The sequence below is a fragment of the Elephas maximus genome, chromosome 17, assembly GCF_024166365.1.
Source record: "Elephas maximus indicus isolate mEleMax1 chromosome 17, mEleMax1 primary haplotype, whole genome shotgun sequence".
In the NCBI taxonomy this organism is placed as follows: Eukaryota; Metazoa; Chordata; class Mammalia; order Proboscidea; family Elephantidae; genus Elephas; species Elephas maximus.
The window spans coordinates 5,122,691-5,382,023 of record NC_064835.1 but is presented as its reverse complement, the minus strand read 5'-3'; the positions used below and the strand labels follow the sequence as shown (position 1 = coordinate 5,382,023).

Genomic DNA, 259,333 nt, shown 5'->3' with positions numbered 1-259,333 from the left:
CATCAGTCTTCCCTTGGTCTAGGAGCTTCTCTGTGCAGGCACCCTGGGTCCAAAGGACTTGCTTTTCTCCCAGCACTGCTTTCTTGGTGGCATGAGGTCCCCCGTCTCGCTATTTTGTGTCTCTCTCTTATATCTCAAAAGAGATTGGCTTAAGACACAACCTGATCTTATAGATTGAGTCCTGCCTTATTAACATCATAGAGATAGGATTTACAACACAGAAAAATCACATCAGATGGCAAAATGGTGGACAATCACACAGTACTGGGAATCATGGCCTAACCAAGTTGACACACATTTTGGGGGGAAACAATTCAATCCATAACAGACTTTTTTAAGTATACATTTTTGGACCTTTTTGCTATTTCAACTAAAACCAATTTTTTTTGGTTGGGTGTTTTCCCTTCCCAAGCTCCACTGTTGCTGCACCTTCTCAAACGGCAAAGTTTTTTAAATTGCCGGTGTAACTCTAGTATGTAGGTGCCCATGAGTTGCTAACTCTGGGCTCTATAGCCTGACCCTTTATTTAGTGGACATAGGTCATCCTTCACCTCAACTTTTTGGGTTTTGAACTCTTTGCAGCCTTTGGAGTTATAATGTTAAGATTATCCTAGATGGCTCTAGGATTCTGGATCATCTCTCTCCATAATAAAATATGGTTTTCTGTCATGAATACAGGGTAAAGGGTGTAATCTTTATGTGCTTTTCAGGCAGGTAATATCCAGTGGAAGTTTTCAGTGAAGTGGGCAACTGTGGTGGCATAGTGCTTAAGAGCTATGGCCGCTAACCAAAAGGTTGGCAGTTCAAAGCTGCCAGGTGCTCCTTGGAAACCAAATGGGGGCAGTTCTCTGCCCTGTAGGGTCGCTATGAGTCAGAATCGACTCGACAGCAGTGGGTTTTTGGATTGGGGCATGCTTCCTTAGTCCTCAACCTCCTAACCCCTTGCACACACAGAACAAATTGTTTTTCTCCCTGCATTCAAGGTGTTCTTTTGCCTTCACCCTCTCCTTAGTTCTGGCTCAGTCCCTTTAATCAAGTCGTTCTGGTTGCTTGGTTTTTCTTTTCCTATTTAAGTGTCATAAGAGAACCAATAAAAAAAAGACCAGTTTTTCCTTATAAATCAGCTGAGGTTAATGACTAGCTATTTGTCTATATTCAGCATGTCTTGTGAGAACTCAGAAAAAAGAATTGTTTGAACCAATTTTGCTTTTTTTGAGAACAAAGAGGTTGTCTTTCTTAGAGGAAGAAGGGACCATTTTCACTGATGAAAATACCTGTTTTTGAGAATTGGCACGGTTTCAGGTAGCATTCTTTTCTCAGCAACTGAGAAAAATGGGGAAGTAAGGGCAGAACTAAAATAAATGCATCACATAGAAGAGCCGTTTTCTTTTGTTCATAGAAGCGATTCCTGTTGCTTGACAGATACAGCAATTTGGGGGAGGGATCTCTTGTAACTGAAAAGCACACTCCCCACTCCTCGCCCCTCATTAACACAGAAAACTGCGTAACAGTTCTTAGGCTGTGTAGGCTCAGTCCTTCAGGACTATGTCCCCCCTAGTAACAAATTTATATGCCATGGCTCACTGAGCGGGCAGATTCCATCTTCTTTCCTGGCCAAGGCAGCTGACAGCTATGATTCAGTGGGAGTTCATTTGGTTAGGGGTGAATCATCTGACGGAGCACTTGAGAGTCACTGGCAGCTCTTACAGGCATCTTGTGGATACCTATTCTGATCGGGAACCTGAGTCGGAATGGGATTGGAGCCTTTTTCCTTTCAGAAAGAGCAGGTAGGTTATGGGAGGAAGGGAACTCTAAGAGGCTTGACTCATTCACTGGCTCTATGGGCCAAGTAGAAATCCCTTCCCAAATAGCAACCAGAAGTATAAAATGACTTTTAGAAATAAAATTCAAGCAAGGTTTCCCAAGATTGTTGTAAAAAGGAAGTTAAATTTTTTTTTGTTTTTTTTTTTTAAGGCATCTGCGAACCGATCCAGGAGGTGACTAGATAGATAATGGCTCCTATTTCTGTGTGGATGTTGAATTGTTGGTGACCTGTTCCAGGGTCACAGTTTTACAAGAGGATTTCTCTTGGAAACGGAAATCCTCCAGATGGCACTCTTTCCTCGAGCCTAGGAGCGTTAGAAGCCATGTAGGCCTGGTCTGTGGAAACTGAAGCCAGGGAACCTGTCCATTTTATTCTGGGTTTATATTCTGGGCTTAGCTCAGGAAAGGTCACCCAGTCTCGAATAGCATCTATGCTATAAACTGCAACGTGTCACTGAACAATCGCTTGTGAGCACATCAAACAGTATTTTTAAAATAATTTTTATTGTGCTTTAAGTGAAAGTTTACAAATCAAGTCAGTCTCTCACACAAAAACCCATATACACCTTGCTACACACTCCCAATTACTCTCCCCCTAATGAGGCAGGCTGCTCTCTCCACTCTCTCTTTTCGTGTTCAGACAGTATTTTCTTTGGTTAATAATAGTGTTAAAAGGAGATGTGGATAATCCCCTTTCCATGCTTGCAAGTACTCATGTTATCACTTAAGGAAATGATTCCCAATCTTTTGTGGGATTTCATTCTATTGTTTATCTGATTTCCCAAGATTCTGTTTCTCATTTGAAAGTACTGAGTGGTTCACACACAACCACCTAAGATATTTTTATAATCATAAGAAACCTGGCCCAAATAAATAGTTTAAGATTCATAGCTAGTTTGTGTCACGGATAAATGAAGATGTGTATAGGAGTAACTTCTTAGCAAGGGGAGATAGCTGTAAATGCAGGAAGGGATAAGCCTATTAGAAATTGCCTCACCTACAAAAAGTCTTGGCACAAAGTAGTGTTTCTAAATTAGGTTTTGATGCCCACATTCTTCCAGGGCTTCAAACTGTTTCTTCGAGGTTCAGTCATGGCTCAGGAAGCAATATTGAGAAAGACCTGAATTTTTAAAATTTGAGTGAGCCAAAACCATAACTGGAATAAGAAAAATTATGGGCTGAAGCCCTGCTAGAAATTTAATCTCCTTTTTAGAAAAAAAGGGCAACATACATGTTGCATAGCAACCAATCTCTTGCCTGTTGGATTTTGCACAGAGTTGGAACCAGCAGTGCCCCCTTAAAGATGGCAGCTGACCATGCCACTTTGAATGTGTGTCACTTTCCTCAGTCATGACAATAATCCAATCTCATGCATCAGGCTCCTGAAAGGGCTCACTGCACCTCTTCTGAGTCTCCCATTCCAGGGCTTCAGCCTGTCATTTTTCTTGTTCTGGTCATGGCTCCAGATAACCCAAATTTAACAAGTTTGGGTCTTTCTCGCTTTTGTTTTCTTGGCCGTGATTGAATCAGTTCGAACTGGTTCAAAGCCCTGCACTCTTCCTAATCATAGAACTGATTCTGGACATTTGTTTTGCAATAATTTCTTCCAAAACATATGCGTTTTTTGCTAAAGCCTAAAATTTCCTAAAACTACTGGATGACAAAGTCCCAATTTTGAGAAGTTTTTCAGTTAAACAGAAATTCATTTTGTCATGAGGAGTTTGTTGAGGATTTTGTGATATTACATGATATAACTGGAGATACCTTACATGTCCCAAATCCAAGTTATGAAATCTCTGCCTGGAGGCTGGGGAGGAGGGCAATAATTCTGATGAGCTGTGTATAAATTCTTCACTCCTCCTCAGAAATCTGGTGCCCTAGATTTCTTGTTTAGTGCAAGAGAGTGGAGTGGGAGTACATGGGTCTTAGCTACTCTAGCAACTGAAGAAAAGACTAGTACTAAGGCCAAGAACGTCTATCCCCTCCTTTACCTCAGGTGTATAAGTAGTTCTAAAACGTCCTACATTCATTCTACTTACGTTTTTTTTGTGTTTATTGTGTGCCAGGCATTATTCTAGTCATTCAACAAAAAATCCCCCCAAAACCAAAAACTCCCTGTCCCTCTGGTAATTTAAATTTTAGTGACAAGATAAAGACAAATAATAAACATAAAATAAGTAAATCATATATTATGTTTGAAGATAGTAAAAAAAAAAAAAGCGCCTGGATAAAAATAAACATAGGATGCTAAGGATTGGGAGTTCCAAAGAAGGGGGGAAGAAGGGTGAGCTGCAATTCTTAAATAGCATGGTCAAAGTACACCTCATGGAGAAGGTAAGTGAGCTATGTGGATATCTGGTTGGAGACAACTCTAATCAGAAAGACCAGCCATTGCAAAGCTCTAAGGCAGGAACGTGCCTAGTAAACTCAAGGGACAGCAAAGAATGAGGGAGAGAGGCTTAGTAGGAAAGAAAGTTAGAGAAGTAATAGGAGAGGAGGGGGCAAAGTTGTATAGGACCTTGGTGGCCATTATAAGGATTTTTTTTTTTTTTTTTTACTCTGGGTCAAATAAGAAACATTTAGTAGTATAAAAACAAAGTTAAAAAAAATGGAAAGACATAAAAGTAGAGAGAATAGTGTAGTGAACCCCATTGTACTCATCACCCAGCTTCAATAGTTCTGATCACATGGCCAGTCTTGTTTTATGTGTACCCCTCCATACCTCACTACCCCCCCAAACCACACTAGACTGTTGAAACAAATGCTAGACAACACATCATTTCATCAATAAATACTTCAGTTTGTATCTCTAAAGGGTAAGGGTACCCCTTCCCTTTTTTAAAGTCACTATAATCATCGGTAGGTTTTGAGCATAAAAATGGACAGACCTGATTTGCTTTACTCTTTGCAGAGATTAAAAAAACCCAGTTGCCCTTGAGTTGATTCTGACTCAGCAACCCCATGTGTGTCAGAGTAGAACTGTGCTCTGTAGAGTTTTCAATGACTGATATTTCAGAAGTAGATACCAGGTCTTTCTTCAAGACACCTCTGGGTGGATGGACTTGAACATTCAACCCTTTGGTTACCAGCTGAGCAGTTTAACTCTTTGCACCACCCTGGGATTCCCTTTGTGGAGAATAGAGGGACATATGTGGAAGTAGGAAGAACAGTTAGGAGATTTTTAGCAATAGTAAAGATGGCAGATGATGTTGGCTTGGACCAGGGTGGTAGCAGTGGAGGTTGTAAGAAGTGGTTGGATTCTTGATATATTTTAAAGCTACAGCCAACAGTATTTTTATTACTTAGGGTAACACTAACTAGTGGACTAGATAAGCCCTGAATTCACAATGGTCTAAGCCAGTAAAAGTTCATTTCTCATTTCTGTCACAATCTAATCTGTGACTGTATTCCTGGTCTGGTAGCCTGCCACATGGTCATTGGAGACCCAAGATCCTTCCATCTTCTTATGGCTCTCACCCACTTTTCAGGGCTTGGAATTCCCTTCATTCAGCTGGCAGATGGGGAAAGAGAATGGAGGATCATGAAGGGGCGGTTTTAATAGGCCAGGCCACCACATTGCATGGGCTAGACTCAGTCACATGACCATGCCTGGCTATCAGAGGGGCTGGGAATCCTGTATGCTCAGGAAGAAGAAAAAACTTTGGTGAACATCTAGCTAGTCTCTACCTCAGGATGCTCTGAGGAATTGGCTCTGTGATATGAAAGAAAAAGAGGTGTCAAGGATGATGCCAAGGATTTTGGCCTGAAACAGTGGGAAGACTGGAATTGTTATAGAATGGAATGGGAAAAGCTATATAGGTAGAGCAGATTAGGAGGGAGAGATCAGTAGTTCAAGAATTTTGGATATGCTAAGGTTGGGATAGCCGTTGGGTATCCAAGTGGAGATTTTGAATCAGCAATTAGGTATAAAAGTGGCTTCAGGAGAGAAGTCTGGGCTACAGATGTAAATTTGGGAGTTGCATGTAAATAGATGGTATTTAAAGCCATGAGATTAGTTGAGATCAAGAAAGGAGTATAAGAGGACCCAGGAGTCCCGGACACCCTGAACTCCAGTGTTAAGAGGTTGAGGAGAAGAGAAGTAGCAAAGGACACCGAGGAGTGGCCAGTGAGGTAGAATTTGTGATGAATATCTGGCAGCAGAGTCCTCCCATTAGAGTAGCCTAGCAGGGCCCACTGTGTCCTCTTGGGAGTAGAAGGGCAGCATCTAGTATAGTAGCTTTCACATGTTTTTTCTGGAACTCTGAAAGAAAGAAATTTTCTATCACAAATCAGTTCATGCACACACACACACACACAAACAAAAGAAAACAAAAGCCCCGTAAATATGTGTATATACACACATATCTGAATTAAAAGTCCATATGTGATATGTTTTGTATTTCGTTTATTTTTCTGTCTTTCTTTTTAAATGCTGGCTTCAAACCACTAAACTGGTTTCACAACCGATAGTGACTGATGACCTGCTGTTTGAAAACAAATTTTCTACAAGACTTAGGGTTTTCTTTGAAGATGTTCATAGCCTCTCAGAGTTGGAAAGCATCTTCTCACCAAGGTAAGCTTTCTCTCCACATTTCTGATAGAGTCGTCCAACAATAAAATCGTTTTGGGAGGCAGTGAAGCCTTCCTTTTCTAAGAGGCAAGCTCCGTAACTTTCAAATTGTTAAGGAAGACAAGACAAAAATGTATTGCTCTGTAACTTCTCACGTGTCCCAGTTCTGACCTCTGGAGCGGCTCCAAATGTCCTTCCGTACCTTCTCCGTAACAGCCCTTCGGAGCTTTGGAGACAGCTGCTGGATTACTCCTTCAAGTTTCCTCTTTTCCTGCCTAAACATTTGCAGTTTCTTTAGTTTTTTTTTTTTTTAAAAGCTCTTTCAGTTGTTAATGTCTGTTTTTAAAGATCTCATCCAGAGTCCAACTTTGGTCGCTGCTCTGGTATTGCCTCTCTGATTTGGAGATATTTTTGCCTCATGTCTGTATGCAGTTAGTTAGTTTTATGTTTACATAAATTGTTGTGATGTCAGAGATCTTAATTAATAATAATTAAAAAAAAAACCCAACCAAACCCATTGCTGTACATATATCTATGTTGCCTTTCATCTTGCTAATTTCAGCACATACTTTTTTAAAAATAATTTTTATTGTGCTTTAAGTGAAAGTTTACAAATCAAGTCAGTCTCTCATATAAACTTATATACACCTTACTACATACTCCCAGTTACTCTCCCCGTAATGCGTCAGCCCGCTCCCTCCTTCCAGTCTCTCCTTTCACGACCGTTTTGCCAGTTTCTAACCCTCTCTACCCTCCCAACTCCCCTCCAGACAGGAGATACCAACATAGTCTCAAGTGTCCACCTGATGCAAGTAGCTCACCCCTCATCAGCATTTCTCTCCAACCCATTGTCCAGTCCAATCCATGTCTGATGAGCTGGCTTCGGGGACGGTTCCTGTCCTGGGCCAACAGAAGGTTTGGGGACCTCGACTGCTGGGATTCTTCTAGTCTTAGACCATTAACTCTGGTCTTTTTATGAGAATTTGGGGGTCTGCATCCCACTGTTCTCCTGTTCCCTCAGGGGTTCTCTGTTGTTGTCCCTGTCAGGGCAGTCTTCGGTTGTGGCCGGGCACCATCTAGTTCTTCTGGTCTCAGGATGATGTAGCCTCTAGTTCAGGTAGCCTTTTCTGTCTCTTGGGCTCATAATTACCTTGTGACCTTGGTGTTGTTCATTCTTCTTTGATCCAGGCGGGTTGAGATTCATTGATGCATCTTAGATGGCCGCTTGTTAGCGTTTAAGAGCCCAGATGCCACACTTCAAAGTGGGATACAGAATGTTTTCTTAGTAGAATTTATTTTGCCAATTGACTTAGATGTCCCCTGAAGCCATAGTCCCCAAACCCCCGCCCCTGCTCCGCTGACCTTCGAGGCATTCAGTTTATTCAGGAAACTTCTTTGCTTTTGGTCCAGTCTGGTTGTGCTGACCACCCCTGTATTGAGTGTTGTCCTTCCCTTCACCTAAAGTAGTTCTTACCTACTATCTAATCAGTAAATAACCCTCTCCCACCACCCCCATAACCACAAAAGAATGTGTTCTCAGTTTAACTCTTTCTCAAGATCTTATAACAGTGGTCTTATACAATATTTGTCCTTTTGCCTCTGACTAATTTCACTCAGCATAATGCCTTCCAGGTTCCTCCATGCTATGAAATGTTTCACAGATTCATCACTGTTCTTTATCGATACGTAGTATTCCATTATGTGAATATACCATAATTTATTTATCCATTCATCCGTTGATGGGCACCTTGGTTGCTCCCATCTTTTTGCTATTGTAAACAGTGCTTCAATAAACATGGGTGTGCATATATCTGTTCATGTAAAGGCTCTTATTTCTCTAGGATATATTCCAAGGAGTGGGATTTCTGGGTAGGTAGTATGGTAGTTCTATTTCTAGCTTTTTAAGGAAATGCCAGATTGATTTCCAAAGTGGTTGTACCATTTTACATTCCCACCAGCAGTGTATAAGTGTTCCAATCTCTCCACAGCCTCTTCAACATTTATTATTATGTCTTTTTTGGATTAATGCCAGCCTTGTTGGAGTGAGATGGAATCTCATCGTAGTTTTAATTTGCATTTCTCTAATGGCTAATGATCGAGAGCATTTCCTCATGTATCTGTTAGCTGCCTAAATATCTTTAGTGAAGTGCGTGTTCATATCCTTTGCCCAATTTTTAATTGGGTTGTTTGTCTTTTTGTGGCTGAGTTTTAACAGAATCATGTAGATTTTAGAGATCAGGCGCTGGTCTGAGATGTCATAGCTGAAATTTTTTTCCCAGTCTGTAGGTGGCCTTTTTACTCTTTTGGTGAAGTCTTTAGATGAGCATAGGTGTTTGATTTTTAGGAGCTCCCAGTTACCTGGTTTCTCTTCATCATTTTTAGTAATGTTTTGTATTCTGTTTATGCCTTGTATTAGGGCTCCTAACACTGTCCCTATTTTTTCTTCCATGATCTTTATCGTTTTAGACTTATATTTAGGTCTTTGATCCATTTGCAGTTAGTTTTTGTGCATGGTGTCAGCACATACTTTTAGTGTTTGAGTTCCTCTTTAGATTTTTAACTCCGAAGCACTAGTTATTCTTTCAAGTTTTGTTTTCTTTGCAAATTAGATGAGCCACTCTTCATTCAAATTTATTAGCAAGATGTTGAAGAAGACAGAGCCTGAAAACATTGGGGCTAGTTACTAGAAGCCTCCCTATGACCATCTAGCTGTTATTCCAGTAGCTATAATCTATCTGGAGCTCTGGTGATGCAGTGGTTAAGAGCTCAGGCTGCTAACCAAAAGGTGAGCAGTTCAAAGCCACCAGCTGCTCCTTGGAAACCCTATGGGGCAATTCTACTCTGTCCCATAGGGTAGCTATGAGTCAGAATCGACTTGAAGACAATGAGTTTTTTTTTGTTGTTATAATCTAACTAAAAAAAATCATCCATCTACATTTCTCCATTTAATTCTCGGAAATATTTTCAGAGATTTGTCACATGCTCTGCCATAATCCAGCTTTGTTATGCCTTGGCAATCCTGTAATCTATTGGTCTATTGACACTAGAAAACAAGTGAGGTTGGCTTGAGTAACTTTTTCTTAGTTATTCAATACTGACTACTATTGGTCACCTCTTTATTCCCTAAATGCAACAAACATTGTTTCCACTTAGCTGTGTGTTTGTGTCACCTTAAATTGTACGTGACATCCCTTAGGCAGCTTCTTTTCTAGGACAAGGCAATTGCTGCAAAGTCACTACGGTTCCTGCACATAAGTCCAGAGCATCCCCCAAATACCACGCTTTGAAAAAACACCTTCTTAGTTTGTTACTGTGAAAAGAAAAGAGCAATATTTAATAAGACTTGCAGATATAATTTACTGAGTGCATACTGTATGCCAGGTACTTTATATACCCATCTCATTTAATTCTTTACAAGCCTGTGAGCTATTGTTTTATCACTTCCCTTTTACAGGTGAGCAAACAGAAGCTCATGAGGCTTAGTGTGGCAGGAAGCCTCTAAATTGGCTCTCAGTGATCCCTACCTCCTTGTAACCATGCCCCTGTGTAATCCCCTCCCCTTGAGTGTGGGCTGGGACTAAAGACTTGCTGAAGGAATGTCACTTCTGAGATCAGAGTACAAAAAACTGTGACTTCCATTTTGCTCACATTTTCTTTCTTGCTCTGAGGGAAGCCAGCTTCCATATTGTAAACTGCCCTATGGAGAGAGGTCCTGGTGACAATGAGGTGATGGAGGTCTCTGGTCAACAGCCAGCTAGGAAATGAGGCCCTCATTCAAATAGCCTGTGAGGAACTTGATCCTGGTAAGTCATCATGGGAACGAGTTCAGAAGCAGACCCTTCCCCAGGTGAGCGTGGAGTTGACTTCAGTGCTGGCCGACACCTTGATGGTGGCCTGTGAGTAGACTCCAGAGCAAAGGACCATTTAGGCCGCATCCAAATTCCTGACCTATAGATGCTGTGAGATCATAAGGGTTGTTTTAAGCCTCTAAGTTTGGGGTAAGTTGTTTCATAGCAATAGATAACTAACAAGCTGCCCGAGGTCATACGGCTAGAAAGGCCTGGAGCCTGGATTTGATTCCAAATTCCATGTGTTCTTAATACAACTACCACTTTTGCCAAGAATCAGATATAAATTTTTCTGCCTTGGCCTCTAGGAGGGGAAATAAAGGCCTGGTCCCAAACGGCATTTTGAAAAAACACTAACAGACACTATTTAATGAGAATCTTCTGTGTGCAAGATAGGCTTATTGTTTCCATATATGATCTAACTTAATCTTCCCAACAGCATCATAAGGTGGGTATTATAAATTACTTAATATTTGGGGAAACTGAGACTCAGAGAAGTTATGTAATTTAGCCGTAGCCACAGAGCTAACGAGAGACAGAGTTAGGATTCAAACCCATGGCTCTTTCCATAGTCTGTGAATTTTTTTTTTTTTTTTAAGCTTTCTCTTTATGCATCCTTCTTTCAGATCTTGTTGCTCCCTCTCTCCTCTGCCCTCCAGGAATTGTCCTCTAACTGCCCTCCTCCTGCCCTCTTCCCTCCTACCTCAATTCTCCCCTTAACAAAAAAAAAAAAAACAAAAAAAAAACCCAAATCCATTGCTGTTGAGTTGATTCTGACTCATAGCAACCCTAGAGGACAGAGTAGAACTACCCCATAGAGTTTCCAAGGAGCGCCTGGTGGAATCAAACTTAACTGCTATGCCACTAGGGTTTCCCCTTGGCTCCCCTTCTAGGGTTTCCCCTTGGCTCCCCTTATATCCACTCCGCTCCCATTCCCCCGAACACTGGGTATGAAATAACAAACACATAACATGCAGCTGACATTTTCCTGGTACCTCCACTTCTCCTCTGACTCCTCCTTCCCTCCGCCCCACCTGCTCCCTCCAGCTAATCCAATCCCACAGTTTCTGGATGTTCAAAAGCTGCCCAGGAAAAGACTCTCCGCTTGCCAGAGAGGATAGCCCTTTCCCCTTAGAATCAGACACTCCTGGGTCACTGTCACAGGGAATTCCAGAAGAGACGGTACACAACTCCAGCTACTGGGTACTAAGACTGCATAGCAGCTAGAGTCCTTGGATGGGCTCGGTTTAAAGCAGGGCAACCCCTTTTCCCTAAGATCTGACTGGGTGGAGTGGTGTGAGGAGTGGAGCAGCCATTGGCTGGCTTTTCTCTCTCGCTGCCATCCCCAACTTCAGAAATGCGACTTTAAAAGAATGTTAATGGCTTTCGTTTGCGTGAAGGGCTCCATTTATGCTTGATCACCTTGCAGTATGAAAAAAATTATGCATAACATTAAATACATCACATTAACTTTGTTATAAATTGCATTTCACTACTAAGCCCTGTTCCTAAATCCATAGTTTAAATAGTTGGCCATTTCTGTAGCTCTGTTATTATTTCTTCCCACTAAAAAATTAGAACTTGTTGCTCACCGACATGTATTTAGTAGTCTGTTCTAGAATTTTTGTGAAATTGGTATCGATCACATTGGTCTGCAGTGGCAGTAGATTTTTTGCCTCTTTTTTGAACACTGATCATCTCAAGGACCATGTTTTTGTAATTACATCTGTGGCTTCTTTTATTTGCAAGACCCAGGTGATAGAATTCATCTGGGTCTTGAGTGGTGAACTCATTTGAAACCCAGGTTTTCTTTTCACCTGTTTTAGACTTCATTTCCCTCTCAACCGTGTGTGTTCTGTCATTTCCAGGTTGAAGATAATTCCCCTCGATAGGGAGAATGGAAGCAAACAGTGTTCGAGCTGTTGAGCTTTCTGTCTGCCATTTTAAAAATATAATGGCATCAACTCCAAGCATAGCCTGAGTCTTTCTTCTTCCTTTTTTTTTCACTGAATGTCACCCATCCTGCCCCACCTCCCCCTCCTCAAGCCCTTTCAATAATATTTTTCGCGAACTTCAGTATAGTATTCCTGGCTTTGATCTTCCTGATGCTATTTTTCCAGGTCTAGGCCATTTTTCTATTTTTGGTTATAAAACGCTATTTACTCCCTTCTGTCTTTTGTTGTTGTTTTATAGAACTTATTGCTAGTTCCCATTTACAGTTATGCTCCTGTTTTTTATTGTATCTTCATATTTTATTGTATGGCCAGATTTTTAGTTTTGAAACCTCTGTCCTCTATTCCCACACTTTCATGCCTGGTTTGGTGTCTTTCTTTAAACGGTCTATGGCTGTGAGCTCATTTCTGACATGTTTCTGTGCCCTTTGAAATATGGTTTCTTAAAGCCAGGGTCTGTGCCTAACTAAGCCCAACCATTTCTTCTTTGCCTATTGTGAATTTTGGAATTGTTCTCTAATAGATGCTTTGGATAAAAATTTACTCTCTTTGCTTCCTTGACTTTCTGAAGAGTGATTATTAGCAAGGCAATTAAAAAACACACTGAACTCAACAAGAACAAAATGAAGTAGATTTAGAGGGGAAAAAAAAAAGAAAAAAGCCATGGGGAATACCACCTTACCCCTATTAGAATAGCAGTGATCAACAAAACAAAACAAAAAAATGGAAAACAACAGGCGTTGGCGTGCGTTGGCGTGGGTGTGGAGAAACCGGTAACTCATCCGCTGCAAGCGAGAGCAGTCTTGCCGCTGCGGACGACAGTTTGGCGGCTCCTCAAAATGCTGAACAGAACTACCATATGGGCCAACAACTCCAACCCTAGGCATGTACCCAAAGTGATCGAACGCAGGAACGCAAACAGAAACCTGTACACCAACGTTCATTGCAGCAGCATTCACAATGGGCAAAGGATAGAAACAATCAAAATGTTCGTCAACAGATGAATGGATAAACAAAATGTGGGATACGATCAAATAAAGCTGTAAAGAGAAATGAAGTTCTGATGCATGCTGCAACACGGATGAACCTTGAAAACATCATGCTGAGCAAAATAAGTCAGTTGCAAAAGAACAAATGTTGTACGATCTCACTTATATGAAATAAGCAAATATATAGACACCAAGATTATTGTGGTTACCAGGGGGTGGGAGGGAGGAAGAAAGAGGGGCTTTCTGCTTAGGGGGCACTGAGTTTATGTTTATGGTGGTACAGTGATTTGGAAAAGGATAGCAAGAACGGTTGCACAACTTGAAGAATAAAATCCATGTCACTGAATTGTACATGTAGAAATTGTTGAGATGACATGCTTTGTTATGTACATTTTGGCCAAATTAAAAAAAGAAAGTGAAAACAAAAAGCCCAAAAGCCAAATTCCCCCCTCAAAGCAAAACAAAACAAAACACAGCAGACATGCGGTGATAAAAGACTTTTGGGAGTAGAGAGTGGAGATAGTTGTGCAGTATAGTGATTGTAATTAATGTCACTAAATTGTACATGTTAAAATGGCAAATTTTTGGTTATATATATTTTACCACAAAGAATTAGTAAAAAAAAAACAAATAAACAATAACCCACATTGAACATAGCAGAGTGAGACCCTCAGCACACTTATGGAGAGCTGGAATTTCCTGCAGCCCTGGGTCAACCTGTTTACTTTAGAAAAATATCAGCCACTTCTTCGGCCTGCTCGGGCAGTTCTGCATACACATGGCTGTAGTATTCTTAATTGTTTTTCTGCTTCACCTTACCTCAGGTGCCCATTTGTTTAACACTCGCTTTTGTATCAACCTACGAGGATTTAACTCAGTGGAATCTTAACTTTCTGGTTTTTGTTAGTCTTTTACCAGCTTCTGTCAGAAAAGCTGTAAGGAAGAAAGAGTAGTTCTGTCAGAGGAGAAGCAGTCCTGTATGACAGCTCTCTCTTTTTTTCTTTTTTAAAATAAAGACAAAGTCACCATCTCATTGAGAGGGTAATATTATTTTTCCATGAAGCAAAGCAGTAAACAGCTAATTTTTAAATTTTCACAGAAGTATAATTTGCTTCAGAATAGAAGAAGAGGGCTCCTGAGAAGCCCCTAATCTCAGTTCTCTGTTTTGTTACTTCGTCTTGGGAAAGACTGGTAGGAGGTGGGGTGGAATATGTGAGAATGAAAAGGGAAAGGAAAAAAAGGAAGGAAGAAGCTGGTTCTGATCCTTTTCAGAATCCTTGCTGTGACCAGCTGCTCTCCAGGGACTTGGGTAAGAGGAAGGGTGTAGAAGGCAGGGTTGGAAGAGCAAAATGGCAGCATGGGCTCTGGAATCAAGGCTTTCTAACCAAGTCTGTTTACTTAGCTCTGTGACCTTGGGCAAGTTATTCTCTCTGTGGCTTAGGATCTTCGTTTGTAAAATGGGGATAATAATATGAACAACCTCATGCTGAGAAGACGAAGTGAGGTAACCTACATAAAATATACAGCACAGGGCCTGTCACACAGAAGTGATCATAGACATGTTAACCCTTAGTGTTCAGCACTTCGAGCTCAATGTACACAATTTAGAGTTTAATTACATAGGCAGCTCTCCAACTAAATTGGTACACCTTTGAATGCAGGAATGGTGTCTAATGCTTCTCTTGTTGTGGAGCTGGGCACAGTAAGCTTAATAAATACTGTGGGCTGTGTAAAAACGTGGCTCAAATAAAGACAGAAGAGGGAGCACCACTGGGGCGGGAGCTGGAATATTCTTTTAAGTAACCCATGAGACCTCCAACATAGCAAGGTTTTCATTTTGGGTCCCAGGAGAGCTTCTCCTTTTGGATGTGTGTGGCTATTTGTGTGTGGGTGTGTGTGTATATATGTATATATGCCCGCTTAATTAGAATTCTTACCACCTGGAGACACAGTGCACCTCCAGCTTTTGTCATCAGGACTCTTCAGCAATAATGGAAGCCTAGACGGCGTCCCTGAAACGCTGCCAAATTCTGCAGGGCTTCTGAACCAGTCACCATCAAATCACCCCAGTGCACTTGGGGCTTGGCACGTTTGACTTGCGTTCTAATTCTCTGGTATTGGTCTTTGGTATCCGGAGGGTAAATTTTATATAATAGGCAGTTAAGCTAACAGTCAACTTTACAGCAGTCTTGCACAGATGGGGCTTTATTATATAACTTTATTATTATTATTATCACTGGAAGTGGTTTTCCATTTGGTTTTAATATGGTGGCGATTATTTTGGGGCAGAAGTGGGAGAGTTTAAGTAACATACATTTTTTTTTACCAGGCAACAAAAGACAAATAAAGGTGCAATTTTTTCCTCAAAGATCATGTTCCTGGCTACAGGAGTGAGCATGAGAGTGAGGTGGCAAGTGAGATGCAGGCCCTGGGGTCTGCTGGATGGACCCTTCCCTCCCATCCTAAGTCTGCAGGGGGAAATGAAGGAGAGAAACTTCCAAGCATAAAGCTGAGGTCTGCAGTGAGAGAGAAAGAGCAAGTGCGTGACAAATTCAATACGGCAGAAAGAACTTAAGACGGAAGCATTCATTATAACATTCGAGGAATCCTGTACCCAGTGTGGCAGTCTCGTGGCAATTGTGCATTTTGTCGTTATTTTGCAAAAGTGACTCATGCTCACCCTCAGCAGCGTTTGGTGGGTGGTCTGAGATTATGTTGGAGGCCAAGTGCCTGATCGCTGTGTCTGGCACCTGAATCTGTGTAAGGCAAAGAGGACGTGTTTTCACATTTAATCCCAAGAACAACAGCTCAATGAGGGAGACTTCATCGTCTCTATTTTGCAGATGAGGAATTAAGGTGCAGAGAGGTTATGTGTCTTTCCCAAGGACACACAGCAAGGAATAGCAAAGTCAGGGTCCCAACTGAGGTTTGTTTGATTCCAGAGCTGGTGCTCTTTTTGTTGTTCTCAGGAAAAGTCCTACTCACCCGAGAGTTTTTCTGCCTCTTATGCCTCTCCAATGGGATGCCTCTCCAGACAAGTCTGCAGTTCACACACCATAGCAGCTGTGCTGTAGACACTTGATTTGCATCGATGAGACTTCCTGTTGCGCCTTATTACCTCCTTTTTTATTTAGTATGCTAACTAACAGCTGTGAGCACAGTCACCTTCAAAGTGGGCCTGCTCACTGGAATGAGCTTCAGGTCAATAAGGCATTCAGTGGGCTCTAATTTAATTAGCCAAGTTACTGCGACAGCTGCTTAGTGACTCAGTTTCATACACTGCGTCAGGGAAAAGAAGAGACTGGAAGAGCCTGTTGTAATTCTGGGCAACCCTTATGCAACCCCAGGTCCTAGGAACCTTGCTCCTATTCTGTCAAGGAAAGAGAAGGAGGCGGAAGGAGCATTTGGGATTTTCTACCCTGGGTGTGTCTTTTGAAATTAAATGGTAACTAGAGTAAAAAGCCAAGCCCTGCCAGTTCATTCCCCTCTTTCCTCATCTGGCCACAGATCATATCAGCATTCTCCCATAATTTGAATGGTTCTTGAAAAGTTCCTTCGCTATAAAACCATCACGATCTGATCACGGGCTTTGTTGAGTGGTTCCACCCCACCCATCTAAGCTGGCCAATTCCTCAAACCTCTCTGTCTCCCCCACCTTTTGTTGTTGTTAGATGACATGGAGTCATCTCCAATTCATGGCAACCTTATGTATGACAGAACGAAACGTTACCGTGTCCTGTGCCATCTTCTTGATCGCTGCTATCTTTGAGTCCATCATTTCAGCTAGTGTGTCAATCCATTTCATTGAAGGTTTCCATTGTTTTCGCTGACCTTCTGCTTTATCAACCATGATGTTCTTTTCTAGTAACTGGTCTTTCCTAATGATGTGCTCAAAGTAAGAAAGCCGAAGTCTTGCCATCCTTGCTTCTAAGGAGCATTCTGGTTGTATTTCTTCTAAGGCTAATTTGTTTATTCTTCTAGAAGCCCATGGTATATTCAATATTCTTCACCAGTATCACTGTTCGAAGGCATCAATTCTTCTGTCTTCCTTTTTCTTTGTCCAGATTTTGCATGCATGTGAGGTGATTGGAAAGACAACGGCTTGAGTCAGGTGCACCTTAGTCATAAACGCGACATCTTTGCTTTTTAAAACTTTGAAGAGGTCTTTTACCCAGTTATAAACCTGCCTCTTACTACAAGGAGCACTGATCTGATACACTTCTCACTGTTCTTCCCAGGTCTGTGGGAGTCAGCCATGGAGAGGAAGAGAGAGCTTTAGACTTGAAGTCAGAAGACCTGGATTTTAATTTTCCCCGTCATTCATTGACCAGCATGAACTTGATCAAGTCATCTAGCCCCTCCAGTCTCAGTGCAGTCATATGAAATGGAGATAGAAATCCCTGCCTTGCTTCACTCTCAGGATGATTGTGAAGACAGTAAGTTTCAAAGGAACTGTACCCACAAAAGCTGGCTATAAAAATGAAAATTATGATTTTATTTGTGCTGTATTTAACCATGTAACGTATTACTGGGATTGCTTTGTTGTCTCTGTGTTCTCCATGTGTGTGTCTGAATTAGACTGTGAATTCCAAGTGAGCAAAGAGTGGTTTACATACTTTGCGCTATACAACACCCAGCCCTGCACCGTATGCAACGAGGCATTTAATAAGGCTTTGGATGATTATGAAAGCCAGTCTTGGAGAATAAACAGAAGACTGGTGGCTGAAAAAGTCGGTATCAGAGAAGGTTGCACATGGGCACAGTGACTTATTTTCTCTGAATCACAAAGGTTTTACACTGGTATCAGTCATTAAAAATGGATTTAAAGTATTATTCAGCTGTTACCTAGAATAGATGTTTAGGGAATTATTATTATTAATTTTTAGGAAGTCATTTTTAATTTACCACATGATTGGTGTTTTTTTGTTACTCCTTTGTGTCTTAATTAAAGATGAACTATGCTCTTTATATCCAGTATTGACACCGCTGACTCACCATGTGGGGTATTGTTCTCACAGTCCATATTCAGCTGAGTATTTAAGTCTTTAGATACAAATTAGAAGGACTCCAAAAGCAAATGGTTTTAAAGCAAAGTAAAAACACTGCTTAAGAAAATGAGGAATTTCACTGGGCACTTTTATTTACAATATGTAAAGTGTAAATTTATGTTTTATTTCTGAGCTTGAGTAAAAGTCCAGAAACAATGGATGGTTCTTTGTAGGTTTAGAAATAATTTCCTAGAATACAGCTTGGGTCATTTTTAGTCTGACTGAACAAGGAAGGCCTTGTCTTCCTTTTCCTCCTGGGACTGCATGCCCCCTGCCCGTGGAGGAGGGAGATGCTTTTCCCACCCCCCCGGTCTTCGTTGCTGTTGTGGTGGCCGGTGGGTGCAGGGAGAGTACAGCGCAAGGATAGAATGCGGCTGAGTCTTTGATTCAGGACTGTTACATGCCAGTTACTGGGCAAGGTGCTGGGAATAAATATATCTACATGAAAAGAAGCTACTAATTCTGGATTTAGGAGATCAGGGGAGAGGTTTTGAGATGGCTTGTAAGTTGAGCTATATCTTGAAGCACCAGTGGTTATCTAATTAAGAAAACACGAGGGGAGGACATTCTAGTCTGCAAGCACAGTCTAAGCAAAGGCATGGAGGTGGGGGTGGATGGTCTGTTTGAGGACTATTCTAGGGCTTCCAGTGTAGTTGGAATATAGGCTACAGGGAAGACAGGCTGCAACAGGGATGGATTAGCCAATAAACAATGTATGTGTAGACTTAATTGTGCTTACTCATTAACCTGTGGAGCCCTGGTGGCGGAGTGGTTAAGGTCTTAGCTGCTGACCGAAAGGTTGGCAGTTCATATCCACCAGTTGCTCCTTGAAAACACTGAGGCAGTTCTACTCTGTCCTGTAGCGTTGCTATGAGTCAGAGTCCGCTCAATGGCAATGGGTTTACTTTGTTTTGGTTACTAACCTGCAGTACACTATTTCACCACATCAAAGATGTGGAGCGAAATTTTCCTGACTGGAAAGGTGGTTGTTGTGTGCAATCAAGTTGATTCCAACTCATAGGGACGCCATGTGACAGAGTAGAACTGTCCTATAAGGTTTTCTTGGCTGTAGCCTTTATGGAAGCAGATCACCAGGTTTTTCTTCTGTGGAGCCACTGGGTGGGTTTGAACTGCCAACCTTTCAGTTAGCAGCTGAGCCTTTAACCATTTTGTCACCGGGATGGTGGAGGGAATGGTGGAGGGGATCAGTGGAAGGGCAGGAAATAAAATAGATTGGCATCAGCACATGTTAATTGATTGCTCGACTAATTCATCGGTTCAGCAACCCTTTACAGAGCACTTACGTCATGCCAGATCCTACGTGCAACCCTGAGGGTACAAAGATGAAGAGCACACTGGCTGAGGGGCCAGACATAGACTAAACCTCTCCATGTACCATGACGTGGTGCATGCTGTATGAGGAAGGGGCTCTACAGTGCTGGGGCTACCCGGGGCATTAAGGAAGGTAGCGGGACATTTATCCTGGTCTTAAAAGATGGTGGCAAGGGCATCCTGTCCCTGTGCCATTTAAAAATGCTTGCTATTGCTTTGGGGATAAGCATCAATCTTTAATGTAAAGCCTCTGCTCTATCTGGCCCACCCACTGCTCCAGCCTCTGCTCATGCCACCTCTTTTGGCTCTCCTGCTCTAGCTCCCTGGCTTCTTCTGGTCCCTAGGAGGCACTAGGCTCTCTTCTTCTGCAGGGCATTTCCTGTAGCCTCTGCCTGGACTACTCCTGCCTGTCTCAGATCCCAGCCAAATTGTCCCTTCCTTGGGGAAGTCTTTCCTGTGTCTTTAGACCCAGTCATCTTTCTCTGTTACATGCCTTCATTAGCACCTTGTATCTCTCTCTCATAGCACTTAATCAGAGTTACACATTTGCATTTTTTATATGATCATTTGATTCATATATGATTCCTCCTACTAGACGGTAAGTTCTTTAGGGCAGAGTGTGGTCTGATTTTGCTCACCATTGTGTCTTCAGTTTTTGCACAGTGTCTAGCATATAGTACATCCTTAATAAATACATGTTGACTGACAGATGGACTAAAATAACTATTTAAAGGTAAAGAACATTTCAGGAACAGGGAAAACATGAGCAAGGGTGTAGTGGTTTGTTCTGGGGGATATTTTAGGAACAAGTGGCTGGCCTATGGAGAGGTAAAAAAATGAAGCTAAAGAGGTATGTTAGGTAAACTTGGAAAGAACCTTCTGTGCCATGCTAAGGACTCCCTGAGTCCAAGGTAGCTGCTCCCATCATACTATGTTCTTTCCCCGTCGGAAACTGCACTCCAGTTGTTGGCTTGACTGAAGTAGACGGTAAGCTCTTTGAAGACGGGCTCAGGCCTGTCTGGCTCATTACTATAACTCCTGATCTAGAATAGTGCCTAGCACTTGATAGGAACGAACAAACACTTGCTGAATGAATGAATGAACAAGTGAGTGAATGTGTTTATTGTGGAGGCTATAGAAAACCATGAATGGTTTTTAATATGTTTGGATTTGCTCTTGGAGATGTTTCTTTGGCAGCTGGGTGGAAAAGATAAGAGTTCATTTTCATTTACTTTATCCTTCTGTATCGACAGCTAAACTGGATCCACCTAAAAAGGGAGTGTAGTTATAGCCTGATCGGAATGGAATAGAATGGAGGCAGGAGATCAGTCAGGCAGTTGTTGCAGTAATTCTGGAGAAGATGCTGATGGATGGCTAGCGTGGTGGCCCTATGGCTGGAAGAGAGGGAGTAGGTTTGAAAAATATCCAGTTTGAGTGAGATGGGGGATTGGGAGCAGATAAAAGTTGATCCTAAGATACTAATGATTTCTATTTGCCAAAGAAAGGTTAAAGTTCTTGCCAGTAGGGCCTTGTTGGGGAGAGGGAGAAGGAGAGGGAGTGAAAGGAGAAGACTAAGTGAGAGCCCCTCCCAGGCCCATCAAGACCCCTTCTGGGGTGGCTGCCCTCCATGCTTGCTTGGGTGTCCCCTGTTCTGGGCTTTAGTCAGAATAACAAGGCAGAGGTGAATGCACGGATGCAACGTGCTGATGGCTAAGCAGCTGATCACCATATGGGACCACACGACTTTCCTCTTCCTTCTAAACACACTTTTATTCTTTTCTTTGCATTCAGAGAAGCAAGATGGCAACAGTCACTTGGGATTTTTTCACTGTCTGTTGATATGCAGTAATGGTCTGGAATAAGTTAACTGGATCTAACGTTTTCCCGATTTTTACCCATTAAAGCTTCTGTCTTGTTCTTCTTAAGAACCATTCATTTCTTCATCGAGAAAACCACTCTCCAGAGGACCGGATGGAGAGGTGTGTGGCTGGGACTTATTAGGCTGTGGGACGACCTGGAGCACTAGCGGGTCTGGCAGCTTGAACTAACCCCAGTGAGACACCCAAACCAAATTTGGAGGGGATGGAGGCTTGTTTGAGGAGAAAAGGGGATATTGTAGATGCAGGTGGACTGTGTTACAGAGACTAGATGATAGAGAGGGACACATTGTTGATAGAGACAAGCCAAACAGGGGAATGCGCTGGGTCTGAGGGGGATACACAGAGCTGTCAGATTCTCAACCCTGCATTTAAGTTGGTGCCAGCCCTCAGATTCAGATATACTTCTGTTCAGTTGACTCCAACTCATGGCGATTCCATGTCCAACAGAACAAAATGCCACCCTGTCTTGTGTCATCCTCACAATCACCATCATGTTTGAGTCTGTCATTGTGGCCACTGTCCAATATATCTCACTGAAGGTCTCCCTCACCCTTCTTGGCCTCTACTTCACAAAACATGATGTCTTCCTCCAGCTATTGATCCCTGCTGATGAAGTGTCCAAAGCAAAGCAAGTGAGTCAGACAATGTTCTGTTGTGATCCATAAGGTTTTCATTGGCTATTTTTTGGAAGTAGATTGCCAGGCATTTCTTCCTAGTCTTAGTCTAGAAGCTCTGTTGAAACCTGTCTACCACGAGTGATCCTACTGGTATTTGAAATACTGGTGGCAAAACTCCCAGCATCATAGCAACACGCAAGCCACCACAGTATGAAAAAATGACAAGTGAGTGGTGGTGATTCGGATATAAAGAATTCTATTATGAAATGCTTCCAGGGGCAGGATTTCAGTGGGATCACTGCACACCATGACCCCAGCATGACATTGTTTAACTATTTTGTCTGGTATTAGTATAGTCAAAACACTGTTTTGGTTTATGTTTGCCTAGTTTTTTTTTTTACTGGGTGTCTTAGTATATCTTTTTCTATTATATTTTTAACCTATTTGTGTATTTGAATCTAAATTATGCCTCCTGTAGACAGCATATAGTTGGATCATGTTTATCTATTTATTTAACCTATCCTTCCAATCTTTGCGTTTTAATTAAAGCGTCTGACAATTTACCTTTAGTGTAATTACTGACCAGGTGGAATTTACTCCTGCTGGTTTGCTATTTATTTTCTATACAAAATATCTCTGGGACTTATTCATACCCTTTGCCCAGACTTCTGTCAGTTTGTGGTACCGTGGTGGCTTGCATGTTGCTGTGATGCTGGAAGCTATGCCACCGATATTTCAAATGCCAGCAGGGTCACCAATGGTGGACAGGTTTCAGCGGAACTTCCAGACTAAGACAGACTAGGAAGAAGGACCTGGTGGTCTACTTCTGAACAAATAGGGCAATGAAAGTCTCGTGAATAGCAGCAGAACATTGTCTGATATAGTGATGGAAGATGAGCCCCTTAGATTTGAAGGCACTCAAAATATGACTGAGGAAGAGCTGCCTCCTAAAAGTAGAGTCAACATTAATGATATGGATGGAGGCAAGCTTTTGGGACCTTCATTTGCTGATGTGGCAAGACTCAAGATAAAAAGAAACAGTGGTAAACATCCATTAATAATCGGAACATGGAATGTATGAAGTGTGAATCTAGGAAAATTGAAAGTCATAAAAAATGAAATTGAAAGCATAAACATCAATATACTAGGCAATGGACTGGTATTGGCCATTTTGAATCAGACAATCATATGGTCTACCACGCTGGGAATGGCAAATCGAAGAGGAATGGCATTACATTCGTTGTCAAAAAGAACATTTCAAGCTCTATCCTGAAGTCAATGCTATCAGTTATAAGATAATATCCATACACTTACAAGGAAGACCGGTTAATTACCATAATACTATTCAAATTGACACACCAACCACTAATGCCAAAAATGAGGAAATTAAATTTTTTTGCCAACTTCTGTAGTCTGAAATTGATGAAATATGCAATCTAGATGCATTGATAATTACTGGTGATTGAAATGCAAAAGTTGAAAGCAAAGAAGAAAGATCTGTAGTTGGAAAATATGGCCTTGGCAATAGAAACATGATTGTGTGATGGAATTTTGCAAAACCAATGACCTACTCATTGCAAATACCATTTTTCATCAGCATAAACAGTGACTATACATGTGACTTCACTGAATGGAAAACACAGAATCAAATTGGCTACATCTGTGGAAAGAGACGATGGAAAAGCTTAATATCATCAGTCAGAATAAGACCAAGGGCTGACTGCAGAACAGTTCATCAATTTCTCACATACAAGTTCAAGCCGAAGCTGAAGAAGACTGAAACAAGCCCATGAGAACCAAACTATGACCTTGAGTATAGCCCAGTCGAATTTGGAGACCATCTCAAGAACAGATTTGACTCATTGAACCCTAATGATCGAAGACCAGATGAGTTGTGGAATGACATCGAGGACATCATGCATGAAGAAAGCAAGAGGTCATTAAAAAGGAATGAAGGAAAAAGACCAAAATGAATGTCAGAAAGGACTCCGAAACTTGCTTTTGAATGTAGAACAGCTAAAGTGAATGAAATAAATGACAAAGTAAAAGAGCTGAACAGAAGATTTCAAAGTGTGACTTGAGAAGACAAAGTAAAGTATGAAATGTGCAAAGACCTGGGGTTAGAAAGCAAAAGGGAAGAACATACTTGGCTTTTCTCAAGCTGAAAGAACTGAAGAAAAAACTCAAGTCTTGAGTTGCGATTTTGAAGGATTCTATGGACAAAATATTGAACAATGCAAGAAGCATCAAAAGAAGATGGAAGGAATACACAATCACTGTACCAAAAAGAGTTGGTCAGCATTCAACCATTTCAGGAGGAAGCATATGATCAAGAACTGACGGTACTGAAAGAAGCCCAAGCTGTGCTGAAGGCTTTGGTGAAAAACAAGGCTCCAGGAATTGACAGAATACCAAATGAGATGTTTCAACAAACTGATGCAGTGCTGGAGGTGCTCAGTTGTCTACGCTGAGAAATTTGGAAGACAGCTACCTGGCCAACCGACTGGAAGAGATTCATATTTGTGCCTATTCCAAAGAAAGGCGCTCCAATAGAATGTAGAAATTATCAAGTGATATCATTAATATCACACGTAAGTAAAATTTTGCTGAAGATAATTCAGAAATGTTTGCAGCAGTACATCACAGGGAACTGCTAGAAATTCAAACTAGATTCAGAAGAGGATGTGGAATGAGGAATATCATTGCTAACGTCAGATGGATCTTGGCTTAAAGCAGAGAATACCAGAAAGATGTTTACCTGCGTTTTATTGGCTATGCAAAGGCATTCCACTACGTGGATAATAACAAATTGTAAATAATATTTCGAAGAATGGGAATTCTAGAATAATTAATTATGCTCATGCAGAACCTATACATAGACCAAGAGGCAATTGTTTGAAGAGAACAAGGGGACAGTGTGTGGTTTAAAATCAGAAAAGGTGTGTCAGGGTTGTATCCTTCCACCAAACTTATTCATTCTGTCTGTTGATCAAATAATCTGAGAAGTTGGACTATATGAAGAAGAGTGAGGCCTCAGGATTGGAGGAAGACTCATTAACAACCTGCGGATATGCAGATGGCACTACCTTGCTTGCTGAAAGTGAAGAGGGCTTGAAACACTTACTGATGAAGAACAAAGACTATAGCATTCAGTTTGGATTACACCTTAACATAAAGAAATAAAAAATCCTCACAACTGGACCAATAAGCAACAAAAAGATAAATGGAGAAAATATTAAAGTTATCAATGGTGTCATTTTACTTGTATCCACAACCAATGCCCATGGAAGCAGCAGTCGAGAAGTCAAACAACGTGTTGTATTGGGCAAACCTACCGCAGAAGACCTCCTTAAAGTGTTGAGAAATAAAGACGTCACTTTGACCCAAACCATGTTATTTTCACATGCATTCGAAAGCTGGACAATGAATAGGGAACCCTGAAGGAGAACTGATGCCTTTGAATCATGGTGTTGGCAAAGAATATTGAATATACCACGGACTGCCAAAAGAATGAACGAATCTGTCTTGGAAGATGTACAGCCAATGGAAGTGAGGATGGTGAGATTTCATCTCACGTGTTTTGGACATGTTATCAGGAGGGACCAATCCCTGGAGAAGGACATCATGCTTGGTAAAATGGAGGCCCTGAAGGAGATGAGTTGATACAGTGGCTGCAACAATGGGCTCGAACACAGCAACTGTTGTGAGGATGGTGCAGGACTGGGCAGTGTTTCTGTTGTACATAGTGTTGCCATTAGTTGAAACTGACTTGATGACACACAACACCACTCCAGGCTAGTTTTTGACACACAGTAGATCTCTTAGGTATCTAGTGCTGTTAAAAGAGAAATCCCACGAATGGGTGCTTTTACAAACAGAAATGTGTTTTCTCACAGTTTAGGAGGCTGGAAGTCCAAATTCAGGGTGCTGGCTCTAGGTGGGAAGGCTTTCTATCTGTCAGTTCTGGAGGAAGGTGGTTGTCTCTTTTGAGCTTCTGCTCCTGGCCTATCTTCATGTGGCTTGTCATCCTATCCCTCAGCTCTGCTTGCTAGCTTTCATTTAACCTCTTTTTATCTCAAAAGAGATTGACTCAGGGTACACTCTACACTAATCTTGCCTTGTTAACACAACAAAGACAACCCATTCCTAAACTGGATTATAACCACAGGCATAGGGGTTAGGATTTACAACACATATATTTTGGGGACACAATTCAATCCATAACAGTAGGTATTCATGTTTATAGCCTGCAGAGTATTGTTCCAGGAGACATCACAGCCTAGACAGGAATTCGTAGCTCCAGCTGGCATTTCTCTCCTCCTGCCTCTCTAAGTTATAGCTGATCCATGTCTCTTCATTGTATTGTTTGTGGAGAGCTCTGTGTGATGACCATAAGCTCTGAGACAACACACTGAGTGTATAGGGAAAATAGGGAGCAAAAAGTAAAAACAAAACTTGTGTGGGTGAGATTCAATGGTAACAATGACGATGATAATAATAATAGCAGCTGCTACTTACTGAACATAGTCTGTGCTAAACACCAGGCTAAGCACTTTATATTCAATATCTCAATTTATTCTAACAGATAGTATTATAGATTGAATTATGTCCCCCCAAAAGATATGCTGAAGTCCCAATCTCTGTATCTGTGAATGTGACCTTGTTTGGAAATAGTGTTTTTCTTTGGTTATCAGTTAAGTCAAACAATATCATACTGGAGTAGGGTGGGTCCTAGTCCTAATCCCTTCTGAGCATTGTCTTATAAAAGGGGAGAACAGGCACAGAAACAGAGTCATACACCACACGGGGATGACAGATGCCATGTGATGATGGAGGCAGCTGCATCTACAAGCAGCAAAAGAATATCAAGTATTGCCAGCAGCCACTAAAAACTAGGAGAGAGACACTGATCAGTCCCTCTCTCAAATCCTTCAGAAGGAATCGACATGGCCGATACCCTGACTTGGACTTCTAGCCTCCAGAACCGTGAGAAAATAAATTTCTGTTCTTTAAAGCCACCACTTTGCAGTGTTTTTGTTATGGCAACCAGAGGAAAGTGAGACAGGTAGGTACTATTAACCTCATTTTACAGGTGAGGCTAATCAGGTAAGTGGTAGAACTCGAGTTGAATGCAGGCCTTTCTGACTCCAAAGCCATACTCATAACTCTCCCATCTGAGGGACCTATGATTGGAGGAGGAGAAGCCACACAAACTTTTTCTTTGTCTGGGGCCTGTTCTGTTCCATTGACTGAAGAGATGTGGCCCCTGGGTGTGCTCAGCCCAGCCTGGGCTCAGGTGGGTCACCTGACGCTTTGAAGTAAGATAGAACTGAGGATTCCTGTGGTAACTGGCCCCAGGGCAGACAGGGCCCTATGTCCTCGGCATTGGGGTGACAGGTGCAGTCCTGAGGAGAGAGGTGACAATGACCGCTCACCATCACCTTAACAACTCCGATATGATTGCAGACAGACCTAAGACTTCTGGGAAAGGCAACCCACACAAAAGAGAGACATAATCCAGAGGGCTCAAAAACGTTTCCACAAATGCTCTTATCAGTCTTTCCAACACCGCCTTGTCAGCTGGAAGTGTGCATGGGGCACACTTTTTGGCACAAGGGAGTTGATTGCTAGGCAATAGCAGCTGGCCTACCCTCCTCCCAGTAACTTTTTCTCTGTTTCTAAGCTTCCAGTTAGCACATGGGAGGGGCTGGTGCTGCCCCCGCACAGCCCAGCCCTAAGCCCCCTTCCCTGCAACAAGAGGCCTATTCATGGGTCCTGAGCAGATTTCATTGTCTCTCTGGTGCGTGTGTGTGTGCGCGCGCAAGCGCGTGTGTGGAGAGGGGATAAAGGGAGGCGTCATGTGTGAACCAGGGAGACCTCATCCTCCAACCAGGCTGGCTGGGCTATTTAATCAATGCTGACCCTGAGAACACGAACAGAACTCTGCTTAACAGACCTTGAGGCTTTACATCCGTTGTCACTGACCCACATGGTAAGGCTACATCCCTGCTCTGGTCTCTCTCTCCTCTCCCTCTTCTGCTCTTGGAATTCTAGGCTGGTAAAAAGAGTCTCTCTCCTCAGGCATCTGTAATCCAGGGGCTGGATCCTAGAGGGGGCACTGTGTGGCAACTCCCTGTTTTCTCCCCAGGAACTGCCTTTTATTCTCCTGTCTTTATGGCTAGCCAAGTTCTTTGCACATACAGGAAATCATTATTTCATTCAATTCCCACTCAAAAGGAAGACCAAGAGGTCCTGTACCATAAAGACCACTGTTTTAGGCTACTACATGAGCTTAGGCAGGTGGGTTTTGATGGCGGGGCAGTGTCTGAAGTGAGGCCAGTTTGTCCAGAGACTGAGCTTAAAGCCAAGCTCTCAGCTCTTTCTGAGACAGGAGGAAGGGCTGGGCATGCTCAGGATTCTCTCTAGACCAGCCCTGCCACTCTGCACAGAATGATATCAGCTCAAGGGAAACCGTGTCCCCAGAGGAGAAACCTAAATCTTAGCCTCTGTTCCCACTTCTCTGCTTTGTTCCTGGTGCTTGACTGGCTCTCCCAAACCTACGTTCTTTAGCCCTCGCTGGTCTTGCTCTGTGAGCCTCACCTCTAGGCACTAGAAGGAGTGTGTTTGGTAATATGAAAGCTATTATCCCTGTTTCTCCTGAAGAAGCAAGTACTGTGGTGGGAAATCCAGTTCTACAAATCCTGGACTGTGATTGGTACAGGGATCGGCGAAGAAGGGGTGTTATCTTGCTCCATAGCTGACCCATTGGTGAGCTGAACTGGCATGGGACCCTGGGTCCAAAGCACACGCTATTCTCCTGGCTCAGGTTTCTTGGTGGTATGAGGTCCCCAGCTCTCTGCTTGCTTCCCTTTCATCTCACCTCTTGTAAGGTAAAAAGGTGGTGCAGGCCACACCCTAGGGAAACTCCCTTTACATTGCATTAGGGATATAACCCGAGTAAAGGTGTTACATTCCACCCTAATCTCTTAAACATAATCTAACCTTGCCTCGTTAACCATAGGCAGAGATTACGGTTTACAGCCCGTAGGAAAATCACATCAATCACAAAATGGAGGACAACCACACAATACGGGGAATCATGGTCTAACCAAGCTGACACATTTTTGGGGGACACAATTCAGTCCATAACAAAAGGGAAGTTTTATTTTACTACCTAGCTGAAGAAACTCTATTACTTAGAGTAAATTGATAGTAACCACAGACATATATAGAGTAGAAAACAAAACAATGTTTAAGTTCTAGCTGGACACAGTCCTCTGCATAAGGAGCTGGGCCTAGACCTACTTTCCCTGGTTAAAGAGAGGCTGAGGGTATTAGGGACATGCAGAGTGGCACCAAACAGAATCTTTCTCCTTGATGCGGTAAGAGGGAGTGAAAATGAGTTGAAAAGGAAATAATTTTCTCCCTATGTGCATCAATGTTTATTTCATGGCATGTCCACGTACTACCTAAAATTATGTTTGGGCTCCACTGGTGGGACAAGTCATACACTTGGAAAACTGCCCAGAAAAATCCAACACCCTGGGGAAATCTCAAACTGGTCTTCATTAGACGTTGGGTTCCTGTGCCCATCAATTCTTCTTCTTTGGTCTTCCTTATTCATATCAGGAGGGACCAGTCCCTGGAGAAGGACATCATGCTTGGTAATGATGAGGGTAGGCGAAAAAGAGGAATCCAAGGAGATGGATTGACACAGTGGCTGCAACACTGGGCTCAAACATAGCAACTATTGTGAGAATAGCGTAGGATCGGGGAGAGTGTTAGTCCTGTTGCACATACAGTCGCTCTCAGGTGGAACTGACTGAATGGTACCTGACAACAACACCTGTGCCCAGAAGGAATTTCCATCCCTCCCCTCCCTCCCTGCGGGGCCATGTTAGGCAGGCGGAGGGGGAGGTGCACTGCCCACCCCTAGGGGGCACCTTTCACATTGTAGTCTACAAACTGTCTTCTAGGTGAATTGCGTAGGGTCGCTATGAGTCAGAATCGACTTGACCGCAACGGGTTCGGTTTGGGTTTAAGATGGTACAGTGCGCAACTTGCACAGTAGTATGAGGTCCCTGGCTCATGGTGGCAGGAAGCCAGGACTGTCTGAAAAGCGAGGGGGGTGGGGAGGGCGGTCTGCAAGCCCTGTGTCCTCCTACTTAGGCTCTGGGGAAGAGAAGCTGAGCCTGAGTGGGATGAGGACCTCGTACCTCTCTACAGACATTGTGAGTGCGGTGTGCCTGCCAGCCAAGGAGCAACATTTCCCAAGAGGCTCGCACTGCTGGGTGTCTGGCTGGGGCCACACTGACCCTAGCCATAGTGAGTCAGCTTTCAGGGCCTTAGGTGCAAAAGGGGTTCAGTGTGGGGGGTGAGGAGAGGCATCCTTCCCCTGGGTGAGGCACCTCCACCTCCCCTAGCCCCATGGTAGTGCCAGCCCGCTTTCCCTGGCATCACCTTTGGCCAGGACTAGAGCCTGCAGTCTCCTCTGCCTGGGTCTTTCTGGAGAGAACAACCCCTAGTTTCTCTAACTCCAGGCCCTTTGACTCTCCCTTGCCTCTTCCCAGGCTTGCCCTGCCCTCAGCATTTGGGGCGTGTGTGAGGCTGGCTCCTCCTCTTTCCAGTCCTGGCCCCCAGACCCTGCCTCCTTGCGCAGGGTCCATGGCTCCCACTCTGGGCTCCCCTTTGGGTCTCTGTGTCTTTGGTGCCTCTAACTACCTCCCGTCTTGTTGCTCTCCCTCTCTGGGCCTTGCTCTCTGCATCCCTCCCTGCTGGTGTCATGGCAGCACACAGTTCCGACACGCTCCAGGACCCAGGACCCTGCTCAGCACCCAGCTCTGCAGCAGCTCTTGCATGTACAGCGGGGCCCTCACTTCCCACATGCTGTGTGCCGGCTACCTGGATGGGAGGGCAGATGCGTGCCAGGTGTGGCTCCCCTGCCAGGGACTCTGTGGTGGATGGAGGGCAGAAGGGCCTGCTGTGGCCAGGTACCTTGGTCTGATCATGTCAGCATGAGAAAGCCTCTCAAGGAGGAGGGGTCCCTGGGCAGCCTAGCAGTGCCCGCTGAGGGTTTACATAGGGGCGAGGCAAGCAGGTATCCATGCAGGAGCCAGGCAAGGCTGGGAAGGACAGTCCAGTTCCCTTCCCATGGGGGCCTGATGCTCCTTCATGAGGCAGGGCTAACTGGCTGTCTGTCATGTCTCTGTACCTGGATCCCTCAGGGGGATAGCGGGGGCCCCCTGCTGTGCCCAGATGGGGGCACGTGGCACCTGGTGGGGGTGGTCAGCTGGGGCCATGGCTGTGCGGAGCTCAACTACCCAGGAATCTACACCAAAGTAGCCGCCTTCCTGGACTGGATCCATGACATAGCACAGGTGAGTTTAGAGACAGGGGTTGGAGGGGGGTGGTTCAAAGGAGCTGCTCCTTGGAAACTGAGAACTGCACCCATGGCCTGGTGCCTATTGGGAACTGGGGAGGGGACTAGGGAATGCTCCGCAGAATGGGTGGAGTAGCTTACAAAGTAGAACTATTGGATTTCTATCAATTTAAGCATTAACTGATGGCGTAGAGGTTAAGCACTACAGTTGCTGATCAAGACATCATCAGTCAAGTCCAACAGGTGGTCCTTGGAAACTCTATGGGGCAGTTCTACTTTGTCCTGTAGGGTTGCTATGAGTCCAAATTGACTGGACGGCAACAGGTTTGCTTTTTTTTTTTGGAAGCATTAACTGGGAAAGAGTACACCTCAGTTTATAGCCCAGGTTCACCACTTCCTGTGTGACCTTTGGCAAGTTCCTGACCTTCTTAACCCTCATTTCCCCCAGGAATAACGTCATGCCTACCTTATGTGCTGTTGCAACCATTAAATGAGTTAAGACCTGTAAACTGCTTAGCACAGTTTGAGGCTTACAGTGAGTGATCACTAAGTGTTGTTTACGTATTTATTTATTGCCATCATTCATTCCTGGGTGCTAAGGCAGTTACCTGAGCCCACATGCCCTGCACGATGGAAAGAGCTCAGCATATAGCAGTTTGGGCTCTGCAATGAATTAAATCTAGCGTGACATTGAGCAAGCCATTCACCGTCATCTGTTCAATGGGAGGGCCAAATGAGATAACGTGTATCAACACACTTTACTGGTATTAAGTAAGTTACAAATGCAGGGTCCAGAATGAAAAGCACCTTTCTCCAAGGGTGGGCATGGGGGCAGCAAGAGGGTTGTTGCTGTTAGGTGCTGTCAAATTGGTTTTGACACATAGCGACCCTATACACAACAGAACGAAACACTGCCCAGTCCTGAGCCATCCTTACAATCGTTTTTATGCTTGAGCTCATTGTTGCAGCCACTGTGCCAATCCACCTTGTTGAGGATCTTCCTCTTTTCCACTGACCCTGTACTTTGCCAAGCATGATGTCCTTCTCCAGGAACTGATCTCTCCTGACAACATGTCCAAAGTAAGTAAGATGCAGTCTTGCCATTCTTGCTTCCAAGGAGCATCCTGGTTGTACTTCTTCTAAGACAGATTTGTTTGTTCTTTTGGCAGTCCATGGTATATTCAATATTCTTCGCCAACACCACAATTCAAAGGCATCAATTCTTCTTCGGTCTTCCTAATTTATTGTCCAGCTTTTACATGCATATGATGCGATTGAAAATACCATGGCTTGGGTCAGGTGCACCTTAGTCTTCAGGGTGCCATCTTTGCTCTTCAACACTTTGAAGAGGTCCTTTGCAGCAGATTTACCCAAAGCAATGTGTCTTTTGATTTCTTGACTGCTGCTTCCATGGCTGTTGATTGTGGATCCAAGTAACATGAAATCCTTGACAACTTCAATCTTTTCTCTATTTATCATGATGTTGCTCATTGGTCCAGTTGTGAGGATTTTTGTTTTCTTTATGTTGAGGTGCAATCCGTACTGAAGGCTGTGGTCTTTGATCTTCATTAGTAAGCTCTTCAAGTCCTTTTCACTTTCAGCAATCCAGGTTGTGTCATCTGTGTAATGCAGGTTGCTAATGAGTCTTCCTCCAATCCTGTTGCCCCATTCTTCTTCATATAGTCCACCTTCTCGGATTATTTGCTCAGCATACAGATTGAATAGGTATGGTGAAAGAATACAACCCTGACGTACACCTTTCCTGACTTTAAACCAATCAGTATCCCCTTGTTCTGTCCGAACAACTGCCTCTTGATCTATGTAAAGGTTCCTCATGAGCACAATTAAGTATTCTGGAATTCCCATTCTTCGCAATGTTATCCATAATTTGTTATGATCCACACAGTCGAATGCCTTTGCATAGTCAATAAAACACAGGTAAACGTTCTTCTGGTATTCTCTGCTTTCAGCCAGGATCCATCTGACATGTGTCCTCTTCTGAAACCGGCCTGAATTTCTGGCAGTTCCCTGTCAATATACTGCTGCAGCCATTTTTGAATGATCTTTTCAGCAAAATTTTGCTTGCGTGTGATATTAATGATATTGTTCTATAATTTCCACATTCGGTTGGATCACCTTTCTTGGCATAAATATGAATCTCTTCCAGTCAGTTGGCCAGGAAGCTCTCTTCCATACTTCTTGGCATAGACAAGTGAGCACCTTCGGCGCTGCATCGGTTTGTTGAAACATCTCAATTGATATTCCATCAATTCCTGGAGCTTTGTTTTTTGCCAGTGCCTTCAGAGCAGCTTGGACTTCTTCCTTCAGTACCTTCGGTTACTGATCATATGCTACCTCTTGAAATGGTTGAATATCGACTAATTCTTTTTGGTACAATGACACTGTGTATTCCTTCCATGTTCTTTTGATGCTTCCTGCGTCGTTTAATATTTTCCCCATGGAATCCTTCACTATTGCAACTTGAGGCTTGAATTTTTTCTTCAGTTCTTTGAGCTTGAGAAATGCCGAGCGTGTTCTTCGCTTTTGGTTTTCCATATCCAGCTCTTTGCACATGTCATTATAATACTTTACTTTGTCTTCTTGAGAGGCCCTTTGAAATCTTCTGTTCAGTTCTTTTACTTCATCAATTCTTCCTTTTGCTTTAGCTGCTCAACATTCATGAGCAAATTTCAGAGCCTCCTCTGACATCCATCTTGGTCTTTTTTTTCTTTCCTGTCTTTTCAATGACCTCTTGCTTTCTTCGTGTGTCATGTCATTCCACAACTCGTCTGGTCTTCGGTCACTAGTGTTCAATGCATCAAATCTATTCTTCAGATGGTCTCTAAATTCAGGTGGGATATACTCTAGGTCATATTTTGGCTCTCGTGGACTTGCTCTGATTTTCTTCAGTTTCAGCTTGAATTTCCATATGACCCATTGATGGTCTGTTCCACGGTTGGCCCCTGGCCTTGTTCTGACTGATGATATCGAGCTTTTCCATTGTCTCTTTCCACAGATGTAGTCAATTTTATTTCTGTGTGTTCCATCTGGCAAGGTCCATGTGTATAGTCGCCATTTATGTTGTTGAAAGAAGGTATTTGCAGTGAAGAAGTCGTTGGTCTTGCAAAATTCTATCATTCGATCTCCGGCATTGTTTCTATCACCAAGGCCATAGTTTCCAACTACTAATCCTTCTTTGTTTCCAACTTTCATGTTCCAATCACCAGTAATTATCAATACATCTTGATTGCATGTTCGATCAACATCAGACTGCAGCAGCTGATAAAAATCTTCTATTTCTTCATCTTTGGCCCTAGTGGTTTGTGCGTAAATTTGAATAATAGTATTAACTGGTCTTCCTTGTAGGCGTATGGATATTATCCTATCACTGACAGCGTTGTACTTCAGGATGGATCTTGAAACGTTCTTTTTGATGATGAATGCAACACCATTCCTCTTCAAGTTGTCATTCCTAGCGTAGTAGACTATCTGATTGTCCGATTCAAAATGGCTAATACCAGTCCATTTCAGCTGACTAGTGCCTAGGATATCGAAGTTTATGCGTTCCATTTAATTTTTGACGATTTCCAGTTTTCCTGGATTCATACTTCATACATTCCAGGTTCCAATTATTAATGGATGTTTGCAGCTGTTTCTTCTCATTTTGAGTTGGGCCATATCAGCAAGTGAAGGTTCCCTAAGCTTTACTCCATCCACGTCATTAAGGTCGACTCTACTTTGAGGAGGCAGCTCTTCCCCAGTCATCTTTTGAGTGCCTTCCAACCTGGGGGGCTCATTTTCCAGCACTGTATCAGACAATGTTCTGCTGCCATTCATAAGTTTTCCACTGGCTAATTCTTTTCAGAAGTAGACTGCCGGGTCCTTCTTCCTGGTCTGTCTTAGTCTGGAAGCTCAGCTGAAACCTATCCTCCATGGGTGATCCTGCTGGTATCTGAATACTGTTGGCATGGTTTCCAGCATCACAGCAACACGCAAGCTCCCACAGTACGACAAAGTGACAGACACGTAGGGGCGAGGGGGTACTAGATAGTAAATCTTAGAGTTTATAGGGGAGGCACGCATAAATCTTCTCCTTCAAAACTTACAGAGAAGCAGATATTTTAGCCCCACATGATAGATGTGGAAATCAAATTTCTGAATGGTTAAGTGATTTCCTTGAAGTAAAAGTTGCTCGGCTAGTACATGGTAGACCCAGGCAGTGAATCCAGCTCCTTTATATTTACATCCCCTTGTTTCATCCAATCTCACCGCGTACTAGCCTCATGTTTCCTGGGGTTTCCAGCAAGTCCACTAGATGGAGAAGAAGCAGCAGCACCTGGATGCAGAAGGTGTGGATTAGCTACCACTCTACTGCAGACAGTCACCACTCACAGGCTGGACACCTTCGCCCTCAGGCCCTGTTTTCAGTACCTCTGTCTCACCAGAGAAGCTCTCTGACAGAAGAGATACTGAGGCTGGGTTGGGAGGGTGGAGATGCCGAAGGATGTGGGCAGAAGGAGAGAGGCAGGAGGTGGAGAGAAACAGATGGCAGGAAGTGGCTGTGCACATCTTTTGGAAGAATGCTCAGAGATGACCCCCAGTCCTGCCTTTTCCCTGTGTCCTCAGGAGGGCTCAGTGCCTCGCTAGTGGAGCCCCTGGCAGAGAGTCTCCTGGGCTGATGGGTCAAGGCTGGGCCTATCCAGACCAAGCTTATGGGAGCCATGTTCCTTCTCGCTCTCCTGTTGGTCTCACCCACTTCCTGTACTCACCTGAAGACACACTTCCTGCTCATACTTCAAGATCCACTTCCTGTTTCTACCTCAGTTCTGGTTGGCCCTGCCTGGGGTGGGAGAATTTTAAAACAGGAAATTGGAATAGAAATAGGGCATTTGTTTTAAAATTACACTCCTGTGAACTGATCCAAAGAGTTCTGTTATTAAAATTGAAACGATGTATATAGTCTTGGTTCAGTTTTCACACACATGTTAAAGGATAAAGTTACAATTTTTCTCCTATTTATATTTCTTAAAGCTTTGGAAACCCGGGTGGCATAGTGGTTAAGTGGTACAGCTGCAAACTAAAAGGTTGGCAGTTTGAATTCACCAGGCACTCCTTGGAAACTCTAACTGGGTAGATTTTTACTCTGTCACATAGTGTCGCTATGAGTCGGAATCGACTTGACGGCAGTGGGTTTTTGTTTTTGTTTGGTGTTTAAAAACTTTTGAGCTCTAGAATTTTGGCATATGCGTTTGTTTATTTATTTAAATTATCTGAATTTCTTAAATCTACATGTCGTGATATGGAACAAAAAGCCTTAGCCATCCAGGTACTTGGATGCTTCGAGTGTGAGAACCACAGAAGATAATGATCTCTTAGGAAAGGTCTGGCTTCCCCATAAGACCCATTTCATCTTAGCTCTTGTTTCAGAATTGGGCCTTTTGGCTTGGGGAGCTTTTTTTCTTGTTTATGCCCAGTTAGCGTTTTCCCGGTTAAGCTGCTACCCGACTCTCTCCTCTCTAGCAATTAGAATGCAATTGGCATCTTGTTTCTAAAAATGGCAATGAATTTTTTATGGTGCTTACAATTAGCGTTTGGCAATAACACAACTTTGTGATTTTATCAGCATTTTGTTTTTTTTTTTGAGGGGTAATGCAAACGACCACTCATTCCTGGAGGGTCTGCTCCCTTCGCAGGAAGTGCACTAAAAACAAAGTGCCCCAATTTACTGTCAGTTTATTGGGGAAAAGGTTGCTGGGAATGTGCAGTCAAATTGCAGAAGCAACGTGGGAGGCCTTGAAGGGTGGCAAATAGTCTCCTCCTGTGTCCTTAGAGCTCAGACCCTGTGCCTTGACCCCAAGATCAGCACCTATCTCAGGAGGCAGCGTTGGAAGAGCTCGTCCACCTGGGGAGGGAAGAGCTAACAGTACCTCCAACAACTATGACCGTTGTTATGTTTCTGATGTCAAAAAAGACAAGCTCACCGTCGAATAAGTTCTCACTCATAGCAACCCTAGAGAAGAGAGTAGAATCACCCCATAAAGTTTCCAAGGAGTGGCTGGTGGATTTGAAATCACTGACCTTTCAGTTAGCAGCCGAGCTCTTAACCACTGCACCATCAGGGGTCCTCTGGGGTCAACCTTGTGCATTTTCTTATTTAAAAAAAAAAAAGGAAGGTTTAAAAAAAAAATTTTTTTTATTCATTACAGTCCTTATGACTTGTTAAGAATAATTAGTAATATTTGAATAACACTCTACAGTTTAGAAAACCTGCTCACATGTACTATCTCATTTAAATCTCATGACATTTATGTGGTGAAAGTAGTATCTCCACTTTAAAGCCAATTACTGGTGAGTCAGTTCCAACTTACGGAGACAGCGTACGTGTCGGAGTTTAACTGTGGTCTGTAGTTTTCAATGGCTGATTTTTCAGAAGTAGATTGCCAGACCTTTGTTCCAAGCCACATCTGGGTGAAATAACCTCCAACCTTTTGGTTAGCAGCTGAGTGTGTCAACTGTTTGCACCACCCAGACCTTCCTATCTCTGCTTTACAGACATGAGAATTAGTTGAGAGAGATTAACTGACTTCCCCAAGACCAACCAGCTAGTCAGTGCCAGAGCCAGGGTGTGACCTCTGGGTCTTTTTACTCCAAATCCATGTCATTGCCTTGTGCATGGATGAACTAGGTGGTCCAGTATTCACGGAAGTGTAGAACTGGAAGGTACCTTTATAAGGTCATTTGATCTAGTCACCTGTCTACAGTAATGCATTGTCATTCCTGCTTTCTGTAGGTGAAATAACTGAAACCCAGGGGAGTTTCGTAAATCCTGTCCGAAACCCTTCTCAGGCAATAGTCTTACAGATTTCCACTTCTCACTGAGATTCACGGCCTGACTCAAACGTTACAAATGAATGCCCTCCACGGAAGAACTTTGAAGAGTATCCTAATAGAGAACTTGCTGATAGCTAGTCCCTGTTCACCTACAGAAGCTCCTGGCGTTTTCTGCCAGGCGAGCAGTCACATCTACAGACTCAGGAGCTAGCATCTGCGAGAGCAGGCCTCAGCCAAGCAAAGAGAAGCAAGTGGACTAGGCCAGCTCCGTTCCCCTGGGCCAGCTGCTGGAACGCAGGGGTGGAGTTAGGGGCAAGGAAGGGAGAGAAGACTCAGGTCCCAGAAGGATTTTAATGAGGACTAGCTGGGTGCCCAGCTGTGTTAAGCTTTGTAGGGAATTCAGAGGTAGAGAAGCCAACTGTTTTATTGGGGGCAATGAGACTTATTTGCAATAAATCATTAGTAGCCATCCGGGCAGGAAGCTGGGTGGTGAGGCAGTAATTACTACGGGAGCTCCAAGAGGCTAGTGTTGAATCAGTCCGGGCACTTCCACCTGCAGGAAACCTGTGCCCTGCCCCCGGAGGATTCAGCTTCCCACCTGCCTGGGCAGAGCTGTCAAGCCTTCCGAGGCTTCCCAAGAAGGTTGCTCCTGGCTGCCATGCACACAGCCATGCCCAGGGTGAAGCTCGTTCCCATCTGCTCCTTCTGTGAGCTTGTGGAGCCCCAGGGCCCCGTGGTAGGCAGGCTCTTTCTCCTTGTGGCAGCTTCCCTGGAGTCCTGCATTTCCTGCAGGAAACAAGGAGGCAGCCCTGCCATTCCTTGGGAAACATTCCTCAGGCTTTTTCCTGCATTTTGTTTTTGGAGGTGCTGGGCTCAAACCACAGTACTGAAATGGTACAAATACTAAAAGCTGGCACAGTCGCTGTCAGAGATGGTTGTTTCCAGGTCCCTCTGTTGTTATTCTCTCTCCTCTGCCTTCTCCTGGCCATACATATACATAAGACCTTTAGTTATCTAGTCCTCTGTAACAGAAATACCACAACTAGGTGGCTTTAACAAACTAATTTATTTTCTCACAGTTTAGGAGGCTTGAAGTCCAAATTCAGGATGCCAGCTCTAGGGGAAGGCTCTCTCTCTCTGTATCTGCTCTGGGGGAAGATCTTTGTCTCTTTTTCAGCTTCTATACCAAGGCTTCTCGGCAATCATGTGGCATGGGCCTTCTGCTCTGTACTTGCTTGCTTGCTTAATCTGCTCTTTTATAACCCAAAAGAGATTGATTTAAGACACACCCTACACTAACTAATGCTTCCTCATTAACATAACAAAGAGAACCTATTCCTAAATGGGATTATAACCACAGTTATAAATCAAACCAAACCAAACCTGTTACCTTCCAGTCAATTCCAACTCATAGCAATCCTTTAGGACAGAGTAGAACTGCTCCATAGTGTTTCCAAGGAGTGACTGGTGGATTTGAACTGCTGAGCTTTTGGTTAGCAGCCGAGCTCTTTACCACTGCACCACCAGGGCTCCAATCACAGGTATAGAGATTAGAATTTACAACCCATATCCTTGGGGGACACAATTCAACCCATAAGGACCCTCATGAAAGAATAACTCTTGCCTGGTTAGGGTCTGGAAACCCTGGTGGCGTAGTGGTTAAGTGCTACGGCTGCTAACCAACAGGTCAGCAGTTTGACTCTGCCAGGTGCTCCTTGGAAACTCTATGACGCAGTTCTACTCTGTCCTATAGGTTCGCTATGAGCTGGAATCAACTTGACGGCAGTGGGTTTGGGTTTGGTTTGGGTGGTTAAGGTCCATGCCCTGGACCAGTCGAGCCAGTGAAATATACTTCAAGTTAGAAAGAGTGAGAAAGTTTATTTAGGAGGTGTCCACCACCGGGGATCTGACAGTAAGGGAGGCTGTCTCTATGGAGTCCCAAAAGGCATTTTTATATTACAGCTTATATTTAATTTTTACAGAGGTTGGAAGTGTCTTTGTAGCCCGTAGATGGCATGGCCCGAGGAGTTATTCATTACAAGATAGTGACAATGTTACTGCAATTTTGCGAGATAGAGCCGCCTGCTGCAAATAGCCAATTCTTGAGACAGGGGTGAGGTGGGTAGCAAGAGCTTTATTAGATCTACCGGTATATGGAGACAGAGGGGAATGATCTCCTAAAGTCTCCTGTCTCACTAGACTACCGATCAGCTCGGGTTTTTAAGGGAAAAGGGGCCATAAGTTTTAGGGACTTGTGGAATGTGCACTCTCTTTCTTCTGTTTGGTTTTGGTGGTCGTATCTCAAACATGTTGATCTTGTCCTGCCATTATCCCATCAGCTCAGGGGGTAGCTGGTGCCATCCTTCGTCTTATTTGACAGGCTTAGATCAATATCACTTGTTTTCCACAGTCTTGGAGGAAACATTGGTCAACACTTAACCATTCGGGGAGCTAACATCAGGATCTTACTTGGAGGCAGGGATGGGCTAGGGGAGGGAAAGGACAGAAAGAAGAAGGAAAAAAAATTGGCTCAGGTACTGTTCAAGATATGGCTGAGCAGCCTGTTTCAACAAGAGACTACTAGACTAAAGAGACACATGCTGGACATCTCCTTAGCAGGCTAAAGATATTTATATCAGACACCTGGGCTCTAATTTCCAGGAGGTAGGGGGGCTGTAAGTCATAGGTGGTGGGACAGAACAAAACAAAGTTATTTGCATCAGATCAAAACAAAGTTATCAGCAGAGGTATGTGGGAAGGAGAAGGCAGGCAGAGGAAGGGGAGAAACTTATAGGTTCATCATGGCATTAGTTAAAGTCAAGCTCTCAGTTGCCCGGGTTGAAAAGGAGAAAACATGCTGGAGAGTATTAGGGTCACAATAAGCCAGTTTCCCCTGCCCTACTCTCCCACCTCCCTCAGCACCCTGGCTCTGGGTTCTTCCCCACCCCCTACTCTGACAGACCAAAATGTACTCTTTGGGTTTGCTTCACCTCAGTCACTGGACTCTGCTTCCTGTTACAATGACCGGAGCCCAGTGTCGCTAATGCAGAACCGTCTTTAAAGCGTGTTTGGAATACCTCCGCCCCTAGGAGGGTTTGTGGGACGTTGGTGGGGAGTGGAGGCAGTGGTGGTTCAGTGTAGAATTCTCACCTTCCGTGTGGGAGGCCTGAGTCCCATTTCAGCCTATGTATCGCGTGTGTGGCCACCGCCTGTCTGTCAGTGGAGGCTTTTGTGTTGCTGTGATGCTGAACAGGTTTTAGCAGAGCTTCCAGACTAAAACAGAATAGGAAGAAAGGCCTGGTGATCTCCTTCTGAAAATCAGCCAATGAAAACCCTGTGGATCATGACGGTTCAATCCCATCGTGCATGGTTTTGCCATGAGTCAGGCCAACTTGAAGGCAGCTAACAACAACATGTAGGGAGTATCATCCTACTCCTGAGAGGTGAGGCTGGTCTTTCTTCTACATTCCAAGGCTGGAAAGGGAGGGGTGGAGCAGGCAGGCATCCTCTGCAGATTTCTGGTGTCCCCGAGGCCCCAGGGCAGAGCACTCCAGGTCCAGGGGAATCTGTTGGAGAAGTTTCTCCAGCAACAACTGGTGCTGGAGTGGACCAAGCTGGGGGGATCAAAGAGAACAGAGAAAGCAGTTCTGGCCCAGGAAGGCACAGTTCCCCCATTCGTGCGTGTCCCCTGCAACAGCAAGTGGGCTCCAAGAAGGCAGAGGCTTCCACAGGGCAGGCTTTACCTTCTGAACTGCAGACTTGTGCCCCCTACCTCCCTTCCAAGGAACCTCTAACTGGGGCATCTGATAGTAGAAAGCAATGTTCCAGCTGCTGCGTTCTAACCATGGTGGACCATTTACCTGGGACTGTACCATCCTGACCTAGTGACTCAGCCTATCTGGATTTTGGGTTCTTGCTTGCCAGATAAGGGGCCTGGACAAGGTGGCCTCTATGGAATCTGCCAAGTCAGACCAGCGTTAATTCAACAGTCCTTTTCTTCTTGGCACATCTCCCTACAACTTCCAATTTGGACCCCTGGAAAGGAGCCATTTCCCTGGGACAGGTCTAAAAAAACAAATTTGCATCTGGCGTCTGAGGCTTAGCACCTGGACAGCCCTGGAAGTCTGTTTTCCCTGAGGCCTGCCCTCTGGGTCCCTGGGAGGAGTAGACACCGGGGAATTAAAATTCATTCCCCATGTTTGCCAACATTTATACCATGGGAGCAGCTGCCGCCCGATGCCCCAGGCTTCAAGGACATGTCAGCACCCTTTGTCCTCCCCAGCACTCTTCCCTGACATCCAGGCTCTGTGTGCAGCCTCATGGCCTTCCGCAGACAGCTGAGGGAATCTCCACCCCACCAAATGAAGATCATAAACACCTGCCTTCTTCCTGTCTTTCGGTGACAGCAACTAAGCTGCCCACAGCCCCTTCCACTCTCCAGCCTCTCCTCTTGCCTGAGGTGGAATAGTGAGGGAAGTTTTGGGCTAGCAGAGCCAGACAGAACCACTAGCAGGCAGCTTGTGTCCAAGCCCCTCTCTGAGCTAGCTATGTTCAGGCTTAGGGAGGGAAGATCCTTTTCCAGAGAGCCTCAGTTAAGGTGACCTGCCGTCCCAGTTTACCCAGGGTTGTTTTGGTTTTAGCACTGAAATTCCCATGTCCCAGGGAACTCCTCAATCTCAGGTAAACAGGCAATGGGTCACCCTAAGTCCTGGTGCCTCTCTTCTGTATAAAAGGAGTTGTGCCCAGTCTACTGCCTCTCAGCCTCCTTCAGTCTGAGCTTAATAGAAGCCTTCCTTGGTGACCCAGAGTTGGAGGAGTAGGTTTCCAGGAGTTCTCAAAGTCTGTACTCTTGCAAAGGCTGCCACACAGCAGGTGCTGCGTTGGTCCTGAGGCCCTCACGGGGAGGTCCCTCCTTCAGCAAGCCCAGCCCCTTCTTTCCCACAGTGGCTCCTCAGACAGAAGCCAGGCCGGCCCTATATCACCGTGCCTTATGTTTTGAGGAAACAAACAGCCTACCTCTCCCAGACCCAGAAACTCCCTAGCAATTTGGAGGAGACTAGGAAGGTGTATGGAAACCTTGGTGGTGTAGTGGTTAAGAGCAACCTTTGGCTGTTAACCCAAAGGTTGGCAGTTCAAATCCACCAGGTGCTCCTTGGAAACCCTATGGGGCAGCTCTACTCTGTCCTATAGGGTCTTGACTTGATGGCAATGGGTTTAGGAAGGTGTATAGGAACGCTATGAGTTGGAATTGACTTGGCGGCAATGGGTTTGCCTTTTTTTTGGTTTGAGAAAGGTGAGGCTCCTGGGTCGTACAAGGAGTTAATGTCCATGACTGCTAACCGAAAGGTTCTAAGTTGAAGTTCACCCAGAGGCACCTCAGAGGAAAGGCCTGTTGATCTACTTCTGAAAAATCAGCCACTGAAAATCCTGTGGAGCACAGTTCTGCTCGGACACACATGGGGTCACCGTGAGTTGGAGTAGACTCAATAGCAACTAATGGGAAGGGGAGGCAGATATATTCAAAGCTTCCTCCTGGAAGGAAGCTATGAACAATGATTTCCCAGGTTCCCCAGGTCTCACTGGTTTCTGATCCCCAGAGCCTGGTCCAGGGCTCAGGATGTGACAGGTGCTTGCTGAGAGTGGTGGAACCCAGCTCAGGAGGAGAAAGAGGGGGCTGTCACTCTAGGGGAGCGGCGTGGGCCTCTTCTTCTGGCCTCTGCATTCTGGAAGTGATCAGAGAAGAGCAAAGAAGAGACTGCTGGACTGCTAGAGCCCACAGGGATTCCATTTTTCCTTAGCAGCATCTGCAGCGGTGAGGGCATGAGTAAAAGAATGAGGGAAGATTTACTGTTCCCCCAACTTCACAGTGACCCCATATTTGTACAGCAAATCAGGGAGAGGAGGGGCTAGATCAGATGGGATGATCAGGCCTTGGCACTGTCTTTTCATCAGGGGCCCTGGATAAAGCAGAAGGTGAAGCTGGGAGGGTTTTTTTCAGGCCAACTTTTTTTTTCTTTTTTTGCTTCAACCTAGCAGGCAGCTCATGTCCAAGCTGCTTTCTGAGCTAGCCATGTCCAGGCTCAGCGGGGGAAGATCCTTTCCTGAGAGGGCCCCTCTACTCTCCAGCCGCATCCCATGTGTGGTGTGGAATTGTGAGGGGAAGTTTGGGCTAGCAGAGCCATTAGCAGGGAGCTTGGGTCTGAGAATCTCTAAACCCAGGTGCATGTGGTAGACCTGAAAGGGTGTGCTGCCAGTGGGCACCCCAAAAGAAGGGGCACCAGTCTGGGTATGTCTGTCTTTCATGGTCCTGACCATGGACACAATCCAGAAATGACTTTTGTCATGGCCTATTCTGTTCTGGGGCTGGGACTCCATAGGGACTTGGAACCTTTCATCTGAAAGTGACCTAGGAGAGGGTCTAGTGTTATTTCCTCCTGTGTGTCCAAGGCTATACATATAGCCTATGCCTGGGTAACATTGTACTTCTCCAGGGGCCACCAAGAGGTGGGCTGCTTTTTGTACAAAGTCAAACCTATTAGGTCAAAATGGGTGGTGGGAAGTGGCAGAAGAGTAAAAAGCTGAAGGAGCAAGGAAGGGAAAACCCTTGGGAGGTGATATGGCCCATCTTGTATACGTGTGTGTGTGTGTCTTTCTGTCTGTGTGTGTTTGTGTCTCTGGGTGCACTTGTGTGTCTGTGTCTGTGTTTCTACCTGTACTTGTGTGTCTGTATGTCTCTGTATGTCTGTGTATCTCTCTGTGTGTGTGTATTCTGTAGGAAACTTGAAGGCCCTGAGGGAAGAGGAAAGAGGTGGAGAAATTTAAGGAGTCTTTGGGGTAGGGCTCTATAGTATTTCCCCCCAAACCCTGAAGAGGCAGATTTGATTCCAGCCAGTTTCTGTGTTGTAGGGCCCCCACCTCCTTTAGCTGCTCCCTTCATGGACAACGTCAAGAACATTCTCATGCAGAGTGCCATACTTCTTCCATACCCAAAATGTCCTTGTCTTCAGGACTGACTGTGCTAACTAATCCTCCACACACACACACACACACACACACACACACACACACACACACACTACACATTCAATCACATACCACCTCAACACTCTACCCCAACAGGCACAGTCACAAATTACTAGAAAGTCTTCATTTCACGGGTCATACACAAGAAGCACATACCTGTAGCAAAGGGTGGGTGCGTCACTTCCCCACGGGGCTTCTGAATTTTAAGTCATCATCTCCTGAGACTGTTTCCCCCAGCACACATTTAACATTTGTGGGGCCTGGGTCAAGAGTGCGAATGGAGGCCCACACACTGTGTGTTTAAATTGTTAAAAGTTATAATCAAACTAACGCATTGTCAAATAAGAGATGTTCTGTCCTTTTATCCCGACAAATACACCTCCTTAAGGATGTGGAGCTGCTGGGTGGCACAAACAGTTAAGCACTCAAGTGCTGGCAGAAATATTGTTGGTATGAACCCACCCAGAGGTGCCTTGGAGGACAGACCTGGTCATCTACTTCCGAAAAGTCGCAGCCTTGAAAACCCTATGGAGCACAGTTTTACTCTGCACACCTTGGGTATCTGAGTGGAATTGACTCAACGCCAACTAGCAACAAACAACAAGAATGTAGATGGCCAGATTCAAATTTAGAATCCTCAAACCGTTGGATTTCTGTCCCGGAGCATGGCAAGATAAACAGAGTTAGATCGTGGTCACATTTTCTTCCCAACCCTAGATTTGTCTTTTACTTCAAAGGGCCTTGTGTATGAGCATGTGGACACTCCTCCTGCTCAGGGGTGTATCCCAAGTGGGGTGTGCCCTCAGGGGAAGAAGACTGTGCAGCCTCTAGAAAAGGCTGCAGGCCATTGGAATTCCAGGGCCTAGAAGGGGGGCCTTAGGCTCTAAGTGGGTATATTACCTTGGCCCTGAGAACTTCCCTCCCCTTAGAGAGGACAGCTGAACAAAGGAGGGCCAGGACTAGGATGAGGCAAGTGAGGTATCCGGGGTGCACAATTTAAGGAGGCATCACCCTCAGGGTCACAGAAGGGCAGGGTCACCTTACCCTAGTCTTGGGCCTGCAGGACAGGGTCCTCTGAATGAGTGCCCAGAGCAGGCTTGTCTTGTCTGATCTCCACGAGGGGTTGAAATTTCTCCTGCCCATGAAAGGGAGACAGGAAGGAAAGACAACAGAAATATACCCTCTCTCCTGTGAACTTCCACACCCCTAGAGTACTGTAATACCTCCCTGGTCACATTTCAGGGAATTCCCTCTCCACATCAGGCCAGCCTTCCTGGGAAGCCCCTGGGCTTGTTCTTAGTAGAAAAATAACCAGAGTGGTTCATTTTCATCCCCACTAACATCGTCTCCCAGAAATTAATTGAGATAAACTCTAGCATGCAATGAGATTGTTGCCCAGAACTCTCCCCACAGTAGGCTTCAATAAAAATGAAGATGAGTCAAAGCTAATTAGAAAAAACGGGTGCATAGGCTTAAGGAAAGGTTGTAGGAGAGGAGCTGGGATACAAACTCATGTGCCATTTGGAGAAATCTGGATTGGACTCAGTCACAACTGAGGACACTTACTAAACAGTGGAATAAATACAAGGACAAGCCCAGGTGTTCAGGTCAAAAGTGGAATCTGTTTACTCAGGTACTACGTGCACCACATGTAGGAAGCTTTAGGAGAGGTTGGGTCGGGGGAGAGAGGAACATTGGTCCAGGAGTCAGACGACTGTGTTCTAATCTGGTCTCCACTGCTTGTGAACCAGCTCAGCTAGGTCACTGGACTCGGCTGAGTTTCTATTTTCTCCTCCATTGTTGTAGCATGCTGTTGAGTCGATTCCGACTCATAGTGATGCTGTATGACAGAGTAGAACTTTACCATAGGGTTTCCTAGGCTGTAATCTTTATGGGAACAGATTGCCAAGTCGTTTCTCCCTTGGAGCTGCTGGTGGGTTCAGGGACGGATTATCCAATAAGCAAGATAAGCACGTGCTTAAGGCATCAACAGAACAGGGGCACCAGTTACCCAAAGCAAAGACCCATACATGTCAAGCAGACATGACACAAGAAAAACGAGTACCTCAGTGGAAGGGAACTGGCAGTGCACTCAATGAAATACCATTTCACGCAGGGTCACAAGGGTGCCAACTTGAAAGATTGTTAAATCTATGGGGCCTCTACCCCTTCAACACCTTTGTTGACATCAGTCTTCTATGGTCCCTTCCCATATAAATGAAACTCCTTATCTGGGTGGGTCCCTTGGGAGTATACTATTTGTTTCTAATATACAAGAGGTGCGAGTGGGCTCTCAAGTCTGACTCTTGCTACATTCACCCAATTTGCAGTTGGATCCAACATGAGTGGTTATTGGGCAAGGACAGATTATATTAATAGATAACAGTTCTCCGATCTATTTTGAGAGAACTGTCTTGTCCATCCATGCCCGCTGATCCAGCAACTTCAACCAGGAGGGCCAACAATGCTCTTTGCCATGAAACAAACACAAGGGCATGCTTTTGCGCACATCCTGGTAAACAACCAATGGGAATTCCAGTCCCAGAAGGCACGCAAAATCAAGGGAGCCAGAATAAGTCGACCACCGTGATGAAGTTAGTTTGTAACTGTATAGCCTTTACTTACAGAGTTATGTCCTAAGCTTTGAAAAACAATAGGATATAGAGCTTTTTTAAAATATGTTTAGTATACACACTGATGCAATCCAGCACATTATTGTCGTTAGGTGTCCTTGAGTCAGTTACAGCTCATAGCGACGCTGTGTACAACAGAACAAAACACTGCTCAGTCCCACACCATCCTCACAATCTTTGTTATGTTTGGGCCCATTGTTACTGCTACTGTGTCAATCCATCTCATCGAGGGTTTTTCTCTTTTTCGCTGACCCTTTTTACCTTACCAAGCATGATGTCTTTTTCCAGGGACTGGTCCCTACATGTCCAAAGTAAGTCAGATGAAGTCTTGCCATTCTCGTTTCCAAGGAGCACTCTGGATGTACTTCTTCCAAGACAGACTTGTTTGTTCTTCTGTCAGTCCATGGTATAGTCAATATTCTTCACCAACACCATAATTTAAAGGCTTCAATTCTTCAGTCTTCCTTATTCATCGCCCAGCTTTTGCATACATATGAGGTGACTGAAAATATCACGGTGTGGGTCAGGCGCACCTTAGTCCTCAAAGTGATATCTCTGCTTTTTAACACTTCAAAGAGGTCTTTTGCAGCAGATTTGCCCAATGCATTTTCTTGACTGCTTTTTCCATGAGCGTTGACTGTGGATCCAAGTAAAATGAAATCATGGACAACTTCAGGATTTTCTGTTTATCATGACATTGTTTATTGGTCCAGTTGTGAGGATTTTTTTCTTTTTATTGTGCTTTAGGTAAGTGTTTACAGCTCTAGTTCCTCATACAAAAATTTATACACACATTGTTATGTGACCCTAGTTGCTATCCCTGTAACGTGACTGCACATTCCTCCTTTCCACACTGGATTACTTGTGTCCATTCAACCAACTCCTATCCCTTTCTGACTTCTCAGCTTGCGTCTGGACAAAAGCTGCCTGCTTAGTCCTATGTATCTACTTGAACTAAGAAGCACACTCTTCACGAGTATTATTTTATGTCTTATAGTCCAATCTATTCTTCGGCTGAAGAGTTGGCTTCCGGGATGGTTTTAGTTCTGGGTTAACATAGAGTCCGGGGGCTATGTCTTCTGGGGTTCCTCCAGTCTCAGTCAGACCACTGAGTCTGGTCTTTTTTACTAGAATTTGAGTTCTGCACCCAATTTCCCTCCTGCTCTGTCAGAGACTCTATGTCGTGTTCCCTGTCAGGGTGGTCACTGGTGGTAGCAGGGCACCATCTAGTTCTTCTGGTCTCAGGCTGATGGAATCTCTGCTTTTTGTGGCCCCTATTGTCTCTTGGGCTAATATTTTCCTCGTGTCCTTCGTGTTCTTCATCTTCCTTTGCTCCAGGTGAGGATTTTTGTTTTCTTTATGTTGAGGTATAATCCCGACTGAAGGCTGTGGTTTTTGATCCTATCAGTAAACGCTTCAAGTCCTCTTCGCTTTCAGCAAGCAAGGTTGTGTCATCCGCATATTGCAGGTTGTTAATTAATCTTCCTCCAATCCTGATGCCTCGTTCTTCTTCATATAGTCCAGTTTCTCAGATTATATGCTCAGTATACAGATTGAGTAAGCATGATGAAAGGATACAACCCTGACACACACTTTTCCTGATTTTAAGCCATGCAGTGTCCCCTTGTTCTGTTGGAATGACTGCCTCTTGGTCTATGTTCAGGTTCCTCATGAGCACAATTAAGTTTTCTGGAATTCCCACTCTTTGCAATGTTATCCATAATTTGTTATGATCCACACAGTTGAATGTCTCTGCATAGTCAGTAAAACAATCCAGCATACATTTAATATAATACTAATGTGGGTGAAAATTTAGTATAATACTAACAGCGAAGTCCAAAAATACTGGAAATATTAATATTTAACTAACACAAAAAGCTTTATGTGTCAAGTGAGTTTCATTTTTTCATTGTTTGTTGTACAAGACACAGTGCTTGATATTACTCTATATATACTAAAAACCAAGGCATTAGGCACATTAAGAGGACACAAAATTCAATATTTACTTATTATGCAAAATATATTTGTTTTGCAACAATGAGTGTATTTCTATATTGGTCTTCCAAGAAAGCAACAAAGGGCATTTATCAGAACATTACATTTATATTTTATCAGGATACTTACATACCTCTGCATAAGGAAATTAAACAGTTTTCAAGGAAAAAATTAAATGAATATGTAATAAAAACTATATAAATGTATTTTATTTTCCTTTTCCCTTCAGACTGTCTTTTGAGAAATTGATCGATACTGTTGAGAAGTGATGTTATTGTTACATTAATTATGTGCATATCTCTGAATACTGGAGTTGAACAATTTCACAAAGAAATAAAATTATGTTTTATAAATTTTGTATTCAATAGCAATTATATTTTCCTTTTCATTTTTCGGACCCAAATGGTATAATCTCACATTTTCTCTCTTGTCGACCACATAAGAACGTGCCAGCTGCACTATAATCACATGCCCTGTGACGTGTCTGGCCCTGTCCTGCACAAATCGAACCAAAACACTTCTTTAGATGGAAAATACTGTTGTATCTGGATCGTAGTCTCTGCGCTTACTCTCGCTCCTGTCAGGCAGCAGCAATAAATAGTTCATTGAACTGTGAAGATGCAGCATCAAAGGACAGAATGTGAATGAGAAAGTTTTTAAGTATTATTTGAAGACAAAAAACACTTGTTGAGATCTGCAAAGGGCCTGCCAACAAACATCATATGACAAACAAATGAAATTATTTCAAACTGCCTTGTAAGTACTACTTCTTTTGACTATCTCAGACCTGAAAAACACAATTACATGTTCCAAATCAATTTTTTTACTTACTAATTTTCAATTATAAAATTTTGTGTTAACATCCGAATTCAAATATGAATTTTATTTATTTTCAATTATTCAAATTTATTTGCTATGATAGAACCAAATTTAAAAAATGACAATTTTATATACAGGTAAAGTGAAACAGCAACAACTAAGTGGAGCACAAAAACGAAAGTTCACAGAAGATAAAGAAAAGGATTTGTGAATCCCTGAAGACAATTTCAAAATTAGCGTCCTTTTTAAAACATAATGAATCAGAAGAGACTTCTTCCACTGAAAGCTCGTTTAATGGATGTAGATTGTTGTGCTAATACCACTAGTGCTGTAATCTTTACGGGGAAGCCCTGGTGGTGCAGTGGTTAAGAGCTAGGGCTGTTAACCAGAAGGCCGGCAGTTTGAATCCATCAGCCGCTCCTTGGAAGCCCTATGGGGCAGTTCTACTCTCTCCCATACAGTCGCTGTAAGTTGGAATTGACTCGACAGCAACAAGTTTGGTTTCTTTGTTTTTAAAGGCAATTCCAAAATTAACTTCCATTTTAAAATGTAATGAATCAGAACAGAGTTCTTCCATTGAATGCTCGATTTTAAAGGATGCAAATCATTGTTCTAGTACCGCTAGTGTTGACATTATTAATAGCAACACGGATACGACAGTATTGGTTCCCAATTCCAAAGCCGTTCCTTGCTATAGTAAAAAAATTAGTAATGATATAGAAAGTGAAGCTATTTTAGAATCTAAAATTGTTGCATCTGCAGGCCCCATGAATAACAGAAATACAGATTCTGCTTTGTGGAATAATTTTTCTTCTAATGATGTAAATTATTGGATTGAAAGAGGGCCAAATGATTGTCAACATCACAGTAGACAGTTTGAAAATTCATGTTGAAAATTTCTGGATGATAAACAGGGTTCTATGGCCACAGTGTATTTCTAAGGTGCAAACCTAATGGTGAAAATGGTTGTATTCTCCATCAGGCAGCTCTGTATATTGTTTTGTTTGCAAACTATTCAGTCCTGAATTATTTAATTCCTGATTTGCTATGGATGGCATAACTTGAATATGTTGTCATATTTAAACTGAAGATATGGCTTTGGTTTAACTCATGGACTGGAAACACAAATTAAGGAAGAACCTCAGCATTGGAAAGCCATTTGTAATTTGTTGTTGCTGTCATTGTAACAATTGCTGAACATGAACTATCTTTCAGAGGAAGAAATGAAATGTCTGGGTCCCCACAAAGTGGAAATTTTGGGGTTTACTTTAACTTGTTGCTCAGTTTGATCCAGTTTTAGCAGGTCACATCTCAAAATATGATAACCCACCATATATGTCTAAAACAATGCGTGAAGAATTAATAAACTTAATAAGTGATAAAGTTTGGTCAGCTATTTTCAGTGAAATAAGCGCAGCTCGATATTTCAGCTTGCCTGTAGATTCCACTTCTGACCTTTCTTGTACAGATCAGCTCAGTCCTGTTTTAGCACATTACTAGCTTAAAAAGTCCTACTGGTGAAGAAATTGCTAAATCAAGCACTTCACTATTGATGTGAAGTTTGCAAAAAGGATTTTCCTAAGTGCAGAGGCCAGTCCTGTGACAACGCCGCCAACATGTCAGGACATTATAAGGGCACGCGACAGAGTTAGAGTACAGTGACTATGCCGTTTTCATACCATGTGCTGTACATTCACTTAGTCTTGTAGGACGTAACACAGTAGATTGTTGTCTGGAAGCAGTTGATTTTTTTTTTTTTTCAGTACTGTTCAGTTACTCTAGGCATTTTTTGCCCCCTGTACTAACCCACAGGAAGTTTTTAAAGCATGTTTAGGCAATGATCGGGTATTAAAATGTCTCTCTAACACACGTCGGGAAGCGCATGCTGTAAGCAAGGAGTGCAGTTGTGGACTCACACCCTCAGATTTTAGATACCTTAGAAAATATTGCTGAAGACCAGTCACAAAAAAGAGACAGCAAAACGAAAGCTGAAATATCACCAACAAAAAGCAAACAACAAGAGTATGTATTTATGTTCATAACGTGGAAAAATAGGAGCCCCGGTGACGCAGTGGTTAAGAGCTACAGCTGCTAACCACAAGGTGGACAGTTAGTTACCCCTTGGAAACCCTGTGGGGCAGCTCCACTCTGACCTAAAGGCTCCCTATGAGTCGGAACCAACTTGATGGTGATTTTATTTTCCTTTCGGGGTGTGTGGAATAACGCGGCATTTTCATTGGATGAGTTAAGCTCTTCAAGATTCAGACGTAAATTTTAAGACATGTACAGATGTCTACCAGTCATTAACAGAGTATTTACATAATTTAAGATTTTGGGAAAAATTTGAAAGCACGACAAAACAAATACTGCCATATACTGATTATTGAGCAGCTCACCGTCACAGAAGCACTAGAAAGAGACCTGTAAATGACGGAAGTGCTCCACAAGTATTGAGTGCCGGAGATCAATTTCACGTAACCACACAGTACACCATCACTGACACACTGGAATCTTGCGTGAAAAGAAGGGCAAAAGCGTGTGAAGTTCTTTCAAATAGATTTTCCTTCTTAAACATGTGGCTGTACCTGATGAAGAATGCATGAAGGCATCCAGGAAATTAATGCAGGCTTATCCCAATGACTTAAATACAAACCTTTATGGAGAACTGTGACAATTTCATTCTTACATGCGAACTAAGTTTACAGATTCAGAAAGACAAATTTTACTCATGTAAGCATGTATGATTCCATGATAGAAGATAAAATACAATTCGCATTTCCCAATGTTGCAATTGCTTTATGCATATTCATAATTTTAATGACCACAAACTGCACAACAGAACACTCATTGTCATCCCTAAATTAGAGACTCAAAAGCCTTCAGCATATAACAATGATTCAAGAAAGACTTGATTCATTATCCTTATTATGTATGGAAGTAGATATCGTTTGGCAGTTTAATTGTGATGACATCATTGTAGAATTTATAAGAGCAAAGAATAGAAAGAAATGTTTTAAATTATAACACGTTAAAGATGAAAGATCTATCTAAAAATAAAATATAGGAATCTGTTGTAATATTTTTTTCCCTGATAATTAAATTTGATTTTATGGCATCTTTTCATTGGTTCATTTATAATTATAGCACTTATTATGAAACAAGTGTCAGAAATGAGGTATGACCCGTTTAAAGCAAAATCGGTGAAAGTCAATTTTTCATTGTGGGCGATCAACAGAATTTTACATTGAATGTTGAAACAACTAAGTTCGCTGACTCATTTTCTTTGCTGTAGAATATGTGGAATATTCTTTTTGCAGAAAATGTGGTATAGAGTAAGAATCTTAGTACTTCACACCCACTGGAAATTTTATACTGCTCTTCATCTCATTCTCTTAAACTGGCATAAGCCACTTTTGTGTTCAATCTCTAACATTACAGTCACATTTAAAAAGAAGTTACATCATGGATAGCTAATACACACACATACGAGTACATATGTAACTCGCATATCCTGTTGAAATGTGCGAGTAAGCAGAAGAGGGGGAACCACAGATTATCAGTGTTTAGGGCATTCACATGCCTTAAGCCAGCCCTGCGTGGATTAGAGCCTTCAACTTTTAGGTTAGCAGCCAAGCGCTTAACCATTGCACCAACAGAGTTCCTTTCTCCTCTATATAATGAGATTAATGATATATACCCTGTTTAACTTCCCGAGTAGGGGGAAGATCAAGTAAAATTGCATACCAAAAAACCCATTGCTGTCAAGTGGATTCTGACCCATAGCAACTCCTAGGACTGAGTAGAACTGTCCCATAGGGTTTCCAAGAAACAGCTGGTAGATTCGAACTGTCAACCTTTTGGTTTGTGGCTCTAGCTCTTAATCACAGCACCAACAGGGCTTCTGGGGTTATGGAGAGCTAACCCTCCCAAAAAACCACACCTGTTGCAGTCAAGTTATTCTGATTCATAGCGACCCTATAGGACAGAGTGGAACTGCCCCATATGGTTTCCAAGGAGCGCCTGGTAGATTTGAGCTGTGGACCTTTTGGTTAGCAGCTGTAGTTCTTAACCACTACACCACCAGGGTTTCCTACATACCCAGTAACCCAGCTAGGCAAATGTAAATGTTATTCTTTTTTACCTGTATTGGCAAAATTGCCATTTGTCACATTTATCTAGACAAATCGCATATATTTAGTGTCTCCTTGGTGCTGGGCCCTGCCTAAGCCCTGTGTGTACAGAGCTGAAGGAAACAGCACTGCCTTCCAGGGGCTCCTGATCCACCTGGGAAACAGACACTGAAAACCAGCTAGATTTATTATCTGCTTTAAAAAATAAAATCTGCTTTACGAGCACAAATATGCAATATTTTGAAAGCGTTTGCTACAACTACTTTACAACCATTTGCAGATGCTTGTTGACAAGGAAGAATTGATGTGATAAATGCAGAAATTTCCCACCTACTATCAGCAGGTCGCTATGAGTCAGAATCGACTCGATGGCAGCAGGTTTTTGGTTTTATTATCAGCAGGTACGGTTTTAAGAAAACCAATAGTGGCAAATGATGTTTTCATCGCAGGTCACAAGTGTGGTTTCCATACCAACGTATTTGCACAGAATAAAAAGCTGAGTCAAAATGCGCCTCTGATTCACAATAGAATGGCCTCGGTTGAATAATTTTTTGTAGAAATGACAAAGCCTGCTGCCCCCACCCCGTGTCCCGCCAAAGTGTGCAGGTGAGCACACGCAAACACAACTATAGGTAGACTGGCGCCCTGAGGGGGTCAGGTTTGGCTCTCCCTGGAACCCTGGGTTTAAACCTGGCTGTTTGTCTCTTTAAGTCACTAGTGTCAGTTTCCTCATCCGCAGAATGGGACTAACACTGCCTTATAAGTCTTATCATCGTGAAACTGAAATGAGATAAGAGGCATTATTATCTTGAGAAGGAAAGGGATGGGGTAGTCACAAAGTGGTCCAGGAAGACAGCTTAATCTGGAAGGGCTACTTGCATGCTTTTAGGAAGCTGGCAGATCTGGCATGAGAAGCTGCATTTAGCTCTGTGTCTGCCTTGTTGGGGCAGTCATGAGGGGACCCCAGTCCTGCCACATTTCTCCTCCCAGCCTCTAACTTCCCTCCCTCCATCCTTCCAAACCTTCCATCCTCTGACCATCCTTTCCTCCCCTTTCCCATTCTCCTTCCCCAACTTCCATGTTATTCAACATCTGCTGTGTGCCAGGATAGAACATAAACAACTCACTATTTCAGTAGAATCTCTCAGTCAGGTGAGAACCTGGGAATGTACCCCAATAATTTCAATACAAGGCCAGGTATAAGATCTACAGGAGCACCAATGAGGCATGGGCTGGTTAGGGAGATTCTGCTGGAGTTGGGCCTTAACTCATGAATGTCAGAGCTGAATGGGGGTGTGGCTGGGAGGGGTATAAAGAAAGAGGGCATTCTGGGCCAAGGGTGGTTGTTGTTAGTTGCCACTGAGGCAGCTCCAGCTCTTGGCAACTTTACGTATAAGAGAAGGAAATGTTGCTCGGTCCTGTGCCATATTCACGAGTCCACTGTTTTGGCCACTATGACAGTCCATCTCACTGAGGGTTTCACAGAGGGTCACTGATGTGCTATCATAACAATTACAGTGGAGTTCCAAACTTTTCCACCACTCATCTGTCAGTTTGTCATACTACGGTAGCTTCTTGTTGCTATGATGCTGGAAGCTATGCCACCAGTATTTCAAACACTAGTAAGGTCATCCATGGTGAATAGGTTTCAGTGGAACTTTCTAACTAAGACAGACTAGGAAGAAAAGCTAGCTATCTACTTCTGGATATTGTTGTCATTGGGTGTCATCATGTCAGTTCTGACTCATAGCGACCCTATGCACTACAGAACGAAACACTGCCCAGTCCTGTGCCATCCTCACAATCATTGCTATTTGGGCACATTCTTGTAGCCACCCTGTTAATCCATCTTATTGAGGATCTTCCTCTTCTTCACTGACCCTTTACTTTACCAAGCATGATGTTCTTTTCCAGGGAGAGATCCCTCTCGATAACATGTCCAAAGTAAGACAAAGTCTCTCCATCCTCACCTCCAAGGAGCATTCTAGCTGTACTTCTTCCAAGACAGATTTGGTCATTCTTCCTGCAGTCCATGGTAGATTCGATATTCTTTGCCAACACCATAATTCAAATGCATCAATTCTTCTTCAGTCTTCCTAATTCATTGTCCACCTTTCACATGCACATGAGGCAACTGAAAATACAATGGCTTGGGTCATGTGCACCTTAGTCCTCAAATCGCCATCTTTCCTTTTTAATACTTTAAAGAGGTTCCCCCCCCCCCCCCGCAGCAGATTTGCCCAATGCAATGTGTCATTTGATTTCTTGACTGCTGCTTCCATGGGTGTTGACTGTGGATCCAAGTCAAATGAAATCCTTGACAACCTCAATCCTTTCTCTGTTTATCATGATGTTGCTTATTGGTCCAGTTGTGAGGATTTTTGTTTTCTATTTCTTATTTATTTATTTATTATTATTGTGCTTTAGATGAAGGTTCACAGAGCAAATTAGTTCCTCATTAAATTAATACACATATTGTTTTGTGACACTGGTTGCCAACCCTGTGACATGTCAACACTCTCCCCTTTTTGACCTTGGGTTTCCCATTTCCATTTGTCCAGCTTTCCGTCCCTTCCTGCCTTCTTGTCCTTGCCCCTGGGCTGGTGTGCATATTTAGTCTCATATTCACGGTTGAGCTAAGTGTATTACTGTTTGTTTTATGAGTCTGTTTAATCTTTGGCAGTTGTGAGAATTCTTGTTTTGTATATGTTAATGTGTAATCCATGCTGAAGGCTGTAGTCTTTGATCTTCATCAGTAAGTGCTTCAAATCCTCTTTGCTTTCAGCAAGCAAGGTTGTGTCATATGCATATCGCAGTTCCTTAGTGAGTCTTCCTCCAATTCTGAAGCCGAGTTCTTCTTCATATAGTCCAGCTTCTTGGATTATTTGCTCACCATCCAGACTGAATAACTATGGGAAAGAATACAACCCTGATGAACACCTTTCCCGATTTTAAACCATGCAGTATCCTCTTGTTCTGTTCAAAAGAGTGTCTCTTGGTCTGTATACAGTTTCTACATGAGCATAATTAAAAAATACCTCCTGGAATTCCCATTCTTTGCAATGTTATCCATAATTTGTTATGATCCACACAGTTGAATGCCTTTGCACAGTCATTAAAACACAGGTAAACATCTTTCTGGTATTTCTCTGCTTTTAGCTAAGATCTATCTGGCATCAGCAATGATATCCCTCATTCCACATCCTCTACTGAATCCAGCTTGAATTTCTGGCAGTTCCCCATCAATGTACTGCTGCAGGCGCTTTTGAAAGATCTGCAGTAAAATTTTACTTACATGTAACATTAATGATATTGTTTGATAATTTCCACATTCTGTTGGATCATCTTTCTTTGGAATGGGCACAAATATGAATATCTTCCTGTTGGTCGGTCAGGTAGCTGACCAAATTTCTTGGCATAGATAAGTGAGTAATTCTAGCCTTGCATCCATTTGTTGAAACATCTCAATTGGTATTCTGTCATTTCCTGGAGCCTTGTTTTTCACCAATGCCTTCAGTGCAGCTTGGACTTGTTTCTTCAATACTGTCAGTTTTTGATCACATGATCCCTTCTGAAATAGTTGAACGTCAACCAATTCTTTTCGGTAAAGTGACTCTGTATTCCTTCCATCTTCTCTTGATGTTTCCTGTGTCATTCAATATTTTGCCCATGCCAAAACAAACAAACCCAAATCCATTGCTGTGGAGTTGATTCTGACTCATAGCGACCCTATAGGACAGAGTAGAACTGCCCCATAGGGTTTCCAAGGAGAGGCTGTTGGATTAGAATTGCCAACCTTTTGGTTAGCTGCCAAACACCTAACCACTGCACCACCAGGGTCCCGAACTTTTGCCTGTAGAATCCTTCAGTGTTGCACCTTGAGGCTTGAATTTTTTCTTCAGTTCCTTCAGCTTAAGAAGTGCTCAGTGTGTTCTTCCCTTTTCATTTTCTAACCCTAGGTCTCTGCACATTTATTATAATACTTGTCTTCTTGAGCTGTCTTTTGAAATCTTCTGTTTAGCCATTTACTTCATCATTTCCTCCATTTGCTTTAGCCACTGTATGTTCAAGAGCATGTTTGAGAGTGTCTTCTGGTATTCATTTTGGTGTTTTCTTTCTTTCCTGTTTTTAAATGACCTTTTGCTTTATTCATGGATGATGTCCTTGATGTTAACCCACAACTTGTCTGGTCTTCAGTTAATAGTGTTCGATGAGTCATGTCAATTATTGAGATGGTCTCTAATTCAGGTGGGTTATACTAAAGTCGTATTTTGGCTCTCATGGACTTGTTTTAAATTTCTTCAGCTTCCACTTGAACTTGCAAAGGAGCAATTGATGGTCTGTTCTGCAGTTGGCCCCGGGCCTTGTTCTGACTGATGATATTGAGCTTCTCATCATCTCTTTCCACAGATGCAGGTGATTTGATTCCTGTGTATTCCATCTGGCGAGGTGCATGTATACAGTCACTGTTTATATTGTTGTAAAAAGATACTTCCAAATAGTAGGTCATTGGTGTTACAAAATTCTGTCATATGATCTCTGGTGTTGTTTCTATCACTAAGACCATATTTTCCAATTACTGATCCTTCATCCTTGCTTTCAACTTTTGCATTCCAATCATCAGTAATTATCAATGCATCTTGATCGCATGTTTAATCAATTTCAGGCTGCTGAAGCTGTTAAAAATCTTCTTTGGCTTCAGCGGTTAATTCGTAAATTTGAATAGTCATCATGTTAACTGGTCTTCCCTGTAGGTGTTTGGATATTATCCTAACACTGACAGTTTTGTACTTCAGGATACACCTCGAATTGTTCTTTGGACAATGAATGTGACATTGTTCCTTCTCAGTTTGTCTTTCCCGGCATAGTAGATCATATGATTGTCTGATTCAAAATGGCCAATATCAGTCCATTTCAGCTCAGTAATCCCTAGGATATCAATTTTCAAGTGTTCCATTTCATTTTTGACAACCTCCAGTATTTCTAGGTTCATATGTCATACATTCCATGTTCCAATTTTTAATGGATTTTTGCAGATAGTTGTTTCTTCTCATTTTGAGTAGTGCTAGATAGCAAATGAAGGTCCTGAAAGCTTGACTTCATCCACATCATTAGGACTGACTCTACTTTGGGGAGGCAGCTCCCTCCAGTCATATTTTGAGTGACTTCCAACCTGAGGGGCTCGTTTTCCAGCACTATATCAGACAATGTTCCACTGCAATTCATAGTTTTCATTGGCCAATTTTTGGAAGTAGATCACCAGGTCCTTTTTCCTAGTCTGTCTAAGTCTGGAAGCTCCACTTAAACCTGTCTACCTTGGGTGATTCCTGCTGATATTTGATTGTATCCCAAAAATTCTCAGGGTTTCCTCATTTTTCTTAATTCTTTTTTTCTGATTTTTCCTCAGAGTTGTAGCCAAGTGTTTGTCTTCAATTCACTGATCCTGTCTTCCATCATTTCAAACTTGCTCCTCAGTGCTTCTATGACCCTGTCCATTTCTGAAATCTTATTGTTTATCTTTTGGGTTTCTAATTGTTTTTGTATGATTTCTAGCTGTGAATTTATTTTTGCATTTTGTTCCTGTATTAGTTTCCTAAATTCTTCCATTTTTTGTGTCTGTATTTTCCATGAATTTGTCTGCTTTTTCCATAAAATTGTCTATTTTTTTCTCATTTTTGTCTGCTTTTTTCTTCAACGCTTGGATAGCTTTGAATATTAGAGATTTGAATTCCCTGTCAGGTAGTTCTAAGTCATCTGGTGTTTTATTTTGGGTGCCTACTGGAACCATCCTCTCCTGTTTTTTTTTTTTTTTTTTTTTTATGTTTGATATTGTCTCCTGTCTTTGAGACATTCAGTAGTTATTTTCTTAATTTTTTGATTGTAGATTTGTTTGTTTCATGCTGGTTTTTGTTTTATTTGTTTATGTCTGAGCAGGCAGGCTGGGCGTTCTTTGTTGTTTGCTCCTCTGTAGTTGTGATAATTTCACCTCCTTGTCCAATGGGCAGGGCCAGTCACTCAGCTATGCTGCAGCAGAGCAGGTCCAGCTGAAGGGGAGGGGCTAGGGTGGATTGTGGCAAGTACTAGGGCTGACAGGGTGGGCCAGGAATCAGTGCTGGGCAGGTTCTGGTAGGCTGTGCCTGTGCTGCTCGGAGATGTGATGTTCAGCACATGGTGCAGGTAGTCATGGGGGGGGAGGTTGTGATGTATGGAGATAGAATGGGTATGGGAGAGAGGAGAGAGAAACAGAAGCCAAAAACAAACAAAGGAAAAGAAAAAACACACCCAGAAAAAAAGAAGAGTGCAAAGGGAGCTTCCCATTGGAGTAGAGAGATGAGAACCAGAGAAATGGAGAGGGGGATAAAAGAAAAAAAAAAAGAAAGAAAGAAAAGGAAAAAAAAATAGATAAAAATTTGGGGGGGGGGAAGAAAAGCCCCCAGGTGTCCCACCAGTGCTGCATGAAGATGGGGAAGTCTCCTAAGTTGTGCAGTATAGCCTGGCTAGAGGGGGTGTAGATGTCACACAGCACCAGGTATTCAGGAGACTGGAAAAGAAGGCAAGTATAGACAGTCGAGAACTGAGAAATGAAGAAAGACAGAAAAGGAAAAAGAGAGAAGGAAAAAAGAAAAAAAAAGAAATGCCCCCAGGGATCCCACCTATGGGGCCGCGCAGATTGGGGAGTGGCTCCTAGGCTGTGCAGTTCAGCCCAGCTAGAAGAGGCTCCCAAGTGCAAAAAAAGAAAGAAAACAGCCAACCAACCCAAACAAAACAGAACAAGGCAAAACAAAATAAAACAACAACAACAACAACAAAAAGCCCCTGGGAAATTCTCATAAAAAGACCAAACTTAATGGTCTGACTGAGACTGGAGGAATCCTGGCGGCCATGCTCCCCAGACCTTCAGTTGACACAGGACAGGAACCATCCCCGAAGACAACTCATCAGAAATGAAAGGGACTGGTCAGCGGGTGGGAGAGAGACGCTGATGAAGAGTGAGCTAATTATATCAGGTGGACACTTGAGATTGTGTTGGCAGCTCTTGTCTGGAGGGGGGATGGGAGGATAGAGAGAGAGGGAAGCCGGCAAAATTGTCAAGAAAGGAGAGACTGAAAGGGCTGACTCAAGAGGGGGAGAGCAAGTGGGAGTAGGGAGTGAGATGTATGTAAACTTATATGTGACAGACTGGATTTGTAAACGTTCACTTGAAGCTTAATAAAAGTTATTAAAAAAAAAAAAAAAAAAGCCCCTGGGATCTCACCAGCACGGTGTTGGCGGCCGGGGGAAGTCCCCAGTCGAGCGGGGCTTCACAGCCTTTCAAGAAGCAGCAAAGATGGCACACGGAGAGAGAAAGGAGGGGGAGGTGGTGGGAGGCACTGAAGCAACCAAAAGAGATGGAAAAAAGCTACACCAGCTCAGGGACCCGGCCAGCGTGCATGGGGCGAATCCAAGCTGCCCGGGCGGAAGCAATTGCCTCCTGGCCAAGAGACTGGGGCTGGTGGGAAGCAGAAGAGGCCTAAGGGGGAGGGGAAGAAAGACGGGAGTTAGGAAAGGATATATGGCCCCATACAGGGTGCTCTGTCGCCTGCTGGGAACTTGGCGAAGCTGCTTTCCCCTACTCCTTGTCTGCCGATCAGCAATGTGGGTGGGGCGAATCCAAGTGGCAGAGACATTGCTCTTCCTGGCCGGCCAAGTCACCGCAGCCAGCCAAGAAGCTCAGAGGTAAAGGAGCAGGAAGAGGATGGGGGTGGGAAAGTGTGTATGGCCGGTTACTGGGTGCTGCTGTCCCGTGCTCCCTGTCAGCCTATCTCCGACAGGAGGCCAAGATGGCAAATCTGTGCTGGGTTAGCTGAAAGGGAACCTTAGAACCTCGGCTAGCATCTCTCCTCAATCTCAGTCCTCTGTCAGTTTCTTACTCCATTTGGTGTTCGGCTGAGTTCTTTATCTCTTCGTTTAGCCCTCTGGGTTCCAGGAATGACGTTTATGTTTTACTTTGTTTTTTGGGTCTTTGCTGTGGAGGGATGGCGTGGTGCTTATGTCTATGCTGCCCTGTTGGCCGGAAGTTCCTTCAGCTAATATTTGACATACTGGTCGCATAGCTTTCAGTATCATAGCAACACGCAAGTCACCACAGTACAACAAACAGATGAGTGGTGTTTCTGAAAATTAGCCAATGAAAGCCCTATGGATCATGATAGAATATCGTTTAATAGAGTGTTGGAAGACAAGCCCCATCTAGATTGGAAGGCTCTCAAAGTGCACCGCCTGAGGTTTTAACGCTGGACTCAAGCATACCACTGATTGTGAAAATGACACAGAACTGGGCAATGCTTTGCTCCATTGTACATAGGCTCACCGTGAGTCAGAGCCGACTCAATGACAACTAACATTTAAACCTTAAAAAAAAAATCAAGTCTTTATTTGGAACTCTTCAATATAAAAGAGATAAAAGCAATATTTTATTAGTGTGCCTTTATTTTATAATTCCAAATTGGCAATACCTACTAAGTATAAAACCAATCAGTGTGAATAATGATGTTGTTTTAATGAGCAGAGGAAGCTGAAATTGGGTCATGTGTGAAATTGCAGAGCTACATTGTTCTCAGTTCTCAGTTTATTTCTAGATTTTGTTTTTGGTTGCATAGCACCAAGAAATCCTGATTTATACAGTTAAGTAGTTGCAAATAGCAATGGGTTTTCCAGAGCTTGACTTTTAGTCATGGGACACTAACTAACAAAGGGAAAACTTCACTGAGAGGTGTACATCCAAATGAATTAATCTGGCATCCTAAGTCAATGAGTTGTTGGTCTCTCTGTGTCAAAATTTGAAATATAACACATTTTCCTGATGGTTTAGATGGTTAAAATACATTGCAAATGAAATTTAAACAAAATACTTTAGAATCCCCAAGCCACGTATTCAAACTGGGGATATACAGGATTATTCCTCCAAGGGTATCACGAGACTTATTTGTATTAGCTGTTCACTGAAGGACAGAAATTGGCCCTCACCGTGGCCCAAGTTGGACAATTAGGCTGCCTTAATACAGAGTTCTGCAGTATGGGTGTTGAGGGGTGCTTCTCTACAGACTGGCAAGAGTAGGGAGTGGGGTGGCTACATTAGGCTCACTTTCTTATAGACAATGTGTGGCATTTGTATAATCTTGGTACTTGTCTGATCTATGATTGTGGACTTGGGGAGAACCCAAGCAAAGGTTCTAATGTCAAGATACTAAGAGAACCCATATCCATCTGGAACCTCAGAACCCCTACCTATGTACTTTCCTGGGTCTCCCACAAAGAACAAAAGCCCACCAAGAGGAGATGGGCAACAAATACTTTTTACTGAGTACTTACTATGAGCTGGGCGTTGTTTTATGTATTTTATGTGCAGCAACCCTTTTAATCATCACGACAGCCCTATGAGATAGTTGGTGTTATTATCCCCATTTTAGAGATGAGGAAATTCAGACACAAAGAGGTTAAACATCTTGCCCAAAGTCACACAGCTAACAAGTGGCAGAGCTGGGATTCGAATCCAGTCGTCCAGCTCCAGCACCTGCTTGCCTAACCATTGTGTTCTACCGTGCCTCTCTGGGTAAGAGTATCTTTTAATTGGGAATGAGCATTGTGTTTTTCCTTCAATTTTTTTTCCCCAATAATGTCCCAGTGCTAGTCATAGGATTTGGGATTTTGTGCTGATGTTCAGGATGGGGGTTTCATTGGAAATTGTTCCATATTCAGCACAGACGGGAAGGATTTAACATATATAAACTTTGGAGCTGGGTTTGAGACATCCTAGGCCAAGTTTCCTGATGCTACCAAGTGTCCTGAAGTCAATAAACTCTCCTAAGAGTCTATGACCAAGGAGGTCTCTGTTTTCCCTTAAAATGGCAGGATCTGAGGTGCAAGGAGGGTATATGGAGCAATAAGGGTGGTGGGATGCAGGGGCTCTGGATGAGGTGTGGCCCTAGATCCTGAGTCCTCCTGAAATCTCCTGTTTCCTGGCACCGGTCCTTCTTTCTAAGTGAGAAAATCAGCCGTTAAGACTCCACTGAAGGCAGGAGGCTGAAGAGCTAGGAATAGAATGGAATGAAAGAAACAGGCAAAGCAGCTCAATTGATAGGAACAAGTAAGGTTGGGGCAGCTATTGAAAAATCAGTCTATTAACAAAAGGTCCCAGGAGGACAGGCTGGATTTTCTCAAGAATGAACACTAAGCTGAGCAGATTGGGTAAATGAAGACTCATCAGTCAGGGCTGCACTGATTGGCAAGATAAACACTTTGGAGAATCAGGTCACCGTCCCCATGGAAGTTTGCTTATTTGCCAGGTTTCAGAGTAGCCGCCCTACCCCTTGAAGTTGGAAAGAGTTTATTTCAGGATTAACAAAAGGAATCTCCTGCTGGGAACAATTTTATGGAACTTGTTACCTCTGTTGTGTAAACCACAGAATGAAAATGGCATCAGGAAAGGATTTGATGAGTTCTTATAGAGTGGTGGGGGAAAGGGCTCTTAAGGGAAGTCAGGGAGGTTGGGGAAGTGGCCTGACCTCTGGGATCATCATTGTGACACACAGTCTGCCTTTCCCCAAGCCCCCTCCCCCCAGCCCCTGGAGCCACCCAAGAGTTTTTAAGTCATGATTTCCAAGTGAACCTGGAGGTCTTCTAATCAGGTTCCAGCATGGTATACCCACCCCACATCTGAGTTTAGTCTGAGCATCATGTCCAGAAAATTTGTACCCCTTACTCATATTCCACAAAGCCTTAAGACATCAGCTTCCAGGGATCCTGGCCAGCACAGGCCTCTCCATGAGCCTCTTGACCACGGCTCTGAAACTGAGCATGTGGCTGCTTTCTGTGTGGCTAAACCATTACTCCCAACACAGAAGAGCAGGGAGGAAATCTTTTTAAATCTCCATCTCCAAAGTGGAAAAAAAGGAAATAAAACACTCCCCTTCCCCGTTGCAGGAGCTCTGGTGGCACAGTGGTTAAGGGCTTGGCTGCTAACCGAAAATGTTGGCAGTTTGAATCTACCAGCTGCTCCTTGGAAACCCTGTGGGACATAGGGTCACTATGAGTCAGAGTCAACTAGAAAGCAGCAGGTCAGGTCCCCTTTGTAGGTTGTGAATATAAAATGGAAGGAAATGTGTAGAAGCACTTTGCAATTGTCAAGTGCCTATTTGGTAGTTGAATAAACCAGGTGGCCCCACGTGTGTCAGAGTAGAACTGTGCTCTGTAGGGTTTTCAATGGCTTGTTTTTTCAGAAGTAGATTGCCAAGCCTTTCTTCTGAGGTACCGCTGGGTGTGCTTAAACAGCCAACCGTTTATTTAGCAGCTGTACATGTTAATAGTTGGTACCACCTGGGGACTTTCAAGGTAGAATAACCAACTATCAAATCCTCGATGAGTTGGCTGTCCTCTTCCCATCATGCCCCACCAGGGCTCCCTGGGAGAATGTTGAGCCCCAAACATTCTGGGTTTGAACTGACGAAGATCTCCTATTCAGCCAAAAGCAAAGCAGTTTATAATTTCTTTCAGAGTCTGGTCGTTGTGGGGAAGAATGGGAAAAAAGTCCATCTAAGAGGCAAAACTTTCTTTTGTGCCAGCACATGAAAGGAAGAAATTTTTTGATTCAAGGCCTGGGCAGCTGGCCAAGCCACAAGGAATAATGGAAGCTGCTCAGGCTGGAGGGAGGGCAGGTGTCCAGTCAGTTACCTGGGAGGGTGGCAGCTCCAGCCAGAATCTGAGGTATTTCATCTTTTAAGAGTCAGATGGGGGAGGGGAGTGATGGCAAAATCCTGGCAGACCCCTGGGAAGGAAGGACCTTTGGGGCTCAGCACTGCAGTGAAGGAGGCCCCATGACTTGGGAGCCCTCCTATGGTACCTTATACTGTCCTGCTTCCACAGCCATCTCCCTTTTCTTTTATTGGAGGCCCCCACTGAAATTGCCCCTCTCTTAAAGCACTCCTTGCTCTGAAGAACCCCCATTCCTCATCAGAACTCCCCTTCTTGCTACCAGTCCCCCAGGTCTTGTTCTCAGCTGTCTAGGAGGGATGGATAACAATCCGCTCCTCACTGCCCACTGCCAGCCTGTGTCCCTCTGAGACTGTGCCCACTGCTCTTTCTGGGCCGCTCCTCTTTGCCTTTTCTGTGAGCACCCACTGAACACACCGCCCCCATCTCGGTTAGGCACCCAGCTGCAGGCAGTTGTTGCTGTTAGTTGTCTTCAAGACAATTCTGACTCATAGTGATCCTGTGTGTGCAGAGTAGAACTGCTCTATAGGGTTTTCAGGAGCCCTGGTGGTACAGTGGTTAAGAGCTCAGGCTGCTAATCAAAAGGTCAGCAATTCAAATTCACCAGCTGCTCCTTAGAAACCCTATGGGGCAGTTCTACTCTGTCTTATAGGGTCACTATGAGTCAGAATCGACTTGATGGCAATGGATTTGTTTGTTTGTTTATAGGGTTTTCAAGACTGTGACCTTTCAGAAGCAGATAGCCAGGTCTATCTTCAGAGGTGTCTCTGCGTGGGTTTCAACAGCCAACTTTTTGGCTTGTAGTTTAGCTTCGAAGGCAGTAGGAGATGCATAAGTGAATGGGCACTGAGCCCACACTCCAGCAGGGAGACAGATGCATAAACAACTTGGGTTCTATTGGTTCTTTGTTTTTAATTGAGTTGAAATTCACATAACATAAAATTAATCATTTCAAAGTAAACAATTTTGTGGCATTTAGTACATTCACAGTGTTGTGCAACCACTGCATCTATCTAGTTCCAAAATATTGTCATTACTGCAAAAGGAAAACTTGAACCCAATTAAACAATTGCTTCCAATCCCTCCCTCCCTGCTCTCAGTCTCTGGCAACTGCCAATCTGCTCTGTTTCTATGGATTTACCTACTCTAGATATTTCAAATTAGTGGAATCATATGATATGTGACCTTTTATTTCTGACTTCTTTCGCTTACATCATGTTTCCAAGTTTCATTCATGTTGTAGCATATGTCAGTATTTCATTCCTTAATATTTCATTGTATGTATGGACCACACTTTGTTTAGCTATTCATCTGTTGATGGACATTTAAGTTGCTTCCACCTTTTGGCCATTGAGAATAATGCTGCTATGAACATGCATATACATGTATTTGTTTGAGTACCTGTTTTCAATTCTTTTGGGTATATACCTAGGAGTAGAATTGCTGGGTCATATAGTAGTTGCATGTTTACATTTTTGATGAACTGCCAAATCCTTTTCCATGGTACCTGCACAATTTTATTTTCCCACTAGAAGTGTATGAGGGTTCCAATTTTTCCAAGTCAGCGCTAACACTTGTCATTTTCCATTTTTTTGATAATAAACTAGTGGGTGTGAAGTGGTATCTCGTTGTGGTTTTGATTTGCATTTTTCTAATGACTAATGTGAGTCCTTGGGTGGTGCAAACAGAAAATGAGCTCGGCTGCTAACTTAGGTTGACTGTTCTAGTCCACCCAGAGGCAACTTGGAAAAAAGGCCTGGAGATCTACTTCCAAAAACCCAGCCATTGAAAACCCTACGGAGCATGGTTCTACTCGGACACACATGGGTTGCCATGAGTTGAGATCAACTCCACAGCAAGTGGTTTACTGGTTAATGACTTGTGCATCTTTCTATGTGTTTCTTGACCATTTGTATATCTTCTTTGAAGAAATGCCTATTCAAGTCCTTTGCCCATTTTTAACTGGGTTGTCTTTTTGTTGTTGACTTAAAGAGTTATCTACAGGTAGTCCCCAACTTACAATGTATTCAAGTTATAATGAACTGCACTCATGCCCATTTGAATGACAATTCTGTTACTTGAAGACTGGATTTTAAATTGTTTTATCCCAGAAGTGCACGTCTACTACCTTGAAAGGAGCATTCCTGTCAAGATACTGCTGCTACTTGATGCTGCCCCAAGACACCCTCCTCATACAGATGATCTTAATCAGGATGTGAAAGTGATGTATCTACCTCCCAATACGACAGCTGCGATTCAGCCTGTGGATCCAGGTGCAATCACCACCTTCGACACACACTGCCAATGGACTACATTTGCTCAAGCAATAGCAGCAACTGACAGAGGTAAGGTAACATTACATGATTTCTGGAAGAATTATAATATTCTTCAGTGTATTTAGAACATTGCATCTTCTTGGGAGGAAGTTATGGGAAAATACATGCAGGGGATGTGGAAAAAATTGCTGAGTTACATGAACACACTCTGAGCATTTGATCGGGATAATATGATAGAAGAGATCAGTGGAAAAATTGCCCGTATGGCAAGAATGTGGAATTTAGAACTTGGTATCACTGATGTGGAACAGCTCATAGATCATGAAGAAGGGAAATTGATTGATCAAGACTTAATGGATTTTCAAGAGGAAAGAAACATTGAAGAAGAAAGAAATAATGAGGAAGAAGGAGAGAAATTGTCAAAAAATTTTATAGTGAAAGGATTAGCTGAAGTTTTTTCTAAACTAAATCAGGGCCTTCAGTTACTTGAAAACATGGACCTAAACCCTGATTGTTTTGCTAAAGTCAATAGCCAGATTTGGGAAGCAGTGAGACGTTACTCTGAACTATATAAAGTAAAATAGAAGAACCATACAGACAACTTTCACTAATTTTCTAACTAGAAATGCCGTCTCCTTTCCCAGGGGTAATCCAAATGATCCAGATCCTTCCACAAGTGGAGTTATTACCACAACTGACAAAATGCCAACATCATCTAATTCTTCTTCATCGTTAGAGTAAGTTTTTATGATCTATGAATATTGTATGTATGTATGTATTAAAATATATCTGTAAGTTTACATGTAATGTTTCCAACTCCCAGAAACAAAGATCATATTTGTAAAGATACTGATAATAAAAGTAAAAAATAAGGAAAATGTAAAAAAAAAAAAAAAAATCAGCTTACATCAGAACTGACTTATTTGTCAGAAAGGAGCCTTGTCAGGGACTACCTGTATATGTATTCTGGATACTAGACCCTTATCAGATATATGATTTGCAAATATTTTCTCCTATTCTGCAAGTTGTTTTTTCACTTTCTTAGTAATGTCCTTTGATACACAGAAGCTTGCAATTTTGATGAACCTTGTTTTTTCTTTTGTTGCTTGTGTTTTTGGTGCCATACTTAATAATTCATTGCCAAATCCAAGGTCTTGAATATTTATTCCTCTGCTTTCTTCTAAGAATTTTATGGTTTTAACGTTTATATTTAAGTTGTTTCTATTGGCTCTGGGACCACAGGGGAAAAACTGATTTACTCTGCCTGAGATGGGGAAAGGGCAGAGCCTAGGAGAGTTGGTTGTAGAAGCGATATTTATCTGGGACTTGAAGGATTTCACGAGGCAGAGATTTTACCAGGCCGATAAAAAGGGCATTTTACAAAGAGGGAAGAAAGTGCACAAAGGCTCAGATCATAAAAGTTCATGGGATGGAAACAGAGAAGAGCTGGAATAGGAGAAGTGTGAAAAAAGTAGCTGTTGGGAGATAAGGCTGGAAGGAGGCATTGGATCAGTGAGCACCAGAAGGTGACATTGTATCTTGAGGACAATAGGGAGCCATTGAAAGGTTTGTAGCAAGAGAGTGGCATGACCAGAATATTTGGAAAGAGAATTTCTTTGGCTTCTGTTGGAGACTTGTATGGACCAGCCAAATCTGCCTATGAACGTCCTACATGCGCCCTGGGCAGGGCCACTCAGGACACACAGGACTCAAAGGCTCTCAAACTCTGACCACCGTGAGCTGGATACATGGGTAAGTACTGACTGGAGGCAGCAAGCCCAGGTGCAGACGCCTGCCTTGCTTCAGGGATTCAGAGGTTTGAACCAGGGCCCTCTTAAGAGGAGGGGCAGCCTGGAGATACTTTTCATAGATAGAATCAACTGATGTGGTAATTACTGGAGATGGTAAAATGGAAAGAAAGGAGAGAAAATAACAGTGCACTTAGAGTCAGCATACAGGGGCATCTCGTTCATTTATTGGTTGAATAAATGAACGAGGAGATTCTAGCTTTGTTGATGGATGGATGATGGATGGTGGGGGTGCTTGTTAAGACTAATTGAAGCAAGTTTTGGGTGAGAAAGGAGAAGATAATTACTATATTTACTATCTTTGCTTCTAACATGCCAGCAATGGTAAAAGGCATCATGTATTTAAATAATAACTTTTGGGGACATAGAAAATACTATCACATTAAATGTACACATCTATTGTAAAAGATATTCTGATTTCTGAAAAGTTCAAGTGTGGTAAATGGAAGCTCTGTTGTAGTTCAGTTTGGAACAGGCTGAGTTTTAGGTAACAGAAGGAGATAGATGCAAGGGAAGGGAGGTGGGGATTGAAGATAAATGTTTGGGTATCATCTGGTTATGGATGGCACTGAATCCATGAGTGGGAATGAGATCACTTAGGGGTCTCTTGAGGAAAGAAAAGGGAAAAAGGCAAAGGAACATCAGCCTGTAAGGAGCAGCATATGGCAGGAAGCCCAAAAGTCCTAACTTCAGCCTGTTGAGGTAGGATCCAGCCTTTGTAGCTTGTTTTCAGAAGTCTAGGATGTATTCCCCAACTTAGTGAATGGAATCACTATGGGGTTATCCCTCACCTGGCTTTTCCCTCACCTGCTCATCCAATCATCACAAAGTCCTACAAATCCTATCTCTTTGAATTCTTGAGTCACTCATCTTTCTCATGGGCCCTAGTTCAAACCTGCATCCTCTCTCACCAGGCCTGGGTTTCAGTGTCCTGCCGGGTCTCCCTGTCTCCACTTTGCCCCCATTGTCCATCACTATGAGTTGATCTTTCTAAAATATAAATGGGATCATATCAGTCCTCTGTCTCAAGTCTTCCTACAGCTCCTGATGTTAGAGCTCCTGAGGTGAATACACAAATTTTTTTAAAGTTGGGGTCCTACCTATCTCTCTAGTCCCATTTCCCCCGTTCCCTCTGTGGAACTCCATGAGATACTGAACTACCTGCAGCCTTTCAATTATTCTCTCACAGCTGCTGCTCCAAGCCTCCTGCATGGTGCTTCTTCTGCCCTGATAGCTGTCATGCCCCTCTAGTTTGCCAGACTTACTCCTACAGATCCTTCAGAACACATTCAAGCGTTGCCTCTTCCACAAAGCTTTCCTGGACTCCTTCCCCTCTCTCACCTGGTGCTTCACCTAGATGTCATAGCCCCTCAGCATGCATTCCTCTGACCCAGCATGGGTGTCATCATCATTTGTCACCTCTGATTAAGGTCCCTGGTGGCACAAATGGTTTGTGCTCAACTGCCAACCTAAATGTTGGAAATTTGAACACACCCAGAGGCACCATGAAAGAAGTCCTGGTGATCTGCTTCCATAAAGATTACAGCCAAGAAAACCCTGTGGAGCAATTCTACTTTGCACACATTGAGTTGCCATGAGTCAGAATTGACTGAACAGCAACTAGCAATAGCAACAACTGCGTGAGGTTGTTGGTCTTCCCTCCCATATTGAAAGCTCCCAGAGCACAGGGACTTTGCCTTGTTGGACATTATCTTCCCAGTGCCTAGCATTGGGAAGGAGCAAATCAGTCCTTGGGAAATATTTGTTGAATGAGTACAGGTGGACTGGAGAACCTGAGGGGACCCTGCTTCCCTTAAGCACCGGAGACAGTGAAAGAAGATTGGATTTGCACAGAAACTTGAACGATCATTGTTTCTCTACCCTGGCTGTATGTTAGAATCACCTGGGTAGTGTTCTAAAAACATCTCTGATGTTCCCACTCCCAGACGTTCTGATTTAATTGGTCTGGGATGGGGCTCAACCTTGAAACTTCTCTACAAGCTCCCCTGCTGATTGTAAAGTTGAGGCTCAAGGAACTATCTGGCCAAGCTGCTGGAGGCTGAAGAATGAGCTGATCCAGCACAATTGAAGAAAGAGAAGATGCAGAATAGTCTCAGGATTGATGAAGCTCTCTCAGCCTTTAACTAAGAGAGGATTGAACATTCTAGTCCCCAAGTTAAGAGGGTAGGGGCCAAGCCTGGGGGAGGAGAACTCACTCTCCTACACCTGTAATTTTTTAGTTTAGGTTGAAATCAGTACAGCTAAGGTCCATTATTGTGAATATGAGTGAACAATGTGGATATGAGTCTGAATCTAGCACACTCTGGATCCCTCTGCTCACTGAAGTGGCCTGAGGTCACTGCTTTTACCACATACCAATGTTCTCCTCTTCTATCTCTTTCTCTACACTTCCACACTTAGCCAGTGATGAAGATGCTACTTCCAGAGTAAACCAAACCAAACCCATTGCCGTCAGTCAACTCTGACTCGTAGTGACCCTGTAGGACAGAGTAGAACTGCCCCATAGAGTTTCAAGGAGAGCTTGGTGGGTTCGAACTGCCAACCTTTTGGTTAGCACCGTAGCACTTAACCACTATGCCACCAGGGCTTCCTACTTCCAGAGTAGTGGTTCTTAAACCTCAGCGTGCAGCAGAGTCATCTGGAGGGCTTGGTAAACACAGACTGGAGAATCCCACCACCAGAGTTTCTGATGCCGTAGGTCTGGAGTGGGACCTGAGGATTTGCATTTCTAAAAAGCTGAGAATCTCAGCTGTAAAGAAACAGGGTCCTTTCAGTCTGTATTCTCTGGATGTTAACCCAATTTTGGGAGAATCAAATCCCGGCACACTCCTTTCAACTCAGGACATAAAGCTGTGCATTTTGATCACTCTTCACAGAGACCTGCTCAAGCCACCTCTTTTTAGGCTCCTCCAGCGTCTCCTTGTGCCTCTACCAAATACATTTCATCTTCTAGCCTCTCTCCTCGTTCTCATTTGTCATCTTTTCAAACATTTCAGGCTCTTTTATGTGCCTGGAATGCCTTCCCTCTTCTCTGTTTGGCTGTTGTATTTACCTCTTTTGGTTATAAGGAATAGACAAGACACTCTCTCAGATCACTTCATTGAATAGGGAGTTTATTTTAAAGATCCCAAGGGAAGCTGGACAGATCCCAGGAAGAGCAGAAACAGGTGGGTGCTTCTGATTTCAAGTTGGCTGAAGAGACATCAGCAGAAGAATTTGTATGTTTTTTTCTTGAGAGCTTGGCCACTAAAGTGATTCAGTAGCTCTGTGTTTCTGCTTCTTTCTCCACTCTCTAAGGACTGACTTGTACTTCGCCGATACTGTATCTATTTTTTGTCTACTGTATAACTTCTGCTAACTCTTCCTTGTATTAGTCACAGTTTTTGTTCTTTGTAACTTTGCCTTGCCATGGTTCAAGTTCTATCTCACTGGCATTCTTTCAGATAGGGATACGACTAGGGTGTTCAGAGACCCTGAATATATTTTGTTGTTGGTAGGTACTGTCAAGTTGCTTCCGACTCATACTGTCCAGTCCTGTGCCATCCTCACAATCATTGTTATGCTTGAGCCCGTTGTTGCAGCCACTGTGTCAATCCATCTCTTGAGTGTCTTCCTTTTTTTTGCTGACCCTCTACTTATCCTGATGTCCTTCTGCAGGGATAGTCGCTCCTGAAAACATGTCCAAAATATGTGAGATGTAGTCTCACCATCCTTGCTTCTAAGGAACATTCTGGCTGTTCTTCTTCCAAGACAGATTTGTTCATTCTTCTGGCAGTCCATGGTATATTCAATATTCTTCATGAATAACATAATTCAAAGGTGTTAATTCTTCATCTATCTTCCCTATTCCTTGCCTAGCTTTCACATGAATATGAGGCAATTAAAAATAGCATGGCTTGGGTCAGGCGCACCTTAGTCCTCAAACTGACATCTTTGCTTTTTAACACTTTAAAGAGGTCTTTTGCAGCGGATTTACCCAATGCAATATGTTCTTTGATTTCTTGACTGCTGCTCCCATGGATGTTGATTATGTGTTCAAGCAAAATGAAATCCTTGACAATGTCAATCTTTTCTCTGTTTACCATGATGTTGCTTATTGGTCGAGTTATGAGGATTTTTGTTTTCTTTATGTTGAGATGTAATCCACACTGAAGGCTGTAGTCTTTGTTCTTCATCTGTAAGTGCTTCAAATCCTTTTCACTTTCAGCAAGCAAAGTTGGGTCATCTGCATATCACAGGTTGTTAATGAGTCTTCCTCCAATCCTGATGCCTCATTCTTCTTCAAATAGCCTAGTTTCTTGGATTATTTGCTCAGCATCCAGATTGAATAAGTAGGAAGAATACAACCTTGACGCATACCTTTCCTGACCTTAAACCATGCAGTATCCCCTTGTTCTGTTTGAACGGCTGCCAACTGGTCTATGTACACATTTTACATGAGCACCGTTAAATGTTCTGGAATTTCCATTCTTTGCAATGGTATCCATAATTTGTTATGATCCACACAATTGAATGCCTTTGCTTAGTCAATAAAACACAGGTAAACATCTTCCTGGTATTCTCTGCTTTCAGCCAAGATTCATCTGACATCATCAATGGTATCTCCAGTTTTACATCCTCTTCTGTATCTGGCTTAAATTTCTGGTAGTTCCCTGTTGATGTACTGCTACAAACCACTTTTGAATGATCTTTAACAAAATTTTACTTGTGTGTGATATTAATGACATTCTGTTGTGTCACCTTTCTTTGGAATGGCCATGATTATGGATATCTTCTAGTCCGTTGGCTAGGTAGCTGTCCTCCAAATTCCTTGACATAGACAAATGTGTACCGCACACATTTGTTGAAACATCGCAATTGGTGTTCTATCAATTCCTGGAACCTTGTTTTTTGCCAGTGCCTTCAGTTCAGCTTGGACTTCTTCCTTCAGTACCATTGGCTCTTGATCATATGCTACCTCCTGAAATGGCTGAACATTAACCAGTTCTTTTTGGTACAGTGATTCTGTGCATTCCTTCTATCTTCTTTTGATGCTTCCTGCTTTGTTCAATATTTTCCCTGTAGAATCCTTCAGTATTGCCACTCGAGGCTTGAATTTTTTCTTTGCTTTTTCAGAATGGTGGAAAATATGTTCCTTTATAAAAGCAATGAGAACACTGGCAAAAATCTTTAAATATACTTTTTAGACTCTATAAATTAGCTAAAGTCTTGTGACAATTTGAGAAATGCTTTTTCAAGAAAACTGCCTGAATTTCACCAAGAATAGCAAAAGCAACTTCTGTAACATTTTAATTTGCCCTACTCTCATCCTTCCACTCCCCCACTCTACCCCAAACCAAGCCAGACCCATTGCCGTCAAGTTGATTCCAACTCCCAGCAACCCTGTAGGACAGAGTAGAACTCTCCTCTAGGGTTTCCAAGGAGCAGCTGGTGGATTCAAATTGCCGATATTTTGGTTAGCAGTCAGATGCTTAACCACTTCACTACCAAGACTCCCCCCTTCCACTGCAGAAGCATTGAAATCATGGTTGCTGTGAAAACCAGCAGCCTAATAGCCGCTAAAGTCCCTGGGTTGTGCAAATGGTTAACACACTTGGCTGCTAACTGTAAGGTTGGAGGTTTAAGTCTGCTTACTTCCTTTTGGAAGAAAGCCTGAAAATCTACTTTAGAAAAACCAGCCATTGAAAACCCTATGAGCACAGCTCTACTCTGACACACATGAGGTCACCATGAGTTGGAGATGACTCTACGGCGGGGCCAGAATGGGTTTGAAGCTCTCCAAAAAGCTCATCTTCAGAAACTTTCCACAATTTGACTTCTCTGGGAGCTCCTTGTAAAAGCTCTATTCTCAAGGCTTGTCTTTGTTTGACCTGATTTAGAGCTCAGACCTTTGGGACACCATCAAGTGTACCAATTTATGCATAATGGGAGTACCAGAAGTGAAAGGAGAGAGAAAGGGGAAGAAAAAATATTTGAAGGAATAACAATGAAAAACATCCAAAACTGGATGAATAACATTAATGTAAACATTCAAGAAGCTCAACAAAATCCAAGCAGAATAAGCTCAAGGAGATCTACAACTAGACACATCATAGCCAAACTGACAAAAGCAAAGACAAAGAAAAATCTTGAAAGCAGCAAGGGAGAATCAATTCGTCACCTACAAGGGATCCTCAGTGAGATTAACAACTACTTTTTAGTCAGAAACCATGGAGGCCACAAAGCAGTGGGATGATGTATTCAAAGTCCTACAAGCAAAAGATCAACCAAAAATTCTATCAAAACTATCCTTAAAAAAAAAAAAAAACAAAAACTGAGAGAATACCTTGCAAGCCAACCCACCCTACAGAAAATACAAAAAGGAGTCCTTCAGGCTCACATGAAAGGACAATAGAGAGTGACTTGAACCCACATGAAGAAATAAAAAGCACCGGTAAAGGCAACTATATAGGTAAATATAATAGACAGTACAAAGATATTTTATGTTTGTAACTCTTTTTTTCCTCCTCTTTTATTTAAAAGGCAACTGCATAAAGCAGTAATGATAAAACTGTGAAGATAGGCTTATGCTGTACAAATTGCTACAGCAATTATAACATAAAGAATGGGGAAGGCAACAGGGCTATATTAAAGAAAAATTTTTGGTTTTTAATTACAGTAATTACTATCATAATTAAATTGGTTTTAATTCAGACTAGATTGTTTGAAGTTAAGATTTTAATTTTAACCCTCTGGGTAACCAGTGAGAAAGTAACTCAAAAATACAGTAATAAAAACAAGAGAAATAAAATAATCTACTAGAAAAATTTTTTTCGTACAAAAGATGGCAGTAATGCAGGAATAAAGGAACACAAAAGGCATAAGACGTGTAGAAAACAAACGGCAAAATGGCAGACGTAAATCCTACTTTATCAGTAATTATGTTAAGTAGACTAAACACACCAATTAAAAGTCAGAAATTGGCGGAATGGATACACAAACCTGATCCATTTATGTGCTGTCCATAATAGACACACTTCAGATTTAAAGAAACAAATAGGTTGAAGATAAAAGGATGGAAAAAGATATACCATGTAAACATAAACCATAAAGATGCTGGAGTGGCTACACTACTATCAGAAAAAATAGTCTTCAAGACACAGATTGTTACTAGAGACAATGGACATTTTATAATGATCAAAGAGTCAATCCACCAAGAAGATAAAACAATTATAAGCATAGAAGCACTTAACAAGAGAGCCTGAAAATAGGTGAAGCAAAAACTGACAGAATTAAAGGAAGAGACAGTTCAACAATAATAGTTGGAGACTTCAATATCTCATGTTCAATAATAGGTAGAACAGCAACAAGGTAATAAGAACACTAAACCAACGAGACATAACAGATATCCATAGAACACTGTACCCAACAACAGCAGAAACACATTCTTCTCAAGGGCACGTGGAGCATTCTCCAGGTTAGACTATATATGTTAAGCCATAAAACAAGTTACTGGATTGGTGTACATTCTTCTGTGTATATTGTCGACAACAACAAAAAACCAAGTTGTCAAAAAGACAGACAATAACAGCTTTTGGTGAGAATCTAATGAAATTGGAATCTTCAGACATTGCTGGTGGTATTGTAAAATGGTACAGACAATTTGGAAATCAGTTTGGCAATTTCCCAAAAGGCTAAGCATAGAGTCACCGTATGATTCAGCATTTTCACTCACAGGTATATACCCGAGAGAATTAAAAACATCTCTATGCGAACAGTTACACATGAATATTCATAGTAGTATAACTCATAATAGTTAAAAAGTGGAAACAACCCAAAGGTCTAACATCTGAAGACTGGATAAATAAAATGTGGTTTGGTCATATTCCATTGAATATTACCTGACAATAAAAAAGAATGAAATATTAATATGCTACAACTTAGATGAAATTAGAAAACATTCTGCTAAGTAAAAAAAAGCCAGAAACAAAAGGCCACATATTGTGTCAAAATATGAAGTATTTTGAATAGGCAAAGCTATATTGGTAGACAGTAGATTAGTGGTTGCTAGGAACTGGGGGAAACCCTGGTGGTGCAGTGGTTAAGAGCTATACATGCTAATCAAAAGGTCGACAGTTCAGATCCACCAGGCGCTCCTTGGAAACTCTACCAGCAGTTCCACTCTGTCCTATATGGTTGCTATGAGTCAGAATCGACTTGAAGGCACTGGGTTAGGCCCTGGGGGGTGAGGCGCGGAGTAGAGAAATGGGGAGCCACTGCCAGTGGGTATGGGGTTTATTTTTGGTAAGATGAAAATATTTAAAATGAGATAGTGGTGGTGGTTGCCCAATTTGTGAATATACTAAAAACTACTGAATTGCATACTTTAAAAGGGAATCACATGTATGTGCACTTTAAAAATGAGTTTTATGGCATGTGAATTATATCTCAATAAAACTATCATAAAATATATTATCAAACTAATGAGGTATAGTAATTAATTGATGAATAATGGGTACGAAGAGGTACTTATGTATTTGTTGATCATCCAATCTGGGCGTGTGATGATTTAAGCACGAAATCTTTTTATTCTGGCCCAGGAATCATTTCTTCATGTTCTTTGTTGTTGAGTTTGTCATTACTAGCTAATTTTAAGTCTCTCACTGAGAAAAAGGATGTTATTACTTTTGGCAGACGTAATATCCGTAGCAAGGATGTTATTACTCACAATGCCATTGCTCTTAGGAATGTGTTTTTATTGAAATAAACTTTTTGTCTCTGCAGTTCCCTAATACCACGTAGTTAATGCTGGTTACGTGATTACTCAGACCTGTGTCATCCATCACACCACCTGTGAGCACTGCCTCCTAGTGACTCTCTTGAAGGTTGTCACCACGCTTCCGTGTTGATGATAGCCACAAAGTCTTACCCAGAGTATACAAAAAAATGTGAACAATACTTTGTATTATGATCACATTAAATTCATCCTTTGGAATTTTATAGTGTAAGCCTTGAACCACACGTCTTACAAAACGTTCTTTTGACTCATTTAGCCACTATAGAATGTGATTTCTTTCAATGTTGCATTCATCAGTCTTCCACACACTGCCACCTGCAGGGAGAAAAGATGGAGGACACCTGTGGGACAGAGAAGGGCAGCTTCTCCACATGACCAACATAGAGAGCAACTTCAGCTCATCCTTTAAGCCTCAGCTTAGACTCTAGCTAGTTGTGTGAAGGAGTCCCTGAGAGATAGGTCATGGATTGAATTGTGTCCCCCCAAAATATGTGCCAACTTGATTAGGCCATGATTCCCAGTATTGTGTAGTTGTCCTCCATTTTGTGATTGATATAATTTTCCTATATGTTGTAAATCCTAATCTCTGCCTCTGGTTAATGAGGCAAGATTGGATTATGTTGAAGAAGATTAGGGTGGGATGTGACACCCTTGCTCAGGTCACATCCTTGATCCAATGTAAAGGGAATTTCCCTGGGGTGTGGACTGCACCACCTTTAACTTACAGGAGATAAGAGGAAAAGGAAGTGAGCAGAGAGTTGGGGACCTCATACAGCCAACAAAGAAGCATCAGGAGCAGGGTGTTTGCTTTGGACCCAGGGTTCCTGTGCAGAGAATCTCCAAGCCCACAGGAAGGTTGATGTCAAGGACCTTCCTCCAGAGCCGACAGAGAAAGCCTTCCCCTGGAGCTGACATCCTGAATTTGGGCTTCTAGCCTACTAGACTGTCGGAGAAGAACTTCAGTTTGTTGAAGCCATCCACTTGTGGTATTTTTGTTATAGCAGCACTAGATGACAACAACAGGGTGCAAATGGTTATTGCACTTGGTTATTAAATGAAAGGTTGGATGTTTAAGTCCACCCGTAGACATCTTGGAAGAAAGGCCTGGTGCTCTACTGCTGAAAAACCAGCCATTGAAAACCCTCTGAGGCACAGTTCTACTCTGACACACAGAGGGTCACCATGAGTCAAAGTTGACTAGATAGCTGCCCTGAACTCTTTTGGGCTAACTTGGCCATTTCATAGCACTTTGTCAAACCTCAAAGCGTTGATGCCTTAGATGTCCAGATAGAATATCCTGTTCACGTAGGTGTCTTCCTCACGAGAGCGTGAGTTCCTTGAGGGTGAGGACTTATTTGTGTTTCTGCCCCTAAGTTAGAAATATAGGAGTAAAGAAACAGACATGGCCCCTGCCCTTCTTGAGCCTGTACTCTGGTGAGGAAACAGAACTACACAGAAAATTATATAATTAGAAACTGTGAAGGAAAAGTACCGGGTATCACGAAAGCATGAACCAGAGAAATCTGATTTAGATTAAGGTGGGCAGGGAAGGCCTCTGATGAGGTGATCTTTAAGCTAAGGCTTAACGGATGACTAGCGTTAGGTGGGCAAGGAATAATTGCTGGGATACCTGTGTCAGTGTTCTGTTCTAGGACAAGGGACATCATGTGCCAAAGGACTTGGAATGTGTGAGGTCTGTGATTGGCGAAGAGGGATAAAAAGGTAGCATGGCCTGGGATGAAGTTCACGAGGTGGCTGGAGGTCAGGTTATGGAAAGTCTTATGGGCCATGCTAAAGGATTTGAGATTTTTCCCCAGTGCAATTTAAGGATAGTGATGTGATCAGATTTGGTTTGGGATGGTTCATTCTGGCTCTTGCATGGAAAATAGGCTGAAAGGCAACCAGTGTGGGAGCTGAGAGGCCAGCAAGGGGTCCCACTGAGAGATGATAGTGGCCTTGGCATGGGCTGTGGTAGCAGAGGAGAGAAATGGATGGATCGAGATGTATTTTGGAGATAGAGCATTCTGGGCTTGGTGAAAGAATGCATGTGGGGTGGGGGATGTGAGGAGAGGAAAATGCCAAAGATGTATCCTGGGTTTCTCTCTTGGGCACCTGAAAAATGGGAGCACCATTCTTAAGATGGGAAGGTTGTAGGAAGAGCAGATCCAGAAGGAAGGTCAAGGCTTCTGTTTTGCATTTGTTAGAAGTAAAGTTAGAGCCTGAATAGGTCATGATGAGATGTCCCTGGTGACAGGTGGGCACTGACTAAGGACATGCTTGTGTTCTGTACCCTTTGCAGTACTTCATGGGCTGTTTCCTCATGTGGATTGAGAGAGTTTCTCTAGTTTATTTGTGTCCTCTAGCAACTCCAGAGACAATGGGGGAAGGATGGGGAGTGGCTGGCAGCTGGGGCTAGCCTCAACTACACCCCTAGGCTGACCACATTCCTCTTGGAGGCTCTGGGCATCCTGAAAGATGACCTTTGGGACCCAAAGTGGGAGAAGGGAGCCTAGATAGACATAGCGCAATGAGGCTAAAAATAAACAGACTGCAGACAGCTGGGCATCCCGTGCCATGCTTAGAAGTCAGGTAGAGACCCCCAGTCTTCTGCAGCGTTTCAGATACTGGTTTCTTCAGAAATCCCCACCAAATCCTGGATATTGCTGCACAAACACCCTAAGCACAAATGCAAGGGAAGACAAATAAGTCTGCCGTGCTGGTAAGTAGCTGAGACAAACAGAACCGGAGAGAGAGATCTGGCAAAACATCAAAGTAAAGCCACTTTTCATCTGAGACTCCAGGCTAGTTCCAAATGCAGTAATCAAATATCTGGGGGAGCGGAGGATTTGTACTTGTCTGGGGTTGTGATGAGAAGGTCACCTTTGATAGAGGTGCTCTTGTTTACCCTTTTCTCTATGTTACTGCCACTGGGTGAGGTGGCGCTGAGCATACAACCCCCATCCCCACAGCAGCCCCAAAAGAGAAGGCAATGGGGAGGGGGCACGGAATGTGTATGGAAGGACTCAGCTGAAATGGGAATGCTGGTTGAGGGTACTTTGAAGTCTTTTATGGCAATCTTTTGCTTGTAAATGGGTCTTATTTGTCTCTATATATTCAGCCTAGTGCTGTCTGGTGTAGACAGCTAGTACATACTTGGTAAATATTTGTGTTGTACTGTGAACTGCTTTATGAGAATCATGCAGAGGGAATAAAACATTCCGGGCTGGGTGCAGGAGGGATCTTCATGGGCTTGCAGCAGAGGAGGCTGGGAAGTCCCCCAGAGGACTTGTTGAAGATGCTGAGGCTATTAGAGAAAGAAAAAGGAGAGAGGGATAGGAGAACAAGGGCTGATGAAAGAGAGCAGAGAGTGGAATAGAAGGTCCCTGAGTGGGAATGGGGGTGGGGTTAAAAATGCAAGAGCAGAGGGATGCTCTGGCTTCATCAGACCTAAAGGAGAAATAGAGATGACAGTTCCCAGGCCTAGGCTCCTCCAGTTGCCAAGTCCTTGGATAGAGGTGTTGAACACTAGAGTGGACAATGTGCCCTCAGGTGGAAATTTTGCCAGTGGGGTCCACTCAGCAAACCTTTGTTCTAGAGAACTTTCTTATTAAGTGTTCCCAAATACTTCTGACATCATGTCATACCTCAACTCAGTGTATCTCCAATACCCTTAGCTTTAGTCTAAACTTCATTCACTCATCTATTTGCTCACTAATTTAAAAAACACTTATAGAGTGCCTCTTGCATACCAGGCACATGCTAAGTACAGAAAAGAGCCCAGTTGTCTTCCAAGTGCTGTTTCTGGACCAGCCCATCGGCATTATCTGGTGTGTTTGTTATCTATTGGTGTATGACAAATCATCCAAAAACTTAGTGGCTTAAAATAACGATTTATTATCTCTCATAGTTTCTAAAGGTCGTGATTCTGGGAATTGCTTAGCTGGGTGGTTCTGGCTCAGGGTAGCAGTCGAAATATTGCCTGGGGCTATATTTGAAGGCTTGACTGGGGCTGGAGGGTCTGCTCCAAAGCTTTCTCATTCTCATGGCTGGCAAGTTGCTGTTGGTTGTTGGTGGTAGGCTTCAGTTCTTCTCTGTATGTGCCTCTCCACAAGGCTGCTTGAGTGTCCTCACAGCATGGTAGCTGGTGTCCCCCCAAGTGAATAATCCAACAGAACCAGCCACAAACTGTAATTGCTTTTGTAACGTAATATCAGAAGTTACACATTGTCACTTCCACAATACCTTATTTGTCACACAAGTTAACCTGATTTAATGTAGGAGGAAAATCCCACAAGGGTATGGATACCAGGAAGCGAGAATCACCAGGGCCATCTGTGGGACTGATTACCACTCCTGGGAACTTATTACAAATACAAATTCTCAGGTCTCAACTCAAGACCTGCTGAATCAGAGATTTCAGGGGTGTTGTTGTTGCTGTGTGCTGTCAAGTTGATTCTAACTCATAGTGACCCTATAGAGCAGAGTGGAACTGCCCCATAGGATTCCAAGGCTGTAATTTTTATGGGAGCAGATTATCAGGTCTTTTTTCATGTGGAGCTGCTGGTGAGTTAGAACGTTTTGGTTAGCAGCCAAGCGCTTAACTGTTGTGCCACCAGGGCTCCTTTTGGGCGTGAGGTTCCACCATTAATGTCTTAACAGGCCCTCCAGGTTATTCTGATGCTAAAGGCTGAGAATTATTGCAGCGATGTAAGAAAACAGTCCCAGCTTTCCAGTCGCTCAAGGAGTAGCTTAACTTACTAAACAACCATGAAACAGTGCTGTAGGAGGCACGTGGGGAGAGGTCAAGGAAGATTTTTGTAACCTGACCTTTAAGGTCTGCCTAACGTGAGCTCCTCAGACCCAGCCTTTTCTTCTCCTGCCTGGGCCTGATCTGACCCCCGTGTTGTGCTCGTTTCCTCTTCTGGGGGAATGAGCTACTGAGGGATGTGACAGCATATGGCGTGTAGCCTGACACATAATAGTTGTTCAGTAACTGCTTCCTCCCTTCCATTTCCTTTGTTCTGGATCTCACATTTGGAAGACCCAGCTCCCAGCTAACCAAATTCTAATCTTTCTTCCAGGGCCAATGCAGGACCCACTCTTACAAAGCATCTCAGATTTCCTATTTACCCTGCTCCCTCCTTGCACTGAATCTCTCCCTGCCTTGACTCACACAACTTCGCCCATGAGTCCACTTATGCATTTTGTCCTGTATTTTTCTCTAAGATTTTTTGAAATCTTTGCAGCTTTTATCAGTATCCGAAATAGCCTTGCTTATTGTATTATGTTATAACTCCTTCTAATAGGGGGTTTTATTTGGCCCTCTCTTTTTAAGTGACGCTGTTCCAATCCCTCTCCCTATCACTGCTGCCTCTGCTGTAGCCCTGTCTCCACCGTTAGACTAAGCCACCACTCCTCCAGCCCAGAGCCCTGTGAGAGAACAGCTTCTAAGTCGGTTGGTCTTAGGTGATGAGCCTTTGCAACACGCACAGCCTTAAGGCAGGTCCTGGAGTTTGGGGAGCACATTCCCTTCTAAGTGCTGCTACCTGTAAGGCATTCACACTCTGTAGGCACCTCAGGTAGCTGAAAGAGTGCAAGACTCCGGGGCAAAAGACCTTGTCTGGGTTCCTGGTTTTCTAGCTACCGAATTCTGGGCAACTCTTTCTCTTCGATTTGAATTTCAGTTCTCTCATCTGTGAGACGGGAATCATATCTGCCCACATCTGAAAAGTCAGAAATACCTAAGTAAAGAATGGATATGATGGAATTGAACTATAAAATTGCCATGGAAATGAACGCTAATTCTTGAGATTGTTGGTTATTTAACACTTAACAGTAGCAGGCCCTGGGTACAAAATGGAGGAAGAGGTCACTTAATTATCACTTGAGACTTTGCAAGGATCATCAGGGAGGACAAGGCACAGCTAGGCAGAAGTCTTTGAAGAAGGGAGCAGGGGCTGTGTGTGGGAAGTTGAAAGGAGGTTTAGGACACGGAGGAGGCATGAGTGTGGGGAGTAAGGCCAAATTCAATAGTGTCAACCCATAGGTAGTTTCCTAACTCTGTCAACTTCTTTCTGTTCACCTTCCAAGGACCCCAGCATGGTCCTCACTTTTGCTGCAGCGTGTTGCATGCTCGTGTCTTCCTGAGCTGGGGTGGGGATGAGAGGCAACATGAGGTCTCTGTGCACCTGTTACCGGAATAAGGTTCTTGCCTCTCGCTGGTCAAGAATGAGCAGGTAAGGCATGTAGAGTTTTCCACATGAGCAAAGCTTAATTGAAGAGGCTTACAAGCGGAGGTGAGAAGGGCCTAAGCAATGCATAACTGCCCCCGCCCCGACCCCCACCACACACAGAACTTTTAAAAGTTTTTGGGAGGGGAAAGATTCATGTTTATTTATAGGCACAGGTGGGGATATGTTAACTAAGGTGCTAGCGCAGCAGCTTTCTAAGATGGCTCCTGTCCTGGAGGCCTCTGGGATTCGTAGCAGGACTTATTATGGGGTGTCGCGCCTATGCAGTCTCCAGGCTGCTGCTGTAGCCCCTCACTGCCCCGGTGGAGGGTCACACAGCGGTCACAGGTGGATGTTCTGCGCATGTCCCTGGGGCTGGTTTTCTCCAGCTGCTTCTTAAAGACAACTTTAAAGAAGTTTTCAGGCTATTTTCTGGTACCCTGCCCCGTTGTTCTGGGGAATGGCTTGGTTTCCGTGCCCTGGCCCATTTCTTGTCACTTGTTGCAGATTTGGGGGACCCTGTCTTAGACTGTGCCTTTGGTTTTGTTTGAAAGAGGCCTCTTGGAGACGGGCCCAAGCTTAAGCTGTCACCTCTCCAGCTACCCTAGCGGCTACTATGCCTCCAGACTTTCCCTCCCCTAACATTCTCCCCAAAACCCAGCCGCCACTTTTGTTTCACGGCAGCTGAACCATGACTCACTTAAATAATCCTCAAATTGTTTTCATTATTAAAAGCAGGCGTCAGTTCTAGTTGTCTCTAGAACTAATTTCCCTGTAGACCAGCTTAACTGCAGACATTAAACATGGTTAACAACATCACTTCATTTGAACCTAAAAATCCAACTTAGAGTTCTGTGTCAGGGGATGAAAAGGAGTTGCCTTTTGGCAGGGAACCATTTGAGGGAGGGTAAGTCCGCGTGGTTAGCTGCAAATAAGGGGTTATATTTGGCCTTCTCTTTCTAAAAGATGCTCTTCCAGTCCCTCTGGCCTGCTTAGGAAGCGGAGCCAGTCATCTGTTCGCTGCTGCTGAGTTGATGTTCAGAGCAGAGGACAAGGTGTAATAGAAAGATCATTGAAGAGGAGTCAGGAGACCACATTGTGTTCCAACCCTGCCACTAACTAGCTGGTAGTCTGGCTAAGTCACATAGCCTCCTTGGACCTTGTGTCCTCATCTGTCAGATGAGTGGGAAGGACGAGGGTGATCCTTGAAGTCCCTTCCTGCTCTCACACTCTGGGATTATTGGAAGAGCCTCCACACTTGTTTCATGCCCTATGATTTTTATGAATTCTGCCTGACTCCTCCTCAATACCTCTCCTTTTCCTCCTCACAGGCTGGGATTTCTTTGCACATCAGCATCCTCCAGAGAGGATTCAGTAATACATAAAAAATATGAGATGAACTTTGTAACACTAACACCTTGCAGCCTATGTGTAATGCTCTAGGTCCTGTATCTTGAAGGAAAATTCATATGAAATGCTATAAAGGCAACCTCCAGGGACTATATCTTTTGCTGTCTAGTCGATTCCAACTCATAGTGACCCTATAGGACAGGGTAGAACTGCCCCATAGGGTTTCCAAGGAGTGGCTGTTGGATTTGAACTGCTGACCTCTTGGTTAGCCACTCAGAGATTAACCACTGCACCACCAGGGCCCCTCCTGGAGAATATACAATCCTAGATTTCAGGGCTAGGTTAAATTTGTGTCTATGTAACACCCATGTCTAAATTGCCACCTCTCCAGTCCAATGCCAATTTTAGTTGTGGCAAAACCAAAGTCATATTTGGTAAGGCAATAGCCTCCAATGCCAATTGTCACTGAAATGGGTTATCTTTAGTCATTAAGGAATTTAACTCCATTTATCAAATAGCTACTGAGCTCCTATTATGTACAAACTCTATGATGAATGCTGCAGGAAAAAAAAAAAAGGATGGAACACTCTGTCCTTTGGGAACATACTTTTGTATAAAGTGTATTTTACACGCTGATTATCCAAGGCGATAATTGTATGTTTTGAGCAACTTAAGACCTTAGCACATTGCCTTAATATTAACAGCAATGACTAATTTTTTGGTTAATGCAAAACTGTGTGCTAGCCAAGACGAAAAGCACATCGTAGGTATTTTCTCATGCTGTCTTCACAACAATCCTATTTTAGAAACGTGGAAACTGAGGCCCAGAGTCCTTCAATAAGTTGCCAAAGTCATCTAACCAATAATGACAAAAAAGAGACTCATACCAGGTCTGTTTGCCACTAAAACCCATAACGTTTAGCATAGGAACAGTCTGCTTTGTGTAAAGTTTACAATCCATAAATGTTGGTATGGTAAGTGAGTAGGTGAGAAGTGAGTGCTTGAAAGAGCAGATCAGTGAAGATCTTTGGAGAGATCCGGAGTGGTTTGAGGGAGCTACATGCTGCCTCCCTTATTTACTCCACTGAATCAAGCCCAGGCCCTGCAGCTGGGAAGTGTTCCTTGGGTTCCGTCCGGTCCTAGTCTGATCTTGCTCCTAAAGGAATCCCTGCCCCCACTCCCAGCATATACATACCCGTATCTACTTCTGATTTAAGTGGAGCCTCTGCTTTGAGTCAACCAGATAATTTCTTTTCCATTTGTCTTCACAGCACCTCCACCCTAGGCCTACTTCCAGCTTAGCCATTATACAGTCCATTTCCTGGCCCGAGATCTCGAGATAGCTGGCGATATGTCCTCAGAGTTATTTACTTATCTCCCTTCCAGATGCCCAGAATGGACAGCAGCCAGAGGAACAGGAAGACAAGCTGGTTGATTGCTGCTCTCAGCTTCCTCTCAGCACCCATAGTCACACTCAGAGGCTCTGCTAAACTGTGTGAGCCAGTGACTCCCTTGGGAGAGGCCCCGGGAGCTGGGGGCACTGGACCCCATGGCAGGCTTTCCACTGTGCCCTCCAAATCCTTGGCAATAGAGAGGAAAGTCCTGTTTGGGACTCCCTGGTGTCAGGCCCCTGAATATTCTGAGGGGAGAATGCCTCTGAGTCCAAACCAGGCAGTCTCATGAGCTCAGACCATGCCACAGATGTGGCAGGTGTTTTTTTTCTCCCACCTCTCACTGGTGATGCTACCTTTGTGCTTGTGTCAGGAGCCCAGTTTCCGTATGACCCCTTCCAAAAAAAAAAAAAAAAAAGCAAACCTGTTGCCGTCGAGTTGATTCCGACTCATAGGACAGAGTAGAACTGCTCCATAACGTTTCCGAGGAGTGGCTGGTGGATTCGAACTGCTGACCTTCTGGTTAGCAGCTGAGCTTTTTAACCACTGGGCCACCAGGGCTCCTGCAAATTATAGCCGTGCCTCGAGAAAGGCTGAAAGACTCATTTCCACGGATGCGGGAATGACTGCTGCCATCCTGGAGACGGGGTAGAAGAAGGGGAAGGTGGAAGGGAGTGTGCCATCTAGTCCACCCCGTCTGTAGCAGGGGGAGGAATTGGGAGCATCCCTCAAAGGGTGAGTGGCTCCTCCTGTGGCCCTGGAATTCCACATTGACCCAGGCAAGGGAGGCCCTCAGTGCAAATGGAGGGAGAAGGCAAGAGGGAATCCTACTCATTGAAAGCTTACTGTGAGCCAGGGCTGTACCAGGGCCTTCACCTATGTTTGTGGTTTACTTGGAGCCCCTGGGTGGTACAAATGGTTAAGTGCTCAGCTACTAACCAAGAGATGGCAGTTCAAAACCACCCAGAGCTGCCTCAGAAGAAAGGCCTGGTGATCTACTTCCAAAAGGTCATAGTCACTGAAAACGCCACGGAGCATAGTTCTACTGTGACACACATGGGGTCACCATGAGTTGGAATAGACTTGGTAGCAACTGGTTTTGTTTATTCATTCTTCATTTGTTACAACTAACTTTTGAGGTGGGTTTGACCATTTCCATTATACAGATGAGGAAACCGAGGCTGAGAAAGCCTAAGTAATTCCACTACATTCTCATGGTAGGAGGTAGAACTTGAATTTGAACCCAAGTGTATCTGCCTTCAAAGAGCCCGTGCTGCCTCTATAAAAAAGAGTGGGTTATTTCATGCCTGGCCCCTTTCATTGCTTGCATGGCACAGAGACCTTGTCTTTCCTCCTGCTGCCTGGCTGCCTCCCTGCAGCTGGCTCAGACAGATGCTTCTGGAGTGAGAAAGTGAAGCTGGTGCTTGTTTGTGTGTGTGTGTGTGTGTGTACATGTGGTGTGTGCTCACACACAGCATGCATGAACAGGGTAGGGATCTGAGAGGGAGAGGAGGAGGAAGGCTTGTCATCCTCAGATCGATGACAGGGGCTGCAGAAGGACTCCTTCCCATCGCACCACTTGCTCCTGCCCAGCTTCTTCTCAGGTCCCCAGGTTCAGGCTCTGGACAACCTTCCCTGGCTACCCTGGGCATTGGTGGGCTGGCTGTGATGTTGCAGGTGATCTTCCTTGTCCCCTCGGGGGGTAATTGCAGGCTGACTCACACGGGGAGCAGTATCAAAACCAATTTTATTTTACTCAATTCCCGCTTCTTCTACTTGCTAAAAAGGTTTAGGTTAAAAAAAAAAAAAAAAAGGCTCTTCCAGAAAATTACACCTTGCATCTCCCTTTCTGCTGCTCCTAGGAAGTCATTTAAGACGGAAATTAGAGCCCATTATTGCACATTTAATTATCTGCCAAATGAATGGCATATTTAAAGGAAATGGCAAAATCCTTCAACATGTGTAAGATTTCCAGTTCATGCATCTCCAGATATAGTGCAAAATAATTCATTAACTAGAGATGTGATTTGCTGGGGCTGCCTCGGGGGAAAAGCAGGGCCAGCGAATGGGGCTGAGGATGTATGAGCCAATTCACAGACTTCCCTGTCCCTTGTTAATACAGAGGCAATACAGAATGTGCTCTGGGGTGAAGACCTCCTTTCTCCAGGGGGCAGTGGGCTTGAGCCTGCACTGGGGCTCCAGGGGCTTGGCCAGGCTGGTCCTTGGCTGAATGGGGGTGCAGGAGGGAGGCTGAGAGCTAGCCTACCTCCATCTCGTCCCCCACCCCACCGCCAGGTTCCTGCAGCACCCATGCAGCACCAGGCCATGGTGGGGGAGAACTTCAGAGATTGCAAGGACAAAAGGAGAGTCTCTGAGGCAGTTATTGGGGGCAGGCTCTGTCACCCGCCCTTCCCACCAATGCCCTAGCTGGGTCTTCTCAGGCTTCGGCTCCAGGTTATTGCGGCATTTTGGGGATATTTGTTCATTCACTCAACCAGCCAGCATTTATGGAGCATCTGTTATTTGTGGGAAATTTGCTTGCTAATTCAAACATGTAACCAACCAACCTTCTTATTAAATACCTACTATTCATTTATTTCCTCATCCACTCATTCATTTTAAGCAATGAAATAACCAGCCAACATATACCTACTCATTTATGAAACCAATCAGCATTTAGAGTACCGACTATTTGATTTTAATTGTGCTCATGCAGAAGCTGTACATAGACCAAGAGGCAGTCTTTCGAATGGAACAAGAGGATACTGCATGGTTTAAAATCAGGAAAGATGTGCATCAGTGTTGGATACTTTCACCATACTTATTCAATCTGTATGCTGAGCAAATAATCCAAGAAGTTGGACCGTAAGAAGAAGTTGGCATCAGGATGGGAGGAAGGCTCGTTAACAACCTGTGATATGTAGATGACACAACCTTGCTTGCTGAAAGTGAAGAGGACTAGAAGCACTTACTGATGAAGATCAAAGACCACAGCCTTCAGTATGGATTGCACCTCAACATAAAGAAAACAAAAATCTGCACAACTGGACCAATAAGCAACATCATGATAAAGGGAGAGAAGATTGAAGCTGTCAAGGATTTCATTTTACTTGGATCCACAATCAATGCCCATGGAAGCAGCAGTCAAAAAATAAAATGACACATTGCATTGGGCAAATCTACTGCAAGAGACCTCTTTAAAGTGTTCAAAAGCAAAGATGTCACTTTGAGGACTAAGGGGAGCCTGACACAAGCCATTGTATTTTCACACGCCTTATATGCATGTGAAAGCTGGACAATAAATAAGGAAGACCAAGAAGAATTGATGCCTTTGAATTATGATGCTGACAAAGAATATCGAATATACCATTTACTGTCAAAAAACCAAAAATCTCTCTTGGAAGAAGTACAGCCAGAATGCTCCTTAGAAGCGAGGATGGTGAGACTTAGTCTCACTTACTTTGGACGTGTTATCAGGAGGGATCAGTTCCAGGAGAAGGACATCATGCTTAGTAGAGTAGAGGGTCAGCGAAAAAAAAGGAAGACCGTCAAGGAGATGGATTGACACAGTAGCTGCAACAATGGGCTCCAGCATAGCAATAATTATGACGATGGCACAGGACCGGGCAGTGTTTCCTACTGTTGTACATAGGGTCACTATGAGTCGAAACCAATAAGATGGCACCTAACAACAACACTATTTGACAACCCATCCATCTATCCACCCATCCCATCAACTGACCAACCACCAACCAACCAACCAGCCAGCCAACCAACCAACAAACAAACCAATATTCACTGAATACTAATGCCTACTAATATTTACTCATGCAATCAATAAACATATATTAATACCTACTTCATACCAGGCATTGTGTAGACACTAAAAAACTAGGGAAACACAGTTCTTGCCCTGCTCGTATTTGAAATACCGGTGGCATAGCTTCTCACATCACAGCAACATGCAAGCCACCACAGTATGACAAACTAATAGACAGGTGGTAGAAATAAGTTATAGGCTTGTAAAAAGTTAAATTGACAAAAAGTTGTATGACAAGTATAACAGTGACCAAAAAAAAAAAAAAAAAAGTAGCTGCTGAGGCTGCTTGTGTAAGATCAAAAATCTCATAGAACTTAGTTTGTTGGTTTGGAGGTTTAGGTTCATGGTTTCATGGAACATCCCAGTTAATTGGTCTAATAATGTGCTTAGTGCTTCTGTTCTACCTCCTAGTTCATTGCATAGTACAGGGGTCTTAAAAGCTTGCAAGCAGCCATCCAAGGCACAACAATTGGTCTCTATCACCTGGAATAACAGAGGAATGAGAGTCAGGAATAGGAGGCAGATATGGAACGTACGGCTCATTGCCTCTGTGAACAACTGCCTCTTTTGCCATGAGACCTGAAGAACTGAGTGGTGCCTGAACATTTTGATTAAAGATTCTAAAGAAGAGTCCTGATCAAAGGGGGAAAATGCAGAATGAAATTTCAAATTTTCATGGACTGCAGACTTTCTGGAGCCATGGGGACTGATGAACCCCTGAAGCTATTGCCCTGAGATAATCTTTAAACATTAAACCAAAAATATCCCCTGAAGCCTTCTCGAAACCAAACAGTAGCTTAGCTTAAGTAGAAAATAAAGAATGTCTGCCCTGAGCATTATGCTCTTTGAAGGTATATCTATATGGAATCAAATTGACAGCAGCAACTTGAAAGATTTGATAGCACCATTTCTGGGGGCAGTGAGTTTATGTTAGTGTGGGAGGAGCAACTCAGAAAAGGAGGGTGAGAATAGTTGCATAACTCGAAGAATGTAATCAATGTCACTGAATTGTACATGTAGAAACCGTTGAATTGGTGTATGTTTTGCTATGCATATACTCAAGAAGAAGAACAACAACAGAAACAAAAAACCCCCAGGTGCCCATGAGTTGATTTTGACTCATGGAGACCCCATGTGTGTCAGAGTAGAACTGTGGTCTACAGGGTTTTCAATAGCTGATTTTTCAGAAGTAGATTGCCAGGACTTTCTTCTGACATGCTTCTGAGTGGACTCAAACCTCCAACCTTCCCCTTTGCAGCTGGACACATTAACTGTTTGTACTGCCTGGGGACTCCTATGCAACCATTGCCACTATCCATTTCCAAATGTTATCACCTTAAACTCTAGTTGCAGACCGGTGGCATAAGGGTTAAGAGCTTGGCTGCTATCCAAAAGGTTGGCAGTTCAAATCCACCAGCCATGTCTTGGAAATCCTATGGGGTAGGTCTACTCTGTTCTGTAGTGTTGCTATGAGGAAATCCTATGGGGCAGCCCTGTAGGGTTGTTATGAGTTGGAATTGACTGAATGGGACCAGGTTTTTTAAACACTAGCTATTTTTTTAATTAGGGTAAGAGGAAGATGAGGATGCCAAGTAGAAAGAGATAATTCCTAGGGGGAAGAAAGAACCTTGAGGGTAGGGCTCATTATATTTTATATCAAGTAGAGGCCAGGAAAGACCATTACTAAACATCCCTATTCAGTGCCAGACACTTAATGACACTATCTGATTTAATCTTCACAAGAGCCCTGTACATTGGTATTTTTATTTTTACTTTACTGAAATAAACTAAAGTTCAGAGAGGTAAAGTAAATTTCTCTAGGTCCCTCAACTCGTGATGGTAAAGCTAAGACCTGAACTCACAACTGTGTGCTTGGGAACCCATGCTCTATATACCACACCTGGTGGCCTCTGGCACAGCAGTGTTAAGAAGGAAGAACCCAAGTCACAGAGACCACATGGGCACAAAAGGACCTCAGCTCTCAAACTACGCCCAAAGACCTCAGATCCACTTTCCAGGTTCCTTGCGACTCCCTCTCCCATATTCTGCTCCTGCCCATCCACTGATTTCTACAAAGAGGCCCTGGATAATGACTCCACTGGGTTCTGTCCAGCTCCATCTTCCATATATAGTGGGAGAGACTTCTAAGGTAGATAATGGTTTTCACTATGTAATTTAACTTAATGCACTGCTGAATTGTTACTAATGTAAGCCCCATTGTGTGTGTCTAAGGCAGCCCATTATAGAAACTCTCATAAAGAAAATGTTTAAACTGAGGTGACTATTACTTTTCTGAACAAATGGGATGGGATTTGAACTTTCTGGCCAGGGACCGGCATTTGATGTCTCGGCCACTGTAGAGCTTCCATTTTCCAAGAAAATGTCAGTAAGAAAATCCCATTATCCTTTTAGGAGTGGCCCAGAAGACCTTCTGTTTCCATTCTTCCCCCTACCCCGCAGTTTCATCATAGTGGAACAAGGCTGCCAACATCTGCATGGGAATTTATGTGTGCATGTTGGCTGGTCCCCACGTGTCTGTCAGTTTGTTGTACTGTGGGGGCTTGTGTGTTGCTGTGATGCTGGCAGCTATGCCACCAGTATTCACACACCAGCAGGGTCACCCATGCAGGACAAGTTTCAGCTGAGCTTCCAGACTAAGACAGACTAGGAAGAAGAACCCGGCAGTCTACTTCTGAAAAGCATTAGCCAGTGAAAACCTTATGAATAGCAGCAGGACATTGTCTGATATAGTGCTGGAAGATGAGCCCCCAGGTTGGAAGGCACTCAAAAGATGACTGGGGAAGAGCTACCTCCTCAAAGTAGAGTCGACCTTAATGATGCGGATGGAATAAAGCTTCCGGGACCTTCATTTGCTGATGTGATACGACTCAAAATGAGAAGAAACAGCTGCAAACATCCATTAATCGGAAACTGGAATGTACGAAGTATGAATCTAGGAAAATTGGAAATCATCAAAAATGAAATGGAATATATAAGCATCGATATCCTAGGCATTAGTGAGTTGAAATGGACTGGTATTGGCCATTTTGAATCGGACAATCATGTAGTCTACTATGCTGGGAATGATAACTCGAAGAGGAATGGTGTTGCATTCATCATCAAAAAGAATGTTTCAAGATCTATCCTGAAGTACAACGCTGTCAGTGATAGGATAATATCCATATGCCTACAAGCAAGACCGGTTAATACGAGTATTATTCAAATCTACACACCAACCACTAGGGCCAAAGATGAAGAAATAGAAGATTTTTATCAGCTGCTGCAGTCTGAAATTGATCGAACATGTGATCAAGATGCATTGATAATTACTGGCGATTAGAATGCAAAAGTTGAAAACAAAGAAGGACCAGTAGTTGGAAACTATGGCCTTGGTGATAGAAACAATGCCGGAGATCGAATGATAGAATTTTGCAGGACCAACGACTTCTTCATTGCAAATACCTTCTTTCACCAACATAAACGGTGACTATATATATATTTTTTTTTTTATACACATGGACCTCACCAGATGGAACACACAGAAATCAAATTGACTATATCTGTGGAAAGACACGATGGAAAAGCTCAATATCATCAGTCAGAACAAGGCCCAGGGGCCGACTGTGGAACAGACTATCAATTGCTTGTATGCAAGTTCAAGCTGAAACTGAAGAAAATCAGAGCAAGTCCACGAGAGCCAAAATATGACCTTGAGTACATCCCATCTGAATTTAGAGGCCATCTCAAGTATAGATTTGATGCATTGAACACTGGTGACCGAAGACCAGACGAGTTATGGAATGACATCAAGGACATCATCCGTGAAGAAAGCAAGAGGTCACTGAAAAGACAGGAAAGAAAGAAAAGACCAAGAAGGATGTCAGAGGAGACTCTGAAACTTGCTCTTGAGCGTCGAGCAGCTAAAGCAAAAGGGAGAATTGATGAAGTATAAGAACTGAAGATTTCAAAGGGCCTCTTGAGAAGACAAAGTAAAGTATTATAATGACATGTGCAAAGAGCTAGATATGGAAAACCAAAAGGGAAGAACACGCTCGGCATTTCTCAAGCTGAAAGAACTGAAGAAAAAATTCAAGCCTCAAGTTGCGGTAGTGAAGGATTCCATGGGGACAATATTAAACGATGCAGGAAGCATCAAAAGAAGATGGAAGGAATACACAGAGTCATTATGCCAAAAAGAATTAGTTGATGTTCAACCATTTCAAGAGGTAGCATATGATCAGTAACCGAAGGTACTGAAGGAAGAAGTCCAAGCTGCTCTGAAGGCACTGGCGAAAAACAAGGCTCCAGGAATTGATGCAATATCAATTTAGAGATGTTTCAACAAACAGATGCAGTGCTGGAGGTGCTCAGTCGTCTATGCCAAGAAATATGGAAGACAGCTTCCTGGCCATCTCACTGGAGGAGATCCATATTTATGCCTATTCCCAAGAAAGGTGATCCAACTGAATGTGGAAATTATAGAACAATATCATTAATATCACAGGCAAACAAAATTTTGCTGAAGATCATTCAAAAATGGCTGCAGCAGTATATCGACAGGGAACTGCCAGAAATTCAGGCCGGTTTCAGAAGAGGACATGGAACCAGGGATATCATTGCTGATGTCAGATGGATCCTGGCTGAAAGCAGAGAATACCAGAAGGATGTTTACCTGTGTTTGATTGACTCTGCAAAGGCATTCGACTGTGTGGATCATAACAAACTATGGATAACACTGCAAAGAATGGGAATTCCAGAATACTTAATTGTGCTCATGAGGAACCTTTTCATAGATCAAGAGGCAATTGTTCGGACAGAACAAGGGGATACTGATTGGTTTAAAGTCAGGAAAGGTGTACGTCAGGGTTGTATTCTTTCACCATACCTATTTAATCTGTATGCTGAACAAATAATCTGAGAATGTGGACTATATGAAGAAGAACGGGGCATCAGGATTGGAGGAAGACTCATTAACAACCTGTGTTATGCAGATGACACAACCTTGCTTGCTGAAAGTGAAGAGGACTTGAAGCACTTACTAATGAAGATCAAAGACCACAGCCTTCAGTACAGATTGCACCTCAACATAAAGAAAACAAAAATCCTCATAACTGGACCAATGAGCAACATCATGATAAACGGAGAAAAGATTGAAGTTGTCAAGGATTTCATATTACTTGGATCCACAATCAACAGCCATGGAAGCAGCAGTCAAGAAATCAAAAGACGCATTGCACTGGGCAAATCTGCTGCAAAGGACCTGTTCAAAGTGTTGAAGAGCAAAGATGTCACCCTGAAGACTAAGGTGCGCCTGACCCAAGCCATGGTATTTTCAATCATATCATATGCATGTGAAAGCTGGACAATGAATACGGAAGACTGAAGAGACTTGATGCCTTTGAATTGTGGTGTTGGCAAAGAATATTGAATATACCATGGACTGCCAAAAGAACGAACAAACCTGTCTAGGAAGAAGTGTGGCCAGAATGCTCCTTAGAGGCAAGGATGGCGAGGCTGTGTCTTACATACTTTGGGCGTGTTGTCAGGAGGGATCAGTCCCTGGAGAAGGACATCATGCTTGCCAGAGTACAGGGTCAGCGAAAAGAGGAAGACCCTCAACGAGGTGGATTGACACAGTGGCTGCAACAATGAGCTCAAGCATCACAATGATTGTAAGGATGGTACAGGACCGGGCAGTGTTTTGTTCTGTTGTGCATAGGGTTGCTGTGAGTCGGAACCGACTTGAGGGCACCTAACAACAACAACAACATGTCGGCTGAATTTTTCACATTAATAAAAACACATCTCAGAAAAAACAACTTGCAATCAGTAATTTTCTGGGTAAGTGATTGGAGGGGATCTTGTAACAGATTGCTGGCATCTGGGGACGCTGGGTCAAGTCATAACTCAAACCTCATCTGATGGTATACAGAAGAAAATGCTTAAAATATAGCCAGGTAGGGGCTCCACTTATGTTCCTTTCAATTTCTGACATGACTCTCCCCTCCCATCTCTTCCCACCCCAAAGCTGTAACAGAGGGGTTCCACTGGGTTCCCTGCAGGGAGCCACTCTCCCTCCTCCTCTCTGTCACTCAAACCACTTTTCAATATTCCTGCTCCAGAGGCAGAGTTCAACAAAGTGTGTGATCCATTTCCCAGGAAAGTGTCTGTCTTGCCACATCTGGGTTATAGCCCTGTGCACCTCTGAGATTTCTAGGGCTGCAAGCTGAATCTCAAAGCAGCTTGCTTGAAATCCTTATTTTTAATATGATGGAGGGTGGGGGAATCAACCTGTGTACCCAGTCTTAGGAAACTCTCTCTTCGAATGTGTCATCTTGGAGTGGACCCTCCTCAGGCACTTGGAGGTAAAGGGCCTGTATTGTTGCTGTGTGATGTGAGGCATTTGCAGTGTGTATGTCCGTGTGCAGCAACTAGAACAGGTAAGAAGTATTGGACGGACAAGGGGGAAGAGTGGAGAGAACACTGGGTTGTGGGTTCTACCCTCTACCTTGCCAGCCCTAATCTTCTGGGACTAGGAAATTGGAGCCAACTAAATACCATAGTCATGGAGGAGCCCAAGTTACAGTGTTGCCTCTGGTCCAGCTGTGACATCCAGGACCTTCCCACCTATCACCAACCCACACAATCCATTAATTTGTTCATTTTCCCACCTGCCCATCATTTACTTTTTCTAAATTAGACAAAGACATCATCCTCAGAAGAGTCCTGATGAAGGTTATATGTCCTCTATCCACTGTCCAGTCTTGTTTCTTATGACTCTCTGCTTCATGGTCTATACCCTGTTGGACAGGTCATGATTTCATCTCCCAGTGGTGGCACTTGTTGTCTCCTCTGTCTCACATTCTATTCTACTTTGACTTCTCTACCATGGCCATCTTTCACTCATACTCCAAGCTTGAGTTGGGATGTTATTTCCCCCAGGAAGCCTCTCCTGACATGTGCCTATCCCCATTGCTTATGTTTAGGTAAATGTCCCTCCTCATCTGTGCTTCCTTAGCATCTTGAATTCATCCCATTAGGACACCTATCACTCTATAAGGCAGCCCAGGAATGTCATCTCAGATAGAACAAGTCTGCTCATGGTCCACGTCCCTGGGTTTTAGCTCAGGGAAGGAAGTGGGTAGCTATAAGCTGGTCTTCTACCTCCATTTTGGAGCTGTGTAGGTGGCTGAAATCTCACTCACGGTGATCTTGATCATGAGTCTCCCTAAAGGATGTGGCCTCTGGCCGTGAAGGAAACCATAGATACTGATCTGTGGTTGACTCTGGGTCACACAGCTGCTTCGAGGCTGGGAGGTGGTATCTCTTTTTGTTCATGTGTGTTGATTGGGCCTGGAGTCAGGACCAACCTAGCCCTCTCAGATGGGATGGGGCAAGTTATCAGACAGCCTACCTTCAGCCATTCTGCAACTCTCGGCTTCCTTCCTGATGGGGAGGAGTGTGAAAGTGGGAAACCCCAGTGAGATATTCTTGGTAGGACTGTGGAGAGGGAGGGGGTAGCTGTGTTTGCAGGCTATCCTGTTGCCTGATGGCCCGTGTTTGTTGGAAAATGTGCTGCCTCATTACATGTTTCCCAGGCTTGGAGTTTATCTTCCTGCCCAGGTGGGATTTCCAAGCCTACTGTAGAAGAGAATCCCGCAACAGAAGCAGGAACATGTCACAGGTTTTAAGGCAGAGTAATGCTTGGAATTTTAATTAACTTATCCTTCACACTATTATATATTTACATATCATAATGATGAGATTACACATTTCAATTAATATGTAATTACGAGTTCTAGAACTTAAAGAAAAAATGCTTGGGGATAATTACACAATTATGAAATACAATTAGAAAATGACATATAATTAAATTTAGAAAAGCTTTTGAAACTCTCCTCCTACCCTCCCACCCCACCCCCCCGTACAAATGATTTCTCATATTTATTCCCTCTCCTCTTTCGTTTTTAAGTGCAAGTGCAGCCCGATCCAGTGCAGCCTGAACAAGGCCCAGGGGAATTACATTTACATTTCGGTGAGCAATTTGTTCCTTATGACCTGTTGGGGGTTTAGAAGCATCTCTTGGCTTTGGAAACTTTGCCTGAGGGCCTGGAATCATGGGGCATTTTTGCAGGCCCTAGGTGGTGGTTGCCCAACCTTAGTTGCAACTCCGTCTGCTGTGAGTAGAGGAAGTAGGGTAAAAAAAGGGTAGGACCTAGCAATTCCAGACGCCGAATGTTGCAGGCCCGGCTCCTGACTGGGGCAAGAGGCAGTCAGATTATCAGAGGTCATGTACACCGGTTCAGCAGTTTACCACTTTGAAAACACTTTCACACTTCCCAGCTCATTCAATCCTCAGCACAATCTGATGAGGCAGGAAGCTGGGTTAAGTGTTCTTGTTCCTTTTCCCTTTCTTTCTCTTCCTTTGGTCTCTATGGCTCCACTCTCTTGGTTTTTGTCTTTGATTTTCTATTTCATTTTTCAGTCTTCTTCCATGCTTCATTTTCTCCTTGGCTCATGGATTAAATTTTATTCTCGAGAGTTCCATGTTCTCTTATATTCTTTTCTCTCTTTGGCAATTCACATGGAGGTTAAGGAGGGCAGGTAGCATGAGGTTGGGGTGGCCGCAGGGAAGGTTGCCAGATGGTGCCAAGAAGCCACTGTGAGCAGAGGCCGACCACTGTTTATATGCCCATTTTTCTTTTCTTCAGGACATATAGTTACAGTGCCTTTTCCAGACTTCTCTGCAGTTACGTGTGGCATGTAACTGGGCAGAACTAAGGTACCCAGCTTCCAGGGCTGACCCATAAAACTTCCCTCCACTTTCTCACCCTCCATCTTCTGGCTGTATGCTGATGTCCGGAATAACTTTTGAGGCCACTGTTGAAGAAGACAGGGACCCCCACCCCAACCCCCGCTCAACTCTAGAGCAGAAAAATCACCGCTACCCTCCCTTTGTCACTATTTAGAGTTTGTGTGAGCAAGAAACTTTGGTGTTAAGCCTCTGAGATTTCTTGGTTTATCTGTTATAGCAGCTGTCTAAAAACTAAAGAAGCTTTACAAATATAAAATTGTAAATACGGTGTGGGGACTGTGTCAGACCTCCTCTAACTTCCCAAGGGGGAAGGAGAATCAAGATCAATAGCCCAAGCCCCTCTTCTTTCTCTTACAAAGTCCCATGCTTTTATGAATCTGGAGCCATTGTGAAGAATCCTGCTTCTGATGCCAATGGTGAAAAACAGTATGGGGGTGGTGTCTGACCTACTCTAACTTCCCAAAGAGCGAGGAGAATCAAGATCAACAGCCCAAGGCTAATTCCTATGAGGCAGAGGTCAGACAGAAATATAATTGGACATTATTCATGTTGGCAAAAATTTTTATGCTCTTATCTGTGTAGGTCTAAAGGGGAAGACAAATTATATTTACAAGTTGATAAAGTTGATTAATCTAGTGAACAATATAGGTGCCTCCCTGACATTCATTTCTGTTTTACTGGGGTAATTGCCTCATTTTGTTCTGGTACCAACCCCTTGTCCACATAGCCCGTGTGCTTAAGGCAAAGCTATCCCCATTTTCAGGTCCAAGGTTGGGCCTAATGGGCCTAAGAATAATCCCCTTCCTTTGGGCCCAGAAATCCAAGCCATGGTGAATCAGACATATCATCAGCTCAGAAATGTTTGTGACCCAATTCGGCTCAATAAGATATAAGGGCAAATTTACTTAGGGAGGTCTGCTTAGAAAGATGTTTCTTTACCCTTAAGAGAGTCATAGAAAATTGTGTGAACTGAGGGTCACTGATGATTTGAGAGCTCTGAGAACAGAAAGGCAAAGAGCCAGACCTTGTCCAAGCGGTAAGTATGGGGGAGCATGCCCTGTCCCTCTGACTTGAGTGCCCTGGTCTCTGGGCAGGTTTGTCCCTATTGGGACTCATTTATTTCCTCCTCTTACTATGCTTCCAAGCTCAGCAAGGGTTCCAGCTTAGGATGCTTTTGACTACAAGTATAAAGATACCAAACTCAAACCAGCTTAAAACAATGCTATTGTTGTTAGCTGACTCCTGGCAACCCCATGCGCAACGGAATGAAACACTGTCCAGTTTTGCACCATCCCCATGTTTTCAGTTGTGGATCTGACAATGTTCCATCGTGATCCATATGGTTTTCATTGCCTGATTTTCAGAAGTAGATCATCAGACATTTCTTCCTAGTCCATCTTAGCCTGGAAGCTCCACTAAAACCTGCTCAACATCATAGCAATGCCTTCACTGACAGATGGGTGGTGGCTGCACATGAGGTGTATTGGCTGGGAATTGAACCTGGGTCTCCCACATGGGAAGCGAGACTTTTGCCGTTGAACCACCAATGGCTCATACCTGAGGCATAGATCATTTATAATTAAGTGGCTCGTTTGGGCCTGCCTTCATGTAGTCTCTCCTTTACTCTTCTCTCACCACTATAAAAAGTCAGAAGCCAAACCTGTTGCCGTTGAATCAATTTCAACTTATAGCAACCCTATAGGACAGAGTAAAGCTGCTGCTCCATAGGGTTTCCAGGGAGCACCTGATGGATTCGAACTGCCAATCTTTTGGTAAGCAGCAGTAGCTCTTACTACTATGCCACCAGGTTGTCCTCCATATGTACCCCTAAAACTTTCCATCTCTCCTTCAGGCTAAATGATCCCAAATCCCTAATTCTCAGTTCTTTCCATAACAGCAGGAAGACAGGAGAAGCCTAGACCTGCTGGAGGTTACCCAGAATGTGCTTACCAGGGCCTGACCCGGAGCTGGCTCCTCATGACTTCCATTCACACCGTAAGCCCCAGGGTGGAAACTGCTCTAGGTTCAGAGATCAGGACCCTACCTTTCCAGGTGGGCAGAGCAAGGTAGCAGGCAGACCTGTAGGGTCCTGGCCTTGAGGGAAAGACATACGACTGCATGTAAGCACAGCTGCTCCCTGGGGAGGCTCCTAGAGCAACTGAGCAGCCCCATTCGGGCTACAAACTGACTGAGGACTAGGAGGGGCTGGCTCGCCTCTCTTGGGATGGGGGACTGCAAGATGGAGAGAGTCTAGTGCTGCTCTAACAGAGATACCATGAGTGGATGGCTTTAACAAACAGACATTTATTCTCTCACAGTCTAGTAGGCTAGAAGTCGGAATTCAGGGTGCCAGCTCCAGCGGAAGGCTTTTTCCTTCTGTTGGCTCTGAAGGAAGGTCCTTGTCATCAATCTTCACCTTGTCTAGAAGCTTCTAAGCGCAGGAACCCCAGGTCTAAGACGTGCTCTGCCCCTGGTGCTGCTTCCTTGGTGCTATGAGTTCTCATCTTTTGTACGCAAGGACTCAGCCTTTTCTGATGGGGCTCAGTTGGCTGGTAAAGAATTGAAAGTTTAACACAGGCTCAACCTGCGGGCACTGGAGAGGGAGCTGCTCTGGGTGTCTTTCTCTGTCGTTGTGGGGGGGGGGGGAGTGGATACCACTCAGCTGTGGATTCCAGAGAGCCCTGGACCCCACGGTCCTTAGACTGACTTCTTATATGACACTCGGGAACACCAAGAGGGTCTGCCCATCTTCCATCTACTACCTTGTTTTTCTCTCTTTTTTTAGCATTTTACTTTTTACCACTTGCGTTAACACTAGTTCTGAGTGTGTCAAAGATAACGAAGATCTGAAGGTCAAGGTGCTGCTTGTAAGAGAAATCACTGTAAATTGCAGATCAGATCAGATCATTTACTTTCCACCTCCATTTTGTTCCTCTTCTTCCACTGAAGACTTCAGACACCTTTAGGAGAATGTCAAAACTTAACGCGCTTAGAATCCACCACCAGCTGGTGCCTGCTTCCTCAGTCTCATGGCTCACCAGCCCTCCCTCTCACCCTCTGTTCCAACTAAACTGAACTTTTTAAAAATGTTATTGTGATGAAATATATATAATAAAACATCTGCCATTTCAACCTTTTTTATGTGTACGATTTGGTGACATTATTTATGTTTCCATGTTGTACAGCCATCGCCACTATCCATTTTCAATTTTCTTCACCGCCTTTAACAGATGCTCCCTACCCCTTAAGCAATATTGCCTCATTTCCCCCTCTCATCTGTCCCTGATAACCTGATAAACTTTGGTCTCTACCTATTTGTCTATTCTGGACATTTTACATAAATGAGACCATACAATATTTCTCCTTCTGTGTCTAACTTATTTCACTCAGCATAATGTTTCCTACCACGCTTCTTTTAGTGCCGTAGAATATGGCAACTCTCTTTTTCACTCCCAGGCCTTTGGGCAAGCTGCCTGGAACACCTGTTCTCCCGCTTCAGGCCACTTCCTTCTCTTCCTTCAGTTCTCAGTTTAGACATGACTTCCTCCAGGAAACCTTCCTGTCTTGGGCATTAAATCTTCCTCCCTCTTCTTCCTCTCAACTTGCATTATTTCAGAGACAACTTACCAGGTATTTTATGATGAACAATTTGCTTGTTCATCTTCACACTAAAATAATTCTAATAGGACAGGGGCTGTCTCTTGTCTGCAGTTGTAGCCCTGGCACTTATTAGTGCTGAATGAATGAATGAAAACCTGTCCAGTTTGGAGCTATCTGGACCTTTGGGAGATCCAAGAGGTGGTAACTGCTAACATCCCGTATTTCCCAGTTCTTAGACTTCACCTTCCTTTCCTCTGCCATTACCATCTGCCTGTCAGTTTGTCACACTGTTGTGGCTTGTATGTTGCTATGCAATTGAAAGCTATGCTACGGGTATTTCAAATACCAGCAGGGCCTCCCATGGTGGGCAGGTTTCAGTGGAGTTTCTAGACTATGAGAGACTAGGAAGGAAGAATGGTTATCTTCTCCTGAAAATTAGCCAATAAAAACCATACAGATTAAACAATATCATCCAAGATTTTGACTGGCTTGCTTTGAACATGTCATCAGGAGGGACTGATCGCTGCAGAAAGACATCATATCTGGTAAAGCGGAGGGTCAGTGAAGGCGAGGGAAACTCTCCATGAGATGGATTGACACAATAGCCGCAGCGATGGACTCAAACATACCAATGATCATGGGATGGCACAGGGCCGGGCAACGTTTCTCCTGATGTACACGGGGTTGCCATGACCCAGAGCCAACCCGACAAGCCACTAACAACAACCACATCCTCAGCCATGGGCCTCCTACAATCACCGCTCCTGCAGAGCCGTTGCACAGCTGAAGGAACTCCAGCCTCTTCAGGAGTTCTTGGAAGCTCTGGAATTGAATGTTTTTGTTTGATCTCCCTGTGTTTGTGAAGGCAAGGCAACCCTGGGGAGGCCATTTCTTCTAGGCTTTAGAATAATGGCTTGCAGAGCGTCCCTAGGGCAGGCTTGAAACAGAACAACTTGATTTTTCCCCCCATTTGATATTTTTCTGCTTCCCAGCAGTTGATGAAACCTTCCAAGTTCCACAGCCAGCTCTTAGGGGAGAGTGGCCCGCAGCTCCACCAAGTACCTTGCCGGCTGAGCTGCTGAGCAGGGCAGACGCTCCAGGCTGGCTCTGCAGCTCACAGCCTGCTGCTGGGGTAGTGGTGGGGCAGGGGTGGGGTGAAGGCAGCTGCTCCCGTGAGCATGCACAGAAAAGAAAACACTGCTGACATTCATTCAGGGGAAAACTGAGAGGCCAGTGAGGAAGTTTCAAAGCCAGCCCGTGAGAGGTTGAGAAAATAATCATAAGGTGGGAGCTATTTGAAGCAAATGATCCCCAAAACCCATGGTGATGACCTCACTCCCTGACTTGCTCTTCAGAGTGTCAAAACCTGGCTGTGTTTTCACCCCAGACCCCCACAGGCACAATGCTTCTTTTGAATGGAACAGTCTGCTGGAAAAAAATCCTGAACATATAAAGGTTTTTCTGCCTCTCTTTTCAACTTAAGTAATTTTATTACGACATGTGGTGGCTTCTAGGCACACAAACGATGCCTTTGAATACAAAATGTAAACTGTGGTAATAATGGCTGTCAATTCGCTCTTCACAGCTGTCTCTTTGGTTTGGTGTGCACATTTTTTTCAAGCATGCCTGGTGTTTTTTGTTGGGGACCATCTGTCAAGTTTAATGGAGGAGGCACAGAAACTCTCCAGCAAGTTCTTTCTCCTCATTTTCACTTTCTGACTGGAAATGGAATGTGATGAATTCCAAATCTTGATAGTTGGAGCCAAATCTTTGTGGTGCTTTGCTAAGAATGCTGGAAAATATCTGATGCATTTTCATTGAATAATAATAAGGTTAATTATCAGTGAGGACACAGGAGATGAGTGAATGATCTGCTTTGTCACCTTCAAGGGAGATGAAAGCACTCTGGGGTTGGGCATAAGAAGAACCAAGGAGTCCTCCCTGGAGGCAGAGATCTGTAAGGGTAATGAAGACTTCTGTTTTAGAAGATGAGTGAGATCAGCCTTGGAGAAAGCCCTTGTGAGGCTGGAGAGTAGGGTGAACTAGGCTTGGACTGAGAGATGGAGAAAATGAAACATTCCCTGAGCAGGCAAATGAGGACTGGATGGGGGTCTTGCAAAAGAAATGGTGGTCCCAGGCTGACCGACTCCAACTTTATGGCTAGAATATTAGGGAATCCACCGTCAAAATGTCTGCTCCCCCCCCCCCCCTGCCGTTTCCTTTCTCTTCTTTTCTCTTTTAACCAAGGAGGAAACAGGCCCAGAGAGTTGAAGGGAGCAGCCTGAAGCTGACAAGCTAACGGTGGTTAATAGAAAGCTTACTGAAGTTCAAGTGGGGTTGCAAGTTGGGGTGGGAGAGGGAATGGTTTAAGGAAAGCCTCAGAGTGACATTTAGGTTCAGAGAGGCAGAAGGGGGAATATGGTTTTTAGGACGAGGAATGGTGTTGCTTCCTTTCAACACCCTGGCCTCCTTTAAGTTCTGGAGGTTTTCTAGAAATGGTGAAGACATTTTTTGCTGGTGGTAAGAAGAAGAAGGAACCCCTAGTGGCACAATGGTTAAGTGCTTGGTTGTTCACTGGAAGATCTGTGGTTCAAACCCACCAGTGGCTCTGCAGGAGAAAAGAACTGGTGATCTGCTTCAGTAAAGATTACAGCCTAGGAAACCCTATGGAGCAGCTCTACTTTGTCCTATAGGGTCACTAAACCAAAAAAAAAAAAAAAAACCCGCTGCCGTCGAGTCGATTCCAACTCCTAGTGACCCTATAGGACAGAGTAGAACTGCCCCATAGAGTTTCCAAGGAATGCCTGGCAGATTCGAACTGCTGACCCTTTGGTTAGCAGCCATAGCACCTAACCACTAGGCAACCAGGGTTTCTGTAGGGTCACTACGAGTCGGAATTAACTTGACAGCATGCAGCAACAACAACTTGGGAAGTTTTCTTAATGTAAGATTAAGGAACTTTGTAAGAAAGGGTAATATGATTTCTCAAGATAGGCTCAAAACAAAGCATTTAGACCTAGGTTTATATGATCATATATATGTCAGGAGAGACCTCCTGATTTCTCTGGCTTTTCTTCAGCTTTAACTTCTTTCTGTTATTTGTGGGCTTCAGCCCAAGTCTCTGACAGGTCATCTGTGACCATCCAGGTTTTCTGGGTAAAGATCCAGTATCTCGGGAGGCAGCAACGAATAATAAAGAGTGCAGCCTCTGAAGTCAGGCTGTGTGTGTAATCTTGGATAAATTATTTATTCCGATGGCTTGATTTTCTCATATGTAAAATGGGAATAATGATTTTGCTTAACTTCCTAGAGTGTTGATGAGGATTGAAGAAATATGCATGTGTGTGTGTTTCGTATGTGTATTTAGAATGGTGCTCAGCATATAGTAAGCACTAAATCAATGTTCTATACCATTATTTCCTCTTTGAAGATTCCAGATTACTAAGATCACCAAAAATTTATCATCCAAACTGAAACACAACACTATTGGGAGTGAAAGAAAAGCTGTTAGTAATTATCCTGGGAACAGGCACCCTAGGAAAATGGAGCTGTGGTCACCCTGTGAGAGAATCCATGTTGTACGTGGTGGGGTATGGTTGACAGCATTAGGTTCCGATCCCATCAGATAGCCATAAAAGACTCAAAGCAAGAAAATGTGGATGACTTACTGTGGTATTTAAAAACAGCTGCCTGGAGGGAAAAATAAATGAAAGGAAAATACACATGCATATAGCTGGCCATCTGAGCCATTCTGCCCTAAGATAATGGTAGATAAAAAAAGCTCTCCAAAATTGAGTGAGGAAGTTCCCATTTGCCTGCAGAGTTTACTCCTTTCTGGTTGAATATTTAACCCCTATAACCCTGATGCCCATTAATAAACAGCATGGGCAAAGGTTTGGGGGAGGGAAAGGGCCAGGAACATTCTTGAACCACTGCTAACCTAGGAGAGGAAGGAGGTGACTGCTCGGAGCTGTCTGAGTGTATGTGAGAGGAGGTCGTCTTCAGACACCACCACCACCCCCCCTCCCTCATGCCTCCGTACAGGAAGTCTAAGCCACAGAAAGGACACAGGCAATCTTCAGGGCACGGTCTGTCCTCCTGCCCTGGGCCAGGCAGGCAAGAAACATGCTGCCCCCTGCCTTTCCAGCCTTTCTCAGCCAGAAGTGCCCAGAGAGCTCAGGGTGTTGGAAAGCAAGTGCCCAGTTGATGTTTCCTCCAGGGCCCAGGTCCCCTTTCAAAATGAATGCAAAAGGACTGACATTTTACTCTAAGGATTTGTCTAAATATCAGAATTTTGATTCTGAAACAGGGAATGACTCACTGACCTCATTGAAGTACTTGGTCCCCAATGAGCCATCTTCCATGTTCAGTGAGTCCAGATGCTGGACAAGCTGTTTCAATAAACCAAGCTGACATTCTAAGAGCAAAGGGCCATGGGCCCCTGCAGTCCTTGTCAGAGGCCCCATACACAGACTACTGGGAAACCTACTGGTTATGCAGAACTGGGTTTATTGAACTTAATGAGCAAGGGGAGCATCACCCTGACAGAGTCTCAAAAGGAGCCCAAATTTGGGGGTGGGGGGTGGTTGTTAGTGAGCTTCAGAGGCTGGAGTTAGTCATAGGGTGGTCCTAGGGCAGAAGTTAGTAGGCGAGGTCTGGGCAGGGGTTGGTTGGGTTTTGTAAGGGTGTTGCTGGGATAGTCAGTGGTCTTGTCTCTGGAACCTGAGTTCATATGGAGTCACAGTGAAATAATTTTGCCCATGATCTTACCATGGAGCACACGCATCTGAATGAGCAGAGGGTCAAATGATTGGATCTTAGTGTGTGTTGCAACTCATGGTTTATGGTATTTATTTATAAACAATTTATCTGTTTAGCAAGTCATGGATTTGTAGTTTCAATTTTATTTCTTACCCAAGAGGATAGGAGATTTTGACCTCCAAAGAGCTACCTCTCCTCTGATCAAGTCCAGGAAAAAATCCCTAATGGAAGCAAGAAAGGAAGAACACCTGTTCCCATTGGGAGCATTACATTTGCAGCCTTCTCATGTTCCATCAGAAAAAGCCTAACTTCCCTTGCCGAATCAGGGAACTCGGAGGAGCTGGCCTGCACTACCCCCACCGACTCTCACCACTCAGCACTTCCACCAGCACTACCGACCAGCATTCACCATCACCCACCCCACCCTGCCCCACCCCTGTTATCCACCTCCATCCTCACTTTGCCCACCCCACAACCATCCCTTCACTCACAACCATTACCACTGTAGTGTGTGTCAGGGACTGTGCTGTGTGTATTTGCAACTCAGTTTTATTCCATCTTCACTGCGGCTTTATGATGCGGACTAGTGGTTCTCATCTAGAAAGATATTGACGCCTGGAACCCAGCCCAGAAGCACTGAATCAGAAATTCTCAGATTGAGGACTCAGGAATCTGAATTTCAAAATGATCCCGTAGGTGATCTTGATGCATAGGCAGCCTTCAAGAATCCCAGATGTAAACAATATTATTCCTGTTTTACAGATGGGCCCAGGGAGTGAGGGTTAAAGAATGATTTTTCATGATTCCAAGAATGGCTATTCCCAGGATGAGCCTGAGGAAATAATGTCCAAGAATTGAGAAAACGTAATTACTTCTACTGCTTAGTGAACACCTAACCTAATCTATTATTTATCCTGTTTTATAGATGAGGACATTGAAGCCCAGAGAGGTTAAGTAAATGGCTCAAGGTGACACAGCTCATAAGGAATGGAACCAGGATTCAAAAGCAGATCTACCTGGTCCTACTTGCTGTGCTCCTTCTGAACACCATGGTTGCCTGCAGGAAGCCTCTCTCAGGCTGGCCTAGGCGGTTCTTTGTTTTGCAGACAGATCGTTTATGTTTTTTTATCTGTTGTTGTTAGATGCCATTGAGTCGGTTCCAGCTCATAGCACCCATATAGGACAGAGTAGAACTGCCCCATAGGGTTTCCAGGGAGCGGCTGGTGGATTTGAACTGCCGACCTTTTGGTTAGCAGCCGAGCTCTTAACCAGGGCTCCTTTTTGTATCTACGGCCATGGAAACATGGCTTCACCACCAAGACTGAGCTCTCTGCTGTCCTAGCCTTTTGTGCATGGCATCTCATCATCCCCTTCATTCTGTTCCCAGCAGCTTCTCCCAGCGCTCCCGTCAGGCCTCCGTCATTCTCCCTGGTACCCAGGTTTAAGTTTTCAACATTCTTTCTCCTTCTTTTCATCTATCCAGGATCACTTCCGGTCTACCTTTTTTCCAATTTATTTCTTCTTCTGTCTTTCTCCAATTCCACTGCTATCGCTCCAGGTCTTCATGTTCTGTGAATCTTTGTAAAACCCTAACTGGCCTCATTGACACTTCTAGTTTCTTCCCCATGCCATCTACCCTGAGCATAATAAAAGCTTAATCCTCCAAAAATAATTTTACTGTCACTCTTGACTTCAAAACCCTACGAAGCCCACACTGCTCATCCAAGACCCTCCCCAGTGGAGCCCCTGGAGTCTCTGGGTGGTGACAATGGTTAACACAATCGACTGCTAACGGAAAGGCTGGAGGTTCTCGAGTCCATCTTGAGGTGCTTTGGAGGGAAGGCTTGGTGATTTACTTCTGAAAAATCAGCTGTTGAAAACCCCATGGAGCACAGTTCTACTCTGACACAAGTGAGGTTGCCGTAAGTTGGTATTGCAACTACTGGAATGGAACCCCACCTAGTCTACTGATTTATTAAAAAATAACAAATTGAATGATAATAAATTCTTATTTATTTAAAGATCACTGTGAAAACAAAGAGTTAAGTGACTCTGATATTCCACCCAGTATTTGGACTCCTAGTGAAGCAGTAAGGGATTGCCTTGAACATAATGTCTATGTTGATAAAAATCAGAGAATGAATTTGGACAAAAACACTTGCTCTAATTTCATATAACACAACATTTCTAAGCTTTATTCAGTTTCCTTCTTCGAAGTCTATCTCTTTCTATGCAATTATGATTTTTCTATTGTTCAATATCTAGCTTTCGAAAGTATCTTTTATATGTGCTCTATGGTGTTTTAAGAAATAGTTGCTTTTCACTTTATAGTCCACTTGAGATAAGATTTCTAACCTAGTATAATCGTACCTGGTAAGTATATAAAATAAGACCATTAATTCTAACAACAAATCTATTCATATAAAAAAGAATCTTTGGCTGTTTCAGGAAGTATCTAGATATTAAATATATATTTACTCCTTCACCCCTCTGCAAATAATTACTTGTTGGTTTACACTGATAATTTTTTAACCTCAGGTGTGATTTTTTTCTTATGTTTTTAATTGTGCTTTAATTCAGTTTCTCATACAAAAACTTATACACACATTGTTATATGACCCTAGTTGCTCTCCCTACAATGTGACAATACACTCCTCTCCACCCTGTGTTTCTTGTGTCCATTCATATTGATAATAAAAGGCAATAATAATGAAAACATAAAAAAAAATGAGGTATTAGACTTAAGTCCGAACTGACTTATGATGGCATCATCAGAACAGAAGCCAGTCGTAAGTAGGGGACTACCTGTATTCCACCTATTATCATTTCAACATGTAATCAATATAAACATTATGAGTGAGATCTTTTGCATTCTTTTTTTTTTAAATACTATTTCTTCAAAATTCAATGTGCATTTTACACCTGTAGCATATCTCAATTTGAACTTGCCACATTTCAAGTGCTCAGTAGCCACACGTGGCTAGTGGTTACCATATTGGACAGAGCAGATCCAGATCTGTTCTGTCTTGGGGGGCTGCAAAATGGTGGTATTCTGATTCTATCCTTCCTTCTTAATTTATTAGCTGACATCCATCTATAACAAGAAATTTCCTTTGTCTTGAGACAGCTCATACAAGAAAAGCGAGATAGATCTTGATTCTTTTCCTTACTTGCCAGTTTTCAAAGGATGCGTTTCTTTCTTAGCATGCTCCAAAGATGACCCAAGAGTTATTTTATTTTTAGAGTAACATTATGAATTAATGGATTTAAGCATATTCGATGTGTTTAAATTCACTGTAGTTATTATTCTTATTGATGTTCAAATTACCCCATCTTTTGTCAATGGGAGCATCTTTAAGTTGGCTCCTGTGTCCTCTTGACATGGCCCCAGTCGTCTTCAATAGATTTCTGGTAAAATAAGATAGTCTACACTTATCTTGTCAATCTTCTGCCTAAGACCTGGAATTAGCCATTTCTCCCTGAAGCCCTGGTTCATTTTAGTGGCAAATGATATTTAAAGACCACAATTTGCTGGTGCTCATCTCTAATGGCTCCATCATTGTTTTTAGGCCTTTTCAGTGGCCAGAGCTAGTAAACATTAAAAAAATATATCATTAGTTCATACTGATACTTTCAATTCAAATTCAGGAGTACAAAGTTTTACCTTCAATGGGTTGACATTACAGCTCTATCTCCTTTTTCTGCAATGAAAATCCTAGTTCCCAATGACATCCACAATATCATTCATTTGCTTTCTTCCGCAACAGTCTCAGAATAACAGCGCCAACACTTCTACAAACAATAAGATTATTGAAAATGTTATATTTATTTTTTGCAGTTCTTTTTGCCCTTAGGGTATATTCTTGTCCGTGGGTATATTCTAGCTTGTGTTTTAAATTAAATTTAAAAAGAAAATAAGAAACTAGGAGTTTTAATGGATTTTAGAGGTAAGCTTTTTTTTTTTTTTGTGAGCTTCAGATTTTGCCTTTAAGGTAAAATTAGTTTAATGTAAGTTGAAGATTTATTTTTTGTTATCTTTGGGATATAATATGAAAACATTTGAAGTATAAATTCCTTGGAAGGTTGTAGCTTACAAAATAAATTGTCAAGAGTGTTCCCAAATTACTTTTGTCATTTGAGTCAGATAACCATTAAGATAAAAAGAATATGTAAAATTTAGACCAGTTTACTAACAGATCTTTAATTTTTCATAGTATCCAAGAAAGTTGTTATGGATGTTTACTTAAGTGGTGTGTGTGTGTGTGTGTGTGTGTGTGTGTGTGTGTGCCCGCACGCACGCATGTGTGTGTGACAGAGGGAACTATATGCATATGTCTGTAGAAACATATGAAAATATATATTAACCTAGTCTCTAAGGAATAACTATATCATTGGCGTAGATTCCTATACCTGAAGAATGAGAGTAGTTTAACTAAAGTGATTTATTTGCATACTTTTTTTCATTGTGAAGCAGTTTCAATGGTTGATATTCTAGCTAAAACATTTAGACCAAAAACCAAACCCATTGCCATTGAGTCTATTCTGACTTATAGCGGCCCTACAGGACAGAGTAGAACTACCCCCACAGAGTTTCCAAGGAGCATTTGGTGGATTCAAACAGCCGACCCTTTGGTTAGCACTACTTAACCACTACGCCACCAAAACATTTAGGCCTCTAAAAAACCCAGTGAATTTTGTGTTCTTAGGGTTAAGTGTTTGGCTGCTAATCCAAAGGTTGGCAGCTTGAACCCACCTAGTGGCTTCATGGGAGAAAGACCTGGCGATCTGCTTCCATAAGATTACAGCCAAGAAAACACTCCTCTGTCACATGGGGTCTCTCTCTATGAGTTGAAACTGACTCAATGGCACCTAATAACAGCAATAACAAGTTTGGAGACCTAAATGAAAGAAATCTAGAATTAATTTCTATGTAGACACCAAATCATTTCAACAAATCCAAAGAATATTTCCACCAACAATGTTTGCCATTTCATTCTAATTTAGCTTTGACCCACCCAGTATACATCAAGAAGCAGAATATGTGACAATGTTTCAATGAGTGAACTCTGGAAATTTTGTGAATTTTAGTGTTTTATTTTGTACATAGCAATATGCTACAAGTTTCCAATTTCCAGTTCAGCCTATATCTACCAGTGTTTTTAAATTTATTCATTTATTGCTACTCTAGAAAAGAGCAAAGAGGCCAAGATCCTGTTACCAAAGACGCTGGTTGACACCGACTCATAGCTCTGACTTTTTGGTTAGCAGCCAAGTGCTTAACCACTGTACCACCAGGACTCCTTGAGGTACAGATAATCAGACCATAAACTCATGTGAAAAGGGCAGTGTCTTAGTCATCTAGTGCTGCCATAACAGAAATACCACAAGTGGATGGCTTTAACAAAGGGAAATTTATTTCCTCACAGTAAAGTAGGCTGAAAATCCAAATTCAAGGCGTCAGCTCCAGGGGAAGATTTTCTCTCTCCATTGGCTCTGGAGGAAGGTCCTTGTCCTCAATCTTCCCCTGGTTGAGGAACTTCTCAGGCACAGGGACCCCGGGTCCAGAGGACACGCTCTGCCCCCAGTGCTGCTTTCTTGGTGGTATGAGGTCCCCGAATCTCTGCTTGCTTCCCTTCCCTTTTACCTCTTGAGAGATAAAAGATGGTGCAAACCACACCCCAGGGAAACTCCCTTTACACTGGATCAGGGAGGTAACCTGAGTAAGGGTGGTGTTACAATCCCACCCTAATCCTTTTAACATAAAATTACAATCACAGAATGGAGGACAACCATACCACATTGGGAATCATGGCCTAACCAAGTTGACAAATATTTTGGGGGGGACACAATTCAATCCATGACAGGCAGAATTAAACACGTCTTGCCACTCTGTGGGACAAAAAAATGCCCCTCTGAGATAAATCTGGGGGGAACACATTCACTCACAGCTCAAGGACAGTGTGTGCTCCCTTTTCATCTTTTCTCATGGACACTGCTTAAAGGCTTGACACCCACACCCATAGGCTCTGGGCCAGAAGGTCACTTAGAGATGTAGTCTGAACTCTTTACTTGAAAGATAAGGAAACTGAAGCCCCAGAACAATGAGGAAAATTTCCAAAGATTATAAAGTTAGATACTTTCAGAACTCAGAGTTATATCATCAGTAACAAAGAGTTCATAAAATTGAAAAAAATATCAATATCCATGTCTTCTCTGAAAGAATTAATACAGGGTCCATAGAGTTGGAACTGAGTGGCTTCACTGTTGGGATGTGTGAAGTAAAATGGGACTTATGATTTAGGGAGAAAACCTAAAGAATAGCTCTCTCTTGTTTTTGAAATATTACTCGAATTCTACCAATGGGATGAAGTGATACTATTCTACAACCTGTTTTCAGACCAGCGAAGTCAATTCAATTTCCCTGGTTGTACAAAACCCAAGACTCATTTCTCCTAGTGGGAGTGGTTTCTCATACAAGTAGGCCAAAATGAATTGGAAATTCAGTACCTCTGAGGTAATTCATTTCTATAGACGTCTCACAATACATGTGAGCTGCTGTTTTCCTTTTAAAAAGAGGAAACTTAATACCTGAAATGTCTGGTATACCTAGTTGAGCTGGGGGCTAAGGGGCAGGGGTTGGGATCTGAGGGTATTATTTGCCAGTACATAGACCTTCTACAGGAAAGACTACTCAAGAGGGTTGCGGATACTTTATTTCCGAGAGTGACATAGCTTTAGTTCTTCCGTGTTGAAAGTGATCAACGTGTATTAGTCGCCTAGGGCTGGCATAACAAGGTCCCACAAACCAGGTGGCTTAAAACAACAGAAATTTATTCTCTCCCAGTTCTAGAAGCTAGAAGGCTGAAATCAAGGTGTCAACAGGGCCATGCTTCCTCTGAAAGTTCTAGGGAAGAATTCTTCTTCACTTCTTCAGAGCTTCTGGTGTTGCTGGCAGCCCTTGGTGTTCCTTGTCTTGTAGCTGCATCACTCTAATTTCTGCCTGCATCTTCACATGACCATCTTCCCTCTGTGTGTGTCTATGTCTCTAAATCTCTCTCCTTTTAAGGACACCAAGCATTGGGTTTAGGGCCCAGCCTAGTTCAGTATGACCTTGTCTTGGTTGCCCCTGTGAAGACTTTATTTACAAATACAGTCATATTCAGAGATACTGGGGGTTAAGACTTCAACATATCTTTTTTGGGGTCACCATTTGACCCACAATGTCACCCGAAATATAAAACAAATAGTAAATTTGGATGTCCTGGACAGTTACAGCTCCACCACTTTTGTGGCTGAGTCAGCTGTCCAAGAAGCTTCAGTTCACTTACCCCTGAAACCTGAGCATGGGCCTAAATCAGGATGATTTCACCTTGAGACCCTTAATTAATTCCATCTGCAAAGACCCTATTTCCAAAGAAGGTCACACTCTGAGGTGCCAGATGGACATGAATTTTTTTGGGTTGCTTATTCACCTACTCCATGGAGGAAGATGTGACAGTCTGCTTCCATAAAGATTACAGCCTTGGAAACCCTATGGGGCAGTTCTACTCTGTCCTAAAAGGTCATTATGAGTCGGAATCAACTCGATGGCAATGAATCTGGTTTTGTATTATTCAGCTACTAGTTCCCTGAAAGGTTGGTGGTTCAAACTTACCCAGCAGCACCATGGAAGAAGGACCTGGTGATCTACTTCTGTAAAGATTACAGTCAAGAAAACCCTATGGAGTAGTTCTACTCTGTAACACATGGGGTCACTGTAAGTCTCAATTGACTCAACAGCAACGGGTTTGTTTTTTGTTGGTGTTCATCCACTACATTCTTTATTTCAGAACCAGGTGTTATAATACTCAGAGTTCTGACCCTGGGTAATGGTGGGCTGTCAAAGACCACAGGACCTGATATGAGACCTGTCTCCGGCCTTTCAGCTCTCCAGGTGCAGCTTCCAAAGAGGTGTGCCTTTGGGTGGCATTCGTCAGTAACATTTTCTCTCCTCCTTTTTCCACCTGGGAGAGGAGTAGGGTTGGGAAGTGGGGTGGGAAAAACTCTAGACTCCAAATGCCTATTTTGTGTAAACTATTTTAAGTTCCTTTGCTCCCTAGGAGCTCAACTCCCAGAGCTATTCTCTGCTCCAGAGACCAAACAAGTCCAACAAGCTCACAGCTCCAGTCATCCTCACCTTTTATTTTCTCTCTCTGTTTCTTATCAACAGAAATGCTTATCTCATATTTGAGCCTGGCTATGTATCTTGTTTTTGCTTTATACTTCATTGCTATGTGTTTGGAGTAAAGGGGGTCATCAAGCATGGACTCACTGCCTCATCACGAACAGAGCTACTTCATTCTTTTTCTCTGAGAAATAGAAGGACGGAGAGGATGAGAAAAGGTACACTATTGATCTAAATGGTCACTGATTAACAGTTTATGTGGACATCCATTTTAAAAATTCCATTGGGAAATGGGAAGGATGGAAGTAAAGGGCAGACCCAGAAGGAATGAGGGAGTGGGAGACTTGGGAGCTTGGGAGACAGGTAAACAGGCAAGGAACGGAGGAGGAGGAAGCCCTGCTCCAGAGCTCCTGCTCCTGTTTTTGAAATTCTGTCCCTTTTCATCAGGGTGGGCATGAGCTTGTCCCCTGTCCTGCCCCCTCACCACTTCTTCCTTCTCTCCAAGAAAGGAAGGTAGAAGGAGATTGTGGTTTCTTATCCCTCCATCCCTCCCGACTTCATACAAAGAAGAGGCATAAAGATGCTCCAAGGACTCAGCCAGGCCCTTTTCTTGGTTCCTGAATTTCAATCTCCAGTTTGGGAAGCTGATCAGAAATCAAATTCTTCTCAGAACCCAGTTCAAATGCTTGCACTGATAAACTGTCACTCTCTTTCTTGCATAATTTTGAATACCTATGATGTGCCAGACAGCAAAGGAAAATCCATAGACAGGAAATGAACAATGACTTTGGGCAGTCATTGAAGCCATTCTTGATAAAGGAGACTCCCTCTGACTTCAGAACTCCTTCTCTGGTCTTCTCCTTTCTTTTTCCCGGGGTGCTGCCTGTCTCAGAACCCCCCAACAAGAGGCAGCTCTTGAGTTAAAGAGCTAAGACCCCAGCCTACCCCAGGTCCCCTTGGCTTTACCATGAGGACGTGGCTTTGGAAACATCTCTGCTTTGGCTCCTGGCCGTTAATCTAGTGCTGTCATCAAGGCCACCAGTTTGTGAGGGCCTGTCCTGGGGCTTTTCTAAGCTCCACCTCCAGGAGGCAAACTGCAGATGGTTCTTCTATTTTTAGATCCTGGGATGTTGCCCATGAATGAGCCAGTGACCTGGAAGAGACAATTCTCCCTCCCAGTCTTTGTTTCTGACTCCCTCGTTTCCCTTCATTATTCTACCAGAATGTCCCTCTGTCTGTAGGAATGGGATGAAATGACCCAGAGTTAACTAAGCAGGAACTTGGTCTGGGGATGCAGACTCTCACGTCTCATGTACCTGCTGAGACTGTGCCCACCAAAAGTGGTCTTAGGCATAACAAACTGGGTGACTTTTTACATGAGGGAGTCTCCAAATATTTTTGAGCATACACTCCAGTGTTTGTTTATATATTTATTCATTAATTCCATACATGCACATTTGCCCTAATATAGGTTATAAAGCTTATACAGAAAATGGAAAATTTAAAGGTTGAGATCGTTCTAAAGGGTTAGAAGTCCTAATATTCTCTTCTTGTACCTCATAGATCTTCTTGCACCTCCCTGTGTAGACATCACTGATCTACATAGTTAAATGAGAAAACGGCAAACTTTTTTTTTTTGAGCTGCAATGCTAGCTTTGGTTAATTTTGGAATTAATGGAAAGATTGTTAATAAAATAATGGTTAAATATTTTTTCCTCTCCAATTAAAAAAAAAAAAAAACTTGAAAATTTCCCTATTAGAGAACTGATAGCCTTTGAGTTAAAAATTGCCTTCTGTTCAGGAAGGGACAGGAAAACTGGACAAATGGACTCAGAGAACCTGAGATGTAAAGGGAAAAGGGAGAGAATGCTAACACATTGCAGGGACTGCAACCAACGTTACGAAAGAATTTGTGAATAACTTTTTGAATGATAAACTAATTTGCCCCGTAAACTTTCACCTTAAGTGCACACACACACCATTGCCTTCTCTCTGAGGCCTCTTAAAATACAAATTATCCTGAAAGAAATTGGGAGAAGAAGCATTTTACATCTCCAGTCGTTTGGGGTACTACCTAAATCAGGCTGTGTTCCTCAGAACCTTGGACGCCTAACATAGTCTCTGGCACATGGTAAGTGCTCAGTAAATACTTGTTGAATGAGTGAATGAGTTTAGAAAAGACACAGAAGGGAAAGACCTAGAGGAGCAAGAAGAAGAAAGGATATAGAGTGAAGGTAAGATCCCTCCTCTTCCTAGTTTGCCCAGGGCTGCCTGGTGGCAAGAAAGATTTGTTCTCTTTTAGGAAGCAACCATTCAGGTGAGTGCAGTTCCACCCATTGCAGACTTCTCTTGCTTTGAGATTTTTTTTGACCAGGACTGCAGGGAGGTCCAGATGCCTCAGGTTAGAGAACAAGCCCTGTACAAACTAGCCATCTGGAAAGAGGGCTGGTCTCTTCCTGCCTTTCTGGGTAAGCCAAGCAATGTTGCCCTTCCATTTCTTGGCATCGTCACTCTGTTCTTAGAGAAGCCTCCCAGGGAGGAACAGAGATTTATTGACCCACAAACAGAGATGCAGGTGTTTCTGGGGCCAAAGGAGGCTCAGCCCCCTTTGGCAAGTTCAGGACACTTCTGTAGACAATTGAAGGAGACACCTTTTTAAGGAGAGTTACATGGTAAAATAGGTTCTACAATACCGTAGACTGCCAGAAGAACGAACAAATCAGTCTTAGAAGAAATAAAATTGGAATGCTCCTTAGAAGCCAGGATGATGAAACTTCATCAGGAAAGACTAATCCCTAGAAAAGGACACCATGTTTGGTAGAGGGTCAGTGAAAACAAGGAAACCCTCCCTGAGACAGACTGAGAACACAGCCACAACAATGGCCTCAAGCATAGCAACAATCATGAAGGTGACTGAAGATGTTTTATTCAGTTATGTATAAGGTTGCCATGAGTCCGTGCGGACTTGGCCACAACTAACGATAAGAAGTCAGCTTTGGGCAAGTTTTTGCTTGTTTGTTTTTTGACCCTCCCCCAAAACTAAAAGTGATACGCACAAATTAGGTGGAGATGACAGACTGAGCAAGAGTATCTTTTCCCCTTTTGTCTCTCAACGTATCTAGAAACATAAGTATTTATAATTTGAAAATACATGTATTCATGTGTGTAAGGGTGTCTTCATGAACAGTACCAATTGAATGAGAAGTGCACAGAATTCACAGATTTATGTGTTGAGAATTGACATCTTTGCAATATTAACTGTCCACATTCAGGAAAACAGTACGTTGCTATGTCTCTCCATTCATTCAGATGTTTACTGTATTTCAGTCATATTTTACAGTTGTCATCATATATAGGTCAGTTGAGTTTTTATTTGTTTAATCCTAGGAATTTTGTATTTTGTTTTACTGTTGTGTATTGTGTACAAGGGAATTAAAAAAAATTTGAAGTACCTGAGAATATCTGAAATGGTCTGCTGGAGTTTCGAGTAGGACTCCTCTGCGGTTCAGGCTAGTTCCGGTTCCATCCTAGCAATAGCCATTTGCTGTGCAGACATATCATAAAAACAACAAATGTCCAGTAATGATGATGTAACTACACTGCAACCCTCCTTCACATACCCGTGCAATTACCACACTGTAATCAATCTAAGAAAGCTCCGTATACCCTTTTAAGTCAATTGCCTTACAAGATTCCGTTACAGGAAGTCCTGCCTTATAATGGCCTACTACCAATCAAATGATGCCTTTCGATGATCTAAGCCTGTAATTACCAATCAAGTAATGTCTTTCGATGATCTAAGTTTATAAGTACCGATCAAGTAATGTGCTTCATATTCTTTGTTGCCTGTTTATAAAACATCGGTGCTGAGTTGCCATATTGGATTACTGGGTTCTACCACATGAAATTCAGCCTATCTCAGGCTTGAGCTGTCTCTTACTTTCGGTAAATCTCTCAATTTACCTATGACAATTGGTTATTTTTTTCTACTATACTTCTACTTATTTTTAATTTCCTTTTTTATTGTGGTAAATATATATGTAACAAAATATTTGCCATTTCAACAATCTTCACATGTACAGCTCAGTGACAGTAATTATATGCGTCATGTTGTTCCACCATGACCCTTATCCATTCCCAAATTTTTCTATTACCCTTAATTTTTTTAATTAATTTTTGGTGATTGGCATCCTTATTTTTCCAAACAAATCGCAGATTTTTTCCTCAGTGGAATTGCATTGATTTTATAGATTTGAGCAAAATTAGACTCTCCATTTACTCATCTTCTTTTAATAAGCTTTCAAAAATTTAATAGAGTTTCAAACTTCCCTCTGTAGAAGCATGTGCATTTTTTACTAGCTTATTTCCTAGACACATTATTGATTTGGGTTGCTACCGTGAATAGTATTTTATTTTGTGGATAGTTATTGCGGGTCTTCAGAAATGCTACTAATTTTGCAGGTTGATGTTGTACCTAGCTCCTTCCTGAACTCTTGTTAGATCTGCGCAGTTTGTCTGTAATCTGTTGGGGTTGCATGTGCGTGAACACGTAATTTGCAAACAGTAGCTGTTTTACCACTTTCCATTCAGTTCTTAAAACAACTCCTTTTCTTCCTCCTCGATCTTTGTCTTCATCTCTTTTAGCACGAGCCAGCATATCCGGAAATGGTGATTGTATCTGATTTCTCCATTGAGTAGATGTTTGCTGTGTGTTTTGGATTTTGCTCCTTTATTAATTTAAGGGATCTCCTTCTGTTCCTATTTTTTTAGGGCTTCTTAAAAATCATAAATAGATGTGGAATTTCTATTAAATTTTTTTTCCTGGATCTATGGAGAAATCACTTGATTTTTCTTCTTTGATCTAGTGTATGAATTAGATTTCTGTTGCCAAATGATCTTTACGTTACTTGGGTAAACCATACTTAATCATGAAATATTACTTTTTGAAATGCTGTTGAATTTGATTGGCTCATATTTTATTTAAGGTTTTGGGATTAATGTTTATAAGTGAAGGACTGTTCTTTTTCTCTCCTATTCTTATTAGGCTTTGGAATCAATCTAATAGAATGAGCTGGGTAGCTTTTACCCATTTTCTGTTTTCTGGAACAAATTGTTCCAGATATGAGTACTTTGTTATTCTGAAAGGTCATCTGTAAAGCCGCCTGACCTAGGGCCTTTTTCGTCTTCTTAGGGACGGGGGGAAGATGTCTTTTTCTGTTGTTGTGTTAACTATTACAATTTCTTTGTTGTTGCTTTGTTCAAATTTCGTATTTTTTCTTGGGTTAATTTTATATTTTTCTATAAGCGTATCTATTTTGTTTTGATTTTCTTTTTAAGAATGCAGTTATTAAAAATATTCTTTTATGATTATTTTAATCTCTTTGGTGTCTATATATATATATTTCTGAATCTTACATGTTTATGGTTTTTTTTTTCTCTCTCTCTGATCAGCTTTTTGCTGGAGGTAGATGCATCTTAGCAATCTTTTCAAAGGACCAGCTTTTGGTTTGGCTACCTTTGTAAGGATGGTGCAGGACCAGGCAGTGTTTCGTTCTGTTGTACACAGGGTCCCCATGAGTCGGAACCGACTCAACGGCACCTAACAACAACCTTGGTCTATTTTGTAGCTGATGCTGCTGCTGTTCACTTTTGTTGAATTCTGCCCTTATCTTTAGTATTTTCTTTCTTATTGTTTCTTTGCGTTTGGTCTATTGCTCTTTCCCTAAACTTTGAGATTAAAAACTTAGCTCATTTGTTTTCAATTGTATTTTTTTTCTGACGAATGTATTCAGAGCAATACATTTCCTATAATTTTCCTGCTTAGGGCTGCTCTAGCTGTATCTTTCAAGTTCTGGCATGTACTTTTCTCATTCTGATTTCATTCTAGGTGTTTTATAATTTCCTCTATATTTTCTTACTAACCCAAGGATTATTTAGTATTCTATTTACTTTCCAGATATGCAAGGTTTTCAAGCTATTGTTTATTGATAATTTATAATTATAATCCATTTCGTTAAGATAATAATTTGTATGATGTTGATTTTTTTTGAACTTTATTGATCCTTCGTGATCTGGTAAGTGGTGATTATTTTGAATGTTCTAAGCTTGCTCAAAAAATGTGTTTTCTTTGCTTGGTGGTTCATGGTTATAAAGTTCTTTTCATATAATTATTATATTATTTCAAGTTTATGAATCATACTTCTTGAATCTTCCCCATCATTGCTTATTGTTTGTCTGCTTGTTCTATCAGTTTGTAAGAAGGGTGCAAAAAGTTTCTAACCATGTTGTTATATGTTTCTCTCTGTATTTTTGTATTGTTGAATTTTGTATTTTGAATTTATATTTTTAGTGCATATATGTTTGTAATTGTTATATCTTTCTGATCTTTACTTAAAAAAATCACTCTTTATCATTTATGAGTTTTTTGCTTTATCATTTATGAGTTTCCAGCTTTATTTGGTTCACAGTTGCTTCATATACCACTTCTCGTCCTTTTATTTGTGACCTTTCTTTCATGAATATTTCTTTTAGAAAACATATTATTGAATATTCCTTTTAAAAAAAAAATCCAATCTGTGATCCTCTGTCCTTTGGTGAGATTAATCCATTTACAAATTATGTAATTAATGTTATATTAGGACTTATTTCAACCATCTTATTTCTAGTTTCTAGTCACCATATTTTACTTTTCTCTTTCTTATCTTTAATTGGGTAGCATTTTCTTCTATCCTGTACAAAATTCTATTAGATAGGATTTTCAAGTTTGAAAATTCTGAATTTTATTTTATGCTCCTGCTAGTTATTCTTATATAAAAAAATAGTATCCATGTTTATTTTTTCTCATCAATTCCTTATCAATATTTATAATTTTTTCTGTAATGAAGTAAATATACACTCACCTTCCTCTGATCCCTTTTTGCAGCAACCGTTTTCAATCCATTGCCCACTAGTCATGTTGGTGTTGTCCAAAGTTTTAGTTCCAGGTATTTATGAATGCTTTGGATATCCCCCTTTCCCCTTTTAATATTGAAATTAACTTTTCTAAGTTATTTACCCAAACTTACTTCCTTTTTATCTCATACCAGTCTCATGGATTTATTTCTCTTCTAACTGGAGTACATCGTCTAAGAGTGTTTTCCAAGACAGCTTTTTGTGTTAACTTTCTTTTATGCCTGAAATTATTTTTATAGCATCCTCTTAACTTAAATTTTTTTTGGCTGAATGTAGATACTAGGTTTGAAGTTCTTTAACACTTTGAAAATATGTGCACCTATCTTTTTGCCTCTATTGTCACTGTTGAACAGAAGCTGGATGTCAATTAGATTTTTATTCCTTTGTGGATAATCATCTCTTTTTCTCTAACAGCTTTTAGAATTTTGCCTTCGTCTTTGTGTTTTTAAATTTCCCTATATGTTCACTGGAAACCCTGGTTGCATAGTGGTTAAGTGCTACAGCTGCTAACCAAAGGGTCAGCAGTTCAAATCTGCCAGGCGCTCCTTGGAAACCCTATGGGGCAGTTCTACTCTGTCCTATAGGGTTGCTATGAGTCAGATCGACAGCACTGGGTTCTGGGTTTTGGGTATATGTTCATGAACCTATCATTCAGCTCACTTATCCCTCTTCCAATGAAATCTATTGTTATTATTTATCTCACCTATTGAAATATTGATTTCAGTGTTTAAATTTTTCATGTCCAGTTTTTCTATTTGGTTCTCTTTTATAACTGTGTTTTCTTGCTTCATCTTACCATTATCTTTCCTTTTCTTTTTGAAGATATGTTTATTATAAATTATTAATCTGTTTGCTCCATTAGTTATCATTTATCTTGTATAGATTGTACAGTTTGTTGTCTTTCTTTTACAGTGGTGGTGCATCTCAGATGTCTGGTAATTTTTGCCTGTGAGTTCATTTTCCCTTGGGGATATTAGCTGTCTTGACTTAAAAACCCTTTGGTGACCCAGTTATTTTCTCCTTTAATTTTTGGTTGATACCATGTGTTTTCACTAATGGAAGGCATGCTGACTAAAGGACCAATTCAGAATTTTTGTTATGATTTATAGATTTGATACCCAGTATCTGGGATCACATATGTCCCAGTGGACACTGGACATAGTAAATCCTACTAAAATATGTCCCGGTGGACACTGGACATAGTAAATCCTACTAATATGAATCAATGATAAAATCTTAAAAAAATTTTTTTTTAATTTGCAAAACATGAAGTAAAACATGAACTCACCTGGCAATGACTGCACTTACATTTTATTCTAGCCTCCTTCTACTTAGTCTTTTTATTATTTTTCATGAAACTTTTCAAAACATGGTCCAATGCATTCTTCCTTACTGCAAAAGCAGTACTTAGAAACTAAATAAATAAAGCCAAGGAATTTTTTTATCTCAGGAAAATTACCACTACAATGCATTCTTCATTAATGCAAAAGCAGTACTTACAGCCCAAATAAATAAAAGAAATTTAAGTCTCAGAAAAATTATCACTATTACATAGTCTTCATTATGACAAAAGCAGTACTAACAGCTAAGAAGCAGAAGCAGCTGTCCTGGAACACTGCAGACCTGCTTACAGTGGGGTATCCCACCTGCTATGCATGGAAGCAATGACTGAACCCCAAGATTGAATGTGGGGTAAGAATAACATAGGAGTTCGAGCCTCTGGAAAAGTACCACTGCAATGGATTATTCTTTATTGCAAAGGAATTACTTACTGTTCAGAAGCTAGAAAAGCAGCCTTGAAAGACTGCAGAGCAAAGACTCAAAGCAGAGCAGGGAGCCAGTAATACCTGGAAACAGTGAATGGTGTCAGGGAGAAAACGGCCACTATGATTGAATGAAGACTAACCTGTTGAAAAGTGAATTCTGACTCATAGCGGCCCTCTACGACAGAGTAGAACTGCCCCATAGGGTTTCCAAGAAGTTTCTGGTGGATTCGAGCTGCCAACCTTTGAGCTGCCAAGTTCTTAACCACTACACCATCAGGGCTGTGAATGGAGACTTAAAACAAACAAACAAACAAACAAACAAACAAAAAAAACAACCCAAACCCATTGCCATTGAGTCGATTCCAACTCATAGCGACCCTGTAGGACAGAGTAGAACTGCCCGTAGAGTTTTCAAGGAGTGGCTGGTGGATTCAAACTGCCAATCTTTTGGTTAGCAGCCAAGCTCTTAACCACTGGGCCATTCTTATGATAAGTACATTCTCAAGAGAACACGGAACTGGGAAACCTAGTAAGGAGGCTTATCGCATAGAAGTAAAGGTAAACCTGTCAAAAGTTTACAAAATTCACACACCCAGGAGACATCCCCTAACATAATGCACATTCTACACAATAATGAGGCTCCAACTCAGGGTTCTTGAGTTTCATGCATTTCAAAAGGTTTCCACCTTGAGGCTAAATGCATTAAAATTGAACTACTGCCTTTGCAAAGGAATCCAGAGGCATAAATAGTGGTTGGGATACTGTGTGTTCCACAAGTCACTAAAGGGTTAAATTCTTACAGGGGAAGGGGCCAAAATTCAAGCCTCAGCCTGTGCTGCACCTGTTGGGTTTATGAAGGGTATGGGGCAATGGGAGGTACTCACAGCCTGGGCTTGACTCCTCCCATTTGCAAACCTCTTACCAGGGACCCTGCCTGCAGAGGGCAAGGGGGCTTCCTGAACATTCCTGTTTTCTGACAATGTGTCTTCCTTATTAGTAATTGGCAAGCTTTCTGAGTGAGGATGGGGTTAGGGGAGGAGAGAGCTCTCAAGGGCTTGTGTTATGGATTAAATCGTTTCCCCCCCCCCCCAAAAAAAAATTGTCATAAATCCTAACCCCTATACCTATGCCCAGGAGCCCTGGTGGCACAGTGTTAAGAGCTCAGCTGCTAACCAAAAGAAAGGTTGGCAGTTCACATCTACCAGCTGCTCCTTGGAAACCCTATGGGGCAGTCCTACTCTGGCCTGTAGGGTTGCTATGAGTTAGAAATGGCTGGAGTTTATACTTGTGGATATAATCCCATTTGGGAATAGAGTTTTTGTTATGGTAATGAGGCCATATCTGTGTAGGGATATCTCACTTTCGAGATTTAAAAAGAGTAGATTAGATACAGAAGCAAGCAAGCAAGCCAGCACAAATGGGGGGAAATAAATGCCACTTGGAGATCTCTGGGAAGAACGCTAGAGAAGCTGAGACAAAGTTTTTCTCCCAGAGCAACAGAGAAACTTCCCCTAGACCCGGTGCCCTAAACTGCGAGGAAATAAATTTCGGTTAAAGCTACCCTCTTGTGATATTTCTGTGACCCTAATACTCCCCAGCATGTTTTCTCCTTTTCAAAAAGGGCAACCAAGAGCTTGACATAACTAATGCCATGATGAAGGTATAAGTTTTTCTCCTTCCTCTGCCTGCCTCCTCCTTTGCATACCTCTGTTAATGACTTTGTTTTGACGTACTACTTATGACTTTGTTCTTTGTTTGATCTGATGCAAATAACTTTGTTTTGTTCTGTCTTACCACCTGTGACTTACAGGCCCTCACAGGGAAATCATAACCCAGATGTCTGACATGTATATCTTTAGCTTGATAAGGAGAGGTCCTGCATGTATCTCTTAGTCTGATAGTCTCTTGTCACTATCTTGTAATGAATAACTCGTCCAGCCATGCCATCTGCAGGCTACAAAGGCACTTCTAACCCTTGTAAAAATTCTATATAAGCTCTAATGTAAAACTGCTCTGTGACTCCATAGAGACTGTCTGGGTTACTGTTGGGTTCCCGGTGGTGTATACATCTCCTAAATAAACTTTCTCGCTCTTTCTGACTTGGTGTGCATTTCATTGGCTTGACTACTCCAGGGCGTAGACCCTAATTGAGCTACATTTCTGTTATAGCAGCACTAAGAAATTAAGACAGTTTGCTAGTCTCCTGCACCTGCTATTTCCTTCTCTTCACTTCAGTCAAGTGCGGTGCTTCCTTGGCATTTCTCCTGTTCACCCTCTGGAGCTGCTACAGGGGACTACGATCCACCGAGGGCTGTGTGGTGGAAGCATGGGTCACGGCTTGGAGGCCCTGATCCCACAGTGGCACCTGGCCTTTTAAATCAACTCTGAGCTGCTCTTTCCTCCCCACTTCAGGTCCTAACCACCGTCTCCCTGAGGCTGCACAGTCTTCACTTTGGTTCTTCAGATCTGTATTCTTCCCTTTACTTCTGAAGTTTCCCTAAGGTTGGAACAGAGGCAGAAATAGGCAGCCAGTTGTCAGCCCCACACTACTACCTACTGTGCTATCTTTCACTTCAGAGTTTTCTGTCCCCCGCTCCTATCCCACCGCCCAGGAAATGTTTACTTCTCACAGTTGCCTCTTCAGGCAACAAGGCTGCCCTGTTCTGCTGAGTTCTCTGCTTATTCATCTGCTTTCCTCTTCAAATTTTTTCTAAAACCTTTCATCTACTATTGACCCCTCTCCAATTCATATTGTCCAACTGCGTTTATACTTGCATTTCTTTTGCTTCGCTTCCGTATCTGTAGAGTTTCAGGAAGTAGAGTAATAGACGTATTTGGTCAATTGGCCATGTTTAAATAAAAGTCTTCCAACAGGAAATCTTGAGAGAACTAAGCAAACTGATTCTCGAGTACATCTGGAGGAAGAAATATGGAAGAAGAGTCAAGAAAATTTTGAAAAAGAGAAGTGACTCGCTCTATTACAACATACATTAGAAGTATAAGAAATAAAACAGTATGTATTGGCATGAGAAAAGAAAAAATAGATTATTAGAATAGAATACAGGTATGAGAAGCAGATTATGTGTGTGTGTGCATAATTTAACACATAAATATAAATAAACATTTCAAATTGGTATCAAAAGAATGAACTATTCAGCATTTAATGTTAGGGCAACTAGCTACCTGCTTAAAAAAAATTAATGTGGATTCCTTATCTAATGGGCATTCCTGATGGATTAAACAGATACATAAAAAAAAAAAAGATAACATTATTTGAATAACAATAAGAATAACTAAAAATGTTGATCATTTACTAAATGCCAAGCATGGTTCTAATTGCTTTACATGGCACGTATTGTTATTGTTTCTGTTTTGCAGAGAAGCAAACAGGCATGTAGCCAGCAAGAAGCAGAGTCAAGATTTGAGCCCACAAAGCCTGAATCTGTAGTCTATAGGTGAAAAAAAAAAAATTGGGGGGGGGGGGAAGATGACAGCTCTGCTAAGAAATATAGAAAACCAAAAGCCAAAAGGAAGAAAAATTGACAGCTTAACAAACATGAACATTCAACAATTCAGTATGACTAAGGGCATCATAAACAGAGTTTAAGACAAGAGACTAGGAGAAAATGTTTTCAATATATCTAGTAGACAAAAGAAAGAGCCATTATAAATCAAAGAAGAGAAAATAAAATAACCTAATAAGCAATGACAAAGGACATAAATAGATAATAAAGAGAATAAAAGTACAAGTGGTCAAAACAAAAAACATAAAAGACGTTTTAAAACAAAACCAAACCAGATGCCATCAAGTCAATTCTGACTCATGGCGACCCCACATATTACAGAGTAGAAATATTCCATAAAGTGTTCTTGGCTGTACAGTTGATATCCTTGATCATCAATACTTTCTTCATGAACAAAGAGATATTTCTGAGGGAGCTGACTTCAAATTCATCAGATGCTCTGGACAAAATCAGATATGAAAGCTTGCCAGATCCCAGTATGCTAGCCTCTGGGAAAGAGCTGCACATAACCTCATAACAAACAAGCGGGATCGAAACCTCATGATTGTGGACACTGGAATTGGGATGACCAAGGCTGACTTGATCAATAACCTTGGTTCCATCTCCCAGTCGGGGACCAAAGCATTCTTGGAAGCTTTGCAGGTTGGCGCAGAAATCGCCATGATTGGCCAGTTTAGCGTGGGGTTTTATTCTGCGTATTTCGTTGCTGAGAAAGTGACCGTGATCACCAAACATAAGGATAATGTTCAGTCTACATGGAAGTCTTCAGCAGGAAGGTTGTCCAGAGTTAGGACGAACACAGGCAAACGTATGGGTGTGGAACAAAGGTCATCCTGCATTTGAAAGAAGATCGAACTGAGTATTTTGAGGAAGAAGAATGAAGGAAATAGTGACGAAACATCCTCAATTTACTGGCTATCCAGTTACTCTTTTCGTGAAAAAAGAATGAGATAAAGAAGTGAGTGAAGATGAGGCTAAAGAAGAGAAAGAGAAAGAAGAAAAGGAGTCTGATGACAAGCCCGAAATCGAAGATGTTGGTTTTGATGAAGAAGGAGAAAAAAGAAGGATGGTGACAAGAAGAAAAAGATCAAGGAAAAGTACCTCCACCAAGATGTACTCAACAAAACAAAGCCCATTTGGACCAGAAATCCTGACAATGTTATCAGTGAAGAATATGGAGAGTTCTATATAAGGCCTTGACCAGTGACTGGGAAGACAACCTGGGTATGATGAAGCATTTCTCAGTTGAAGGACTGTTAGAATTCAGAGCCCTTCTTTTTGTCCCAAGACATGCTCCCTTTGACCTGTTTGAAAACAGAAAGAAAAAGAACAACACTAAATTATACATACACATAGTTTTCATCATGGATAACTGTGAGGCGCTAATTTCTGAATATCTGAATTTCATTAGAGGTGTGGTGGACTCTAAGGAACTCCCTCTAGATATTTCCCGTGAGATATTGCAACAATGCAAAATTTTGAAAGTTATCAGGAAGAATTTGGTCAGAAAGTGCTTAGAACTCTTCACAGAACTGGTGGAAGATAAAGAGAACTACAAAAATTTTTATGAGCAGTTCTCTAAAAACATTAAGGCTGAAATACATGAAGACTTTCAAAATTGGAAGAAGCTTTCAGAGCTGTTAAGATATTATAATCTGCTTTGGGTGATGAGAAAGTTTCTCTCAAGGACTACTGCACCAAAAAACAAAACCAAACCCACTGCTGTCGAGTCGATTCCAACTCATAGCGACCCTATAGGACAGAGCAGAACTGCCCCATAGTGTTTCCAAGGAGCGCCTGGCGGATTTGAACTGCCAGCCTCTTGGTTAGCAGCTGTAGCACTTAACCACTACGCCACCAGGGTTTCCACTACTGCACCAGAATGAAGGAAAACCAGAAACACATCTACTGCATCACTGGTAGTAGACCAAGGACCAAGTTGCTAACTGAGTCTTTGTGGAACATCTCCGGAAGCATGGCTTAGAAGTAATCTATGTTATCGAACCCATCGATGAGTACTGTATCTGACAGCTGAAGGAATTTGAGGGAAGACTTTGGTGTCAGTCACCAAAGAGGGCTTGGAACTTCTAGAAGATGAAGAAAAGAAAAACAAGGGGTTGTTAACCAATGTCAGACAACAATGTGTGTACTGTTTGATGAGAAACTAGTTTGTTCTGTAAACCTTCATCTAAAATTCAAAAAAATTAAAAAAGGAAAAAGAAACAAGAAGAGAAAAAGTTTAAAACCTCTGCAAAATCATGAAATACATCTTGGAGAAAAAGGTTGAAATTGTGGTGGTATGAAACCAATTGGTCACGGCCCCATACTGCACTGTCACAAGCACATATGGCTAGATGGCAAACATGTATAGAATCATGAATGCTCCAGCCCTAAGAGACAACTCAACAGTGGGCTACATGGCAGCAAAGAAACACCTGGAGATAAACCCGGGCCATTCCATTGTTGAGACCTTATGGCAAAAGGCCAAGGATGATAAGAATGATGCCTGTGAAGGATCTGCTCATCTTACTCTAAGAAACTGCACTCCTGTCCTCTGGCTTTAGTCTAGAAGACGCCTAGACACGTGCTAACAGGATCTGCAGGATGATCAAACTTGGCCTGGGTATCGATGAAGATGACCCTACTGTTGATGATACCAGTGCTACTGTCACTGAAAAAATTCTGCTCGAAGGAGATGATGACACATCGTGCACAGAGGAAGTCTACAGAGCCCTGCCTGAGGGATCACTTGTACGTGTGTTCAATACTTTATCCTCATTCCCTCTGATAATATATTTTCAAGGATTTTTTCTTTATTTTTGTTAACATTTTAAACGTCTGTATGGCATGACAGTAACTAAGGGGAAGATAAGATTTCTTTCTACTTCTAAGTGTGATACTGTGATATTTTAAGGCCCTAAAGCAGAGCTAGTAGTTTTTCTCCAGTTTCACACTGGCTTATTTAACAGATGGTGGTAATGTTTGTTGTGAAGTGTGCGTGATCTAAGGTTAACTCAGCGGTCTAAAGTGTTTAGCTATTAAGTGGATTCCTTACAAAGCCAAATTTTTTTTTGTCACTGAAGTGTTGAGATATACCTTGATGTTTATAAGAAAAATCCTCATTAAAATAACTTGAGTTTCATCTTCCAGTATCTTCTTTCTAAGCCTTTCACCCCCTGTAGTCACCAACACTGCAGGTACTAGGCCTTTAGAAGTTAGTATGTTAAACTGAACCAACTCGATCAGGCTTACGTATCCACAGGGCTTGTTCTCCAAAGAAAAAAGTATTGATTAGAGTAGCAAAATTATATGCCTACCTAGGCTATTGTACAGGCAGTTTGAGAGGTAACTCTGCTGAATTTGTGAATGGAAGTGTAGTGCCTGGGTCACCTGCTGTGTCAAAAGGTTGCAACAAATACAGTTAAATTAAAAAGAAGAAAAAAGGTGTTCTTGGCTGTAATCTTTACAGAAGCAGATCGCCAGGCCTTGCTTCTGTAGCACTGCTGGGTTGGTTTGACCTGTTAACCTCTTGGTTAGTAGACCAGTGCAAACTGTTTGCACCACCCAGGGATCTTAAAAGATGTTTAACCTCACTAATAATCCAGGAAATGCAAATGAAAACGACCTGTCACTTTTTGCTTTTTAATTTGGCAAAGAGTAACATGGTTGATAATGCTCAGTTTTATGGAGGGAATACCCACCTACACTATTGGTAGGTATAACTTGGCTTTTTGGTACTTAACATCACAGGGTCTATAAAAATAAAAAGTGTACATTCCCTTTAATCCAGCAACCCCTGCACTAGGTTTTTCTGTATTAGTCAGGGTTTAGGATTGCAAAAAAAACAGAAACAGATTCTGGTTAACTTGAGTAAAAAATAAGTTTATTGGGAAAATATCTGGTGGTTCATGAGTTGTTGGAAAGCTTGGTGCTCAAGTTCAACAACCTGGCAGGAGCCAATGAGGCTGGGCAGCTGAAGACCCAGTGAAGCTCATATCCCAGGGCAGTCTGATTGAATGCTGCCCCTGGCTCTGTCACCACTGGGACTTGGGGCCACCACTACTCCATCTGTCATCATTGTTGATACCACCAACTATTGGTAGCTGTCCGTGAGCCTTTGCCTCAACTCTACAGATTCAAACACCTGAGTGACTGCTGATTGGCCAAACCTTGGTATCGGGGGCAGAGAGAGAGAGCATAGATGGCTTCTTTCAATTTTTAACATGGAGGTGGTACCTGCCACCCGTATAGATTTACACCCCAAATAGGATGAGTATTTTTATAAAGAGCAGCCAAAGCAGACAAATACCTATAAATGGTTCCACCGTTGTGGCTACCCAAGATTTATATATATCCTTCTTCACACATTTTCACTAACCCTCTCACTGCCAAAAAATATCTGGCTACCATAATGCAACTGTCCCACATTCAAACCCAAAGCATTAGCCTTCTCCCTAAAGGGAGACAGCTCAGGGTCTATCAGTTATGTTACCCAGATCTTGATCCAGGTTCTCTGGGCCACGTTTGTTCAGCCTCTAATTCTCACTATTTCATCTCTCTATTATACAAACTACAGTGGCATGCTGGAGCCAACTTGTATCAGGAGCTATTATATTCAACACAGCCATTACTAAAAATTAAATTATATGAGGTTACAATTAAATAAGTTATATTAAAAACAAAAGTAGTAAATACTCAAAACTTATAACTTCCTAATTATTTTACTGTATTTACTGTTATCTCTGTTTTTGAGGTTATTTACATCTATTTCCGTCTTGAGGATATTTCTATATATTGTAACAGAGTGGTGGTGTTTTTGTTGTTCTCAGTTTCTATTGAGTTGATTCTGACTCATGGCCAGTGCGTGTGTACAGAGTAGACCTGCTCCATAGGGTTTTCAAGTCTGCGACTTTTCGGAAGAAGATCACCAGGCCTGTCCTCTGAGGTGCTTCTGGGTGGGTTCAAACTGCCAGCCTTTCAGCCAGTGTTCAAGTGTTTAACCGTTTGCACCACCCAGGACACCCACCTGAATGGCGGAAGTATTACATAATGGTTTTTCTACTGAACATCTTTACTCTGCTTTTGGTGATGCAATGTTAGTAGTTTGAAATTGGTCACGGTGGGGCTATTTACACCACAGAAATGGGCAAACACTACAAGTCAAGGCTTTTTTTGCGGGGGTAGCGAGAGTGGTTGTTTAGACTTAGAGAAAGTGACAGAGGAAACGTTAATAATGGTAATTAACTTAAAAAATGCATCATGTCTATAGCTGTTACATCATGAATAGCACAAAAATCAAGGAAATATTCTTCCAGTATTTGAAAGCCATTATCTGACTCAGCAATGGCTTTTTTATGCCACTGATAAACAAGCGAAGCCCTGGCATACGTCTTTGTTGCTTTCCTTCCATCTTATTGGTTAACATAACAGAAACATCAAACATTTATGTTGGAACTACACTAACTCATCAAATGTAACCAGAGGTTGGATATGGATATAAGAGTTGGGCAAAAATCAACAAAAGCACTCTGTGAGAATTAACTGGCTATACATAATTTATAATAAAGATGATTTGATATTTTTGTTGCTATTTGTTAATTGGAAACTCTGGTGGCGTAGTGGTTAAGTGCTACAGCACTGGCTTTCTGGGTATTTGTAAATTGTGTGCAACACATTCTTTTTATCAGGAAAATTTATAATAAACTTAGAAATTCAGGCATTTTGTTTTCTGGAAAGCTGGTTGCTAACAACTTGCCAGCACATTAATGCCTATGGATTAAATCATAAAACTCACCACCGCAATAATATAAATGAAATCCCAAAAGATTATTTACATAATGATAGTCTTTTTATAAAATTAAAACAAATATAAATAAAAAAAAAAACACTTTTAAAAGAACACTTACTGAGGCAATAAAACGGTATTTAAAAAAAAGCATGGCACGATGAACACAGGATTCAAAATGATGGTTGCAAGTAAGAGAAGGCAAGGGAATGGAATGGTGTTTACCGTGTAGTTACAGATAAGTTATTGTCAAAGTGTTAATTTTAATTCTGGTATTAGTGGTGAGTTTCAGTTTTAGTTTCGGGGTGCTCCTTACATTATTAAAAATAACTGGTTTCTATATTGTTAGTCGATGGTGAGTCGATTCTGACTCATAGTGACCCCATATGTGCAGGGTGGAATTGTGCTCTGTAGGGTTTTCAAGGCTGTGACCTTACAGAAGCCGGTCACCAGGGCTTTCTTCTGGGGCATCTCAGGGTGGGTTTGAACCACCAATCTTTTGGCTAGTAGCCGAGCACGTATCTAAATAAATTAATAAGTAAAAATGGACCCTGCATGGATCGAAGACGAAAGTTCCTCATAAGCCAAACATTATGATTAATCCGGCTCTGCACACTTGAAGTTCAAAGAGAAAAAGGATTTGAGAGTCAAAAGAAAAAAAGAAACATTTGGGACTAGTTGTATGATATGAACTAAGGGAGTGGGGAAAGGATATTTTTACTACATATGATGAATTGGAACATATTTGTGTTTCTCCTAGAAATACAAGAGAAGGATTTAGTTTATTTCTTAATATTTTGCTTGCTGGAGGCTGCCTCTTGGACCACTACATAGATTTGAGACCGGACCACTTGAGTGCATTTATATTTGGGTTACATTGAGTTTGGCACTGCAGATAAATCCTTACATTTGCCCAATCATGAGCAACAGTATAAAGTTTTGTTATGTCAGAAGACCACAAACTCTTTTCCAGAGGTGGGTGTAGCAGAAAGAAAAAAATTTTGAGGAGGAATAGGTGGTAGCGTTTTGGGGGACAAAGAAATATTGAGCTGTCAGGATGGTGAAACTGCACCATGTTAGCTTGACTCAGCCCCAGACGTGGCTCCACATGAGGTGGTACCCAGGTATAGGAAACGAGGACTTTGGGAGCCAGGTCAGCTGACAGCAGAGATGCTGTACGTGGAAGAAGATGCAGTGGAGAGAGGAGCTCAGTCTGAGGTTCATGGTATTCAAGCAGGGTGGCTGTCTGAGAAGGCGGAGAGGAAGTTGTGGAGCTGTGATGTGGTCCAGCCCTCTTATTGTTTTTTTCTCCTCCTCTGTGAGGAGTTTACTTGGCTAAAAGATTTAGAGAGAGGTTAAGTGCTTGATACATAGTGTCCCCTCCATTGGGCTGGACCCCACCTTCTCTAGCCAAGAACAGGAGAAAGGGAAAAGTATACGACAATTATAAACATTTTTTTAAAAAACAAACAATTTTGGGTCATTTCACAGCTCAATTAAGGCACTAAAATCAGTTTGGGGCTCATGTTTCATTCAGGATTGGTGGGTGTGGAAAACTTAGGGACTCTCGACATTTGAAAGAATTGAGATATAATTCACATAACATATAAAATTCATCCTTTTAAATTTTACAGTTAACTGGTTTTTAGTATACTTACAGAGTCATGTAACCATCACCAGTAATTCCAGAACATTTTCATTATTCTATAAAGAAAACTTGTACTTGTGAGCAGTCATTCTCCAACTCACCCAACCGCCAGCCCCTGGTACTTTCTGTCTCTATGGATTTGCTTATTCTGTACATTTCATATAATTGAAATCAGATAATATGTGGCCTTTTGTGTCTAAAGTTTTTCACTTAGCATGTTTTCAGGGTTCATCCACGTTGTAGCATGTATCACGCTTCCTTCCTTTTTATGGCTAAGTAATACTCCATCATACAGATATGCCATATTTTGTTTATCGGTTCATCAGCTGATGAACATTTGGGTTGTTTCCAGTTTGGGGCTATTATACACAATGCTAGTATGCACATTCATGTACAAGTTATGGTGTGGACATATATTTTCAATTTTCTTGCATATATACCTAGGAGTGAAATTGCTTGGTCTTATGATAACCATATTTTTTAGCCTTTTGAGGAACTGCCAGACTGTTTTCCAAAGTGCCTGTACCAGCAATATATGAAGACTCTAATTTCTCTGCATCCTCACTAACATGTTATTGTATAACTTTTTGATTATAGCTATCCTAGTGTGTATGAAGTGTTATCTCACGGTGGTTTTGATTCTCATTTCACTAATGACTAATGATGTCGAGTGTCTTTTCGTGTACTTAATGGCCATTTGTGTATCTTGTTTGGAGAAATGGCTAGTCATATTCTTTGCCCATTTATAAATTAGATCATTCGTCTTTTTATTGTTGAGTTGTGAAAGTTCTTTTTATCTTCTGGGTACTAGACTTTTATCAGATAAATAATTTGCAAATATTTTCTCCCATTCTATGTGTTGTCTTTTTCTTTCTTTTGACATTTTGCCTTATCCTCTTTTTTTTGTTGTTGTTAGGAGTTTTTTGATTACCTTTTCAACCTCTTCTTTTGTTTTGGGTCTATTTAGTTGTTCTACCTCTGTTTGTGTTAGTTTAGGTAGGTAGTGTGTTTCTAGGAATTCATCCATTTCTTCTAGGTTTTCAAATTTGTTAGAGTACAATTTTTCATAGTAATCTGATATGATTCTTTTAATTCCAGTTGGGTCTGTTGTAATATCACCCACCTCATGTCTTATTCAGGTTATTTGCTTCCTTTCCTGTTTTTCTTTTGTCAGTTTGGCCAATGGCTTGTGAATTTTGTTGATTTTTTCAAAGAAGCAGCTTTTGGTCTTATTAATTCTTTTACTTGTTTTTCTATTTTATTTAGTTCTGCTCTAATTTTTATTATTTGTTTTCTTCTGGTGCCTGAGGGTTTCTTTTGTTGTTCTCTTTCTATTTGTTCAAATTGTAGGGATAATTCTTAGATTTGGGCCCTTTGTTCTTTTTGTATCTGTGCATTTACTGATATAAATTGACCCCTGAGCGCCGCTTTCGCTGTGTCCCGAAGGTTCTGATAGGAAGTGTTTTCATTCTCATTGGATTCTCTGAATTTCTTTATTCCATCCTTATGTCTTCTATAACTCAGTCTTTTTTGAGCAGGGTACTATTCAGTTTCCAAGTGTTTGATTTCTTTTCCCTGCTTTTTCTTTTATTGATTTCCACCTTTATGGCCTTATGGTCAGAGAAGATGCTTTGTAGTATTTCAATGTTTTGGATTCTGCTAAGGCTTGCTTTATGGCCCAATATGTGGTCTATTCTAGAGAATGTTCCAGGTGCACTAGAAAAGAAAGTATCCTTGGTTGCTGTTGAGTGGAGTGTTCTGTATATGTCTGTGAGGTCAAGTTGGTTGATTGTGACATTTCGATTGAGCTTCTTTTTGGATGTCCTGTCCTTCACCGAAAGTGGTGTGTTGAAATCTCCTACTATTATTGTGGAGCTGTCTATCTCACTTTTCAATGCTGATAGAGTTTGTTTTATGTATCTTACAGCCCTGTCATTGGGTGCATAAATATTTAATATGGTTATATCCTCCTGGTATATTGTCCCTTTAATCATTATGTAGTGTCCTTCCTTATCTTTTGTGGTGGATTTAACTTTAAAGTCTATTTTGTCAGAAATTAATATTGCCACTCCTGCTCTTTTTTGATTGTTGTTTGCTTGATATACTTTTTTCCATCCTTTGAATTTTAGTTTGTTTGTGTCTCTAAGTCTAAGATGTGTCTCTTGTAGGCGGCATATAGACGGATCGTGTTTTTTAATCCATTCTGCCACTCTGTCTCTCTTTATTGGTGCATTTAGTCCACTTACATTCAGCATAATTATGGATAGGTATGAATTTAGTGCTATCATTTTGATGTCTTTTTTTGTGTGTTGTTGATAGTTTCTTTTTCCCACTTAATTTTATGTGTTGAGTAGATTATCTTTATATATTGTCCTTTCCTCATATTTGTTGTTGTTGATTTTGTTTCTGCTGAGTCTCTATTTTTTTCTTGTATTTTATTTTGATGTGTAGGATAGTTTGTCTCCTTTGTGGTTACCTTATTATTTACCTCTATTTTTCTAAATTTAAACCTAACTTTTATTTCTTTGTATCACCTTGTCTTCCTCTCCACATGGAAGATCTATGACTACATTTGTTAGTCCCTCTTTACGGTTTTAATGTTGCCTTCTTTTACATGATAACATTGCTGTTACCCTGTTTTGAGTGTTTTTTTAATCTTGATTTATTTTTGTGATTTCCCTGTCTGGGTTGACATCTGATTGCTCTGCCCAGTGTTCTAGTCTTGGGTTGATACCTAATATTATTGAATGTCTAACCAAAGAACTACCTTTAATATTTCTTGTGGTTTTGGTTTGGTTTTTATGAATTCATTAAACTTCTGTTTATCTGGAAGTGTCCTAATTTCACCTTCATTTTTGAGAGACAGTTTTGCTGGATATATGATTCTTGGTTGGCAATTTTTTTCCTTCAGTTTTTTAAATTGCCTTCTTGCTTGCATGGTTTCTGCCGAGTAGTCTGAGTTTATTCTTATTGGCTCTCTTTTGTAGGTGTCTTTTCATTTATCCCTAGCTACTCTTAAAATTCTCTCTTTATCTTTGGTTTTGGCAGGTTTGATTACAATATGTCTTGGAGACTTTCTTTTAACATCTACCTCATGTGGAGTTCGATGAGCATCTTGGATAGATATCTTCTCTTCTTTCACGATATCAGGGAACTTTTCTGCCAACAAATCTTCAACAATTCTCTCCGTATTTTCTGTTATCCCTCCCTGTTCTGGTACTCCAATCACTTGTAGGTTATTTCTCTTGATAGAGTCCCACATAATTCTTAAGGTTTCTTCATTTTTTAAAATTCTTTTATCTGATTTATATATATATTGGTGCCAAGTGCTTTATCTTCAAGTTCAGAAATTCTGCCTTCCACTTGCTCAATTCTGCTTCTCTGACTTTCTCTCGGGTTGTCTACTCCTGTAATTTTATTATTAATCTTCTGAATTTCTGATTGCTGTCTGTGTATGGATTTTTCCAGCTTATTAAATTTTTCATTGTTCCTGAATAATCTTTTTAATTTCTTCAATTGCTTTATCTGTGTGTTCCTTGGCTTGTTCTGCATATTGCCTCATTTCCTTCCTCATGTCTTGAAGGGTTCTGTATTTTAATCTTTTGTACTCTGCCTCTGGTAATTCCAGGAAGGCACTTTCATTTAGAAGATCCCTGGATTCTTTGTTTTGAGAGCCTGTTGAGGCGATCATGGTCTGTTTCTTTATGTGACTTGATACTGACTGTTGTCTCTGAGCCAACTCTAAGTTATTGTATTAGTTTATTTTATGTTTGCTTACTGTGTCGTAGCTTGTTTGTTTTGTTTTAATATGCCCACATGGGTTGCTTGAGTGAGCTAGCTTGATTATTTTCACCTTTGGAGCTCTGACGTCCTGTCCCCAGATGGCTAGAGCTGTTATCAGGCATATCAGTCTAGGAGTCCATTCACTTATCTTGTAGGAATTCAACTCAGGTGCCCAGGTAGCTGAGCATCAAGTGTGTGGTACAGGCTGTGTCCTACTGTCTTAGAGGGGCAGGGGTGATTGGTGTAGGTACCGGTATCTGGTTGCAGCAGGGGGTCACACTCTGAACAAGGCAGGGGGCTGAGAATTGTCCCCCACATGTCTCTGAGGAAAGCTTGTCCCTGTTCGTCAGAGAGTACAAGTGGGTATGTTCTGCAGACGGACCATGGGCACCCACTGCTTTTGGTTGTAAGGACTGGGAGGTACCAGTTATCCTTGGACCCCTGTCACAGCTGGCTGGGTGACCTGAGTGGAGCCACCAGTCCTTAGGCCCCTGGTGTGGGTAGGTGAAGACCCTGTTTAATAGGCAAAGCAATGTCAAACATCAAACACCCACCTCTGTACCGCACAGCTGAAATGGCTGGAGTCTGCCAACAAGGGCCTATTCTCCTGAAATTGGCCCACACAGGTCCATGCAGAGGGCAAGGTACTCAAAGTTCACGGACCATTTATGCCTGGACAGGAGCTCCTTCTGTCCTGAGCTCTCCCGGTTAATGGAGCTGGTGAATTATCTTTTCCCCCAATTGCAAATTTATTCCTTTTCCAAGGCCGGGAGGGTGGCTCTAGGTGCTCCAACAGAGCCTATCTCAGGCCCAGGGAAGTCAGCTGCTGAAGCCGACTTGGGAGCTGGGGGTAGGGGGACGGCCGCGATAAAATATATGCAAGTACTTAGCTTTTGCTGAGAGCACCGTTACTCTCTGGTTCCGGAGGTGTGAGTAGGCTGTGTAGCTGGCTGCTTCTCCCTCAGGAAACTGCGGCTTAATGCTAGTACTAGCCTACCGCCTCTCCAAAATGGCACCGGAGGGCTCCCCGCAATTCAGGTCCAGTAACCCCTCTCTGCTTTTGAACCGTCTCTTCCTCTGCCTGCCTCTCAGTTAGTTTTCTAAGCTTGCCTTTGATGTCTGGGGCTCCTACCCATACCATATCCACTGCCGTCGAGTCAATTCCCACTCATAGCAACCCGACAGGACAGAGTAGAACTGCCGCATAGAGTTTCCAAGGAGTGCCTGGCAGATTTCAACTGCCAGCCTTTTGGTTAGCAGCTGTAGCACTTAACCACTATGCCACCAGGGCTCCTAAAAAAAAAATCTTTTTTTTTTTTTTTTTTTTAGGAGCCCTGGCTAGCTTGTCATAAATACACTTGTTTCACTTGTTTTTTTGGGTCTTTGTTGTAAAGAGGGCTCGAAGGAAGTGTCTGTCTATTCCGCGATCTTGGCTCCACCTTGCCTTAGCCTCTTTGAGGCTTGAGCTAGGAGTCTCCCTGGGAGCAGCTTCATCCTTTAGTATAAGGTTCAGAGCTCAGGGGAAGCCAAGAGTCTCAGAAGGGAGGAAACAGTTAACCACTTAGTCTGAGGAAAGCGGCAGTTTTCAGGTGAATGATAATTAATTAAACAAAGGTCTGAATTCAGTCGAGAATCAATTTTGGCAGCAGCAGAGATCCAATTAGCTGTGATTACAGCCAGAGACTGGAAGTGCTGTGCCCTCAGGCCCTTCCACCCGCTGCACGTTCGGGTCCCAAGGCAGTGTCTGGAGTGCCTGGTGTGGTCAGGAGCACCCCAGACAGCTCCTGCCAAGTGATGTTGCAGCTGCAGCGGCTGAAGTCCCTGTGTCATGGCAGCAATGCTACGGGTTGCCTTTCCACCCTGGGAAACAAAACAGTTGCCATTGAGTTGACTTTGACGCGTGGCGATCCCACGTGTGTCAGAGTAGAACTGCACTCCATAGGGTTTCAATGGCTGGTTTTTCGGAAGTGGGTCGCCAGGCCTTTTTTTTTACCTCAGCGTGAACTCAAACCTCCAACCTTTTTGTTAGCAGCCAAGTGCTTAACCATTTGTACCACTCAAGGGCCCAAACTCTGAAAATGGGGCCACTTTCCTCTGCCCAAGCCTCTGAACGATCTGGGACCAAGACTTTTCCTGTGGTTTTGTTAAACAGCTTGGCTGCTAAACGGAATCAGTCTATTTCCCTTTGGCAGGCTGTGTGTCTTTAGGGCCTGCCAACTTCCCCTAGGAGGGGCTCTTTTCACCCCCAGAAAGGGCTGGGCAGAGCTGGAGAAGCACAGAGTGCAGGAGGCTGTCCTGAACAGGGGGCTGGGATGTCTTTTTTTGTGGCCATGCGTTTATTTTTCAAATATGCATTTAGCACCACATGCCATGGCATCTTACATGCAGACAGACATTCAGTGTACAAGGGAACAACTCCTGGGTTGGTCAATATTATATTCCCTATTTTCTGTGAGGAAACTGAAGCTCAGAAAAGTTAAAATCATGTGGGCCCTAAGTGAGAAGCTAGGACTGTTTGACTTTAGATCCCGAGCTCTTTGCACAGAAAGCCTCACCTTTTAATAGGGTGAGTGAGCTTGTGAGGTTCTTGTGGGAATCATGCCTGGAGCAAAAAGACTGCTCCTCAAAGATTGGTTCCCTGCTTCTTCCTTGATCTCTCTGATAGTTCAATATACACGTGCCTCCTCTCCCCTCAAAATACCAGACTAGTAGCTGTAGAGTTGGTTCTGACTCATGGCAACCCTATGTGTGTCAGAGTAAAACTGTGCTCCACAGGGTTTTCAATGGCTGATTTTTTGGAAGTAGATCACCAGGCCTTTCTTCTGAGGCATTTCTGGGTGGACTCAAATCACCAACCTTTCAGTTAGCAGCTGAACACTTACCCATTTATGCCATCCAGGGACTCCAATTTATATCCAAGCTTCTACAAAGGAAATCTGATCTTTCTCAGTTGGAAGACCTTCTCCTTACCTCTTGTGTCTCCCCATCAGTCCACCTCACCCAGTCTTTTCTTCTCTGTGTATCAAAATAAGGCTTTTAAAAGCAGCTCAAAAGTTGCCTCCTCCAGGTCGTCTTCCTAGACTGAGCCTACCAAACTCTCCAGTCACCCCAGCTGCTTGTCAGCATGTATGTCTCTTGCAGGGCTGTAATATGAGGCTCTATGTTCTGTCATATGCACTCCTGTGCACACCAATACTTGTATATGAATGTTCCTAGCAGTATTATTTATAATAGTCCAAAATTTAAAACAACCCAAGTGTCCATCAGCTGATGAAGGGATACACAAAGTGTGGCATATCCACACAATGGAATATTATTCAGCCATAAACAGGAATGAAGTACTGATTCATGTGTGGGGGTCTTGTATTCCCACCATGTTGTGAGTTCCCCAAGGGCAGGGCTTGTGACTGCTTCCTCATCTGTATCTCCTTTCTATTCCTCATTCTGCCTGTCCATGGCATCTGGGAGACAAGACCCAGTCATCTGGAAGTCTCTCCTGACTTGCCACCTGCAAGACCCACTACAGTATGGTGAATATGGCAAGAGAGGGATCCCTCTTAAACCAGAGCTTTGATCTGTGAAGGGGTTTAGCAATTATGTCCATAAAATAACTCAGGAAGTGTGATCATCTCCCTAATGGGATCTGCCGTGAGTAGCCAATCTGTGGAAAGGGAGTTTCCTTGGGTGTATGGCCTGCATCTGAATATAAGCCTGCATCTGAATATAAGCAGATGTTCTGGCAAGGCTCAGGGACTTTTGTTCATTCTGAATCCTGCAGCTGGCTCCTATTCGTCTGCACTCTGGTTCTTGAGATTTGAACTAGCAGCTTACTTTTGGTCTTGCCTGCTGATCTTGGGATTCGTCGATCTTCACAGCCTTTAGTACCTTGTCAATGAGGAAACTACCTAGAATCAGTTTCTAGGCCCTAACAACAAAGTCAAACCTCATTTAAGGCCTGCTGAGTTCCTATAGCCCTCAAGTTCCCAAGTCCTTTCTCAGTTTGTTGCTTGGTTTTGCTAGCATCCTTCTTGGTTTCCAGCCACGTTCTCCTGCAGAAAAAAATAACACAACAGCTTCAACAATCCCCAACAATACAGAGGCCTTGGGAGCCTTCCAAATGCACTTGCAGAGATAAGATCATGCTTACCCTCAGACCGGGGGTAACGATGGTTCAGTGGTAGAATTCTTGCCTTCTATGAGGAAGACGCAGTTCAATTCTCCTCTAAAGTACCTCACATGTACTCACTGCCAATCTACCGGTGGTGGTGTGCATGTTGTTATGATGTTGAACAGGTTTCAGTGGAGCTTTCAGACTAAGATGGACTAGGAAGAAAGATCTGGCTACCTACTTCTGAAAATCAGCCACTGAAAACCCTGTGGATCACAATAGTCCTATCTGTAACTATTCATGGGGATGGCACAGGGCCCAGCAGCATTTTGTTCTATTGGGAATGGGGTCACCATGAATTGGGGGCCGACTTGATGGCAGCTCACAATAACAATCCTTACACCAAACGAAGAAAACAGGAATGGGTACCTGTCTCAGGCTGGGTTCTCTAGAGAAGAAAAGCCAGTAAAATGTATAAATATATTTATAGAGGGAGATTTATATCATGGAAACGGCTCATGCAGTTGTAGAGACTGGAATGTCCCAAGTCTGTGGGTCAGGATAGAGGCTTCTCCAGATTCATATAGCCCCATGGGGGCTGGCAAACTCAAGATCGCCAGGTCAGAGAGCAAGGCTCTCGCTCACAGGCGTCAAAGATTGATGAGTCCCAAGATCGGCAGGCAAGACTACAGGTAAGTTGCTAGCTCAAGCCCCAAGAACTGGAGGTCAGATGAACAGGAGCCAGCAGGATTCAGAGCAAGCAAAAGCCCATGACCTTGCCAGAATGTCCACTTATATCTGATGCAGGCCACATGCCCGAGGAAACTCCCTTTCAACTCATTGGCTACTCACAGTAGATCCCATCTTGGAGGTGATCACATTATATTAAATCTCATCGTGGAAGTGATCACAACATCACATGACAGCCAAACTACATCATAACTGCCAAACCACTGAGAATCATGGCCCAGCCAAGTTGACACACAACTTTAACCATCACAGTAACTTATTTAGCCAATGAAGCCATTGAAATCAGTGGGGTGAGAGACTTGGTCAATATTCTGCAAAAGAGACAAGATGAAGAGTTCAGGTCATTTGTCTCCCATGTTGGGGCATCCTCCTCTTGACTATTGGCTTTTGCTGTGCATGGACAACGGGAAAGGGCAGGGAGCTGGCAGTAATGAGGCCCTTGCTTCTGACCCAAGTGGATCTGAGCCAAGATAAGAGGCTGAAGTCCATGCTCCTTTGATCAGCCTAGTCCAATGACTGGTGCCTTGAGCCACACAACATATCTGCTTCAAATACCACTTCAGCTTCCAGGAGCCAAACCTGCCTTCTTCCACCTCTTAAACGGGAGTCCTGATATTCTGTGTTCTTTTTGCATAGACCTCCCTCTGCCCTTCCTGGATAATGGATAAAGGCCACCACTCACCCGCTACTACCAAAAAAAAAAAAAAAAAAAAAAACCTAACCACTGCAGCTGAGTTAATTCTGACTTATAGTAACCCTATGAGACAGAGTAGAACTGCCCCTATAGGGTTTCCAAGGCTGTAAATCTTTAGGGAACAGACTGTCACATCTTTCTCCTGCAGAGCAGCTGGTGGGTTCAAACTGCCAACCTTTTGGTATGAGCATTAACCACTGTACCTCCAGAGCTCCTTGAATAAAGGGCAAGGCAACATAAATTAAGAGGGGAGGGAGAAGTCACAGCAGCAGCTGTATCTGCCTGTGTATGTAAGTCCTAGCTGGTCTGTCACCCACATGAGGCCCTCAGTAGATCCCTCTCCTCAGAAGACAGCAAAGTCCCGGTTGGGTGAATGGGGATCTGCTTTCTGCACTGGACATCCTGGGCATGTGCCCTTAGTGAGAGCAGACCTCCAGACACTGGCTCTGCCCTCAGAGTGACAGCTAGGACTGATCAGTGAGTGTAAGCCTCCTGGCCCATAGGGGACCCCTGCCCAGGCTTTCCTGAGACCTTGCCTAGGGGGATTCTGACTCAGTGTAGCACACAGGTTCCAGTTCTCACCTATTACCCTTTTCTCTCTCTTATTGAAAACATGCCCTCATATAATAATAAAATAATAATACCAACTAACTTTTGTTGAAGTTTACTATGTGCCGGAAACCCTGGTGGCATAGTGGTTAAGGGCTATGGCTCCTAACCAAAAGGTCTGCTGTTCGTATCTACCAGGCGCTCCTCGGACACTCTATGAGGCAGTTCTACTCTGTTCTACAGGGTCATTATGAGTCAGAATTGACTTGACTGAAACGGGTACGGGTTTTTACTATGTGCTAGACCTTATGTTTACATATATTATTATCTCTATCATACAGATGAGGAAACTGAGACTTGGAGAGTCACTTTCCAAGGCCACACAGCCACATAGGGACCTTGACAATCACATTCTCCACACTAGAGATGAGGACTCAGGAGCTGCAAAGGGTCTGTGCAGAAAGAGCCAGACTCTATCTTAGACAAAGGGGGCCTGGATGCTCACAGAGGCAGGTGAGTATGGAGGGGACTCTAGAGGAGGTTGGAGCTTTAAGAGTTCTGAGTTTCCCACAAGAATTGACTCTGCAGATCTCTGTGGTTTTATAATGTGTTATGTGAGCTTAGCCAGAGAGGGGCTAATTCCGGGGCTGGTAGCTCTGGGGCCAGGAGAATGAGTGAGACCAATGGCAAACTCTCTTCCAGTCAGGGAGACTAAGTGGAATTTGGGCAACTACACCCTAAAAAGGCATCGTAGATGGAAAGAGGTAGACCTCTGAGATGTTTCAGAGAAGAGGTGGTTCCCATTTCAGAACAGAGCCTGTCCAGAAAGCTTGACATGGTGGAGAGATTTTTGTTGTTGTTGAAAATATATTGTTATGGATTGAATTATGCGCCCCCCCCCCCAAATATGTGTTGTAAATTCTAACCTTTGTGCCTGTGGTTTTAATCCCATTTGGGCATACGTTTTCTGCGTTACATTAATGAGGTAGGATTAATGTAGGATGTATCCTGAGTCGATCTTGTATGAGATATAAAAGAGATTAAACAAGTGAGCAGAGCACAGATGGGGAAGAGAAATGCCAAGCCACGTGAAGACTGCCCAGTAAAAAAGCCCAGTAGCAGAAGTTTAAATGAGACAGGGACTTTCCTGTAGAGCCAACAGAGAGAAGCCTTCCACTAGAGCTGGCACCCTGAATGCAGACTTCTAACCTCCTAAATGGTGAGAAAATAAATTTCTGTTTGTTAAAGTCACCCATTGTGGTATTTCTGTTATAATAGCACTAAATAACCAAGACATACACAACAAAACATGCACCAATTCAACAATTTCTGCACGTGTAATTCAGTGGCATTGATCACATTCTTCAAGTTGTGCGATCATTCTCACCCTCCTTTTCCAAATTGTTCCTCCCCCATTAACACAAACTCACTGCCCCCTATGCTTCTTATCTAACCTTTTGAGTTGCTGTCGTCAATTTGATTTTAAAAAAGCACGATGCTCAAGGCAGACATTCTTTACCAATTAAGTTAACCTACTGTTTAGTTTAAATAAGATTTGGGGGGATATTTTTGGACTAAGGCTTAAGGTTTAAAGATTATCTCAGTGCAATAGTTTTAAGGATTCATCCAGCCTCAGTGGATCCAGAAAGTCTGGATTCTAGGAGAATTTGAAATTCCGTATTGCATTCCCCTCTCCCCTTATGATCAAGATTCTTCCATATACTCTTCGATTGAAGTGTTCAGTAATGGTAACTGGGCACCATTCTGTTCTTCTGGTCTCGTGGCAAAGGAGGCATTTGCTCATGGCGGTGATTACCCATGCATTCCATTTCCTGACAGTGGAGTGATTTGATCACAGACCTGGGAGGAGCTCTTTGAAAACTTGATGGAGAGACAGCAAGAAGAAATGCTATTTTACGTAGAAGCTCCAAACAAGTGGAACTTGTCACTTTGAGGATTGTGCAGGCTGAAAATATAGTCAAAGCCACAGCATCTTAGATTTGGAATGGGCCTTATGGACCTGATGGGAGGGTAATGCTGTTGAGGTCGAAGTGCTCTGAATGCAGTAATAGGGGAGGGGCCCAGTTTATTCAACAAAAATAATCAGATCTAAATACGAGATCCTGCTTTGATCTTAACTAGGTGTGTGATCTCAAGCAAGTAGCTTAAACTTCTCTAGGCCTCTGTTTCCTTCTGTGTAAAATGGGGATGTTAGGCTAAATATTGTTTAAGGCTCTTCCCAACTCTTAACACTCTAAGATTCCATGGTCCTTGGGCAGGGAAAGGAGGGCAGAGTGATGAAGGTTGTTGATGAGGGAGGTGGCTGGTGCCGGAAGCAGGCTCCATGTATTTCTCTTAGAGAGTACCTACCTACCAAGGAGAGAAGGGCAGTGGTGGCTCAGAGGTAGGATTTTGGTCTTCAATTTGGGAGACGTGGGTTTGATTCCTGGCCAGTGCACCTCATGTACAGCCACCACCCATCTGTCAGGGGAGGCTTGAGTGTCCCTATGATGCTGAGCAGATTCCAGCGGAGCTTCCAGACTAAGATGGACTGGGAAGAAAGGCCTGGCGATCTACTTTCAAAAATCATCCAACGAGGACCCCATGGATAACACTGGAACGTTGTCCAATCCGCACCTGATCATGGACTGGACCACGTTTCCTTCCATTGTGCATTGGGTGGCCATAAGCTGGGGCGATTCAACAGCAGGTAACAACAAAAATATACACCAGAGGGTCCTTTTAAGGATTAAATGAAAACACATGTAAAGAACATTGCAACCGATCATGGGGATGTCTCAGGGCTGGGCAGCATTTTGCTCCATTGTGCGTGGGGTTGCCATGAGTTGGGGGCTGACAGGACAACAGTTAACAACAATAACCAGGGAGAGCACCTCCTTCAGAGAACAGCCTTTGGAGATCATCAGAGACATGAAGCTATTGGGGAAGGACTGCGTCTGACCCAAGGCACTATCCCTTATAGGCCAATTTAAGTGGAACAGTTGGAAAGGCAAGATGGTCACTGATTATGTAAATGAACTTCAGAGCGAGACAAACCTGAGTTTGAAAACCAGCTCTGCCCTTTACTATCTATGTATTATTGGGCAAATTACATAATCTTTTTTTGTGCTCAGATTCCTCCCCAGTAAAATTTGGATAATAATATATTCCTCTCAGGGTTGATGTAAGAAATAAATTAAATAATGCATCTAAAGTACTTGGCATAGTTCCTGGTAAGTTATAAATCCTCATTACATGGCTATTTGATAATATTATTATTACTGGTGGGCATCAGATCTGATGGGAAGAGCAGACAGTCCAAGTCAGCCAGGAAGGACCGGGGAATGCTCCCTTTCAGGGCTGGCCTGTCTCCCTGTATATTGCAGGTCTCCGGGAAATTAGAATCCAAAGCCTGACAAGTAACACTTGGTTATTTGCCTAATTAATGGGCAAAGAAAGAGCTGAGAAGCTGAGCTAGGCATTCCATGACAGGAAGACTTCCCAACAAATGTAAATACATCCACGGAGCGATTGTAGGGTAATTACATTTTTTACTGCAATATTCATGGTGCTCTTTTATTCCTCGGTAGTCATATTTAAGCTCAAATGACTTCAAAGGAAGAGTTGGGGGAGAATATGAACTGTTCTAACTAATTAAATAATGCAATTAATTCTAATTATGCAGGTGACATCCACTGAGTTACAGGTGTAGCTTGCAAAAAAATATACATATAAAACCACCAAAAAACAATTAACGTGGTAAGCGCTGCCACCATTTATGATTCCTTTATGGAACTGGACTGAGAGGCCCATCCCTTTCTAAAGCTGTGGGATGGAGCTGGCTGTCTCCACGGATCCAGAGAAAAGAGAATGGTACAGCTGGAAGGGAGTTTATCAGCATCCTCCTCAGTTTACCAATGAGAACATGAAGGCTCAGAGAGGGGCCCCCAGTGGTTCAATGTCTCAGAGCAAAAAAAATGGCAATCTCAGACCCGGGTTCCTGCTTAGCCCATTGCCCGTGGTGTTGCTCATTAAGATGTACGGCGTCCCTTGAACCTGACTGAGGTCTGGCATCTCCAGGTGTTCTTCGGATCCAATTTGGACAGAGCTGCCTGCCTGCCAAAGGCCTCCAGAGAAGGGGCCTCCAGTGACTCTTTCCGGCATATTCTAGAACCTGACCCGCTGTGTGGCCTGCAGGTCCCCCTTAACTTTGACAGAATGTTCCATGCTATGGATCCCTACAGGGGAGTATGAGACATCCCTGATCCCTGTGTGCAGCCTCCTGGGGGGTTCCCCCTTAGTCTTCCTCAGTCTCCCTATTTGAGCTGTCCTGGCACCTCCCACTGAGGGTGTGAGGTGGCTGCTGAGGCTGTGATGCAAGTTCTTTAAAGCTCACTTTTAAAGCAAGGACACGAAGTTACAAGAAACTTTGGGCTCTCGGCTTGCTGAGCCCTGCACTTCTTTGTGGGACTGGCTGCTGCTGTCAAGAATAGAGCCGTCATTCTGCAGGAGGGTTTATATGATAATAGGCTTTTTGCCTCCCAGTAATTGGAAAGGTGCTAATCTAGTGACTCATGAGCTTCATATAAGAAAAAATCCACCCTGGAAATGAAATTGCATCGTATTTTCTAAGTGCCTTATCTCCTTATTCAGTGGGGAGGGCAACTGGGGTTTAGATATACGAAGCAGAGCCCCATCTTCCTGGCAACCCTGTTGGAGTGATCATATGCCCCTAACCCCCTCCATGTAGGCCAGTGATCCAGAAAGCAGAAAGGGATGCACACCGGACGGCTGGGGCAGCAAACCCTGTTGGCCCCAGGTCACTGAGAAAGGGAGCTGGCATGTGAGTGGGTTTGCAAAGGAGACAGTCATTAGCAAATTAACGGCAGGGCCTCCAAGGTAGGTCTGGGTGAATGTGCATGTGTGCATGTGTGCATACAAGTTGGATGTAAGTGGACATGGAAGCTGGGATGAACGTCTGGACTGAGTGGGCTTGTAGTGAGCATGTGAGAGAACATGTGTGCATGTATGTGTGTGTGAGTGTGGATGTGCCCTGAACCAAATGTTGCTTCTCTTCCCTTAGCTTGTTATCTAAGTATTTTTACTTTTTCCATCTGCTTTGTATCTTTTGAGCTTTCTGGACCCTGAGCTGAATCCTTAGGTCTGGGTTTCTGGATAGGTACCTTGAGTGGTGGGGCTTGCTGCTGAAGAGGAGTCAAAGTTTCAGCTGGGTCCTTTTTCGAGAAATGCAACCCCTTTACCAGCCCCTAAAGGGGCTGACAACTGGACCTTGACTCTACCTGGAGGACACCTGGGACTGTCCCACACCTAGACCTCCTCTCGTGGGACTCAGGGATGAGGTACCTCTTTCACACCCATCTCTGTATCCCGTCTGCCACTCTGCCATGCTCCCTTTGCCTGGGGAAGCCTGCCACACTTTTTCCACCTCCACCCTAACTTCTGGCCACTTCCCACTGGATCCTGCCTTCCGGGGAGGCCCTGACCTTGGTGTGCCCCCAGGAACTCCAGAGCTCAAAAGACAGGGAGAGAGCCCTTCCTGCCATGGTTCCCCCCTCCTTCCTGCTGGCAGCTCCCAGCCTGAGTCACAGTCCCCTGAGGCTCTCCTCTCCTCCCCCCTCCCACTCCCTTCATTAGCTTCATTGAAGCTAATAATCCTGCTGGCAATTCCATTGTCTCCTCTTAATTCCAATTTCCTTTTGTCCCAAGAGGCAAATCAGCAGAATGAAAATAGTGAAGTGGCAGGCACAGCCTCCCATGTATTAATTAGGGCAGCATTAACGAAGTGATAAAAACACACCTTCAGCGTTAGGGGTTTGCTTTCCCACCTTCCCCCTCCCCATTTAGCTCTCCCATTCTTCCACTCCTCACCTCCAACGGGACCTGAAAGGGCAGACTCAAGCCAAGGACAGGGATGTCTGAGGGACACAGCATCACTGGGACCCTGCCCAGGTTCCCAAGGGGCAGCCCTCCAGAGGTGCCCAGCCATCAGCTCCCTGGGCTAGAGCCAAATCCTCTAGGAGAAATGTGTCCTGCCACCTCAGTGTGTACCAGATTGGAAACCAGCCAGTTGTCCCACCTTCATTCACTCCCTTACCCCACCATCCAAGCAGTCACTGAATCACATCCACTTACCTCCTAAATATGCCCCTATCCTTCCACAACTTTCCCCTCCCTGTGGCTGCCACCCTAGTTCACTCCACCATTGGCTCCCGCCTAGGTGACTATGTCAGCCTTACTGGCCCCCTTGCCTCCAGGCCTGCCCTCCTCAAATCCTTTCTTATCCTATGGCCAGATGCAGCACACGCTTCTTCTTCTGGGAGCCCATCCCTGGCCTCTTTGTTGCCAGCTTGTCCTATTCCTCCTTCATTCAGTCTCTTGGACATCCTTTCCTCTGGGAAGGCTGCTCTGACCTTCAGGACTGGGCTGGGGAGCCTTCTGTGTCCCCATAGCAGTGTGGGCTGACTCCTAACATCGGATCACAACCGCCTGTGGCTACTCAAGAAGAAGGGAGACTTTTGGAATGGGAGGGGTGGGGAGAGATGATTATAACAAGTCATGCCCTCTCACTTTGCGTTTTGAACCAATTTGGAAATAAGCACAGGAGTCAGATAGGATCATCCTTCCAGTTTTACTGTTGGTAAAGGTGGATTGGAGAGAGTGACTAGGCTCAAGGACAAAATGAACTCCCTGGTCCTTCCCTCCTGTATTGAATTTAACCTTCCAGGTGCAGGCAGCACCATTGGATGCCTGGAGGTTTCAGATTTGAGATCTTACTAAATGGGGGAAGGAAGGAATGGTGTGTATGAACTGCAGCAGGCAACTCCAAAAAACCAAACCAAGGTGGGCAGTCACATACCTGCTTGAACCTTTCCACCAATTTCAATGATCAGATGGTCACTGCTTCTTCTGAGTGCAGAATCAATGAGAGGAGTTGGAGACGAAGCAGTGGTTTCTATCCAATGCTTATAAACTGGCATAAGTTCCTAGTCTATGGGTGGTAAGAGTGTGGGGAGAGGTAAAGAGTATATCTCCCTACATGAACTATCTTTGGCTTTCCATCAAATCCCAGCACCTAGCCCAGAGCCTGGCATGTTGCGTATGATCAATAACAGCTTGTCAAGTAGGGAAAGGTCTTACATTTATTGGCTTCATAAAACCTTAGAGCTAGAAGGGATCTTAATGATGAGGAAATTGATGAGGGATGATGAGGAAATTGAGTCTTGAGAGCCAAGTGACTTACCTAAGGTCACAGAGGTAAGGTCACAGTGTCTTTTGTCTCCCATTGAGCCTTCTTGCTACAGTGTCAGCTTCCTGGCTCAGCCTCACTTGAAGGCTGAGGTCCCTAGGTGGGGCGGCCATGGAAATGCTGTGTATGGAGGGAGCCTGAGCTGCAATAAGATATGAACAATATTCCATGTACACTAGGTGGAGACATGTGCATGGATGGTTGTGTGGTTTTATAAAGGGGTAAATCAAGAGGGGAGAAGGACTTGACGCCAGAGTTGAAGAAACAAGGACTGGTTAGCTTGAAGGAAAGTACATTCTCTGTAGGACCATTGGGTGGGAGAAGAATCAAGCTTGTGCCAGATAATCTCAGAAAGCACAACTTGGGCGAATGTGTTTAGTTCACTAAATCCCACAGATACTTACAAGGCACTGGGCTGTGTGCACAATGGTAACAAGTCCCTGCTATTAAGAAGCACTTGGTCTAGTTAAGTCACAGGCAACACAGTCTGAGAAATGCCCCAGTGTTATATTCTTGTGGGGTATGAAAGCACAGACGAGGGCCCTATTGGACTCTGCCTTAGGCCAAGTGAAGGATGGAATGGAGAATTTAAGTAGAGCTAACCCTAAATCCTCACAACTGAACCAATAAGGAATATCATGATAAATGGAGAACACTTTGAAGCTGTCAAGGATTTCATTTTACTTGGATCCACAATCAACATCCACGGATGCAGCAGTCAAGAAATCAAAAAAGCATTACACTGCCAAATCTGCAAAAGACCTCTTTAAAGTGTTCAAATGCAAAGATGTCACTTTGAAGACTAAGGTGCACCTGACCCAAGCCATGGTATTTGCAATCATATGCATGTGAAAGCTGGACAATGAATAAGGAAGACCAAAAAAGAATTGGTGTCTTTGAATTGTGATGTTGGCGAAGAATATTGAGTATACCATGGAGTGCCAAAAGTATGAACAAATCTGTCTTAGAAGAAGAACAGCCAGAATGCTCCTTAGAAGCAAGGATGGCGCCACTGCATCTCACATACTTTTGGACATGTTGTCAGGAGAGATCAGTCCCTGGAGAAGGGCACCATGCTTGGTAAAGTACAGGGTCGGCAGAAAACAGGAAGACCCTCGACGAGATGGATTGACACAGTGGCTGCAACAATGGGCTGAAGCATAACAATGATTGTGAGCATGGCACAGGACCCGGCAGTGTTTCATTCTGTGGTACAAAGGGCCTCTATGAGTCAGAACCAACCCAACGACACCTAACAACAACAATAGAGCTAACCCAAAGGGAAAGACCAACCTGAAAGAATAGCAGGTAACCCAGTGGCCGATCCCTTCCAACTCTGTACAACCATGACTCTCAGCACAGTGGAGGAGCCAGGATATTGTTGATAGGGATGGGTGGTAGATGTGGTGAAAACCAGAGGAGCTTCAGGGCTGATTAGCCCAGGCCCCACCCCCAAACCAGATGGAATGCTTCCAGGAGCTTGGTCTTCCTCAGCTTCAATACTGCAAGGGCAGACTGGGCGGCCAAGTTGACCTAGCCACACTTGCCTAAATTCTAGTTGTTAGCCTGGTCTTACTGCTATTATTCCCTCTTACAGATGAGAAAACTGAGGCTCCTTGAAGTCATAGACTTAGAAGTCAAGCTGGAGCTTCAGACCAGATCTAATTGCTTCAAGAGAAGGTTAGGCTGATCTGACTTTTTAAAAACTGCTGTTTAGCTTTCAATTCCCAACCTTATTTCTTTAGGGTCTCTGCTGATTTACATAAAGCTGCTATAGAGGGGTTTTTTAAAGAATGGCTTAAAATTCCTAGATGTGTCCCCTGTCAAGAGATGGCATCTACGTTGCCTCCCCTTGAAGGGTTTAACTGCTCTGACCAGTAGAATTTTTACCACCATGAGCCTTCTGAGACCAGGTCATAAAAGGGCAAGTAGCTTCCACCCAGCTTTCTTGAAACACCCACGCTCTGGAGGCCCCCTCTTGGGACATTCCCTCTTGGAATCCAGCCACCTTGCTGTGTGAAGCCAAAGCCAGATGGAGAAGCCACATATAGGCAGCTGGTTGGTAGTCCCAGCTGAGCCCATCCTTCAAGTCATCCCAGCCCAGGTACCAGACATGTGAGTGAAAAAACCTCCAGATAATTCCAAACCCCCACTGTTCAAGTTACCCCTGAATTCTTGACTTTTCTCAGATGAGACCCCAGACATCAAACAGCAGAGAGAAGCCATTCCTGCTGTTCAGGAATATGGGTTCAAATTCCTGACCTATAAAACCTGTGAACAGAATAAAATGATGTCGGCTTTAAGCCACTTAGTTTGGAGTGGCTTGTTACATAGCAACACATAACTGGAACATCATGCCAGACCAAAACCTTATGGAAATTCACCTTTTCAGACTCCCAATATTAAGTTTCTAATCATTTGCAGGCAAGGTGTGGGCTGCGGGGGAGTAGGTACAGAGTGGCCCTGGGATCAATTGCCAGGCCTGGATGTGACAGCCGGGCCACTTTGCCTAGCCTTCCTGCCAAATGCTTGGCTAAAATGGGAAGTAAATTGTGCTATTTAATCAAACCCTTCACTCTCCCAACTCCCTCCTTCTGTCTGAAGGGGGCTGGTCATGGGTCTCAGAGTTCAGCTATGAGCTAGCTGGGGGGGACCCTGGTCCCTGGGGTCTAATCAATACCTGCCTCTGAGCCAGCTCTTAGGGGCTCTTAGTGCATCATTTGGAAAATGACTATTGACCACAGGAGAAGATAAATGCAAGCGACAAATGCCCACTTTGACACCTTGCTCCCTCTGGTCCCTGGCAGGGCAGCAGAGCATCCTGTGTGTGTGGGTGCTTGAGTGTGTGTGAGGGGTGGGGGGCTTGGTGCACAACAGTGGAGCTGGACTGGGGGCACCAAAAGAAGGTTGTGAAAGTGTGCGTATGTGTGTGTGTGTATGAGACCTATTAGACTGTCCTGTCTCTCAGTCTTGCATGGCCTCATTCAAGGACAGGGTCGGGCTGCTTTGGGTTGCTGCTACTGTTGCTTCTTTTTAATTTGGCATTTTTCATGGCACCTGTCTTGGTCATCTGGTGCTGCTATAACAGAAATGCCACAAGTGGATGGCTTTAACAAAGAGGAGTTTATTCTCTCACAGTCCACTAGGCTAGAATTCAGGGCACTGGTTCCAGGGCAAGGCTTTGTCTCTCTGTTGGCTCTGGAGGAAGGTCCTTGTGATGCGTCAGTCTTCCCTTGGTCTGGGAGCACCTCAGTGCAGGAGCCTCAAGCCCGAAGGATGCACTCTGCTCTGGCACTGCGTTCTTGGTGCTATGAGGTCCCCATGTCTCTCTGCTTGCTTCTCTCTTTTATATCTCAAAAGAGATTGGCTTAAGACACTATCTAATCTTGTAGATCTCATCGATATAACTGCCGCTAATCCATTTTATTACATCATAGTGAGAGGATATACAACACACAGGGCAATCACATCAGATGGCAAAATGGTAGACAATCATACAGGACTGGGAATCATGACCTAGCCAAGTTGACAGATATTTCAGGGGGACACAATTCAACCCATCACAGAGCCTAAGGAAGATAGTGCTGGAAGATGAGTCTCCTAGGTTAGAAGGCCCTATACAATGACCGCAACAATGGACTCAAGGATGCTAACGATCATGAACATGGCGCAGAACTAGGCAACATTTTGTTTGTTGTACATGAGGTTGCCATGAGTGGGAGCTGACTCAACAGCAGCTAACAATGAGGAAGATCGAGCTACTTCCTTCCAGATTCCTTTCTTTAACCACCTCCCTAGGAGCTGGAAACCCTGGTGTCGTAGTGGTTAAGTGCTGTGGCTGCTAACCAAAAGGTCGGCAGTTCTAATCCACCTAGGTGCTCCTTGGAAACTCTATGGGGCAGTTCTATTCTGTCCTATAGGGTCACTTTGAGTCAAAATGGACTCAATGGCAACAGATCTTTTTTTCCCCCCTAGGAGCTGAGTGAGATGAAGATGAATGGTCAGTGCTGACCAAGATCACCAGTGAGTGAAAAGGAGAAAAAACTCTGACCTAATTGGGGCAAGAGTCGAACCTGGGCAACCAATTAGATTACCAATTATGTTATGATACATAGTTCATTAAAAAAAAATTTTTTCCCTATAAGTGGTAGGATATCATGATGCTGTTCTAGCCCATTCTTTTTTTTTTCCTTTTTCACTTTGCGGTAAACCTTAGAGACTTCTGTACTAGTCCATACAGTTTCCTTATTTTTTAACAGGTACATGTAAAATTTCATTTTTTGGATGTACTTTATTTAAGGAGCCCTGGTGGCACAGTGGTTAAAGTGCTCGGCTGCTAACTGAGAGGTTGGCAGTTGGAATCCACCAGCAACTCTGCAGGAGAAAGATGTGACAGTCTGCTGCCATAAAGATTACAGCACTGGAAACTCTATGGGGCAGTTCTATTCTGCCCTATAGGATTGGTATGAGTTGGAATAGACTCAATGGGATGGGATAATTTATTTAATCAGCTTCCTGTTGATGGATACGTAGTCAAGTGCTTCTCAAATATAAAGCACATAAGAACCATCTGGTGATCTCGCTGAAGTGCGGATTCTGCCCCGGTAGGTCCAAGGTGGGGTTGAGATTCTGCATTTCAGCAAGCTCCCAGGTGATGCTGACGCTTCTGTCCTTTGACCATCCTTTGAGTCGAGAGGATTCAGACTATTCTCAGGATTTTGCCATTATAAATAGTGTTGCAATAAATCTTTTTGCACATGTCTTTCACATATGAGTAAGTCTATCCATAGAAAAAATTTACAGCAGTAGAATTTCTGGGCCAAAGATTTACCCTGGTAAATTTAACTGATATTGCAAATTGTCAGTCATGGAAAGTCCATTGCCTCAGCTGCGTATATAGGCGCCTTCTGCCCCCACGCCCTTGCTAAAAGGGAGTATCGTTAAACAAACGTGTTTCCGTTTCTCCTTAATATTGTTTTATTTTATGAATTTGGATGTTATATTATTGGTACACTGATACTCAGGACTGATACACCTTCCTCCTAGATTGTAGCCTGTATACAAAATACCTTTTTTGGTCATGTTTAATACTTTCTGCCCTGCATTCTAACTTTAAATATGCATTTGGCTGGTATGCTTCTGCCCATGTTTTCCTTTGTGTTTTATATTTCTCAAGCTAACCGATTAGTTTAGCTACATAAACACATTTAATGTGATTTATAAAATCACATGCTAATTAAAAATGCAGCTTTTTTTCTCCACACTCATATTACATGAAACCATTTGGCTCAAACTCTTCACGTACATTTTCAACACTACCATTTTCTTCTCCATCATTAGAGATAATTTTCTGAGTCATTTATTCCGATTTTCAAGAGTGCATCATCCTCATTTCCTTTTTAAAAGTTGAGATACTGCAATTTTTGTGTCCATGTGTAATGAGGTCAGTGCAAAACTTATCTCAAGTCACAAGTTCTTTTAACATTCAGTTGTTTTAATAATTTGTCTTGTAGGTGTCTATTTATGATAAGCATATTTAGCTACTTAACATAGCTACCTGCTATGTTGCTTCTTTTCTTCTGACTTAATTTATCCTTGTATGAAAGAGCCCTGGTGCTGCAGTGGGTAAAGCACTTGGCTGCTAACCAGAAGATTGGCAGCTCGAAGCCACCAGCCACTCCGCTGGAAAAAGATGGGGCCGTCTGCTTCTGTAAAGATTCCCAGCCTGGGAAGCCATATGAGGCAGTCCTACTCTGTCCTATGGGGTTGCTACGAGTCAGTATAGGCTTGACGGTGGTGGGTTTGGTTTTGGCTTGGTTTATACTTGTACGAAAAACATGACTCGATGGCAGTGGGTTTGACTTTTGGTTTATACACATAGGAGGAGCCCTGGTGGCACAGTGGTTAAGAGCTCGGCTACTAACCAAAAGATTGGCGGTTTGAATCTAACAGCTGCTCCTTGGAGACCCTATGGGGCAGTTCTATTCTGTCCTGTAGGCTTGCTACGAGTCACAATCAACTCAATGGCAATGGGTTTGGTTTTTGGTATCCATATAGGAAGAAGTGACTAGGAAGACAGGCCTGGAGATCTACTTCCAAAAATTAGCCAATAAAAACCTTATAGATCACAACAAAATATTATTTGATATAGTGCTGAAAAATGAGCCTGCTAGGTTGGAAAAAAAAATTCTATTTTTAAATACATAGCGGCCACAACAATGGACCCAAGCATACCAACAAATGCGAGGATGGTGCAGGACTGGGCAACGCTGTACACGGAGGTGCCATAAGTTGGGACTGACTCGACAGCAACTAACAATGACATAGATATAAATGTCAAGCGTTTTATGAGGCTTATATTTAAAAGTAGCCTCCCCTTCCCCAGTCCTCTCTCTCCTCAAATTCTCCACTCACACACGGCAATAACTTTGAACTATTTTTGCTTTCTGCCCTTTTTTTCTACATTTCTAAATAACACACTCATTTTTTGTAACTCACATGCTATTTTTTAATGTCTTAAAGTTTCAGATGTTATGTGCGGACTTCCTACAATAGGAAATATGGATTTAGCTCTTTCACTGTGTTGTTCCCTCTTCCCCTTTCAATTCTCCTAATACAGTTATATCACAATTTCTTGGATTAAATAAATATTTAGTGTTTACTTCATAATGATTCTATGAGTATCGTTTAGAGTTGAGTCATGCGGTGAATCATAGCTGTGTTTCCTTTCTGGTACAACTTTCTGTTTTTTTTTTTTTTTTTTCCAAGGTTACTATTTATTTTGATTATTATTATTATTTCCATTCGCCTAGTTTTCTGTGTATTTACTGTTAATTTACCTCCAACTCTCTGGTAGAAGTCAATTTTTTCTCTCAGTTTGTTCAAAAACTCCAGTAAGCTATCCTTCTGGAAACCTCTGATCTAGTCCAATCCAGATTGGCCACCTTCTCAGCCTGCGGCTCAGAAGGTTGCACTGGAAGTTCCCTTTACAACCTCCGGCAATGACCTAGGCTCTGTCCTGTGTTGGGTCCCTGTCTTCTGTGTCTCATAGCTTTCTTTCTGTTTCCTCTCATTTTGGTGGCACCCTCTCCCAGTAGCTTTCTGAGAAAGGATGCATGGAGGATCAACGTTTTGAGAATCTTCATCTCCAAAATGGTTTTGTTCTGCCTCCATAGCTGATTGATAGTTTGACTAGATATGGAATTCTTTGGTTTGAAATAATTTTCCCTCAGAATTTGAAGACCTCAATTTCTAGGACCACTGAGAAGTCATTCTGTTTCCAGGTATTTCAAATGTAATACCCCCACTTCCCTTGCCTCATACTCACACACCTCTCTGGTGGTGTTTACAGTCTTCTCTTTACAACTAGCATTCTGAGGTTTTATGATAATGTGCGTGGGTGAGGGTCGTTTTCATTTATTGTGTTGGACTCTTGATGATAGAACCTTTCAATCTGGAAGTTCTCATGTCTTTAAGATCCAGAAAATTCTCTTACATAGTATTAATTTTCAGGGAGAAGTTCTTTCCTTTTTTCTTTCTATTCTGTCTTTCTGAAACTCTTAACCATTGTGCCAGCAGGGCTCCACACCTGGTAACCATTAATAACCTTTAGTTTCCAGATATTTATTTCATGTAAGTGAGATCATACAGCATTTGTCCTTTTGTGAGTGACTGATTTTGCTCAGCGTGATGCTGTCAAGGTTCATCCATGTTGTGATGTGTATCAGAACTTCATTTCTCTTTATGGCTGAGTAATATTCCATTGTGTGTAAGTACCGCATTTTGTTTATCCATTCATCTATTGAAGGACATTTCAGTTGTTTCCACCTTTTGGCTATTGTGAAAAGTGCTGCCATGAACCTTGGTGCACAGGTTTATGTTTGTGTTCCAACCTTCATTTCTTCTGAGTATATACCTAGGATTGGGATTGCTGGGTCATGCCACACTGAGTTTTGAACATGCAGTTCTCCTCTGCCTGCCATCAGTGGTTAATCTCTGCTATCCTTTTATCGCTCATCCCAAATGTTCCTTCTTCAAGGAAGCCTCTCCTGACTCTAGACCTGGTCAGGCTCCCCATTCTGTGCTTCAGTAGCTGTCAATATGGACATTTAAATGCTTGATGTCTGTGTCCTCCACTAATGTGTAAGCTCTTAGCTTCAGTAGCGAGTTTAGCTCAAAGGTGGAGAGAAAGCTGGATTCTGTGAAGCCACAGAGCATGTCTGTCTTCTTCAGTGCTGTGTCCCCAGGGTCTCTAGCATGGGGGTAGCACAGAAAGACTCCTCTAAGTATAGCTGTTGAGTGAATGAATGAACGAATGAATGAAAACGGACTCGAATTCATAGAGGGCTAGAACATGGGGAGATTAGTTGTAAGATCACCTGGTTCAATATGCTACTTGTTACAGCTGAAGATATTGAGTCTCAAAGACATAAGGGAAGGAGAAGTTCCCCCAAGTTCGTGCGCGCACACACACACGCACGCACACACACACACACACACACAGTTTTTATACGTAATGCTAGCAACAACCCTTTGAGGTGGATTCCACCACTCTGAGATTCAGAGGGTTAAAGAACCTTTTTTTAGATGCCTTTAAATGGTGGGTACTCTATGGGTACCTGGGTAGGGGAGAGTATAACTTTGCACAACCAATAGCAGGGTCTGCGAGAAGCATGCTTTCTATGTCGTGGAATGTTAGATTCAGATGGGACCTTAGGGCCTGTGGACCAAATCTTTTCTGACAGAGAATGTCTATGTCACTCATTTACTGCGGTGGCAGAGCTGGGACTAGATTGCAAGCTGAGGCATAGCAAGGAGGGCATTTGGCCCTGGGCACAAACCCAAGGGGGGCATCAGAGGAGGCCAGTCAGCAAATAACCCCCTGTCTCCTTTACCTCCCTGTCCCTCTCCCAATCGATGAGGCCAGCTTGGGGGAGAGGGGACGCAAACTTAAAGATTGTCCCTGGGTGCTCGTTATCCTTGCTACAGCTCTGATTGCAAGCCCTCTAATGCCTGTCTAAGTGCTGCTCACTGTCTTCAGAGAACACAGAAAACCGCTTTTGAGAGAGAACTCCTGGGTGGTGAGAAGACAGGGCTGGGCCGGGCATCACCATTGACTTTGCTGGCTGCTCTGCAGGCTGCTGTTCCGCTGGACCCACCTTCAGCCCCGTTGACTGCCTCAGAGCTTGGGAGCCTGGCGGTGGGGTGAGGGGCGGGGGGCTCGCAGCTTTTGTGGCTGATTTAATCATACTAAGGTGTGTGTGTGTGTGTTTTTTTTTTTTTTTTTTTTTTAAGGTGTGTGTGGGAGCCCGTGTTCCTTCTCTCTGCTTAATCCAAACCATATTAAAAACAATCTCTCGGGGCCTCTGTTAATAATAAGTGGTTTATGCTGCTGCCTCGAGTGGGAGGATTTGCTCGCCTTTCATTCATTCCTCACCCTCATCTCTTCCCCCCTCCCGCCGCATACCCCCTCCTCCTGCGTCTGAGGATGGCAGGAGGAGGAAATAGAAAGATGGTTAAAACACGTTAAAATGGATGGTTAAGAGAAAGTTTTTTTTTTTTTTTTTTGAAGGGCTCAATGTCTCGGGTGTCTTTCTTTATGACCCTCAACCTGACTTCCAAGCCCCAGCCTGCCTTGACTTCCCTGGGAAGAGGAGGGATTTGCAGGTCTATCGAGCAGTTCTCTGTGTGGGCTCATGTGCCTTGGCTGGTCTGACAGCAGGCAGGGTGCAGAGTGCCGGGAGTGCAAATCCCTCCACATACAAGATAGGCTCAGACAGCTCTAGAGGTCCTGATACCAAAGAGAGCACTGCACAAGGAGTCCCCGCTGTGCCCGTTTTTTGCCTTTTGAACGAAACCAAGCCACATGTAGCCTCTGGGCCTCCATTTTCTTAGAGGCAAAACAGGGGCGTGGACCTGTGTTCATAGGGCAGCAACGAAAATTAAAGAGATAAGGGCTGGGCAAGTGCTTTGAAAACTGCTAAGCAGGGAACCGGCGTTGGGGACGCGGATGAACGTTAGTATTGCAGTCTCGCTCCTCTGTGGATGACAGCAGGTTTGCTGCCAGTCCGGGTCTTACCGGCGAGGGTGAGGGCACGCGGGGGGGACACGCTCCTCTTTTCCGCGTGGCGGTGAGGTAATGGAGGGCCCTGCGGACTAACAGGAAGAAAGCAGGACCCCCGGGCCTGCACCCTGCAGAAGTGGCGGCAAAGCCCATGCCGCCTGTCTGAAGGCTCCTGCAGCCAGAGCGCATTACTAAAACCTCTGCATGACGGCTCTCTCTGCAGGTCCTTGATTAGGCTTTGTCTCTGGGACTGGAATGCAAATGGGCAGTATGAGGAGCTGGGTCTGGGGCTCTCAGGCCTGCCATCTGATGCCGGGGTCAGATCCTGTTGCCTGCCTCTGCCTCAAGCCTTGCTGGGCCGGCACTTCAAAGCCTCCAAACATCCTCCCTCAGAGGGAATTTCAAGACAGACCCCCTCCTCCCCCAAGGGCTCTTCCCCTCCGGCCCTTCTTTTCTCTCCTCTGGACGTGACCGAGGAGACTCTGATGATCTGTGACCCAAGGTCTTTGGAAGTCAGGCTTTCCTCCGTTTCACAGACCCCAGGTGCCCCCTCAAATTTTCAGAATTTTTAAATTGTGGGTGAGAAGGAAGACCAGAGAGGTCAACCAGTCCAGTCCCCTGTGCTAGCCCTCCCCTGCCACCTGGGCTCCTGTTGTACTCTTAAACCAGGGTGGGTGCTTCAGAGCCCCAGCTTGTGAAAGACAAACTCAAGGACTCCAGAATAGAAACATCAACTTCAAGTGGGTTAAACTCCAGTCCTGACATTTTATTAGCATCTTTTTCAGCTCCCACACTTGAAGAGTACCTGTTATTTCTTTTCTTTTACTCACAATACACTGAAAGCTAGGAGCATTTTCCCGAGCTCCGGAACCTCTCATCAGAAGTCAATCACTTTGGAAGCATGATAAATACTTCTGCAAGTCTGCCTCAGATTGGGAAGTGACGAGCTCCCCCAAAAGATGATTAGGAGACCAGGGTGAGGGCAGAGGCCTTGCAGAAGCTCCCAGCTTTTGATCTGCCTACCGCCCTCCTAACGCTAAACAGGTCACCCGTAGGTACAGGCATGTAACGAGCCCCTGGACCATTTGCTTCTGTGAAAAGCAAGGAGAGAACCCAGTGCGGCTGTGGGTGTCATAGCCTGAGCCCAAATGCTGCCTGCCTGGGCTGCCCTGGGAGCTGCTGGGAGCAGCGGTGGAATGGGGAGTGTGGGTGTGGGTGTAGCCGGGGGATGGCCACCAGCAAACAGTCTCAGCCCTGGGAGCTGCTGGGAGCAGCGGTGGAATGGGGAGTGTGGGTGTGGGTGTGGCCGGTGGATGGCCACCCGCAAACAGTCTCAGCCCTGGGAGCTGCTGGGAGCAGCGGTGGAATGGAGAGTGTGGGTGTGGGTGTGGCCGGGGGATGGCCACCCGCAAACAGTCTCAGCCCTGGGAGCTGCTGGGAGCAGCGGTGGAATGGGGAGTGTGGGTGTGGGTGTGGCTGGGAGATGGCCACCCGCAAACAGTCTCAGCCCTGGGAGCTGCTGGGAGCAGCGGTGGAATGGGGAGTGTGGGTGTGGGTGTGGCTGGGAGATGGCCACCCGCAAACAGTCAATGTGGGTGTGGGTGTGGCCGGGAGATGGCCACCCGCAAACAGTCTCAGCCCTGGGAGCTGCTGGGAGCAGCGGTGGAATGGGGAGTGTGGGTGTGGCCGGAGATGGCCACCCGCAGTCTCAGCCCTGGGAGCTGCTGGGAGCAGCGGTGGAATGGGGAGTGTGGGTGTGGCCGGGAGATGGCCACCCGCAAACAGTCTCAGCCCTGGGAGGTGCTGGGAGCAGCGGTGGAGTGGGGAGTGTGGGTGTGGCCGGGAGATGGCCACCCGCAGTCTCAGCCCTGGGAGCTGCTGGGAGCAGCGGTGGAATGGGGAGTGTGGGTGTGGCCGGGAGATGGCCACCCGCAAACAGTCTCAGCCCTGGGAGCTGCTGGGAGCAGCGGTGGAATGGGGAGTGTGGGTGTGGGTGTGGCCGGTGGATGGCCACCCGCAAACAGTCTCAGCCCTGGGAGCTGCTGGGAGCAGCGGTGGAATGGGGAGTGTGGGTGTGGGTGTGGCCGGGGGATGGCCACCCGCAAACAGTCTCAGCCCTGGGAGCTGCTGGGAGCAGCGGTGGCATGGGGAATGTGGGTGTGGCCGGAGATGGCCACCCGCAGTCTCAGCCCTGGGAGCTGCTGGGAGCAGCGGTGGAATGGGGAGTGTGGGTGTGGGTGTGGCCGGGGGATGGCCACCCGCAAACAGTCTCAGCCCTGGGAGCTGCTGGGAGCACCGGTGGAATGGGGAGTGTGGGTGTGGGTGTGGCCGGGAGATGGCCACCCGCAAACAGTCTCAGCCCTGGGAGCTGCTGGGAGCAGCGGTGGAATGGGGAGTGTGGGTGTGGCCGGAGATGGCCACCCGCAGTCTCAGCCCTGGGAGCTGCTGGGAGCAGCGGTGGAATGCAGAACGTGGGTGTGGGTGTGGCCGGGAGATGGCCACCCGCAAACAGTCAATGTGGGTGTGGGTGTGGCCGGGAGATGGCCACCCGCAAACAGTCTCAGCCCTGGGAGCTGCTAGGAGCAGAGGTGGAATGGGGAATGTGGATGTGGGTATGGCCGGGGGATGGCCACCCGCAAACAGTCTCACTCCTAATAGTCAATGCACGGGAAGTGCTTTGAATCAGGGCATTGGTGGTTCAGTGGTAGATTTCTCGCCTTCCGTGGGGAAGGCCCAGGCTCAGTTCCCAGCCAGTGCAGTTAATATGCTGTCATGATGGAGGCTGGAATATGCTATGCTGCTGAACAGGTTTCAGCAGAGCTTCCAGTCTAAGATGGACTAGAACAAAAGGTCTGGTGATCTACTTCTGAAAACCAGCCAGTGAAGACCCTGTGGATCACAACGCAACTCTGACCCATAACCAAACATAGGGATGGTGCAGGAGCAGACGTCATTTCATTCTGTCGTACGTGGGGTTGCCACTGAGTCAGAGCCGCCTCAGTGTCAGCTAAAAACAACAAGTGATATGAAGGAAAGTGTCTGGGGAGGCCAGGGAGTGACTGGTAGGTCAAGACCATGAGTGTGGGTAGGAATACGGCAGGGTGAGTCATAGGTGGAAGGTTCCAGGCAGAGACAACTGTGTATGCTAATGCAGGAGGGAGCTGGGAGCCTCCAGGAAATCCAGCCGTGTTCCTCACGCTCACCCCTCTTTCTCTACCCTGCTGCCACAATCCTGCTTCAGGTCTGGCGGTTAGCCTCCTGTCTAGCCTCCTGGCCCTTTTCCTCAATCCCGTCAAACCAGACCTTTCTTCCTACTCCATCTTAGCCTGGAAGCTCCTCTGAAACCTGTTCAGCTTCATAGAAACAGACAAGCTTCCACTGACAGATGGCGATGGCCATGCACGGGGTGCATTGACTGGGAATTGAACTCAGGTCTCCCGCATGGAAGGTGAGAATTCTACCACTGAACCACCCGTGCCCCTGCTTTGATCATCATACTAACTTATTTGTGGCCCAGTGGTTAAGAACTTGGCTGCTAACCGAAAGCTCAGCAGTTCGAATCCACCAGCTGCTCCTTGGAAACCCAGTGGGGCAGTTCTACCCTGTTCTCTAGGGTTGCTATGAGTCAAAATCAGCTCCACAGCCGTGGGTTCATTTTTTTGCTCCGTGTCTCCCAGTGGCCCACTTGTTGGCCTAATTCCTGCTATTTTCCTACTCTAGGCCTCAGTTTAGCCACACCAGGCCACTCAACCCTCCTGCACAGCCAACCTGTGCTTTCCTGCCCTGACAACTGTGCTCTTGCCTTAAACTGGCCTCTTGCTTTTTCACGCAGGTCTGTAGATATCCTACCCATACTTCGGGATTTTTCCAAATGTTGCTCGTCCGCAGTCCTTTGACATGAGCCCTCCCCTGTCACATGCACCCACACGGGGCATCAGCCGTCGTGCAGTCGTCATAACCAATGTGCCGTAGATGATAGGCTCTAAACCAAGCACCGCACGGATTGGAGGCTGGGAGATCTAGCGGAGTCACAGGGCAGGCCGCCTCCGGGAAGTCTGAGAGGGCTAGCCTCACTCGCACAAGTACTTAAGACCTTCATCCTGCCCCATCATCGGGGCATGTAGGGCCCTAAACGCCAATAACCTGTAGTGCCCCCTCCTCTGCTTACTCACATTTGAACAGGATATGTGAATTGGAAACTCTATGGGGCAGTTCTACTCCGTCCTATGGGGTCACTACGAGTCGGAATCGACTCGACGGCACTGGTTTGGGGTGTGAGTTGTGTATACCCAAGTATATATATGTGTATATGTCTTAGCTATCCATGATGTGACTCCTTTTTAAGTGGGTCTATATTATTTGTGATTGAACACAAAAGTGGCTTATGCCATTTTAGCAGAATGAGATGAACTGGATTATAAAATTTTTAGTGGATGCGGGTACTAAGATTTTTATCATATACCACATTTTCTACAAGTAATATTCCACATATTCTACAACAAAGAAAACGAGTCAGTGAACTTAGTCGTTTCAACAGTCAATATAAAATTTCTGTTGATCTCCCACAACGAAAAATTGACTTTCACCAATTTTGCTTTAAACGGCTCATACTTCAATTTCGATGCTGGTTTTGTAATAGATAATTATAAATGAACAAATGAAAAGATGTTGTAAAAGAAAATTTAATGATCAGAAAACAAATATCACAGCAAATTACAATATTTTTAGATCTTTCATCTCTAACATGTTATAATTAAAAACAGTTCTTTCTATTCTTTCTTACAAATTCTTCAATGATTCTGTCACAGTTAAGCTGCCAAACAACATCCGCTTTCATAGTCTTTCTTGAATCATTGTTGTACTCTGAGGGTTTTTGAGTCTTTTTAGGGGTGAAAATGAGCGTTCTATTGCACAGTTTGTGACCATTAAAGTTAGGAATATGTATAAAGCAATTTTAACACCCAAAAATAAGCATTGTATTTTATCTTCTATTATGGAATCATACATGCCTACATGAGTAAAATTTGTCTTTCCTGAATCTGTAAACTTAGTTCTCATGTAAGTATGAAATTGTCTCACTTCTCCATAAAAGTTTGCCTTTAAGTCATTGGGATAAGCCTGCACTTATTTCTTGGATTCCCTCATGAGTTCTTCATCAGGTATTTCTACATTGTTTAAAAAAGAAAATCTATTTGAAAGAACTTCATACACTTTCACCCTTCTTTTCATGCAAGATTCAAGGGTTTCAGTGGTGGTGTACTGTGTGGTTATGTGAAATTGATATCTGACACTCAACACTTCTGGAGCACTTCTGTCATTTACAGGTTTCTGGATGGAGAACTGCTTGATAATCAATATTTGGCAGTATTTGTTTTGTTGTGTTTTCAAAACCTTCTCTTAAATGATGTAAATGCCTGTTAATGATTGTTAGAGATCTGTGCATGTCTTTAAATTTATTCCTGAATCTTGGAAAGCTTGATCCATCCAGTGAAAATGGTCCATTATTCCACATAACCCACATAAATACGTGCCCTGGTGCTTGCATTCTGTGGGTGAGGTTTTCAGCTTCCCTTTTGGTGTCTCCTTTTTGTGCCTGGTCTTCAACAATATTTTATAAAGCATCTAGAATCTGAGGGTATGATTCCAGCATTGCACTCCTTACTACAGCATGAGATTCCCTATGTGTATTAGAAAGACATTTTAATACTTGATCTTTGCCTAAATATGCTTTAAGAACTGCCTCTCAGTGAGTAGAGGCGGCAAAAAATGTGTACAGTAACTGAACAGTACAAAAAAAATTAGCTGCTTCCGGACAACGATCTACTACACCACATCCTGCAAGATTAAGTGAACGTGCCCTGCACGGTATGAAAATGGCACATTCATTACGTTCTGAAACTTTCTGCTGCACGCCGTTATAACACCCTGACACACTGACAGCACTGTCCTAGACTGGCCTCTGCACTTAGAAAAATCGTTTCTGCAAACTTCACATCAATAGTGAAGTGCTTGATTTGCAATTTTTTCACCAGTATGACTTTTTAAGCTAGTAAATGTGATAAACCAGTCAACAAGTTTTCCCATCTGTTGGAGATACATATCTTAAAACAATACTTAGCTGATCTGTATAAGAAAGATCAGGAGTGGAATCTACAGACAAACTGAAATATCGAGCTATGCTTATTTCACTGAAAATAGTTGATCAGACTTTATCACTTATTGAGTTTAATTCTTCACACATTGCTTTAGACATAGATGATGGGCTGCCCTTTCCTGTGTACCGTATTTTGAGATGTGACCTGCTGAAAATGGATCAAACTGAGCGACAAGTTCAAGTAAACTCCCAAATTTCCATTTTGTGGGACCCAAACACTTCATTTCTTCTCCAGAAAGACAGTCCATGTTCAGCGATTGTTGTAATGACAGCAACAGTGCATTGCAAAATGGCGCTCCAGTACTGAGGTTCTTTATTAATCTGTGTTTCCAGTTCATGAGTTAAGCCAAAACCATGCCTTCAATTTAAATACGACAATATACAATCTCTGTGAATCAAACTGTTTTCATGTTTATCAACCATACTCAAGTTGCGCCAATCACTAAATCGATTCATATCAAATTGAGAATTAAATGATTTATGACTGAATAGTTTGCAAACAAAACAATATACAGGGGGCTGACTGATGGAGAGAGAATACTGTAGCCACTCTCTCTTATAATTTTCACCATCAGCTTTGCACCCTAAAAATATATTCTGGCTATAGAACTTTGTTTGTTTACTCCAGAAATTTTGTACACGAATTTTCAAAAGGTCCACTGTGATGTTGACAATCACTTGGCCCTGTTTCTATCTAATAATTTACATCATTAGAAGAAAAATTATTGCACAAAGTAGGAGCTGTATTTCTGTTATTTATGGGGTCTGCAGATGCAACAATTTCAGATTCTAAAATAATTTCACTTTCTACACTATTACTAATTTTTTTACTACAGCAAGGAATGGATGCAGAATTAGGAACAAATTCTGTTATATTTATATTGCTATAGTAATGTCAGCAGCAGCGGTGTTAGTACAATAATTTGCACCCATTAAATTCAGGGTTCAGTGGAAGAAGTCTCTCCTGATTCATTATATTTTAAAAACGAAGTTAATATTGGAATTGTCTTTAGGGATTCACAAATCCTTTTCATTTTGTCTTTGGTGGGCTTTTGTTTTTGTGCTCCACTTAGTTGTTGTTATTTTATTTTACCCAGATATAAAATTATGTCACTTTTTAAATTTGGCTCTATCATAGCAAATAAATGTGAATAATTAAAAATAAATAAAATTTACAAAATAAGTACAATTTATAAAATAAAACATACATTTAAATTTGAACGTTAACACCGAAATTTATATTTGAAAATTAGTAAGTAAAAAAGTTGCTTTGGAACATGTAGTTTTGTTCATCAGGTCTGAGACAGTCAAAAGAAATAGTACTTGCAAGGTAGTCTGAAATAATTGCGTCCATTTGTTGTACGATGTTTGTTGGCAGGCCCCTCACAGATCTCTGCGAGTGTTTTTCATCTTGAAATAATACTTAAAAACTTTAGCACTCACTTTCCATCCCTTGATGCTGTGTCTCCACAGTTCACTGGACTATATCTGATACTCGGTGGGGATGAAAGCAGTTGCAAAGAGCGTGATACGAACACAGAGTATGCTCAGTCTAAAGATGGGTTTTGGTTCATTTTGCACAGGACAGGACTAGATACATCAGGAGTCACGTGCTTATAGGGCCACTAGTGCATTCCTATGTGGTCGACAAGAGAGAACTGAATGTGAAGTTATACCCAATCAGCCCCAAATGAAAGGAAAACAAAATTGTTATTGTATGCAAAATTTATAAAATATGCATTTTATTTCTTTGTGGAATTGTTCAACCCCAATATTCAGAGATGCGTACATAGTTAATATAACAATAGCACCACTTCTCAACGAGCAAGCTTGTTTTGCAAATCATAACAATATCAATCAATTCTTAAAAGGAAATCATTCTGAAGGGAAATGGAAAATAAAATACATTTATATCATTTTTATTATCTAAATATTTATTGTATTTTCTTGAGGAATCGTTCAATTTCCTTACACAGAGATACATAAATATTATGATAAAATATAAATGTAACATTCTGATAAATGCCTCTGGTTGTTTTCTTGGAAGACAAATTTAGAAACACACTCATTGTTGCAAAACAGAAACATTTTGCATGATAAATACTAAGTTTAACATGTAATATCTCATTTATTAGCATATATAGAGTAATATCAAGCACTGTGTCCCAAGCAACAGACAATTAAAAATTGAAACTCACTTGATAGATGAATTAAAACATTTAGTGTTTGAAAAATACAATTATTTCCAGTATTTTTAGGACTTTTGCTATGTTAGTGCTATATTAAATTGTTACCCACATTCACACTATATTAAATGTATGCTAGATTTCATCCACGTGTATGCCCAACATATTTTAAAGTTATAAATATTATTGTTTACAAAACTTAAGACATAGCTCTGTACATAAATGCTATACAGTTAAAAAAAAAAAAAGTAACTTGATTGAATTCATCACAATGGTCGACTTATTCAAGTTCCCTCAATTTTGTGCATCATCTGAGACTGGAGTTCCCACTGGTTGTTTACCAGGATGTGCACAAAAGCATACCCTTGTGTTCCTATTGTGGCAAAGAGCATTACTGGCCGTTCTGGCTGGGGTTGCTAGATCAGCAGACATGGATGTACAAGACCAGCCTCTCAAAATGAATCAGAGAACAGTTACCTGTTAATATACTTCATCCTTGCCCAGTCATCGCTTATGTTGGATTCAGTTGTTTATTGGGTGAATGTAGCAAAAGTTAGACGTAACAACCCACCCCCATCTCTTGTTTGTTAAAAAGAAATAGCATACTCCCAGGAGACCCACCGAGATAAGGAGTTTCAATTACACAGGAGTGGACCGTAGGAGACCGGTATCAATGAAGGTGTTGAAGTGGTAGGGGCCTCATCGCTTAAACAAACTTGTACATGCGTGCCCTGGTGATCCTGTATGAACTTTATTTCTGGCTGGCACATTTTCATATGCTGGAGCTGGTATCAGTTTCATTTAATGCCCTGCCAGCTCCCTTCTACTGCGGCACTCCCTTTTCCTTGTGTCCTGTCTGCTTGGCATCTATGGGTCTTTGCTTTGGTCAACTGGTGCCCCTGTTTTGTTGATGTGTAAGCATGTGCTTACCTTGCTTATTGGGTAATCCACCCCTGCTTTTCCTGAGCCTCATTCCCCATCCTTTTGAGTGGGCTTTTGGATTGATCTTGCTTCCCTGAGCTGCAGGACGGCCTATGTGCCCATTGCTGACACATTTACGTCTTTTCCCCTTAACTGCCTGAGACGAAAGGTAGAGTCAGATGTACGATGTGGAATGGTGGGAAGAGCATGGCCTTCATGTTCTGAGACACGTGGCTGGGTTTGAATCTCAGTTCTACCATCTATTAGATATCTATTCTTAGGTATGTTATTTAACCTTTCTGCAACTCTGTTTTCATAGAGACAATAAGACTCCCTTTCAGGTTTGTTGTGAAGGTTAAATGAGATAAACTTGATAATGTAACTAGCTGGAAACCTAGTACAGTTAGTCCTCATTATTTGTAGATTCTCTATTTGTGAATTTGCCTACTTCTAAAATTTATTTGTAACCTCCATATCAATACTCACTGAGCTTTCGTGGTCATTTGCAGACACGCCTGGAGCTGCAAAAAAATTGAACTGCTTTATGCTCACGTTCCCAGCTGAGGCTGAACACGACAATGCTCTATCTTCTTGCTTCAGCTTTCGTGCTGTAAATGAGAAGTTCTTTTTGTGGCCTACTTAACGCCACGTTTTTTGCAGTTTTGTGCTTCTTGTTGTTGATTTCACTATTTGAAAGAGCCCCCAGGCAGAATGCTATCTAGTGTTCCTAAGTGCAAGAAGGCTATGATGTGCCTTACTGATGTGTCTTAGATAAGCTTGGTTCAGGCACGGGTTACAGTGCTGTTGGCCATGACTTCAATCTCAGTGAATCAACAATATGTATTAAATAACGTGTCTTTAAACAGAAACACACATAAAACAAGTTTATGCATTAATCAAGAGGCTTGCAGGAACCTAACCCTGTATTTCCCCTGGGAGAAATGATTCAGCGTTCCCTAATTCAGTGTTCACAGTGACTTTATAGAACACAATTACCACGAATAATGAGAGTTGTTTTAGGACCTGCCAAGATGGGTGACTCTTCTCTCTGGAATAAACCTTAATTCCATTGTTTTAGTCATATCAACTGCTATGAATTGAATTGTGTGCCCTTTTTTTTTTTTTAAAATATGTGTGGCAAAGTGGTTAAAGAGCTCAGCTGCTAACCGAAAGGTTGGCACTTCGAACCCACCAGCCACTTTGTAGGAGAAAGATGTGACAGTCTGCTTCTGTAAAGATTGTTGTTGTTGTCAGGTGCTGCCAAGTCGGTTCTGACTCGTAGCGACCCTGTGTACAACAGAATGAAACACGGCCTGGTCCTGCACCATCCTCATCATCGTTGCTATGTTTGAGCCCATTGTTGCAGCCACTGTGTCAATCCATCTCGTTGAGGGTCTTCCTCTTTTTTGCTGATCCTCTACTTTTTTTTCTACTTTACCAAGCATGATGTCCTTCTCCAGGGACTGGTCCCTACTACAAAGATTACAGCCTTGGAAACTCTATGAAGCAGTCTACTCTGTCCTATACGGGTCACTATGAGTTAGAGTCGACTCAAGGGCAATGGATTTCAAAACGTGTTAAGGAACCCTGGTGATGCAATGGTTATGCACTCAGCTGTTAACCCAGAAGTTGGAAGTTTGAGCCCGTCTAGCGACTCCAAGGAAGAAAGATCTGATGATCTTCTCCAGTAGATTACAGCCTAGAAGTGTGAAATTGTTCACTACAGATGATCTGATAAGCAAGGTAAGCACCGTGTTTACCTTGTCTATTGGATAATTTGCCCCTGCCTGGAGGGCATCTTCTGATCCTGGACACATTAGAGCCCTAGACACAGAAGCTTGTCACCTCCCCCCAACAGGTAATGAATTAGGGACAAGTGGAACAAGCTGATAGGGTGTCCAACAAGCTTAGTCATGATGAAAGCTCTACTTTGGGTAATAATACCGTTTGCCTCTCAATCACCAGAACTTTATGTCACATATTCTAAAAGTTAAAAGCTCAAGTAACAAATATCCTAAGGTTTTACTCCCTGGGTGTCAGACTCCCCCTTCGTTTTTCTGAATGAATACTGTGACCCTCTTTGTTTTCAAATCTATTTTCTATCCATCCATCAATCTATCTACCTGCCTACCTACCTGCTTATCTATCTAGACCTACTTTCAGTTTTGTTCTTAACTTTTTTTTTTTTAAGACTCCCCTTGTTTAAAAAATATAGACTTGAATTTCTTTTTAAGTATACATTTTACCTTGTTCACTATTGCACCAGATGTATCAAACGTATATTAGCAGTCCTTTTGGAGCTTGTTTGCTTGGAACACAAGGCGTAGCTCCCGTGTTGAGCCCAAAATAATTCGTGGAAAAGTGTGTGTGTGTGTGTGTGTGTGTGTGCGCGCGCGCCTTAAATTGTCCTCATGGATGAAAGTAAACTCACACAATTGATGCATTAAGAATTTAGGTTTAGTCCCTGGCTCCAGGCTGGTGAGCAATCCTCATTTCTTTCTGCAGGTGTATCTTGAGTAAGTGATAAAAAGCACATTTCAAGATTGCGAGTCTGGGCTCTTATTTCCACAGCAGTGAGTGAGGGCAGCCAGAGGTATGGGATCCCACCCCAGCCTTCAAGGCTTCTTTCACCATCTCTTCCTCTTTTTCCTCTTGCTATGTGTCCCTGGGATACGGCCAGGAGAGAAGTCAGCTGATCCCTTTGTGTCTGGATGAAATGTGTTTTACAAAGTTATGCTCTGTGAGGAGGGACATGCTCCTCCAAAAAGACTTTATCAGAGACTGGGCTGTCAAGAGGTCCTGTGGCTTTTTGGGTTTAATGAGGAAATTTAAATGTTGGGTGCAAATTAGGCATAATGTGAACTCTGGCTTTACAAAGCAGAGAACAAAAGAGATAGTTACGTAGCTGTGAGGCTTTCTTCTGACTCAGCAAGCCTGGGAGTTCCATTGCCAACATGTGGACATAATGTGGTCTCTTTTTGATGGTTCTGCCAGGTCACATGGAAGTAAAAATACAATGGTGTAAAGAGAAAGGCGCCGTCTCCATGCAGACCTAGGGCAGAACAACTGGGAGCTACCCAAGAACTTACCTTCAGCTGTGCTCACTTGGCTCAGACTGGGCCGGGGACTGTACGGTGGCCTCAGGCAGCAGCCAGCATAAATTTTTGAAGGACAGGTGAGAAGGGGCTGCGGCTGCTGCTGCTCCCACCTGCCTGTGACAAGCCTACCTGTCAGACTGCTTTCCGCTTCCAGAAGTGCCAAATTCTATTAGCTGGAGAAAGCAGTTTTTCCCCACCTGCCTCTCTAATCATCACCCCCTGTAAGCAGATTAATTAAAATGCACTTGCAAATACAGTAGTTATGAACGCAGTGTCCCTCTTCACATGCAAATGCAATCAATAGATACCAAGAAGATTTGCATAATGGAAATAAAAAGTTCTTTGTAATGCAGCTTTTGGTGTGAAAGCTTAAAAACCTAATGTGCGTCATATATAATCCAAGCCTGTCTGGGAGTCAGGTACAACACGCACTATATTATGCTGCTCAGCAAACAATTGCTCTAAGATTCAGGGCACTTCTTCCAGGAAGCCTTCCTTGTTCAATATCACCCTATATTATCTGCCCCCTTACTCCTGCCCTTGAGTACTTCTGTACATGTCAGAGCTAGGGCACTGTTTGGCACCCATCTATGCTTAGAGAGTGCTTCCCTGTAAACACGAGGCCCGCAAGTCGCTGCCGTCCTCCCCACTCCTCCCCAGGTTTTGCTATCGTTAGCTGCCTCAGGCTGGCCCGTGACTCCTGGCGACTGCACGCACAGCAGAACAAAATGCTGCCTGCCAGGCCTGTGCAATCCTCATGATCGGTCGCAGATCAGACTGTCGTGACCCACAGGGTTTCACCGGCTGATGTTTGAGACTGGATCGCCAGACCTTTCTTCTAAGCCCATCGTAGACTGGAAGCTCCGCTGAAACCTGTCCAGCATCTCAGCAGCACTCAAGCCTTTAGGGACAGACAGGAATCAAACCAGGGCCTCCTGCGTGGAAGGCGAGCAGCCCCACTGAGCCACCAATGCATCCTACCCTGCTTAGTAGCCTAGGGTCTCAACACCAGGAAAGACTTTGGAGACCACCTAATGACACTCCCCATTGTTCAGCTGGGAACACTGAGACCCTGAGAGGAGAGAGGAGTTGTCCAAGGCTTCGCTGATGTCAGCAGCTGAGGTGGGCCTGGAATCAAGCCAGCCCTGCAGCAGCGCCCAGAGACTGTCAGAGGTAGCAGTCAGTCAGGGACTTTTCCTTTCCTCGGGCCGTCACTGTCACACCATGTCACCTGGCCTCGAAGTACAGTGCGCCTCTTGAGACATGTTTGATATTAAACAACTCAGAACAAAACTCAAATGCTATTTGCCAGGTGAGGGTTGGACAGTTCCAGAACCTAGAGAAGGCGCAGCTCTTGCCCGAAGGGAATCTATTCAGAGATTGTCAACTTTTCTTGTTTATGAAGAATCCTTTTTATCTCAGAAAGGTTTTAGGGCCTTCTCTTTACATAATTGCAATTGTGTGGAACTAGTTGAGATGATAGAAAATGACAAAGTATTATGAATATGTAGCAGTACATAAATTTTGAAAATATATACATGATAACATACTATTTTTTAACCCACAGGCAATGCTTGGAGGGCCTTTGGGTTTATGTGCATTTCAACAACTCTACTGTCCCTGAGTTTATGATTTAGAGCTACTCGGGTAGGGAGATATTTTGGCTTGGAGTTATAGTCCCTGGAATAGAAGCTGCTGTCTGTTCACTTCAGCGGGTGAGACAGGTGGTAATCAGCCAAGACGGTCCTTCCTTCAGTCGTCTTGAAACAAACTTCCTGTATGTGAGCCTTGAAGGAGGTAGAACTAGGAAGAGGGGAACTAGAGAGATGGAGGAGGTGAAACTTTCAAAACATTAAGTCATTTCTCAGAAGGCTGTGGATCTTGGCCCCAGAGCATAAGGCAGGTGGCTAACAATAATAACAATAAGCTGCCGTTTATTAAGTAGCTAATAAGTGGTAAGAAATTATGCAAAAAGATTACATATATTCATTCAATGGTAGAATTCTAACCTTCCATCAGGGAGAGCTGGGTTTGATTACCAACCAATGCATCCTATGGGTAACCAGTGGAGGCTTGTATGTTGCTATGATGCTGAACAGGTTTTAGAGAAGCTTCCAGACTAAGAAGGACTAGGAAGAAGGGCTTGGTGATCTACTTCTGAAAATCAGCCAATGAAAACCCTACAGATCACAATAGTCCTATCTGCAACTGATCATAGGGATGGCGCTGGGTCCGACGGTGTTTGGTTCTGTTGAGCACGGGGTAACTATGAATTGGGGGCCAATTCAACGGCAGCTAATAACGCCAAATGTAGCCATGTGTATGTATGTATATGTTAGGAGCCCTGGTGGCATAGTAGTTAAATGCTTGGCTGTGAAAGTTTGGCCATTCCAACCCACCAGCTGCTCCGAGGGAGAAAGATGTGGCCGTAAAGATTTACAGCTTTGGAAACACTACGGGGCAGTTCTACTCTATCCTACGGGGTCGCTATGAGTTAGAATTGAATCAAATTAAGGGCAGTGGTTTTTTGAGCCCTCGTGGTGCAGTGGTTAAAGCACTCAGCTGCTAACAAAAAGGTCGGTGATTTGAACCCACCAGGTGCTCTGCAGGAGAAAGATGTGGCAGTATGATTCAGTAAAGATTTACAGCCTTGGAAATCCTATGGGGCAGTTCTACTCTGTCCTACAGGATCACTGTGAGTCAGAATGGACTTCATGGCAGTGGGTTTTTTTGTTGTTGTTGTTGTTGTTATGTATATGTATATATGTAATCACCCATGTAAAACCCAGGGCCTCATGTTCGCCAGTTTCTGCAATGACTTCTATTTTAAGAAGCAAACTTTAGCAGCCATAAGTAATTAAATAGGAATCACCATCTTTATGGACATCTCTCAAAGAACATTACAGTGACCGAATTTGAGCCTCACAGGAAAACTTCTCACATTTCCCTTTCCTTATCCAATTTGCGCCAGGCTGCAGTCTACTTCAGAACCTCTCACCTGCCAAATACTCCAGAATGTTCCCTGGCACACAGATGCAGTGTTTAGCTGCTGTCTGTGGACAAGTTTGAGAATGTATCAGTTATCTATTACCTCCTAATCAACAGCCCCAAAACTTCATAACTTAGAACAATAACCATTTATTTAGGTCACAATTCTACAGGTTAGCAGTTTGAGTGGGGATCTGCTAGGCAGATCCTCTAGTATCTGCTCGACTCACTCATGTATCTATAACCAGCTAGTCAGCAGTGTGGCTCTGTTTTAGGGGATGTTTCTGGGACAAGCGGGTTGCATGGGTTGGGCCACGTGTTCTTCACCATCCCTAATGCTGTTGTTGTTAGTTACTGTTGGGTTGGCCCCATGGCCACCTCGGGTACGGCAGAATGGAACGGAACACTGCTGGGTCCTGCGCCATCTCCATGTTACTGACTGAACAATGTTTGGATGGCTGATTTTTGAAATAGATCACCAGGCCTTTCTTCTTAGTCTCTCTTAGTCTGGAAGCTTGGCTGAAGCCCGTCCATCATCTTAACAACATGCAAGCCTCCACTGACAGACAGGTGGTAGCTGTGCGTAAGGTGCATCGGTGGGGAATTGAACCTGGGCCTTCCGAGGCAAGAATTCCACCAATGAACCATCAATACCTTTCCATAATGCTAGCCTAGAGTTTTTTATAAGGCAACTTGGCAGGGTTTCAAGACAGAGAGAAAAGCAGGCCTTCTGGAGATCTAAACTCATACCTGGCACAATGTTGCTTCTACCATTTTCTATTGGCTGAAGTAAGTCATAAGGCCTGCCCAGATTCAGGGGGTGAGGAAATAGGCTGCAGCCCTTAATGGGAGAAATTGCAAAGTCAGGGTGCATGGATACAGGGAAAAGTGGAGAATTGTGGCCGTTCTTGCAATCTGCCCCACTGGACCCTGTTCAAACGTCTCACACAAGTGCTCTGAGCTGGCCCAGGCTCGCTCCAGCTGTTACTGGTGCTTTGGAGGTTGAAGTTGCTTCCAGACTAAGACCGACTAGGAAGAAGGACCTGGCGGTCTACTTCTGAAAAACTGGCTAGTGAAAACCTTATGTATAGCAGCGGAACATTGTCTGATATAGTTCCAGAAGATGAGTCCCTCAGGTTGGAAGGTGCTCAAAATACAAACGGGGAAGAGCTGCTTTCTCAAAATAGAGTTGACCTTAATGATGTGGATGGAGTCAAGCTTTCAGGACCTTCAGTTGCTGATATGGTATGACTTAAAATGAGAAGAAACAGCCGCAAACACCCATTAATAACAGGAACATGGATGGATTGATGCAGTGGATGGATTAACACAGTGGCTGCCACAGTGGGCTCAAGCATAACAATGATTGTGAGGATGGTGCAGTACTGGCAGTGTTTCGTTCTGTTGTACATACCGTCTCTCTGAGTTGGAACAGACTCAACGGCACCTAACAACAACAATATATTCATACATATGTATATATGCATGCTGTTGGTGTTGTGTGCCATCGAGTTGATTCCAACTCATGGTGACCCTATAGGACAGAGGAAAATTGCCCCATAGGGTTTCCTAGGCTGAAATCTTTAGGAGAGCAATTCATCAGGTGAGTTTCAACTGCCAACCTTTTGAAAAGCAGCTGAGCGCTTTAATCATTGCTCCACCAGGGCTCCTTATATATAAAACATATATATATATATATATATATATATGGTTCCGTTTCTCTAGAGAATCCTAAGACAGCCTATTACAACTGCACATAGAAGACTTCTAATGCCTGTTTAGCGAAACGGGAATTTTTGTGCAATCCCGTTTTCCCGTGGGTAAAACAAATAAGGGTAATAATGCCAACTGCCGCTTACTGAGGACTCTCCAGGCTCTTTACATGTATTGCCTCATTTAATGCTCAGCCCAACTATAGGAAATAGGACTTATCCACCTTTTATAGATGCGGAAACTCAGGCTCAGAAAGGTTAAGTGACCCCGCCACTCTGATCTGTAAAAGGCAGCAATGGAGGAACTGGGATGCCAATCAGGGTGTCTGTCTCACGTCAATCACCACTCCTAGGTGGTGCTAGGGGACTCATCAGCAGAACCCCCACCAGAACTCTCATAGTATGGCTAATCTGGAGGCCCCCAAATCGGTGAGCTGCACTGTGGCCCTGGCTGGAGATAGTAACACGAGACTTCCAACCACCTCTTTGTGGGCGTAAGGGATATGGATTGTACCACTAAAGTTCTGCCGGCAGAGGGAGCCTTGGCGAGTGGGAAGGCTTCTTAGACCTCTTCACTGGGGTCTTTGCAATATCGTCAGGGGGGCCTGTAATCACAAGGCCCTGGATGCCTTCCCCGCCAGCCCCCATATTTTCTGCCTCTGACTCAGTTTTCTCCCTTTGGTGCTGTTAGCTGAGAAAGATTTCCAATAAACTGGGCCTGATATTTTGAAAGTCTGAGGTTGGTAACTGGACCTTCGTTCTGCCAGACTCAGGCTGTGCCGAGGTGCATTTTTTTTTCTCAGCTTGATTATTGCTGTCCAAACTCCAAGTTCCTCCAAGATCCCTGGGCCTGCCAGCCAGCCAGGCAATAATTTGCATCTGAAGTCATCTCAGGGCAGGCTGCCCTCCTCAGAAACCAAATAAAATGCCAGAGGGACTGTCCGTGGGGTGCTGCCAGGCAATAGTAGGGAACAGAAGGCGCGTTCTCAGAACTGAGGTTCTCAACTTGGGTCCCTGAACTCGCTTCAGGGCTTGTGGATGGGCTTCAGAAGGTTCCAGAACCGCTTGAAATTGTGTGCAAAGTTTCGCCTGTGAACTTTTCTGTGGAGAGGATCTGAAATTTTCATCAGATTCCCAATAAGGAAGAGAACCCCCGCCCCCAAAAAAGCTAGGGAATCAGTAATTTAGAAGACAGCAATTAAAGAATTGAGAGTAGAAGTGTTGATTGTGGAGAAGACAAAGACGACGAAATGGATCTTCAGTGACTCTGAAGTTTTGTTTTTGTGATAAAACTGTTCACAACACCGTTTCTTGAGACTTACAATGTGTCATGCACTTTACACGCATTATTTCATTTAAGTCTTATAACAGCCCTTTGGGGATAGATGTAGCATTCTCATTTTACAGATGAGAAAATAGGTGCTCAGAAAGGTTAGATAAATCATCTAAGGACACACAGCTGGTGAAGGTGGCAGCAGGAGTTGAACATGGTTCCATTTACTTTCAGAGCACAGATGAAATGGACAGTGGTGCCGTAGTTGTTGGCTGCTGTCGAGACGTCCCCTACTTGGCCCGGGATTACGGCAACCCCGTGTGTAACAGGACAAAATGCTGCCAGATCCTGTGCCTTCCCTGAGGTTGGTGGCAGACTGGACCATTGTGATTCATAGGAGCTTCATCACCTGATTTTCAAAAGTAGACCCCCAGGCCTTTCTTTCTAGCCTGTCTTAGTCTGGAGGCTCTGCTGAGACTTCTTCAGCATCGTAGCAACACACAAGCCTCCAGCCTCCGTGACAGATGGGTGGTAGCTGCACATGAGGTGCCTTGGCTGGGAATCAAACCCGGGTCTCCTGCGTGGAAAGCGAGAATTCTACCCACTGTGCCCAAGATGGACAGTAGAAGAACTTAATTAGAAGTTTAAACAAAAAAATTCTGCCACGTGGTTGGCTATATGGTGAGATATAGAGATTTTGACACAATTTCTTTCACTTTTATACTGCTCAGTGCTTTAAAAAAAATACTGTCATATAAATGAATTTCCTAACACTCTGAAAATTAAACGGGGTAGATATTATTTGTCCATTTTGAAGTCATGCAGATTCGCCAATATTCTGTAATGAGATAGCAGCAGCGCTAGGTTATCTGAGCTTGGCCTCCCAACTTGGTCTGCACAGCTTCCTGCTGCTCAGCCTGACGATGAAATTGTTCAGCTCTGATTGGCTGGAGGCAGGAGGCTGGACCAGAAAACCTCTGTGAATCCCTTCTGGCTGGAGAGCTCCAAAATTTAAAAACTGGTTGCAGTCACTGAGAAGTTTTAGTAATCAGGAACATCTGTTGTTTTGTGTTTTCCTCCTGAAGACCTTTCCCTTCTTTTTTAAAAATTTTTTATTGTGCTTTAAGTGAAAGTTTACAAATCAAGTCAGTCTGTCAAACAAAAATTTATATACACTTTGCTCTGTACTCCTGATTGCTCCTCCCCTAATGAGACAGCCTGCTCCTTCCCTCTACTGTCTATTTTCGTGTCCATGCGGCCAGCTTCTGACCCCCTCTGCCCTCTCATCTCCCTTCCAGGCAGGAGATGCCAGACTAGTCTCGTATCTACTTGATCCAAAAAGCTCATTCTTCACCAGTATCATTTTCTATGCCATAGCCCGGTCCAATCGCTGTCTGAAGAGTTGACTTTGGGAATGGTTCCTGTCTTGGACTAACAGAAGGTCTGGGGCCCATGACCTCTGGGGTCCTTCTAGTCTCAGTCAGACCATGAAGTCTGGCCTTTTTACGAGAGTTTGGGGGTCTGCATCCCACTGCTCTCCTGCTCCCTTAGGGGCTCTCTGTTGTGTTCCCTGTCAGGGCGGTTATCGGTTTTAGCCAGGCACCATCTAGTTCTTCTGGTCTCAGGATGATGTAGTCTCGGGTTTTTGTGGTCCTTTCTGTTTCTTGGGCTCCTAATTACCTCGTGTCTTTGGTTTTCTTCATTCTCCTTTGCTCCAGGTGAGTTGAGACCCATTGATGCGTCTTAGATGGTTGCTTGCTAGCGTTTAGGACCCCAGACGCCACTCTCCAAAGTGGTATACAGAATGCTTTCTTAATAGATTTTATTATGCCAGTTGATATAGATGTTCCCTGAAACCATGGTCCCCAAACCCCCACCCCTCTTACGCTGGCCTTCGAAGCATTCAGATTATTCAGGAAACTTCTTTGCTTTTGGTATAGTGCAGTTGTGCTGACCTCTCCTATATTGTCTGTTGTCTTGCTCTTCACCTAAAATAGTTCTCCCTCCCTCCCTCCCCAACCCTCGAAACCATCAGAGTATTTTCTTCTCTATTTAAACTGTTTCTCCAGTTCTTATAGTAGTGGTCTTATGCAATACTTGTCCTTTTGCAACTGACTAATGTCACTCAGCATAATGCCTTCCAGATTCCTCCGTGTTATGAAATATTTCACGGATTCATCACTGTTCTTTACTGATGCATAGTATGCCATTGTGTGAATATACCATAATTTATTTATCCATTCATCCATTGATGGGCACCTTGGTTGCTTCCATCTTTTTGCTATTGTAAATAGTGCTGCAGTGAACCTGGGTGTGCCTATATCTGTTCGTGTAAAGGCTCTTATTTCTCTAGGATATATTCCAAGGAATGGGATTGCTGGATCCTATGGTAGTTCTATTTCTAGTTTTTTAAGGGAGCACCAAATTGATTTCCAAAGTGTTTGTACCATTTTACATTCCCACCAGCAGTGTATAAGTGTTCAAGTCTCTCCATAACCTCTTTAACATTTATTATTTTGTGTTTTTTGGATTAATGCCAGCCTTGTTGGAGTGAGATGGAATCTCATTGTAGTTTTGATTTGCATTTCTCTAATGGCCAATGATCGTGAGCACTTCCTCATGTACCTGTTAGCTACCTGAATGTCTTCTTTAGTGAAGTGTCTGTTCATATCTTTTGCCCGTTTTTAAATTGGGTTGTCTTTCTGTAGTTGACAACCCAATTAACTGGGTTGTTGTTGTTGTTGGGTGGGTTTTCTGTAGTTGAGTTATTGCAGTATCACATAGATTTTAGAGATCAGATGCTGATTGGAAATGTCATAGCTAAAAACTTTTTCCCAGTCTATAGGTAATCTTTTTACTCTTTTGGTGAAGTCTTTGGATGAGCATAGGTGTTTGATTTTTAGGAGCTCCCAGTTATCTACTTTTTCTTCTGCATTGTTAGTAATGTTTTCTATACTGTTTATGCCATATATTAGGGCTCCTAGTGTTGTCCCTATTTTTTCTTCCATGATCTTTATCATTTTAGATTTTATATTTAGGTCTTTGATCCATTTTGAGTTCGTTTTTGTGCATGGTGTGAGGTATGGGTCTTATTTCATTTTTTTGCAGGTGGATATCCAGTTATGTCAGCACCATTTGTTAAAAAGACTGTCTTTTTCCCATTTAACTGACTTTGGGCCCTTGTCAAATATCAGCTGCACATATGTGGATGGATTTATGTCTGGATCCTCAATTCTGTTCCACTGGTCTGTGTGTCTGTTGTTGTACCAGTATCAGGCTGTTTTGACTACTGTGGCGGTATAATAGGTTCTAGAATCAGGTAGAGTGAGGCCTCCCACTTTGTTCTTCTTTTTCAGTAATGCTTTACTTATCTGGGGCCTCTTTCCCTTCCATATGAAGTTGGCGATTTTTTTCTCCATCTCATTGAAAAATGTCATTGGAATTTGGATTGGAATTGCATTGTATCTATAGGTGGCTTTTGGTAGCATAGACATTTTTACAATGTTAAGTCTTCCTATCCATGAGCAAGGTATGTTTTTCCACTTATGTAGGACTCTTGGTTTCTTGCAGTAGTTTCTTGTAGTTTTCTTTGTATAGGCCTTTTACAACTCTGGTAAGATTTCTTCCTACGTATTTTATCTTCTTGGGGGCTACTGTAAATGGTATTGATTTGGTCATTTCCTCCTTGATGCTTTTTTTTTTATTGGTTTAGAGGAATCCAACTGATTTTTGTAGGTTTATCCTGATACTCTGCTGAACTCTTCTATTATTTTCAGCAGTTTTCTTGAGGATTCTTTAGGGTTTTCTGTGCATAAGATCATGTCATCTGCAAATAGAGATACTTTTACTTCTTCCTTACCAATCTGGATGCCCTTTATTTCCTTATCTAGCCTAATTGCTCTGGCTAGGACCTCCAGCACAATGTTGAATAAAAGCGGTGATAAAGGGCATCGTCTGGTTCCCAGTCTCAAGGGGAATGCTCTCAGACTGTCTCCATTTAGGATGATGTTGGCTGTTGGCTTTGTACAATTGCCCGTTATTATGTTCAGGAATTTTCCTTCTATTCCTGTTTTGCTGACAGTTTTCATCATGAATGGGTGTTGAATTTTATCAAATGCCTTTTCTGCATCAATTGATAAAATCATATTATTCTTGTCTTTTGTTTTATTTATGTGATGGATTACATTGTTTTTCTAATGTTGAGCCATCCCTGTATACCTGGAATAAATCCCACTTGGTCATGGTGAATTTTTTTTTAATATGTTGTTGAATTCTATTGGGTAGAATTTTGTTGAGGATTTTTGCATCTGTGTTCATGATGGGTATAGGTCTGTAATTTTCTTTTTTTGTGTTGTCTTTACCTTTTTTACCTGGTTTCGTTATCAGGGATATGGTGGCTTCATAGAATGAGTTTGGGATTATTCCATCCTTTTCTGTGCCCTGAAATACCTTTAGTAGTAGTGGTGTTAACTCTTCTCTGAAAGTTTGATAGAACTCTGCAGTGAAGCCGTCCAGGCCAGGGCTTTTTTTTTGTTGAGAGTTTTTTTTTTTTTTTTTTTTTTACTTTTCCATCTCTTTTGTTATGAGTCTAGTTGTTCTACCTCTGTGTTAGTTTAGGTAGGTAATGTGTTTCTAGAAACTCATCCATTTCTTCTAGGTTTTCAAATTTGTTAGAGTACAATTTTTCATAGTAATCTGATATGATTCTTTTAATTTCGGTTGTGTCTGTTGTAATATAGCCCATCTCATTTCTATTTGGGTTATTTGCTTCCTCTCCTGTTTTTCTTTTGTCAGTTTGGCCAATGGTTTATCAATTTTGTTGATTTTTTCAAAAAAGCAGCTTTTGGTCTTGTTAATTCTTTCACTTGTTTTTCTGTTTTCTATTTTATTTAGTTCTGCTCTAATTTTTATTATTTGTTTTCTTCTGGTGCCTGAGGGTTTCTTTTGTTGTTCTCTTTCTATTCAAGTTGTAGGGATAATTTTTTTATTTTGGCCCTTTCTTCTTTTTATATGTGTACATTTATTGATATAAATTGACCTCTGAGCACCGCTTTTGTTGTATCCCAAAGGTTCTGATAGGAAGAGTTTTCATTCTCATTGGATTCTATGAATTTCTTTATTCCATCCTTAATGTCTTCTATAACTCAGTCTTTTTTGAGCAGGGTATTGTTCAGTTTCCAAGTGTTTGATTTCTTTTCCCTGCTTTTCCTGTTATTGATTTCCACCTTTATGGCCTTATGGTCAGAGAAGATGCTTTGTAATATTTCAATATTTTGGATTCTGCTAAGGCTTACTTTATTACCTAATATGTGGTCTGCTCTAAAGAATGTTCCATGTGCACTAGGAAAGAAAGTATACTTGGCTGCTGTTGGGTGGAGTGTTCTGTAGATGTCCGTGAGGTCACGTTGGTTTATTGCGGCATTTAGATCTTCCATGTCTTCATTGAGCTTCTTTCTGGATGCCTTGTCCTTCACAGAAAGTGGTGTGTTGAAGTCCCCTACAGTAACTGTGGTGCTGTCTATCTCACTTTTCAATGCTTTTTGAGTTTTATATATCTTATAGCCCTGTCATTGGGTGCATAAATATTTAATATGGTTATATCCTCCTGATATATTGTGCCTTTAATCATTATGTAGTATCCTTCCTTATCTTTTGTGGTGGATTTAACTTTAAAGTCTATTTTGTCAGAAATTAATATTGCCACTCCTGCTCTTTTTTGATTGTTGTTTGCTTGATATATTTTTTCCCATCCTTCGAGTTTTAGTTTGTTTGTGTTTCTGGGTCTAAGGTGTGTCTCTTGTAGGCAGCATATAAACAGATTGTGTTTTTTTTTATCCATTGTGCCACCCTCTGTCTCCTTATTGGTGCATTTAGTCCATTTACATTCAGTGTAATTATGGGTAGGTATGAGTTTATGAGTTTAGTGCAGTCACTTTGCTGTCTTTTTTTGTGCATTGTTGACAGTTTTTTCTCTTCCCAATTAATTTTTTGTGCTGTATGGTTTATCTTTATGTATTTTCTTTTTTCTGTTGTTGTTGATTTTGTTTCTGCTGAGTCTCTATTTTTTTCTTGTACTAGTGCAGTCACTTTGCTGTCTTTTTTTGTGCATTGTTGACAGTTTTTTCTCTTCCCAATTAATTTTTTGTGCTGTATGGTTTATCTTTATGTATTTTCTTTTTTCTTTTGTTTGTTGTTGTTGATTTTGTTTCTGCTGAGTCTCTATTTTTTTCTTGTATTTTATTTTATAAGGCTAGTTAGTCTCCTTTGTGGTTACCTTAATATTTGCCCGTGTTTTTCTAAGTTTAAACCTAACTTTTATTTCTTTATATTGCTTTGTCGTCTTCTCCATATGAAAGATTTATGATTACATTTCTTAGTCTGTCTTTATTGTTTTAATGTTGTCTTCTTTTACATAATAACATCGTTGTTTCCCTGCTGTGAGCGTTTTTTTAATCTTGACTTATTTTTGTGATTTCCCTGTCTGGGTTGACCTCTGATTGCTCTGTCCAGTGTTCTAGTCTTGGGTTGATACCTGGTACTATTGATTTTCTAACGAAGGAACTCTCTTTAGTATTTCTTGTAGTTTTGGTGTGGTTTTTATGAATTCCCTAGACTTCTGTTTATCTGGAAAGGTCCTAATTTCACCTTCATATTTGAGAGACAGTTTTGATGGCTATATGGTTCTTGGCTGGCAATTTTTTTCCTTCAATGCTTTATATAAGTCATCACATTGCCTCCTTGCCTGCATGGTTTTTGCGAGTAGTCTGAGCTTAATCTCATTGACTCTCATTTGTAGGTGACTTTTCATTCATCCCTAGCTACTCTTAAAATTCTCTCTTTTTCTTTGGTTTTGGCAAGTTTGATTACAATATGTCATGGTGGCTTTATTTTAAAATCTGCCTTATGTGGAGTTCGATGAGCATCTTGGATAGATATCTTCTCATCTTTCATTATATCAGGGAAGTTTTCTGCCAACAAATCTTTACAATTCTCTCTGTATTTTCTGCTATCCCTCCCTGTTCTGGTACTCATTGGTTATTTCTTTTGATAGAGACCCAGATGATTCTTAAGGTTTCTTCATTTTTTTAAATTCTTTTATCTGATTTTTCTTCAAATATATTGGTGCCAAGTGCTTTATCTTCAGTCTCACCAATTCTGGCTTCAACTTCCTCAATTCTGCTCCTCTGGCTTTCTATTGAGTTGTCTAATTCTGTAATTTTATTGTTAATCTTCTGAATTTCTGATTGTTGTCTCTGTATGGATTCTTGCAGCTTATTGAATTTTTCATTATGTTCTTGAATAACCTTTTTAATTTCTTAAACTACTTTATCTCTGTGTTTCTTGGCTTGTTCTTCATATTGCCTGATCTCCTTCCTAATTTCATTCCTGATGTCTTGAAGAGTTCTGTATATTAATCTTTTGAATTCTGCATCTGGCAACTCCAGGAAGACACCTTCATCAAGAAGATCTGTTGATTCTTTGTTTTCTGAGTTTGTTGAGGTGATCATGGTCTGTTTCTTTGTGTGACTTGATATTGACTGTTGTCTCTAAGCCATCTATAAGTTATTGTATTAGTTTATTTTATGTTTGCTTACTGTATCCTAGGTTCTTGCTATGTTGTTTTGATATGCCCATTTGGGTTCCTTGAGTGAGCTAGCTTGATTATTTTTCCCTTTGAAGCTCTGACGTCCTGGTGCCAGATGGCTAGAGGTGTTAGCTAATCAAAATTCTGAGATACCACATTGAGGTGTCTCCAAACCAAAAAACAAAAAAAAACAAAACCCCACTGCAGTCGAGTCCATTCTAACTCATAGTGACCCCATAGGACAGAGTAGAACTGCCCCATAGTTTTTCCAAAGAGTGTCTGGTGGATTTGAACTGCTGACCTTTTGGTTAGCAGCTGTAGCTCTTAACCACTATTCCACCATGGTTTCTGAGGTGTCTGAGGTGTTTCTAGTACTTCAGAAACCAAAACAAAACCTTCATGAATAATACTTATTCCCAACAGATGAAAAGTCCAAATGAAATGTATATTTTTAACATTAGTTTCTGAGGTGTCTCTACTACTCCAAAAATGAATGTTAAAAATATACATTTCATTTGGAGTTTTCATTTGTTGAGAATAAATATTATTCATGAAGGTTTTGTTAGCTGAGAGGGGCTAAAATGTAGCAGCCTGAGATCTTCGCTCCTATCTTGTTTAGATACGAAATATGAATTATTTAAAAGATAAACCAGTTTATTTTTTAGAGCATAAAATGTAATAATTTCAAGCATTGGGTCATGAAAGCAGTTTTTGATCCTGTAATACCAAGTTAAAATTTAATCTGCATTTTAATAACATTCAGGCCCCAAACCAAACTGAAATGGTGTTTTACATCCCTGAAAGGATTCCTAAGCCTTCGTAATGTGAAATGGCTGGAAAACACTGCTGTGAAAGAGTCCGAGCTTCAGAGCCAAGCGGGTCTGCCTTGGAATCCTTCTGGGTCTCTCACTGGCTGTGTGACTGTGAGCAAGCTCCTCAACTCCTTCAGCCACAACTTTCCCGTCTGTAACAAGGACTGTGAAGATTGTTGTTGTTAGTTGCCCTTGAGTCAGCTCTCAGTCATGGCGACCCTGTGTTCAACAGAACAAATCATTGCCCAAAGATGGCAGAAGATGGTTCTGTACCATCTTCATGATCATTGGTATGTTTGAATCCATTTTTCTGGCTACTATGTCAATTCATCACACTGAGGGTTTCCCACAGTTCCGCTGACCCTCTGCATTACCAAACATGATATCCTTTTCTAGCAATTGGTCTTTCCTGAGGATGTGTCCAAAGTAATCAGGAGGAGGTCTTACCATTCTCACTTCTAAGGAGCAGTCTGGTTCTATGTTTTCTAACACTGCTTTGTTCATTCTTTTGGCAGTCCGCGTTATATTTAATATTCTTCGCCAACATCGCAATTCGAATGCATCAGTTCTCCTGTCTTCCTTTTTCGTTGTCCGGCTTTCACATCCACATGAGGAAATTGAAAAGACCATGGCTTGGATCAGGCACATTTTAGTTATCAAAGTGACCTCTTTGCTTTTTAAAACTTTAAGGAGGTCTTTTGCAGCAGAGTTGACTAATGCAATATGCTATTTGATTTCTTGACTGCTGCTTGAACATTGATTGTTGATTCAAGTAGAATGAAATTGTTGACAACTTCAATTTTTTCTTCATTTATCAGGATGCTGTTGATTGGTGAGTGTATATGTAAAGTGGATGTTTAGTAGATGTGATTTTTTTCTCATGGATGGCAATTTTTTGTCATTCAGGTTTTGACTCAACTGTCACCAACACAGGGAGATCTTCCTTTTTTTTTTTCTTTAAACTTTTTTATTTGGAAATAATTTCAAACTTACAGAAGAGTTGCAAGAATGGAACAAAGAAGACCCATACACCCTTCATCCATATGTACTGTTAACATTTTTCTGGGTTTTTTTTGTTATTTCATATGTGTATGTATATTTTTTCTGACTTTCTGAGAGTTGCAGACATCATACCCCTTTACCTCTAAATACTTCAGTATGTATTTCCTAAGGAAAAGACATTCTCATTCATAACCACGGTAGGACGATCAGATTCAAATTTAATAGTCTTGTATTACTATTATCTAATACAAAACCCATATAGGGAGACCTTTCTTGACAACCAACTTAATTGCCCTCAGTCACCCACTCACAGACCCCATGCTGCCTCCTGCCGCATTATCCTGTTTTCATTGTATGCATATCACTGTCAGGCCTTATCGCCTTCATTTATTTGTTTTACTGACCGCTACCCTTATTGGAACGTTAGGTTTGGGAGACCAGGGACCTCTTCCGTTTCCTCCGCAATTGTCTCTCCTGCTCTTAGAATAGCCTGGTATATGACAGATGCACAATGAATACTTGTTGAATAATTTTCTGTCTATTTTTATAACTGCTTGTGACAGTCATTTCATCTCTCTATGTCTTAGTTTCTTCATTTGCTTCATGAGCACATTGGTCTAGATTAGTGATTGGCAAACTGGTCCACTGCCTGTTTTTGTAAATAAAGCATTATTGGAACACAGCCCCCACTCATTTGTTTATATACTGTTGATGGCTGCCTTCACCCTACAACAACAGAGTTGAGTAGCTGAGTAGGCCATGAGCATAAAATACTTACTTTCTGGCCTTTTATGGAAAAGTTTGTCAACTCCTGGTCTGGATGGACTCAGATCTTTATACTCCTGATACTCTTAATCTTCTGTGAAATACTCATACAATGTTTCCTGCCTTGTATAGTAACAAATAGTTAGTTGGTTTTCTGGAACCTCTTTGAAGTTTTGGATTAGGCCATGAATTGATTTTGTGTGTGGAATTTACTTTCCAGACTTCTTCCAAAAAGTATTTAAGCCCTAAATGGTATAATAGCTGTCACCTTGAGATTTACTGTAACTTTTTCTTGCCACTAGCAACTTCAGTTCTAGGATGGTAATGCCTTAATTACTGCACTTGGCTTTGGAATCAATAAATGTTTCTAACTGGTGTTGCCCCAGCTTTAATGTCACAAAACAGCAGCTGAGAACTGGGGGTGGAGAAGGAGGGCGGCAGGTTCCTTTTTTCTCCAAGGAGTCTATTCCCTTTTTAAGCTCCCTACCCACGCAGTTCCACAAAGGACTGTGTTTCAGAAGTGAGGCAACATGGTATAATTGAGAGAACATGGGGTTTGGCATTAGAGAGATTTTGGTTCACGTTCCGTACCTGCCACTTACTAGTTCTAGGAGTTAGGACAGGTAACATAACATTTCTAAGCCTCCCTTTCCTCATCTGTAAAGTGGAGATAAATTGATTAACACCTCATAAAGGATGGTGAACACCAGTGCTCATTTAATCTGTATTATTTGAGCACCTGTGATATAAAAAGACTAGTTACCATTGAGTCAGTTCCAACTCGTGGTGACTCTATGTGTGTGACAGTAGAACTGTGCTCCATAGGGTTTTCTATGGCTGATATTTTGGAAATATATCACCAGGCCTTTCTTCTCAGGCACCTCTGAGTGGACTTGAACCTCCAACCGTCTGTGTGATGGTTAAGGTTGTGTGTCAGCTTGGCTGGGCCATGATGCTCAGTGGTTTGGCAGCTATGTAATGATGTAGTTAGGCAGTTATGTAATGACGTAACTTGGCAGTTATGTATTGATGCAGTCATCCTCCATGATGTGATCTGATGTGATCAGTCAATCAATTAATTGTAAGGGGAGTTTCCTCAGGTTTGGGCCTGCATTCAATATATACATGGATGTTCTGGCAAAGTTTGCGTGCTTGCTCTAGTATCCTACATCTGGCTTGTCATCATCTGACCTCTTGGGACTTGAGATTTGAGACTAGAGCCACTTCTTGGGATTTGAGACAGCTGCCTGCTGTATTGCCTGCAGATCCTGGGATTCATTAACCTCTGCAGACTGTGAGCCAGCAGCCTGCCGTCTTACCTGTCGGTCTTATATTCATCAGCCTCCACAGCCAGTTATCCAGTGGCCTGCCGTCTGACCTGCCAGTCTTGGATTTTTCAACTCCTGCAGCTACATGAGTTAAGAGAAGCGTGCAGCCGGACACCTGATCCTTGGACTTGGGACTTGCCAGCCTCTACAACCACGTGAACCATTTCCTTGAGATAAACCTCTCTCTATATGTTTATATGTGGTTCACTGGTTTTGCTTTTCTGGAAAACCCAGCCTAAGACAGTCTGGTTAACAGCCAAGTGTGCTAATTGTTTGTACCACCCAGAGACTCTTACCTAGGATATATAAAAACTTGTTGCCGTCAAGTTGATTCTGATCCATAGCAACACTATAGGACAGAGTAGAACTACCCCAAAGGGTTTCCAAGGCTGTAATCTTTATGGAAACAGACTGCAACATCTTTTTCCCATGGAGCACTGGTGGGTTCCAACTGCTGACCTTTTGGTTAGCAGCTGAGAACTTAACCACTGTGCCACGAGGGCTCCTTCCCTGTGATATACCAAGTATTATCCTAGGTTCTAGGAATACAGCACTAAACAAAACAGACAATGGTCCTGTTCTCATGGAGCTTATATCCTAGTTGGGGGAGGTAGACAAGTTAGCCCCCCCGCCCAAAATTAATGTAATGATGAGTGCAATGAAAAAAATAAAGCAGGGTAAGGGATAGCATAATGAAAAGGTGACAATTTATGTAGTTGGATGGTCAGAGAAGCCCTCTTTAAGAAAATGCCATTTGAGTAGAGACCTGAAGGAAGTGAGGGAGAGAGACAAAGGAATATCTGGGGGAACAATCTTTCAGGTCAAAGAGACAACATGTGCAAAGGTCCTAAAACATGAGCATGTTTGGAAAGAATTCAAAGAAGAGCACACAGGTCAAGGTGTCTGGAACTGAGGGAGGGAGGCAGGATGGTAAGAAGTAAGAATGGAAGAGCAGCCAGAATTCAGATCATGTAGGGTCTTGCAGGGTCATGGGAAGGACTTTGGATTCTTTTCAAAAGGCAGCAGGAAGCAAATGCAGGGTTTGGAGCAAAACTTTCTTACCCATAGCAGACCCGCAATAAATGTTATTTTATTGTGACCCCAGGGCCTGTTTAGAGGGAATTGCCTGTAGATGTAGCAAGCAAGACAAGCCGAGGTTAGTTGTGAAAACCCTTTTATTGTCGAAGGGTGAGAGGAGAGCGATATCCCTGTTATGGGTTGAATTGTATCCCTCAATAAAGTACATTTAAGTCCTAACCTCTGGTACTTGTGAATGTGATCTTATTTCTTGGAAATAACATATTCGCAGATGTAATTAGTCAACATGAGGTCACACTGGAACAAGGTGGGCCCTAATGCAGTATGACTGGTGTCCTTATAAAAAGGGTAGAAGAAACACGGACAGATACAGAAGAAAGACCGCCTTGTGAAGACCGAGGCAGAGGTTGGAGTGATGCAGCCACAAGCCAAGGGATACCTGGGAACCACCAGAAGGAGGAAGTAAGAAAGCATCTCCCCTTATAGCCCTGGCGACACTCTGAATTTGGAATACTACTCTCCAGAACTGTGCAAGTATAAATTTCCGTTGTTTAGAGCCACAGAGTTTGTGGCAATTTATTATGGTAGCCTTTTTTTTTTTTTTTGGAGACTCATACACCCCACTTGGAAAAGCTATTCCCATCCTAGCAGGTTCTGGCTGGTTCTCAGGTCAGGCCTGCTTGGATCAGGGCACGGACACCTTGAACATGGCCAGTGCTGGTTCCCGGAATCAATGATTCTGCCCAGTCTTCCTCTGTCAGCCTTCGCTGCAATTAGAGGCACTCCAGGCTGGGCTGCACTGTGTCTGCCACATAGGGAACTGGATTACAGACACGGGAGACAATTACAAGTGCTTTAGAAAGACCAACACCGTTAAGCCCCCCAGATCTGCCCTCTGGAAAGTCCTTTGCTCTGGCAGCTTAGCTGAACCACTTGGAGTCACAGAGTGGCATTGGCAGCACTTTGATCAGGTGAGAGAGGAGTTGTCGAGCCCATGGCTGGAGGAGGTGACATGGTATGGGATTCAAACCGTTGTGTGGGATTAAAAAATCAGGACCAGAGTGTGGGGCCAGTTGCCCCGGACCCTGAGGAAACCAGCTCTTCTTCTTTTTATTGTACTTTAGATGAAGGTTCACAGAACAAACTAGTTTCTCATTAAACAGTTAGTACAGTTAGTACACATATTGCTTTATGACATTGGTTAACAAGCCCATGACATGTCAGCACTCTCCATTCTCAACCTTGGGTTACCAGCTTTCCTGTTCCCTCCTGCCTTCTCATCCTTGCCCCAGGGCTGGTGTGCCCCTTTAGTCTCCTTTTGTTTTATGGCCTGCCCAATTTTTGGCCGAAGGGTGAACCTCAGAAGTGACTTCATTACTGAGCTGAAGGGTGTCTGGGGGCCATACTCTCAGGTTTCTCCAGTCTCTGTCAGGACAGTAAGTCTGGTCTTCCTTTTCGAGTTAGAATTTTGTTCTATATTTTTCTCCAGCTCTGTCTGGGGCCCTCTATTGAAATCCTTGTCAGAGCAGTCAGTGGTGGGAGCTGGGCACCATCTGTTGTACTGGACTCAGTCTGGTGGAGGCCATGGTAGACGTGGTCCATTAGTCCTTTGGACTAATCTTTCCCTTGTATCTTTAGTTTTCTTCACTCTTCCTTCCTCCTGAAGGGGTGAGACCAGTGGAGTATCCCAGATGGCTGCTCACAGAGGAAGCCAACTCTTAAGGGGGAAGTATGGAAGGGGTTTACTCTCTGGCCACAAGCTACTCTTAAGGGGCCAGCTCTCAGCTCAGGTCTGGAGGGATCACCCCCCCCCTTCTCCCTGAGAGAACTACATGTCCAACCTCTTCTCCCCTCTTTTTTTTTTTTAATTGTGGAAAGTAAATATATGTAGGAGTCCCTGGGTGGTACAAATGGCTAATGTCCCTGACTGCTGACCAAAAGGCTGGAGGTACAAGGCCACCCAGAGGGGCCTCAGAAGAAAGGCCTGGCAACCTACTTCTAAAAAATCAGCCACTGGAAGCTGTGTGCAGTACAGTTCTATTCCGACACAGATGGGGTCGCTATAAGTCGGAGTCAATTATATGGCAACTGGTTTTTGATTTAAGTATATATATAACAGGGGCTCCTGGTGGCGCACTTGTTAAGAGCTCGGCTGCTAACCAAAAGGTTGACAGTTCAAATCCACTAGCTACTCCTTCGAAACCCTCTAGGGCAATTCTACTCTGTCCTATAAGATAGATACGAGTCGGAATCGACTCAACAGCTACGGGTTTTCTTTTTGGTATATATATAACAAAACATTTGTCAATGTTTTTCACATATTCAGTCCACCAGGCGCTCCTTGGAAACCCTGTGGGTCAGTGCTACTCTATCCTGTAGGGTTGCTATGAGTCAGAATTGACTTTATGGCAAAGGGTTTGGTTTTTTGAATTACCTCAGAGCAGAATTGCTGGGTCATCTGATAACTCTGTTTAAACTTTTGAGGAACAGCCAGAATGTTTTCCAAAGCAGCTGCACCAGTTTACATTTCCACCAGCAGTGTATGAGGATTCCAATTTCTCCACCTCATTGCCATCACTCATTATAATTTGGTTTTGATTATAGCCATCCTAGTGCATGTGAAGTGGTAGCTCAGTGTGGTTTTGACTTGCGTTTGTCTAATGGCTAGTGATTAAGGCTGTGCTTTTTTTTTTTTTTTATTCCTGTTTATATTTGAGCACTTGCACATTATCTGGGGCAAAGTTGGTGCTTAATATATGACAGTTGCATTCTAAGTTCTAGAATATATCACACTGGACTCACATTTTTAGAGGGAACTTGTAATATGGCCAAAGTGGCTAGGCCCTCAGTGGGTTTAAGAAAGCTCCCAAGGAGTATATATGGAGGGTCAGAGATGAAAGGGCCTTCTTCATGGAGCAAGGTTTTGTCATCCAAAGAGCATATGCTTTAATGTCAGACAGATACAGCCTCAAATCTGCCTACTCAGGCCCTAGCCTTCACTCTGGATGGAAAAAGCAGCCAAAGAGTGAGTTGTAGGCTGGGAGGCAGAAAAGACCAGATTACGGAGGCCCTTGTGTGATATGAAAACCCTGGTGGTATAGTGGTTAAGAGTTTGGCTGCTAATCAAAAGGTCAATGGTTTGAATCCACTAGGTGCTCTTTGGAAACCCTGTGCAGCAGTTCTACTCTGTCCTATAGGGTCACTATGAGTCAGAACTGACGCAACAGGTTTGTTGTTTGTTTGTTTGTTTATATGATATATTCAGTTTTGATTTTTACCCTAATGGTCTTTGGGAACCACTCAGTCCTATAGGCAGGACAGTGATACACGCATCTGTTAGTACAGATACTAACAGACTTGTCAGAAAGAGCCTCTGGCAGCAGCATGGAGAACAGATCCCACCTAGGGCCTGGATGCAGGCAGGAGGTGATGGAGGGTGGGCAAAGGCAGTGCCAGAAGAGAGGGGTCATGTGGTGGAGGGGAGTTAGACGCTTCTGAAAAGTGACCCTTAATACTCTGCAGGGCAAGGGGCCCTTTGTAAATCTGATGAAATCCAAAGACCTTTTCCCTAGCAAAGAAATGCACAAAGTTTAGCACGCAATAAGGGCCAAAGCAGTCTATTCAGAACCGAAGACTGTTCTTATCTCAGCTAGCCCTTGCATTGCTGGGCTTTACTCTTCTCTGTGAAATAAGAGGGCCACATCAGACCACCCACAACTTCCTTTCCTGTTCTGAGGGTCAATGCCACCAAGAAGTATTTGGGAATTCCCTGTGATGGCCAGGCCTGGCAGACTTCTGCCTGAGGGAGGACGCAGAGATAGGAGTCAGAATGTGACATTAGGAAGTGCTTTGTTTACGTTGTGGTTTTTATTGACATCTAGGAAGAATAATGCACAAAATATATTTCCTGCCTTATAAATAGTGGACCTGACAGAGGTGGCCCAGGGAATTATTGCTTGCTGTCTGGTGCGGTGTTTGTTTATCACTCTCTCAAGAGTTTGGGTTATTTCAAAACTCAAATCCAAGCATTTGGTTGAAAAAATTTGATTCGGTTTATAGTCATCCTTTCCTTCCCAAAGTAATTATTGTCAACATGCTTTCCTGGATGTCCCTGCTACTCACTGCTACAGATCCTGGGGCTGGGATAGCTTAGCTTCCCCTATCGTCCTGAGATGTTCATTTCTGCCAAAGGTGGGGTACAGTTCCTGGGAGGCCAGGTGGTACGGTGGACACAGATCCTGTGGGCTGTAAAACTAACTAGGGTGACTTAAAGTGCTTTAGACAAGTCACTTTACCTTTCAGAGCTATTACCTGCTGAAAAATATAGTTCTGGAATCGATCTTTAGAGTTCCTTTAGCATCAGCATTTTATAATATAAAGGGACTTTGCTCCCAGGTTGTCTTTTTTTTTTTTTTTTTTCCTGACTTTAGGACAGTGATTCTTCAAATTGATTATCTGCCCATGCCACACTGGCTGAGTAAGGATTATCTGGTAGCTTGATAAAAATACAGATTCCAGGCTTCCGGGACCAGAGATTCTAATTTGAGCAGTCTGTAATGGGACCTGGGAAACTGTACCCTTATTTTTTTCATTCATTTACTAATTTAAAAACATCTTTAGAAAAAAATCATTTTTAACCTTCCCTCCCTGCTACTAAATCGGCTAGACGGCGATAAGTTTCCCAGCTACCAATTTATTAAGGTACGTTTATTGTGTATCCAAGTTCAGGAACCATGGTTTCAGGTAAACATTAGTGTGTTTCAATTCAATTTAATAAGCATTTATGAAGTACCTAGTATGTACACGTCCCTGGATAGTACAAATAGCAATGCTTTTGGCAGCTAACCCAGAGGTGCCTTGGAAGAAAGGCCTGGTGATCTACTTCGGAAAAACCAGCCCTTGCAAACCTAATGGAGCACAGTTCTACTCTGACACACTGGGTCTCCGTGAGTCGGAATCGACTCAGTGGCAATGGCAAGTGTATGCAAGATGTTTTGCTCAATAAGATGTAAAAAGTACATTTTCTACTTTAGCCCACACTCTGATGGTGGGGAAAGACAGGTAAAAACTAGTTAAGCTCTAGTGTGAGAGGTGTCACAATAAATACATGTGCCAGAAACAGAGGAGGGAATGACTGGAGCAGGCTGGAAAAGACAGGAGTCCGGGCTGGTGAGCGGACGGGTCCAGAGTGGAAGGAGCACCCTACCTGCTCACAGAACTAGCTGTGTTTCAAGGCTGGGTCCTGGGTCAGGATGATTTTCCATTAAAATAATACCAACAACTTAACCAACAACAAGAGTCATTCTAATTAAAATCAGGGTGATAGGAGGACCACTATGGTTATTTCACAATGTTTTGAAAATTCTTGCTAATTCAATGTGCGTGAACAAGGATTAGGTAATACAAATGTGGAAAGGAGGAAAGAAAATCATTATATATTTATAATGTGTTTGTGTACTAGAAAATGCAAAAGAAAAAACTGAAAAAGTATAAAAAATAAAATGACAATTTAGCCGTTGAAAATAAGATACAATACAAAAATCTGTAGTGATAAAAAGCAGATCAGTGTTTGCCTGGGCATGGGATGTGGAGGGCTGGGAGGGAGGATTACAAAGGGGCATGAGGAAATTTTGAGTGTGATAGATGTGTTCACTATCTTAATTGTGGTGGTGGTTTGATGGGTGTATATATGCGTCAAAACTTGTTGAATTCTCACCTTAAATATGTGCAATAAATTGTATCACAATTACACCTTAATAAAGATGAAAAATTAACACAGTCTCCATGTATCAGCAATAACTAATTAGAAAATACAGTAAAAAAAGCCCATTTATTATAGCAACAAAACTCCTAAAATTCCTGAAATAACCATAACAAAAATGTGGTGAACTTATATAAAGAAAAGTACAAGATTTCTTTCAGAGTTTTACCTACTTTCAGAGGTATAGTATGTTCCTGGATGGGAAAGCTATCGTAAATGTGTCAGTTCTTCCTAAATTACTGTGCAAATTTAAAACGTCCATCAAAATGACAGAGTTGTTGTTTTTTTTTTTTTTTGGAGGTAGTGAGGAAAAAAAGTGGATAACGTGACCAAATGAGGCACCTGTGACAGGCTGAACTCTAAAGATGACTCCCCAAAGATCCCTGCTCCTGGTTATTCACTAATCTGGGTACTGCTGTGAAGATACAACTGAAGATACAGATGTATTTAAAGACATAGATGTAATGAAGACGCGGGTGTAGTTAAAGTTCCAAGTCAATAAACCTTAAATTACAGAGATTATGCTGGTGGGACTGACCCAATCAGTCAAGCCCTTTAAAAGAAGTTTTTTTCTGACTGGTGGCAGAAGATGAAATCAGAAAGATGTGTGCTCCTCTTGGTTTCAGAGAAGAAGTGAACTTCTATGCTGTGAAGGGCTATAGAAGCCACATGCCGAGGAACAAGTGAACTTGAAATGTATGCATGGAGTGTGCATGTCCTGCTGACACCTTGTTTTCAGCCTGTGAGACCTGAACAGAAGATTCAGCTGACATATACCCAGAGTCCTGAGTCACAGAACTGTGACCTCAAAAATGTATGTTGTTCTGTGGTTACTGAGTTGGTGGTAATTTGTTATGGTGGCAACAGGAAACTAATACGGTGGCATAGAATGGTGGTTCAGAGGTTAAACTCTGAAGCCAGACTGAGTTCAAGTAACAGCTCTGCCATGTACTAGCGGTGTGACCTGGAGGAAGTCATTTATGCCCCATTTTCCTCATCCTGAAAAATGAGGATAAATACAAGTACCTGCTTCAAAGAGTTGTTACGAAGATTATGTGAGCTAATGCATAGAAAGGGTTTAGAACATGCCTAGCACGTGGAAATGCTCTACATTTGTTTGCCATTTTTATACTTCTAAATTTTACTGCAAGAATAATCAGTAGAAAATGACCAAGGAGAAAAAAATACAAAGATTAATAAGAGGGCTAGCTCTATCAGACATTACAAAAATACTTCTGAAGCTACAGTAATTAAATCCATATGGTTCAAGAACAGAATAATGGCTCAATAGAAGAGAATCAATAATCAAATACACACATGCACACACGTGTATACATTCATTTAACAAATACTTGTTGAGCGCCTACTATGTGTTGTGTACTCTTCTCCACACTGGGGCTATGGCAGTAAAATTAAGCAAAAACCAAAGCAAAAAAAGGTCAATTTCTCACTCTCATGAGCCTTGCATCCTACCAGGTAGAGCCAGACAATAAACAATTAAATAGATAATGTTACGTGGAGAGTAAACGCTATGAAGAAAATCAGTCGGATAAGAGGGGTGGAGAGGCGGACAGGGTTATTTTATATAGGGTAGCCAGAGGAGGTCTCTGGCTAAGGTGACGCTTGAACACAGCCCTGAAGGAAGTGAATAGGAGGGTCACTCAAATGTCAAAGGGAGGAGGGTCCAGCCAGAAGGAGGAGCATATGCAGAGGCTCTGTGGCCGGTGCAGGCGTGACCTGCTCAAGGTTGAAATGTTCGGAGCAAAATGAGGGGAGAGGGTTAGTGGTGGAGATGAGGTCAGGGGGTGGCCTTCTGTGAGTTTTTAACCAGGGGGTTTGTCTCAGGAAAAGAAAACGTTCAGTGCAGTCAGTGACACAGAGCCATAAAATGCTGACCATGCTCTCTGATTTTAATGTGGATTTCTAGACTAATAGCTGTGTGTTTTGAGAAAAACATGCCCTGAGGGGTCTTAACCAAGTGACCGTCTAGACCGCTCAAAATACACGTTAACTCTGAAAGAATACAGCCTGAGGGCTGTTGCCAACAAGATATTTTTGCAAGATAGACACCCCTCCCAAAAAAGTGTGAGAATCTTGTGACCTGATCTAAGCATCCCGTGTAACCATCTGTAATCACTAACTATACTACTAGTAGTCAGTAACCAATCAGAGTGTGATTACCGCAACATCCACTGATTTTCCTGTAATTACCCTCCCTATGCTTTGGTCCTGTTTTTACCCCTTAAGAATACTTGTGTAACGAAATCACCCTGTACTACCTGGTTCAACGGGCTATATGCAGTTCCCCAATTGCAATTGTTTCAAACCCTTGATAAGCCTCTGTGTTTTAACTTGAAACACTGTTCAAGTTTTTCTCTACAACAGGTTGCTAAATAAAATAGAGGATGCCGGTTAAATTTGAATTTCAGAGAAACAACAAATAATTTTTTGGTATGAGTAAGTCCTGTTGGATAACCCAGCAGCCATTGAGATGTACTTATATTAAAAATTGATTCATTGTTTTCTTTGAAATTTAAATTTAACTGGATGCCCTGCATTTTTATTTGCTAAATCTGGCAGAGATGGTTATGATGTAAAGTTAAAAATCATGATATAAAGCTAGGTTTGCAGTATGACCTTGACTCTGTAAAAATGTGTAGAATAATGTCTGGAAAGGAATACACTAAACTGTTAGCCTTGTTGCTCCAATAGGCTAATGGATAATATTTTATTTTTTGCTTCTTTGTACGTTTCTGTAATTTCCACATGCTTACGTTTCGTCCAATTTTTAAAAAATCAGTTTTCCAAGTGCCCCGAAGAGTGCCCTTGAGTGAATAATTGAATAAATTGTGCATGTGTTACTTCTAAATCTGGAAGTCGTGAGTTCAAATGAGTGGGGCAGAGCCCTGTGAGCCATATATAAGCTCGCCATATACGGCAGTCTGAAAGGGAAGGGAAGGGAGGAGAGAGTTTCAAGGAAGAGCCCAGGCTGCCGCTGTTAGGTCCATCCCGGGAGAAAGAGGCCGGGTTCCTGTGTCTGAGGCTTCCATCCGGTGCCTATAGGTTCCATGAGATTTGGTGAATGGTGTGATCTTGAGACCGCAAATTGTAAGGGGCCATGTGAGACAGGAATGGATGACTACAGACCCTGCAAGATTAATCCAAACAACCAGCCAGTCGCCATCGAGGTAATTTCAGCTCGCGGCAGCCCTCCGCGTTCCAGAGTAGAGCTGTGCTGTATAGGGTTTTCAATGACTGATTTTTCAGGGGTCGATCACCAGGACCTTCTTCTAAAGAACCTCTGGGTGGGCTTGAACCTTCAACCTTCTGGTTAGCTTCAAAGCATGTTAACCATTTATACCACCCAGGGACTCCTGCAAGGCTAATGGGGGCCTCTGAAACTGGGTAGGTCTGCTTGACTCTGTGTGAGCCTACCTGCTAGGGCCTCGCAGTGCTTTGGGAACAGCCTGAGCCAAGGACTAGCCTCTCCTTGTCCCTCGGCTAAGTGTTTGGAGGAAATGGGACATGTCTTTTCTTCCAAAAGCAACCCTAATGAATTCCCGGTCAGTCCCTGAGAAGTGTTTGGCTTGAATGAGCTGACTCCCTAGTGATCTGCAGCCTTCCACCTTGTGAAAATCTAGGGATTTGGAGCGTACTATTAAAAAGCACAACACTTCAATAATTCATCCTCCTGTGGACAACCACAAGTTTCTCAAATTCTAAGCCTCAATGTCCATGTGTTCTGGTCTGTGTAAAAAACAAACAAACGAGCAAGAAACAAGGGTGGGAGAACAGGAGTGAAATGTTCTTTGATGTCCCACTCTGTGGCTCTGGCATTTTTTAAATCAATCTGGTTGTATCGAAAGAATTTTAATGTTAGGTTTCTTCGGCTGTCTTCTCCACTAATAAAAACCTTATTCATCCTCATACCCCAAAGCTAGTCCAGTGCCTAGCCCCTAGAAGGCTGGCCTGCTTGGGTGTACTAATCTCAGCTGAACTCTCCAGTTTTGTCCTGCTGCCAGACAAGTCAAAACAAGGCTAAAGAACTTAAAGAACAGAACCGCCTGCCCAACACAGTCAACCACCACCGGCATCTATAGTAGTCCAGTAACTTGCATGCCCTGTCCAGGTCTCTGCGGGTAAAACTCAGAGGAAGCTGCAGGCAGTGAGTGACAGGGCCTGTGGGTCCTCGGGTGCCAAAGGGATTGTTATAGGGAAGGAGAACCGACTGGTGGCTTAAATGGAAACCGCTGTTTTGCCATGTAAGTATTGGCGCTGGCATCCCCTAGGCATTTTTTTTCTTTTCTGCAAAGAAGAGGGACTGAAATCAGCTTTAGGGTCCCCAACTCAGGGACCCTCATTTTGCTCTGTCTCTTTCTGCTTTAGTTCTGGATTCAGGAGAACCACCTTGGGGAGCATATATGGACCTGGAGAACTGGATGAGTTCCATTGTGGGACGGTTTCAGGGGAAAGCCATAAGCAATCACTTTTCATTCCATCAGTCCATTCATCAGTCATGAATCCAGGCATTCTCTCTTTTATTTATTTATTCAGCAAATGTTTATTAAGCACATACCCTGTGGCAGGAACTCTGCTATGTATTGGGGCCTACTTCAAACAGATGAGGTCCTCCTGGGGCCCACTTTGCCAGCTGAGCTTGCCTGCCCTCATATTACACTCTGCCCATCCCATCCTCCATGTTCACTAGGTGCCAAGCACACTCACCTCTTGGCTATTCCTCCAACATGCCAAGCACAGTCCTATCTCAGAGCTTCTGTGTGTGCGCTCTCCTGGATTGCTACACCCTAGATCTTCCCAGACTGTCTCCTTCTCACTGTGCTGCTCAAAGGTTACCTCCGTTACCTCCTTAGAGAGGTGTTTTAGTTATCTAGGGCTGCTTTTAACAGAAATACCACCAGTGGATGGCTTTCTCTCACAGTTTAGGAGGCTAAAAGTCCGAATTCAGGGTGACAGCTCCAGGGGAAGGCTTTCCCTCTCTGTCAGTTGTAGGGGAAGGTCTTCGTCATCAATCTTCCATTGGTCTAGGAGCTTCTCTGTCAGGAACCTCAGGGCCAAAGGACGCTCTTCTTCCAGCACTGCTTTCTTGGTGGTATAAGATTCCCCTGTCTCTCTACTTGTTTCCTTCTTTTATAACTCAAAAGGGATTGATTTAAGACACAGTCTAACCTCCTAGATTGAGCCCTGGCTCATTGACATAACTGCCGCTAATCCCATTTCATTAACATCATAGAGATAGGATTTGTGACACAGGAAAATCATATCAAGAGGCCACTGACTGCCACACTTGGATTCCCTTATTACACTCCGAATTTGCTTTATGGTATTTGTTTAGCACTGTATGATTGCTTCCGTCTTTGTGGAATGTTAACTCCACGACAGCAGGGACATTTCTGCTTTGCTCACGGCCTCATGCTAGCACTCTGAGTGGTGCTTGGCACACAGCTGGTGCTCAGGAAATATTGGCTGAACAAATCTCCAGCTGGGCTAACATGACCTCATCTGGCCTCTAAAACAAACAAACAACAACAACAAAAACCCATTGCCGTTGAGTTGGTTCCAACTCATAGTGACTCTGTAGGACAGAGTAGAATTGCCCCATAGGGTTTCCAAGGAGGAGCTGGTGGATTGGAACTGCTGACATTTTGGTTAGTAACAGGGCTCCACCAGGCCTCTAGGGCACTCTAATCTCCTAGTTCTGCTCATCCAGGGGGACAAACGTTTTAACCTTAGCTTGGCCCATACAAGTTGACATTTTTGGAAAGAAAAATTATGAGACAAAGAAAGAAAACTCAGTATATTTCAAAAACTAATGGTTAATTGAATGTGTATCCTAAGGTGACCTAAATCCCCATGGACATCTTGGTTGACCATGGTCCTGGTTGACCCTGCTTGAGTGGGACGTTAGGCTCACTGCCAGGTTCAGAGAGACTATCAGGCCCTGTTGGAACTGGCTGCTTCCTAGCCCTGGGTTGCCATATGCATCTCCTCTACAGCTGCCCTGGCCCTCTAGGGTTGATGCAAGCCTTTGCTGTAGCTTTACAGAAACAAGCCTTGGGCTCCCAACCATCCTGCTGACCAGGGAGACATCTCCATTGTTACTTCTGGAGGAGTTTTTGATTCTGTTCCCTCTATCCTCCCTGTCTGAAGCATGTTCACTAGCTGGGCTTACGGATGGTTTTTTCTTCTTTTCCTTTGGATGAAGTCTGACTTCTTCCTCTAGCTGGCTGGAACCTGGCCCAGCCACACCTCTGCCCATGTGGATCTGAAGTAGACGATGCCCACTTCCTGTCTGTGTGATGTTGGGGATGCTACTTAACTTTTCTGAGTTTCACTTTCCTTATCTGTTAAATGGAGATGATAACACCTGCCTCACAAATTTTGTGAGGTCCAAAAAGATGATGAATATACAGGACTTGGCAAGTAGTGAGGGAAAGGAAGATATTATTAGAGGTAAACTCTCACTGGTAAGGCCTTGAGCTCTTCAGCCCCATTAACTGTTGAGCTTCTGACCTGGCTGTTAAGTGTTTCAGGACTCTTAAAAATGGACCTGAGTTTCTGCCTGTCCTCATGGGGAGGCCCTACCAGGTGTCATCCCAGGCAGGTGATGTGGTACTGGGAGATAACAATAGACTGAGAGCCAGGGGGCCCGGGTTTGAGTCTGATCCTGGGCGGTCTGGACCACATGTTTCCCTGTATGACCTACTGTTTCTCTTTTCAGCCCTGTCATGCCCTGTTTTCCAGTCTGTGCAATCTGAAAAACCATGGGGAGCTGGAGATCTGCTTTGAAGGAGTGAGAAAGGAGATGCCCAGCCTTGCTTAGAACGTGAGGGCAGCAGGCAGTCCACACACAGACCTCAATGTGATTTTAGCAATGAGCAGATAAGGGGTTTACTTGATCCATGAAACCTACTTCAAGAAAATTTCTGAGGCTGAATCTCTGTTGACTGCACTGTCCACACTGCCTTTCAACGCTACTTCCTAAGTGGAGAGGGCTCTTTGCATTGGTCATGATAGAAGCATCAGCCCTGGTACAGAGACAGCTGGGGCTTCCCAGGATGGTCCAGGATGCTGCTGCTGCCCTCTTTGCTGTCACCAGCACTGAGCAAGCTTTTCTGGCTGCTGCACACAGCTGCCCACGTCCAGAGGAAGCAGAGTGTAATCAAGAAGGTTGTTGTTAGTTGTCATCAAGTCAGCTCCAACTCATGGAACGATGGAATGAAGAGTGATTGCTGGTGGCTTTCCCCTGAAACTGTCCCGTAATGGACCTCCTCCAGTTGTCCAGGTCCATACGTGCTCCCCACGGTGGTTCTCCTGAACCCAGGACTAATACATCCAGCCAGTACTCCCTGAGTGCTGACTGTGCGTTCAGAGTGCTAGCGTGAGGCCATGAGTGAAGCAGGAAGGGTCCTGCCGTCACAGAGCTAACGTTCCGGAGTGAGGGAGGCAACCATACAGTGCTGAACAGACACCGTAAAGCGAAGGTATCACAGGGTGAAACACTGCCCGGTCCTGCGCCATCTTCGTCATCATTGGCATGTGTGAGTCTGTTGTCGCGGCTGTTGTTTCACTTCATCTCATCGAGGGTTTCCCTCGTTTTCACGGACCCTCTACTTTACCAGACATGATGTCCTTTTCTAGCAACTGGTCTTTTCTCATGACATGTTCAAAGTAAGTGAGCCGAAGCCTTGACATCCTTGCTTATAAGAATGCAAGTAGGTTAAACCTCACTTAAAGCCAGGTGCTGCTGGCGACAGGCTGGGACACCCTGGGGAACATATTTAACCTTCACTTCCCATCCTCTTCCTCCTTCTGTGAGCCAGAGATAAAAAACAGTGTGGTAATCTTTGCATCGCCAGAATGCAGAGAAATCAATGAGACAGAGAAAGTAACTTCCTCACTTGGAAGAAAAGATGGGCAACTCTTGGTAGAACTCCTGGCCAAACAGTGGCTACATTAGTTGTGGGGAGAGAGGAGCCTGGGATATTTATGTATTTTGTAGTCCATACATCCCTTCATTTTAGTAAGCATTGATTGTCTCTTATGAGCAAAGCACTGTGCTACTTGCTTGGCAATCCAAAAATGAATAGAACTTGCCATCTGGCCTCTGGGGTTCACGTTCTAAGTCCTCACTCTCTTCTCTTGAATGGTAGGAGCTCTGCCTACCATCCTTCCCATGGAAGGTTCTGAGCCCTACTTGGCATTCTGGTTGAATTCCATTCTCCTAGACATATTATGTGTCTTACCTCACTTAATTCTCATTGATGACACCCCCTGGAGTTTGTATTTTAAGTGCCATTTTGTAGATGAGGGCACTGAGGTTCCAAGGTGTCTATAATAGGGTGGAGGGGTGGTGCACCTTGAGAGGACCTGGAAGGCTCCATAGAGGTGTTGGCACCTGACCTGGATTGTTCTGAGTGAGTTGGAGCCCACCGGAAGGACAAGAGGGGAAAGAGCATTTCAGGTAGAAGGAAAAGCTCACTCAAAAGCTCAGAGGTCGGAAACAACCTCCTGAGCTATGGGAGCAGCTGGCAGTTATGGTTGATGTATAGAAAAAGCAGAAAGGTCTTTATATACCAGACTAAGGAGTTGGGGCTTTACCCTGTGAGCGATGAAGAGTATATGCTTCTGTGTGTGTGTATACGTGTGCGCACGGGTGCATGCATGGTGTCATTCACTCTGGGAAGAATCACTGGTGAGTTGTGGATTTGATCACTTATGAGAGGTAGACAGTGCAGAGAGAGGTGAGGCTGCAGGTAGATAGACCAGTTGGAAAGTTATCACAACTGTCCAGTAATATGCCCGTTCTCGTTCGGTGCTGTCAAGCTGATTCTGACTCATAGCAACCCAACGTGACAGAGTAAAACTGCCCCATAGGGTTTTCTTGGTTGTAACCTTTACACAAGCAGATCACCAGGTCTTTCTCCCACAAAGCCGTTAGGTAAGTTTGAACTGCCAAACTTTCAGTTAGCAGCCAAGCGCTTAACTTAACTGGTAATATTACCTAGCGTTTATGGATTATGTTTCCCGTGCCTGGCACAGGGCTAAGCACGTTGCAATCATTATGTCATAAATCCTGCAACAACTCCTAATGTAGTTATTATTATTCTCCTCCTACTAAATTAGAGGAACCTGAAATTTCAACAGGTTAGATAACTTGCACAGAGCTCCGAACAAACTGTGATTTGAAAACAACTTTCTCTGAACAGATTCCAAACCCTTGGCTATTATTACCTAGTGTGATGAGGGCCTAAATTTGGCTGTAACAGTGGGATTGAAAGTAGAAGAAAGCTCTGAGAAATATTTAGGAGATAATACCACTGAATTTGGGAAGTACATGGATTTAGGGAAATGAGTGAGAGGGAGAAACCTCTAACTCAGGCGACTCTGGAGCCCAGAGAAAGAATAAGTTTTATGGAAAAGATACTGCTTTTTTGACTTCAACTTCAGCTGGCATAGATGTAGCTACATCCCGACTTTGCCCACCAACGTATGATGTCTCTATCTTCGTTTTATTTTTAACTGATCAGCAATCTGTCTATACCCTCACCTGGTCGATTACAAAAATGTTGACAGGTCAAGGTGAGAGCCCTGCCTTAGTATTTCAGGGATCTCTTGCTAGGTGGAAACCCTGGTGGCGTTGTAGTTAAGAGCTACGGCTGCTAACTAAGAGGTTGGCAGTTCAAATCCACCAGGTGCTCCTTGGAAACTCTATGGGGCAGTTCTACTCTGTCCTATAGGGTCGCTATGAATCGGAATTGACTCAACAGCGGTGGGTTTTTTTGCCAGGTTGGTATTGACCCAGTTAATCTGCTCTCTTTTTTTATGTGGTCATTCTGTCAGTTACCATGCCCCTAACTGCATTACCAAGCCACATTTCTCCATCTGGGCTCATGAACCCAAAGATACTGTGCTTTTCAGCTATTCATCTAATAATGCTATGGGAAAAGGAAATGAAGTACGTCAGGCATGACTGAACCTTGATGGGCCCTCACCAGTTCTGGGGGATCACAGCATCTCTTCCTAAGGGCTCATAAGCCACCGGTTTAGTGAGCAGTTCTAGAATTTTACATGGGATGAACCTCAGGCATACCTTCTACTCCTTTTGGAAAATCAAGGCATTTGCTTATTTCTAGCACTTTTTCTTAGGAGCCCTGGTGGTGCAATGGTTAAGCATTTGGCTGCTGACTAAAAGGTTGGTGGTTTGAACCCACCCAGTGGCTCCACAGGAGAAAGACCCGGCAATCTGCTCCTATAAAGATTACATCTCTATGGGACAGTGCTACTCTGTCCTTTAGGGCTGCTGTGAGTCAGAATTGACTCAATGGCACCCAGCAACAACAACAATAAACTCCTAAGGGAAGGAGGGCCTGGTATGCTGCTCCCATAAAGATCACAGCCTAGGAAGCCCTGTGATGGCAGTTGTACTCTGTTGCATGGAGTCACTATGAGTTGAAATCAATTTGATGGCACCTAACTACACCAACAAGAAGTCCTTTTTCAATGACGTTCAACAAATCTTAGCTGAGTGCTTGCTATGTTCTAGGCATGTCTTTTTGCCTTTTCCCATTCTACGATATTCTTCAAGGACTGACAACAGCAAAGCTGCATTCTGCAAGTTGTCTCAAAAGCTGGAATATAAGTAATCTGGGGCAAGAAGCTTGGCCTCAATTTAATAATTTGGGTGCTATCTGGAATTGTAATTGCCTTATCAATGTTCATTCTAAAATTTCTAGTCTGAGGATCATTGTCCTTGTCAGAAAGATGGAAGCAAAATAGGAGCTGAAGAGTGCTGCTTTTTGTTGACTTTAAACCATTAGTCCTAGAAGGGCAGGAGGGAACTGACAACTGATATTTTTTGAGAGCATTTCTCTGTGCTAGGTTTTTTTGTTTTTAATGCATCGTCAGGTGTAATCTTCCCAATGAACCTGCAGTGTAAAACTATTATTTCCATCTTACAGAAGAGGAAACTGAGGTTCAGAGAAGTCAAGAAAATTGCCTGAGGTCATAGAACTGGTAAGTGGAAGGACAGCTCTAGCTCTTACTATACCCAAAAGAGTCTTTTGTGTGGTTGTCCTTGGCTGATTCTGAGCTTCAGCCTTCCTGACAGTATACTGAAAGGTCTGGGTCTCTCTTTTGTACTCATCCTGTGTAAGCACTCTTCTTCCATATCGGCGTCATTTGTAATTGTATTGTCAGAATTTCATTTTTGACAGTCATCCCCTCAGAGCTGCCTTCCTTTAGAGTATCAGGTCATGGGATCAGCCTGCCTTTTCTCCTAAGGTTTTGCCTCTGTGAAGACGAAGGTACATGTCTAGCCTTTTTCTCCATGAATAGCATGAGCTTTGAGATGGCCTAGCTATAGTTTCTTGGGATTTCTCTCCCTGTTCATCCTTGTTGGGTTAGAATTAGGTTCAAAACAGACGTCCACATCACTGCCCCGCCCCTTGCCTGCTTGCTCGCTCTGCTTTCTGAGAGATTGAATCGCTGAGGCAAACCAGGAATGTGCTGGATGCTCACTGCTTTGACCTAAATGCTATTTCCTGCAGTGCGAAGCAGTTGTAAATAAAGTTGATTATGTGAGTTAGACTGGCCCATGAAGATATTTCTGTTTTTTTTTTTTTAAATAGGAATTTCAATTTGATTATATGACACCTTAGAGGGTAGAGGTGGTTCCATGATAGAACTCTCACCTTCCATGTGGGAGACCTGGGTTTGACTCCTGGCCAACACACCTCATTCACAGCCACCCCCTGTCTGTCACTGGGGACTTATATGTTGCCATGATGCTTCACAAATTTCAGTGGAGCTTTCAGATGAAGACAGGAAGAAAGACCTGGTGATCTACTTCCAAAACCCCTGTGGATCACAACAGTCATGTCCTCAACCAGTTAGGAGGACGGCATCGGACTGGGCAACGTTTCGTTCTGTTGCACGTGGGGTCGCCAGAAGTCAGAGGTGACTAGACGGCAGCTAACAGCTGTAACAACATATGACACCTTTTAGGGTCTTGGATCTCTGTCTGTGCATGCCTATGTAATCACGGACATGTGCGACTCTAAAGCAGAGCTGCACGGGCGTGTATGTACAGCTTTCGCTTCGTGTGGAACAACATTCGGTGGCTCTGTGTGGGGCAAACAGTAGAGACGTATAGTTAAGAGCATGAATTTTGAAGTCAAACAGACATGAATTTCAGTGCCCCTTCAACATGTCTATTTCCTCTGAGATTCGGGTAGATTCCTAACTTCATTAAGATTTAGTTTTCCTTGCCTGGCCACAATCGATGACTGCCCTGACAGGGAGCACAACAGAGAAGCCCTGAGGGAGCAGGAGATCAGTGGGATGCAGACCCCAAATTCTCATAAAAAGACCAGACTTAATGGTCTGACTGAGACTAGAGGAATCCCGGCGGACATGCTCCCCAGACCTTCTGTTGGCCCAGGACAGGAACCATCCCCAAAGACAACTCATCAGACATGAAAGAGACTGGACAGTGGGTAGGAGAGAGATGCTGATGAAGAGTGAGCTAATTATATCAGGCGGACACTTGAGACTGTGTTGGCATCTCCTGTCTGGAGGGGAGATAGGAGAATAGAGAGGGTTAGAAGCTGGCAAAATTGTCACGAGAGACTGGAAGGGCTGACTCATTAGAGGGAGAGCAAGTGGGAATACGGAGTAAGGTGTATATAAACTTATATGTGACAGTTTGACTTGATTTGTAAACATTCACCTGAAGCTCAATAAAAGTTAAAAAAAAAAAAGATTTAGTTTTCTTATCCATAAAGTGATACTGTATCTGTATCTATCTTATAAGGGCTATGTGACAATTAAATGAGATAATATACATAAATACTCAGCACAATGCTTGGCACTTAGTAAAATATTCAATTGACATTAGCTATTATTATTATGGAGCCTTGGTGGCACAGTGGTTAAGAGCTCGGCTACTAACCAAAAGGTTGGCAGTTCGAATCCACCAGCCACTCCTTAGAAATCCTATGGGGCAGTTCTACTTTGTCCTACCGAGTCACTATGATTTGGAATTGACAGCAATGGGGTTTTTGTTGGTGGTGTTGTTATTATTACAGTGTGCCCTACCTACCTCTCTGGATGGTGCAATGGTTGACACACTCAGCTGCTAAGCAAAAGGTTGAAGGCTCGAGTTCACATGAGGCGCCTCGGAAGAAAAGCCTGGGTGGGAATCTACTTCCGAAAAAAAAAAAAAAAAAAACCCAGCCATTGGAAACCCTATGGAGCACAGTTCTGCTCTAACACACATCGGGTTACCATGAGTGGGAGTCAACTGGAAGATAATTGGTTTGGTGGTTATTATTATTATGTGTAACTATGTCTTTTCTTATGGGAAATTGCTTTGGTTTGTAACAGTGTATGCAAATCTGCATATGAAAATCTGAGTAGATGTTTCTGGAATGTTTTAGTCAACTTGTGCTGCTACTTTTTAACCCAAACAATCACAGACACATTATAATGAGTCCTGAGGATGAGGAGACCTTGAGAAGGAGCAGTCTGGAACCCTTGTGAATTGGGTTAAAAGAGCTAGGGAGCATTGAAGTTGGAGAATAGAGTTGGCTTCAGAGATGCAGGTAGGCAAAATGCAAAAGCTTCCTCCAAACGCATGAAAAGCCATAGCAGGGAAGAATGCTGAGTCCTCTCATGTGTTTTCTCCAAAGAGAGGCGCTAAGGTCCACAGGTGAAGGTAGTTTTCTTAATTCAGTGAAAGACAGGTGGAGTGCCAACACGCCAGGCTCTCTGTGGGATGGAATGCATCCCGTGGGCAGAGTGTGTCTGTCGGGCAGTATTCACACAGAGGCTGGGTGGTAGCCCTTACACGGCCTCTTTTCTCAGACAGGAGGTCAAAGGAGAGGCCTCCAAGGTGTTTTCGAACCTGGACTTCCAACCTGTGTTCCGTGGGGCACAGCAGCAGCCTGCTGTGTGCATTTCCACAACCGAAACTCAAACTTCAATTTCCAGGCAGCACAACATTTGTTTTTAGAAAAAAACAGCCAGCTCAGAGGTGATGCAGGTGACAGGGCTGCAATTATCACCTGCTCCTCAGCACCTAGTGTATTGTGAGGAAGGTGCTGACAGCTCTGAACTCTGTGTGGGGATCTGAGTCCCCAACCTCTGCTCAGAACATTTGACACAGACAGACAGCTGTGGGGCTGGTGTGGGGGTGGGGGTGGGAGTGGGGGGGCTGTCACCTCCTCCTTCAACTTCCCTTCTCCTCAGGCTGTGGGAGTGGGCTGAGATGTCCTCCACGTGTTTCCATGCTTCTAAAATCTTTGTAAGACTCAGGTGGACTTTAGGGTGCCCCATGCCAGGCCCGAAGGAGAAAAATCGTTATTAATTCAAGATCAAGTGACCACTATTGGTCTGAAAGGAGCCCTGGTGGAGCAGTGGTTAAAATGCTTGGTTGCTAACCAAAAGGTCTGCAGGAGAAAGATGTGGCAGTCTGCTTTTGTAAAGATGTACAGCCTGGGAAGCCCTATGGGGCGGTTTTATCTGTCCCACGGGGTCGCTATGAGTCAGAATTGACAACGGCAGGGGGCTTGGTTTCAGTTATTGGTCTGAAGAGGGGGCAGTGGTGGTACTGTGGTAAAATTCTCACCTTCCAAGTGGGAGACCTTGTTCAATTCGAGCCAATGCACTTCGTGAACAGCCACCATCCATCCGTCAGTGGAGGCTTGAGTGTTGGTATGATGCTGAAGAGGTTTCAGTGGAGCTTCCGGACTAAGACGGACTAGGAAAAAGGGTCTGGGATCTACTTCTGAAAAGGATTCCGTGAAAACGCTATGGAGCACAATGATTTGATCCACAAATGATCATGGGTACGGCGCAGGACTGGGCGGCATTTTGTTGTACATGGGAAACTGAAACCAAGGAGGTGGGTAGGATGGAGGAGAGACCTAATAGCGGGTGCCAGAGCAATTCGATGTTAAGTAGCTGCTAAGCCACCCAAGGAAACCCTGGTGGCATGGTAGTTAAGTGCTAGACTGCTAAGGGCTGCAGTTCAAATCCACCAGGCACTCCTTGGAAACTCTACGGGGTGGTTCTACTGTGTCCTATAGGGTCACTACGAGTCTAATTCGACTCGATGGCAAGGGGTTTGGATTTTTTTTTTTTTGGTTAAGCCAGTCCAATAGAATGGAGTTGAAAGAGGTAGAGATTTGTGTCACAAAGATTTGGGTTAAAAACCTGATTCTGTTTCTCACAGGCATATGGCCATGGGAAACTCATTTAATCTATCATAGCTTCAGCTTCCTCGTGTGTAAAATGTGGATAGCAATACCTACCTTGAAGGGTTGTTATAAAGACTAAATACAATATAGTAGGCTTAAATGAGATAATGTGGAGGGTGGGCAAAGAAATATTTCAAAAGATCTAGGTCTCCATGAACACGTCAAGCCCATTATCCGCACACTGAATTCATGCTGCCTGCTCATATATGTTCAACCCTGCTTCATATGTACATGAACGCTCTTACAATAAACAAAACACAAATTCAGTGAAAAGTGTCCAGAATTCCTAGTAGCCTTTGGGGTTATACATTTTTCAATCAACAGGCCTAAATACCGTCACTCTCATATGAGGGTCTGCAGATTTGTTTGCTATGAAATGAGAGACCTCAGAGTTCCTGGGAAGTCTGGAAACTGAGAGGTAATACATGTAAAACCGTGTCTCCCCCTTCTTCTGAGCCCAGAATAAAAGGAGGACCTTTTTGGCCTGGGTAGGGCTCTGATTATGGGATCGTTCTGCTCCATGTCAGTCAGGAGGTCATAAGAAATGTCCCAGAAGCCTACTTCAAGGCCTGGCCAACTTGACTGAGCTCCCTGAAAAGTCTAGCCTTGGTTTCCCCTTTCTTTCCTACATTCCTAGCTCAAAATTAGGAGACTTATTCAAGGAGGACTTCCAGTTCATCAGAATAACCCTTGTCATTTGACCTCCTGTGATAAGTATTTTTCTCTGACTGCCATCTAGCACTGGGGAAGGGCAGACGAGACTGAGAGGTTTGCAGCTGGGAAAACGTACCCTTCATGTACTAATTCTTAGAGCAAATTCCTCAGGAGAAAACTCACCTGCTCTCTCCTACCTCCACCACCTGGGAAATGACATGTCCTAGGAATCGACTCGATGGCACTGGGTTGGCTGGGTTAGTTGTTCTCTGCAGTTCAGCTGTTTGACCTCTAGGCAGGAGCCCTAGAGCTAGTGGTGTCAGGTTCACTACCCGCTAGCCAGGGGGACTCTTTCACTAAACCAGCCTGAACCATGGCCACCCCACTGCCCATCCCTGATTCCAGTGACCACTTCCACAGCCGCCCCAGGACTCTACCCCTGTTCATCTCATGGCTGATGCTGTAGCCCCTTGCTCCTTGCAGAGCGCTCCCTGGGCCAGGAACACTTCATCCTTTGAGTACATGTTAGAAATGAAGAATCTCGGCCCCTCCCCAGGCCCACTGAATCAGAATCTGTATCTTGACAGGATCCCCAGGTGATTTGTACACATTAGAATCTGAGATGCATGGATCTAGCTCACCCATGGGCTCCCTTCACTGACCAACTCCTTTATGGCAAAGATAATGGTAAGAATTATTTCTGGTTGCTCAGAGTCAGGGGCTGAGAACACGGAGCAGAGCAATGATCATAGGCGTCTTTGGAAGAAGTCAGACAGAGCCAGCCAGCATCTACTGAGTTGTGACTATGTGCCAGGCATGTTATAGACATGATCTCAATCCTTAAACACACTCTCTAAGGCAAGTATTACCCCCCATATATGGAGGAGCAAACTGAGGCTCAAAGAGGCCTGGAACTACATCATGATTCTAGAGCTAGAGAGAAAGCTGTGTACTAGGTAGACAAGTAAAGAAAGGGAATTCCAGGCACAGGGACAGTATCTGTGTAAAGACATGGAGGTGTGAAACGGCATCATCAGCATCATTGTTCAGAAGCCCTGTGAACATGGCACTGGGCTGGGTGTTCATTCATTTATTTATTCATTCACTCCACAGGTACTTACTGAGGACCTGCTATCCACCATGCCTTATGCTAGGCAAGGTGGTTATAATGTGGAATAAGACACATAGCCTCTGTTCTCAAGATTTCCACTAAAAATGACACTGATTTAATTCTAATTGGAATAAGAGACTCATGAGAACGACACTAGCTTAGTCCTGGAGGAGAGGATCCCGTACATAACAGAAAGACATCCCTTCTTTAGGGCTCCCCAACCCTAGGGGCTTCCCGCCATGGTCTGCTCTGTGGCCTCACTCCCAGCGCTGCTGTGTGCTCTCTCAGTTCGTGCTCCATCTCTTCTTGTTCCTAAGTTCCCACAGCCACTTCGCATCTGCTCAACAGCGAAACTCCTGGGTCTTTTCACAGTGCCAGGCACATGGGGATGTGGCAGGAAGGGAGCAAGAGCAAGGGCCCCACCCCGCCAGAGAAGGGGGCCAGAGCACAGAGCTCCACCTGGGCCCAAACCACCTCAGTCTGCAAAGAGGGCAGTAGTGCTGAACATGACTTTTTCTCTTCTAACATCAAAACCCTGGGAGGCTGAGTTTCATGTGATTTCACTGCCAGGCGTGCTTGTGAGGAGGCTCCAGAGAAAGACAGCATCAAAACACAACCCGAACCTTCTTTCTTCTCCCTGACAAAGGCCATTCACACCCATATACGGCTGTGGCTCTTCCTGAGATGTTTCTGTTTTATGGCTGTGCTTTGATTTGGGGGCTCCAATTCTCTCACTTAGGTTCCAATTTTGTTGGCATCGAATGACCTGGACACATAGGACAGCTGCAGTGACCAGCTGGGCTTGCCAGGGAGGCTGTGTGGATGCACCAGGAATCAGAGACATGGGAGTTTCCCCGCTGTCATGTCTCAGTTATCTATTGCTGCCTGATAATTTGCCCCTAAACTTAGTGGCTTAAATGAACAGTGACTTGTTATTTCTCACAATTCTATGGGTTGGCTGGGCTCAGCTGGGCAGTTCTTCTTTCTACAAGGCGTAGCTGAGCCCACTCAGGAGGCTGCACTCGGCTGCGAGCTCAGTTGGGGCTAGAACATCCATAATGACTCCTCATACTTCAGGTTCCCTCACTATAGGGCATGGTATAATCCATTAGTCTACTAATTGGTCTGCTGATTAGTTTCTTTACAACATGGCAACTGGCTTCCAAGAGGGAGTGTTCCAGGAGGTCTGGTCCCAGTATACTGGCACTTATCCAGCCTTTACTTACACCATGTTTGCTAATGTGCCACGGGCCAAAGAAAGTCACTTGGCTGAATCACTGTGGGAGGGGACTACATAAGGGTGTAAATACTGGGAGATGTGCTTCGTTAAAGAACACCAAGGCAACATTGTAACATGTGGCTGTTGGAAGTAGAGCTGCCAGAAGATGCTCAGGAAAGCAGTACAGGGCTTGATGGGGCAAGTCTAAAAGGTAGAAAGGCAGTCCTGGGAGGCATATCTCATTCAGTTACTCACTCAGTTAGAACTAGGTCATTTTAATGAGTATAAGGCACTGACTAGACACTGGGGATAGCAAGATGACCAAGACACCATTCTTGCTGTCATGGAGCTCCCGGGTCATGGGGTACAGACAGAAAAATAAACAGTACTATGGTGTGTAATTTGTACTAGGATCGAGTTTTACATTGGGTAATACAGTCAGAGGAAAGACAGATTTAAGTCAGACTGAGTGTCAGGGAAGAATTCTGCCTTAGTTTCTTAGTGCTGCTGTAATAGAAATACCACATGTGGGTGGCTTTCACGAACATAAATGTATTTCCTCACAGTTTAGGAGGCTATTGCTGCTAGTTACCATCCAGTCAATTTTTAACTTATAACGACCTCATGTGACAGAGCAGAACTGCTCCTTAGGATTTTCTAGGCTGTAATCTTTATAGAGCAGATTGCCAGATCTTTCTCCTAAAGAGCCACTGGGTGGATTTGAACCACTAACCTTTCAGTTATCAGCTGAGCACTTAGCTGTTAGGAGCCTAAAGTCTGACTTAATGGTGTGAGCTCCAGGGGCAGGCTCTGTCTTCATGCTCTGGGGGAAAATCTCTGTCTCAGTTTCTCTAGCATTCTTCTTGGCTTTCACTGGAGATCTTAACATGGCATCTGTCATGGACTGAATTGTACCCCCCCAAAATATGTGTACCAATTTGGCTAGGCTATGATTCCCAGTATTGTGTGATTGTCCACCATTTTGTCATCTGATATGATTTTCCTGTGTGTTTTAAATCCAATCACTACGATGTTAATAAGATGGATAAGTGGCAGTTATGTTGATGAGATCTACAAGATTAAATTGTGTCTTAACCCAATCTCTTTTGAGACATAAAAAGAGAAGCCAGCAGAAAGACATGGGGCCCTCATACCACCAAGGAAGCAGCACCAGTAGCAAAGTGCATCCTTTGGACTCGGGGTTCCTGTTCAGGGGAAGATTGATGATAAAGACCTTCCTCCAGGGCCGATAGCGAAAAAAGCCTTCCTCTGGAGCTGCTGCCCTGAGTTTGGACTTCTAGGCTACTAGACCGTGAGAAAATAAATCTCCTTTTGTTAAAGCTATCCACTTTTGGTATTTCTGTTACAGCAGCACTAGGTGACTAAGACAGCGTCTATCTTTTCCCCATTCCTGCTTGCTGGCTTCTGTGTTTAATCTGCCCTTTTCATGTCTCAGAAGTGGTTGGTTTAAGACGCAGCCTACACTGATATGGCCTCATTAACATAACAAAGAAAGCCCTGTTCCAGATGGGGCAACATCTGTAGATATAGGGATTAGGGTTTACAATGCATATTTGGGGGGGGACTCAATTCAATTCATAACAGCTTCCCATCCTTGAACTGAGTTTTGGAGCAAGAAGTTAGGAGTTGGCCAGCTAGATTTGCAGCTGGGCATCCCAAGCACAGGAGGTAGTATGGGTGCAGGCACAGGAAAGAGAAATGCCTTGGAGCAACCAGGAAGCTGAATGCAGTCCCTTGTCCCACATGTCTGAGGGAAGAAACTGAGTGGGAGACGAGACAAGAGAGCCTAGAGCATGAAGGGTCTTGTACTTTATCGTGCCCCAACCCTCCCAAGCCAAGGGAGAGCATTGTAAAGGCAACTTCTTTTTGCATAATGGTATTTAAATTGTTTCCTATAACAAACATGTTTACTTGTATAAAGTATAATATAAGCAGGAAAACATTATTCTGACAGCCTCTCACTGAATGAAGAGGCTGTTGCCAAGATGTAGTTATGATATGATGGCAGCCCGATGGGAATCAAAGGCAGTGGACTAGGAGGAGGGGAGATACATGAGAGACACCGAGGAGGTTATGTATGCGAAATTTGGTGCACAGTGAATATGAGGGCTTAGGAAGTAGGGGAAGATACAGATAATGACATCTCCTTCTGCCCTCCATCCATGTGACAATGACCAAAGGAAGTGCTTGGCAAGCTAGGTGCCATTATGGGAACTGCCTTTCAAATGGAGGAAGGGGCTGATCTTGATCTGTGTTAAATACATTGTCCGCCGTATAGGCGCCCAGCAAATAGGTGTGGTCCACAGTAGCATATCTGAGAGACAAACTGCCGGGGCTTTGGAGTATGATGGCTGGGATTCAGTCCTGGCTCAGGCACTTCCTACTCTGCGACCTGAGATAAGTTACCAAATCTCTCTGGGCCTTGGTTTCCCCATCTATGGAAAGAAGCATACTTCATCGAGTTAGTGTAAGGGTTATGTAAAACAATGTTTGCAAAGTCTCAGAAGAGTTCTGGAACACAGAAGGCACTCAGTAAGTGGTCATTGTTGTTACGGTGCTATTGAGTCAGTTCTGGCTCATACCGACCCTAGTTATACACCAGAACAAAGCGCTGCCCGGCCCTGCACCATCCTCAAAATCTTTGCTGTGTTTGATCTCATTGTTGCAGCCACTGTGTCAGTCCATCTCTTTGATGATCTCCCTTTTTTTTGATGATCTCCCTCTTTTTTGATGACCCTCTACTTAGCCAAGCATGATGTCCTTCTCCAGGGACTGGTCATTCCTGATAATATGTCCAAAGGACATGAGACGCAGTCTTGCCATCCTCGCTTTCAGGGAGCACTCTGGCTGTACTTCTTTCAAGACAGATATATTCGTTCTTCTGGCAGTCCATGGTATAGTCAATATTCTTTGCCAATGCCATAATTCAAAGGCGTCAATTCTTCTTCGGTTTTCCTTATTCATTGTCCAGCTTTTGCATGCATATGAGGAAATTGGAAATGCCATGGCTTGGGTCAGGTGCACCTTAGTCCTCAAAGTGCATCTTTGCTTTTTAACACTTTAAAGTGGTCTTTTGCAGCAGATTTGCCCAGTGCAATACGTTGTTTGATTTCTTGACGGCTGCTTCCATGGACATTGATTGTGGATCCAAGTAAAATGAAATCCTTGACAACTTCAGCATTTTCTCCATTTATCATGATGTTGCATATTTGTCCAGTTGTGAGGAATTTTGTTTTATGTTGAGGTATAATCCATACTGAAGGCTGTAGTCTTTGATCTTCACCAGTAAGTGCTTCAAGTCCTTTTTGCTTTCAGAAAGCAAGGTTGTGTCATCTGCATAACACAGGTTGTTAATAAATCTTCCACCAATCCTGATGCCGCATTCTTCTTCATATAGTCCAGCTTCTCAGATTATTTGCTCAGCATACAGATTGAATAGTTATGGTGAAAGGACACCTTTCCTGATTTTAAACCTCACAATAATCCCCTGTTCTGTTCAAACTACTGCCTCTTGGTTTATGCACAGGTTCCACATAAACACAATTAAAAAAAAACAAAAACCAAACCCGTTGCCATCCAGTCAATTCCGACTCATAGCTACCCTACAGGACAGAGTAGAACTGCCTCATAGAGTTTCCAAGGAGCGCCTGCTGGATTCGAACTGCCGACCTTTTGGTTAGCAGCCGTAGCACTTAATTACTATGCCACTGGGGTTTTCAAACACAAGTGTTATGGAATTCCCATTCTTCGCAGTGGTATCCATAATTTATTATGATCCACACAGTCGAACGGCTTTGGATAGTCAATAAAACGCAGGTAAATGTCTTTCTGATATTCTCTGCTTTCAGCCAGCATCTGTCTGAGATCAGCAATGACATCTCTCATTCCATGTCCTTTTATGAATCTGGCTTGAATTTCTGGCAGTTCCCTGCTGATATACTGTTGCAACTGCTTTTGAATGACCTTCAGCAAAATTTTACTTGTGGGTCATATTAATGATATTGTTCGACAATTTTACCCTGTTCCATAGATCTGTCAGTCTATTCATATGTCACAGTGCTTTTATTTTTGTAGTTTTAGAATATGTTTGAATATATAGAAAAGCTACTGCTGCCTCATTACTATTCTTTTTCATAATATTCTGGCTTTTTTGTTTGTTCATTTTTCCATATGAACTTCCAAACAGCTGGAGAGTGCTTTGAAAAACTGACATTAAATTCATAGATTGGGAAGAATTTGCATCTTTAAGATGTTGAGCTTTGCTAAAACAGTGGTGTGCCTTTCCAGTTGTTCAGGTCATCTTTTGTGTTTTTGCAGTTTCCTCATATCACTCCTGCATATTTATCATTAATTTTGATTGATAGGTATTTCGTCTTTATTTGTATGTGTGTCTTTCTTGCTGTTGTAAGTGGAGTATGTCCTTCAATTATGCCTTCAAATGGACTACTGTTTACTTATACGGAGGCTCTTAAGTTCTGTATACTAATTTTCTATCCAGACAGCTTACTGAATTCTCTTATTGTAATTGTTTGTCGTTGTTGAATTTTTCGGTTTCCTGTATGAAAATAATAGTTTTACCTCTTCCTTTCCAGTGATTGTAAGCCTAATTTTTTTCATGTATCTAATTGTTTTGGTTAGTATTTCTAAACTGTGGTCATCTTTGTATTCCTACTATTAATGGAAATGTTTCTAATATTTACTCATTAAGCTTTGGGGTTTGGAGATATATTATCGTTTTAAAAGAATATCCATTTATTCTTACTTAACTAAAAGGTTTTAATGAAAGAATGTGGCAAAAGATGTGTACTGTATGATTCCATGTGTATGGAGTTCATGAAGAGACAAAAAGCTAATCCATCCATAGTTATAAAAGTGAGACTAGTGGTTACTTTGGTGGAAGGATTATTGACTAGGAAGGCATCTGAGGGAATCTTCTGGAGTATTGGAAATAATGCCATACCTTTATCTAGGTGGTTGTTGTTAGTTGCCTTCAGGTTGGCTCCCACTCGTGCTGACCTTGTGTGTAGGAGAATAAAACATTGCTGCGTCCCGCACCATCCTCACAATTGTTCACATGTTTGAGCCACTGTGTCACTCCATTGCATGGAAGATTTCGCTTTATATAAATGCATATGCATATATAAACCTAAAAAGCTTTTGAGTTCTACACTTAAGATTTGGGCTCTTCACTGCATATTTTTTACATTTAAATAAAAAGTAGAAAAAGAAAAGTGATTATTGAGTTCTATCATACACTTTTTTTTATTATACACTGTTTTGGCATCTATGGAGATAATCGTGTCATTTTTTTCTTCTTGTATATATTAATAGGGTGAATATGTTAATAGATTTCTAATGTTGACTCTCCCTTGCACTACTGGAAGGAAATATGACTTCGTCTTGGTCTGTCGTTTTATTTAGATTTTTGCAGTGATATTTATCAGGGTGCTGGCCTACCACTGGGTTTTATAAGCAATCTTATGCTTGTTTCATTCAAAAGAATTTAGAAGATTTCCTTTTTCTATGCTCTAGAAATCTTAAATATTTTAGAAGTTGTTATTTTTCTTTTGAAAAATATAGGTTTAGAACACCACCTTGTAAAAATTTCTGGCCTGGTAGTTTTATGGAGAGAAAACTTGCCAACTCTTCCTCTTTATTCTTTTGTAACGGGCGTCTTTAGATTTTCTCTTTTCTAAAGTCAGTTTTGTAAATTATACACTTATGTAATTTATTTATTTCCTTGAAATTATCAAATGCATTTATACAAAGTTGAGTAGTCTTTTAATTTCTTCTATATCTGCACCCCCCTTATCCTTCTTATTTTACGGATTTTTGATTTTTCTGTCTTTATTAAGTAGATCACTTATTTCTTTTTCCAAGAGTCAGCTCTTGGATTTATTAGTTCTACGATTTTCTTCTTTTTAAATTAATGTATATCAGTATCTACTCTTAGCTATTAAATCCTTTCTACTGCTTTCCTCAGGTTTGTTTCATTATCTTTGGAAATTCTAGAATTGGATGCCTAGCTCATTAATTTCGTTGCACTCTTGGTTATCAATATTAGTATTTCGTGCAATAAATTTTTCTTTTGATATTACTTGACTGTATCCCAAAGGATTCATATATATTGTTTTAATTATTATAATTTTCTAGCTATTCTGCCATAATTATTTGCCTTTTTTTTTTTTTTACTTAATTGCCATTTTACAAGACTTAAAAAATTCAAGTGGCGAGGACTTTATTTTTGGTTTTATTATTCATTTCTCATTTTCTGTGCAGTAAAGTCAAGGAATAAATTTTATGTATTTTTTATTTTAAGTGCATTTTAAATCAAGATGTTTTCTCTATTTTGAGAGCACTGGAGCCCTGGTGGTGCAGTAGTAAAGAGTTACGGGAGCTCTTTGGAAACGCTATAGGGCAGCTCTACTCTGTCCTATGCGGTTGCTGTGAGTTTGAATCAAAGTGATGGCAACGGTCCCCTCCTCCCCCCGCCCCCGGTCTTCTATGAACTTAATTTTTATTCATTTGATCTTTGATCAAAAAGGGTTGAATTAAAGCCTTTTACTGCTGATGTGTTTTTTTTCCTATTTCTCCCTGTACCTGCCGTTATTTTAGCTTTGTAAATTTTAATGCTATGCTATTTTCGGAAACCCTGGCGGCGTAGTGGTTGAGTGCTGGGCTGCTAACCAAGGGGTCTGTCCGCCAGGCGCTCCTTGGAAGCTCTATGGGGCAGTTCTACCCTATCCTATAGGGTCCCTATGAGTCGGAGTTGACTCGAGGGCACTGGGTTTCTGGCTATGCTATTTTCTGCATCAGTGGTCATAACTGTTTCTGCTTAGTTGTGAATTGTCCCTCTCAGCATTATAAATCGTCATTCCATTCTTTGTCTCAGTTAATGCTTTTCATCCGGATTCAGCCTTTGTGACATAAAGACCTTGACTTGTTTTCTTTTTCTGTGCGCGCGTCTCCTGTGCCATCGTCCACCCTTTTATTTTCAACCTTTCTAAATGCCTTTGTTTTAGGTGTGACCATTTTTACATGCAGCAGAGTTGGTTTTGCTTTGTGATACAATCTGAAGTCTTTTCTTTTTAATAAGTAAGCTTAGCTCATTAACATGTACGGATATGGTATATATGTTTGGTCTTAATTTTGTTGTTTATTTTATACTTTCTGGTCTTATATTTTAAAAAGATATTCTCTATATGATATTTTCCCTTATGTGTGTGTTTTTTCTGATGATTTGGAAGATTTGTAATTTTTTCTGATAGTTACTTTCATAGTTATAAGTTTATTTATTACTCTTAATTCCCTGGTTTTTTTGGATAGTATCTGTTACTTCTCTATATAACACATTTAATCCTTTATTTTTTTTAGATAATAAACGTTAATTTCTCTTATATCTTTGTTCAGTGCTTTTGCTTCACAGAGAGAATTAATTACTTAGAAAAAAATCATAGTGAAATATTTAGTCACATTTTTAATCTTCTCTCTGAAAACATTCTCCTGATGACTCTTCTTCGTCTATTATTTTTCTTTTATTTGTATAAATCCTGTGCTGTTTCCTTTTTGAACACTCATTTTTGAAAAAGGTTAACTTTTTTTTCTTTTTTCCTGAACCAACTGCTTGTGTGTGGGCAGGGCTGGGCTGCATTTCAGGCTGTGAGAGCTTCTCAGTAGGACTCAAGGTTTTCTGTATGATTTTCCTTAGGTTTTATTTTTCTCCAGCCGGTGAGGACAGGTGTCTGTGGGACTGGTCGCAAGGCAGATCCTCTCTTCTCTCCACTGTCACAAGTTTTCTTGAAAATATGGCTTGATGGTGTGATACCATGTTTCATCCCACCTTTTCTTCTTCATGGAATTGGCTCCAGGGAATCTCCCGCTCCCTGCACTCTCAGGCCCCTGGGCCTTTGCACGGCTATTCACTGTATCTAGACTTCTTTTACCACCTCGACTTCTAACCACTGCTAGGCAAAATTCTCTTAGGTGTTCCTTAGAGATCAACTCAGATATCTTCCATAATTCATTCTTGCTTTGGAAAGCAAGAGATTCAGGTTTTACATCTCCAGGAAGACTTCCCACCTTCTAGAAATGCTTTTTGAGAGTTCTTTCATAGCTCTGCTGCTGGGAATTCCTCTCTTCTAACTTGATCTTTATTATTTTGATGGTGCTTTCCATCAAAATAATAAACTTGTTCCAACTTTCAGTTTTCTCTTACTTTGTGAAGATGGAGTTTGTGTTCCTACATCTCAGTCTCCTTGTTGCTTTGAGGTGATTTCCAAGATGAGAAGGAAGAGATGCTAACTTTATTCTGCTCTATTCAAACTGGAAGTTAACTGTTCTAGAAGTTGTTATCATTACAACTGCATTGCTGGGCAGACGGTCATAGTAAATGGTGGGCCGTCCTATAGACAAATATAAGGAGGTTCTCAGTTTTAGGGCTTATAGAGATGGGAGAACAGGTGGTGGATGAGAACGGTCCCGCCCACAAGTGGTCCCTCAACTCCTGAGGGCTACCCACAGGGGTGGGGGCTGAGAAGCAGATGGAGCCCCACCTCCTGAGAATCCAGAATTCCTTCTGTGCGAGGCAGGGATTCCATGAAGTTCCACAAGTTAGGTGGACAGAAAGCAGCAAGGGTGCTCATCTTCCATTTATGGGTGGGAAACTAAAGGTCAGAGATGTGTTCTCTCTGCTTGAGTGTTCTGCCACACGAAACCATCCAGGGTCCCTAAGAGCCTTTGGTCTTAAGCACCCGCTCTTGGGAAGTGAACACTTGCAGTTCCCTGAAGGTTCCCTGCACTGTCAGGCCCCTGGGCCTTTGCACATGCTGTCCTCTGAATGTGGGCTTCTTCACCACCCCCACTTCCAGCCACTGCTAGGCAGATCAGATGTCACCCCTTGGCAAAGCCCTTTTTGCTTTCTCTTACACTGGTCTAATTTAGATTGCCTTACTTCAGGCTTTCTTTGTACCTCTTATTTTCTCATTAATTTTGAAAAATTCAATGCTTGTTTCTTTGGCCTTATTTTTCCGATGCTTAAAACTCCCCTTATTCTCATTTTCCAATAGCTCATTCCTTCAGATCTTGAATTGAAAGTCATTTGCTCAGAGAGGCTGTCCCTCACCACCTTATATAAAATGACACCTCTAATTAACCTCTAACCAATTTCTGTCTTTCATAGCAAGTTATTTATAGATGTGTCAATTTGTTAATTGTCTACCTTTATCACTAGAATGCAAGCTTCACGAGAGCAAGAATTTTATTTCTTTTATACACCACTGAATCTCCCAAGGAAACCCTTGTGGCATAGTGGTTAAGTGCTACGGCTGCTGACCAAAGGGTCGGCAGCTCAAATCTGCCAGGCGCTTCTTTGAAACTCTATGGGGGAGTTCTACTCTGCCCTATAGGGTCGCTATGAGTCAGAATCGACTCGATGGCACTGGGTTTGGTTTTTTTTTTTTTTTTTTTTTGGTTATATCTCGCAAAGCCAAAAACAAAAACAAACAAATCAGTTGCCGTTGAGTGGATTCCAACTCACAGAGACCTATAGGACAGAGTAGAACTGCCCCCATAGAGTTTCTAAGGAGCATCTGGTGGATTTGAACTGCAAACCTTTTGGTTAGCAGCCATAGCACTTAACCACAATGCCACTAGGCCATAACTGTTGTTAGCTGCCATCAAGTCAGTCCCCAACTCATGGTGACCCCAGGCATAGTGGAACAAAATGCTGCGCAGTTCTGTGCCACCCCCACGATTGGTTGCAGGTTGGACCATTTTGATCACTAGGATTTCCATTGGCTGATTTTTTGAAGTAGATGCTCCAGGCCTTTCTCCCTGGCCCATCTTAGTGTGGAAGTTCTGCTGAAACTTGTTCAGCATCATAGCAACGTGCTAGCCTCTGCTGACAGATAGGCAGTGGCTGCGCCTGAGGTGCACTGGCAGGGAATTCAACAAGGTTTCCCATACGGAAGGCAGTAATTCTTCCACAGAATCACTAACACCTCTGGGACGTAATAGACGCTACATAAATAACATACGAAGGAAGGAAGGGTCACTGTCGTCACACATCACACTGAACTAACATTTACATTTTATTCATCTAAAGACTTGTCATGTCTTTGAGGGTGGTATATCCCAGGATCTTAGACAGTGGCTGGCTCCACATAGTAAACGCTCGATACATATTTATTAAATTGAATCAAATGAAGCATCTTTGTCCCTGAATGATCTCAGAGTGAAGACGTTTATCTTAGAAACCTGGGAAATGGGCAATTTCTCTATTCAGACACCCACTATCACCTCTTCCCTCCCACCCTCAGGCTTCCTTTATTTGCAAAAGTATCAGTTGAGACATAGAAAATTATTTTATAAGCAATAGGTTCCATTTGATCAGGAAAAAAATGTTTCCAGGAGAGCTGAGGCCAGCTTCTACCTACCTCTCTACCTATAAGTGGGTGGGGTTGGCTCCAGCCATCCACCTGTCCTCTGACTGATTACAGTTTCTCTCTCTGTCTCTGTCTCTCTCTGTCTCTCTGTCTCTCTCTCTCTCTCACACACACACACACACACGGTAAGTGTAGGAGATGGGAGTCATCGGTGCTCTGGGAGCTCATTGACAGAACAGAGGCTCTGATGGAAGGGCTGGTTGGGGTCAGGAGTGCTTTGTTTTTTCCAGTCTTTACGGGAAATTGTTTGATCTCCTTCAGGGCCCCTTCACTCAGCTTCAGCTTCCCAAAGAGAAATCACCACTTTGAAGCCACGTTCTGAAAGCATTTCTATATGGAGGCTCCATCTGATGCTATCCAGCTGCGACCCCCTCTAGGAGCCCACTGTGCTCAAAACCTCAATTGTTCAGGCTCAAATAATTAATTGTGACTTTTACTTCAAATGGATGAGTATGAAACCACTCACTATGCCAAGCAATTTGCCGGGAGAAGATGAGGATGGGAAACCAGGTTCCACACAGAGCACCACGGCCTGTCCATCAGCTCTGGTGGGGATATGGGCAGAACTCTCAGAAGTCATCTGGCCCTGGAGTTTCCAACCAGGGGGTCAGGACAGCTGGAGTTTTGCCAGGAGTCAAGGTGTGTGCTACACACCGTTGAGGGCTGAATACCAAGTAATAAAAGTTACAAATGATTCATTGCATTAAAAAAAAAAGATGGAATGACACAATAGCTCCAACAACGGGCTCAAACATGTCAACAATTGTAAGGATGGTGCAAGACTGGGCATTGTCAGTTTGTCCTGCTGGGTGGCTTGCATGTTGCTATGATACTTGAAGCTATGCCACCAATATTTCAAATACCAGCAGGGTCACCCATGGTGGACAGGTTTCAACGGCGCTTCCAGATCAAGACAGACTAGGAAGAAAGGCCTGATGATCTACTTCCAAACATCAGTCAATGAAAACCTTTTGGATCACAACAGAGCACTGTCCAGCTCATTTATTTCTTTCATCAGAAAGAATCAGTTGCTGGAGGAGGACATCATGTTTGGTGAAGCAAAGGGCCAGCAAGGATGTGGGAGGCCCTTGGTGAGATGAATTGGCACTGTAGTTCCAGTGATGAGCTGGGACATGCTGGTGATCCTGAGAATGATGCAGGAGAGGGCACCATTTTGCTCTGTTGTACATAAGGCTACCATGGGTTGGAGTTGGCCTCAAGTTCAGCTAATAACAACAGCAGAATTCTGATAGCCTTCCTGGGGGAGAGGGAAAGAGATGGGAATTGTCCTGGTATGACTGTCTCATGTTAATAGCATCTGCCATAGGTATCTCTGTAGAAGAAAGGTTGAGAATTGCTGCTTTAGTCCAAACACCTTGTTAATAATGGATTCCCTTGTACACATCCCTGTTAGATGTCAATCTTCCCTCTGCTTAAAAACTGCCAGTGTATTGGGACTCTTAGACAGCTGCTTGACTATGTAGAAAGCTCTTATTCGTATAGGGCTGCCTGTGTTTTCCACCCATCACACTTGTTTTGCCTCCTAGAGAAATAACCTCTCCTACAACCTGCCTAAAGCAGATGGTTTTGCTCAGTGGAAGTTTTTTTTTTTTTTCCACTTTATTGTGTTTTAGGTGAAAGCTTACAGTGCAAATTAGTTTTTCATACACAAATTTATATACAAACTGTTTTGTGACATTGGTTGCAATCTTGCATTGTATCAGCACTCTCCCCCTTTCCCTTTCTACCCTGGGTTCCCCGTGTCCATTCATGCAGTTTTCCTGTCCCTTCCTGTCTTCTTGTCATTGCTTTTGGTCTTGTATACTTGATTGAACTAAGAAGCACGTTCCTCATGTGTGTCACTGTTTGTTTTATAGCCTTGTCTAATCTTTGGCTGAAAGGTGGACTTCAGGAATAGCTTCAGTTCTGATTTAGCAGGGTGTCTGGAGGCCATAGTCTCAGGGGTTTACCCAGTCTCTGTCAGACCAGTAAGTCTGATCTTTTTGTGTGTGTGTGTGAATTTGAGTTTTGTTCTACATTTTTCTCCCACTATGTGATCCCTGTCAGAGCAGTCAGTTACTGGAGGTTTTGTAGGTCGGTGCTATGCTCCTCTGCCCTTGGATGCCCTCATCATTTCTTTGCAATGCCAGCTCTGGCATTTTTATGGCAAGGCTGTGGAACCCATTTGCCTGCATGCCCTGGAGAGAAGTGCCTGGGAATTATCTCAGCCAACGGGCAAGGGAGCGTGGATATTTATACCTCTATACCTTCCCAAGGGCAGCCCTTAATCAATGACTAATAGATAAAAAGGTATAAATATCCTGGGTCCCTTGCCTCTTGGCCAGCATAATTCCCAGGCATGTGTATTGCACTGTTTTCCAGAGCATTCCTGTAAAATAAGCTTCAGTCACCCATTGGGTACCTAATTTATTAAGTACTTTTATTGGCTGCCTTGCTCTAAGGTATTTCTTATACCTCTTAATAATCTCTTTGCACCTGAACCCTTGTTTCAAAGGCTGGTTCTGGTGGAACCCAAACCAATAAACATAATCACAAAAGTACAAGTCCTTTTCTGGAGAAAATCTATTAAAACAAACAAAAGGAGAGATGTAACATATTTGTGAATGTGAAGACTCAGCATTGTAAAGCTACCATTTCTCCCCAATTAATCGTTATATTCAATGCAATTTTAATCAGAATCCCAGTAGGGGTATTTCAGAAATTTGACCAAATGATTCCCAAACTCACATAAGTGTAGGTATAGTTAAATTTTTTGAGAAAGAAGAACAAAGATGGGAAACTCACCTGGCCACATATCAAGACAAATTCAAAGCTACAGAAATAAAACCAGCATGTGCTGCCCAGGAACGGGCAAATAGAACCATGGGAAAGATAGGCCAGAAACAGGAACATGGGTGTGGTAGGGGTGGGTTCTTAATTTCTTAGGATTGCTGTAATCAAGTACCAGAAAGTTGGGTGGCTTTAAAGAACAGCAATTTATTGGTTCACAGTTTTGGAAGCTAGAAGTCCAAATTAGGGTCTTGGCCATGTGGATACCTTCTGGGGCTTTGAGAGAAGAACTGTTCCATGCCTCTCTCCTAGTTACTGGTGGCTGCAAGCAACCCTTGGCATTTCTTTGCTGCTTAGAGATGCATCTGCCTCTGTCATGGCATGGCTTGTCTTCCCCTGTGGGTGTGAGACTTTGTTTCTGCATTAGTCCTTCTCTTTTATAAGGTGCCACTCAGAAGGGATTAGGATTAGGACCCACCTTACTCTGACATCACTTTGTTAACTGATAAAATCTGCAAAGAAAAACTCTATCTCCCCAAACAAGTCACATTCACTGGTGCAGGGGTTAGGACTTCAACATATATTTTGGGGGGAGGTAGGCACACAATTTAATCCATCACAGGGGCATCACAAGTCAACGAGGAGAGGAAAGGCTTTGGATAGTGGAGGGCGACCAGCTGTTCTCTGTTTCTACATAAAGTGGAACCCAGAGAATGGGGTTGGATTCCAACAGGAGGGGTGAGGTTTAGCTAAAAGCAAGGACTGGCAGGCAGGAAATGGTTCAGGTACTGGATCAGGCACCTGAGGGAAACAGTGGCATTTCTCGTGAGATGATTAGAAGCTCCTGTTTTGAGATTGGCAGGGTTTGCTCAGCTCTCTGCTCTATGTGATGTTTCCTGGTTTGATAAACATACACCATTTGCTTCTTGGGGGCAGGCAGTGCTGCCAGGCCCCTGATCACTGTATCAGCCTGATGCTGTGTGTTTTGACACGGCACTTTCCACTTAGCACTTGTGTGAGCTCACAAAGACAGCACTGCATGGCGGGATAAGGGGGACCATTCTTGACAGTGACGTGTCATTAGCTCTGGGAAAGTAATAGTCAATGTGGATGCAAGGAGCACGTGCTCTGTTCCTTGGCAGTGTAGAGGAAGCCACAGGTTTCCTGTGACCAGGATCTGGGCACACCATTCCCTGACACCCAGACACGGTCCCTCTAGTGCTGCTGTAACAGAAATACAAGTGAGTGGCTTTAGAGAACAGAAATTTATTTTCTTGGGGTCCTGGAGGCTAAACGTCCAAATGAGGGTTGTGGCATGTGGATTCCATCTGTGAGCCTCTGTCTTGGTTTCTGGTGTCTGTCGCCAATCTTTGATAATCCCTTCTTTTCCTTGGTCTCTATCTCCCCCCACCCTCTATGCCCTGTGAGAGTCTGCGTCTAATCTGCTCTTTTTATAACTAGAAGGGGTGGGGTTTAGGATCCACGCTGCATTGGTATGACCTCACTAACATAACAGAAGAAAACTTCAATTTCCAAACACTATCACATACACAGGTACGGGGGCCAGGAATTCAGCACATATATTTAGGGGACACAATTCAATCCATGCCAAGGACACAGAGTGACAGCCTCAAGGCTCATGCACGCAGGCACCCCTACAAGGAGACACAGCTGCACACTGGCATGGAAACAGGCTCATACCCACAGGTTTGCGCAGGATCTTCCCAGACTTGTTGTGAGGACTCTTGGGTGAGATTTGCTTTCTTGCCACCAAATTCCATTCAGGGACCTTTCCTGGTGCTGGGAGCTGGCTTGGGTGCGGGAGACACTCTGCCTTCTACCTCCCCACAAAGCACTGCATACACTTGCACACTTGCATACACACACGTGTATACACATATGCACGCATGCGTGGACACACACACAGAGTTTTCCCGAGACTCACTTCAGAATGGGATTTGGAGGTTGCTTCCATTCCTCTGCCTCAGACCAATCCACAAGTTCCTAGGATGCCCAAGGATGGATAGGGATAGAGATAGGCACCCTAGACCTGACAACCCAAGAGCAGCCAGAACGCCCTGGGGCTGACCCCGGGAGACTCATCTGAGCTGCTCAGGATCATGAAGGCACAGTCGTGGTTCTGGTCCCCATTCTGTACTTGGAGTTTCTTCAGCTTTGCCCAGAACCCCTGGAATGTTCCTGGGAGGGCACTGCTGGACCACCTCCCCTGCCTGGGGACAATGGGGCAAGCTCTCTTCTCTCCACCTGTCACTCTTCCCCCCTCTGCCCTCCTTTCCTGCTGTTCTCTTTCTATTACCCATGCACCTGGGCCAATGCAATCACTGCTGTTCTCAAATCTTTGGGAAACAACCCCCTGGTCTTAGAGAGAGGGGGGAGGAGTATTAAGGAAGGAGCCCAGAGCAGGAATCAGAAAGCAGGTCCCTGAGGCTCACTTCTACCACTTACTCATCCCATAACCTTGTGCATGTCGCCAAACAGTGCCCCTTTCCTTGCTTATGAGATGGGAAGGGTGGATAAGATGCTCTTTTAGGATGGGTGTTTGGAGAACTTCTGCCCTGTGCTCAGCTGGGGTGTAATGGAGAGAATGCTGGGTGTACCTGGCAACTGGTGGGGCACAATAAATCCTGAGTGTCATTGGTTGGATGATGGAATGACAGTAGACCTATGTTTGAGACACAGGAGTACGGCTTTTGTCAAATCACTAAGCTTCCTTAAACTTCAATTTCAGTGGCAATGAGTGTCTCGGGAATGCCGTACTGGAAGGTACCTGTTCAATTATTGTACATCCTTATATTGGAATGGTACAGGTACAGGTTGCATGTACCATGTGTGTGCATGTATAGGTTACAAATACATTTAATGGCATGGAAAATGCTAATGACCTAATTTTAAGTGGGGGGGGGGGAAGAAACCAGGCGTTTCTCTACAGTGCTGCTGAAACTGTTTATACTTGTAGAGAAGGAAGGAGGGATAGAAAGAGAGGGGGTAAAAGAGAGAAAATGCTGCTGGGAAATACCGCTAAATACTCATCCATAGAGAGCGAGGTAATTTTTTATTCTTTTTTCCTAATTCATCTGTTTACAATTTTTTCTAATTTGATGATACACTGTTTCTTGCTCAGAAAAATAATTCTATTTAAAAGTACAGATTATGTAATATTCAAAGACATTATTAAATTTTATTTCTTGGGGCTCTGGTGGCGCAGTGGTTAAGAGCTCAGGCTGCTAACCAGAAGGTTGGCGGTTTGAACCCACCAGCCGCTCCTTGGAAGTTCTATGGGCCATTCTGCTCTCCTCTGTAGGGTCGCTTTGAGTTGGAATCAACTCCACAGCAATGGGTTTCGTTTTGGTTTGATTCTGTCTTTTTTTTTTCCTGTGCGAAAAAAAAAAATGACTAGGTATACATTTAGGAAGGATCTTTCCCCTCAAGCTGGTCTCTTTTCTTATTTTGGATGCAATCCTTCTGGAAAAACTTATACTTCTTAGGGCCATATTTTCTCAAGAATTCCCTAACACTTCCCGAAGATCAGGCATTGTGCTAGATTCATAGCTAGAATATTTAATCATCTCAGCAATTCTATTTTTTATAAAATTATTTTACACTAAGCATCCATGCATCTGTCTCCCAGTCACTAGACTGCGGGGTGCCCCCAGGCACAGGCCTCAGGGCTTAGTACAGGGGCCATGCGCACAGTTGGTATTTAGCGATTTGCTAAATTAATGAATGAATACAGAGCTGGATGAACATTCTTCAAAGGGCTTAGAGTGGGCACCGGAAGCCAGGCTCAGAGTCATATGCACCTTATCCTGCCACATCTTCCAGATGGGTGGCAGCCGCTGGTCCTTGCCTGGGCACCCAGCTCACACAGCCTCTACCTCCCCTTTCAGGTCCATAATGAATGTGGCACTTTCAGTAATAAACATGCACCTTGTGGGCTTCAATCTTTCTCATTAGGGGCCGCAGCAGATGGCTCATTTTCTTTTCCTAGTGCTAATGAATAAAGCACGCTGCCAGCATATGGCTCTGTCCCGTCCAAGGGTCAAATGGTGCTCCCATGTTTCAGGTCTGCTACTAACAGCCGACACAGGACGGACATAGACCCTGAATTGTGTCCTTGTGTGGAAGGTGGTCCAGTTGGGACCCCAGCCCCAGTGGGTTTCAAGATAAAGCCTCAGACGTCAGTCTGGCATTCAAGGCCGTCAGGGTCTGCTCCCAGCCTGCCAGCTTGGACACCCTGTTCTCCAACCCCTTCCAGGTAGTGCATTCCTGCCTCCTGCAGGACTTCACTCATGCAGTTCCCCCTCACTGCTCCCTCTTTCTTCTGTGCCTCTCTGAAGCTCACCCGTTATGAAAGGGCCTGTGAAAGTGACACCTTCTCCATGAAGACTTCCTTGATCACCCCCAGTTCAGAATTAACATACCCTCCCTTTTCACTTGGCATAGGGTGTCTTCCAGCCCCAGCTCTATCACTAACTGTGTGTCACTTAATCTACCTGTCTCAGAGTCCTTGTCTTTAAAGGAAATAAAATCCCCCGACAGAATTTTCGGGAAGTTTAGATGACCTTCATTCATTTGACATCCACAAACCTTGATCCTTGTGTTCATTCACTTCAAAACACACAGGATTAGGTACAGAGGACAAAAAGATGACTAGATACAGTGTCACCTTCAAGTAACTTGTAGTCCAGTTGAAAGTTATAATAATAATAATAATAATAACAATAATAATAATAATAATAATAATAATAATAATAATAATAATGGCTTCCGATTTATGATTTCTATGTCCAGGGCACACTGGGCCAAATGCTTTAAATACAGATAAATATAGAGGAGATAATAATAATAAGTAATAAACTGCTTTGGAATTAGATGAAGTCTTAAATAAATGGAAAGTGATGTTGTTATCACTACTTAGCTTTAAATGTCTGTCTGTCTTGGCTGCCCATTTAGGCAGTAAGCTCTATGAATCAGAACCGTCTCAATCCTTGTTTGTTTGCTGATTAGTCAGTCTCCAGGAACCAAGAGAATCATGAAAATGCTGCATGGTCAGAGGTCAAGGTCACTGGATTCACCCTCAGCAGGGCCTTCCAGAGGCCAGCCGGTCCAGCCCCCGCCATCAGTTGGACCCAGCAGGGGCCCTTCCTAGAGGGGTTTTAGGGTAAAAGGGTCTGCTTTTCCCAGTAGAGCCTGAGTTTCTGACTCTTGTTCATTGAAAAGTTTTCTATTGGTCTTATTCTCTTTTCCCGGTCTTTCCTCCTAAACATTCTTTGACTCTAATGACAGATGGTCTGTGAGCAAGTGTGCTTTTGTTCTCTCTCCTCAGTCCCTCACCCACACCTATGGCTCAACAGCCTTTCTTCTCCTCACAACTTAACAGGGGCCCAAGACTTCCAGTCTCTCCAGGTTCTATTTACTGAGAAACATATTCCTACAAAGCTGGTGAGAAAAACACTGAACCTGGAAGATGTGGATTCAGGTGTCCACTCTGGAGCTATCTCCAAACCTCAACCTTTGCCTTGGTAAACAATGAGCAGAATCTCCTGACTCTCCTTACTTTGTTGTTGTTGTTAGCTGCCATTGATTTGGCCCCAACTCATGGCGACCTCATGTGCATTGGAACAAAGTGCTGCCTGGTCCTGTGCCATCCCCATGATTGGTTGTGGATTGAACCATTTTGATCCATAGTGTTTTCAATGGCTAATTTTTCAGAAGTAGATTGCCAGGCTTTTCTTCCTAGTCTGTTTTAGTCTGGAAGCTTCACTGAAACCTGTTCAGCATCATAGCAACTTACAGGCCTCCTCTGACAGATGGGTGGGGGCTGCTGACGAGCTGCTGTGACCAGGAATTAAACCTGGATCTCTCACATGCAAGGCAAGAATTCCACCACTGAACTCGCTTACAAGACCATGATGAGACTCAAATAAGACAATACACGAATGTACTTTACAACCTGTATCATGTGATGCTGAGCCAAAGGGTCATTATTTTTTGCATTTTAAGGAAAAATTTTTAGATTTTGAGTGTTAAAGAGGTTTTATTAAACCTAGAGATGGAAGTTTTGACCGTGTGGTTCCTGGGCAGAAAAGAAGTATGGGGACACCAGCATCTTCCAGTCCCCATCAAATGGTACCTATAAGGCACAAGTCTTTGGTCAGTGGGTCTCCTTTCTCTGTCACTTGAGGAAGGTGCTGCAAGAGGGTGAGGATAAAGGTGAGCTTACACCGTGTTATGCAGGAGAAGGGTCAGGTGAGAGGTCCCCCAGTGTCCATCTGGGGCACGATGCTCCCTGGGGCACAGCCAGCCTCCGGGTCACTTAACTAAAGGTCACTGCACCTGCAATGAGAATTTTCCAGCTCTTAATGAGGCCACCGAGGCAGTGCGTAGGTAAAGTTCAGCCTCTAATCCCCAATTAAGGCAAAGGCCTTAGCTGCATCCGGCATCTGGTTGCTGATGGCTATGGTAATTGCACTTCTCTTTCTCTCTCTCTCACTTTCCAGTAAAATTTCCAGTGGGAGGGGATCCTGCCCCCAGGCTCCAGAAAACCAGAAACCTCTGCCTAGGGTGATGCCATACAGTGTGTGTGTGGGGGGGGTGGGGGGAGGAACCTCTGGGCTGAGACTAGCTTCCAACCCACCTCATTTCCCTGTCCTACCTAACCCCTCCCAAGCTTCCTTCAGAGACCCCTCCCATTACCTCTTGAGGCCTTAGGACATTTATAAAAGCCTACTTTGTTCCAGGAGTCCCCGGGTGGAGCAAACAGTTAAGCCCTTGACTATTAACTAAAAGGTTGGTGGTTCGGACCCACCCATAGGTGCCTCAGAAGAAAGGTCTGACGATCTGCTTCCAAAAGGTCACCATCTTGAGAACCTGTGGAGTGCAGTTCCACTCTTCACACGTGGGGTCGCCACAGGTTGGGACTGATTCGACAGCGGCTGGTAACTGGTAACTCTGTGCCAAGCACTTTAAATAACTCTCCTTTCGTTCTCAAAATCAGCTTTGGAGTAAGAGTGACCGCGGTCTTTTCACAGAAGGGAAATTGAGGGTCTTAGAAAGGCATGATTTGCCCCAGCCCCGAAGAAGGAAAGGGCATAGGTTGAACTTGAGGGCTGAGTCTGTCTGAGCCCAAACTCTTCACCACATCACTTCCCACTCCTCTCCTGATGTGGCATGGGCTCTGCAGGCGCCTGGGGCTTATGACACGGAGGCGTAACCAGGTTGTTATCAAGTAACTTAGGACGATAAGGATGGCTACCTTTTTTTGAGTCAGTGGCCTGGCACTGAGTAGAGGCTGAATACTCGGTTTTTACATGAAGGACTATGTCCAGGAGCTGTCTAGGCACATTACTATACACCCATCTCATCTGATCTTCGCAACAATCGTTCCAAATAGGTAACGTTACCCCCATTTTACAAATGAAGAAACTGAGACATGAAGGCATTAATTTAGCTAAGGCCATATTGGGTTGAATCATATGAAATTGCCACTTTTGTGAATTAAAAAATGGGAAAACGTTCTAAGTTTTATACAGCTCAACCAGTAAAGTAGTCAGGATTGAACCAATTCGATCTTTTTTTATTGTTTTATTGTAGTAAAAATACATATAACGAAACATTTGCCAATTCATCATTTTTTACAGGTACAATCCAACACATTGATTATGTTCACCCTATTGTACATCATCATCATCATATAACTGCTAAAGTTTTCTAAATTATTCCATCACCATTAACAGAAACTCAGTGCCGCCTAAGCTAAGACTTCCCTCTTCCCCCTCCTCCTACTCCTGGTAACCACTAGTAAACTTTGGTCTCTCTACATTTGCCTATTTCATTAAAGTGAGATTATATATTTGTCCATTTGTGATTGAACACAGCCCTTACATAATTCCTAAATTACTGCTTTCCCTACTCTACAGTAGCCTTCATTTTGCAGCATTTTGAAATCGTATGGTAAAATGGAAGGGAATTGGTGGCATGCCGAATAGAACATAAACTCCACTCTCCTTCTCCTTCATCTTTGGAAGGCCCTTTTCCTGCTCTAAGAATGCTGTGACCTGGTGACAATTTCCTGAGCAGGAACCGTGTATAAGCATTGCCAAGCAGAAGCAAACTGGCTGGATCTGGGGCTTGGAACAACAACAGGAATGACACAAACAATTCCCTAAATACAAATGCAAGGGGCGATCGCCAGGTAAGCATAGGTGCTAATATAATGTTGTCCTTGAGATAGGGCAGACTAGAGGGAGACCCTGAAGAGTAAACGTGGAGAGGCTGGGGTCTAGCCACACCTACCCTGGCCTTGGCGGCACCCACACTTCTCATTAGAGATTCCTGGTTGTGGACGTGCAATTTGGATTGACTTTGATTTTCAGAAGTGGACACGTGCGTCAGCCTCACACCACCACAAAAATGTGTTCATTATTTACCAGCCACCTGAACAAGTAAGCTTAGGAGGCAAAGAGCATCTTCCCTTTTTAACCCCATCTGAATCTCATAGATGCATGTGTTTTAGAACCTCAGAAACTGAGGCCCCGAGAGAGGAAAAGGCACAACCCATGGCTGCTTGGTGGCCATGACGGGTTTGTTTTGTGCCCTGTGTTTGTTGGGAGTGGGATGGGAATAGCCTTTGAGGGCAGGAGGCCAGAGGAAGTAGAATTACTGGAGAAAGCAACGTAGTATTTCTGTCTCCGTGCATTTGCTTCTGCTCTTCTCTCTGCCTGGAGTTAACAACCTGCTCTTAACTTCTGTGTCCTTAGCACTCAGCACAGTGCTTCCCAAGCAGTGAACACTCAGTTTTAGGTGAACTGATGAATGGTTCCTGTTTTCCGGGAATCCCTTATACCTTCCCTCAAGAACATATTTGTTTTTCTTTTCTTGTCTAACCCTGCCCTTGGTGTCTAATATAGACTTGCACAGTAGCTCTTTGTTATGGATTGAATTGTACCTGTGAATGTGAGTTTGTGGGGGAAATTCAGTCTTTGAAGATGTTATCTATTAAGTTAATATGAGGTCATACTGTATAGGGTGAGTCCTAATCCAGTCTGAGAGGTGTCCTTACAAGAAAGGAGAAGAGACAGAGAGACACACGGGGGAAGACAGCCCTGTGAAGACATATCTACAAGGCAAGGAGTGCCAAGAAACACCTGGGGCTACCAGAAGCTGGAAAAGACAAGGGAGGGTCTTCCTCTAGTGTCTTTAGAGAGCATGGCTCTGCCGACAACCTGAATTCAGACTCCCAGCCTCCAAAACTGTGAGACAATAAATTTCTGTTCATATAAACCCGTTAAACCCATTGCCGTCAAGTCAATTCCGACTCACAGAGACACTATAGCACACAGTAGAACTGCCCATAGAGTTTCCAAGGAGCACCTGGTGGATTTGAACTGCCAAGCTTTTGGTTAGCAGCAGTAGCTCTTAACCACTATGCTACTAGGGTTTCCTCTGTTCATATAAGCCACCCTATTTGTGGTACTTTGTTGTGGCAGCCCTAGGAAGCTAATTCACTCTTACTTCACTGCACTCCATTTCTGCCTCCCTGTCTGTTCCTTGCCCAAGACCAGGAGTTCCCTGAGGGTTGGGACTATGTCTTTTTCATTCTTAAGTTTCCAGTGTCTGGTTCAGTGCCTGACTCCTAGTAGTTGATCAAAAAGTGTTGATGAATGAATCCTGGGAAAAATGACTAAAACTAGTGGAATGTGGTGAAAGATGGCTGCCCCTGCCCCTGTCTCATGGCCATTCCCCCTAGAAATGATGGCATCTCCATAAGCCCAGGAGCACCATGGCTCAAAAGAGATTTCACATTGTTAATGGGGCAGGCCATTCGAGTTCCTTTGGTGATCTGACCAAATCGAGGGGCTGAGTAGGCATCTTCCTTTGGGGGGCAGCACTGAGACCTATGTCCTTTGGACTGGGCCAGTCCCCTCCCTCTTGTCTGCCCTATTCACTGCCTGATGAAGGATACTCAGGGCATTAAACTGGCTAGGATGCCACTGGGATTGTGTCCATCTCTAGGAAGTCTTTGTTGATCCCCCAGCAAGGCTAAAAGAGAACCCACTCACACCCTCACATGCTTTCCTAGAATTGTTTTACCCCAAGTCGCAATATTGAAATCACTTGGTACACTAAAAAATTCTGATGCCTGGGTCCCTCCTCAAGAGATTCTGATTTAATTGCTCTGGAACACGGCCTGGGCGTCAGGATTTTCAGAAGTTCTCCAGGTGTTCCTAATGTGCAGTCAATCCTGTGAACCTCCGCCTTAGATCATAAGCTCCCTTGTCTGCCCATCACCCAGCATAGTCCCTGGTGTTCGAGGAATGTTTGTTGAATGAATGAATATTGAATGAATGAATGAATACAAGGCTTCCTAGCCAAGAGTAAGCAGCTGAATAACAAGGTAATGTTATGCAGAATATATAAGTCCATTTTCCCTTCCATTCTCCACACCCCCCCCAATCTCCCTTTCCATCCTCCACTAATTTTTAGTCAATACATCTGGACTACAGTTTGGTTCTGTGTACTTTGTAAAAAAAACTTTGCAGGTGATTCTGATGTGCAAATCTACTTAAGGGTCAAAAAGAAAGACCAGACTTGCTGGCCTGACAGAGACTGGAGAAACCCTGAGAGTATGGCCCCCGGACACTCTTTCAGCTCAGTAATGAGGTCACTCCTGAGGTTCACCCTTCAGCCAAAGATTGGACAGGCCCATAAACAAAATGAGACTAAAGGGGCACACCAGCCCAGGGGCAAGAACTAGAAGGCTGGAGGGGATAAGAACACTGGTAATAGGGAACCCAAGGTCAAGAAGGGAGAGTGTTGACATGTTCTGGGGTTGGTAACCAATGTCATAAAACAATATGTGTACTCACTGTTTAATGAGAAACTAGTTTGTTCTGTAAACCTTCATCTAAAGTACAATAATAAAGAAACAAAACAACAAAATAAACAAACGTTAGCATCTTCAAAAAAAAAAAATGAGAGTGAGTGAATGAATGAATGAGACATCTGAGCTAATAGAAGGCATTTTAGTTGTGACCAAGAAACTGAAGAAGCAAAGACAGATGAGCATTCTAAGTGCTTTAGGAAATTTGTGGACCTGACCTTCCACTGGTCTTATTTCCTTTAGCTCAGTTGGCAAAATAAATAGCGCTTGCTGGAGAAGCAAGAAGTAGTTCTTCTGCTCTGTCCCTCCTTCCCCTTCTTTTTTAGGAGAAGCCAGTAATTCCCGGAAATGTGAATCTGGCCTTTCGCTTTAGATTCCAGTTTGCAGGGTGCAGTGGTCGCTGCATTGCCGTTAGCACACATACAGGCAGTCCCTGGATTACAAATGAGTTCTGTTCCTAAGTCTGTCTTTAAGTCGAATGTGTACGTAGGTAGGAACAATTAGGTGTGGTTTCTATCTAATGTCAGTTAGTCAAACTGTCTTAGTGTGTGGTTTATAGTGTACTTTTCTAGGCATAAAAAACATCAAGGAAACACTTCCAGGTATACTAATATGTCTTTAACATAATAATACAGTAATAATAATAATATTTTGATGTACATCACAAAGTAGTGCTCGTTTGTTGTTACAAACCACTGTATATACCTCGAATTTTTAATATAATAGGCTTTACAGGGGTTGGTTAATAACTACGGGGTATACATAAATCAGATATTTATAACCGGGGGACTGTCTGTATTGGGGTGGAAATTGAGGTCATGATGAATAGGGGGAAAAAAGACAAGGGGGAGGAGGCATGAATCAATTCAGAATTTGATGACTAATTCCCCATAGTTAGCTTAACCCACAGGACCCAGGAACTGGAAGAGCTGTTCAAGTCATTTAAACTCTAGGCACCAGGGACAGTAAGGAGTAACAGTAAAAGTCAGGGATGAGGATGAAGAAAGGAAGAAAGCAGCAAGTCCACAAGCTGCAGGCAGTGTGGAGCGATTCCTTCCTATTCACGTGCTACTCTGGAAGGAGGCACATGGCTAGCTCGGTGGACGCACACCCTGTCCTCGGAGGGCTGAACCCTCAAAAGCCAGTTAGGGAGAAACAAAGCAGAGGCGTGAGTTGAAGCAATCCCCAAGCCCAGGGATCTGCCAAGCAACCAACTGCTGGGCTGACAGCAATTTTAGTGAAAACAACAAGATAAACCTACAAGAAACAACAAAACTACAGAAATGGGTTTATACCAGCAACCTCTAATATTATTTTCTGTGATGATGCAAATATTCTATAATGTGCTGTCCAATATGGTAGCCATATGTGACGACCAAGCACTTGAAGTGTGACTAGTACAGGAAACTGAATCTTGAATTTCATTAGTTTTAATGAATTTACATTTAAATACCCATGGTAGCTAGTGGCTAGCTACCAAATTGGGAGTCCCTGGTGGTACAAACTGTTAAGTGCTCAGCTACTAACTGAAAGGATAAGAGTTTGAATTCATCCATAGGCACCTTGGAAGAAAGGCCTGGTGATCTACTTCCAAAAAACCAGTCATTGAAAACCCTGTGGAGCACAGTTCTACTCTGACACACATGGGTTTGCTATGAGTTGGAACTGACTCGATTGCTACAGGTAACTAGTAGCTACCGTATTAGACAGCACAGCTTTATACTGGCAGGAGTATATGTCGTGAGAAAAAGGAGGATGACCCTGGGGTAGGGTAGGAAAAGGAAAACACTGATACAGTTGCATAAAACTTGGGTGAAAACCTCAAGTCCCAGTGGTGTGGAGTAGAACACTTATAAAAAATATTCCCTTGTTGTGAGAGCCAGGATGCTCCTTTCAACTGTGACTTCCTGGGACCTTGGACTAATGTAGAGAATTCTTATCCTCATTATGCCTCCAGCACCATGAGGGGAGGCAATGGCTGAATCCTGATGCAGTCAGGGGAATACATTTTTGACCAAGGCTCATTGTATCATGCTTGGTAAAGTAGAGAGTCAGTGAAAAAGAGGAGGACCCTCAACGAGATGGAATGACACAGCGGCTGCAACAACGGGCTCCTGCATAGCAATGATTGTGAGGATGGCCCAGGATCAGGCAGTGTTCCGTTCTGTTGTACATAGGGTAGCTATGAGATAGAACCGACTCGACGGCACCTAACAACAGCAAAAATAGAAAGAGGAATGATTCTGTTTTTCCGCTTCTCAAAATTTTTCTCAACACTTCTCAAAATTCACTTCAACACTTCTCAAAATTCTTCCCATAGAGAAGACTAAACAAATGAGCCTTCTTTTCCGGGACCAGAGGGGCAGAGCTGGGATTCAAACTCAGAGCTGCCTAGCTTCAAAGCCCCAGGCTCTCAGCCATAGAAAGTTGCCTCCTGACTTGGGAGTTGAGACTCCCGAGTGGTGTTGAGAAAAATTGCTTAATTTCTCTGAGCTTTATCTGTAAAACGAGAGGGTTAAACATCCCCTGAGATGACCAAGGTTCCTCCTGGCTTTAAAATATTGTGCTTCTGAGGCATTTATAATTCTCCCACTAGATGCCGATTGAAGTCAAATGGGGAGTCGAATGGATTCTCTCTCATTGCAATGAGCTTTTCTTTCGACCCTAATTACCCTCAACACTAGCTGCTTTATTTATTAATATTATCATTACTATTAGCTTCTGTTTTCTGCTGCTTAGCCCGAATCACCCCCCAGGAAAACCATTGTCAGCTTCAGCCAGGCCTGAGTGAGCCGTGGACCAGAAGCTCACACAATTTGGCCCTAAACAAATGAGATTCATATAGGCAGCACGCCTCATTATTGCCCTGTCCTTCTTGCCTCTTCTAGTTCTTCCTAGCTCGATCATCCCCTCGCCTCTCTTTTCCCTTTTTCCCTCCTTCCCACTCTTTCCTCTAATGCTCTTTTTCCACTTTTACCCCTTCTCTGTCTGCGTCCTTCCTCTCTCCCACTGCCCTGTTCCTATATACTCACTCCCCTTTCCACTCTTGCCTATCCTCTCTCTGGAGTCCCTAGGTGGCACAAACAGTTAAGCACTCAGCCACTCACCAGAAGATTGACAGTTTGAGTCCACCCAGAGGTACCTGGAAAGAAAGGCCTAGCAATATACCTCAGAAAAATCAGCCCCTGAAACCCTATAGAGCACAGCTCTACTCTAACACACATGGGTCACCATGAGTCGGAGTCAGCTCAATGGCAACTGGTTTGGTTGTTTTGGTTTATCCCCTCTCTTACTTGAATCAGGGCAGCCCTGGCAGACCTTTGGTTTTCTGCTCTTCCCAATCCATGGAATAAGTCAGCACTTTTTTTTTTTTTGGTGAAGGTGGGAGTGGGGGGAGAGGCTGGGAGGGCTGGAGGCACTGCCTCCCATGCTTTTCCTATGTTACCTCTTCAAATGCACAGGGAGAGAGCCTGGCTACAGGAGCAGCTCTTGTTGCTAATAGAAAACGAAAAAGGAAAGCAAAATCCTTCTAGCCAAACCAGTTCCCAAACCCAAATACTCCACAAAGGCATCAGCAGTGACGTTTGGGAGTTGAGGATCAGAATGGGGGAGGAGACACCCCTGCCTTCCAGGTCAGGGAGTGGAGCCTGCTTCCCAAACTCAGGGAGCCTCGTTTCACAAGGAGAGGTAGGTTAGGGAGGGCTCCGCACTTGCAGGATTCCAGCAACTTCAGTAAAAAACAAAAAAACTCAGTTGCCTTTGAGTCGATTCAACTCATGGTGACCCCATGTCTTAGTTAGCTAGTGCTGCTGTCACAGAACTATCACAAGTGGATAACTTTAACACGCAAAAATTTATTCTCTCACAGTCTAAGAGGCTAGAAGTCCAAATTCAGGGTGCTAGCTCCAGGGGAATGATTTCTCTCTCTGTTGGTTCTGGGGGAAGGTTCTTGTCATCATTCTTCTCCAGTCGAGGAACTTCTCAGAGCTGGGACCCCGGGTCCAAAGGACAAGCTCCGCTCGTGGTTCTTTATTCTTGGTGGCATGAGGTCCCCCAACTCTCTGCTCATTTCCCTCTTTTATATCTCAAAAGAGATTGACTCAAAATACAATATGGATTGAGTCCTGCCCCATTAACGTAACTGCCTCTCATTCTGCCTCATTAACATCATAAACGTCAGATTTACAACACATTGGAAAATCAAATCAGATGACAAAATGACGAACAAGTACACAGTACTGGGAATCATGGCCCCGTCAAGTTGGCACAAATTTTTGGGGGACACAATTCAAACCATAACACTCCATGTACGTTAGAGTAGAAATATGCTCCATAGGGTTTTCAGGGGCTGATTTTTTCGGAAGCAGATCACTAGGCCTTTCTTCCAAGGCATCTCTGGGTAGACTCAAACCACCAACATTTCAGTTAGCAGCCAAGCACTTTAACTGTAAGACCTAGTTTCAGCGAGGGATCCCTGATCTTCTGCCTGCAATTCCGGCCTTCTCATCTCAGCTGCCTCTGTCTGAAAGACTCAATAAGTAGCTGCAGCTTGGGCTGGAGACTTGTTTGCATTTTCCATGTGTCTATTCTCCTTCCCTCATACTGGGATATTGAGAGAAAAGCCCTGGCTTACTGGAGCTGTCCTCTCAGCAAAGACTTGGGGACTTGCTGCTCACTCAATTCAGTCATGCTTGGCTGCTGTCCACCCTCTGATGTCCCTTCCTACAAAGAACTCTGCTTCAGAGAGTTAAGACTTGGTACTTAATTACCTCTGGGACCAGGGCTCCCTCCCCAAGTCTCATTCCTCTTTGTCAGGGGAAGCTGAGAAACAGGGGAGCGGATGGCGATATGAACTGACTTCAGAAGCAAAGCAAGCCCTAAGACTGCGTAGGTGGCCAGTGCTACCACTTACTAGCCTTGTGTCACCTCCAAGCTCCATTTTGCTCATCTGTGAAATGGGAATAGAATCCCTCCTTCATTGGGCATCTTATGTGGATTGAAGAGACTGTTAGACAACCCTCTGGCAGTGGGCAGGAGGTTGGATTTGCCGGAGGCTGGAGGCTGGGCCCAATGACCTCTTCAGGTCACTGCCTTGCTTTGGCATCTATACCTCTAGGGAAACTTAGTTGAGTCTAGAAATGACCACACTCAGCTCATTACTCTCTGTGACTGACAAAGCAGTAGGGCCCCCAGGCAATTTTGGGGCAGTTGAGAGAAGGTGCCAGTAATGGGCATCTCTTCAGCATCCAGAGCCAGTGAGTCTCTCAGCCATCTTGCATCGATTTCCAGTGGGCTTCTGATGATTTGGTTCTCACAGTGATGTGGGGTGGAACGGCTGATGCCGATGTGCTGGGAGGACTAGAATAAAAAGAGTATTGTTACATTCAAGTAAAACTGATACTCAGCCAGAAACAAAGGCGCTCGTTATGCAATAGATGTAACCGGAAGGGCCAACCCAGGGCAGCAGCCTTGAATTGTGGAGCAGGAGCTACAATTTAGCCAAGGGAGATCAAACCAAACTAATTCCTGCTCCCAAACCCAAAACCCAGTGCTGTCGAGGCGATCCGACTCATAGCGACCCTATCTTAGGTAATGGGGCGGGGAGGGGGGAGGGGGAGAAAGTGGCTAAGCCTAAAGTGCTGGCCAGCCTCCAAGGAGAGAGATGTTTTCAATCACCACTGCACGCTAGGACCATTGTGGCTAGTAACACAGATGTGAGGGTCATAGGTGATAAGATTACAGGACTGTCAAGGAAAGGTGGGTGATAGGCAGGCAAAAAGGATGTTCTGAAGCCAGTTAAGATAAAAGAAACACATAAGTCTCAAAGGCCAAGACCTGTGTGGATATCAGAAGGAGAGCCAGAGCTTGTGGTATCAGAGAACAGGAGATGCCAACCAAAATTCGAACCCTGCAGCAGAAACTGCCTGTTCTCCACCGTCCTTTATCATCTCTGCGGTATTAGTCGAAGTGCAGGGTGGTGGAGGACAGGGGTACAGGATGAAGTGGCTTGTTCACGATTAGGGCAGAGTTGTGATATTTTTTGTGGAAGACAGAAAATACATTCTCTGAGGAGTGCTTTATTTAATGAAGTTGATCTCCTGTTTTCAAGGAAAGAGGGTTTAACCTTGGCAGTAAAATTGCAAGTGGAATTCAGGGGAAGTTTCCTGACATGTTGTTGATATTGGGTGCCTCAAGTCGATTCCGACTCATAGTGACCCCATGTGACAGAGTAGAACTGCCCCACAGAGTTTTGTAGGAGTAATCTTTGTGAAAGGAGCCCTGGTGGTGCAGTGGTTAAAATGACCAACTGCTAAGCAAAAGGTCAGCGGTTCAAAACCACCAGCGGCTCCACGGGAGAAAGATGTTTCAGTCTGCTTCCGTAGAGATTTACAGCCTTGGAAACCCTATGGGATCGCTGTGAGTCCAAACCAATTTGATTGGCAGTGGGTTTGGTTTGGTTGGGAACCTTTATGGGAGCAGATCTCCAGGTGTTTCCCCCACAAAGCCACTGGGTGGGTTTGAACCACTGACATTTCAGTTGATAGCTGAACACTTAACCATTGTAGAGCATTTTACTTGATTTTGAGGTCTATTAAATGTGAGCAAGAAAGTTGGGTGGTTTCTTTTTAAAAAAATAAAAGAGACATGGTGGCAGCAGAATGGAAGGAGTTTCAAGGGTGTTTCTGCCTGAGATGGTTAGGTGTGTCTTGCCCTATGTGTAAGGGTTTGGGCAAGTAACCACTCTAATGAACGGATTCTACATTTTTATGATCTGCCTATAGATCTTCTACCTCCCTGGATGCTGAACTTATCCAACAGATTTAGCCTATATACTAGAGTTGGGTGACTTATCATCCATATAGCTTGTCAGAGCAGATCATATTCTATTTAAATACCTCCAGGGCTGATCTTCTGAACATCAGGGTAATCACTTGCTGATTTTCATAAATAATACTTCCAACACCATGATATTGGCTCCCTCTTCACTGTGCTCTAGTGTGTCAAACAAGCCAGGTTTTAGCCCTCCTTCCTCTTGTTTTTCTCTCTCCTTTACACACAAACACGCATACACAGAGAGAGAGAGAGAGCAATCAGACAGTCAGAACCTAGCCCTGGACCAGATACCTAAACCTGGTCCCCAAATTCCGACGTCTTCATTGGCTTAGCACACACACAATTCATGTGCATCAGTAAACAAAGGCCAGTTATTACCAGGACACTGTTGTGATGGGTTCATCCCTTGGCTGCCTGCCGTTTGAGCTGTTTAAGGCTACATTGCTCAGCTGCATCCAGAGATAAAAAAGAGAAGACAGACAGGGGTTCCTGGATTGGGGAGTAGGAAGCAAGGAGCGCAGAAGAAAGTTTCTCTCTCTTTTTGTCGCCAGGAAAAGCCAGGAAAGCCCTGCGATGCTGACGACAACGGTCACCGTTGCTGAGCACCTGTTACCACCGTTGCTGAGCACCTGTTACCGTGGGTACACGCACGGGTACACGGACAGAGCTACCGAAAATGAGAGCTATCACTGTTACTGGTGTATATTTTACCTGTATCACTGCTGTTATTCCTCAACAAACCAAGAAGGTAAATGTCATTATTCCCATTTTAAAAATAGGTTGAGGCATCTGTTCAGCCTCACAGGTAGCAGAAGAGTCAGAATCTCCAAACCCAGGTGATTCTGGCTCCAGACATCTTCCTGTGTTCCTAACCACTTGTGGCTCCTTCTTCTGCTGGTCCTCTACGTCCTGGATTTTCAATGCACAAATCCCAGTTTCTTTACCCAGACCCGAACCTCAGCCCTGTCGCCATTCCAGCCATTGTTGAGCTGTCAGGAGGAGCTGATAAACTCATTTCCTCCCCATGGCTTGTCCTCCTGGCCTGACTCCAGGGCCCCTTCTTGCTTCAGCCATCTGACTTCAGGGCAACCAGCTCTGGTTAGCCTGGGATGCCACCCTCCCTCCCCTAAACAGCTGGGGTTGCAGGTGAAATTGTCCACAGGAACTGTCTGAGCAGAGGGACTGCTTGTTTGTTTCACCTTTTAGAACTATATCCTTATTAGTTCTTTGTTATAAAAGTAAATATACTCTTTGTAATACAGGCTTTGTAGCGACACAGCCTAGAGCAGTGGTTAAGTGCGCAGGTCAAATCACGCAGATTTTACTCATTTAATTAACAGCAACGTAGTATTCCATAGACAAATCACAGTTTAATCAATTACTGAACTGACTACTGATGAACAGTCAGGCAGTTTCCAGGTTTTTTTCTTATCACTACAAGGAGTAATGAAATAAGCAAATATATACGAAAGTGTGGAGCGCTGGTGGTGTAGCGGTTAGGGCCTCGGTGCTAACCAAAAGGTCATCTCCTTGGAAACCCTATAGGACAGTTCTACTCTAGTTGGATCCGAACTGACAGCAAAGAGTTTTTCTTTAAACATATATAGTGGTGTTTCTACTTGTATAAGAGAGATCCCCCAAAGTGAAACTTCTGAGTCAACGTGCGGGCATAGGATGTCTAGCTATGTGTGTGTTTTAAATGCCCTTGTTATTAGTTTGTTATTGTGGTAGTTGGTCATTTGCAGCAATTTGGCCTTTTCTGTGGCATTATCTAGTCATGGAATTTCTAGGAATGGAAAAATTTTTTCTAGGAATGGAAAAATTATTTGTACCAGAGTTGGCTTTTCTTTGTCCTAAGAGAACATTTTTGTAATACTCTCCTTTCCCCCAGCATTAAAAAAATTTCAAACATACAACGAAGTTGAAAGAATTATTCAGTGAACACGCACATACCCACCTCCTTGATTGTACCAATCATTAACATTTTGCTTATACTTCATTACTACATATCTGTCCATCTATCCAATCCTCCAACCATTCATCAATTCATTTTTTGATAAATTTCGAAGTCAGTTTCAGACATCAGTATATATATATAAAAAACAAAACCTGTTGCCATCGAATCGATTCTGACTCATAGCGACCCTATAGGACAGAGTAGAACTGCCCCATAGAGTTTCCAGGGAGCACCTGGTGGATTTGAATTGCTGACCTTTTGGTTAGCAGCCGTAGCTCTGAACCACTACACCACCAGAGTCTCCAACATCAGTATATGTCACCGTAAATACTTCAGTAAGCACATCATTAAGTAGAGTTCCATATTTGTTTACAGTTTTTTTTTTTTTTTGCCTTTGGTATGTAATTTACATACAATAATATGTTCAAACTTTAAATATATGTTGGAAATTTTGACAAATACAAATACTGGTGTAAAGCAAATTTCGATCAAGATTTAGAACATTACCATCATTCCAGAAAGTTCCCTCATGCCCCTTCCCAGGTAATCTCTGCCCTTATTCCCCATGTAAATGCATTTTAAACTTTTAATAGGTATTTCCAGTTGATTTTCTAAAATGCTGGCAGAAAGTTATAGCCCACCAGTAACGAATGAGAATGCTCATTATTCCACTTCTCCACTCATTATTAGTAAGAACGAGAGCTAACATTTATTACTATCTATTCTGTGCAAACGGAGGTCTAGTGGCACAGTGGTTAAATGTTCAGTTGCTAATCAGAAGGTCCGCGGTTCCAACCCACCCGCGGCTCCACAGGAGAAAAATACGGCAGTCAGCTTCTGTAAAGATTTCCAGCCTTGGAAACCCTCTGTCCTATAGGGTCACTACGAGTTGAAATCGACTCGCATGCAACGGGTTCGTTTGTTTTGGTTTATTCCGTGCAAGGAGCCCTGGTGGCTCAGTGGTTAAGCACTCACTGCTACCGGGAAGTTTGGCAGTTGTAGCCCACCGATCATCCTGTGGGAGACAGATGTGGTGGTCTACTTCCATAAAGACAACAGCCTCGGAAACCCAGTGGAGCATTTCTACTCTGTCCTATAGGGTCACTGTGAGTTGGAACCCACTTGACTGCAACGAGTTTGGTTTTCTGGTTTTATTCTGTGCAAAGGAGTCCCTGGATGGTGCAAAATTTTAACGTGGTTGGCTGCTAATTGACAGATTGGAGGTTCGAGTTCATCTAGTGGAGCCTTGAAAGAAAGGCCTGGTGATCTATTTCCACAAAAATCAGCCCTTAAAAATTCTACAGAGCACGGTTTCACTCTGACACACGTGGGGTTGGTCGCCATGAGTTGGAGTTGACCTGAAGGCAACTGGTTTATTCTGTGCAACTCACTGTTAGCACTGTAAGTGGTGTCGTTAGTTGTCGTGGAGTTTGCCCTTGTCTCATGGGGGCTCAACGCAATGGAACAAAACGCTACCATCCTATGATCATAGGGTTTTCATTGGCTAATTTTTGGAATTAGACCACCAGGCCTTTATTCCTAGTAAATCTTAGTCTGGAAGCGCCGTGGAAACCTGTTCAGCATCATAGGAACGCACAAACCACCACTGAGAGATGGATGGTGGCTGTGAGTGAGGTGCATTGGCCAGGAATTGAAACTAGGCCTCCAGCGTGGAAGGAGAATTCGACCACTGAGCCTCCACTGCCCCCACACTTGAAAGGTTCTAGGTCATTTATTTCTCACAGCAATTACGTGAAGTAGGTATGACCATTACCCTCATTTTACAGACAAGCATACCTAGACACAGAAAGGCTAAGTAACTTGCCCAAGATTACACAGCTTATTACTTGAGCTTTGAACCCAGGCTGTTTGTGTCAGAATCAACATTATTGAAAAATACACACAAATTATGGCCGCAACTTGCTCTCAAATGGCTCAGCGAAAGAATAATGATAATGGGTTGATAACAGGGTGTGTATACCTATATCTATAGAGATAAGGGGTAACAACGTGACAAAATGTTAACAACTGGGGCCTCTAAGTGGATTTGGAAGTTCTTTGTACTGCTCCTGCAACTTTTCAGGAAATACTGAATTAATTCAAAATAAATTATGAAAACATTTGAAGTGCTATTTTTAATGATTGAATCTTATATATTGTTGCCTATTTGATTTATATGACAAGCTCAAAATGGCTATCTGTGGATGCTTAAGGAAACAAAATGGGGAAATAAGTATCATACAGTAGATGCAAAAATTAAAAAAAATACACATGCATATCTGCAATCTAATGCTCGGAAATAGTATCACTTACCTACTGTAATTTACATTTCCGTGACATAAGGGGATTGAAAGTTTAATGTTCATTTGAATTTTCTCTTTTTTTTTATCATTTGGGTTTTTTGGGCATCATTTGCCCAAGGAGCCCTGTGGTGCAGTAGTTAAGTGCTTAGCTGCTAACCAAAAGAGCAACAATTCCAACCCACCAGCTACTTTGCAGGAGAAGGATGTGACAGTCTGTTTCCAGAAAAATTACAGCCTTGAAAATCGTATGGGGCATTTCACATAACAACAATCAGTTACCCGTTTTCACATCGAGCTGTTGACCTGTCTTATCAATCTTTGTACATTGAGGTTATAGTCTCTTTAACAAATAAAACCAACCAAACCCACTGCCGTCGAGTCGATTCCGACTCATAGCGACCCTATGGACAGAGTAGAACTGCCCCATAGAGTTTCCAAGGAGCACCTGGCGGATTTGAACTGCTGACCTCTTGGTTAGCAGCCATAGCACTTAACCACTACGCCACCAGGGTTTCCCTTTAACAAATAGGCTCTATATATTTTTCCTGTATCATTGTTTTTCTTTTCACTTTTTTAATGGTATCTTTGGTCATAAACTTAAAAAAAAACTATGTGAGTAAATATGTCTGTCTTTTCCTACTTCCATATATGACCACTGGGTTTCCTGATTGCTTAGGAAGTTTTCCTTTACTCCAAGTTTATACACCCTCTCCTCACATATTGACATGGTTAGGTTCCAAAAACCAGGTCATTATGTGAAATCAGTATTGGGTGAAAATGGAGGATGACCAGGTCAGATCACAAAACGGAGGATGACTACATCATTACACGACTGCCAAATTATATCATTAACATAACTGCCGAACCACTGACATGTAACCTTGACCATTCCAGCCAATGTTACTCTCACCATGCACCTCAGTATTTGTTACTGCCAGATATACACCATTAATGTGCAAAATAGTGGATAGTAGATTTTTTACTATTGTCATAAATGCAAAATGTCAGATAACGAGATAGTCGATAAGTGAAGAGAAGGTATAATCTTACATTTTTGTTTAACATTTATTGCTTTATTTTTCTATTTTAACTTTTAATTAATCTGAAATCACAAGTAAGGTAACCAACTTTGTTTTCTTTCCAGACAGTTAGTGAATTTTGTGTAGAATTATTTCCTAAACAAACTATCCTTTTCCTAGGGCATTTTTGTAATGTATGACATTTCCATGTATGTTTTGTTTAGATTTTGATATATGCCTTTCAGTATGTTTTTAGTATTTTCTTTATAATGATTCTGTACTTTTCTTGTAAATTGTATTCCTTAGTATTTTACAGTTTTGTCCCTTTTGGGAATGGGACCTTTGTTTCCATTTCCATTTCTAACTGATTATTGTTGTGTACAAAGAAAAGAAAATGACCTTTATATTTTTATCTTTTATCTAGCCATCATACCAAGTTATCTCGTCAATTATAGAAGGTTTTAATATTTAAAAAAACTGAGTTCCTTGAACTTTCTAGCATTAAAAGCATTGTTGTTGTTGTTAGGAGCTGTCAAGTCAGTACTAACTCATAGCAACCCTATGTACAATAGAACTGCCTGGTCCTATGCCATCCTCACAATAATTGTTATGTTTGTATGTTAAAAGCACAGCAATTTCAGATAAAGACAATATTGTCTCTTCTCATATTTATATGATTATTATTATTTTTGTACAGCAGCAAGGGGTAGAACACACAATGATTTCTGCTTTTTTGGATCAGAAGTCACTGAACTGGCAAGCCGTTACTCGTCTGTTGAGATTTGAAGAGGATATCTCCCTGCTCCTAGATCTACCAATAGAAGGCACTTTGAGAAATTTGACCAACGCAGTGGACGACCAGGAGCAGCAGGATCAAGTAGATCCTCCTTTCTAGAGCCACATGAAATAAGCAGGTACAGCCCCTCTCCAAGCAGTTAACAGTCTTCTGCTAGCTAAGCCCTCCACTCTCCGAAAACCACAAAAAAAAATCCTCTTTTCCCCAGTTCCAAGGAGAGGAAAGCCTAGTCTTCTTTGCTTTTGCCTGGATCTAAACAGAATAAAGCTTGTTCTTTCTCCTTGCAATCCTGTGGAACATCTGAGGCCTCAGCTGTACCCTCTAGATGCCACCAGCTTGGCTGTCTGGTGTGGTATTATTTCATATGTTTCATGAAGCTGTAAACCATTTAATTTTCCTTCTATATAGTATTCCATTAATGGATATTCTATAATTTATTCATTTTACAGTTTAATTTTGGGTTATTTTCAGTTTGGGGCTATTATGAGCAATGCTCTACAAATGTTCTTATAGATGTTTCTTGTGCCCAGGGACATGCACTTCTTTAGATCTAGTCTGTTACCTCTAAGGATTCCTAAAACACTTTCAGGGGTGCATGAGGTCAGAATCTTTCATAAACCATTTATTATTCAGGGTTCTTTAGAGAAACCAAAGCAATGAGATATCTATCAATCAATCTATCCATCCATCTATCTGTTGTGGATTGAATTATGTCCCCCCAAAATGTATGTCAGCTTGCTAGGCCATGATTCTCAGTATTGTGCGGTTGTCCACCATTCTGTGATCTGATGTGATTATCCTATATGTTGTGACTCCTACCTATATGATGTTAATGAGGCAGGATTAGAGGCAGTCATGTTAATGAGGCAGAACTCAATCTACAGGTTTAGATTGAATCTTGAGTCAATTCTCTTTTGAGATATAAAAGAGAGAATTGAGCAGAGAGAAGGGGGCCCTCATGCCAACAAGAATGAAGAACCAGGAGCGGAGCGTATCCTTTGGACCTGGGGTCCCTGTGCTGAGAAGCTCCTAGACCAGGGGAAGATTGATGACAAGGACCTTCCCCCAGAGCCAAGAGAGAAGTACTTCCCCTGAAGCTGGCACCCTGAATTTGGACTTCTAGCCTCCTAGACTCTAAGAGAATACATTTCTATTTGTTAAAGCCATCCATTTGTGGTATTTCTGTTATAGTAAAAAAAAAAAAGTTAAGACATAAACATCACAGACATTATTTCCTTTTTTTTCACTGAATTATCGATTGCATTGTTGATAAAAGTCAGCGGTGCTAAAACTGCTGGTACCTTGGGGTGAGGGAAGGCAGCGGCCCCAGACGGCACTGAGGCCATTGTGTTAGTCGCCACAGTGCACCAGAGTCTAAACCTTGACCCTTAAACACCTGTCTTTTTAATATTCTACGTACCTGGGGGTGAGTGAAGGCAGCGGCCCCAGACGGCACTGAGGGTCATTGTGTTAGTCACCACACTGCACTGGAGTCTAAACCTTGACGCTTAAACACCTGTCTTTTTAATATTCTATGTACCTTGGGGTGAGTGAAGGCAGCGGCCCCAGACGGCACTGAGGCCATTGTGTTAGTCACCACGGTGCACCAGACTTAAAAAAAAAAAAAAAAAACCTCAGTTTCACTTAAGAATGTCCTGAATAGCAGGAAAACTGATTAATTTTATTAAACCTTGACCCTTAAATACTTGTCTTTTTAATATTCTATGTAGCATCAAAAAATATCAAGTACCTAGGAAATATCTAAGAAGGATAAGACTTCTTAAAGGAAAACTCTTCAACTTCATAGAAGGGCAAATAAATGGAAAGATCTACCATGTTCATAGATTAGAAGATCCAGTATTCTAAAGATGTTCATTCTCCCAAATTTGACTTGTAGATTTAATGCACAGGGATTGCTGACATTGTTTTACATTTTTGCAAAACTCTTTAATGTCTGGCTTAATAGAAGACAACTACATTCCAAGGTGCTTGATAATTTTTGATACTATTATAAGAGGTAACTTTCATAAATTTCATTTCCTGTTAGTGGCCAATACACAAAAATACAATTGTTTTTAAAAAAGACGTTAAGTTTGTACCCAGTAAACTTACTAAGCTCTCTTAATAACGATTGCTTAATTGTAGATTTTTTCAGATGTTCTACGTACACAATAATTTCACCAACGAATAGTGGCAGTTTCATTTCTTCCTTTCAATTTTTATACCTGCTATCTACTTTTCTTGCCTTAATGCACTGGAGAGCATCTCCAGGCCAGTGCTGGACTGCAGCGGTCGTATCAGACAACCACGTCTCGTTCACCATTTTATCAACACTCCACCACACTAAGAAAGCACTCTTCTTTTTCTATTCAGCTAAACAATTCTTTTTTAAATGTATAGATGCTTGGTGTATTTTATCAAATGATTTTCTCTGCATCTGTTGTGATAATCACATGATTTTTTTCCTTACCCTAAAAAAGAAAAAAAAATTTTTTTTTCTTTTTTTTTTATTAATAAAGTTAAATCAGCCTTACATTCCTTCATTAAACCCAGTTTATTAATGATGTATATTTTTTCTTGTAAAGTGTATGACTTGGTTTCTAAAATCTTATTTAAGATTTTTTCATCTATGTTCATGAGCGAGAATTGCTTATAATTTTCTTTTCTTTAATGTTTCTGTCAGGTTTTTGGTATTAAAGCTGAAGTTATGAAGTGTTCTCTCATTTTCTGTTTCCTGTGATTTTTGTATAAAGATTTTAATGTTTCTTCCATAAATTGCTGGCACACTCACTGGTGAAGACATCTGTCCTGCAGTTTTACATACAGGAGTGTGTTTTACCACTAATTCCATTTCTTTAATGCTTA

The 259,333-nt window shown here is 43.1% G+C and overlaps 1 pseudogene; it reads left to right on the top strand.

Annotated features, from left to right (window-relative positions):
* The first annotated feature begins 30,724 nt into the window (after positions 1-30,724).
* LOC126060941 (heat shock protein HSP 90-alpha-like) lies at positions 30,725-165,090 on the top strand (annotated as a pseudogene).
* The last annotated feature ends 94,243 nt before the right edge of the window (positions 165,091-259,333 follow it).